The sequence below is a fragment of the Hyperolius riggenbachi genome, chromosome 5 (assembly GCF_040937935.1).
Source record: "Hyperolius riggenbachi isolate aHypRig1 chromosome 5, aHypRig1.pri, whole genome shotgun sequence".
Classification (NCBI taxonomy): Eukaryota; Metazoa; Chordata; class Amphibia; order Anura; family Hyperoliidae; genus Hyperolius; species Hyperolius riggenbachi.
This window is the reverse complement of record NC_090650.1, coordinates 250,043,686-250,332,043: the sequence shown is the minus strand read 5'-3', so window position 1 is coordinate 250,332,043 and position 288,358 is coordinate 250,043,686. Positions and strand designations below refer to the sequence as shown.

General features: G+C 44.4%; 1 protein-coding gene and 2 long non-coding RNA genes across 3 annotated transcripts; 2 read left to right on the top strand and 1 right to left on the bottom strand.

The window, feature by feature from the left end:
* Nucleotides 1-128,964: 128,964 nt before the first annotated feature.
* On the bottom strand, nucleotides 128,965-263,650 carry TNFRSF11A (TNF receptor superfamily member 11a). The gene is made up of 10 exons (XM_068236760.1): nucleotides 263,173-263,650; nucleotides 183,563-183,626; nucleotides 177,053-177,178; nucleotides 166,461-166,604; nucleotides 162,601-162,694; nucleotides 160,022-160,122; nucleotides 150,123-150,227; nucleotides 143,501-143,553; nucleotides 140,986-141,505; nucleotides 128,965-130,528 (listed from the first exon to the last, which is right to left on the bottom strand). Exons 1-10 carry the CDS (start codon nucleotides 263,242-263,244, stop codon nucleotides 130,134-130,136), a joined length of 1,674 nt encoding a protein of 557 aa, XP_068092861.1. The 5' UTR covers nucleotides 263,245-263,650; the 3' UTR covers nucleotides 128,965-130,133.
* LOC137518644 (uncharacterized) lies at nucleotides 140,713-152,000 on the top strand. The gene is made up of 3 exons (XR_011020864.1): nucleotides 140,713-140,869; nucleotides 151,100-151,355; nucleotides 151,954-152,000. It is a non-coding gene; the product is annotated as an uncharacterized lncRNA (long non-coding RNA).
* LOC137518645 (uncharacterized) lies at nucleotides 156,258-162,576 on the top strand. The gene is made up of 2 exons (XR_011020865.1): nucleotides 156,258-156,515; nucleotides 161,706-162,576. It is a non-coding gene; the product is annotated as an uncharacterized lncRNA (long non-coding RNA).
* Nucleotides 263,651-288,358: the final 24,708 nt, after the last annotated feature.

Here is a 288,358-nt window from a genome sequence, read left to right as displayed (position 1 = left end):
TAAATTATATAGGTAGTAGGTGCCCCCAGTACAGGTTAGTTAGGTGGGTGCCTCTAATATAGGTAGCCAGAATAGTTGTTACCTGTATAGGCTAGGTAGGTGCCCCCAATACAGGTTGGATAGGTTAATGATCCCACTATAGGTTAGATAGGTAGCTGCCCCCCAGTATAGGTTAGATAGGTAGGTGCCCCCCTGTATAGGTTAGATTAGGTAGCTGCCCCCTCAGTATAGGTTAGATTAGGTAGCTGCCCCCCAGGTTAGATAGGTAGCTGCCCCCCAGTATAGGTTAGATAGGTAGGTGCCCCCCAGGATAGGTTAGATAGGTAGCTGCCCCAATATAGGTTAGGTAGGTGCCCCCCAGTATAGGTTAGATAGGTAGCTGCCCCCAAGTATAGGTTAGATAGGTAGGTGCACCCCATGATAGGTTAGATAGGTAGCTGCCCCCCAGTATAGGTTAGATAGGTAGGTGCCCCCCAGGATAGGTTAGATAGGTAGCTGCCCCAATATAGGTTAGGTAGGTGCCCCCCAGTATAGGTTAGATAGGTAGCTGCCCCCAGTATAGGTTAGGTAGGTGCCCCCCAGGATAGGTAGGTGCCCCCCAGGATAGGTTAGATAGGTAGCTGCCCCAATATAGGTTAGGTAGGTGCCCCCAGTATAGGTTAAATAGGTAGCTGCCCCCCAGTATAGGTTAGATAGGTAGGTGCCCCCCAGTATAGGTTAGATAGGTAGGTGCCCCCCAGGATAGGTTAGATAGGTAGCTGCCCCAGTATAGGTTAGGTAGGTGCCCCCCATGATGGAGGGGGGAGCCGCAGCCCGATCTCTCCCTCCCTCTCCCCGGGCCGCCCTCCATGCAATCTCCCCTCGGACTGCAGAGTAATGCAGCAGGGAAGCGCTGTGCATAACTACTCACCTCGCTGGCTCCAAGGGCTGCTCTCTCGCCGCCAGTCTCATCTCTCCATAGACGCTGATACACACACACGCTGCTTCCGGCTAAACAGGAAGCAGCGTGTATCAGCGTGTATGGAGAGATGAGACTGGCGGCGAGAGAGCAGCGCTTGGAGCCAGCGAGGTGAGTAGTTATGCACAGCGCTTCCCTGCGCATTACTCTGCAGTCCGAGGGGAGATCGCATGGAGGGCGGCCCGGGGAGAGGGAGGGAGAGGTCGGGCTGCCCTCCCCGCGGCTGCGGCTCCTCCCTTCATCACAGCGCCCCCCTCCCAGCAGCGCTCAGTGCGGCGGCACAGGCCGCACGGCAGTAGAAACGGCCCTGGATGACATGCTATGCAAATTACCTGCACAGCACAGAAATTAATCTATTATACTTACTGGGTAGCTAAAGGTGCCCATTAGTGATACAATCTTGATTGTACAATCTTACCAAATTTATGTAGTAGAAGGATAAGGTAAGAGCTTAGTTTTTTTAGCCAACTCTGGATATTAAACAAGTCTATGAGAAGGAAGAGAAACCCTGGCATCTGGCTCGCACAGAAGACCATTAGAGAATACTTTTTTTTTTGAGATTACATGCAGCTGCCATAGTAAACCAAGATGGTGGCAGGACTTGACTGACTGGAACTCATCCTGTAAGATCAGGATAAATGAATTGGCTTCCCCCCAAATTGGCCCTAGACTATGAAACATACACTACACCATACACACATACATAGACACACATATATATATATATATATATATATATATATATATATATATATATATATATATACATTAATATGAACGGTAATTTGGGCACCCAAATTGTCCGAGGTTTATAGCCGCAATTTACCATTATAACCACTAATCACTGCTTTTAACATTGCGGCAAAAGCATCAGGGGTCATGGATAGGAGTTGTGTGTCAATAGTGTCAGGAATGTGTGTGTAGAGGGTCCTTAGGAGTTGAGGGTAGGCACCGGGGGGGGGGGGGGGGGGTTGGATAGGTTAGGGTAGGCACAGGGGATAAAGTTGAGCACCACCAGGGGGTTCTTAGGGTTAGGGCCTGTTTCCACTAGAGCTGCACGCGTCTGCGAGAGACACAGCGGCACTTCCGGGTCTGTGGCTACGCAGACAAATCCCATCAGCTCTGCCGTGCACGGCTATGAGATTCGCAGCCCTCCGCACCATTTCAGATGGCAATGTCTGACGAATCGCTAGCACAAACGATTCAGCTGGTGGCGCCATTGTACCCTATGGCAGAGTTTCCCAGCACGATTTGCCTGCGAGGAAACTGTGGATTAAACGGGCCCTTAGGCATTGAAGGAGGAAGGGTTCGGTGTCGTAGTAGGGCTAGGCTAGCTCATGGTAAAATATCGGTAAAGATTACTGATATTTTACTATCATATTTAACCACTTGCCGACCGCACACTCATAACGTGCGTCGGCAAAGTGGCAGCTGCAGGACCAGCGACGCAGTACTGCGTCGCCAGCTGCAGCCTAATTAATCAGGAAGCAGCCGCTCGTACGAGCGGCTGCTTCCTGTCAAATCACGGCGGGGGGCTCCGTGAATAGCCTGCGGGCCGCCGATGGCGGCTCGCAGGCTAGATGTAAACACAAGCGGAAATAATCCGCTTTGTTTACATTTGTACGGCGCTGCTGCGCAGCAGCGCCGTAAGGCAGATCGGCGATCCCCGGCCAATCAGCGGCCGGGGATCGCCGCCATGTGACAGGGGACGTCCTGTCACTGGCTGCACAGGACGGATAGCGTCCTGTGCAGCCCAGATCTCCCGGGGGAGGCAGCAGGTAGGAGAGGGAGGGGGGAATTTCGCCGCGGAGGGGGGCTTTGAGGTGCCCCCCCCGCCACCCACAGCAGGCAGGAGAGATCAGACCCCCCCAGCACATCATCCCCATAGGGGGGAAAAAAGGGGGGCAATCTGATCTCCCTGCCTGCACCCTGATCTGTGCTGGGGGCTGCAGAGCCCACCCAGCACAGATCAATCAAACCAGCGCTGGTCCTTAAAGTGAACCAGAGACGAAGCACCCTTGTGTATTTTACCATAGAAATCAGTGGGAACATTAGAGAAAACATTTACCATGCTCTCTGTTCCATCCTCACTGCTAAAAGTGTCTGTTATCTAGCTGAGATAAGAATCCCGGACTGAGCATTGATTCTGGCTTTGCTATAATGACTCAGCTATAATGATTCCTGAGCAAAGCCAGCAGGGGGCAGGCTTGGACTTGAAGACAGCAAAGAACACAGTCTCAGCTATAATTATTCTGTAGCAAAGCCAGACCGACTGCTTAGTCGGGATTCTTATCTTAGAGGTGATAACAGGCAAATTAAACAGAGAACAATGTAACAAAGAGCAGATTAGGTGTTTACTGTCATGTTCCCACTGATTTATAAGGTAAAATACATGAGGTTGCTTCATCTATGGTTCTCTTTAAGGGGGGGTAAAGGGTGGGTCCTCAAGTGGTTAAGTAGAAGAAAATCTGTAATTTTACTGATATGCTACTAGAGGTCATCTTTAGGGCCCTGTTTACCAGGCACCCTTTTTTTTACATAAATATCTGTCTTAGACGCTGCAAATAAATTTTGTTATGAAATCCAAAACTCCACAACTACACTCTTCTTAGAGCTTCAACACAGACAAGCAAGGCAATCTAGGACATTATTTAGCTAACCTACAGTGATCCCAGGCAGGCTCAGAAGTCTTTGCAATCCACAGTGGCCCAGGTTTAGTTTCAGGCTGAGGAGCTTGACAAAAAAGAAAGAAAGAAATAACCTTTTCCTATACAAATCCCCGTCAGCATACCATGGGTTAGCCCTGCCCCCTAACCCCCTCAGGACATGTAGCTATAAATTCAAAGATGGCTGCCTGCCTTACTGCTTTTTTTCACCTGTCCAATTCCCTCAGGACTGAGCACACAGAAAGGACAAGCTTCTATTTTTATTTTTACTCTTACCTGGCTGTTTTCTTGGCAGCCTCCGCTCAGGTTCTGTCCCTCTCCTTAGCGATGCTCTTGCTCTAGTAACCTCTAAAGGAGTGTGTTGACAAGAGGCCCCTTCTGCTGGTCTGTGGGGCGTGAGGGCTGCCGTCCTAGCGAGGACGAATTACATGGCTTACGCAGCCCTATATCTGGAGTTGTACCTTGTTCAGGGAGCCGGACGGCAGGGAGCGCGCAGTATGCGTTCCACTGCAGCCAATATGGAGGAGTGACTTCCTACTTCCGGCCCTGCGCTCCAGCACATACAGGAACCGGAAATGCGTCACGCACAGGCGCTCTGCGCACAAGGAAGATGCCGAGCCGGTAATAAAAGAGCGATACAGCTCCCACAAAGATGCGGACCAACAAAGCAAGCAGGCGTTCTGGAAGAGGTAGGGGGAGTGATCGGAACCTCCCAACAACCACTACTATTTATGTGTATTTAGAATGCTTATATTAGGTACCATTATGTTTCAAATAATAGGCTCTGTATAAAACGTTGGTCGGCCAGGCTGATGCACAGTACACTAAGGTGGGCATTTTGTATGATAGACTCCCCAGAACGTTTTTGAAGTGATACATCCTGATTATAATACCTATATTTTGCAGAGAATATACTATCTGCAGATATGGATCCTAATTCTCAGCCCCAGCATACAGACCAGCACAATGACAATGGGTAAGAGTCCTTAGAGGGTAGGTATATAGGTAGGTAAAAGAGGTGATTACTGACAAAGGAATCTCTTTGTTTTGTCTATTACTACAGCCCTCAAAATGCGGGTTCTTCTACTGAGACTCCCAGAAGTACTCAGACTCAGAGATCATCTTCCGGATCTAGCAAGGGATCCTCATCTAAAAATAACTCCAGTTCCCAGCAGCCTAGATCAGAAAATAAAAAGATATACTGTTGGGCATGCGGTGATTATCCACTCCCAGGTAAACTTGTATGCGCAGACTGCTTCTATACTTTACCCAAAGAGAAGGAAACCCCCAGCCCTGACTTGCCAGCGTTAATTAAGGACATAGTGCAGTAAACACTAATGGAACACACAGCTTCTACCTTAGCACAGAGTTTTAATACAGAGGAGGATAAGTACCCGGTTGAGGACGAACAGACTGATGAGGATAACTTAAAGAGACTCCGTAACAAAAATTGCATCCTGTTTTTTATCATCCTACAAGTTCCAAAAGCTATTCTAATGTGTTCTGGCTTACTGCAGCACTTTGTACTATCACAGTCTCTGTAATAAATCAACTTATCTCTCTCTTGTCAGACTTGTCAGCCTGTGTCTGGAAGGCTGCCAAGTTCTTCAGTGTTGTGGTTCTGCTATGAACTCCCCCTTCCAGGCCCCTCTATGCACACTGCCTGTGTGTTATTTAGATTAGAGCAGCTTCTCTCTTCTCTCTTATCTTTTACAAGCTGGATAAATCGTCCTCTGAGCTGGCTGGGCTTTCACATAGTGAGGAATTACAGACAAGGGCAAAGCTGTTTGCAGGAAGAAGAGAGCAGCCTGAAACTTCAGTGCATGAGATATGCAGGGGGAAAGAAACACACAAATGATCTCTTGAGATTCAAACGGAAGGGTGTATACAGCCTGCTTGTGTATGGATGTATTTTCTATGTGTGGACATACTGTACATCAACCTACTTCCTGTTTTGGTGGCCATTTTGTTTGTTTATAAACAAACTTTTAAAAACTGTTTTTAACCACTTTTAATGCGGCGGGGAGCGGCGAAATTGTGACAGAGGGTAATAGGAGATGTCCCCTAACGCACTGGTATGTTTACTTTTGTGTGATTTTAACAATACAGATTCTCTTTAAGCATGGGATTTGATTTTGCATTAGTTAACCCCTTCATTAAATCAGTAAAAGAGGCGATACAGTGGGAGGATCAATCAGAACCACCTGCAAAATCTAGACGCTACTACCCCCATCTAAAAAAATCTACAGTAACATTTCCTATAATGGACGAGGTCTCTGAACTTTTCAGCGACGAATGGTCTAAAGTGGAGAGAAAAGTATCCCTATCAAATAGATTATCTAAGATGTATCCGTTAGAAGGTGATTTACCTCAGCAACTAGATTCACCCCCTGTGATCGACGCGGCGGTGGCCCGATTGGCCAAACACGTGACCCTTCCGTCAGAGGACGCAGTAGCCTTTAAGGACGTAATGGAACGAAAAGTAGATACTGATCTTAAGAAAAATTATACAAATATAGGCGGAGCCTGTTGCCCGGCCATAGCATTAACTTCTGTTGCTGGGGGGTGTGTCCGGATGTAAGAGGAAGAGGACGTGCACTCCTGAGGCTCCGTAACCATCCTGCAAAAATCCTGAAAAAAAGGCAATTTTCATTCATCTAATACCGGCGGCTGGTTTCCTGAGGGTGTTGGGAGTCGAACGAGGTGTCATGCCCCCAAAAAAAGCTGAAAACAAAAAAGCTGGAAACAAAAACTCTACAGACGCATGTAACTCATGCACGCAGTGCTGCCACGTGACCAGCAGCCGCCATAACACAGTCATGATGGCGGAGGCCGGAGAGGAGCCGCACTCGTCCGCAAGCACAGCAGTCATCCTGGAAGCAATTACTGCCTCCCGAGTTGCCCTCACCACCAAGCTGGACAAGGTTGAGGCAGACATCCAGTTAATCCGCCAGGACACGGACAAGCTCAGGGCGCGAACAGCGGAGGTTGAGCGCCGAGTCTCAGATAATGAGGATACAACTGCCACACATTCCACTGACATCAGAACCCTCAAACAGCAGGTGAAACAGCTCATGGACCGCTCGGTGGATGCAGAGAATAGGCTCCGGCGCAACAATGTACGTGTCCTGGGGCCGGAAGGAATTGAAGGGGACAACCCAGCAGAGTTTGCGGAGGTATTCTTCAAATCCCTTTTGGGCCTAACAAATCTCCCACCCTCTCGCCCGCTCCCACCTGGCTCTCTCCCGCGTCCATTCCTGGCGCGGCTCCTAAATTACAAAGACCGAGACTTAATCCTAACAGAAGCCAGAAAGCAGCAAGAGCTTGTGTACGAAAATGCGAAAGTTATGCTCTTTCCGGATTTCTCCGCTGAAATTCGAAAACAGCGCAAATCCTTTATGGAGGTCAAGAAACGCCTGCGGGGAAAAGAACTAAAATACAGCATGCTTTTCCCTTCAAAGCTTCGAGTGGTGCATGGGGGCTCCACAAAATTTCTCAGGACATCAATGACTGGCTAGACACCATCTGATCGGGTATAGTGCTTCCCCCTTTTTAAGCCTGTGTCGATAAGTATAGTATTGCCGCTCTAATTATTGATCATTATATATGCTATACCATGTGCTCTCGTATTCAGTATTATGTTGTCTTTTACCGTTAATTAATGCATATTACGGATCTCGGGACTGCCTAAGGACACTACTACCTACTTTCTTGGGCACCCAGGGTCTTAATATAACATCCAGGTGCTAATGTTACTGTTTGTTGGGATACAAGACTGCGTACTTTCTTTCTTTGGTATTGCAGCAGGGGTTATGTTATACATATGCTTGTTGCGTATGGGGTTAATGTGTGTACTCTTTATGATGACCATCGCCATCTTTTTCCCTCCCTCCATCCATGCTGTTTCTGCCGCTACTCCCTCCCTGCCATGGCCTCCCGCCATAATGTACCTCATCACACGCCCATACATATGTGCTGCTGAGTCAGGATGGAGACCCCTCTGAGAGTAATCTCGTGGAATGTTTGGGGCCTCGGCTCCGCATTCAAGCGCTCTCTAATGTTTCAGTACATTCAAAAGTATAAGCCACACATACTTATCCTACTTGAGACCCACATGATTGGCGACCGTCTCCGCTCGCTACGTCGCTCATGGACTCAGAAGGTCTTCCATTCCACTTTCTCGAGGGGCGTCTCCATCCTGATCAGCAAGGCCATAGCCTGCAAAGTCCTTTCCTCGGAGGTTGATAAGGACGGCAGATACGTTATCCTAAAGCTACAAATTCATAATGAGACATACTGCCTTATAGGCGTATATGCACCTCCTAACCTCCAACCTCCACTGTTTATGGAACTTAGTGCTAAAATTTCTAAATTTCTCCCTGCAAAACTACTCCTTATAGGAGATTATAATGCAATCTTAGACCCGGCACGCGATACCTCTAACCCCACCAGATCTGCAAACCCAGAATTAGTTAACTGGGCTTCCGCCCTCTCCCTAACTGAACTATGGAGGTGGAAGAACTCCTCCAAAACCTCATACTCATACTTTTCCACAACCCACAAATCCGCCTCTCGGATCGATCTGGCGTTTGGAAGTGCAGATCTCGTGATTAGTGTCACCTCTGCCGACTATCTACCAAGCGGGCTTTCAGACCACGCCCCGCTTGAAATTAACATTTCCCTTAAATACACTGCTAATAAAGGTATCTGGAGGCTTGACCCAAAGTGGATCTCAGACGACAATATAAGTAAACATATGTCACCGATCATTCAGTCATACTGGGAGATTAATGAGGGTTCTGCAAGCAATATAATGGTATGGGATGCATTTAAGGCCACTCTGAGAGGTGAATACATCTCCCAAATTAGCACACATAGGAAAGAGTTTCATCAAAAAATGTCGAACCTACAGACTGCTGAGTCTGAGGCTTCACAAAACTTTGCCAATTCTGGCACTCCCTCTGATTTCATGCAGTTAATGCAAGCAAAACGCAACCTAAATCTTCACGTGACAGATATCACTAAAGCTTCCCTCACAGAGTGGCGACAGGAAATATTCGAAAAAGGTGATAAAAATGGTAAGCTGCTAGCGAATATTTCTAGAGACCAGGCTGCTCAATCAGTTATACCAGAAATTAAACTTCCCTCAGGTGGCACAACCTCTGTCCCCGGCCTCATAGTAGAGTGTTTCCAAAACTTTTATGCTGACCTCTATAAATCTCATTTCACGAGCACCCAAGCTATCATGAATGGCCACCTAAACCAAATAGACCTCCCCACGTTGTCCCCTGAGCAAGCACAGATCCTTGAAACAGATATCCAAGAGGACGAAATAATAGACGCCATTGCCTCCTTCCCCTGTAATAAATCTCCTGGCCCAGATGGCATCCCAATCGAATTTTATAAAAAATATTCCCGAATCATCGCCCCTAAACTTCAGACTATATATAACTCTTCTCTCAAGGACGGCTCCCTCCCTCCCTCATTTTATCAAGCCCACCTAATACTTATCCCTAAGCCGGACAAAGACCCCCTTGAATGCCAATCATATAGACCAATTTCCCTACTCAATAATAACCTTAAGGTGCTAACCAAAATTATTACTTTGAGGTTAAACCAAATCATTACAGTGCTCATCAGCCCAGATCAGACAGGATTCATCCCCAATAAGACGACTGACATAAATCTTAGAAGGCTCTTCACGCATATACAACTCAGCGCAGACTCTCCAACCCCCAAGGCCCTGGCCTTTATTGATATACAGAAGGCCTTCGACTCCGTAGAGTGGAGTTACCTATGGGCTACCCAGTGGCGGACACAGCCAGCAGTGGGCCCCTGTGCAAAATTGTAATTGTGGGCCCCTTACGTCAAAATATGGGCGTGGCTACAACCTGCGGCGCAAAAAACTGGTGTGGATAGAACCTGCGGCAAAAAATGGGCGTGGCAATGACCGGATGAGGGCGGAGCTAACTGTAACTTAAAGCGAACCCGGGGTGAGGGTTTATTTCCTTTTAAACAATACTAGTTGCCTGGCGGCCCTGCTGATCTATTTGGCTGCAGTAATAAACTGAATTACACCAGCAACAAGCATGCAGCTAATCTTCTCAGTTCTGACAATATTGTCAGAAACCCCTGACCTGCTGCATGCTTGTTCAGGGTCTATGGTTGAAAGAATAAGAGGCAGAGGACCAGCATGGCAGCCAGGCAACTGGTATTGCTTAAAAGGAGAGAAATATGGCAGCCTCAAGATTATTCTCACCTCAGGTTCCCTTGAAAAGTGCAACGCAAAGACAGTGGGCCCAAGTTTTGGTGACCCTTTCCCCAGAAAATTCACATAATTGTGCAGGTTTTCTCAAGAAAATACACATCATGTCGGCAGATATGCCCAGAAAATACGTGCAATCATGTCGGCAGATATGCCCAGAAAATACGTGCAATTAAGTCGGCAGATATGCCCAGAAAATACGTGCAATCAAGTCGGCAGATATGCCCAGAAAATACGTGCAATCAAGTCGGCAGATATGCCCAGAAAATACGTGCAATCATGTCGGCAGATATGCCCAGAAAATACGTGCAATCAAGTCGGCAGATATGCCCAGAAAATACGTGCAATCATGTCGGCAGATATGCCCAGAAAATACGTGCAATCATTTCGGCAGATATGCCCAAAAATACGTGCAATCATTTCGGCAGATATGCCCAGAAAATACGTGCAATCAAGTCGGCAGATATGCCCAGAAAATACGTGCAATCAAGTCGGCAGATATGCCCAGAAAATACGTGCAATCAAGTCGGCAGATATGCCCAGAAAATACGTGCAACCAAGTCGGCAGATATGCCCAGAAAATACGTGCAATCAGGTCAGCAGATATGCCCAGAAAATACGTGCAATCAAGTCGGCAGATATGCCTAGAAAATACGTGCAATCAAGTCTGCAGATATGCCCAGAAAATACGTGCAATCAAGTCGGCAGATATGCCCAGAAAATACGTGCAATCAAGTCGGCAGATATGCCCAGAAAATACATGCAATCATGTCGGCAGATTTGCGCAGAAAATACATGCAATCATGTGGCAGACCTGCCCAGAACATACACCTGCTAATATAAATAAAAAAACAAAAACATTTACTCACCTGCAGCAGCAGACCTCCTGTCCCAGCCTCCATCCGGCGCGCAGCTCCCATGGGTGGTTGTGTGGATAGGTAGCCTGGTGGGTGGGTGAGTGGGTGGGTGAGTGGGTTGGTAGCCTGGTGGGTGGGTGGGTGGGTAGGTACTAGCCTGGTGGGTAGGTAGCCTGGTGGGTGGGTTGGTAACTAGCCCGGTAGGTAGGTAGGTAGCCTGGTGGGTGGGTAGGTAGGTAGCCTGGTGGGTGGGTGGGTAGGTAGGTAGCCTGGTGGGTGGGTAGCCTGGTGGGTGGGTTGGTAACTAGCCCGGTAGGTAGCCGGGTGGGTGGTTAGGTAGGTAGCCTGGTGGGTGGGTAGGTAGGTAGCCTGGTGGGTGGGTGGGTAGGTAGGTAGCCGGGTGGGTGGGTAGCCGGGTGGGTGGGTAGGTAGCCTAATGGGTGGGTTGATAACTAGCCCGGTAGGTAGCCGGGTGGGTGGTTAGGTAGGTAGACGGGTGGGTAGGTAGGTAGCCGGGTGGGTGGCTAGGTAGGTAGCCGGGTGGGTAGGTAGGTAGGAAGCCTGGTGGGTGGGTAGGTAGGAAGCCTGGTGGGTGGGTAGGTAGCCGGGTGGGTAGGTAGGTAGGAAGCCTGGTGGGTGGTTAGGTAGTCGGGTGGGTAGGTAGGTAGGAAGCCTGGTGGGTGGGTAGGTAGCCGGGTGGGTAGGTAGGTAGGAAGCCTGGTGGGTGGTTAGGTAGTCGGGTGGGTAGGTAGGTAGGAAGCCTGGTGGGTGGGTAGGTAGCCGGGTGGGTAGGTGGTTAGGTAGCCGGGTGGGTAGGCAGGTAGCCCTTTTAGTAGCTATCCGGGTGGGGGGCCCGACTCCTATCCTCCCTCCCTCCCCTTCCTTCCTCACCTTGGAGGGCCCCCCTCCCGATATGCGCGGCGGGAGAGCGAGCGGCAAATACAGGAAGTCTTCGGCTTCCAGGCAGACGCTAGAGGGCTCCGCCGCTTGGTCTCCAATATGTCTCCAAGCTAGAGACATATTGGAGACCAAGCGGCGGAGCCCTCTAGCGCATGCCTGGAGACCCGGATTTGCCGCTCTCCCGCCGCGCATACCGGGAGGGGGGCCTCCGAGGTGAGGGAGGGAGGGAGGGAGGATAGGAGTCGGGGCCCCCCGGGGGAAAAATAATAAAAAATATATATATTAAAAAAAAAAAATACTTAATGGGCCCCTGAAGGGAAAACGGAACTTCAGGGGCCCTCGTGCGGCCTGCACGGCCGTATGTCCGCCACTGAACTGAGCCTCACGTTTCAGTCTTCAAAGCTCCATGGATGGACATAACTCTGCTTATAGACGATGAGGACTGGGAGGACGCATGGATTGTACCGTTTCAGCATTTAATAGCTACCAGAGACAGACTGATCCAGTTCAAAATATTACATAGCGCCTACCTAACGCCTGCCAGATTGGCCAAGCTTGATGGGTCACACAACAGCACCTGCTGGCGTTGAAATTCTCCACAAGCTGATTTTACCCATATTTTCTGGAGTTGCCCTAGGCTTACGCCTCTATGGACACATGTATGCAATTTTATATCCCAAGTCTCCCATATCACGATCAACCAGACCCAACTTGGTGCCTTTTGGGCCTGACCTCCTCGCTTGCTCCAAGGAGAGCCCAAAGAACACTACTTGGTCCAGAGGCGGACATACGGCCGTGCAGGCCGTGCCGCCGCACGAGGGCCCCTGAAGTTCCGTTTTCTTCAGGGGCCCATTAAGTATTTATTTTATTTTTTTTATATATATATTTTTTATTATTTTTCCCCCGGGGGGCCCCGACTCCTATCCTCCCTCCCTCACCTCGGGGGCCCCCCTCCCGGTATGCGCGGCAGGAGAGCGGCAAATCCGGGTCTCCAGGCATGCGCTAGAGGGCTCCGCCGCTTGGTCTCCAATATGTCTCCAGCTTGGAGACATATTGGAGACCAAGCGGCGGAGCCCTCTAGCATCTGCCTGGAGAGCCGAAGACTTCCTGTATTTGCCGCTCGCTCTCCTGCCGCGCATATCGGGAGGGGGGCCCTCCGAGGTGAGGAAGGAAGGGGAGGGAGGATAGGAGTCGGGCCCCCCACCCGGATAGCTACTAAAAGGGCTACCTGCCTACCCACCCGGCTACCTAACCACCTACCCACCCGGCTACCTACCCACCCACCCACCAGGCTTCCTACCTACCTACCCACCCGACTACCTAACCACCCACCAGGCTTCCTACCTACCTACCCACCCGGCTACCTACCCACCCACCAGGCTTCCTACCTACCCACCTGGCTACCTACCCACCCACCAGGCTTCCTACCTACCTACCCACCCGACTACCTAACCACCCACCAGGCTTCCTACCTATCTACCCACCCGGCTACCTACCCACCCACCAGGCTTCCTACCTACCCACCCGGCTACCTACCCACCCACCAGGCTTCCTACCTACCTACGGACCCGACTACCTACCTAACCACCCACCCGGCTACCTACCTACCCACCCGTCTACCTACCTAACCACCCACCCGGCTACCTACCGGGCTAGTTACCAACCCACCCACCCGGCTACCTACCCACCCACCCGGCTACCCACCCACCCGGCTACCTACCTACCCACCCACCCACCAGGCTACCTACCTACCCACCCACCAGGCTACCTACCTAACCACCCACCCGGCTACCTACCGGGCTAGTTACCAACCCACCCACCAGGCTACCCACCCACCAGGCTACCTACCTACCCACCCACCAGGCTACCTACCTACCTACCGGGCTAGTTACCAACCCACCCACCAGGCTACCTACCCACCAGGCTACCTACCCACCCACCCACCAGGCTACCAACCCACTCACCCACCCACTCACCCACCCACCAGGCTACCTATCCACACAACCACCCATGGGAGCTGCGCGCCGGATGGAGGCTGGGACAGGAGGTCTGCTGCTGCAGGTGAGTAAATGTTTTTGTTTTTTTATTTATATTAGCAGGTGTATGTTCTGGGCAGGTCTGCCACATGATTGCATGTATTTTCTGCGCAAATCTGCCGACATGATTGCATGTATTTTCTGGGCATATCTGCCGACATGATTGCACGTATTTTCTGGGCATATCTGCCGACTTGATTGCACGTATTTTCTGGGCATAGCTGCCGACTTGATTGCACGTATTTTCTGGGCATATCTGCCGACTTGATTGCACGTATTTTCTGGGCATATCTGCCAACTTGATTGCACGTATTTTCTGGGCATATCTGCCGAAATGATTGCACGTATTTTCTGGGCATATCTGCCGAAATGATTGCACGTATTTTCTGGGCATATCTGCCGACATGATTGCACGTATTTTCTGGGCATATCTGCCGACTTGATTGCACGTATTTTCTGGGCATATCTGACGACATAATTGCACATATTTTCTGGGCATATCTGCCGACTTGATTGCACGTATTTTCTGGGCATATCTGCCGACTTGATTGCACGTATTTTCTGGGCATATCTGCCGACTTGATTGCATGTATTTTCTGGACATATCTGCCGACTTAATTGCACGTATTTTCTGGGCATATCTGCCGAAATGATTGCACGTATTTTTTGGGCATATCTGCCGAAATGATTGCACGTATTTTCAGGGCATATCTGCCGACATGATTGCACGTATTTTCTGGGCATATCTGCCGACATGATGTGTATTTTCTTGAGAAAACCTGCACAATTATGTGAATTTTCTGGGGAAAGGGTCACCAAAACTTGGGCCCACTGTCTTTGCGTTGCACTTTTCAAGGGAACCTGAGGTGAGAATAATCTTGAGGCTGCCATATTTCTCTCCTTTTAAGCAATACCAGTTGCCTGGCTGCCGTGCTGGTCCTCTGCCTCTTATTCTTTCAACCATAGACCCTGAACAAGCATGCAGCAGGTCAGGGGTTTCTGACAATATTGTCAGAACTGAGAAGATTAGCTGCATGCTTGTTGCTGGTGTAATTCAGTTTATTACTGCAGCCAAATAGATCAGCAGGGCCGCCAGGCAACTAGTATTGTTTAAAAGGAAATAAACCCTCACCCCGGGTTCGCTTTAAGTTACAGTTAGCTCCGCCCTCATCCGGTCATTGCCACGCCCATTTTTTGCAGGTTCTATCCACACCTATTTTTGGGTTGTAGCCACGCCCATATTTTGACGTAAGGGGCCCACAATTACAATTTTGCACAGGGGCCCACTGCTGGCTGTGTCTGCCACTGACTTGGTCTTACTCTGTTCTACTACAGGAAAGCCATTGTCCTGAACTGGAAAGGGGTGGACCCCCCGACCGTACAATAGTGGAAATCGCTCATAAACAACTCCCTACCATTGTATAAGGCTGCATATACAGCCAGAGGATGCCCACAAAAGTTTACAAGAATTTAGAAGCCTTGGACGGATAAAATAGAATCCAACTGAACTAATGTACCTGGATCTTTGGCTTGCTGTGACCTGGCTAAACCGGGGTGCTACACTGGTGGGGGGGAGGTGGGTGGCGGGCTGGGGTGGGTGGTTGAGAGAAGTGATGGTCTTCTTCTGTTAGGGACTTCTGTCCCATACTGTGTTGTGTTGTTATGTTTGTACAGATGCCCTCCCGCCTGTGTGCGGAGAAGCGGTGTCTGAGTTTGTTTGTCATGCCTAAAACAAATAAAAATAATTTAAAAAAACAAAAAAAACTTCTGTTGCTAAAGCTTTAAGATCATGGGCGGACAATTTAGAGGGAGCAATCCAGGCAGACCTTGACAAGGAATCTCTCTGCTCAGCTTTAGAGGATTTTCGGGTAGCGGCGGATTTTGTCGGCGTGGCTTCGTTTGACATTCTTAGGTGTTCGGCGCGCGCAATGTTTAATTCGGTTACCTCCAAAAGAGCCATGTGGCTAAAACCTTGGTCGGCGGACACAAACTCCAAGGTAACATGGTGTAAAATTCCTTTCGACGGGAAAAATTTATTCGGCGAAAAACTTGATTCAGCTATTAAGAAAGTAACGGGTGGTAGGTCTCTCGCCAGAGGAAACAACGTCCCACAGGAAATAGATCAAATTATCAATCCAGATTCAGGGAATATAACACAAACAGATTTGGCCGCAATTTTTGTCGCCAATGGCAGAGTGGGCAGACGCAAATTGCAAAATATAACAAGCACAGAAATACTAATTCTACCCCCCAACCGTCCAAGTCATTCTGAGGAGACGCCCGCCCACACAGAGAAGGTAGGAGGGAGACTAAACAAATACTCTCGGGTGTGGGCGAAGTTGATAGACGATCCCTGGGTGAACAATACCATCAAGAAGGGCCATTCATGGCATTTCAAGCAGGAGTTCCCTCCACACCACTTCCAGGGTACAAATATACCAGTTTCGCAGCACCACAAAGACATATTGTTCCAGTATGTAGATGAGCTAGTGAGCAAGGAGGCGGTCACAGAGGTTCCACAACGACAAAGATTCCGAGGCTTCTACTCCCCACTTTTTTTTTGTCAAGAAAAAGAGTGGCGATCTCCGTCCGGTGTTAGACCTAAGCAGTGGCGGCTCCAGCTTCAGATTTTTGGGGGGACTCAAAGGGGGCACGAGGGCTGGCAGGCCGGGCTTGGGGGGGGGGGGGATTTGCGCCGCGGTGAAGAATTGGGTGTGGTCATGATGTCATGTGGGCGGAGCAAACTGTAATGTAGTTGTACCAGCTAACGTAGTTACATGAAAAAAAAATGAAGTAAACGCACATAATGACAGGTAGCCTTTCACCAGTAAATGCACATAAGAATCAGCATTTCAGCAGTTAATGCACGTAATGACAGACAGCGTTTCCCCATTAAATGCACATAAGAGACAGCTTTTCACCAGTTAATGCACATAATGACAGACTGCGTTTATGCAGTAAATGCACATAAAGGGACAGCTTTTCACCAGTTAATGCACGTCATGACAGATTGCGTTTCCGCAGTAAATGCACATAAGAGCCTGCTTTTCACCAGTTAATGCATGTAATGACAGACAGTTTCTCCATTAAATGCACATAAGAGACAGCTTTTCACCAGTTAATTCACATAATGACAGACTGCGTTTCCGCAGTAAATGCACATAAGGGACAACTTTTCACCAGTTTGCACATAATGACAGACAGCATTTCCCCAGTAAATGCACATAAGAGACAACTTTTCACCAGTAAATGCACATAATGACAGACAGCCAGTGTCCCCAGCATAGGTAGCCAGGTGTATAGATTTCCCCAGTATATGTAGCCAGGCGTATAGCTGTCCCCAGTATATGTAGTCAGGCTGGTGGTGGTGGGCTGGGGGCCCCAGGGCACCTCAAGCCTGGCTGGTGGTGGGCTGGTGGCCTCATGGCTGCGTGGCTGGTGGGCTGGGGTCCCCAGGGCAGCTCAGGCCTGGCTGGTGGTGGTGGGCTGGGGGCCCAGGGCAGCTCAGGCCTGGTTGGTGGTGGTGGGCTGGGGGCCCCAGGGCAGCTCAGGCCTGGCTGGTGGTGGTGGGCTGGGGGCCCCCCAGGGCAGCTAAGGCGTGGCTGGTGGTGGTGGGCTGGGGGCCGCAGCACAGCTCAGGCCTGCCCGGTGGTGGGGAGGCCTCAGGGCTGGTGGTGGGTGGGAAGGCTGCACCCCCCCTTCCCTCTCACAGTCAGGCCTAGTTGGTAGTGGTGCTGTGCTGACCTGGTGCATGGCTCAGCTGCAAAAAAAAAATAATTGGGCTGGCTGAAGTGGACAGGAGGACGGACAGCCGGGACAGGACACCCACGACCACCCACCTTGAGCTGCCGTGCTGTCGGAGTTCCGAGTCCGGCTGTTGTGCGCTGCTGAGCTCTGGGGGCTGGCTGGCTGGCTGACTCGGCTACAGCCTTCAGTCCTGTGCGGTGTGCGCTGTCCGGGTCATTCCTGGCGGCGGAAACTAGCTGCTGCGCGGGCGGGCGAGGAGACGTGACGCCAGACGTTGTCAAGTGTTGACACTTACACGCGTAGCGCCCGCCAGCACACAACGTAGTACCCTGGTGGGTGGTGACTGTCCGGTCAGCGCCAGCCCAAGCCCTCCTCTCACCCAGGCTCAGCTCCTTTTGTGTAGGTCGGGTCGGAAGTTCTCTCGGCCGCAGCGGGGGGGGGGGGGGGGGCTTTAAGGGGGGCTAATGAGTCGCCAGCTGGGGCTGAAGCCTGGGTAAGCCCCAGTGTGGCGCCGCCACTGGACCTAAGACCACTAAATTCTTATATCTCCTTAGAAACGTTCAAGATGGAATCGTTACAGACAATTCTACCATCAATCCAATTAGCAGACTGGCTACTATGTGTCGACTTGGCAGATGCCTACCTCCACATACCAATTCAGGAAGAGTATCAAAAATATCTCAGATTCGCGATAGGCCAGCAACACTACCAGTTCAGAGTTCTACCATTCGGAATCTCCACAGCACCCAGGACCTTTTCCAAGGTACTAGTGACGATTGTGGCATTTCTCAGGTTAAGGGGACTGCGTATCCACGCATACCTATACGATATAATATTGATAACCCCTTCGCAGAGCATAGCCCTACAACACAGAAAAGTGCAACTGGACACCTTAAGCGAATTCGGCTGGTTAGTGAATTGGAGAAAAAGCAGTTTGACGCCTACTCAAAAGCTAACTTTTCTGGGAGCCGAGATAGATACCGTGGCAAATTCAGTTTCACTGCCACAGGACAAGATACAGGGCCTAGTGACACTAGTACGGAGGACAGAACAGCTACAAATATTACAAGCAAGGGAATATCTCCGTATTATAGGAACAATGTCGTCAACAATATTGATGATAAAATGGGCAAAGTGGAACATGAGAATCTTCCAGAAAAACTTTCTGGATCAATGGGACGGAAAGGACCTACGACAAAAGATAGTGATACATCCAGCTGCAAAATTACAACTAACCTGGTGGAGGAACCTCAGCAATTTACAGAACCATCACTACTTACAGATGGAGGCACCTCTAATCCTAACAACGGATGTGAGTCAGACAGGCTGGGGGGCACACGTCAATCATCAATTTGCACAAGGCACATGAAGATATGCAACACACAATGTATCGGCCAACATACTGGAATTGAGAGCAGCATTCAAGGCACTCCTATACTTCGCGGACAGAATCCGGAACAGACCGGTACTAATAAGGATAGACAACACCTCAGCGGTGGCCTACATAAGGAACCAGGGGGGAACAAGCAGTCGTACCCTATTGAAGGAGGTCACACCTATTATGACTTGGGCTCAGGAGAACTTATTGCAGCTACAGGCAATACATATTCCAGGAGTACAGAATACAATAGCAGACTGCCTCAGTCGAACCCATTACGACAACAACAAATGGTCATTGAACGCAGAGATCTTCAAAATGATCTGTACGACATGGGGTATCTGTTATCTCAGGGACAGCTTCTGCACCCCAATCCAGCCATCCTATCATTGATGGCCTGGAAACTGAGAGGCAAAAACTGAGAACATTAGGCTGTTCTCAAGAGGTAATAGATACACTGGTCCAGGCAAGGAAGAACACAACAAATTCAACTTACTATCGCATATGGTCTAAGTTTATGGAGACAGCCATTAAAAATCAGACAGATCCATACAAACCAAGGGTGACAGAAGTATTGCAATTTCTCCAACAGGGTCTGGACCTAGGACTAGGAGTAAACACACTTAAGGTGCATATTTCGGCAATATCAGCACTTACAGATCAAAGGTGGGCACTCCACCCTCTAATCATCCAATTTATCAAGGCAGTTACGAAGTTAAGACCGGCAAAAAAGAATTTGTATCCACAATGGGACCTGCCGTTAGTATTAAAAGGACTAACGAAACCACCATTCGAACCATTAGAACAATGTACGCTACAGAATCTAACAGCTAAGGTAGCATTTCTAGTAGCGATCACTTCAGCTCGCAGAACGTCAGAAATACAAGCACTGTCTTGCGCTGTTTCATATTTGCAATTCTTTCAGGATAGGGTAACGCTAAGAACTGTGCAGGAGTTTATTCCCAAAGTTGCAACCTCTTACCATTTTAACCAGGAATTGCACTTACCAAATTTTATAGATGACACTATGGAAAACCCAAAATCTCTCGATATTTCTACAATATTAAGGACTTACCTGGAAAAAAACAAAAGAGATACGAAAAACACAGAGGCTATTGATTATCCCGGTGGGGTACAGGAGGGGTCATGCGGCTACGACAAGGACAGTTGCCTCTTGGTTGGTGAGAGCTATTAAAATAGCATATAAAACGGAGGGCAAGGAGCCACCTGAAGAAATAAGAGCCCATTCGACGAGGGGAATAGCCTCATCATGGGCAGCATACTCGAAAGTTTCTCCAGAGACCATATGCAGAGCAGCTAATTGGTCTACCATTCATACATTCATAACCCACTATAAAGTTGATCCAGCAGCAAGTACAACCGTGGAATTCGGTAGAGAAGTACTATCTTCCGTAAACAAATCGCATATTTGTACAAATGTGTAAATAAAGAGTGATATTGTTTCAGCATTAAATATCGCCCACCCTGTATTTCTTTTATATGAATAGCTAAATCCCATGGTATGCTGACGGGGATTTGTATAGGAAACAGGAAAATTGTATACTTACATACCGTAATTTTCCTTTCCTGTACAAATTCCACGTCAGCATACGGAATCTCCCACCCATATAGAGTAAGAGGGAATAAGCATAGTTACAAAAAGCAGTAAGGCAGGCAGCCTGTAACGATTGTGGAACTTTCTCCGTGATCAGCGCACAACGCGTGCGCTGACACGGCAGAAATCCTCCACAAGCGTGTAATTGCAGGCACCCAGCAAAAGGTGCTACGCACCTGTAGAGGGAAATTCCTGTCGGCAGATGGCGCTGGGGAGTGCAGAGGAACCAATCCTCTGTACCTCCACAAATGCCAGACAGGAATTGTACGAAGCACAGAACGCAATCGCAAGAGAGGCGATTGCGAATGAGAACGAGCAAAGGGACAGGTTGTATGTGTGTGCGCCAATCCAGTCGCCACCCCGCGACCGCGCACACACAACAGCAGATATGAAATAGGAACGCGATCGCGAGAGGTGCGATCGCCAGACGTGACACCAGGCAGATCAGAATAGAATACGAGGGTAGCAAAGGCACAGCAAATAATACAATGAGAAGATGCGGAAAATAACAAACGCTAGCTAACTGCGAACACCGCACTCATTCGCAACAGTGCACGCAGTTATGCGCGGTCTCCACGTGATAAGCACAATAGAGACAAGCACGCCTAACTAACCATCGACAGACAAACATGAAACAGAGGATGCGAACGCTTGCTTAACGGTTACCTCACCGAGCCTCCAGCAAGTGGTCGTAGCAGGCAAGACAGACACATGAAAACAGGGACAAGCGAGAGATAGGATCCACAGCACTAGCGAAAAGTGGCTAGCGCGATCCAGGTACAGAGTAGCAGAACAGAAGGATCCACAGCACTAGCGAAAAGTGGCTAGCGCGATCCCAGGAGACAGAACAGAAGGATCCACAGCGCTAGCGAAAAGTGGCTAGCGCGATCCAGAGAGGCAGAACAGAAGAGATAGCTGGTAGCAACCGCTGCACCAGCTATGCTCCAAGAACAGAGATCAGAACGACTTCCTATCGACCACCGCTGGGACAGGACAATCGCAACAGACAAACAAAACAGATAAACAATCCTAACTGCACTAGGGAAATCTGCCTAGCACAGTTTCCAGGAATTACTCTAAGCTGATCTTCAAACAGAGAGTAAGGCTGACACCCCACCAGGAGTGTTACATAGGACGAAATCCTTATGACCAGCGAAGCATTGTGGGAAAGACATAGTACTTATAGTACACGCCTCCAATGAATGTGGCCAGGCAATTTGCATGACAACGTATGCAAATTCCTCTGCAAGCACAAGCTGCAAAACTGACAGAAGCTCTTCTTTCCAGAGTCCTGCAGCATGTAAACCTACACAATGGTCAAAAGGCTGCCTGCCTGCACAGGCAGCTGAGCAAATCATCACACAGCCATCTTTGAATTTTATAGCTACATGTCCTGAGGGGGTTAGGGGGCGGAGCTAACCCATGGTATGCTGACGTGGAATTTGTACAGGAAAGGAAAATTACAGTAGGTAAGAATACAATTTTCCTGTATCTGGCAGTTACCTGAAATAGTTACTGATTTAGCTCACACTTTCAATAATAGTGCTCAAAAAAGTTTGTTTCTGATAGCCTTTTCCTGTACAAAAACAGCTCTATGAAGTGGAGAGTAGGAGCTCAATAGGAGCAAGATGATCGCATCATGACAAGAACTAACAAAAGAACTATGTGTTTTGGTAAAGAGCAGTCAATAGGTGCACACTTGGTACACATTTTGTATAGAAAATGAAATCATCACAAACAGCCTATTTGACAACCTAAGCTGAAAGTGTGTGCAAACCTTAAAGGAATACTGTAAGCCTGTTTTTCAAATCTTTATGGACTACTGGGGTGTGTTGTGACATACCTTTTCGCCAGTTAGTCCATGAGATAACACTTCCAGTGGCCACGGTATACTCCTTTGAAAGTCTGAGATTTCAACCCAGGAAGAAGATGTGCTCTACCCTGTCCTCGTCCTGCGTTTCAGCACTGGCACGCCCCCTCCAGCTCCTCCGCTCGCCCCTCCATGCACGCTACTGTCACTCTGAATCGCGTCCCCGCTCGCAGTGCAGAGATAGAGAGCAAGCATGCTGGACGCACTGCAGCTGTCCGCCCGCCCCTCCATGCTCCACTCTGCACGAGAGGCGTTCTGCGCATGCCTGATAATTACGTCCTCTCGTGTGCAGCCCTATAGGGAAGTGCCCGATTCATGGGTACTGTTCAATGCCCCGGAGGTAGATGAGAGGCTTGCCGCCATATTGGAAACTGGAGGAACGAAAATGGGGAAATAACAGCTGAACGGGGATGGAGACCGGCGAAATCTGCATCAACAGAATCAGGAAAAAAAATGATACTATCACGCTGGTGCGTGACGAGGTAACACTTTAGATAATTACACAACAACAGTACAAGGCGTAATCTAACTGTCAGAACTTGTGCACAAGTTAAAGATATCGAGGTACAAAGTCGTTAAGCTAAATCGTATTCAAATTCGAGCAGGGTCATACATGGGTATCAGATGTCAGTCAAATTGCAAGGATCAGGCAGTAACAGAGTTAGGGACAGGCCGAGTCAGTAACGTAAATCAGATGGCAGCGGTACAAAAGGACAAAACTAGAGCAAGGTCAGGAACAAGCAAGAGGTCGGTACACAGATAAATATACAATGAGATGTTACTTCAGTAATATCAGGAGGATATTATGAAGGAATTACAAATAGATATAAAATACAGCAAAAGACTGACTAACCGGAGTACATATATATATTGTGCGTCTACACAATATATGAATGTAGTTCAAAGTAGCTAGCTAGCTAGACCAGAAACCAGCGGACTGATTAGTATCAAGGTCAGCGAGCACTGAATGCTCCTGACCTTAAATGCAGCCTCTGCATCCAGCAGCCACTCCTCCAATTGGTGACATCATCACCTACATCCTCCTCCTTAGCCTATAATGCTGGCTTGCGGGATGCGACCTTTGGGTCGCGAGCGAGTCGGAAGACACCGCCGGAGGGAAGCCGGGGATGTCGCTAGAGGATTCCAGCACGGCAGTCCCGCCGCTCACCAGGACCACCGTCGCAGGACTTTTAACTCTCTCAGTATTCTCTTACAAACTCCATCATGTATGTTATTTACATTATATAGATGACTGCTGTTGGCAGGATTCATACTTTTTGTGCCTTTAGACCAAGTATGTTGTGGCTCTTCTTTTATGTGCAGCAACACATCCACATGCAGCCCCTCTTCCATGTGTATGATCCATGTACTGTACCCTCTCTCTTTCATGACAGCTCCCTTGAACAATAGTTTCCCTTTTTCCTGTGTTGCTCCACATTTTCAGTCTCCTTTCATATATATATCAGCCCCTCCTTCAAGTTCAGGTTCCTCTTGCGCTATAGCCGCCCAAGGCCCGGGCTTTTTTGGACTTTACAGAAATCCGCCCCTGAGTATCTCTATGGATTAATAGTAACAAGGTGAGTAGTTAGCACACCATACAGTTATAAGTTGGCAGTCCTTACAAGGATGCTCTCTTCCTACTATCCTTGATTCCCCTAAAAGAAATGTAGTGGAAGTTTATTGGAACCTTATAATTTTCCAGTGACCCTTTATTGTTTGACTACCTTATGGAGATTGAGCATGCACTGTAAACACAGGCAGGGTACACCACTGCAATGAGTCTGTAGGGAACCACATCACACTGCGCACAGAATTGTACTGCCCATGTCCACTCCCCTTTTACATTTAGAAATGTCAAGACAGTGCCAGTGATGATTTTATTAATATTTATTAATATTGTATATGTATTATCTGCTATTTTCAGTTTATATATTATAACACTTATTTTTCATGTAGAATTTCAACACTTTCAGTTATGTGTAGAGTATGCACCTTAAATAAAAATCTTAAATTTAACTTTTACTGCTGACTAAAGAGGAAATTAAATAGAAAAAGAGTATTGAACATATTGCACCCACAGCATTATAAATATAAAATACTACAATAATTACTACCTAGCCTCACCCACTGTTAAAACATTTTGACAAATGGGTTAATGGGTTAGCACAGTGATCTGCAAACTTGGCTCTCCATCTGTTAAGAAACTACAAGTCCCACAATGCATTTGCCTTTATGAATCATGACTGTGGCTGTCAGACTCCTGCAATGTATTGTGGGACTTAACAGCTGGAGAGTCAGGTTTGCAGATCACTGGGTTAGTGCATCAAATTCAAGCTACCCCCATAAAATCTTGGCTCTTTCTGTTAAGTAAGCCAGCACCTATTCATCCAGGCGTCCTTGGGCAAGACTCCCTAATACTGTTACTGTGTGCTGAGCGCACCCTAGTGGCTGAAGCTCAAGCGCTTTGAGTCCACCAGGAGAAAAGAGCAATATAAATGTTATTTGTCTTGTCTTGATTATTCTGCGTTTGTGATTCTGGGAGTAACGGTATGTGTAATACTTGCCCCTGTGTGCAACATCGTGCACAGATCCTTTGCCTCAGGAGAATGGTGTAGCAAGGCATGATCATTTTTAGTTTGGGTCTGCTTTAAGTTTTTCAATTCTTGCCATGTTATTCCAAACATTTAGTGAGCTTATCAATGTATTCAGCAAAACTATGTAAAAGGAAGGCTGTAGCAATAGGAATGCGAAGGCTGCCATGTTTTCCTTGTAAACCATGCAAGTTTCCTGGCTGTGCCTGCTGATCTTGTGTGTTTATTATTATAGCCACATACCCCAAATGAGTATGAATATTAAAGTGGATCTGAGATAAACTTTTACTCATTGCATAATTGTGTTCCTTTCATATAGTTTATAGGGCATTCCTCAAGCCAAATACTTTTTTTGTTTTGTTTTAATACTCTAATTCCCTATAAACTAAACAAGCCTTGCCCACAGCTTTTCAGAGAGCCTTGGCACTCAGTCCCAGGTAGCAAGGGCTTATGGGAGCTCAGTCTGGGCAGGAGGAGGTGGAGGACGTTACCAGCCACAGATTTCAGATGCAGAGGGGAGGAGGAGAGGGGATTGAGCTGAGGGCTGAAGATACTATCAGAACATGGCTGCCCTCATTGTATCACAGCAATAAATAATCATAAACTTTTTAAGCTGTTTGCAGCTAGATTTGCGGTGTAAACTTTAGATAAGATATATAGACAAGTTACTTGTTATAGTTTTTCATCTCGGATCTGCTTTAACAGCTCTGATTAAGAGCCACATTAGGTTTGTTTCAGGTGTGTAATTCAGACACTACTGAAGCCAAAGGGATCATCATGACTGCCAGGCAACATCCATTCTTTGAAATCCAAACGACCCCTGCGCTCCAGTCTAGGTTTTCAAGAGATCGTTCAACAATTCTCTAAAGCCTTTATGTTCCTGCTGCCCGGCTCTGCTCCAGAACTCTGGGGTGTGTGTAACTTTAAAACAAAAACAAGGAGCGCTCCATGGTGCATTAACATCAAAACAGTTTATTCCGCAATAAAAGTTTATACTCACAATGTGCAAGTGTATAGTTCGCTTGGGCTTGGAAACCATCCCTAAAAAACTACATCAGGGAGAAAGATACAGGAGACTCTGTGAAAGAGAAACATATTGGATTTTTAAGATAGACACTCTAACACCAAAAGGCCTCAATGAGGCATTAGAGATTTCCACGTATCTATGAATTAATGCAGATGTATGGATTTGTAACTAACTACCAACCATTGCTATTCCTTTCTCTTTTTCCCTATACAGAATTTACATCCATAACTCAAAATAATCGCATGTAGTACACAAGGGTGGTGAGTAATTTTAGATAGCTATAAGGTAGTAGGCATTTGCATGGCTTGCTGGCTATCTGACTTACTAACACACAGTTACCCTGCCTGAAGTGCGGCAGTTGTTCTCACTCATTACCCCATCTTTCCTCCTTCCCCCCCTCTTTGTTTTTCCCCCCTTGCCTTATACATCCATACCTGATCCTCCCCGTTTTCCTTCCCTCCTTTCCCCCTCCCTTTGCCTCTCCCTATCCTTTTAGTACTAACGAATTTATGCTGCAGTAGGGTCTGAAGCGACCAATAAGAGCTGCAGTTGTAATCAGATCAATCATGGTACTATATGAGCTCTTTCCTCTCCCCTCAACATTACAGAGTGGCTTGAAGTTTATCAGCCTTTCCCAGTCCATCTTCTAATAAAATAGGTCCTAATGAGGATGGGAAAGTTGAAATGCATCACAGTTGAAGAAGGTATAGACATGAATTGGTACTATCAATTTGCGTATTGCATATATGTTTTAATTATGTTCCAATGTGGTTTTTATTTTAAAAATGTTATTCTCTATAATTTAAAGATTTTAATTTTGAAAGTAATGTATTTATTGTTATGCAAAATAATGATGTGAATCAGGGACGTTTCGCTGAGGGCCAGCAGAGCGTTTCCAATTCTATAGTAGAGATACTACATAATAAATCACCTGCTAATAGCCAGCTACGCCCCCTCACTAACGTCACGGCGAGCCTCCCAATCGCCGCCCCAGCTGCTGCCATGGATACGCAGGCAGACGGCAATACATAAAGGCGTGCTTCAGCTTGTAGCGTCATCTGACGAAGGCGCAGAGCGCCGAAACGCATAATGACGCTACAAGCACGCCAAAACTAAGCCACGCCCACCCCTCCAGAGACGAGCTACGGAAACCATCGGGACCGCGCTGCTGGCCACAGCGTGAGTGTCTTAGCCGCCGGAGTACGAAGCGGAAAGGCTTACCGCTGACAAGCGAACTATACACTTGCACATTGTGAGTATAAACTTTTATTGCGGAATAAACTGTTTTTATGTTAATGCACCATGGAGCGCTCCTTGTTTTTGTTTTAAACTTCCATTCTTTAACCACTTCATGACAACATGACGTATGTATACGTCCACTGTATTTGTGGAGAGTGCTCTACCAGTTTGTTAATAAATGTGTCACATGTGGTATCATTTTAACCAAGTTGTAGAATACATTTTGGAGCTTCTTAAAGCTTAGATCCACGTCACATAAAAAATCGGTAGGGACAAACGCAATCAAAACAGAAAAAGTCAATTTCAAAATTTTAAACACACTTGGGAAAGTTGTAGGAAAACTACAAGAGACATATGTGGTAACATTTTATCTGTGATAAGTAGTAGAATAAAGTTTAAGAGTTTTAAGGTTGAGGCCCATGTCTTATATATTTTTTTTTAGTCCCAAACTGAATCAAAAGCAATAAAATGTTTGCATATTCTGTACCAAAATAAAAATTAAAACAAAGTTACAGAATATAAAAGAAAAAAACATATTTTTACCTTAGGAACATTAGGCTTTTTAAATATGTATGCCATGAGGGTATATTACTATTATTTTTGCAAATAATGTCTTGTAATTGATAGTGTACAATGGGAAAACAAAAAACAGAAAATAGACACCTTTATTTTCAAATACAATATTGTCACCATATATTGTACTAGGAACATAATCTAAATGTTACTATAACCAGGATGGATAAGCAAATAAAATGTGTGGGTTTAACTTATAGTTAGCTCTGTTTTTTGTAAAGCTATACTGGTTGTAAATGGAGAAATAGTGTGTTTTTTCTATTTTTTTCCCTTATTTTCCCTTTAAAATGGATAGAAAATAAGGTAATTACTAAACAAAATTATTACCCGGAGAAAGCCTCATTAGGATCTAGAGGCATTTTCCTGCCAAGGTAAGTACCCCCAAAGGGCACTTTTTTCCCTTATAGGATTGATCCCTGTTGCTGACAGTGACAGAGACTGTAATAAAGGAAGTGTTGGGTGGAGATGGGCCTTATGTTCAGATTCCTATCTGCATTTGGGTGATAATTGTACCAGCGTGATTCCTATAGATGGTGAGATTTTAACAGTGTCAGTTTCTGAGGAGGGTGATGTCAGTGTTAAGTTTGTTAAGTAGTGTCAGAAGCCTAGGTGTCTATTTCCCTTAATAATGACTCATCTGCCCAGTATAGGCAGGGAATGTATTTATTTCTTCAGCAGCACTGGGGAGGTTTATTAGAATGCAGAATCCAGTGCAGTGAGAGGCTTTTTTTTGTAAGCTGCAGTTCAGCTGGCAAGAAATGTGAATTGGGGCATATTTCCCATGCTAATGACTAATGTGCTAGTGGAGAATCAGCCACACGCATTTACAGTACAATGACCTGCCAGTGATGAGAGCAATGTTGCTGCTCCAGTACATAAAACCCTGTCAGTAGTGATTTCACTAGTGATAGAGCAGCAGCTATCTCATTGCTAGCAAGAATAGTCAGTATGCAATCACAAGCTAGCTACTGTAACACTAGTGCAATTGTGTTATACCATCTAATAAAAAGCAAAAACACATAAATACAGGCACAGCACCTCAAGTTAGGACATTTAAAGAGGAGCTGTTAGGTATAAGGTCTCAGAGAAAATAAACACATATATCAGTAGCTAAAGATTGGCTGTACTTACATTACATATGCATTTCACTGTCCACGTTTGGATTTCACAGAATTTGTATATAGTATATGCAGAGCTAGATGCTCCTGACAGCTCATGGCAGGCTCCATGTTTTTCTGTCAAATGTGTCGTCATGTCCTGCCTGCTTCCTGATCACAGAAAAGCTCGTACTAAATAACACAGTGTGCAGTGAATATTAATGAGCCATGTGGCTAGGAACAATAGCTGACTCCTGCAGTGTACTCTGCCCAGAGATTTATCAGTGCTACGCGCTGGACTGATTACAAGCTGCTGTAACGTCTCATTAGCAGCCGAGGGGAGGGCCCCAGAATGCTTTGCAGTATAGTATGCGGCTTACGTCCTGCTTAGGTCTAAGGGCCTGTTCAGACTATATGCGTTCCTAGCCGTTTTCAGGGAACATGTCCGGGTACCAAAAACGCATAGAAACGGCTCCTAATGCTTTTGAATGGGCTAGTTCACATGTATGCGTATGAGACGCATACGTTTCTCATCCGCATTGCTGCACGCAGTTCTGTGCGATACGCATAGAAACGGATGCAATGAAAGTCTATGGACGCGTATCAAAAACGCGTACTATTGCGTTTTTAGCGTCCATTTTCCTCTGCGGTTCCCATAATTCTTTTTTTTCCCCTGGGTCACGTGTTTGTGCAAAACGCAATAGAAAACGCATTCAAACGCAAGAAAAACGCATGCGTTTTTCAACTTGCGTTTCTTTGAATTTATACGCGTTCTACAAACGCAGCAAGTATGAACAGGCCCTAAGGGCCCGTTTCCACTAGAGCGAATCCGCATACGTTGTCTGCATGCGGATTCGCATAACCAATACAAGTGGATGAGACTGTTTCCACTTGTCAGTTTTTTGGTGCGTTTTTCTGTGCAGGATTTTTCTGCACGGTAGGGCCTGCAGAATTCGCCTGCGTGAGGAATGCAGGCGATTCGCAGGCTATGTATTTAATAGGGAAAACGCACATGCGTTTTTTGCCGCGATTTCGCGTGCGAATTCGCACGAAAACTAATGCAAATTGAACCAGGCAGTGACATGGTTAAATTCGCATATACCCTGCCTATGCGAAATCGCATGCGAAATCGCGGCAAAAAACGCACACGGAATCGCATCCGCATGCGATTTCGTCAGCGGTGGAATCCCGGTGATTCGCACCGCACTAATGGAAACGGGCCCTAATAACAGTTTGCTAATAAGCACACATCAAAGGTAACTGAGATTTTTATCTTCACTAATGGCTTTTGGGCTTCCTTCTAAACTGTTTAACACAGGAGAATAGAGGTTTAAATTAGCTTCAGCAGCCTGACAGTTACTCTTTAAATAGGCAAATAGAGTTGCTAAAGGGGGTGTGGCCAGAAAAAGGCAAAACAAAACAGTTAACTCTTTGCACACTTACAAGCAAATGTTCAAACAAAGGCATCACAGGAATCAATCATCCAGGCACCACTGTTATCCCTACAGCTAACTTAACTTACAGTGAGGTTTAACCACTTAAGGACTGCAGTCATAAAACCCCTTAAGGACCAGAGCCTTTTTTTCCATTCGGACCACTAAAGCTTTCACGGTTTATTGCTCAGTCATACAACCTACCACCTAAATGAATTTTACCTCCTTTTCTTGTCACTAATACAGCTTTCTTTCGGTGCTATTTGATTGCTGCTGCAAGTTTTACTTTTTATTATATTCATCAAAAAAGACATGAATTTTGTCAAAAAAATGACTTTTTTAACTTTCTGTGCTGACATTTTTCAAATAAAGTAAAATTTCCTATACATTTGAGCGCGAAAGTTATTCTGCTACATGTCTTTGATAAAAAAAAAAACATTCAGTGTATATTTATTGGATTGGGTAAAAGTTATAGCGTTTACAAACTATGGTGCCAAAAGTGAATTTTCCCATTTTCAAGCATCTCTGACTTTTCTGCGCACATGTCAGGTTTCATGAGGGGCTAAAATTCCAGGATAGTACAAATCCCCCCCAAATGACCCCATTTTGGAAAGAAGACATCCCAAAGTATTCAGTGAGAGGCATGGTGAGTTCATAGAAGATTTTATTTTTTGTCACAAGTTAGCGGAAAATGACACTTTGTAACAAAAAAAAAACAAAAAAAAGTTTCCATTTCTTCTAACTTGCGACAAAAAAAAAATGAAATCTGCCACGGACTCACTATGCTACTCTCTGAATACCTTGAAGTGTCTACTTTCCAAAATGGGGTCATTTGTGGGGTGTGTTCACTGTCCTGGCATTTTGGGGGGTGCCTAATTGTAAGCACCCCTGTAAAGCCTAAAGATGCTCATTGGACTTTGGGACCCTTAGCGCAGTTAGGCTGCAAAAAAGTGCGACACATGTGGTATTGCCGTACTCAGGAGAAGTAGTATAATGTGTTTTGGGGTGTATTTTTACACATACCCATGCTGGGTGGGAGAAATATCTCCGTAAATGACAATTGTTTTATTTTTTTTACACACAATTGTCAATTTATAGAGATATTTCTCCCACTCAGCATGGGTATGTGGAAAAATACACCCCAAAACACATTATACTACTTCTCCTGAGTACGGCGATACCACATGTGTGGCACTTTTTTGCACCCTAACTGCGCTAAGGGGCCCAAAGTCCAATGAGTACCTTTAGGATTTCACAGGTCATTTTGAGAAATTTCGTTTCAAGACTGCTCCTCACGGTTTAGGGCCCCTAAAATGCCAGGACAGTATAGGAATCCCACAAATTACCCCATTTTAGAAAGAAGACACCCCAAGGTATTCCATTAGGAGGATGGTGAGTTCATAGAAGATTTTTTTTTTTTTGTCACAAGTTAGCGGAAATTAATTTGAATTGTTTTTTTTCACAAAGTGTCATTTTCTGCTAACTTGTGACAAAAATAAAATCTTCTATGAACTCACCATACTCCTAACGGAATACCTTGGGGTGTCTTCTTTCTAAAATGGGGTCATTTGTGGGGTTCCTATACTGCCCTGGCATTTTAGGGGCCCTAAACCGTGAGGAGTAGTCTTGAAACCAAATGTCGCAAAATGACCTGTGAAATCCTAAAGGTACTCATTGGACTTTGGGCCCCTTAGCGCACTTAGGGTGCAAAAAAGTGCCACACATGTGGTACCGCCGTACTCAGGAGAAGTAGTATAATGTGTTTTGGGGTGTATTTTTACACATACAGATGCTAGGTGGGAGAAATATCTCTGTAAATGACAATTATTTGATTTTTTTTACACACAATTGTCCATTTACAGAGAGATTTCTCCCACCCAGCATGGGTATGTATAAAAATACACCTCAAAACACATTATACTACTTCTTCTGAGTACGGCGATACCACATGTGTGACACTTTTTTGCAACCTAGGTGCGCTAAGGGGCCTAACGTCCTATTCACAGGTCATTTTGAGGCATTTGGATTCTAGACTACTCCTCACGGTTTAGGGCCCCTAAAATGCCAGGGCAGTATAGGAACCCCACAAGTGACCCCATTTTAGAAAGAAGACACCCCAAGGTATTCCGTTAGGGGTATGGTGAGTTCATAGAAGATTTTTTTTTTGTCACAAGTTAGCGGAAAATGACACTTTGTGAAAAAAAAAACAATACATATCAATTTCCGCTAACTTGTGACAAAAAATAAAATCTTCTATGAACTCACCATACTCCTAACGGAATACCTTGGGGTGTCTTCTTTCTAGAATGGGGTCATTTGTGGGGTTCCAATACTGCCCTGGCATTTTAGGGGCCCTAAACCGTGAGGAGTAGTCTTGAACCCAAATGTCTCAAAATAACCTGTGAAATCCTAAAGGTACTCATTGGACTTTGGGCCCCTTAGCACAGTTAGGCTGCAAAAAAGTGTCACACATGTGGTATCGCCGTACTCAGAAGAAGTAGTATAATGTGTTTTGTGGTGTATTTTTACATATAACCATGCTGGGTGGGAGAAATATCTCTGTAAATGACACATTTTTGATTTTTTTTACACACAATTGTCCATTTACAGAGAGATTTCTCCCACCCAGCATGGGTATGTGTAAAAATACACCACAAAACACATTATACTACTTCTCCTGAGTATGGCGATACTACATGTGTGACACTTTTTTGCAGCCTAGGTGCGCTAAGGGGCCCAACGTCCTATTCACAGGTCATTTTGAGGCATTTGTTTTCTAGACTACTCCCTACGGTTTAGGGCCCCTAAAATGCCAGGGCAGTATAGGAACCCCACAAGTGACCCCATTTTAGAAAGACGACACCCCAAGGTATTCCGTTAGGGGTATGGTGAGTTCATAGAAGATTTTATTTTTTGTCACAAGTTAGTGAAAAATGACACTTTGTGAAAAAAACAATAAAAATCCAATTTCCGCTAACTTTTGACAAAAAATAAAATCTTCTATGAACTCATCATACACCTAACAGAATACCTTGGGGTGTCTTCTTTCTAAAATGGGGTCACTTGTGGGGTTCCTATACTGCCCTGGCATTTTACGGGCCCAAAACTGTGAGTAGTCTGGAAACCAAATTTCTCAAAATGACTGTTCAGGGGTATAAGCATCTGCAAATTTTGATGACAGGTGGTCTATGAGGGGGCAAATTTTGTGGAAACGGTCATAAGCAGGGTGGCCTCTTAGATGACAGGATGAATTGGGCCTGATATGATGGATAGGAGTGCTAGGGGGGTGACAGGAGGTGATTGATGGGTGTCTCAGGGGGCGGTTAGAGGGGAAAATAGATGCAATCAATGCACTGGGGAGGTGATCGGAAGGGGGTCTGAGGGGGATCTGAGGGTTTGGCCGAGTGATCAGGAGCCCACACGGGGCAAATTAGGGCCTGATCTGATGGGTAGGTGTGCTAGGGGGTGACAGGAGGTGATTGATGGGTGTCTCAAGGTGTGATTAGAGGGGGGAAATAGATGCAAGCAATGCACTAGCGAGGTGATCAGGGCTGGGGTCTGAGGGCGTTCTGAGGTGTGGGCGGGTGATTGGGTGCCCGCAAGGGGCAGATTAGGGTCTAATCTGATGGGTAACAGTGACAGGTGGTGATAGGGGGTGATTGATGGGTAATTAGTGGGTGTTTAGAGGAGAGAAGAGATATAAACACTGCACTTGGGAGGTGATCTGATGTCGGATCTGCGGGCGATCTATTGGTGTGGGTGGGTGATCAGATTGCCCGCAAGAGGCAGGTTAGGGGCTGATTGATGGGTGGCAGTGACAGGGGGTGATTGATGGGTGGCAGTGACAGGGGGTGATTGATGGGTGATTGACAGGTGATCAGTGGGTTATTACAGGGAATAACAGATGTAAATATTGCACTGGCGAATTGATAAGGGGGGGGGTCTGAGGGCAATCTGAGCGTGTGGGCGGGTGATTGGGTGCCCGCAAGGGGCAGATTAGGGTCTGATCTGATGGGTAACAGTGACAGGTGGTGATAGGGGGTGATTGATGGGTAATTAGTGGGTGTTTAGAGGAGAGAATAGATGTAAACACTGCGCTTGGGAGGTGATCTGATGTCGGATCTGCGGGCGATCTATTGGTGTGGGTGGGTGATCAGATTGCCCGCAAGGGGCAGGTTAGGGGCTGATTGATGGGTGGCAGTGACAGGGGGTGATTGATGGGTGGCAGTGACAGGGGGTGATTGACAGGTGATCAGTGGGTTATTACAGGGAAGAACGGATGTAAATAATGCACTGGCGAATCGATAAGGGGGGGTTTGAGGGCAATCTGAGCGTGTGGGCGGGCGATTGGGTGCCCGCAAGGGTCTAATCTGATGGGTAACAGTGACAGGTGGTGATAGGGGGTGATTGATGGGTGATTGATGGGTAATTAGTGGGTGTTTAGAGGAGAGAATAGATGTAAACGATGGATTTGGGAGGTGATCTGATGTCGGATCTGCGGGCGATCTATTGGTGTGGGTGGGTGATCAGATTGCCCGCAAGGGGCAGGTTAGGGGCTGATTGATGGGTGGCAGTGACAGGGGGTGATTGATGGGTGGCAGTGACAGGGGGTGATTGACAGGTGATCAGTGGGTTATTACAGGGAAGAACGGATGTAAATAATGCACTGGCGAATCGATAAGGGGGGGGGGTTGAGGGCAATCTGAGCGTGTGGGCGGGCGATTGGGTGCCCGCAAGGGTCTAATCTGATGGGTAACAGTGACAGGTGGTGATAGGGGGTGATTGATGGGTGATTGATGGGTAATTAGTGGGTGTTTAGAGGAGAGAATAGATGTAAACGATGGATTTGGGAGGTGATCTGATGTCGGATCTGCGGGCAATCTATTGGTGTGGGTGGGTGATCAGATTGCCCGCAAGGGGCAGGTTAGGGGCTGATTGATGGGTGGCAGTGACAGGGGGTGATTGACGGGTGATTGACGGGTGATTGACGGGTGATTGACAGGTGATCAGGGGGGATAGATGCATACAGTACACAGGGGGGGGAGGGTCTGGGGGGGTCTGGGGAGAATCTGAGGGGTGGGGGGGTGATCAGGAGGGAGCAGGGGGCAGTTTAGGGACTAAAAAAAAAAATAGCGTTGACAGATAGTGACAGGGAGTGATTGATGGGTGATTAGGGGGGTGATTGTGTGCAAATGGTGGTCTGGGGGGTGGGCAGGGGGGGTCTGAGGGGTACTGTGGGCGATCAGGGGGCAGGGGGGGCAGATCAGTGTGTTTGGGTGCAGACTAGGGTGGCTGCAGCCTGCCCTGGTGGTCCCTCGGACACTGGGACCACCAGGGCAGGAGGCAGCCTGTATAATACACTTTGTAAACATTACAAAGCGTATTATACGCTTCCTATCCGGGGATCGTCGGGTTAACAACCCGCCGGCGCTTCCGATTGGCCGGCGGGTTGACGTCGCGGGTGGGCGGAGCCTATTGCCGGTGGATGCGCGCGCATCCCAGCGCGCGATCCCCGGCCAGAGAGTGCCCCAGGACCTGACGCCAATCTGCGTTACGTGGTCCTGGGGCTGCCACTTTGCCGCCGCCAATATGAAGTAGGCGGTCGGCAAGTGGTTAATTTTATTTAAACAATTATTGTGCACTTTCTGTAAATCCAATACATTTCATTTCACTTCTCAAATATCACTGTGTGTGTCACCTATATAATATATTTAACTGACATTTTTTATCTTAACAACCAACTAATTATGCAGGAAAATCATGGCGATTAACAAGGTTGCCCAAACTTTTGCATCCCACTGTATGTCTCCTGATTAGCTAAGTCCTTTACAATAATAATAATCTGATGTATTCCGATTCCTGATATGATTGCAGCAGTGCTGTTACAGGGAAATCTTCTTTATGCCTGTCATCAAGCCATATGATCCACCTCACACGATGCGAAACTATCAGCACAAATGCAATAGGAACTGTTTCTAAACAACTAGGAGATGGATTCCATGGAAGCATTCGAAGTTAAACAAAGCAACTGCTGTGATCTAGTGTGTCCTCATACTGTTTTGTTTATGCAGCTGATACGCTCTTGGTTTGCATTTAATGGCAACTTTTCAGATATTTCCAGTGCGCTGTTATTCACAGCTGCTTTCCAGTTCAGCAGATGTTGCCAGTACATTCTTCAGCAAATGCTAGTGGAAGACTTGTTAGACTTCATTGTACTATTAGGCAAGGATACAAAAACCGTGCACAAAGAACTATTTAAAAACAGCTATCATGAAAAACACCCATTTATTTTCATGATGCATATTGTTACATTCATTGCAAGGAAGAAATATGTGCTTTTGTTTTGTAACAGATACCACCCTTTCTCCTAAAGTCAGCCTATCACTTTCTTGAATAGTGACAGGGAATTATTATTATTATTTCTGAAAGGAAATTAAAGGAAAAAGATTGAAAAAGAAGGAAGACTCAAGGTATCCATACATCTAGTGATGATGGGGCAGATTTGACCATTGGAGACAAATCTCTCTCTAAACAAATCTGATTAAAGAGAGATCTGTCGGCTGCCCATACACCGCAGGCTGATTCCTGATCAATTTCATGCTGAAATTGATCAGGAATCGGCCTTGTGACGCCCCACCACTGACTCCCTGACGCTGTTCCCCCTAATGTTTAATGTTCCTCAAAGCCCCCTCGTGCCCAGTGCAAGCTACACATTACCTGTCCGCGGTCTCCACTTGCTCCGGGCTCTCTACATTGTCCATACACACATGCCCCATGTGGTTGCCTAGTAAGCAGGCGCGGAGCTAGGGGGGGTCGGGGTAGGTCAAGTGCCCCCGGCCGCCGGGTCCCTAAGGGCGCCCAGCTGAGCTGATTTTTTTTTTTTCCCTCTGCGGAGGGGAGCAGCGCAGAGAAGAGAAGAGGGAGAGCTATGCGGACGGTGGAGAAGGGGGCCATCTCCCCCCCTTCTCTCACCTTAGGGCTCTCCCTCCCTCCATCGCTGTCCCCTCCGTTATTGTCCGGGTGCTGGCGCAGCGGGCGGGACTCACCTCCGTCTCGCTCCAGCGCCGGCCGGAAGTTCGGATCCCGCAGCCGCTGCTCTGGTCTGGACTAGACCAGAGTAGCGGCAGATCCATCCGCGCTGCGACGAGACGGAGGTAAGTTCCGCCCGCCGCTGCCAGCACCCGGACATTAATGGAGGGGACAGCGAGGGAGAGAGAGCAGCTCTCCCTCTTCTCTGCGCTGCTCCCCTCCTGCTGGGGAGGCAGGGAGGGGGGCACCTGGCTACCTACTCTGGGCATATATACCCCTGGCTACATCTACTGGGCATATATACCCCCTGGCTACATCTACTGGGCATATATACCCCTGGCTACATCTACTGGGCATATATACCCCTGGCTACATCTACTGGGCACATATACCCCTGGCTACATCTACTGGGCATATATACCCCTGGCTACATCTACTGGGCATATATACCCCTGGCTACATCTACTGGGCATATATACCCCTGGCTACATCTACTGGGCATATATACCCCTGGCTACATATACTGGGCATATATACCCCTGGCTACATATACTGGGCATATATACCCCCTGGCTACATCTACTGGGCATATATACCCCTGGCTACATCTACTGGGCATATATACCCCTGGCTACATCTACTGGGCATATATACCCCTGGCTACATCTACTGGGCATATATACCCCTGGCTACATCTACTGGGCATATATACCCCTGGCTACATCTACTGGGCATATATACCCCTGGCTACATCTACTGGGCATATATACCCCCTGGCTACATCTACTGGGCATATATACCCCCTGGCTACATCTACTGGGCATATATACCCCCTGGCTACATCTACTGGGCATATATACCCCCTGGCTACATCTACTGGGCAAATATACCCCCTGGCTACATCTACTGGGCATATATACCCCTGGCTACATCTACTGGGCATATATACCCCCTGGCTACATCTACTGGGCATATATACCCCTGGCTACATCTACTGGGCATATATACCCCTGGCTACATCTACTGGGCATATATACCCCCTGGCTACATCTACTGGGCATATATACCCCCTGGCTACATATACTGGGCATATATACCCCTGGCTACATATACTGGGCATATATACCCCCTGGCTACATATACTGGGCATATATACCCCCTGGCTACATCTACTGGGCATATATACCCCCTGGCTACATCTACTGGGCATATATACCCCCTGGCTACATATACTGGGCATATATACCCCTGGCTACATATACTGGGCATATATACCCCCTGGCTACATATACTGGGCATATATACCCCCTGGCTACATCTACTGGGCATATATACCCCTGGCTACATCTACTGGGCATATATACCCCTGGCTACATCTACTGGGCATATATACCCCCTGGCTACATATACTGGGCATATATACCCCCTGGCTACATGGACTGGGCATATATACCCCTGGCTACATATACTGGGCACATATACGCCTGAGTATATATACTGGGGACATATTATTCTCCTGGCTACATATACTGGGCATATATACCCCTGGCTACATATACTGGGCACATATACCTCTGGCTACATATACTGGGCACACATATCCCTGCCTACATATACTGGGCACATATACCCCTGGCTACCTGTTCTGTGGACATCTCTACCCCTGGCTACCTGTTCTGGGGACATCTATATCGCTGGCCACCTATTCTGGGGACATCTATACCGCTGGCCACCTATTCTGGGGACATCTATACTGCTGGCCACCTATTCTGGGGACAACTATAGACCTGGGGCTACCTATTTTTGGGGAACCACGTCAGATTGAGTGTATTTTGGAGAACTGCTGCCAGGTGAGAGGTGTCTACCATATTAAGGGGGCATTCTACCTATTTATGTGAAATGCTGTCTATTTATGTGACTCATGACTGCTGAATTTGTCTTGTTGGGGGCCTCATGGTTACTGAATTTGTCTTGTTGGGGGCCTCATGATTTGTTGGGGACCTCAAGATCGCTGAATTTGTCTTGTTGGGGGCCTCATGATTGCTGAATTTGTCTTGTTGGGGGCCTCATGATTGCTAAATTTGTCTTGTTGGGGGCCTCATGATTGCTGAGTTGGTTATGTTGGGGGTCTCATGATTGCTGAATTTGTCTTGATGGGGGGGGCTCATGATTGCTGAATTTGTCTTGGAACATGCTGGAAGGTACATACTGAGGGAGGGTGGGTGAGCGTGAGCCTGCTAACCTCCATATACATTTGGCTCCACCCATAACCACGCCCACATTTATTATGTGACCACGCCCCTTTTTGGCGCGGCGCAACCTTGACTTTGGGGGGCGCATTAATAGTCTTTGTCCCCGGGCGCTGAAAACCCTAGCTACTCCTCTGCTAGTAAGGGCGCGTGTGTGACATCAGACGTTACTAGGCAACAACGTGGCATGTATGTATGGACAGCGCAGGAAGCCCGGAGCAAGTGAAGGCTTCGGACAGGTAATGTATCGCTTGCACTGGGCATTGGCGGGGACATTAAACATTAAGTGGGGCAGTGCCAGGAGGTTCATAGCTCCTTCCAATATCGCTCACCATTACCGCTGCGCACCCGATGCAGCAAGTTGGCCCTACATCTTGCAGCATGTCAGATCGACTGATGTGACCAATTTTGGCCCGCAACTGGTCGCATTGTCAGACAGCCATGCACTTGGCAGCACCGATTTTCATCCGATTCTGATTATAATAAAGCCAAGTTGCCTGATGTATGGCTACCTTCAGTCTCAGCTCACCTATTATCAGGATTTAAAGGTTCAGTGAGTGATTAGCAAGTTTAATTGTCCATTCTTTATGGTGGGTACACACCATACAATTTTCACCTCGATTTCCTATTCAGTCGATAGTTGCGGTCGACGATTCAATCATAAAACGATCGCTCTATCCCGTTGTCCACCTCCACACGGAAAAGATTTTTGGTTAGATTTTCGTTTCATTTTGTTTGCAAATCGAATCGAAATATGATGGATTTGCTAATAAGACTATAGAGGCGTGTGTTTGGGAGGTTGCTGAGGTGATATGATCAAGATAAGATCGATAATCCGACCTTAAAGAGAATCTGTACTCTAATATTCTTACACTAAAAAGCATACCATTCTATTCCTTATTTTCTCCTGGGCCCCTCTGTGCTGTTTCTGCCACTCTCTGCTGCAATCCTGGCTTGTAATTAACAGTTTTAGGCAGTGTTTACAAACAAACTAACCAGCTTCTAATAGGCTCAGCTAAGCATAGTGTATGAGTCATTCAGAGTATGCAGGGGGCCTGCAGAGGGTGTGTATCGCTTCTACCAATCACAAGCAGCCCTGCACATTCCACACAATCAAGCTTTAGCCCGACAAACAGGACAGAGGAAAGATACATTGATTTATTACAGAGACAGTGCAGTTAGGAAAGACTGCAGTAAGCCAGAGCAGATTAGAACAGGCATAGGAACTTATAGGATAGAAGAACTAAGGCTGAAAAATTTGTTACAGAGTCTCTTTAATTGGGTGTGAACAAAAGCGATTCTGGAGGACAGCTTCAGTGCAGAGATTGTCCCATTGCAGTGCTCATCATTTGCTGCTATTCCTGGCCTGAGGATGTCTGATGACGACCGTTTATGCTGTGCTGTTGCTCTTTTGTGTCGCAGAGCACACAAGAGTGGCATCTAAGCGAAGGAAGGCCAATAGAGAGTGGGCTAAAGGATGGCTGCAAAAGAAAAATCATATTGGGTAATTAATTGCTCGTTTAGCTGCGGGGATGCAGTGCTTCAGGTAGGGCATTCATGCTGAAGCGAAATACCTTCTAAAAAGAGGTATATTTATTTGCTTCAGATTCTCATACCAGTTCCCCGGCATCCCTGCTGCCCCATTTGGTTGCAGACATGTCTCTCAACAACCATGCAGCTAATCTTGTCAGATTACAAAATTTCCGAAACACCTGATCTGCTGCATGCTTGTTCAGGGGGTTCATGGCTAGAGGCAGAGGATCAGCAGGGCTGCCAGGTAATAAGGTCGGAGCTTGTTTTTCACAGCAAAAGGGGCCTTTTAATGTGCCTGTTGATCACTGTTACTGGTTGTAACAGTAGTCAGTCTCACTACGCAGGTATGGATTGGCTCAGGGGACACACCTTTCTGCTTGGGGAACGCTGGGAACACCACACTTGGGGAACGCTAAGCACCAGACTCAGTGCATGGACGTGACTGACGTAACGTGAGAGTCACATACGTGCAGCTGAAGCAGATATATTGTCCAACGCAATGCACCGCAACTCCGCAGTGTAAATGTAGCCTTACACTGCTGGATAACTTCCAGATGTGCAGGTTGGTGATATGTAAAGTTTAACAAAGCTTACACAGACCAAACTAAAGTAGCTGATCTTTGTTTTTATGGAATTTGGACACTGAATACTTGGCTTTCCTTGTCTGTGGAAATCATTTTGATTACATCCATTAATGTGAAGAGATATGGGCCTATATGCAATTAGATTTTTCTCCTAAGTTTTCTCCTAGGTGATATTTTCACATACTGTACCTTTTAAACCACCAGCAAGCAAGAAAAACCTCAAAATAATTGTGCTAGTACTTTTTCAACTACTTTTTGGTACTTCTTTAATTGCATAATGCTGAAAAGTTATTATAAAGAGAAGTTGAAAAAATATCTCCTAGGAGAAAACTCAGGACAAAAAGTGAATTCCAAGGTTGTGCATTACACCTCATTTCAGAGATTTAACAGCAGGGGCGTCGCTAGCCCTATTTTGGGGTGGCACATGCCCCCAATCTGTCCTGGGGTGCCACGGATCTCAGCGGCTCCCTCCAGCCGCCGCCGCGTCACTCAGACCTTAGGATCAGGCGGCGAGCCGGCGACCAATCGTGCGGGCGCTAGGACCCAGTGCCCGCACTGATATGCAGAAGTGACATCACTTCCGCATATCGAGCGGGTGCGTCCGGCGCCCGCTCGTACTACTGGTCGGGTCGCCGCTGATCCTGAGGTCTGACTACACTGCCAGGTGAGGGGGGAACGGCGGGGCTAGAGGGTAGGCCTCCCTGTCACTCCCTCACTCACTGCCTAAAGGGGCTCCCTGGCACCCACTCACTGCCTAAAGGGGCTCCCTGTCACTCACTCACTATCTAAAGAGGCTCCCTGTCACTCACTCACTACCTAAAGGGGCTCCCTGGCACTCACACACTACTTAAAGGGGCTCCCTGGCACTCACAAACTACCTAAAGGGGCTCCCTGGCACTCACTCACTACCTAAAGGGCCTCCCTGCCACTCACTCACTGCCTGAAGGGGCTCCCTGGCACTCACTCACTGCCTGAAGGGGCTCATTGGCACTCACTCACTGCCTGAAGGGGCTCCCTGGCACTCACTCACTACCTAAAGGGCCTCCCTGGCACTCACTCACTGCCTGAAGGGGCTCCCTGGCACTCACTCACTGCCTGAAGGGGCTCCCTGGCACTCACTCACTGCCTAAAGGGGCTCCCTGGCACTCACTCACTACCTAAAGGGGCTCCCTGGCACTCATTTACTACCTAAAGGGGCTTCCTGTCACTCACTATTGGGGTCCCTGTGACTCACTACCTAATTGGAGGCGCCTGTCACTCACTAGCTAACCTGGGGGTCCCTGTCACTCACTACCTAACTTGGGGGGCTACCATATTAAGGGGGCATTCTGCCTATTTATGTGAAATGCTGTCTATTTATGTGCCTCATGACTGCTGAATTTGTCTTGTTGGGAGCCTTATGATTTGTTGGGGGTCTCAAGATTGCTGAATTTGTCTTGTTGGGGGCCTCATGATTTGTTGGGGGCCTCATGATTGCTGAATTTATCTTGTTGGGGGCCTCATGATTTGTTGGAGGCCTCATGATTGCTGAATTTGTCTTGTTGGGGGCCTCATGATTTGTTGGGGGCCTTATGATTGCTGAATTTGTCTTGTTGGGGGTCACATGATTGCTAACTGCGAGACTATGGGAAAAGCTGAATCCTTATCATATGAGACAATAGCATTAAACCTACTTTTTTAGCTTTTTAAAACAGAAAATAAAACTGGGAGGTTCTAACATTTTTCAGGAGTAGGATGGATAAAATTGTTTATCGTCATAGTTTATTTTCAACTTGGATTTTCCATAATGTTCATGTATGAGTTGAAACGTTTGTACAGTATTTAGTTTAAATTGCTGTTGCCAGGGCCGGCCCTAGACTTTTTGCCGCCTGAGGCAAATTTTGAAAAAATTATTGCTGCCGCCCCCGCCGAGCTGGAGGGGTAGCGGGCAGGATGGGGGTATTGGGCCTAGCGGCGGGGAGGGGGGTCTGACCCCCCCCCTCCCTCGCCTGGGTCCCCCGTCCTCCGCTCCCCTCCAACCTTAAATAGATCACAAGCGCTACTCGTAAGAGGCAGTGGGCGGGGAGGACTCACCTCTTCCTCGCTCGATCCAGCGTGCGCTCCACTGACGTCACTTCCTGCAACGCCGTCCACTTACAATACAGTGGGCGGCGTTGCAGGAAGTGACGTCAGTGGAGCGCACGCTGGATCGAGGAAGAGGTGAGTCCTCCCCGCCCACTGCCTCTTACGAGTAGCGCTTCTGATCTATTTAAGGCTGGAGGGGAGCGGAGGACGGGGGACCCAGGCGAGGGGGGGGGGTCCGACCCCCCTCCCCGCCGCTAGGCCCAATACCCCCGTCCTGCCCGCTACCCCTCCAGCTCGGCGGCCGGCTCCCCGCACCCACGACGGGCAGATGCCGCCCCTAGAAATGTGCCGCCTGAGGCAAAAGTTTCACCCCGCCTCATGAGCGGGACGGCCCTGGCTGTTGCCACTTTGCGATAGATAAGTGACTTTTGGGTTGCAGTTTGGGCACTCGGCCTCCAAAAGGTTCGCCACCACTGTCATAATCTAATGTCCCACCATTGCTAGGTTCATGTAAATTTGTCTCCACCCGTTACCACACCTATATTCTGGTCCATGGCCCACCCATTTTTCGGTGCGGTGCGATAAGCACGCCGCACAACGTGATCCTCGTATTTTTGGCACGCTAGCTGCAGCGTGCTGAATTCTGCTGCCTACAGTATGTACAGTATACGCTGATCTCTAGTGCCTGCACTGTGTGCTGATTTACCTCCAGTGTGTACAGTGTAAGGTGTTACTCTGTGCCTTTACTGATTGTAAACCAGCTATATTGTATGCTGATCCCTGCTACTTTCAGTATGTACAGTATTAGCTGTAAAGCCTGGTACACACATACAATTTTGATTAGCCAATTTTAGCTCTGTTCATAAAATTCATTGTCTGTTGGCCCACTTACTGCACGGGGTGGTAAGATTGAGGGTCAGTGATTGACCAATCAAAATTGTATGTGCGTATACATCTTTGATCTATGCCTATACTGATTGTAAATTATCTAAATAAAGGACAGGGGGCTCCATCCAATACTTCGATAGGCAGGCCCGTTATCTGTAGCTTACACCGCTGCTAAGTTCATGAACATTTGGCCCCACCCATGGCCACGCCCACTCACCTCATGACCATGCCCATTTTTTGCCGCGGCGCGCGCAATATACCTCCCCACCTGGTGCCCACAGGTGCCCCCAATCTCCAAGGACCCTAGAAACGCCCCTGTTTAACAGAATTATTATTATTATTATTTAGTATTTATATAGCGCCGACATATTACGTAGCGCTGTTCAGTGTATATATATATATATTGTCTTGTCACAGGAGATATCAACATAGATATCAACAATAGTAGTAGCGTCTCTCCAGAAAACAGAACACATCAAAAGGTGATCCTTTTCTGATGAAATAATTAGAAAATAATTTGTTTTACACGTCTCTTTATTGGCATATAATGAACGATATATGGGGCAATATCATCCTTTATGCGTAATAGCAGATCAATTGAAAGGCTGACCTTGTTGTATCTCTATCCATCATCATTATCACAGCTATAATGAATGAGAGTACAGGAGACGCTGTCTCAACCAATTATTCACCTATGAACTAATCAAAACAGGAACAATGCAAAGTCATTCAGGAAAAAAGCCCAGTGCATTGTAATAGTGGTGCAACTATTATTATTGTGTAGCTATATAGCACTGACATTTGGGGAAGTAGACCAATTAACTTGCTTGCATTTTTGACACTAAGGTCCCCAGTTTAACTTAGCTGGAGCTTCTTCTAGTCCCCTGTAGACATCCTGGTCCCTTACTATCTTTGTGCTCTTCTCCCTTCAGCCGCTGTGCCCCTATTAAGACTGACCAACTCAGCCAGTCATGGTTTACTGTACATGTGCAGCCCCAGTTGGGTGCCTCCTCGGTCGCGCTCCCTTGACCAGGAGCATTTAGCACATGCGCAGTCTCAATTCCTTCAAACTGCGCAAGTGCAAAGTGCTCCAGGCGAGATCGAGGCACATATGGACTGCGGCAGCACCTGCAGCTTTCGGACAGGCACTCAAGCTGAATGGAAAAGATTGGAAAGACAGTGAGGGACCAGGCCAGCTACAGGTGGCTGGAAGAAGCCGCAGGTAAATTAACCACTTGAGGACCTAGGGCTTTACCCCCCTTAAGGACCGGCCACTTTTTTTCCATTCAGACCACTGCAGCTTTCACGGTTTATTGCTCGCTCATACAACCTACCACCTAAATGAATTTTGGCTCCTTTTCTTGTCACTAATAAAGCTATCTTTTGATGCTATTTGATTGTTGATGCGATTTTTACTTTTTATTATATTCATCAAAAAAGACATGAATTTTGGCAAAAAAATGATTTTTTTTAACTTTCTGTGCTGACATTTTTCAAATAAAGTAAAATTTCTGTTTACATGCAGCGCGAAAAATGTGGACAAACATGTTTTTGATAAAAAAAAAACCATTCAGCCTATATTTATTGGTTTGGGTAAAAGTTATAGCGTTTACAAACTATGGTGCAAAAAGTGAATTTTTCCATTTTCCAGCATCTCTGCCTTTTCTGACCACCTGTCATGTTTCATGAGGGGCTAGAATTCCAGGATAGTATAAATACCCCCCAAATGACCCCATTTTGGAAAGAAGACATCCCAAAGTATTCACTGAGAGGCATAGTGAGTTCATAGAAGATATTATTTTTTGTCACAAGTAAGCGGAAAATGACACTTTGTGCCAAAAAAAAAAAAAGTTTCCATTTCTTCTAACTTGCGACAAAAAAAAATGAAACCTGCCACGGACTCACTATGCTCCTCTCTGAATACCTTGAAGTGTCTACTTTCCAAAATGGGGTCATTTGTGGGGTGTGTTTACTGTCCTGACATTTTGGGGGGTGCTAAATTGTAAGCACCCCTGTAAAGCCTAAAGGTGCTCATTGGACTTTGGGCCCCTTAGCGCAGTTAGGCTGCAAAAAAGTGCCACACATGTGGTATTGCCGTACTCAGGAGAAGTAGTATAATGTGTTTTGGGGTGTATTTTTACACATACCCATGCTGGGTGGGAGAAATATCTCTGTAAATGACAATTGTTTGATTTTTTTTTACACACAATTGTCCATTTACAGAGAGATTTCTCCCACCCAGCATGGGTATGTGTAAAAATACACCCCAAAACACATTATACTACTTCTCCTGAGTACGGCGATACCACATGTGTGGCACTTTTTTGCACCCTAACTGCGCTAAGGGGCCCAAAGTCCAATGGGTACCTTTAGGATTTCACAGGTCATTAGGGCCCCTAAAATGCCAGGACAGTATAGGAACCCCACAAATGACTCCATTTTAGAAAGAAGACACCCCAAGGTATTCTGTTAGTAGTACGGTGAGTTCATAGAAGATTTTATTTTTTTGTCACAAGTTAGCGGAAAATGACACTTTGTGAAAAAAACCAATAAAAATCAATTTCCGCTAACTTGTGACAAAAAATAAAATCTTCTATGAACTCACCGTACTACTAACAGAATACCTTGGGGTGTCTTCTTTCTAAAATGGAGTCATTTGTGGGGTTCCTATACTGTCCTGGCATTTTAGGGGCCCTAAACCGTGAGGAGTAGTCTTGAAACGAAATTTCTCAAAATGACCTGTGAAATCCTAAAGGTACTCATTGGACTTTGGGCCACTTAGCGCAGTTAGGGTGCAAAAAAGTGCCACACATGTGGTATCGCCATACTCGGGAGAAGTAGTACAATGTGTTTTGGGGTGTATTTTTACACATACCCATGCTGGGTGGGAGAAATAACTCTGTAAATGGACAATTGTGTGTAAAAAAAAAGCAAAAGATTGTCATTTACAGAGGTATTTCTCCCACCCAGCATGGGTATGTGTAAAAATACACCTCAAAACACATTATACTACTTCTCCCGAGTACAGCGATACCACATGTGTGGCACTTTTTTGCACCCTAACTGCGCTAAGGGGCCCAAAGTCCAATGAGTACCTTTAGGATTTCACAGGTCATTTTTGTTTCAAGACTACTCCTCACGGTTTAGGGCCCCTAAAATGCCAGGGCAGTATAGGAACCCCACTAATGACCTCATTTTAGAAAGAAGACACCCCAAGGTATTCCGTTAGGAGTATGGTGAGTTCATAGAAGTTTTTATTTTTTTGTCACAAGTTAGCAGAAATTGATTTTAATTGTTTTTTTTTCACAAAGTGTAATTTTCCGCTAACTTGTGACAAAAAATAAAATCTTCTATGAACTCACCATACTCCTAACGGAATACCTTTGGGTGTCTTCTTTCTAGAATGGGTTCATTTGTGGGGTTCCTATACTGCCCTGGCATTTTAGGGGCCCTAAACCGTGAGGAGTAGTCTTGAAACCAAATGTCGCAAAACGACCTGTGAAATCCTAAAGGTACTCATTGGACTTTGGGCCCCTTAGCGTACTTAGGGTGTAAAAAAGTGCCACACATGTGGTACCGCCGTACTCAGGAGAAGTAGTATAATGTGTTTTGGGGTGTATTTTTACACATACCCATGCTGGGTGGGAGAAATATCTCTGTAAATGACAATTGTTTGATTTTTTTTTACACACAATTGTCCATTTACAGAGAGATTTCTCCCACCCAGCATGGGTATGTGTAAAAATACACCCCAAAACACATTATACTACTTCTCCTGAGTACGGCGGTACCACATGTGTGACACTTTTTTGCAGCCTAGGTGCGCTAAGGGGCCCAACGTCCTATTCACAGGTCATTTTGAGGCATTTGTTTTCTAGACTACTCCTCACGGTTTAGGGCCCCTAAAATGCCAGGGCAGTATAGAAACCCCACAAGTGACCCCATTTTAGAACGAAGACATTCCAAGGTATTCCGTTAGGTGTATGGCGAGTTCATAGAAGATTTTATTTTTTGTCACAAGTTAGTGAAAAATGACACTTTGTGAAAAAAAAAACCAATAAAAATCAATTTCCGCTAACTTTTGACAAAAAATAAAATCTATGAACTCGTCATACACCTAACAGAGTACCTTGGGGTGCCTTTTTTCTAAAATGGGGTCACTTGTGGGGTTCCTATACCGCCCTGGCATTTTACGGGCCTAAAACCGTGAGTAGTCTGGAAACCAAATGTCTCAAAATGACTGTTCAGGGTTATAAGCATCTGCAAATTTTGATGACAGGTGGTCTATGAGGGGGCGAATTTTGTGGAACCGGTCATAAGCAGGGTGGCCTTTTAGATGACAGGTTGTATTGGGCCTGATCTGATGGATAGGAGTGCTAGGGGGGTGACAGGAGGTGATTGAGGGTGTCTCAGGGGGTGGTTAGAGGGGAAAATAGATGCAATCAATGCACTGGGGAGGTGATCGGAAGGGGGTCTGAGGGGGATCTGAGGGTTTGGCCGAGTGATCAGGAGCCCACACGGGGCAAATTAGGGCCTGATCTGATAGGTAGGTGTGCTAGGGGGTGACAGGAGGTGATTGATGGGTGTCTTAAGGTGTGATTAGAGGGGGGAATAGATGCAAGCAGTGCACTGGCGAGGTGATCAGGGCTGGGGTCTGAGGGCGTTCTAAGGGTGTGGGCGGGTGATTGAGTGCCCTAGGGGCAGATAGGGGTCTAATCTGATAGGTAGCAGTGACAGGGGGTGATTGATGGGTAATTAGTGGGTGTTTAGGGTTGAGAACAGATGTAAACACTGCACTTGGGAGGTGATCGGACGTCGGATCTGCGGGCGATCTATTGGTGTGGGTGGGTGATCAGATTGCCCGCTAGGGGCAGGGGGTCTGAGGGCAATCTGAGCGTGTAGGCGGGTGATTGGGTGCCCGCAAGGGGCAGATTAGGGTCTGATCTGATGGGTAACAGTGACAGGTGGTGATAGGGGGTGATTGATGGGTAATTAGTGGGTGTTTAGAGGAGAGAATAGATGTAAACACTGCGCTAGGGTGGTGATCTGATGTCGGATCTGCGGGCGATCTATTGGTGTGGGTGGGCGATCAGATTGCCCGCAAGGGGCAGGTTAGGGGCTGATTGATGGGTGGCAGTGACAGGGGGTGATTGATGGGTGGCAGTGACAGGGGTGATTGATGGGTGATTGACAGGTGATTGACAGGTGATCAGTGGGTTATTACAGGGAAGGACAGATGTAAATAATGCCCTGGCGAATTGATAAGGGGGGGTCTGAGGGCAATCTGAGCGTGTAGGCGGGTGATTGGGTGCCCGCAAGGGGCAGATTAGGGTCTGATCTGATGGGTAACAGTGACAGGTGGTGATAGGGGGTGATTGATGGATAATTAGTGGGTGTTTAGAGGAGAGAATAGATGTAAACACTGCGCTTGGGTGGTGATCTGATGTCGGATCTGCGGGCGATCTATTGGTGTGGGTGGGTGATCAGATTGCCCGCAAGGGGCAGGTTAGGGGCTGATTGATGGGTGGCAGTGACAGGGGGTGATTGATGGGTGATTGACAGGTGATCAGTGGGTTATTACAGGGAAGGACAGTTGTAAATAATGCCCTGGCAAATTGATAAGAGGGGTCTGAGGGCAATCTGAGCGTGTAGGCGGGTGATTGGGTGCCCGCAAGGGGCAGATTAGGGTCTGATCTGATGGGTAACAGTGACAGGTGGTGATAGGGGGTGATTGATGGGTAATTAGTGGGTGTTTAGAGGAGAGAATAGATGTAAACACTGCGCTTGGGTGGTGATCTGATGTCGGATCTGCGGGCGATCTATTGGTGTGGGTGGGTGATCAGATTGCCCGCAAGGGGCAGGTTAGGGGCTGATTGATGGGTGGCAGTGACAGGGGGTGATTGATGGGTGATTGACAGGTGATCAGTGGGTTATTACAGGGAAGGACAGTTGTAAATAATGCCCTGGCAAATTGATAAGGGGGGTCTGAGGGCAATCTGAGCGTGTAGGCGGGTGATTGGGTGCCCGCAAGGGGCAGATTAGGGTCTGATCTGATGGGTAACAGTGACAGGTGGTGATAGGGGGTGATTGATGGGTAATTAGTGGGTGTTTAGAGGAGAGAATAGATGTAAACACTGCGCTTGGGTGGTGATCTGATGTCGGATCTGCGGGCGATCTATTGGTGTGGGTGGGTGATCAGATTGCCCGCAAGGGGCAGGTTAGGGGCTGATTGATGGGTGGCAGTGACAGTAGGTGATTGATGGGTGGCAGTGACAGGGGGTGATTGATGGGTGATTGACAGGTGATTGACAGGTGATCAGTGGGTTATTACAGGGAAGAACAGATGTAAATAATGCCGTGGCGAATTGATAAGGGGGGGTCTGAGGGCAATCTGAGTGTGTAGGCGGGTGATTGGGTGCCCGCAAGGGGCAGATTAGGGTCTGATCTGATGGGTAACAGTGACAGGTGGTGATAGGGGGTGATTGATGGGTAATTAGTGGGTAATTAGTGGGTGTTTAGAGGAGAGAATAGATGTAAACACTGCACTTGGGAGGTGATCGGACGTTGGATCTGCGGGCGATCTATTGGTGTGGGTGGGTGATCAGATTGCCCGCTAGGGGCAGGGGGTCTGAGGGCAATCTGAGCGTGTAGGCGGGTGATTGGGTGCCCGCAAGGGGCAGATTAGGGTCTGATCTGATGGGTAACAGTGACAGGTGGTGATAGGGGGTGATTGATGGGTAATTAGTGGGTGTTTAGAGGAGAGAATAGATGTAAACACTGCGCTAGGGTGGTGATCTGATGTCGGATCTGCGGGCGATCTATTGGTGTGGGTGGGTGATCAGATTGCCCGCAAGGGGCAGGTTAGGGGCTGATTGATGGGTGGCAGTGACAGGGGATGATTGATGGGTGGCAGTGACAGGGGTGATTGATGGGTGATTGACAGGTGACTGACAGGTGATCAGTGGGTTATTACAGGGAAGGACAGATGTAAATAATGCCCTGGCGAATTGATAAGGGGGGGTCTGAGGGCAATCTGAGCGTGTAGGCGGGTGATTGGGTGCCCGCAAGGGGCAGATTAGGGTCTGATCTGATGGGTAACAGTGACAGGTGGTGATAGGGGGTGATTGATGGATAATTAGTGGGTGTTTAGAGGAGAGAATAGATGTAAACACTGCGCTTGGGTGGTGATCTGATGTCGGATCTGCGGGCGATCTATTGGTGTGGGTGGGTGATCAGATTGCCCGCAAGGGGCAGGTTAGGGGCTGATTGATGGGTGGCAGTGACAGGGGGTGATTGATGGGTGATTGACAGGTGATCAGTGGGTTATTACAGGGAAGGACAGTTGTAAATAATGCCCTGGCAAATTGATAAGGGGGGGTCTGAGGGCAATCTGAGCATGTAGGCGGGTGATTGGGTGCCCGCAAGGGGCAGATTAGGGTCTGATCTGATGGGTAACAGTGACAGGTGGTGATAGGGGGTGATTGATGGGTAATTAGTGGGTGTTTAGAGGAGAGAATAGATGTAAACACTGCGCTTGGGTGGTGATCTGATGTCGGATCTGCGGGCGATCTATTGGTGTGGGTGGGTGATCAGATTGCCCGCAAGGGGCAGGTTAGGGGCTGATTGATGGGTGGCAGTGACAGAGGGTGATTGATGGGTGGCAGTGACAGGGGTGATTGATGGGTGATTGACAGGTGATTGACAGGTGATCAGTGGGTTATTACAGGGAAGGACAGATGTAAATAATGCCCTGGCGAATTGATAAGGGGGGGTCTGAGGGCAATCTGAGTGTGTAGGCGGGTGATTGGGTGCCCGCAAGGGGCAGATTAGGGTCTGATCTGATGGGTAACAGTGACAGGTGGTGATAGGGGGTGATTGATGGGTAATTAGTGGGTAATTAGTGGGTGTTTAGAGGAGAGAATAGATGTAAACACTGCGCTTGGGTGGTGATCTGATGTCGGATCTGCGGGCGATCTATTGGTGTGGGTGGGTGATCAGATTGCCCGCAAGTGGCAGGTTAGGGGCTGATTGATGGGTGGCAGTGACAGGGGGTGATTGATGGGTGATTGACAGGTGATTGGCAGGTGATTGACAGGTGATTGACAGGTGATCAGGGGGATAGAGGCATACAGTACACAGGGGGAGGGGGGTCTGGGGGGGGGCTGGGGAGAATCTGAGGGGTGGGGGGGGTGATCAGCAGGGGGCAGGGGGGGGGGTAAAAAAAATAGCATTGACAGATAGTGACAGGGAGTGATTGATGGGTGATTAGGGGGGTGATTGGGTGCAAACAGGGGTCTGGGGGGTGGGCAGGGGGGGTCCTGAGGGGTGCTGTGGGGCGATCTGGGGCAGGGGGGCAGGGGAATCAGTGTGCTTGGGTGCGACATAGGGTGGCTGCAGCCTGCCCTGGTGGTCCCTCGGACACTGGGACCACCAGGGCAGGAGGCAGCCTGTATAATACACTTTGTAAACATTACATCCCGCCGGCGCTTCCGTATGGCCGGCGGGATGTTGCGGCGGGTGAGCGGCGGCAGGCGCCGGCGGAGGATCGCGTCACGGATGACGCGATCACTCCGCCCATGCCCTTACAAGGACCGCCGCCTCTGTGGGTGAGCCGGTCCCTGCAGGGCACACTTCCCGGCCGCCTCTGTGCGTTAGGCGGTCGGGAAGTGGTTAAACTGGGGACCTTAGTGGCACTTTAGATTCCCTTTAAAATGTACACAACAAAATGTAATTTTACCGAGTTTGAGGCCTACTTCACAGTGGTCAGTTGGGTTGCAGAAAAATTCTGCATGTCAACTCACTGCCCATACACCTCTATGGGGCTGTTCACAGTACAGTGTTGTAACTAATTATGTTATTCTAACTTGCTGCATGCAGGCTTTGTGTAAATACTCTGTCCAGTCTCCATTGCAGTTATATACATTTTAGTTTCAAAAGGTTTTTATTGAGGCAGCTTGTATAAAAATGCACATTGCACTCATTACGTATAAAATTATAGAATAAGGTATCCAAGAGTACAATTAAGACATATGCGTATAAGAATGCCAATCTTAATAATGAACAACAATAAAAACAAAGAAAACAAAATAACAATAAAACAAGAACTGAACATTATTGTGGCTATATTTTAGAGACTAGGTGGTCCAACAAAGGACCTCTAGGATCCAGAAAGTAAACATTTAGACCTATCAAGCAAAACGGTAATTTTAAGTGAAATATATTAAACTAGCTGACCCACGGCGTAGCATACGCCGCATAAGAGGGTAGAGGGCAGGAAGGGGGTATTGGGCACAGCGGCGGGGAGGGGGGTTGGACCCCCCCCTCACCTGGGTCCCCCATGTGCACTCCCCCTCCAGCTTAAGCACAGTAGCAGCCACCACTATTAGTAAGAGGCAGCGGGCACGGATGACTCACCTCTTCCGTGTTCCATCGTGCGTTCCACTGTCGTCACTTCCTGCAATGCCGCACAAATATGCAAATAATTCCTTTTCACCCGTAGTGAACCAAGCAAGCATCCAGAACCACTGGTGTATAGCAAGCCCATAGCTTTAAATTTTACACAGCCATATCAAATCCACATGTGACAGCCTGTTTCAGACTTTTGGTCCTCATCTGTACATGGCAAGGATTGATAAGGCTGGATGAGATAGGGCTTTGACCAGTACAACAGAGTAACCAAGCAGCTTAGGGTGATCCAAACCACTCGGAATGTATAGGTGGATAAAAGGGACCAAAAAGACCTTCTACTAAAAAAATCAAAGCTTGGTATAATTTGATTTCTTAAAACAGAAGAAAATCTGCAATAATTAAGCTATAAGTGAACATTTGTGATTACCCACAATGCACCACTAATAAATATGGAAATTATTCCTTTTCACCCTTGGTAAGTCAAGCAAGCCTATAGCTTCAAGTTTTACACAGTCATATCAAACCCACATGTGACAGCCTATTTCAGACATTTGGTCCTCATCAGTACATAGCAGGGATTGATAAGGCTGTAGGAGATAGGGCTTGGACCAGTACAACAGAGTAACCAAGCAGCTCAGGGTGACCCAAACTACTAAGAATGTATAGGAGGATAAAAGAGACCAAAAAGCCCTCCTACTAAAAAAAGCAAAGCTTGGTGTAATTTTCCTTCTTAAAACAGATAACAAAAAAGGAGAAATCGAGAGCCCCCAATAGTGTGTTATCGTTTATATGATAAGCATAGGTTGTAGGACAACTCAAGTTATACTCACAAGTCTGGGTTGCCGAAATAGGGCAACCACTTCAATCACAGACGAGGAGATTAGACCTGTCCTCGCTCAGGTTAAGAAGTCGCTCTCCGTAGAAGGAAAAAAAGAGGGTGTCAACACCCATCCACCATACTGAGTACTTCTTAAAACAGAAGCAAATCTGCAATAATTCAGCTATAAGTGAACATTTGTGGTTACCCACAATGCACTACTACTGAATATGCAAATTATCCCTCTTTGCCCTTGGTTTGATATGACACTACTTCTTCTTCTTGCTTGGACCAGCCCCTTCTTTTTGCTTGGACCGGCCCTGGGGGCAGGGCGCTACTTCTTCTTCTTGCTTGAAGGTTGAGGCACTTACTCTATTATATATATAGATAGTTAAAGGGATACTGTAGGGGAGGTCGGGGGAAAATGAGCTGAACTTACCCGGGGCTTCTAATGGTCCCCCGCAGACATCCTGTGCCCGCGCAGCCGCTCACTGATGCTCCAGCCCCGCCTCCGGTTCACTTCTGGAATTTCAGACTTTAAAGTCTGAAATCCACTGCGCCTGTGTTGCCGTGTCCTCGCTCCCACTGATGTCACCAGGAGCATACTGCTGAGGCCCAGTATGGTCTGCGACTGCGCAGTATGCTCCTGGTGACATCAGCAGGAGCGAGAACACGGCAACGCAGGCGCAGTGGTTTTCAGACTTTAAAGTCTGAAATTCCAGAAGTGAACCAGAGGCGGGGCCGGAGCATCGGTGAGTGGCTGCGCGGGCACAGGTTGTCTGTGGGGGACCATTAGAAGCCTCAGGTAAGTTCAACTCATTTTCCCCCGACTCCCCTACAATATCCCTTTAAGGCCTCAAGCATCAGAATATTCCAACCATGGGTCCCATGGACTGTAGCGAGGCTAAATGGTGGGCGGGGAGACCAACATAGCAATTTGTGACAATAGCAAGTGTGAGGTGTAACGATTGTGGAATTCGCTCCGTGATCAGCGCACAAGACGTGCGCTGACACTGCGGAAATCCTCCACAAACGTAATAATTTGAGGGAACCCAGCAAAAGGTGCAATGCACCTCTAGAGGGAAATTCCTGTCGACAGGTGGAGCTGTGGAGTGCAGAGGAACAGCTCCTCTGCCCTGCCACAGACGCCAGACAGGAATTGTACGAAGGGAAGAAATGCAGGGCAAGATAGCCCTGAAAGAGAGAGATCAAAGCGACAGAGGGTATGTGTGTCCACCAATCTAGTCGCCACCCTGCGACGATGAACACGCAACCATGAAGATAAAGTGAGAAGGCAATCGCCAGAGATGGCGATTGCTAACAGCGACACAAGACCGAATAAGCACAGATGAGGAATGTATGTATGTCCACCAATCTAGCCGCCAACCTGTGATGGTGGACACACAACAGAAGAAACCAAGTGAGAACGCAATCGCAAGAGAAGTGATTGCGGAAGAGAATGAGCACAGGGACAGAATGTATGTATGTGCCCCAATCTAGTCGCCAACCCGCGACGGAGCACATACAACAGCAGATATGAAATAGGAACGCAATCGCGAGAGAGGCAATTGCCAGAGGTGACACAAGGCTACAGCAAGGCAGAGCACGAGAGTAGCAAAGGCACAGCAAATCATACAATGCGAAAAATAAAAACGCTAACTAAACGCGAACACCGCACTCATTCACAACAGTGCACGCGTTTATGCGCGGTCTCTGCGTGTTAAGCACAACAGAGACAAGCACGCCTAACTAACCACTGACAGACAAACATGAAACAGAGGACTTGCTTAAGGGTTACCTCACCGAGCCTCCAGCAAGCGTTCGTAGCAGACAAGACGGATACACGAAAACAGGAATAAGTGAGAGATACGATCCACTGCTCTTTCGCCAGAGTGAGTGCGATCCAAGTCTAAAAACAGAGCGAGCTGGATCCACTGCTCTTTCCGCCAGAGCAGGTGCGATCCAAGTACAGCAAGAGAGATGGAGATATGTCGGATCCACAGCACTAGCGCAAGGCGAGTGCGATCCAGGCAAGACAGATCAGATGAGATACCTGGTAGCAACCGTTGCTCCAGCTGTACTCCAAGAACAAAGATCAGAACGACTTCCTGTCGACCACCGCTGGGACAGGACAATCGCAACAGACAAACAAACAGATATGCAATCCTAACTGCACTAGGGAACCTGCCTAGTGCAGTCCCAGGAATTACTCTAAGCTAATCTTCAAACAAAGAGCAAGGCTGACACTCCAGGAGTGTTTCACAGGAGAAACCCTTATGACCAGCCCAGGTCTGTGATATCACATAGTATATATAGTACAAACCTCCAGAGGATGTGGCTAGGAAATTTGCATGACCAACGTATGCAAATTCCTCAGCAGCAGCAAGCTGCAAAACTGACAAAAGGTCTCTCTTCCAGAGACCTGCAGAATGCAGACCTGAACAGTGGTCAAAAAGCTGCCTGCCTGCGCAGGCAGCCGAGCGGATCCTCACAGTACCCCCCCCCCTCTAGGGTCGGATTCCATACGAGCCTCTAACCTGATATTTGCAAAAGACTCTAACTGAAGACTCATGAAGGTCAGGACAGCCCGACAAGGCCCAATTCCAGAGTGCGCCCACCCGAAACCGACCACATCGGAAGGAGAAGCCACCGAAACATGTCCATCAGTACCACAAGTCTCAGTGTAACACCCATCAGGACTGTGAATGCCAGAGAAGAAGCCATCGACACCCACCGAGCCATGCCCACCACCTTCCAGGGACCGTCCAAAAATACCAAACCTGCCACAATACCCAATCGAAGTGTCCCTTTTCACAAAGCACCCACTGCTGATCTCATCCAAGGTACCAGGAAATATTTCTCCCAGGATCTCCCAGAACACTTTGAAGCTCTGCAGAGATCCCAGGAGGGCAGAACGATCACCAGGCTCACACGGAGAACTATCAAGAACCCCTATGGAACCAATGACAATTCCGGATTCAGAATTACCAGGACAAGCATCAAGACCAGGGCCTTCAGGGACCACCTCTGGGCATGCAAGCAGGCAGGCAACATCAGAACAGGTTTCCACCGAGGAAGCATCTGAGCAGGCTGGCAACCGAGACACACTTGGGCTTTCTGGGTCACAGAACACATCGGGGTACACTAGCCCAAGGGGAACCTCAGGACACGTCGAGGAACTGCCAACCTCAGAGTCCGTTACGAAAATACCAAAACCAGAACCGGGGTAGTCAGCACAACAGCAATGCCTACTGAAGTGGGCAACACCTCAGAAGGACTTGGGGGGCAAGAGACATCTCCTACAAGTTCTGCACCCTTTGGGAGGAACTCAGAGGTCTCCAGGACATCAGACAAGACCTCAGGAACATCATTTTCCAAGTTTTCTAAGAAGGATTTTGAACTATCCATGTTACAGGGCAAAACTGGAACTTTATTTTGTGGACAGGGCAGATGTCCCAGGGAAGGTTCCACCATAAACTGAGACTGAATTTCATCATCATGAGCGGAATGTACAGGAATATTTACTGGAACACACACTGACTCCCTAACTTTAATCTCACTGCACCCAGAATTCTGCGTAGCAGTCAAACTAGCTTGCAACTCCAAAACTGCAGAAAAACAGGTGAGTATAGTAGCAATACCTAGACGAGCCTCTAGGGACACTGCAGGAGACTCTAAACAAGGCCATACTAACTCATCCAGAGTACATGGTGCAGAATCAGCATTTTCCTCAGAACAAGAAAGGGACTCACAAATGTCAGTGCGAGTGGAGATCATGTTTTCATTCATGGTACAGGGCAGATTCAGAGAAAGCTTCTCTGGGCAAAGCAAAGAAGCTTCAGCATCAGATTCGCAAAACCGAAGCGCTGTCTCACTCTTAGATTCGGCTAACAATGTCAAATCCGAGGAGTCAGAACGCAAAACTTGCGAATCAAAAATCGCTTTAGGTTGTGAAACTGACGCTTCTATAGCGCAAACCTCCGCAATCTGTGGGGCAGACTGTAAGGCGTTCAGGACAGAAACACTGGAGCAACTGTCACCAGGCAACGGGCCCTTACAGGTGTGAACAGGGTGAGACAAAGACGCATTTGCAGTAGAAATAGCGACAACATCAGGAAAAACTTTATTAGACATATCAATTTCACTTTTGATGCTGCATAATTTAGGAATTTTCCCCATAGCAGGATCACAGATGGAAGATCTTAAAGATCTGTCTCTAAATGACAAGGGGTCCCACACATCCTTGAGAAAACTGGCACATTCATGCTGATCACAATCTGCAGGAACATCCGAGAAACAGGCATTAGATCGCATAGATTCAAACTGCACACAGTCAGGAGAGAATCTTTCAGGATTCGCACAGGAATCAACCACAGTGGTACACCCATTCATTTCAGATCGCACAATGTCAAGACTCACATGCTTTACCCTAGAAAGGCAGGAACAATCATCCGACAACGATGTCTCTTTATTGGAATCAATTGATTGATGTGTGTGCAACTCATCCAAAATCGTCTGCCATACATAAATCACCAGATCCACATCACCCTCGTCACATTCATCGGAATCAATCAAAAGGTACATAGAATCGAGACAATCATTCAAGACATCTTCGCTTTTTGCGATGTAAAAATCGCAAAAGGCTTTCCAATCAAAATCAAATTCCTCCATCAAGGCCCCAATGTCCCATGAGGCAAATGGAGGTTCAAACAAGCCAGTATCAAGTTAATCTCCATATGGGTGGAGATCAGGAACAAGAACAGATTTTTTAACTGCTTTAATATAGTGTGCGATCCTACCTATAATAGGATCCACATAAGCTTTGGATTGGGGCAACAAACTCGGAGACTGAGCAACATCATTGTAAACATCATTTATTCAGATGCTTGCGATTTTTAATTTTTCCCTTTTTAGCCACTTTGCATGTCTGTTTAAATGCTAGAAACGTATCCAGGCAGTTTTCTTGCATCGGCTTAGAAGCTGAAGTGGCAAGAGAAACAGTGAACTGATTATCATACTGAATGGTTTTGCACATTTCAGACTTGACAGAAATAACCTCTTTATTTGTGGTTGCTATGGGCAACGAATCTTTTGGCTAACAAGCCGAATCAGCAGATTGGCCTGCAAGCACCAACTCATTAACATATGGAAATGACAGAGAAATGTTGCATAACCTAATCTGATCAGCATCATGCACTGCAGGAAAAAACTCATAGAAATAACTTGGCATGCAAGTTCCAACTTTACGAGAAAACACATAAGCCAGGAACCTGCGAGGGTTATGTCTCAGATTCTTGTGTCTGGCATACTCATCAGCCCACACGAACAGATCCCCTTGGAAAAGATTGTAAGCAATCTGACCACTCCAAGTGGAAATATTGGTGGCCTGAAATTCAGGATTTGCCAAGAATCTGGAACATTCTGATATGAACTCATCTCTGGTTTCAGAGTCTAGTATCTTAAACCTCTTAAAGACACAGGACCCATATTTGACCAAATCGTAAAAATCGGAAATTCCCTCTACACTGGGAATTTCGGTTTGGCTGGTCATACTGTAACGATTGTGGAATTCTCTCCGTGATCAGCGCACAAGACGTGCACTGACACTGCGGAAATCCTCCACAAACGTAATAATTTGGGGGAACCCAGCAAAAGGTGCAATGCACCTCTAGAGGGAAATTCCTGTCGACAGGTGGAGCTGTGGAGTGCAGAGGAACAGCTCCTCTGCCCTGCCACAGACGCCAGACAGGAATTGTACGAAGGGAAGAAACGCAGGGCAAGATAGCCCTGAAAGAGAGAGATCAAAGCGACAGAGGGTATGTGTGTCCACCAATCTAGTCGCCACCCTGCGACGATGAACACACAACCATGAAGATAAAGTGAGAAGACAATCGCCAGAGATGGCGATTGCTAACAGCGACACAAGACCGAATAAGCACAGATGAGGAATGTATGTATGTCCACCAATCTAGCTGCCAACCTGCGACGGTGGACACACAACAGAAGAAACCAAGTGAGAATGCAATCGCAAGAGAAGCGATTGCGGAAGAGAATGAGCACAGGGACAGAATGTATGTATGTGCCCCAATCTAGTCGCCAACCCGCGACGGTGCACATACAACAGCAGATATGAAATAGGAACGCAATCGTGAGAGAGGCAATTGCCAGAGGTGACACAAGGCTACAGCAAGGCAGAGCACGAGAATAGCAAAGGCAAAGCAAATCATACAATGAGAAGATAAGGAAAATAACAAACGCTAACTAAACACGAACACCGCACTCATTCGCAACAGTGCACGCGTTTATGCGCGGTCTTCGCGTGTTAAGCACAACAGAGACAAGCACGCCTAACTAACCACCGACAGACAAACATGAAACAGAGGACACGAGCGCTTGCTTAACGGTTACCTCACTGAGCCTCCAGCAAGCGTTCGTAGCATACAAGACGGATACACGAAAACAGGAATAAGTGAGAGATACAATCCACTGCTCTTTCGCCAGAGTGAGTGCGATCCAAGTCTAGAAACAGCGTGAGCTGGATCCACTGCTCTTTCCGCCAGAGCAGGTGCGATCCAAGTACAGCAAGAGAGATGGAGATATGTCAGATCCACAGCACTAGCGCAAGGCGAGTGCGATCCAGGCAAGACAGATCAGATGAGATAGCTGGTAGTAACCGTTGCTCCAGCTATACTCCAAGAACAAAGATCAGAACGACTTCCTGTCGACCACCGCTGGGACAGGACAATCACAACAGACTAACAAACAGATATGCAATCCTAACTGCACTAGGGAACCTGCCTAGTGCAGTCCCAGGAATTACTCTAAGCTAATCTTCAAACAAAGAGCAAGGCTGACACTCCAGGAGTGTTTCACAGGAGAAACCCTTATGACCAGCCCAGGTCTGTGATATCACATGGTATATATAGTACAAACCTCCAGAGGATGTGGCTAGGAAATTTGCATGACCAACGTATGCAAATTCCTCAGCAGCAGCAAGCTGCAAAACTGACAAAAGGTCTCTCTTCCAGAGACCTGCAGAATGCAGACCTGAACAGTGGTCAAAAAGCTGCCTGCCTGCGCAGGCAGCCGAGCGGATCCTCACATGAGGGCTTTGCTATTATTTCTTTCTAAAGTTGGCGTGAAATTACGCGAAATAACTCGTAATTGCAAAATTACAGATCCTGATTGCGTTTACAAACAGATTATGATTGTTTCAGAAGTTTCAGAAGTTTTGCATTATGATTTTGCATCGTAGTTTCAAATTGCGAAGCAAAATTATGATTATGTGAAATTTTATTTCTTATGTGTGATAGTTTCTTGCTACTAAGTAGAAAACTTAGGCAGGGTACAAACTTGTTAAAATCATGCACTTTTTGCCACGTAGGGCCTGACACATTAAAGCCCGGTTAATTTGCCTGTACTAACACCAGGGGAGCACCGCCCGTTACACTACTACTAGGATGACACACGTGTTGTTATGGTAACGTGCAATATAAAGAGTGCTACCAAGGCAATGTGATAATATTGTAATGGGCAGCGCTCCCCTGGCAGTAGTACCGGTAAACCTGCACAAGGCAAAATTACCAGCCTTTCATGCATCAAGCCCATAGGGTGAAATGCAAACTGCATCACTAATATTCACAACATACTCTTTGATAGAAAGCTGCTCTCTTGCAATGCTTTATGTGACAAATATCAGATCACCATCAGGGCCCTTTCACACTGAGGCGGTGCCGTAAATTTACCGCACCCCACTATAGCCTAATGTTAGTCTATGGGGTAGTTCACACTCTCCCACGTTGCGGTACGCTGCGCCACATCTTCAATACCTACGTTACCGCGCGGCTCCTGCGGCACACTGCAGCGGTCTGCGGCAAACTGGAAGTCATGTAAGTCTATTGTAACGCCTATACATTTAAAAAATCACTTGCAGTTATCAGTGTTGCGCATGCGCAGAAGCATATTTTAGAAATACGCTTCTGCGCACGTCATCAATTAAAGAACTGGAAGTGAGCATCACTTCCTGTTTGGCCAGATGCCAGAATGGGATTACCACTTACTAACGTGGTAATCCCTCAAGGCCTTTTTTTTACTTACAATCTGCAGTGTGAAGCGGGCCTCAAGGAATTTTACTGCTATCTACAAATTAGACATTCCATGTCTACAATTGTTGCAGGTTTAGAGAAATGGGAGCTGTCTCCTTTAGAGCGAGAATTTATTTTGGGTTCAGATTGACAAGAGCCATCACCGGGGGCCATGTTTGTTGTACCTGTACCTATTATTCGTGGCTAATAAATTAAGTTCATGCTGGAGAGTGCCGGAATCCACCTTTCTTCCTTTACATTTTGAGACATAAGCTCATGTCTCGTTTTTATGCCTTATTTTTATGCTATAATGTGGTATGAATGACACCCTGCCGGTCCCCACCCATGGCCAAGTGGCATCCCTTCTCTTAACTGATTAGGTGGATTGGTCTGAGGAGGATTGATCTGAAATTTTTCTCAGGTATGGCTAGCGTGTCCAATAATGTAATAATCAAAGAAAAATCTTATAAGGTCTTTTATGTGTGGTACTCGACTCCCGCTAGGAAGCTAAAATATTTTCAACCTTACCTCGCCTATGCTACCACTGCGCCTCCCCAGATGCTGACACAGGGCACTGCTGGTGGTCTTGCCCAGTTAACCCAACGTTTTTGGGATGTCTGTTTACCAACATTCAGAAGGATTTAGGGGTGGCCCTTTCCTGTAAAAAGTGTCCTAACCTCAACAAATATCAGGAGAAGTTTGTCGCTCTGGTGTGTGTGGCTAACAGATGCCTTATTGCAATTTTGGAATGGACCTCTTCCTCCCCCTTCAGCTCTACTTGAAAAAATCTGGTGCCTTTACCATGTGGAGCACATCTCCTACTCAGTACAGTCTAGACTTCATGTCCAAATCTGGGACGCTGGATAATGCAATTCCTCTTAGGTCAGCCGTCATAATTATAACCTGTTGTTTTTAAGACTTGTTAATGTCATAGCTGTATGTTAATCCAAGTTTCATATATATGCACTTAATAGATATAAGGTGACACCAATGTTTAAGAAGGCTAATGTAACACAGATGATTCAGATGAATAGAGTTACCCTTTAAAGTTAGTCTCAGATTCTTTCTTTGCAGACATGCTTTAGCTAAGACCTGGTACTGTGTGAGTTTTTTGTCTTCTCAGGAATTTCTAAACAGATATGGCGTGCCTGGTACTGCAACCTCCCATCGGGGGATGATTCAAGTCACACAAGTAAAGGCCTTGAAAGTAACTATGGGAACAGGATGCCGGAGAGATTGTGTGCTGTAGTCAAGACCAGGTGCAAGACTGTGAGAATTCTCCGCCCTCTTGGAGTGAAAGAAGAAGACCCTCAGAGACATATATTATTATTGGACAAGTAAATTACATCATGACCACGTAATTTGGGGTATAAGAACTGGTGCACAGCGGAAGTTGAAGCAGAAACCTTAAACTGCCTTGACCCTTTTGCTAGGCTTATCTGGGGTTCCCTCATGTATACATGTGCCATTTTTGAATAAAGCCATAAGTTGTTTTTTTCTTTTCATCTCCTGACTTATTTTTGAAATCTTGGTGTATTGGTAAGTAAGTGACTTCCACATTTTGGTCCTTCGAAGCGGGATCGATTCTGTTTCGCCTGGGGTAAATCTCTGAAATATGGGGGTGATGATCCCAGTCATCCCAACAAAATAAGTCCTCCAGGGTGAAAATTCCCTGTAAAAAGGGGCAAATTCTCGGAGTGGTATACCCAGACGGGACGGAGCTCGAATCCAAGAACCAGGATTTCAGGAGATGCTTTGAAGAGCAGCGGGCTTTACCTTTTTTGGTGTGTTTGTGTGTGAATGTGTGGCCGGCCACGGATTGAGCGGATTAAATTGATTGTCAACGCTGAGAGCTATCAAGCTGCATCAAAAAAGTAAGTAGATATTTGATTTTATTCGAGTACTGTATGACAATTGAGTTAGCCGGGGTATACCTGTGATCTGTAAAAAAGCTGGCAATTTTACAAATTGTCAGTCGTGGTATCTGCGAGGTGGAATAGATCCTCATTGACCGGATGAGGAGAAACAGCGGATACAACGCAATAGCCACAGGGCAAAAGTAATCCAGGGCGAAAGTGCAAGCCGGATTGAATCCAGGGCTACAACAGCCGGATTGAATCCAGGGCTACAACAGCCGGGTTGAATTCAGGGCACAAGTGCAAGCCGGATAATAGCCGTGGTTATCATCACTGATTTGCTAGGCTGGGTAGTAATTCTCGCAAAGCGCGCCCGAGTTACAGCGGCATTCAGTGAAGCGTACTATTCAACAAGTCGGCCCCAGCGCAGTATCGGTCCACTGGGAGGCAGCGGCGGTTGAGCAGTCATATCATAGGAGACAGGTCACAGGTACCCCGAAGTAGAGTTGTCAGGCAGGATGGGGCAGAATGCAACTAAAGCTCAACTTCTCCGTGCAACGGATGATGAACTTCTCATGCACCGTAAAGACCCCCGCTTGACGGAGAAATGCGAGGTCTGGCATGAGATGTTCAAATTCCCGGGCCACTTACACCCGAAACAATGCAGGGCATTGATAAAGGCTATAGAGGAGAGAAGTAAAGGGAAATTGATTTTGCAGAATAAATATGGTTTGCAATTGGCGAGAGAATGGCGAGATGAAGCTGACAAGCGTAAGAGGGAACTGTGCTCCTTTTATTTTGGGAAGAAAGCGAGTGATTTGGAGGGTGAATATGGTCACAGTGCGACTGCGCAGGATGTTGAGAGCGAGAGTGAAAGTGAAAGTGGAGATGTGCCTGGAGCTGAGGCTGGAGAAGCACAAAGGCTGAGGCAGAGATCCCAATCCCCTCAGCGGGGTCCAGACCATAAGTCAGGACATCAAGCCCGCTCCTCAAGTACAGGAAACATCAGTGAGCCCACTAAGTCCAAACCTGTTAATAGACAAACTGAGGTGACAACGTCTGATAGACAGTTGCGGGGGCGAAGAACCTCAGGAACCCGAGGCAGAGCACCCTCAGCCTCGGGCATCAAACAGGAGGTTGATCAGTTAGCTGTGACAACGGGAGATCTGAGAGTAAGTGCAAATAGTGAAGAACAGCCATTTCAGACCCCGCCGAAATATACCAACATTTACCCACCGCTTCCACACCCTCAACTTACTTCCTATAATCCAGGCGCCATCTTTATGCACCAGATGGCAGCCATGTCACAGCTCCCGGGTTCCGCCATGTTACCATATCCATCTTCCACCACATTGCGACAGCCGGCGGCGGCCATTTCAATGCCTACTGAAAAGTGCAACCCTGAACCCGCAATGCAAATGCCTATGATAGAGCTCCCAAACGGAGCAGGGCAAACCATACATGTTTACAGACCCTGGACAGAGGACGACATGTTGAATGCAATTAAGACTATACCAAGCCCGAGAGAGGATGTGGTTGAATGCGTTAAACAACTGACTGAGTTGAGACGGAGTTTTAAGCTGACTGCCACTGAATGTGAGAGAGTTGTGAGAAGAGTCTGTGGAACTGGATGGGTGAATGTCGAGGGTAATTGGAGTGCATGGGGGCCTGGACGACTTGCGACTGACCCGCCAGTGGAGTTGGATTGGGATAACACAACCTTAACCACCAGGTGGGATGCATTGATCCAACGAATGATAACATTTTATAAGATCACCCCAGATTTTACCAAGCTTTCTACAATTTCCAAGAAAGCAAACGAAAGCGTGGATGATCTGGTAGCACGGGTCATGGATGCTTTTGAAAAATACAGTGGGTTGCAGAAACCTGCAGTGCTTGATGGCACTACACCATGGGAACAACAGCTCAAAGCACAGATTGATAGGGCTTTAAAGGAAGAATTACAGTGGACAATCCATAAACATATGATTACATGGCGTACGTGCAGTGTGACAGAGTTTTTGGAGTATGCCAGGCATGCGGAGAAAATTCTGATAGAAAAAAAGAAGCAGGGACAGAAGAGACATCCTGCTGCGGCAGCCTCCTATTCCTTGTCCACCTGCAACCAGGGCGCGGGTGAGGAGGGTGCATACAGCGGAGATGTCTCACATCCCCGTCCCCGTCCACGTAGATTTGTGCGTGACTATGCTGGAAAACGAGAAAGAGGGGAATGTTTAATTTGTGGAAAGCGGGATCACATTGCACGAGACTGCCCAGAGAATACGGCCAATCAAACCAAGCAACAAACCCAGTCTGCATGACTAGGCAGGGAAGAGTTGAGCCGTGACACTATTGTGATTGAGATTGATTATGCTGACACAAAAAAGCCTGAAATCCTTTTGTCTGTATCGAGTGTAATGCCGGTGGTGGGTTTGAAGTGTCCCCAACCACTAAACCGTTGCAGGTTTTAGATGAAAAGTCAGGCAGAGCTGTGTTTTGCAGTTTCATAATCTCTGCAAGGTGCCCAATTAATCTGTGTGGCAGAGACTTGATTGGTGATTTGAAGTTGACTATTGCTCCCGGTCCAGAGTCACTGCAGATCCATCGTGCTCCTATGGCAGAAGCACCTGACGTGCATTGGTACGGTATTATTCTGCCAAATTCACTCCTGAACTGGGTGCAGCAGGATGCCGGTCCAGCTGATACATTTCAGGAGGTAGTATGTGTGGCACACGTCACCACACATTACATAGCAAATGGATGCAGGGATTTGGACTATGAGCAAAAGTACCCGATGAGGAGAAAAGTCTGTGTAGAGATTACGGGACTATGGGAAAATGCAGAAGGTTATGTTCTGTATGAGGTTTCAATCCCAGGCTGGGACAGTGTTGAGACAGACGGCATCCTGCAGGATGAGCTGTTTGCTGTCCCGAACTCCACCCCTCATGCTTCACTGTACAAACCGCAGTGGGGACGTTGGGACACGGCCGGGATTCTATTGAACAAATAGAAAGAAGGAAGTGGTGAGGGCATTTACTGCCCACGCCACCTTCAGACCACGGGAATGCTGATACACCTGACTAAACGACCTGAAGAAGCTGACAATGTTGACTTTGCAGATGCGTCCTGACATGAGTTGTCCGGTGTCCTAGACAAGCTGTGGGCACAATCTGACACTGACGTGGGCCTGATACAAAATTCAGAGGAGGTCATTGTAGTTGCTAAAGGTGCGTACCGGCCTTACAAAAAACAGTATCCACTCAAACCTGACATGGTTGCCGGCATTGAACCCATCATACTTGGTTTCCTAGAGAAGGGTGTGCTCATACCTTGTGACTCCTCCCCCTGTAACATGCCCATTTTTCCCGTGGCCAAACCTAACTCTAAACAGTACCGTCTAGTTCACGATCTCAAAGCGGTAAATGAAGCAATTGTGCCGCGAGCTCCAGTGGTTCCCGATCCCAACACAATTCTAAATGAGATCACCCCAAGCTGTCAAGTTTTCAGCATAATAGATTTAAAAAACGCTTTTTTCTCTATAAAACTTCATCCTGACAGCAGATTTTGGTTTGCCTTTACCTTTAACCACTTGCCGACCGCACGCTTATACCGTGCGTCGGCAAAGTGGCAGCTGCAGGACCAGCGACGCAGTATTGCGTCGCCAGCTGCAGGCTGATTAATCAGGAAGCAGCCGCTCATGCGAGCGGCTGCTTCCTGTCAATTCACGGCGGGGGGCTCCGTGAATAGCCTGCGGGCCGCCGATGGCGGCTCGCAGGCTAAATGTAAACACAAGCGGAAATAATCCGCTTTGTTTACATTGTACGCCGCTGCTGCGCAGCAGCGCCGTAAGGCAGATCGGCGATCCCCGGCCAATCAGCGGCCGGGGATCGCCGCCATGTGACAGAAGACAGCCTGTCACTGGCTGCACAGGACGGATAGCGTCCTGTGCAGCCCGGATCTCCAGGGGGGGGCCAGGTAGGAGAGGGAGGGGGAGGATTTCGCCGCGGAGGGGGGCTTTGAGGTGCCCCCCCCGCAACACCCGGCAGGCAGGAGCGATCAGACCCCCCCAGCACATCATCCCCCTAGTGGGGAAAAAAGGGGGGCGATCTGGTCGCTCTGCCTGCACGCTGATCTGTGCTGGGGGCTGCAGAGCCCACCCAGCACAGATCAGCTGAAACAGCGCTGGTCCTTAAGGGGGGGTAAAGGGTGGGTCCTCAAGTGGTTAAAGGGAAAAGGTACACGTACTCGAGACTCCCGCAAGGGTACTGTGAAAGTCCGGCGATCTTTTCACAAGAGATAAATAGGTCTCTAGAATCTTTCCCTGTCCCTGATGATTGCAGACTCCTCATTTATGTCGATGATTTGTGTATATGTGCTCCAGATGAGAAGAGGTGTCTGCAACTCACAGTGCAACTGCTCTGTTTCTTAGCAGAACAGGGCCACAAGGCCTCACGTAAGAAACTACAGTTCTGTCAGCCCACTGTTAAATATTTAGGACAACTCATTTCAGGTGCAGGACGTACTATTAAGGATACGCGGGTACGAGCTATCCAAGATATACCAAAACCTGTGACAAAGAAAGACATGATGACGTTCCTTGGGACCCTTAACTACTGCAGGGCCTGGATTATCCATTGCTCAGCACTGGTTAAGCCTTTGTTCAATGCCATCCACACTGACCAAATGGCAATGACTGACAAAGTCACCTGGACAGATGACTTGACTATGGCATTTGAGAGGTGTAAGTCTGCGCTGCAAGATCCCCTGGTTTTAGCCTTCCCTGATTACACGAAGGTTTTTAAACTGTATGTTGATTGCAAAGATAAATGCATGACAGCTGTGATGACACAAACTTGGGGAGACAAACAGAGGCCGCTAGGTTTTTATTCTAAGCCTTTGGATCAGGTTGCATGTGCCTTGCCGTCTTGTGTACAAGCTGTTATTGCTGCTGCGATGGCTGTTGACATAACGGCCACCCTGGTCCTCTACCATCCACTAGAGGTTCTTGTTCCCCACGCAGTGCATGCTCTTTTGTTGCAGGATAAAATGACGTTACTTACTCCTGCCCGTCACTTGTATTGCACTACCACTTTGCTGGGTCAGCCTCACCTTACAGTGAAACGCTGTACCACACTCAACCCAGCAACTTTACTCCCGACCCCCGCTGCAGAGGGTGTTGAGCCCCAGCATGATTGTGTCACAGAGTCACAAAAGGTCTTTCTGCCCAGAGAAGACCTGAAGTCCGAACCAATACCCGGAAGTATGCTCGTCTTTGTCGATGGCTCTGCCTCCAATGATGCCTTAGGAGTGAACAGAGTGGGATATGCTGTTGTTACCCTGGATGCTGTTTTGGAGTCTGGTCCTTTACCAATCTCCTACTCCGCACAAGCTGCAGAGATTCATGCACTCACTCGAGCCTGTGCGTTGCACGAGGGGGAAGTTCTCACTGTTTACACTGACAGCCAGTATGCGTTCTCTGTTTGCCATACCTACGCTGCACAGTGGCAGAACCGTGGCATGTTGACTGCGGCTGGGAAACCAGTCCGCCATAAAGACTTATTGCAACAGCTCCTTGATAGTGTACTGCTGCCCTCGCAGGTAGCTGTGGTAAAATGCATGGCACACATGCGTGATGACTCTGACGTTAACCGTGGCAACAATCTTGCAGATGCTAAAGGCGAAATTGGCGGCGCTGCGCCCTCTCCCAACTTCTGAGCCATCCCATCCCATCCCTTCTGCCCACCACAGCTGTCGCCTCCCCTTCACTCCCTGCCACTGATCCCCCCCCTGCCATCAGCCCCCTCCCCTCTCATCATTCCATCCTCTGCAGCGATCACCACTGATCTCTTAGTGGAATTCCAGAACAATGCACCAGCAGCTGAAAAGGCTCAGTGGGGAAGGGCACATGCAACAGTTAATGATAGCGGCCTCCTCTGTGTCAATGATGCCTTATGCCTTCCCAGACTTTTGTACAGATTATTGGCTCTTGTGTTACATGGGGTCACCCATGTCTCAACGGGTGGTATGATGGCCATAGCCACCAAACATTTTTACTGTCCAGGCATAAGTATCTTTTTTAAAAAGTTTGTCTCACAATGCACTGTATGTGCCCAGCACAACACAGGAAAGGGATTAAAGCCACCTATTGGTAAAACACCTACACCACATTACCCCTTTCATACCATTGCACTGGATTACATTGAACTCACCCCTGCAGAGGGAAAGAAATATGCTCTAGTGGTGCTAGATATATTCTCGGGGTGGGTGGAAGTCTTTCCCACTGCAAAAGCTGATGCACTCACAGTTGCAAAAGCGCTGACAAGAGATATTATTCCGAGATGGGGCATACCAGAAAAAATCATCAGTGACAATGGTAGCCATTTTGTGAATGATATCATTAAACAATTGACAGTTACTTTGTGCATAAACGTTAGACACCATTGTAGTTATCACCCACAGTCAGCAGGAGCTGTGGAAAGAACAAATGGTACAATTAAAAACAAACTTACTAAAGCTATGGCGGAAACAGGGAAGAGTTGGATATGGTGTTTACCCTTGGTATTGTTAAGTATGAGAACAGTAACAGTGAAAGGCAAGTTGTCACCATATGAAATTGTGTTTGGCAGGTCCTACAGAATCCCGGCTTTTGATGTAATCTGGGATCCCCCTGAGGAGTGGGAACTTGCAGACTACTTAAGACGCACCTGTAAACAAAGATCTCATGTACCGCGGAACCCTCCAAAAGAGCCGGATGTAAGTGACTATCTCCTCGTAAATATAGGAGATTGGATCTGGGTCAAAATTGTTAAAAGAAAACATTGGAACACCCCGCGGTGGGAGGGTCCTTACCAGGTGTTCCTGGCCACACCCACAGCGGTCAGAATAGCCGAAAAAAGTTCGTGGATACATTTAACTCACTGCAAAAGGGCACCCATTCCCTGTTCAGGGGCAGAATAGACAGCATCCTGTGACGGGAGGTGTTGGCTCCTGGGCCCTGGAGTGTGAGGAACATTTGCCTGAGCTCCAGTCAAGACAACGTCACAGCGGGTGGAGGGAATATTAGAGATTTTCCTCCATTCAAAGCGGGCACAAGCCCTGAACAGGATGATTGAGGAGCTAGATTAGGGAGAGTTGGGGCCCACTTAATTCCCAGAGTTCTTTTAAAAAAAATATATATAAAAAAGAGAGAAGAAATGGGAATCTTGGATACAGGATACTTTAAGACTCCAAGTGGAAAGGGAGTCATTATTTCTATGCTTTTCATTGGGACATTGTGGATAGTGTTAGAAGCCCTAGAGCATTTCCAAACACCTCCTTCAGCCTTTCCACAAACTGATAATGTAACTCACAACCGACCAAGGGTTAAACGGGATGCCATAAATATAGGACTGATGCGAAGAGGACAGGTTGCTGTAACAAGAGAACACCAGAGCTTAGTGTTCTGGTATAATTCTTCACAAATACAAGTGGCGACTTACACCTTTGACTACTGCCAGGTTGTGCAACGTTGTAATTGGCACTGCAGCCTTTATGAAAAAGGACAATTTTTCATTTGTGTGACTGATGACCATTGGGGGTATGAATGTAGTTCGTGTAAAGCAGCTGCCTGGAACACAGGTACTGACTGGGGATACAGACCTGATCCTGCCATGACACGGATTGACAGAAATGGGGTGCCCCTTCGCTCAAGGATGACCTTAACAACAGCTGGGGGAGCCTGTATGCCTGGAAAACTAATAGATAGTTCCCAGCGCCTGACCCTGAATATAGAAAACCCGAGCCCTGGAGATGCAGGAACGTATGTGATAGGCATGCATGTCCCAGGGTATACAGGGGGGCCTCTGGGGAAGTTTTCGCTCAGGGACATGTACAAAAACCCTGAGTTTAAAGTCATGGAGCATGAGGATCAGGAACCATGGGTACAGGCCCTGGCTAACCCTACATTTGAGGAGACCATTGCCATGGAGACAGGATATTCAGATACTAACATGTGGCTTGAATGGATGAGGTACACAGCCAAGCAACACAATATGTCGGATTGTTATGTATGTGCAGGAGCAAGGCCACACCTTGGCACTGTGCCACTTCCCCTTCCAGAGGGGGGTGAGAAATGTTTTCTGTCACTCTATAGGAGTAAGGGTCAAACCCCAGCCACAACAGATCCACTCTGTAAAATGTGGATAGACCGATACCCATTGAAGGAAGGTACCCCTGATCAAATTGACCACTCAGCAACCGTGTACAAGGATAACTATACCTGTCATAACAGTACGAATTCAGGTGGAGTAGATGTGGGTGAATTTCCCCCTGGTTACTGTGCTGTAATGAAGCAAGCAGACCCTTTCCTACTATTTCATCAGACACACTCCCTTGGTGATATCTACTGGTTGTGCGGTGATCTTAAATTACGCCCTAGATTGCCACCAGTGTGGAAAGGTCACTGTGCACTGGCCAAACTCATTATGCCCATACATATGTTTAGAGAGAGTGACCAGGATTTTGAAAAAGAAGCCCACAAGATCTTTAAGAGAGAACTTAAAGGTAACCTGGACCCACATGTCTTTTTGGATGCAATAGGTGTCCCCAGAGGGGTTCCAGATGAATTTAAGGCCAGAAACCCGGTGTGGGCAGGGTTTGAGTCTTTGATTCCACAGATCACCATTAACAAAAACGTGGAGTGGATAAACTACATATATTACAATCAGCAAAGATTTGTGAATTTCACGCGTGATGCTCTGCAGGGCATAGTTAATGAGTTAGGCCCAAACTCCAAAATGACATTTCAAAACAGAATGAGTCTGGACATGATGCTTGCCGAAAAAGGAGGAGTTTGCAAATTTCTGGGACTGGGCGGGGCCTGCTGTACCTACATTCCCAGTGAAACTGGCCCTGATGGACGGGTGACAGAAGCTTTGAGGAAACTGACTGACCTATCAGACGAGTTAAAAAGAAACTCTGGTGTATCAGATTCCTTTACAAAATGGTTCAATGACTGGTTTGGAAACTGGAAGGGTTTCCTAAAAAATGTTGGTACCATGATACTTATTGTGATACTCATGTTCAGTTTTTTGGCTTGTTGTGTTATACCCCTGGCCAGGAAATACTTGGGCAGTTTCATAAAGCAGAAAAACTGATGCAGCCATGTTTTTACTCCAACATGAGGAATACAATGACAGTGAGGAGGAGGACAGCTTTATGGGGAAGCACAAATTCCCAAAGATTGACTTCTCAGTTGTGTAGATTTCTGATAAGATAGTACACTAGAAGCAGTAGGCGTTAAATAAACATATATATATATTTTGCAATGCTACAAGGCTACGATGAAAGCGACTGCTAGCTTCCATTATTTAAGAAGTGTTTCTTAGTCTATGTAGTTGAACCCCTTGCCACCTTATACATATATATGTGCAACAGGGGGGTATGTTAATGTCATAGCTGTATGTTAATCCAAGTTTCATATATATGCACTTAATAGATATAAGGTGACACCAATGTTTAATAAGGCTAATGTAACACAGATGATTCAGATGAATAGAGTTACCCTTTAAAGTTAGTCTCAGATTCTTTCTTTGCTGACATGCTTTAGCTAAGACCTGGTACTGTGTGAGTTTTTTGTCTTCTCAGGAATTTCTAAACAGATATGGCGTGCCTGGTACTGCAACCTCCCATCGGGGGATGATTCAAGTCACACAAGTAAAGACCTTGAAAGTAACTATGGGAGCAGGATGCCAGAGAGATTGTGTGCTGTAGTCAAGACCAGGTGCAAGGGTGTGAGAATTCTCCGCCCTCTTGGAGTGAAAGAAGAAGACCCTCAGAGACATATATTATTATTGGACAAGTAAATTACATCATGACCACGTAATTTGGGGTATAAGAACTGGTGCACAGCGGAAGTTGAAGCAGAAACCTTAAACTGCCTTGACCCTTTTGCTAGGCTTATCTGGGTTTCCCTCATGTATACATGTGCCATTTTTGAATAAAGCCATAAGTTGTTTTTTTCTTTTTATCTCCTGACTTATTTTTGAAATCTTGGTGTATTGGTAAGTAAGTGACTTCCACAGACTGCAAACTCTGTATGTATGTATGTATATCAGTTTGTTGTTTGAAATAATTTTCAGTTATCTGATATCTCTTGCTGCATCCTACCAACCATTTGTGCAATTTTTTTTCCTTGTAAAACTAAAAATTCTAATAAAAAATTCAAAGTAAAAAAAACCTTGAGATTGAGTCAGAAACGCTCATGTTGCATAAAAACTAGCTAGTGTTTTTGCCGCTAATGCAAGTCTGTGGGCCGCATGTAAGACTGCATATATGTGCGTTTTATATTGTGCATTTTTGAAAACGCACAACTTGTTGCCTTATTTTCAAAAATGCATGTAAAATGCAAATAATGTATCGCAATGGAGATGCAGAGGAATGCATTTTACTTCATTGATTGCTACTATGCTACTGTATTTTACTTCATTGATTGAAAAGAATTTAAAAAATGCATGAAAAACGCACACATGAAACGCAAACATATAAAAAAGCAAAAAAAAAAAAAAAGAGCAAATAATGAAAAACCCATAGTACACAAAACGCATGGTTTTCTGCGCTGCATAGTGTGTTCCCAGTCTCAGAATTGTTTATGTTTGTTCTCATTTCCATACTTGAGTTTTTCCTCCACAATAAAAAACTGGACAACTTTCCGCTCTCTTTTCCTTTGCATACCACAGGCATTGTAGTTTGATGCAATTACAAAATTGCTTGAAAAAAATGAACAATTGTGCATGGCAAACTTGAACAAAAAATGCGATTCCAATGCAAAAATTATATTACACAGTCAAGTGTGGTATTCTAATAATTACTACACTACAGTGCAGATATTGTATCACTGAAAAAAAGTAAGTAGAAGGCAGCATAGTACTGTCTATCCCCCAATAGAGTGGGGGAAGGCAGGATTTGACAGCTGTTCAGGTACACTTTAAAGGACTATAATACCAGTTGCCTGGCAGTCTTGCCAATCTTTATGGCTTCAGTAGTGTCTGAATCACACTCCTGTAACAAGTATGCAGCTAATGTTTTCAAAATTTTGTCATAGACACTTGATCTGCATGCTAGTTCAGGGTCTATGACTAATAAGTGTTAGACTCCATGAATAAGCAGGACAGCCAGGCAATGTGCTTTGTTTAAAATGAAATAAATATGGCAGCCTCCATATCCCTCTCAGCACTCTCAACAATTACCATTATGCCTTTTGACCGGCTGTCAAAACTGCAGCTGGCTCACATCATGTACTTTATAAGAAGAATGATGAATCAAAACATTCTTCAAGAAAACAACATATCTTTCTTGACAGTTTCCTGAAAGAACTGTGAGTCTGATCCCCAGAAGATTACAGAGACCACCTGCTTGCTGTAGTTACTCCATGCATACACAAGCAAGACAGCTTTATCCAAAATACTATAACTCCAGATCAAAAGCTTGTTAGAACTTTGAATTATCTGGAAATGGGAAGGTGACTAAAAAAAATCAAGAGTTTAGCACAGGCATAATGCTACAGCCATTGGACATTATTATTCTAGTGATTAACAATAATTTGAATACAAGGTTGACTACATGAAGGTAAGTGGTGTGAATATATTTAGCAAAACATGCAGTGGTGTAGTTATAGACATGGGCCCTGCCTTGTTCTGCTTCTTTCCTTCATTCATCTTTTTGTTGGAGGGCCTATCTGTGATCATTGATGATGGTTCTTCAGCAGATTCATAGACACTTCACTTACATGAGTCTGTAACTTTGTACATACAGTTCTATTAAACTTGATTATATTAATAGTGGTATATTTCTCTGTCCAGTTTACAACCATAGCTGAGTGGATGGCCATAGCACAAGATTTTGGGCTTTTTTGAACTTCCCAAATTGATCTGAAAACTTTTTAATGAAAAATATGTTTCCTCGCCCCACCACCAGTGACTTTTATTTCTACAGCTATAAAGTATTTTTCATGAATGATTTCATGGCCATATTGAACAAACAAGTTCCCATAAAAACAGTTAGTAAACCTTCCCCAAAAAATCACAAACAAGGGGGTGAACCTTGCTCTAGCCCAGAGGTGTCAAACTAAAATACAAAGTGGGCCAAAATTGAATACTGAGGCCAACCTCAATGTCTAGTGGTTATACTCCCTTATAAAGTCCCCTGGTGTCTAGTAGCCCCCTCCCTGCGCCACACAGTTTCCTGGTTTCTAGTGGCCCCCTCCATCCCCTCTACAGTTCCCTGTTGTCTGGTGACCACCTACCTTTCCCTTTACAACTCCCTGGTGTCTAGTGCTTTCCCCTCCCTTTCCCTTATGGTGTCCCTGGTGATCTAAGGATTAACCACCAATATAGCATCCCTAGTGGTCTAGACTGGGCCAAACATAATGCAAAGTGGGGAGACCTGTGACGGTAGAGTGCCACAACTCAGACGTCTGATTATTGGTGATCTGCGGAATCACCAACAATGCAGACGCTATACTCGATTATGTGTGATCCGCAGAATCACCAATAATACCAGTATAGCAAGACCAAGATCAGAGTGTGTAGTGTTTGGTGCAACCGAAACTTCAATGATTTTACAGGACCTTACCAAAGGAGTTGGTAAGGAACAATCTGGATACAAACAAGACGGATAGACAATAGGCTCCCCAGTGAAGCTGGGAAGGATACAGACAGAGAATACGGTGATAGTTTAGCTAGTCTCTGCCAGGGGTGCCGGCGAGAGACAAGAACCAATCAGACAGCTAATCACAGACATACACCAGATCGTAAACTAGTCCTATCAGCGGCGCCAGCTTAACTGGCAGCAAGAAGCTACCCTAGGCCTTTCCAGTGGAACTGGAAAGGTGACACAAGAAACTGAAGAGGCTGAATCTCCCGAGGAGCGGGTGATTCAGAATATACTGCAGGTAAATGAACACCCGAGGGACGTGTGAGTCAGACTCTACTGCAGCCTAAGAGACACAGTAATGCTACAGTGACAGATTACCTAATGAACAGGTAATTAAGGCTGTACTACAGCCTAGCAGAACTGCTTCACCAGCGGAGCTGGCGTAGTTAACACCTCACCAGTGGCGAGGGCCCACTGGTGAGTAGAATGGTCAGGCAGGCAAGGTTCGGCAACAGAGAGGTAAGTATCGGTACAGGATCGTGAGACAAGAGAGTAATCAGTAATCAGGCAGAGGTTCAGCAACGGGTAGGCAGATAGGCAAAAGCACAGGATCAGAAAGCAGGATCAAAGTCAGAGTAGTTAGCCAAGAGTCATACACAGAAATCCACACAATACAATATCCTAGTTTAGGTGTGAAAACCTTAGCATCACACCTGGGATCTAGTCTTAACAGATAACAGAACAAGATAGCAATATCCTAGTTTAGGTGTGAAATCCTTAGCATCACACCTTGGATCTAGTCTTAACAGATAACAGAACAAGATAGCAATATCCTAGTCTAGGTGTGAAATCCTTAGCATCACACCTGGAATCTAGTCTTAACAGATAACAGAACACGATAGCAATATCCTAGTCTAGGTGTGAAATCCTTAGCATCACACCTGGGATCTAGTCTTAACAGATAACAGAACAAGATAGCAATATCCTAGTCTAGGTGTGAAATCCTTAGCATCACACCTGGGATCTAGTCTTAACAGATAACAGAACAAGATAGCAATATCCTAGTTTAGGTGTGAAATCCTTAGCATCACACCTGGGATCTAGTCTTAACAGATAACAGAACAAGATAGCAATATCCTAGTCTAGGTGTGAAATCCTTAGCATCACACCTGGGATCTAGTCTTAACAGATAACAGAACAAGATAGCAATATCCTAGTCTAGGTGTGAAATCCTTAGCATCACACCTGGGATCTAGTCTAAAGGTTTGAGCGCTGACACACAAACATTCACGACAACCGACAGCGCCAGACTGAAGCCTGAAGGCTTAAGAAGCAGAGGAGACCTCACTGGCACGCCCCGTGCAGCCAGCCAATCCGAGGCGCCATGAGTCTCCTCTGCCGTCAGCTGACCAGCAGGTCAGCTGATGATCCCTCTCCCCGCATAAAGGTCCTGTCTATGCACGCGCCCGCGCCAGACAGCGACCCTACAGGGAAAAGTCAGTTCCGTCCCCGCGTCCTAGACGCCAGAGAGACGGGCTGGGGCCCAGAGGCAGCCGCGGTGGCGATGCAGTCTGCCGCGGCTGCGCTCATTACAAGACCATTTGGGGACCAAAATTGATTTCTTTGAGGGCCAGAGTTTGACGTATGATGTAGCCATTGAAATGCAGGTTGTGAATTGAGTATCCCACTGAAAACATTCTAATAGGCTACTGCACAATTCTTGTTCTTCTTCCTGTTGCACTGGTCATTATATTGTGTTTGCTATATTATTATTATTATTAATATTATTATTATGCTGCAATTTCACATTTATTGTTTCATATTTTGTTTTGCAATGAAATAATGATTTTTGTTCACCACCTTTTGAGAAAAGAGTAAATTCAGGAAGTTCACTTAGCACATTGCTGGCATCACTGCTGGCACTGGGGGAGGCCTCATTCTCTCTCTTGTTGGGTGGTAAGCTTGTAATCTGCTGTGAAAGAAAGGAGGTTGCAAAATCACAGCTTCAGAATGTAAACACTCTCTGCTGTGGCCCCAGGCTTCTAGGATGCTTTCACTTTGTTCAGTTGTTTTCTAAACACTGTTTATAGATTTGGGATTTTGCCTTTGATGTAACTAATAGTGGCACAAATGTTTGCAGTTTTATCAGAGGCAGAGCATTTTATGCCTTTATTTTCAGGTATCTAAATACTCCAGAGACTTTTGCTTTTCACAAGTTTTGCAAGAGTGAAAGAGATTTGTTGAAAAAGAGCTAAATAGGAACATATTTCTCTGAGATTGGTCTATGGATGGTTACAACCTATGGGAGAGACATTGGTGCCAATTTTTCAAACATTCTAAGGAGATGTTTGGACATTTTGCGGAGGGATGGTGAGAATAACGGAAAATTGTATACTCACCTAACGGTAATTTTCCTTTCCATGTGCATCCATGGCAGCATACATATGGGTTAAGCCCCACCCCTACCAATTAACAGGACCTTAGCTATAAAAGAAAGTGACCCCTAGCGAGCAGCATTCTCATTGTCTAGCCAAACCGGAGAACAGCAAAAAGTCAACAAAAGGAAAGGGAGGGAAATCCCTATGCTGCCATGGATGCACATGGAAAGAAAAATTACCGTTAGGTGAGTATACAATTTTCCGTTTTCCATATGCCTCCATGGCAGCATACATATGGGATCTAACTAGCAGAAAAAAAGTAAGGGTGGGACAAGACTTGCTGACCAAAAATAATTTCAATTAAGGCTTTAACAGATTCAGAAATAACTTTCTTTCTAAATTAATCTGAAGCGGAGGCTGCTGGATTGACTCTGAAATGGGCAATGAAAGTATGGACAGAGGACCAGTTGGCAGCCTGGTGAATCTTTGCCCGGATAGTGAAGGTGGCACAGGGGACAGTTGAGAAGAGTGCACTGTGATGCCACCCAGAGGGACAAGGTCAAAAAACCCTGATAATAGGCTAGCCTTAATAAAAGGCTTTGTTGATTCATTTGAGCCATGCAGAGATCTTTTGAGTTTGATGTTAGCTGGCTCTTTCTCAGACCTGATGGAATTATGAAGAGCTGTTCTGATTTCCTGAAGCTCCCTTGTTACATTCACATAGGCTCTAAGTGTTCTTGCAACATCTAGAACATGCAGATCAGAGGAATTTGTGTCCATAAAAGATGGCACTGTCTGATCCTGATCAAAGGGAAGCCCGGAAGTGAAGTGCTGTAGTGGTCTCAAAACTACTGAGTAGAATGTCAAGAATGAGCCCCTAGATCCTGGAGCTCGGAAACTCTTCTGTCCGAAGAGATAGCGACTAGAGGCATAGTTCTTAAGGTTAAGTCTCATTTCCTGCAGTCTTCCACTGAGTCAAAAAGAGGTTTTGCTAGGTAACTGAGAACCTGCGCAGTTCCCACTTTGGAAAAAGGTTGCAATTAGGATGCTTGTTTTTGGTGGCAGCCTTCATAAATTGCACTATTAGAGGGTAAGAGACCCAGCAGTGATCCGTCAAAGCAGAGATATCAGAAACCTGCACTTTGAGAGTGCAAACCAATTGTTTTTCTAGGCCAATCTGGAGGAAGCTAAGAATATGTTGTGCTGGTGGAGCCATTGGATCAAAATTATTTACCAGAGCAATTGTGAAAAAATATTTTCCAGTTTGTGGTAGTTTTCCCTGCTTTTAGCATTTTAGCAGTGTGTTTATCAATGATTCTGAGTTTACCAGGTATATAAGCTTCCTCCCACAATCCTTAATCCATTAAATTAAGGGATTGAGGAGACAGATGCTAAATTGAGTCCTGGGACAGGGGGTTTGGTCTGACTGGAAGAGGAATAGGAGGTTCCAACTTCAGGCTCCAAATTAGAGGGACTCATGGCTGGCATGGCCAAAATGGACCCACCTCCAGGAGTACCACTTGTTCTAGGAGAAGTCTCCTCAGAATTTTGAAGGTAAGTGGAGTTGGAGGAAAAAACCAGATACCATTCAATTTCAGGTGTTGCCAGAGCACCCTGAGCCCTTGAATGTGGGGGCGAATCTCCTCGAGCTGGCATTTAGTTGATGTAGGTTGCCATCAGGTCCATCTACCCAATGGTCACAGATCACTCTGGATATATTTTATTGAGTGGCCACAAGCTAATGCCTCAGTCCCCTTGATTGAGAAAATCTGCCGCAGAGTTCTGAGGCCCTATGAGATAGACTGCCATGATGCTGCAGAGATTGCTCTCTGCACTGTAGATAATATTGCTGACCTCTAACATGAGGAACAGACTCCTTGTGTCCCTCTGCTACCTGATATCAAAGACTGACGTCTCATCCCAGTGATGGCTGAAGGTCTGAAGCACCATATAAGCCACCCTGTGTTTGAGTATATTTGCAGTGATCGATCAGCTTTGTTTTGACTATTTTACCTAGGCTAATACGACCTGTAGACATGTCAAACCATGCTTGCATCTTTACGAGTTATGGGTGAACGATTGGTTAATAGTTGTTGAGCTTGTGTTTAGCCACCACCGCAGACAGTCTCATCGTGGGAGTGAGAAGGGTGGTCTGAGAGTAAATCTGGTGGTTTCATTGATGGAGAAACCCTAGTTGGAATGGGCAGATGTGCCAGTGAACCCATTTGACCATCTAGATTGTAGATGACGAAGTGCCCAGGAGGTGTATACAACACCTTGATTAATGAATATAGTATGATGATCAGCACTCACAAACTTTTGCCAACAATTTTCTCATCTGGTTACTGCATTGGATATAGATTGGAATCTTGCTCCCGGAAAGATTAGGTCCTTAGAAGGAGTGAGGTGGCTTTCCTCCTTGTTTGTTAACCAGCCAAAGACAGACAGTGTTTGAAAAAGAATCTGTTGCTAACACAGTAGAGCCTTGGGATCTGAGGCTAGCAACAAAAGATTGTCTAAATAGTGATAAAGTCCTAACTTTGCTTTCTCAACTGAGCCACCAGACACACTAGTACCAAAAAAGGTTGTCATGGCTGTGATAATGTCGAGAAGGAGGATGGTTACTGGAGAAGAATGTTACCAACTGCATGGTGGAAAGAAGTTTGAAATAATGAATGTATCTGCCAAGTCTATTGAATATATTCAGTTCTGTAAGGGAATGGCTGGTCCATTCATTTGTTGTAACTCTATCTTGAATGTTTTCAGAAAGATGAAGATTTAGGAATTTCAGACCCAGTACTGAACGCAGATCACCTGACTTCTTTACAATGAAGATAGGAGAGTAGACTTCCTGAAAGCGCTCCTCTTCTGGAACCAACATAACAGCCGTTTTCTGCAATGACTGAGTCATGAATGTAAAAGAGCAAGTCTCTGTAAAGACAAAGTGACTGAGTGGTGGAGTGAACTTGCACATCCAAGAAAAACCAAACCACTCTGTATCTGTGGCCCACTCGTCCTTTATTGTTTTTGTCCAGATAATATGGGACTGCTAAAGACTTGCAGCTACTATCTGGACTTCAGAATTGTCAATAGGACTCTGCGCTGACTGCTTTGTGAGCTTATGGAGATTAGCATGTGAAGTTTGCCAATTCCTATGGTCTGGTCTTTCCTTCTGCAATGTCTTCTCTCCTTTGGTATAATACCAGCCTTGGTGACTGTTGGTTGCCAGATCCAACTTGTTACTAAAAAGATTTCTTCCATCAAACAGAATTTTAACTACTTCCCGACCGCCGTATGCACAAATGGCGGCCGGGAAGTGCACCCCGCAAGGACCGCCGCATTGACAAATGGCGGCGGTCCTTGTAGGGGCATGGGCGGAGCGATCGCGTCATCAGTGACGCGATCCTCCGCCGGGAGTCGGAAGCCCGGCATTGTGCCTCTGCTCGCCGGGCACTTAGCAGCCCCGGCGAGCGGAGGGATCTCTGGGATCCACCAATCAAAAAGTATAAGGCACTTTGTTAAGTAAACAAAGTGCCTTATACATGCTTCCTCCTCGCCTCGTGGTCTCATTGTTGCAGAGACCACTAGCGAGGAGGAAGCATATTGTAAGTATCCATCACACAGCGTTTTTTTGCCACAGCAGCCCCCTGATCACCCACCCCAGGCCTCATACCCCCCCTGATCACCCCAGCAGACCCCTGCCCAGCACCCTTGCACCCCTATAAAACCCCCACCCCCCCACCTGCCACTAACTAGCGACACAGTTTCTTAGTTTAGGTCCCTAACTGCCTCCTAGTCACCCCTGATCCCCCCCCCTACCTTTAGATCACCCCCAGACCCCATCCCAGACTACCCCCCTGTATACTGTATACATCTGTATACAGCTACCTTACCCTCTGATCCCCCTCTGATCCCCCTCTGATCACCTGTCTATCACCTGTCCATCACCCCTCAGCACCCCCACCCATCAGAGCAGACCCTAACTGCCCCGCGGGGGTAACCGATCACCTGCCCAGGCCCTCGATTGCCCTCATACCCCCCTTCTGATTACATCCCCTGCTCTTTGTTTACATCTGTCCTCCCCAGCAATCACTAACTGATCTTTGATCAGTAACCCCCTGTGTCTGCCTCTCATCAGATCAGGACTCAGTCTGCCCCGTGCAGGCTCCTGATCAACCCCCCACCCCCTCAAATCGCCCTCAGACCCCCCCCCTAATCACCGTCCAAGTGCATTGTATTTGACTGTGCTGCGCTTGTATTTGATTGTGCTGCGCTTGTATTTGATTGTGCTGCGATTGTATTTGATTGTCCCGTGATCTGCTTCGATTGTCCCGTGATTGTTTGATTGCCTGAGATCCCACTTCCCACCACACCCAACCCCCCCTCCCCCCCCCCACACCCAACCCCACCCTCCCCCCCCCCACCACCTTCCGAGTGCATCAGATTTGCTTGTGCTGTGATTGGAGTCGATTGTATTTGATTGTCCCGTGATCGACTTCGATTGCCCCGTGATTGTTTGATTGCCTGAGACCCCACTTCCCGCCACACCCAATCCCACCCTCCCCCCATCACCTTCCGAGTGCATCAGATTTGATTGGGCTGTGATTGGATTCGATTGTGCTGTAATTGTATTTGATTGTCCCGTGATCGGCTTCGATTGCCCCGTGATTGTTTGATTGCCTGAGACCCCACTTCCCACCACACCCAACCCCACCCTCCCCCCCACCACCTCCAACCACCACCTTCCGAGTGCATCAGATTTGCTTGTGCTGTGATTGGAGTCGATTGTATTTGATTGTCCCGTGATCGACTTCGATTGCCCCGTGATTGTTTGATTGCCTGAGACCCCACTTCCCGCCACACCCAATCCCACCCTCCCCCCATCACCTTCCGAGTGCATCAGATTTGATTGGGCTGTGATTGGATTCGATTGTGCTGTAATTGTATTTGATTGTCCTGTGATCGGCTTCGATTGCCCCGTGATTGTTTGATTGCCTGAGACCCCACTTCCCGCCACACCCAATCCCACCCTCCCCCCATCACCTTCCGAGTGCATCAGATTTGATTGGGCTGTGATTGGATTCGATTGTGCTGTAATTGTATTTGATTGTCCCGTGATCAGCTTCGATTGCCCCGTGATTGTTTGATTGCCTGAGACCCCACTTCCCACCCTCCCCCCATCACCTTTCCGAGTGCATCAGATTTGATTGTGCTGTGATTGGAGTCGATTGTGCTGTAATTGTATTTGATTGTCCCGTGATTGTTTGATTGCCTCTGAGACCCCACTTCCCACCAACCCCAATACCTCTCAAATACTCCCTTTTTGCTAGGTAGGTGCTCTTTTTTTCTGGGTAGTCTCGGAGGAAAACCCCATAAATTTAGCAATCCAAAATGGCAAGAAGGGGGCTTTCCGATGACGAGGTATACAGGTACATGGACCAGTCGGATGAGTTCTTTTGGGAAGAATCATCCGTCGAATCTTCCGGGTCCGAATTTGAACCTGTAGAAAGCAGTGGTTCCCTGACCGATAGTGATGACGAGGCTATGGTCCCGGCTAGAGCCAGGCGTACCAGACCCCAAGTCGTTAGACCGCAGGTGGCGCAGGATCCGCCTCAAGGGCAGCAGGGTGGTGCTAGCGCTGTTGATAGTTTTCTTGGTGAGGCAGGCACCAGCAGCGCAGCATCTCCTGGACTTAGTGCCAGTGCTTCCGTAGACCCTGGCGAAGTGGTGAGCGTCAGTATGGAAGTTGAAACTGGTACGGTGGCAAGTGCAGTAGTACCCCCGTCGCAGCCACCAAGAAGAAGACGGGCCCGTAGTACCCATAGACTCCCAGAGGTGCTGGCACAACCAGATTGGCAATCCCCTGATTCCGCCGCACCCGTAGTGCCCCCTTTCACCGCCCAGTCTGGAGTCCAGGTGGCGACAGCTCATCTAGGAACGGCCCTAGACTTTTTGCAGCTGTTCATCACCCAGGTTCTCTTGGACTTAATTGTGGTTGAGACCAACCGTAAAGCCACACAATTCATCACCGAGCACCCGGAGAGCATGTATGCCCAGCCTTTCGGGTGGAAACCAGTCCAAGTTTCCGACATTAAAATCTTTTTGGCCCTTATCCTTCACTTGGGACTAATGAAACAAAATGTATTGCGGTCGTATTGGTCTACGAACCCAGTACATCATGTTCCCTTGTACCCTGCTGCCATGTCCAGGACACGATTTGAGTCCATCCTGCGCTTCCTGCACTTCAACGACGACGAAACCTGTCTTGAAAGGGGAGACCCTGCTTATGACCGGCTCCACAAAATTCGGCCCCTCATAGACCACCTGTCCTCAACATTTGCAGATGCTTATATCCCTGAACAGAACATCTGCGTAGACGAGTCCCTCTTACGCTTTACCGGGCGCCTTGGCATCAAACAGTACATCCCAAGCAAGCGCGCCCGGTATGGGGTGAAACTGTATAAGCTCTGTGAAAGGGCCACAGGCTATACATGTCGTTTTAGGGTCTATGAGGGAAAAGACTCAAAATTGGAGCCGGTCGGATGCCCTGACTACCTGGGGAGCAGTGGAAAGGTTGTGTGGGACTTGGTGTCACCCTTGTTCCAGAAGGGGTACCATCTTTTTGTGGACAATTATTACACAAGTGTGGCCCTCTTTCAGCACTTAAAGTTAGAAGGAATCCGATGCTGTGGCACTGCGCGGCCTAGTCGCCAGGGCTTCCCCCAACGGCTCATTACCACCAGACTTCAACGGGGGCAGAGGGCCGCCTTGCGTACTGAAGACCTGCTCGCGGTGAAATGGAGGGACAAGAGGGACGTTTACTTTCTGTCCACCATTCACACAGACACGACAGTCCAAATTACACGGGCAACTAAGGTAATTGAAAAGCCCCTTGTCGTCCACGAATATAATGTCAACATGGGAGGGGTGGACTTCAATGACCAGAGGTTAGCGCCCTATTTAATGACCCGGAAAACAAGACGCTGGTATAAGAAAGTGTCTTTTTATCTGATTCAATTGGCAGTTTACAACAGCTTTGTTCTCTACAGTAAGGCTGGGAGAACTGGATCTTTCCTCCAATTTCAGGAACAGATCATTCTGGACATCCTGTATCCAGGAGGTGCCAGGCCCCCCCCCCCAGATGCAACTAGCCGACTGCATGGTAGGCATTACGCCTATCAGATTCCGTGTGCCCCAGGTCAACGCATCCGAAGAAAACGTTGTCGTGTCTGCAGCAGGACTGGAAGAAGGAATGACACCAGTTTTTATTGTCCCCGCTGTCCTGACCAGCCTGGCCTATGCGTAGGGCCGTGTTTTGAGAGGTACCACGAGCAGGTACACTATTAGAACCTAGGGAACTCCAGACACAGGAGTAGGCACACACTCAGTGGTCTTTTGCACATTGTCGCAGGGAGAGGAGAGGTAAGCTTGAAGACCAAACGGGTAAGCATAAAAGTGGGAAGAAGGATCGGTTTCCATGCTTGATATTGCTGATCTGTCCTGGATTGGCGATATAAGACGGCATGTTTGAATTTCCCTTGAGTGTGGACACCCCCGGTTTATATGTGATTTGGGCCGATGATGATGCTTTAATGCCACACAGAGTCATCTCTATTGGCAGGCATATTGCTGTATCCTACAGGCATAATGCTGTATACTAAAGTTCTGAGGCCCAGTCACATAAGTTGGTGGCTCACCCTGAGTGCAGGGTGGCACGGGGTGTCTCTCTCCTGAGGTTATCACTGCCATTGATGTGGAGGAAGATCTGCCATTGATGGGGAGCAAGGTATGTTTGCCGTTCATTTTTCCTTTCAGCCCAGAGTGCATTACTTGTATACCCAATATAAGGAGTATAGCAGAAACTCTTAATACTGGCCATACATGTAATGATTGCAGAGACCCTAAAATGCCAGGACAGACTCCACAAATGACCCCATTTTGGAAAGAGGACACCCTAAAGTATTATGTGAGGTGCACGGTGAGTTCATAAAAGATTTTAGTTTTTGTCACAAGTTAGCAGAATTTTTTTTTTTATTTTTTTTTAACAAAGTGTCATTTTCCGTTAACTTGTGACAAAAAATAAAATTTTCAATGACCTCACCATTACCCTCATGGAATACCTTGTTGTGTATTCTTTCCAAAATGGGGTCATTTGTGGGGTTTGTTAACTGTCCTGGCAAGTGGGCGGGGTGCTAAATTGTGAGCACCCCTGTAAAGCCTAAAGGTACTCATTGGACTCTGGGCCCCTTAGAGCAGTTAGGGTGCAAAAAAGTGCCACACATGTGGTATTGCTGTACTCGGGAGAAGTAGTACAATGTGTTTTGGGGTGTATTTTTACACATACCCATGCTGGGTGGGAGAAATACCTCTGTAAATGACAATCTTTTGATTTTTTTACGCACAATTGTCCATTTACAGAGTTATTTCTCCCACCCAGCATGGGTATGTGTAAAAATACACCCCAAAACACATTGTACTACTTCTCCCGAGTACGGCGATACCACATGTGTGGCACTTTTTTGCACCCTAACTGCGCTAAAGGGCCCAAAGTCCAATGAGCACCTTTAGGATTTCACAGGTCATTTTGCGGAATTTGATTTCCAGACTCCTCCTCACGGCTTAGGGCCCCTAAAATGCCAGGGCAGTATAGGAACCCCACAAATGACCCCATTTTAGAAAGAAGACACCCCAAGGTATTCCGTTAGGAGTATACTGAGTTCATAGAAGATTTTATTTTTTGTCACAAGTTAGTGGAAAATGACACTTTGTGAAAAAAACAATAAAAATCTATTTTCCGCTAACTTTCGACAAAAAATAAAATCTTCTATGAACTCACCATACTCCTAACGGAATACCTTGGGGTGTCTTCTTTCTAAAATGGGGTCATTTGTGGGGTTCCTATACTGCCCTGGCATTTTAGGGGCCCTAAGCCGTGAGGAGGAGTCTGGAAATAAAACCCGGCAAAATGACCTGTGAAATCCTAAAGGTGCTCATTGGACTTTGGGCCTTTTAGCGCAGTTAGGGTGCAAAAAAGTGCCACACATGTGGTATCGCCGTACTCGGGAGAAGTAGTACAATGTGTTTTGGGGTGTATTTTTACACATACCCATGCTGGGTGGGAGAAATAATTCTGTAAATGGACAATTGTGTGTAAAAAAATCAAAAGATTGTCATTTACAGAGGTATTTCTCCCACCCAGCATGGGTATGTGTAAAAATACACCCCAAAACACATTGTACTACTTCTCCCGAGTACGGCAATACCACATGTGTGGCACTTTTTTGCACCCTAACTGCGCTAAAGGGCCCAAAGTCCAATGAGCACCTTTAGGATTTCACAGGTCATTTTGCGGAGTTTGATTTCCAGACTCCTCCTCACGGCTTAGGGCCCCTAAAATGCCAGGGCAGTATAGGAACCCCACAAATGACCCCATTTTAGAAAGAAGACACCCCAAGGTATTCCGTTAGGAGTATGGTGAGTTCATAGAAGATTTTATTTTTTGTCGAAAGTTAGCGGAAAATAGATTTTTATTGTTTTTTTCACAAAGTGTCATTTTCCACTAACTTGTGACAAAAAATAAAATCTTCTATGAACTCACCATACTCCTAACGGAATACCTTGGGGTGTCTTCTTTCTAAAATGGGGTCATTTGTGGGGTTCCTATACTTCCCTGGCATTTTAGGGGCCCTAAACCGTGAGGAGTAGTCTGGAAATCAAATTCCGCAAAATGACCTGTGAAAGCCTAAAGGTGCTCATTGGACTTTGGGCCCTTTAGCGCAGTTAGGGTGCAAAAAAGTGCCACACATGTGGTATCGCCGTACTCGGGAGAAGTAGTACAATGTGTTTTGGGGTGAATTTTTACACATACCCATGCTGGGTGGGAGAAATATCTCTGTAAATGGACAATTGTGTGTAAAAAAATCAAAAGATTGTCATTTACAGAGGTATTTCTCCCACCCAGCATGGGTATGTGTAAAAATACACCCCAAAACACATTGTACTACTTCTCCCGAGTACGGCGATACCACATGTGTGGCACTTTTTTGCACCCTAACTGCGCTAAAGGGCCCAAAGTCCAATGAGCACCTTTAGGCTTTCACAGGTCATTTTGCGGAATTTGATTTCCAGACTACTCCTCACGGTTTAGGGCCCCTAAAATGCCAGGGCAGTATAGGAACCCCACAAATGACCCCATTTTAGAAAGAAGACACCCCAAGGTATTCCGTTAGGAGTATGGTGAGTTCATAGAAGATTTTATTTTTTGTCACAAGTTAGTGGAAAATGACACTTTGTGAAAAAAACAAAAAAAATCTATTTTCCGCTAACTTTTGACAAAAAATAAAATCTTCTATGAACTCACCATACTCCTAACGGAATACCTTGGGGTGTCTTCTTTCTAAAATGGGGTCATTTGTGGGGTTCCTATACTGCCCTGGCATTTTAGGGGCCCTAAACCGTGAGGAGTAGTCTGGAAATCAAATTCCGCAAAATGACCTGTGAAATCCTAAAGGTACTCATTGGACTTTGGGCCCCTTAGCGTACTTGGGGTCAGGGCCGGGCCGAGGCATAGGCTGGAGAGGCTCCAGCCTCAGGGCGCAGTGTAGGAGGGGGCGCAAAATTCATTCAGCTGTCATTCCTAATTGTGTTTGAAGCAGAAAGAAATAAGAAAAGGGGATACATAGCAGTGACTGCAAGCCAGATAACTAGATATTAAGGTGTTGGGGAGGTTGTGGGCCCTGTGGCACCTCTTAGTCTAATAGCAACCAGTGTGTGACAGCTGAGGTGGGAGGGATGGAGGGGCGCACTTTGGTGTCTCAGCCTTGGGTGCTGGAGGACCTTGTCCCGCCTCTGCTTGGGGTGCAAAAAAGTGCCACACATGTGGTACCGCCGTACTCGGGAGAAGTAGTATAATGTGTTTTGGGGTGTATTTTTACACATACCCATGCTGGGTGGGAGAAATAACTCTGTAAATGGACAATTGTGTGTAAAAAAAATCAAAACATTGTCATTTACAGAGATATTTCTCCCACCCAGCATGGGTATGTGTAAAAATACACCCCAAAACACATTATACTACTTCTCCTGAGTACGGCAATACCACATGTGTGGCACTTTTTTGCAGCCTAACTGCGCTAAGGGGCCCAAAGTCCAATGAGCACCTTTAGGCTTTACAGGGGTGCTTACAATTTAGCACCCCCCAAAATGTCAGGACAGTAAACACACCCCACAAATGACCCCATTTTGGAAAGTAGACCCTTCAAGGTATTCAGAGAGGGGCATGGTGAGTCCGTGGCAGATTTCATTTTTTTTTTGTCGCAAGTTAGAAGAAATGGAAACTTTTTTTTTTTTTTTTTGTCACAAAGTGTCATTTTCCGCTTACTTGTGACAAAAATTAATATCTTCTATGAACTCACTATGCCTCTCAGTGAATACTTTGGGATGTCTTCTTTCCAAAATGGGGTCATTTGGGGGGTATTTATACTATCCTGGAATTCTAGCCCCTCATGAAACATGACAGGGGGTCAGAAAAGTCATAGATGCTTGAAAATGGGAAAATTCACTTTTTGCACCATAGTTTGTAAACGCTATAACTTTTACCCAAACCAATAAATATATGCTGAATGGGTTTTTTTTTATCAAAAACATGTTTGTCCACATTTTTCGCACTGCATGTATACAGAAATTTTACTTTATTTGAAAACTGTCAGCACAGAAAGTTAAAAAAATCATTTTTTTGCCAAAATTCATGTCTTTTTTGCTGAATATAATAAAAAGTAAAAACCGCAGGAGCAATCAAATCGCACCAAAAGAAAGCTTTATTAGTGACAAGAAAAGGAGCCAAAATTCATTTAGGTGGTAGGTTGTATGAGCGAGCAATAAACCGTGAAAGCTGCAGTGGTCTGAATGGAAAAAAAGTGGCCGGTCCTTAAGGGGTAGAAAGCCCTAGGTCCTCAAGTGGTTAAACACATTTTGTTGGAAGCTGGGATCAGCAGACTAGATTTTTTTTTTTAACAGGCCAATTCACTGTCATGCAAAAAGCCTGGCATATTAAGTGGACTGGACAAAATCTATAGCCGCTTCCCTAATAAACTTAGAGACAATATATAAGTTCTCTAAGCTGCCAGGATAGAATCAGAATCCTTGTCCACTTCCGTGGCAACTGAAGATAGAGCCAGGGCTGGTTTACATGCCCCTCCAGTAGTGGTATACACCATCGTTAAATCTATATCAAGTTAATGGTCTAGGACATCTTAACAAGTAATCAAGACTTTTAACCTTACATGGCATGCAAGACACATGACTGACATGTCCACCATGGAAGCGAATGCTAGGACAGGAGAATTTTCTTGAAGAAAAAAGGATGATGTTTGAAAAGTCTGCTTTTTTCAGGAAGGACTTTCTCCTTACCTTTTCCCATTCATCTTTATTTGATCTCTTTCAAGACAGGAAAGGAGAATGATAATTATTTCAGACGTTTCTTAGCCTGGAGAAGGGTTTCCTCTTCCCAGTGAATGGCTTCACAGATGGTTTGGATAAAGGAGAAATTGAAACCAGATATCTGTATGCTCACTCATTGGATTCCTGCTAAATCATAGATTATTGAGGATATTCAGTATCTTCATTGATTTGCTGGGAGGATGCTTGGGGACAAGAGAGCCTGCATAGGAGTCCATTGATCCCTGGACAGCCTGCTTTATCATCTTGGATGTGTGCATCTGATGGAACTCTGGCTCTTTTCCCATCTGGTGGAAACAGATCTACTTTACTGATTTCCCTGGCATGGTTCTGTCGCCACAAGCCCAGCAATCTAGGGGGCTATGGTGCCTTTAACTGGGACCTGATCCTCCAGTTCCCAGGCAGATTATTTACCTGCTCCTTGAGCAGGATCCTGAGTGATGATATAAAGAACTAAAGCAGGATCTCAAATGATGACAAAGAACTAATGTCCTAGAACAGTGGTGGGAACTTGCCCTCCTTTGTTCTCTTCTTCCTGGGCTTGTATATAAAAAAGTACAGCCCATTTACGGAAGGTGTGCTCTCTTTTTTTGTAGAAAAGCGGGGTCACTTACCTGTATGACTCTCACCTATTGACCTTAGAATTATCTGTTTCTGGCACAGTGTGATCCAGAATGCAGTCCAACAGACCGCAAGAGATGAAATAAGTAAGATAAGAGGTACATGAAACGTAGCAGAAAAATAAGAAATCAGATAATACTTTCATGCAAGGAATGCTATGTCATTTATATTGCACATAGTAGACAATACTGTTCATATAACTGTTTATAATGAGAATGGCAGATGATAAAATATAGTACATATTGCTACCAAGATACTTGGAATAACTTACCTCCTCCTGCAGCTTGAGAAGCATTACATCAGAGGGACAGCAAATAATAGTGCCTTTACCTTTAAGCCAGACATAGAGGGAGGTAGTGTTGCAGCCAGCACAGTCCTGTGTGTATCCAGCCTTGTGAGAGGAGGGGAGGAGAGCTCAGCTGTGAGGAGATCTCTGCTGTGTCCAGAGCAGGGATTGGAGAGCAGTCACTGCAAACACTTCCTGGTCTGATGGCTGGAATGCATCTCTAAGCCATGTCTTCAGCGCCTTTTACTGTGAGACAGGGGAAGCAGGGAGACGCTGCAGGGCCTAGAGAGGCTGAAGTATGCCTCACATGATGGAGCCTGAGCAGTCAGCAGACAGAGGAAAAGAAACAAGTGAGAGGGATCACACTGATCATTCAGCAGCACCAAACACCCAGCAGGAGAACCAGTAGCGTTCCTACCTAAGGGCGCAGGGGGGCGTGGCGCACCGGGTGCCAGACAGCCAGGGGGGTGTCACCACGACCCCCCTACACCTGACTAAGGAGGGGAAGAGCAGGGCTAGGAGGAGGGGTGACAGCAGGGATAGCGGCGGGGAGGGGGGAAATATCCCCCCCCCCTCCCTCACCTGGGTCCCCCTCCTTCTGCCTCTCTTCTCCCCCTAAAAATGCGGGCAGCGGGCCGGGGGCAGTGGGCAGCGAGCAGGCTGGCGCGGAGAATACTCACGTTACTTCCGCGTATCAGCCTAGAACGCTGCGTCGCCATCACGTGCCTCTTCTGCGCCTCCAATCATTGGCGCAGTAGAGGCACGTGACGGCGACGCAGTGTTCCAGGCTGATACGCGGAAGTAACGTGAGTATTCTCCGCACCAGCCTGCTCGCTGCCCACTGCCCCCGGCCCGCATTTTTGGGGGGAGAAGAGAGGCAGGAGGAGAGGACCCAGGAGAGGGAGGGGGGGATATTTCCCCCCTCCCCGCCGCTATCCCTGCTGTCACCCCTCCTTCTAGCTACACGGGGGGGGGGGGGGAGAGCCCTATACTACCTAAACTGGGGGACACTATTCTACCTAAACTGCGGGCCACTATACTAGCTATACTGGGGGCCACTATACTGGGGGCAGCTAAACGGGGGGCCACTATACTAGCTACACTGGGGGCATCTATGGGGGCCACTATATTACCTATACTGGGGGGGGGCACCATACCAGCTACAATGGAGGCAACTATACTATCTAAACTGTGGGCCACTGTACTAGCTATACTGGGGCAACTATGGGGGCCACTATACTAGCTATACTGGAAGGCAGCTGTATGGGGGCCACTATACAAAGCTACACTGGGGGCAGCAACACTACCTACATTGGGGACAGCAGCTATGCTGCCTATCCTGGGGGCAACTATACTAGCTATATTGGGGCAACTATACTACCTTCACTGCGGGCAACTAGCTACCTATACTGGGGGCAACTGCTAGCTACCTATACTGGGGGCAGTGGCGGCACCGGGGGGGGGGGGGGTGCTTTGGGTGCTGGAGCACCCCTTAAAATTCTCCAAGCACCCCCCAGCGTGAACTGACTTTCGGCATCTAATAGATGCCATATCAGTTCACCGCAGCGGCAGAGCAGGGCTATAGTAAAATGTCCGAAGCCCTGCTCTGGAGACTTTGGGAGTTGCTGGCTGCAGAGGATCGTGGGAGCTGCGCACTGGACGGAGGCCGGAACAGGAGCTCTGCTGCAGGTGAGTAAATGTTTTTTTGTTTTTTTCTTAATTTATATTAGCAGCCAGGGGTAGCGTTTATGTTCTGGCCAGGTCTGCTACACGATTGAAGTGTTTTCTGGACAGGTCTGCCACACGATTGCATGTATTTTCTGGTCAAATCTGCTACATGATTGCATGTATTTTCTGGGCAAATCTGCCGACATGATTGCATGTATTTTCTGGGCAAATCTGCCGACATGATTGAACGTATTCTCTGGGCAAATCTGCACACATTACGTGTATTTTCTTGAGAAAACCTGCACAATTATGTGAATTTTCTGGGGAAAGGGTCACCAAAACTTGGGTCCACTGTCTTTGCGTTGCACTTTTAAAGGGAACCCGAGGTGAGAATAATATTGAGGCTGCCATATTTATCTCCTTTTAAGCAATACCAGTTGCCTGGCTGCCGTGCTGGTCCTCTGCCTCTAATTCTTTCAACCACAGACCCTGAACAAGCATGCTTGTTTCTGGTGTGATTCAGTTCATTACTGCAGCCAAATAGATTAGCAGGGCAACTATTATTGTTTAAAAGGAAATAAATATGGCAGCCTCCATATCACTCTCACCCGGGTTCACGTCAAATTACAGTTAGCTCTGCCCTCGTCCGGTCATGGCCACGCCCATTTTTTGACGTGGCGCGCTTTGCGCGCCGCATGTTATAGCGCCACCCATTTTTTGCCCCTTTACTTTTTTTTGGGGGGGGGGGGGGGGGGTCTTATAATACCCAGCACCGGGTGTCAAATGCCCTAGGTACGCCACTGGGCTGAACTATGCCTCACATAATGGAGCCTGAGCAGTCAGCAGACAGAGCAAGAGATACAGGTGAGAAGGATCACACTGAACACTCAGCAGCACCAAACACCCAGCAGGAGAGGCTGAACTATGCCTCACATAATGGAGCCTGAGCAGTCAGCAGACAAAGCAAGAGATACAGGTGAGAGGGATCACACTGAACACTCAGCAGCGCCAAACACCCAGCAGGAGAAGCTGAACTATGCACCACTAACCTGTGCAACTGCAGACAGGAGACAGGAAGAAAAAAAGGTGAAAAGGATCACACTGTGCTCTGCAATCGTATTTAAGTCATGCAGAGCAGCCATAAAGGGGGGAAAAGATCATTTAGATCAAGCTCCCACCATCACCCCAGATATAAGGTCCCTGAATAATTTGACATTTAGTCATGACACAACAGGGCTGCGACCAGGAGAGGCTGAACCTGGCCGGAACGCCGCAGGAATGTCGGCGAGGTAAGAGTAAAATAAAAATAAATACCGATGAAACACTAAGGAACCTGTTCGGAGGTGAGGACAAAAATGAGAATGCTGCTCGCTAGGGGTCACTTTCTTTTATAGCTAAGGTCCTGTTAATTGGTAGGGGTGGGGCTTAACCCATATGTATGCTGCCATGGAGGCATATGGAAAACATATTTAACATAGTAGTGAGTATACTGCAGTCTGTGAAATGGAATGAAAGAGCAGGGTAGCATAGGAGGACATGTATATATGAGAAATTGTGCTGTGTGTACTTATGAGGAGAAGGGTTGCCTCAGGTATTCAGGAAGCAATAGTATTTACAATTAAAAATTCCACCAACTTTGGTACAGAAAAGTAGTGTACTATTTAACCTGCCCTCATGGTCTTATTTATATTCAAGAAGAAGGAGGCACTCCACAGGCTTGAACTTGCGTTCAGTTTATTGCATGTCGTTACACTACATATTTCGGGCACCGCCCTTCATCAAAGACAAAAAGACGTATAATACTAGAAGGCAGTTAGAAAAAAAAACCTTTCACCCAGTACTTTAGGCATGTATGCACCTTGCGATTTTTCTGGCGATTTTTCGGATGATTTTCCCAACAACCAGCGATTTTTTTTGGGCCAAGAGTGGACGTTTCCACATTTCACATGAATGCTATTTAGCGCAGCACGGCTATAACAACTATCACAGCAGACCGGATCTTTAAAATCCCAGAAGACTCCCGCACAAAGTACAGCAATCACTTGTAGTCTCGTCCACGCCTGTCACGTGCTGTCGAATGATGTCAAGCATACTTGCCGGCAGGAAGCTAAATCGGGGATTGCTTGTCGTCATGGAACACTGTTGTGATCCATCTTCCTTCGTCGCTAGGTGAGTATTCAGCTTAAAGGATACCACAACTGACATGTGGCATAATGAGATAGACATGGGTATGTACAGTGCCTAGCACACAAATAACTATGCTGTGTTCCTTTTTTTCTTTCTCTGCCTGAAAGAGGTAAATATCAGGTATGTAAGTGGCTGACTCAGTCCTGACAGGAAGTGACTACAGTGTGACCTTCAGAGATAAGAAATTCCAACTATAAAACACTTTCCTAGAAGAAAATGGCTTCTGAGAGCAAGAAAGAAATAAAAAAGGGGGAAATTCTTATCAGTGAGGGTCACACTGTAGTCACTTCCTGTCTGAGTCAGCCACTTACATACCTGATATTTACCTCTTTCAGGCAGAGAAAGAAAAAAAGGAACACAGCATAGTTATTTGTTTGCTAGGCACTGTACATACCCATGTCTATCTCATTATGCCACATGTCAGTTGTGGTATCCTTTAAAGGAAACCTGAACTGAGAGTAATATTGAGGCTGCTATATTTATTTTCTTTTAAACAATACCAGTTGCCTGGCTATCCGGCTGATCAGCTGCCTTTAATACTTTTAGCCTTGAACCCTGCGCAAGCATGCAGATCAGATGTTTCTGACTAAAGTCTGACTGGATTAGTTGCATGCTTGTTTCAGGTATGTGATTCAGATGCTATTGCACCAAAATATATATTAGCATGATTGCCAGGCAACTAGTATTGTTTAAAAGGAAAAATAAATATGGCAGCCTCCACATCCCTTTTAGTTCAGGTGTCCTTTAAAGCAGTGTTCCCCAACCCTGGCCTCAAAGCCCACCAACAGTGCATGTTTTGTGGAAATCCACAGAGGTAGCTAATCAGCTCTGCTCTGTGGTTGTGGTTTTCTGCTAAACATGGAGGGCTGGTACACACCAAGAGCTTTTCCGAGAGTTGTTAAAAATGCTAGCGCTTTGAAAAGCGATTGGCTAATGTATTTGAATGGGATGGAGCACACCAGAATGATGTGCTTTTTCCCCAAACGCAAATGCGGGTCCTGCAGCATTTTTGCGGCGATTCAGCCTCAATGTTAAGTATAGGAAAGTGGAAAATCTCTCTGAAAAGCACTACATCAGAGCGATTTTCCCAGCATTTTTGTTACAGAAGCTATTCAGTTACAGTTCTACTGTAACAAAATATAAAAAAGCCACACAAAAAAACGCTCCAAAAACACTAGGCGGGCTTAGAAAATCGCTAGGCACATGCCTAGAATTGCCTTTAAAAAATCACTTCAAAAAGCGCTAAGCGTTTACTTTTTTACACTAGCGCTTTTTGGTGTGCACTGGCCCGTACTGTTGGTGGGCCTTAAGGACAGGGTTGGGGAACTGTGGTTTACAGCAGTGTTCCCCAACTCTGTCCTCAGTGCCCACCAACAGTGCATGTTTTGTAGAAATCCACACAGGTAGTTTAATTAGCTCTACTGAGACACTAATAACTTCACCTGGGAGCGTTTCCTGAATGAGGCAGAGCTAATGGCTGTAGCTCTGCCTCTCACCGCGTCAATCCCGGCTGATCGCCGCCTCTCAACGCCCCTCTCAATCTGCCTTCACAGAGAGGGGCAGGGGAGAGGCAGAAATACGCCGGCAGATTGAAACGCATGGAGGCAGAGCTGCAGCTCGTAGCTCTGCCTACATGAGCAGCAAAATCCACGACCAAGAAAGTAGTGGATTTTGCAGGGGGATTTGGGGGGTATAAACCACCCGTTTTGCCGCGGGATAGCGGCGGTTTAGCAGGGGTTATAGTCATTGACAGGAATACAAGTTAAAAAATAGAATTTATCCTCGCTGCAGAGTCTCTTTAAAGAATAGCAGAATTCCTCTCTGATGATGGGTTTAAGACTTAAAGCGGAATATAACACTGCATTTCAACTTTGCTCTAAAATATTATTTACAGCATATTATATGCAACCAGCATTTTTTTTTTTTTACTAGACCAGAATTGGAAGGGTTAAACACAGAGGTTTAAAGTTCTGTGGAGAGATATGCAGAAGTTCTGATAGATACATTTAACTAAATAGAATGTAACAAGTGAGAAATGTTACACACTCTTTGGCTGTCCTCCAGTTCCTTCTCAGTCAGAGACAGCGAGTCACATGCCACACTTAGATACATTTATGTAAACAAAATGTATCTATGTCAGCTTCGGATGCGTCTGCAGTTCTGTCCAGGAACTTTAAAGCTCTGTGTAACCCTTCCAATGCTGGTCTAGTAAAAAAAAAATGCTGGTTGCATATAATATACTGTAAATAATGTTTTAGAGCAAAGTTAAAAAGGCAGGGTTATATTCCGCTTTAAGGGAGAGAAGGGAAGACAGAATATTACTGAGGATATAATCTTATTGGATATACCACTGTGGCCACTGAGTTGGAATGGTCTCAATACTGATCTAAACTTGGGTATATTTCTATAATTAACATTAAGTATAATGTGGTCCACTAAGGAATGGTGATAAACATTATTACTGTGCTTTATGGTTTCTTTATCCTGTTAAAATAAACATGTAAGTTTTAAAATAGAGAAAAATGAGATACTTACCTCGGTAGATGTCTTCCTGCAGACCACCGTTTCTTGGCAGAACCATCTAAAGGTTGCATGAACCAGTGTGACACTGTGCAGTCAGTTGTGCTCAGTGGAAAAAGATGAGCCTGAGCGGCTCCATGCTACTCTGCATGGGCGAGGTTATGCTGTGCCTACAGTGCGGCTGCGCTTATTTACAGACGGGTATGCAGCCACACACATTTCCTTGGCAAGCTCTTGTTGAAGAGGGATGTATGGTACCACTGCTAGAATGGCAAGGTGGAGTGTGATGGAGGAAGCCTCTAAATTTGCAGCACATGCGCTGGATCCATTGTTAGCTGAACACAAAGTACTAACCTGCACGATTTTTACAGCTTAGGGCTTGTGCACACTGAAAATTGAGGGCACAATTTGCAAGCAATTGCAATGCGCTTGTGATTTTGTTGAGGCTATTTTATCCTGGTTTATTGATTGTTTACCTAAAAAACCCAATGAAAATCGCATGCATTGCATTTTTTATGCGTTTTTTCAAACGCTATGCTTAAAAAGCGCAGCGGTCACTGCAATTCTAAAAGCGCATCGCACCAGTGTGTAGAGGTCATCATGATTTTTCAAAACACTTTGTGATTTAAAAATGCATGCAATTTTAAAAATGCAGCGCAAATGCAGCAGTGTGTACAGGCCCTGGTAGAACCGCATTCGCCTCTGGACTCCAAACAGACTTTTACAACGGACTACTGGACTGGGTATTGCACTCTCCATACTGGCTGGCGGTTGTCAAGTGTGGCCTAAGCTTTCTTTATTGTTCAAAATGCAGGGCAATTGGAAATTGCATATGAAGCTATCAGATGTACTTTGTAATGTCATGCAATGCAGTGCAATATCGCTCTCATCATGGATGCAGTTCTGTCCATCTCTGTGCATTGCCTCATTCAGTGTATTGTGTAATATAAGATAAAGATGTACCAGTTGACATTTTCCCCTTCCTGGGGCATTGTGATTGAATATTTTGCTAAACCAAAATGACAGATGATGTCAAACATTTGGTCTATGAATGTTCACTCACATATCTCTCAGTACAGTGTTTATGTATCGCTTCTCATGCCTGGCATCCGAATACTGGCTGAGCATGTGCCCTTCTATGCGCAATCATTCCTTCTCTAGCCACACTGTAGAAACATTTGAAGATGAATAGTAGTCAGAAAGGTATAAATGAAAGATAGATAACCTATGTCTACAGAAGCAACCTCAGTCTTCCAACTGAGGCGCTCACACGCTTTATGGACCTGAACCAGTTTTATATGCTCCTATACTGCCTGATGAAGCGGGACTGTTGACCGCGAAACGCGTTGCGATTTTATGGAGTTGTGAATAAATTGTATATATTTTTACTCTGCATTTGAGTATATGTCCACTACCAGAGGGAGGTAAGTCCACCTCGACTTCCCTCTTTTTATCATTTTTAGAACATTGTTTTACTCTGCTTGGCACCTCTCTTCGTACATATTACAGCACTATTGAGTCCACCCCTGGTGGAGGGGTTCTTTCCCCATTTTCCTATCTACAGAGAGCGACTTTTATACCTGAGTGGGGTCAGGTACTAATACTCCCCACCTGCCTGTCAAGTGGTTGCCTGATGGTAACCCACCTTAGTGAGTATAAGAACCTTTGACATTATTTTATATATTGAGCTTACCAGACAATATTACACTATTGGGCTCTCGGTGTCCTCTGTTTTGTTTTTACAAGTTCCATCCAGAAGGTGAACCGTTTGGATGTATGCATTTTACACAAACCTAGGGTTTTGCAGAGTACATATATCCATTTACAACACTGATTACCTCTAAAGGAACATACAGTATGGCGTTTACCATAGTTAAGGCAAGATTAACATGTTAGAAACCCATAAAATAATCTGGTGTCTTAAACCCAACCACCAATACACAGCCCACCCCAAGCCACACCAGTTAGGGCCCGTTCTCACTTAAAATCGCAAAATGGCAGCGCTTATAGCTGCCGCTTTGCGCAGTGATTTTACCGCGATCGTGGTCAGCGCTTTAATAGGACTGTACTGCGATCGCTCCCGAATCGCGGAAAATGCTGCATGCTACGAGTTTGCGATTGGCGTTAATCGCGGAACACCCGCGACTGGCACCAATCGCGGCAGTGAGAACACTGCCATACAGTAATTAAGCACTAGCGCTTTAAAAAGCGCTAGCGCTTTAGCGATTAGCGGGAATCACCCGCTAATCGCCTAAGTGTGAAAGGGCCCTTACACAGCTGGCAAACTGGCCTCTCTTTCAGTTTGTGCAGTTTTCATGTTTTAAACGGTATTAAGGTGCAATAAAAGGCCCGTGCTCTATATGCAAACTTTTAAACACACTGGCATGTCATCAATATTATATTACAGTAGTAAAACAGGATTAAGGTAGTGACAAAGGGCAATGAAAGAAGCAAAGGCAATGACGGAGCCTGGAAATGGTTGTATAATGGTTTTTAGCTGCACATTGCACTGCCTCCTCTTCCATATTCAGTTCTCTGCACAGCTATGGGCAGGATCACTATGCTGACACAGCCTACTGCAGACATAGGAATTGTGATCTCAGATCCCACTTTCCTAATAATGATGGTTAGTCACATGCTAACAAATTCTAGGATGCTAAAAAGCTTATTAAAAGTATGCAGCTTGCAATTGGAGCAATGGCATGCAGTAGCTTGGCCAGCTCCAAGATGCATAGATTTGAAAAGAAAAACAACCAGTGCAAGGATCCCATATCTATATGTATGGTTGTGAGGCTTTACAAGGAGAAGGCTTTGAGGTGAGAGAAACATGGAAGCTGGCATAGATATTTCCTTTTGAAGGGAAGCTGATGCAAGAGGCATATGGAGGCTGCCAAATGTATTTTCTTTTAAACAATACCAGTTGCCTGGCAGTCCTGCTGATCTCTTTGGCTGCAGAAGTGCTTGAATCACACACCTGAAACAAGCATGCAGCTAATCTTGTCAATTTTTTTGTTAGAAATGTCTGATCTGCTTGCTTGTTCAGGGTCTATAGCTAAAAGTAATAGAGGCAGAGGATAAGCAGGACTGCCAGGGAACTGGTATTGTTTAAAATTGAACATATCAGCCTCCATTCAAATCCATCTCACTTTAAGTTCCCTTTAGGCCCCTTGCACATTGCGTCACACTGTGGCCCCTTCCACAAAGTCTATGGATACTTGCACAATTCATGCAATGTGGCGTATCAAAGTATCAAGATCGCCGCACTGCCGACACAAAGGCTGCAGTGTGTTACCGCGTTAACATTTTTTTGACGTGACGCACAAAGTGTCAGTAGAAATAATCCTTTGTCAGTAAATTTTGACATCTTTGTTGGTAAAAATACAATTGAAAGGTTGGCAACTTTGAACCAGGTGAGTAGTGCAAAAACAAGTGTGTCTTGTCTACAGTCCAGCATGGTGGTGGGAGTGTCATGGTTTGGAGCTGCATGAGTGCTTCCAGCACTGAGGAGCTACAGGTTATTGAAAAAACCATGAATGCCAACATGTACTGTGACATACTGATCCCCTGCCTTTGGAAACTGGACCAACACGAGAAGTTCACAGCACCACGTCAGTAATGTATAGCTCTTTTATTAAAAGAAATACAAAGAGATAGCCATAACAGCGACAGACGCTGTTTCGGACAAAGTCCTTCCTCAAGCTGTATCAGGCTCTCTCTGAAATACAATCCAATTGCTACTCCTATATATACTAGCTGTCAAAACGACATAACCAATCAGGGTGCAGGGTATATGGAGGACCTGATGGGGAACTGCAAGAAAGCCAAGTAAGCTACACCCACTAAGATGAAGAGCCAATCGCTGTCAGACCCAATAATTCAAATATTCCCTTACCTCCTCCTTCCAACTGACAAAAATGTAGAGGACCTGATGGGGAACTGCAGCTCACTCCCCGTGTGCCATGCCAAAACACTTCCTGGAACGTCATGGTGACATCATGACGTACGCATTGACACATGCGTAAACGGAAATATACGCGTCAAAAAATCCGCATGATAACATGCGTACAAGTGTCTGCGCATGCGTAAAAATGTCCGCATGAATCCCAAAAGTGGGAAATAAAAAAATGCAAAAAGGCACAATCAACATGTACACAAGTATAGAGCGTACAATATGCAAAGTGATGATGGCATGACAATAGGGGATATCAAAGACCATGCTAACCTACATTAGCCAAAATATGTTCACCCATAAAAAATTAATGGTTGAAAAATGGGCCTATCTGTGAATATCAAAAATCAAAATACAGGTTCCCCCATATCATATCTGCATCCCGACCACATAAAAGAGACACACATTACAAATATTAAAGCCATAGATATAAACCAACAACCACTTACACTAAAAAAGAAAGAGATTGTGGATCACAATATATCACAAGCATGCCACCCCCCAACCTCCACCCATAACCAAGCTAGACCAAGTATCGAAGACAACGGAGTTAGATACAAAAAGAGAGATCATAGTCCCTGTTCAGTCCACTATTACCCAATGCTCCCAGGCGTTTAATCCAGAAAGCTTCCCTCCTGAGAAGATCCTTCGCTCTATCCCCCCTAAAGTCGCTGGGAACCCCATCTATGACTTGAACTCTCAGTTGCACTGTTGATAGTATACGCCCTCAAAGACAAAATAGTTTTCCTCCAATATAATCTTAAGTAGAGAAATAGCAAATTTTCTCTGCCCCTCAGAGAGATCCGATTGGGTAAGTAAGAACCAATCCACAGCCTCTACACCCCCATCGTGTGGGATGGAGGTGTAGAGGCTTTCTACATCAAGAGTTACCAAATAAAAATCAGAAGATCCGACATTCAACAACTTCAACTTATCAAGGAACATGGTTGTATCCTTGAGATATGAATCTAATAATACAACAAACGGTTGCAATAACTTATCCAAAAATTTGGCCAAAGGGACAAAAATTGAACCTACCCCAGCCACAATGGGTCTCCCCGGTGGCTGGAGTAGGTTCTTATGGATTTTCGGTAGCGTATAGAATTGGGGGGTTGCAGGGTGGTCACATAGTAGAAACCTACGCATATCCTCATCTATTATATTTCTAGAATAGGCCTGATCTAAGGCAGTCTGTATTCTTCTGCGTATATGGTGAATAGGATCACCAGTTAGTCTCTTATAGACATCAGATTGACTCAATTGAGAGGAAATTTCCTCCTTATAGTAGCTCGTATCTAGGACCACCACTGCTCCCCCCTTATCAGCCGCCCTAATAGTGATGTGAGAATTCGCCTGCAGTCTCTGAAGAGCAATCTTGTCAGATTGATTCATGTTGGACCTATATTGTAAATGTCCACTACGAAAATTGCGCTCCAGAGATTGTATATCTTCCAGAATTCTTGAAGCGAACATGTCAATTGCAGGGTTGCTTGGCGGAGAGAAAGAACTTTTATTTCTCAGGCCAAATTCTCTAGCTGAAAAAGTTCCCTCCTCAGAGGATCGAGGTCTAGACAAAAAGGAATTATTAGCGAAAAAAACTTTAAGTTTGACGTTGCGTAAAAAACGGAAACACTCTTGTTCAATGAGGAAAAAGTCAGGCGGATTGGTTAGACAAAATCCAAGGCCATGGTTCAATACTCGTAACTCCGTGTCATTCAGTTGATAACTGGATATATTTACAACTAACGGAGGGTCTGATTCTTTCGTTCTCTCAAGTTCATCCTGTTGGATGATGGCATGCGTACTCCGTCGTTGTTGTTTCCGCTTGAATCGCTTACCACCACGTCGTTTTTTCATTGGGAGCCACTAGCAGCGCTATCATCAGACGACATCGGGGCATCAGTAGAATTATCACCTCCACCAGATCTAGGTGCCAGTTTAGATGTATGTCGAGGTTTCTTTGGTTTTGATACAGGAGGCCTTCTGCCTCTACCAAATGAGACTTTTTGCCACGCATACACAAAGCCAGACGTGTAGTCGTTACTATCTCTCTGGAACTTCTCTCTTTTCTCCACCTCTGCCATCGATTGATAGATCTCTAATTTCGATTTCAATTGCTCCTGGAAACCGGTAAATTCCTCCACAGACAGCAATGTTTTGAGGTCAGTACATATTTTGGCGATCTTATCATCCAAGGTGGACAACTCACGTTGTATTCTGATAACAAGATGTACCATGGCATCAAATGCCGCCTTGTTCCAGATATGCTCCCACCCGGTACAGAACTCGCCATCTTTTGGAAATAACACTGGAGGCACATTGGCCCTCATCTGCCTTGGAATGCGTCCGACGCGGTGGTATTCCGCTAAAGTTTTGGCATGGATATCGTAATCAATGCGTCTGCGATTGAGTTGTTCCAATTCTCTTTTCAGAAAGAGATGGTCTGGTTGTTGTAGAAAGGACACTCCTCCGGCAGCTTCAGACATAACTCGGATAGCTTGGTCATTGGTGTAAGCCAAGGTAATAGCAGCAAGGCTTCCTTCTGTGTCACCCATGGTGCCAACGTCGTGGGCCATAGACATAGAAACTGGATAGACCAGCACCCGAATGGGGACAGACGTGTGCTAGAGTGGAAAGACCCAATAGCCCTCAGAGGGTCAGCAAAGTCCAACACCTTTGGAAACTGGACCGCAGGGCAGTATTCTAACATAATAACAACCCCAAACACACCTCCAAGACAACCGCTGCCTTGCTAAAGAAACTGAGGGTATGGCCTCTTTCAGACGGATGGCTGAACTGCGCGCTTGCAGTTCAGTTTCCCATCTGCTGCCCACCAGTGCAATTCAGGTACAATTTAAATGCAGGCGAATTGCAGCGGTTGTAACACCACAAATCTCAAGCGTTGACACATGGTGGTGTTACTGGGCGGCAGAGGACCGCAACATGTTGAGTCCAGCCACGCTCAGATCTTACTCCATGGAGGGGAACGTCTGTACAGCGCCGATACTGAGTGCTAACAAGTGCCCAGCCGATGCAGCTGACAGGTAATGAATTCACCCTTTGTCGGTTGCCTGTGTGAAAGGGCCCTAAAGGTGCTAGATTGGCCAAGCATGTTAACCAAAACCCTATTGAGCATCTGTGGGGCATCCTCAAACAAAAGGTGGAGGAGTGCAAAATCTCTAACATCCACTAGCTTCGTCATGGAAGAGTGGAAGAGGATTCTAGTAGCTCTTGTGAATGCCCAAGCCTCTTCTGGGGCTGGAGGCAGAAAATAATTGTAATGCAGCAATGTTTCACCAGAAAATAATTGTAATGCAGCAATGTTTCACCAGAAAATAATAGTAATGTGTGCAGTGTTTCACCAGAAAATAATAGTAATGCAGCAATGTTTCACCAGAAAAAAAAATGTAATGCAGCAATGTTTCACCAGAAAATAATAGTAATGTGTGCAGTGTTTCACTAGAAAATAATCGTAATGCAGCAATGTTTCACCAGAAAATAATCGTAATGCAACAATGTTTCACCAGAAAATAATTGTATTGCAGCAATGTTTCACCAGAAAATAATAGTTTTGTGTGCAGCTTTGCACTAGAAAATAATTTTAATGTGTGCAGTGTTTCAACAGCAAATAATCGTAATGCAGCAATGTTTCACCAGAAAATAATTGTAATGTGTGCAGCGTTTCACTTGAAAATAATCGTAATGTGTGCAGTGTTTCACCCAAAAAAAAATAAATCGAAATGCAGGGCTCCTCCCCCCCTCCCTTCCCATTAGTTCCCCCTTAGTTTCCCCAATAGCCTTGGTGCTGCCCCGATCATTTTCATAACTCCCGCGTTGACACTATAGAGCAGGGCTACAGGAAGAATGCGCCTGAAGCCCTGTACTGGAGACACAAACAGTCTCCAGTACAGGGCTTCGGACGCCATTTTCCTGTAGTCTTGCTCTGCCTGCCGGAAACAGAGCAGGGCTACAGCAGGCTGAGGTGGCTGTGGCTAGTGAACTGGCGAGGCATCTATTAGATGCCACACAATCTGGTGGGAGGTTGGCCGTGGTCCCATGCAGCCCCCCACCCCCGGCACAGAGCTCCAAGCGACCGCCTTGGTGCACCAGGCGCCCCTGCTGCCCATTCAGAAGCTGCCTCTCCCTCCCTGTGTCAAGCTCCCCTCCATGTACTGTAGTTGTTATTCCCTCCATGTCATTTTTCCCCATGTGGCTGGCTCTCATTATGAGAATCATTACTTTGTGAAGTGCTGCTGAAGATGGCAGCACTAAATAAATACACAATAATAATACGTTAGAGAGGCTTTAGAGCATACTTATGGTAGGGATTAAATTGTAAGATCCTGTGAGGACAATCAGTAACATGAGTCATGACTGTATTCTGTAAAAAAACACTGTGGAAGATATCAGTGCTACATGTATGGACATTCGGGGGGGTTTGTTCTTTTTTTTACCATGTAAACTTCATCTTTTTCTTAGAAACGTGTGACTCTGCTGCAAGAGGAGTAGTGATAACTGTTTTGTGGACCAGTCATGGATGAGCCATAGTGAATAGGCAGAAAATATGAGCTACATTAATTCACTGCCTACAAAATTAAACCTAGGTTCACATACGTTTATGTTATTGACAATTTTTGCATCAATCCATGCTCTGTTATGATTACACCCACTCACATAGGGCCCCTACATTTATTTATAAGGCTTGGTCCGCCACTGATCACATTCTACGGTATTACCATTCTCTATTTTTTTTTTAGCCAGCATACTTTCTGTGTTGGTGATCTTGCAGTGCAAATCTTGCAGTACCCAATTTATGACAGTAGATGGTGCACACACACAACTAGCAAACATCCCCAACAAGAGCACAGCAGTTTATTTTTCGTGCAGTATTACATGCTCATCTAAATAGTAAAGGTGGCCATACACTGGCCCGATTCGCGGCCGTTTCGACAGCAGATTCGATCCTGGGATCGAATCTGCTGCCAATCGTTCGCGCTAAACGCACCCGCCGATCCGATTTCCTCCCAAAATCGGATCGGTCCGTCGATTGCGCCGTGCGGGAAATTACCCTCGATCGCCCGCGGGTAGGGAGCGCGTCGCTAGCGGCGGCCGATCCGATCAGGTATACATTACCTGACGCTGGCTCCCGGGCGTCTTCTCCGCATCTTCTCCGCGCTGCACCCGCTCCATCCCGGCGCTTCCTGTCACTGCAGTGACCAGGAAGTTCAAATAGAGAGCGCCGGGATGGAGCGGGTGCAGCGTGGAGAAGATGCGGAGAAGATGCCCGGGAGCCAGCGTCAGGTAATGTATGCGCGGGGGGGGGGGGGGGGTGTTGGGGGACAGGCGGCGGCTTCACAGATTGTGATCGGTTTCAGGCTGAAATCGATTCACAATCTGTTTGCAGTAAAGGCAGCCATACGATCCCTCTCTGATCAGATTCGATCAGATAGGGATCTGTCAGTTGGTCGATCTAATGGCAAATCGACCAGTGTATGGCTACCTTAAGGAGTATGTTATTCTCTAGTCTGCAATTAGAAAAACAAAACTTTAAAATCCCCTTCTCCTTTTTTAACAGAATGTGTCGTATGCAACCCCCTTACGCTTTGCACTTCAATGTTAAAGCCAAAATAAAGAGTATTAAAAGCATTACAGTGCTTTTGTTTGTTATTTACCAACAAAGATGTCAAAAATTACTGACAAAGGATAATTTTTACTGACACTTAGCATGCAATGCCGGAAAAATAGGCAAAGCCATGCAACAAAACGTGGGCATGGTCATGGGTGGAGCCAACTGTATATGAGAGATTAGAGAGAGAGAGAGAGAGACCATCCCCTCACTGGCTGTCTGGTGGTCCCGATGGAGAAGAGAGAAAGGTCATCCCCTCATTGGCTATCTAGTGGTTCAGGGAGAGGAGAGAGAGAGAGAGACCATCCTCTCACTGTCCATCTAGAAGTCCTGAGGGAGAAGAGAGCAAGACCATCCCCTCACTGGCCATCTAGTGGTCCTGAGGCAGAATAATAAGTGACCATTCCCCTCACTGGCTATCTATTGGTTCCAATGGAGAATAGAGAGAGAGAGAGAGAGAGAGAGAGAGAGAGAGAGAGACCATCCTCTCACTGGTCATCTAGTGGCCCTGAGGGAGAAGGGGGAGAGATCATCCACTCAATGGCCATCTAGTGGTCCCGAAGGAGAATAGAGAGAGAGAGAGACCACCCCTCACTGGCAATCTAGTGGTCTCAAGGGAAAAGAATAAGAGCCCATGCCCTCACAGGCCATCTAGTGGTCCCAAAGGATAAGAGAGAGAGGGAGACCATCCCTCACTAGCCATCCAGTGGTCCTTAGGGAAATGAGAGAGAGACCATCCCTTCAATGGCTGTCCAGTAGTCCCGAGAGAGAGAGACCATCCCCTCACTGGCCGTCTAGTGAACCCGAGGAAGAAGAGAGATAGAGACCATCCCCTCACTAGTCATCTAGTGGTCCCGAGGGAGAAGAGAGAGAGAGAGAAAGAGAGAGACCATTGCCTTACTGGCCGTCTAGTGGTCCAGAGAGAAAGACCATTCCCTCACTGGATGTCTAGTGGTCCCGAGAGAAAAGGAGAGAAAGTGCTCAGCAGGACAAGCAGGCAGTGTGAGGAAAAGGGGATAGGGAGCAAGTACAGTGGCATGTAACCAAGGACAATCACACAAGCACAGTTCCTGCAGCATGCTGCAAAGGGGGAAACAAGCTGACTTGTGCAAGAAGCCCAGTCAGTGTGTTATCTGCCAGCTGTAGCCTCTCCATTGTCAAGGCTGCCAATGAAATCTAAGCTGCAGCAAAGAGGCATGGAAATGGTGTTGGTTATTTTCTTATAGCCTTGGCTATCTTTATGTAGAGCAACAATTCTTTTTTTCAATTCTCAGAGAGTTCACTGCAATGAGGTGCCATATTGAACTTCCAGTGACCAATATGAGAGTGTAAGAGCGATAATAGCAAAGTTAACACACATGGGCCCATATGTAATTCACTTTTTCACCTGAGTTATTTCCAAGTTGACATTTTCACACCATGTCATAAAATCCATTTTAAGCCACCAGAAAGCAAGAAAATACTCAACATAAATTTTAACAATACTTTTTCTTTACTTTTTGGTACTTTTTAGATTACAAAATGCTGAAACGTTGTTTTAAAAAAAGTTGAAAAATTATCTCCTAGGAGAAAACTCAGGTGAAAAAGTAATTGCATATGGGCCCTGCTCCCCATTCACATCATTAGTAACACTAATGAGTATCATGTCAAGCTATACACTGAGTACTTGATATTGTATTAAAGTGTCATATTTTCAGAGTCCCATGCAGTGTTGCCAAATAGTCCCTTTAATTACTGACACATATGAATTATACAGGTTTTGTGGCTAGGTAGATGCAGTTAAGACACTGATTATGTGCAAATAGCCCCAGAACCTGTATAACTTAGATGTGTCAGTAATTAAAGGGATGAGTTGGCAACACTGGTCCCATGAAAAGCTATAATAACATACTTACAAAAAATGTGTGGGTGGGGTTCAGTTGTTTAGAGATTACCATGACTTCCTTTGTAACCTCTTGAGACATTTCACATCTTACAGTTGGAGTTATCTTTGATGGTCAACCAATTCTGAATAGGGTAACAATGGTCCTGAATGTCCTGCACTTGCACACAATCTGATTGTTAATTGATAAAGTCCAAAGCCCTTGGAAATAGTCTTGTAACCTTTTCCATTTTTATGGGCATCATCAGTTATTGTTCAGTGGTACTCAGACACCCCCTCTGTTTCAGCCATGATACACATCCACAAATGTGTTGTAAATGTGATCAGGCTTTAGCTGGATCCTCGTTCTTTAAATAAAACAGGGTTTATCACTTACTTCTGATTGTCATTCCACTGATTGAATACAGCAGACTCTGGACTTCACTTTCCCGTTATATGATAATCCTAAGGAGTTGCTTACATTGGACACACATGCATATATATGCTATTAAATCATGCTTTTTCAATACAAAACATAAACACATTTTAATTCAATTTTTGTTTAAAAAAAAAATATAATATTGTTTGTTTAATTACCGTAGGTTTTCTTCATCTACGTTTAACGCGTTAGAAAATTGAATTGAACATTTTAAAGAGTTCACAAAGTTAAAAACAAAGAATTAATATAGAATAAGAAGATATAATAAAATAGAATAGCAAATATCCATTGAAAAGGAAGAACATTTTACATAGAAATTAGAAAAGAATACAAATTAAATTACAGATAGGAGAAGAAGATAATATAGTTCAGAAAAAAATGAAGAATAGATTTAAAGAAAACACATAGAGAATAGTACAGAGAAATGGAACAGAAAATAATAGAATAGATTGGAATAGAATAGAAAATAGATTATATACAAGAATAGACTATTGACTATAAAATGGGATTGAACAGCGAATAAAGTATAAACTGGAGAAGAGAATATAGAATAGAGTAAAATATAGAATATAAACAATAGTTTGCCATAGAACATACAAACAAATCAGGGGAAGATTTTTTAAGATAAGTGTTATGAAAACTAGAGCAAAAGCGGAGCAGTTGCCCAGAGCAAGCAGTGAGAATCCTTGATTTATATACCAGCTGAATCTTGACTGATTCCTGGACCACAGTTTTCTTTGGATTTGTCTTGATAAATTTGCCCACTAGAGTAGAATAGAGTGGAATGTAAAACAGAATATACAGTAGAACATACAAAGGACATAGAATGAAAAAGAAAAAGTACAAAGCATAATTTAAAATATATAATAAAACATAGAATGAAGAATTGAATGTAGAATAACACAGATTAAAATATAGAATAGAATATGATAATATTCTTTCAATGATAACATTGAAAGAATGACAAATAGAATGTACAATAGGATAAAGAAAAGGATAGAATAAAACACAAAAACAAGTGCAAGCACTCAAATGCCAACCAGAATCTGCACCCTTTCCCCCTATAGCTGGCAACCAGTACTTGCACCCACATGGTACCCAGTACCTGTACCCATCCCCGACATGGCATCCAATACGTACACCTGCACTCAGCCTCCACATGGTACCCACTATCTGCACCAAGCACCCATATGGTAACCAGTACCTGCACCTGGAACCATCATGGTACTGAAAGCTTGCATTTAGCACCCATTTGACCCCCACAGCCATCTGTAGCCAGCACCCACTACAGGTATGGCACCAAGTACCCACATCTGGCACCAACCTACATGGCACTGTGTACTTGCACTCAACATCCACATGACACCCAATACCTACCCATTGCCAGCACTCACTTGACATCCAGTACGCACATCCAGAACCCACATGGCACCATACATCTGCACTCAGTACCCACAAGACAACCAATACCCCCCATAACCAGCACCCACATGGCATCTGGTACTCACAGAGCACCACGTTCCCCCCATAACCAGCACTCGCCCCCCCGCATGGAATTTAGTATCCCCATACCTAACAATTAGCTCCCATATGGCACCCAGCAGCCAGTACACATCTATGGCAGCACTCACATGGCACCAAATAACCATCTTGGCTCACACCCAGTACCCAACCATGGTCTGTACCTACATGGCACACACTACCTCGCAATTGTACACCTAATGCCCTTCTATGGCCTGCACCTACATAGCACCCAGTACCCAGTCAAGGTCCAAACTCAAATGACATCCAGTACCCACCCATTTTGTACATCCAAAACCCAAATAGCACTCACTACCCACTCATGTCCTACCCACAGCACCTACATGCAGCCAGTACCTACCCTTGGCTTGTAACCAGAACTCACATGGCACCCTGCACCAATGTGTACTCACATGGCACCCACTACTATTTAGTACCATCTGCTGCTCAGTCAGTACCCATTATTGCTTAGCACCTACTACAAATTAACAACCAATACTTCGCACAAACTAGACCTTGGTCCCCACTGCAACTTGACATAGACTGTACTTTGGCACCTCAGCACCCACTGCAACTTAGCACAAACTGGACCTTGGCATCTTAGCACCCACTGCATCTCAGCACCCAATACACTTTGGCACTTACTGCAACTTTTCATCTAGTGATGCTTAGCATCCACTTGAAAGTGTCTACTCTAATAGGTGGCACCTATCACTGCTGATTTGAGGGTGGTAGAGCAAATCTGTTATCTAGTGGGTTAGCAGTATTAGGCACTTTCCCATCAAGGAAAAGGATGGGGGGGGGCGCAAGATTGCCTAATGCAGCTTTCTGGGGATGGAGAATTACATTGACAATTTTTCACAATTGATTAGTGCCTGTGAGAGATCGTGGAAAAGCCGCCGCGTGTGCTACTGAGGAGGCAGCTGATTCCGCGTCCAGGTCGGCGGTTTGCACGCGGAAGCGTGTGTCTAGTGGCAGGGCGGAACGCGGAAAAGCCGCCGCATGCAACAACAGTCAGGCGGCTGGTTCCGCGTCCAGCTCAGCGGTTTGCACGTGGCAGCGTGTGTCTGGTGTGGCTGGGTCTGTTAGTGCACACAGGCTTAGGAATACACGCGCGCGCGCTGAGAGGCAGAATTCTTATACTAGGCAGGGAGAGTCAGCTGATTACGCCGATCAGCTGACTCCTGAGCAGGATACTATTGGTTGAGCAATTAGGGGTGGTGCTGGAGAGCACTACTCCATATATAGTTTCTGCTGGCCAGTTGCAAGTTGTCTGCCGTTACGATCACTACGTGGAAGCTCTCAGACCTCAGTCAGACCCTACAGTGTGTTTGAGATTACTTGAACTGTTATTCTGTTTATGTTCAGACTAGTTCCAGGGTGTAGAGACCAAGGACCTCACACCCAGCTTAGGGAACTGTACTATCATTTGTGTTATTCTTCAGACTAGTTCCAGGGTGCTGAGACCACGGACCTCGTACCCAGACTAGGGAACTTTATTACCATCTGTGTTATTCTTCAGACTAGTTCCAGGGTGCTGAGACCACGGACCTCGTACCCAGACTAGGGAACTTTATTACCATCTGTGTTATTCTTCAGACTAGTTCCAGGGTGCTGAGACCACGGACCTCACACCCAGACTAGGCATTGTTTGATATCTGTTATGACTTATTGCTTTTCTGACTACTCCTCTGTCTTCTGATTCGGTACCTCGCATATCTGATATTCCATTGCCAGACCCTGCTTGCCTTGGATACCGAATCAGCCTTCTGTCTTTGTACTTATCTGTCAGTGTGTTGCCGACCTGGCAAGCCCGACCTCAAGAGCTATCTCTCCTATTAAGAGATAGTCTCCAGACCAGATAGTGACAACGACCTTCAGGTGTCACTCACTCTCTGGCCTTCCCTATCTTCAGCCTGACTCCACCCCTTGAGGAGTCTCAGGCTGCTGGAAGGTTCCTGTGCTCTCAGAGCAGTGTCTCTTTACTATCTATTATCACCTGCTCTGCAGGTGCATTACTCAAAGTACTACTGTTGCACCAAACACTCACATACCAAAAGGTGTCCAGAGGTTAGCAATATATCTGTATTATCGGTGATTCTGCAGATCATCAATAATCAGGTATAGATCTGCATTCTTGGTGATACTGCAGATCACCAATAATCGGATTCTCTCAGCGTGCTGACACCGATCGTTACAGAACGGCAGACCAAACCCAAATGGACGCACTCCGCAGCCGTCTCGATGCACTTACCACTTCGGTGGAAAATGTCATCTCAGTGCTGGACGATCATCAGACCCAGATTAATGCCTTGTCTGGGTCTGCGCAAGCCCTACAGACGGCTGTGGATACAGTGCGATCTCCTCCTAGCACAGACATACGCATGTCTGTACCTGAAAGGTTTTCTGGCCACAGATCTGACTTCCGAAACTTTTAAAATCGAGTGTTGTCATACTTTGAGTTGAGACCTAGTTCTTCAGGAACTGTAGCACAAAGAATTACGTTTATTAAGACACTATTGTCTGGAGATTCCCAGACTTCGGCATATAGTCTCCAGCCAGGTGATAGCGCGTTAGCCTCGGTTGACGCATTTTTTGAAGCTATGGCCATAATTTATGATGACCCGGATATTGCCTCTACCGCAGAGCAGAAGCTCAAGACGTTGCGGCAGGGCAGAGATCCGGTTGAAAATTACGCAGCTGAGTTCAGAAAATGGGCAGTTTCAGCCAGATGGGGCTCATTTGCATTATTAGACTGTTTTTTTATCAGGGCTGTCAGACGCAGTCTCAGAGTTAATGTTGAGTCATCCTGAGCCCAAATCCATCGATGAGGCCATTTCATTGGCCATCAGAATTGATCGTCGTGTACGATACCAAAGACAGACCCGGGGTAGGAATAATGTGAGGTACTTGTCCTACGCAGCGTCTCCTTCTGTTCCATCTCCACCTGCTTCACCCCCACCGGAACCAATGCAGATTGGTCGGTCGAGATTGTCTCAGGTGGAACGGAGACGTAGGGAAACAGAGCAGCTCTGTCTATACTGTGCAGAGGGAGGTCATAAAGTGCAGAATTGTCCCAAGAAGTCGGGAAATGCTGCCGCCTAGGTGTAGTCGGAGGTAATACCCTAGGCGTGCAGTCTTTACCTCTCGATGACAAACGTTTTCTTCTCCCTTGCACTATATCCTGGCAGGATAAGACAGAGACTACTGAGGCCTTCATAGACTCTGGCTCAGCAGCTAATTTTATGGATTATGAGTTTGTTAAGAAATTGGGGATTCCAATCTCCCCACTAAAACAACAGATTCGGGTCACTGCAGTGGATGATTCCCCTCTGCAGAGTAATCACCCTCTTTCCCAGACCCCAGGCTTGGGGGTCACAATAGGGGTGTTGCATAAAGAAAGTTTATCATTTTTTGTGTTATGTATGGCAACCTCCACGATCATTCTTGGCATGCCATGGTTACAAATTCACTCGCCTCAGATCAATTGGGCTACGGGTCAGCTAACAAGCTGGTCTGCCCATTGCTATCATCATTGTCTTGCGAAAGTAACCTTTGGTAAAACCAAGATTCACATGGAGGGATTGCCAGATCAATATTCAGAATTTGCAGACGTGTTCTGTCCCAAGTCAGCAGATAAACTTCCTCCACACCGTCCCTTTGATTGCCCCATTGATCTCAGGTCTGGTTGTATGCCCCCTAGAGGTCATCTCTATAACTTATCTGGGCCAGAGAAATTGGCCATGCAGGAATACATCCGAGAAAACGTAGCTAAAGGTTTTATTCGCCCTTCTCGATCTCCGGCCGGGGCAGGGTTCTTTTTTGTGAAAAAGAAAGATGGAGGCCTCCTGCCTTGCATTGATTATCGGGGCTTAAATAAAATTACAGTAAAGAATCGCTATCCTTTGCCGTTAATGGACGATTTATTTACTCAAGTCACCAATGCTAAGATTTTTTCAAAACTGGATTTGAGGGGTGCTTACAACCTTGTGCGGATTAGGGACGGTGATGAATGGAAGACGGACTTTAACACACCCGGCGGGCATTACAAGTACCTGGTGTTGCCCTTCGGGTTGTGTAATGCCCCGGCCGTCTTTCAAGAGCTGATTAACGAGGTCTTTAGAGAGGTGTTGGGCAAATTCGTCCTGGTATACTTAGACGACATACCAATTTACTCGTCCAACCTCTCAGAGCACAGAGATCATGTTAAGTTTGTGTTACGGAAGTTGAGACAAAACATGCTGTACGCCAAGCTGGAGAAATGCATTTTCGAGGTAACCTCTGTTGCCTTTCTGGGGTACATAATTTCAACCTCTGGCCTCTCCATGGACCCTGGAAAAGTTTCAGCTGTTTTAGAGTGGCCTCAACCTGTGGGACTGAAGGCTCTCCAGAGGTTTCTGGGGTTCGCTAACTACTATAGAAGGTTCATAAAGGGGTATTCTACGGTGATCTCACCTCTCACCAGTCTCACAAAGAAAGAGGCAGCTACTCACCACTGGTCCCGAGGCCCATGCTGCTTTCGTCACTCTAAAGAAATTGTTCTGTACTGCACCCATTTTGAGACATGTCGACACCACCTTCCCCTTTATCGTGGAGGTAGATGCCTCGGAGGTAGGGGTAGGGGCTGTGCTGTCTCAGCGTTTTGGGTTGCAGGGAAAGTTACACCTCTGTGCCTATTTTTCACGTAGGTTTTCGCCCGCAGAGAAAAACTACGATATAGGCAATAGGGAGCTTCTAGCCATTAAGTTGGCCTTTGAGGAATGGCGACATTGGCTAGAGGGTGCAGAACATACCATTACTGTCTATACTGACCACAAGAATTTGGAGTACATTGAGGGCGCTAAGAGACTTAGCCCCCGACAGGCTCGGTGGTCATTGTTCTTCTCGAGATTCCGATTTGTAATCACGTATACCCCGGGTAGTAAGAACATCAGCTGATGCTTTGTCCAGATGTTTTGAGCCCGAGACAGCACAGCCCTCAGACCCAGAAACCATTCTGCCGCAGAAAGTGGTTCTGGCCGCCACTGAGACCTGGAGGGACTGGACAAAAACATTGAGTCTGTTCCAACAGGATGTACCTGAGGGAAAGCCTGAAGGGGTCATGTTTGTACCACTGCCCTTTCGTCTACAAATACTGCAGTTGTTTCATTCCCACAAGAATGCTGGGCATCCTGGGGCCACCAGAACTCAGGACCTCATAGCAAGATGTGCCTGGTGGCCATCATTGGCAACTGACTGCAAAGAGTATGTAAGAGAATGTGCAGTGTGTGCTAGAAGCAAACCCTCCCATCAGGCACCTGTTGGGACATTGCAATCATTACCAGAACCATGGACCCATCTGTCCATGGATTTTGTGGGTGAACTCCCCAGGTCTGAGGGCGTGACGGTCATTTGGGTGGTAGTCGATCGTTTCAGCAAGATGGCCCATTTTGTCCCCCTGAAAGGACTCCCCTCGGCCCAGGAATTGGCTGATCTCTTCATCCAACATATTTTCCGGCTGCATGGTATCCCGGAAAATATAGTGTCAGATCGGGGAGTCCAATTTGTTTCAAAATTTTGGAGGGCATTCTGCGATCAGTTAGACATGGAGTTATCTTTTTCATCAGGCTACCACCCACAGACCAATGGCCGGACCAAGAGAACCAATCAGTCTCTGGAACAGTTTCTGAGATGTTATGTGGCAGATGTTCAAACTGACTGGGTCAAATTCCTGCCATTTGCAGAATTTGCACACAACAACTTGAAGAGCTCCTCCTCAGGTTTTTCTCCATTCCAGGTGGTAACAGGAAGGTCACCTAAGTTCACCCCATTACCAGTGGCTGCCACTCCGTTTCCAGCCCTGGAAGATTGGCAGAGGTCCTTGAAGCATACTTGGGGAATGGTAGAAAGAAATCTGAGGAGGGCTTTCCAGAGTCAGAAGAAACAAGCTGATAAAAGACGTTCCATAGAATGGGAATTCTTTCCAGGCGACTTGGTCTGGGTGTCCACACGACATTTGGCTCTGAAGCAATTGTCTCCCAAGTTAGGTCCCAGATTTGTGGGTCCGTTGCCTGTGAGCAGGAAAATCAATGATGTCACTTATGCCATTGATCTCCCCACCAGCATGCGAGGTGTGAGATCGTTCCATGTGTATTTGCTCAAGCCAGCAGTGCACGTGGATTCCGCACCCCCCCCCCCCCGTGTTGATTGATGACCAACCTGAATATGAAATTGAGAAGATTCTAGACGCCCGGCTTGTGCAGAATTCCGTGCAGTATTTAGTGCATTGGAAGGGGTATGGCATTGAGGAGAGAACTTGGGTGCCGGAATGTCGCATGCACGCAGAGGAGTTGAAAAATGAGTTTCATGACTTACATCCTGAGAAGCCGGGCAGGAGATTTCCGGAGTCCACTACTCGGGGGGGTACTGTGAGAGATCGCGGAAAAGCCGCCGCGTGTGCTACTGAGGAGGCGGCTGATTCCGCGTCCAGCGCGGAAGCGTGTGTCTAGTGGCAGGGCGGAACGCGGAAAAGCCGCCGCATGCAACAACAGTCAGGCGGCTGGTTCCGTGTCCAGCGCGGCGGTTTGCACGTGGCAGCGTGTGTCTGGTGTGGCTGGGTCTGTTAGTGCACACAGGCTTAGGAATACACGCGCGCGCGCTGAGAGGTAGAATTCTTATACTAGGCAGGGAGAGTCAGCTGACCACGCCGATCAGCTGACTCCTGAACAGGATACTATTGGTTGAGCAATTAGGGGTGGTGCTGGAGAGCACTACTCCATATATAGTTTCTGCTGGCCAGTTGCAAGTTGCCTGCCGTTGCGATCACTACGTGGAAGCACTCAGACCTCAGTCAGATCCTACAGTGTGTTTGAACCAGGTGGACCTGGGAATTCACACTTAGCCAGATTACTTGAACTGTTATTCTGTTTATGTTCAGACTAGTTCCAGGGTGTAGAGACCAAGGACCTCACACCCAGCTTAGGGAACTGTACTATCATTTGTGTTATTCTTCAGACTAGTTCCAGGGTGCTGAGACCACGGACCTCGTACCCAGACTAGGGAACTTTATTACCATCTGTGTTATTCTTCAGACTAGTTCCAGGGTGCTGAGACCATGGACCTCGCACCCAGACTAGGCATTGTTTGATATCTGTTATGACTTATTGCTTTTCTGACTACTCCTCTGTCTTCTGATTCGGTACCTCACATATCTGATATTCCGTTGCCAGACCCTGCTTGCCTTGGATACCGAATCAGCCTTCTTTCTTTGTACTTATCTGTCAGTGTGTTGCCGACCTGGCGAGCCCGACCTCAAGAGCTATCTCTCCTATTAAGAGATAGTCTCCAGACCAGATAGTGACATCCACCTTCAGGTGTCACTCAGGTGTCACTCACTCTCTGGCCTTCACTATCTTCAGCCTGACTCCACCCCTTGAGGAGTCTCAGGATGCTGGAAGGTTCCTGTGCTCTCAGAGCAGTGTCTCTTTACTATCTATTATCACCTGCTCTGCAGGTGCATTACTCAAAGTACTACTGTTGCACCAAACACTCACATACCAAAAGGTGTCCAGAGGTTAGCAATATATCTGTATTATCGGTGATTCTGCAGATCATCAATAATCAGGTATATATCTGCATTCTTGGTGATACTGCAGATCACCAATAATCAGATTCTCTCTGGGTGCTGACACCAATCGTTACAGTGCCCCTTTCTTAAATTTGAGCCCACCCTCCCTTGAGGATTCTCTGCACGGCCCTGAGTGAAAGACATAGGACATGAGAAAACTCTACGTTTAACACAGTGTGGAGAAGAGAAGGAAACAATTCCAGAACTTGTGGATTATGGGCTATAAGCCAAGGCACTACTAGTATGATATGGGACACAGGAGTGGAAAGGATGTTTAAGCAAAGGAGTACAGAATGATAATACTGTAATACCATAATACCATGAGGTGATTTGACGGGCTGGCATCTCCATGGAACTGCTGCAACAAGGGGGTTTATATGCCCTCCTCAGCTCTTTGCCCACATGCAGGAGAAATGTGCACCTGCATGAGCAGGTACAGTATGTACTGTATGCCTTGAGCAGGTATGTATGTTAGCACACAAACCACCATGTAAAGCATGCATGCTCATGTTTCTATACATGATGAAAAGTCTGTATACACACAGAAACATGCGCACATAGGGGATACCTATGGCTTCTGAAGGCAATGTACAAATCTTTCCCTACCAGGAGCAGCTTTCTGAGTGCTAAAAGTGAATATTGATGGCTGTCTCCAATGAGTTATTTTTGGGTCTGTACCCCTTCCCATTAATTTAATATAAGAGATGCCAAGTGCTCCTCTTGGAATTCAAGATGGTCTTCACGTCATGTCCCTCACTGCCATCGCCTAACACCAGAGGTGTTGGGATTTCACTTAGGAAAGGGATCCATTACATGGAAGAAGAAAAATGAATACAGGGTATAGAGAAAAGAAATAACAAAAACAGAAGGTGGGAATAACCCAACGGTAACCATCAGATAAACATGTCAAAAATACTGTTTCTTATTAAATAATAGTATTAAAATAGTAACTTTGCTGTAGTAGACAATTCAATCTGCAAACATGAAACCACTGAAAGTCTATATAGAAACCACATACATGTAGTTCCATTGAAAACAGACATTGTCCAATGAAATGGCCTGCTTTACACACTGATTGCTTTGCAATACACTGAGTGCTTTTCTGTTCATAGCCATAATATAGGCAATATTTATATCTATCCAAATAAGATGCTATGGTCCACTGACAGTAGTTGATCTCTGTCAATACTGTGTTGCTATTATGGAGACAGCGAAATACAAATTACCAAGCATTGTGTGGCTCCAGAAGTCTGTAATCCCTGTAAACACAGGTTACTGTAGCAAAAGCAGACAGATGCATCATCCACAAAGCATGCCATGCACAAAAAAACAATATGACAAAAAGGAGAGCAACCCAATTACAGAAACCCACCATCTGTGTATAAATGAGTGTGCTACGGGTCAATTAAATGGTATATGCTCATACCCTTTTAGCTTCTTTTTATAATCCATTTTTAATGCCCCTGTAAGGGGGATGAGCTTGAATGTTTATATCAAGCTGATTCATACAAATATTGTGGTGAGTTTTGCATCTAGCAGTCTCACTTAGCACACTGTTCCAACAATAAGCATCATCTTAACTGTATGTACAGTATAAATGGTGTGAGCTAAGTGTATGTTGCACCCCAAGAAACTCATTAAGATGCCCTTCTGTGACTCCATTAGGCTAATGCTACGTACACACATGCGACAACGATCGTTCGTTGTCAACGACGAACGATCTTTTAATTGACGAAAGAACGACCGAAGTAAAGTTAGTTGTAAAAAGTATGTAACGATCACATCGTTAGAACGAACGTTACACCACGTAAAAGCACTTAATGCGCCTGCGCATAAAATTGTAAAGTTCCTTGGAGAAAAAGTGAAATGCGCATGTCCAGCCTGGTACGAACGATCGTTTCCAACGATGTGCCACTTTTGCTAACGATCGTCGGTGGTAAAAATCCGCCAAGACAGAACTTTGTTTTGTAGCGATTTGCCTCGTTCGTCGTTTGCCTTAATAGTCGTTGGTTCGTTTTTTGTAACGATCGTCGTTGGTAAAGATCGGGGAACGATCGTTACAAACGACTATAGTCGCATGTGTGTACGCACCTTAAGTCTGGATGGATGAACTTAATGAGGTTTATGCCAATTATGATTGCTAGCAAAATTCTATATGTTCCTTATTAGTATTGGGCTGTGAACTTACATTGGAGTCTTTGCATGGCATTCACGACTAACCAGAATCATGGATGTTTTCCAAAATAAATCCTATGTTTATTTCATTAGTTAAGGAACAAGTGTGGAATTTTGATTACTCTGCTGTTGGAGTAAAGTTGTACGTGATCTAAACCTATGGAATGGGTCTCTGTGTTTGTATTAGTGTGTAAATAGTCAGTGAAATGTAGAATTCGCCATGCTGGCACCAATGATTGCCTGATAAATGGCCTCACTGATGCCTCCGGCCTGCCAAGTTTTTGTACTCACACCCTTGCAAATACATGACTGATATCTGATTTATTTCTCCTGATTGCTACATCAAACATATCCATTGCTACGCAGCTAGCAATAATTGCACATTATTTACCAAAATTTGGAAATTAATATATCTACTGTGACAGATCATTAGAAATGTCAACATTCTTCAATTAGTTTACCACCTTTCTTTGAAGGCCTGCGCCACCCTTAACTGCAGCCAAAGAAAAGAAAGGGAGTATCCATCAGAGAAATAATTGTCTGACTATTGGACAGGGGCGGCCCTGGGCAGGAACACGTTCATCTCTTTGTCCCACAGTGCCAAACACCTGGCAAACGTCATAAAAGTGTCATAAATCTACATCACAGTCTGCCAAAATAAGCTCAGAAACATACAGCAATACTGAGGTTTGTGAGAAATAATCCCTTTCCTATGTTCTGGCTTCTTGCACACCAAGACGTTGCGTTAGGTGCTACGTTAAGGTCGCATAACGTGCACCTAACACAACGTATGGTGCTGCAAGAGCCGACGGTAGAGTGAGCCGCGTTAGGCGGCTCGAGTCCTATAATGTCTCCCAGAGTGGCGCTGATTGGCCAGCGGGACCACGCATCACGTGGTCCCGCCGGCCAATCAGCGCCCGCCAGTGCAGTGAATATTAAGTAGCCATGTGCGCGGCTACTGTAGCTGGCTCTCCCCGCCTCCTCTCCGCCCCCCACTGCGCATGTGCAAACAGTCTAACGCGGCTATAGCCGCTCCAACGCCGTAGCATGCTGCACTTTGCACAGAACGTGCAGCGTTACATGTAACGCAACGTGGGCTGTGTGAACAGCCCACTTGTGTTACATTGCTGTGCGTTGGGGGAGCGTTACAGGAGCACTAACGTGCGCCTGTAACGTCTTGGTGTGTAAGCAGCTTAGGGTTACAGCTCAAAGATAAATATTTGGCATGCATATAGGGCTCATTATGGAAACACTTTCTGGATTGGAATGTAAAGATAACTTTAAGTGAGGTGAATACAGAAGCTTCCATCCATATTCTCTTTGGAAATACAAACTGACTGCCTGCCATGCTCATCATTTGACTTCAGTAGTTTTGGAGTCAAAGCACCTGATCTGCATACTTGCTTTGGGTTAGTAGATGGGAAGTTATTAAGAGGCAGAACCAGTGGCGTAGCAATAGGGGTTGCAGAGGTAGCGACCGCATCGGGGCCCTTGGGCCAGAGGGGCCCCATGGGGCCCTCCCTCAAACACAGTGTTAGCTCTCTATTGGTCCTGTGCTGGTAATAATAACTTCTGTAGATGGTATAAATAATTGTAATCATTAACAAACTGTTCCCCATCCCCTTCTTGCACCTCTGACACTGTGGTTGTCCTTGGCAGGTTTTGGTGCGCCGTATCAATTGTTATGTATAGAGTGCTTGGGGGGGCCCCATGTAAAACTTGCACCGGGGCCCATAGCTCCTTAGCTACGCCACTGGAACAAAAGCTAGGTGAGTGGCATTAAAGTGAGCCTGAGATGAACTTCGGGCCAAATAAAAGATACTTACTTACTTACCTAAAAGAGGGAAGCCTCTGCATCCTCCAGAGGCTTCCTGTGTCCTCCTTGCCCCTACCGCCACTTGCCAGAACCCTCTAGAAGATCCGGGTCATGATCTTCATCATGCAGAAGCATGGCATGCTGCACCTGCGCTAACACAGCCGTACCCATGCAGCAGCATGGAGCTGCTCCCCAGCTTATTATGCTGGCGTGGCCTTACTCATGTGAAGTAGTCCCATGCTTGTGCATAAAAAGGAGTGAGGCCTGATTCTGAAATCCAACAAGCTCTTCTTGGATCTCTTTTGAGGTTCTACGAGCGGCAACTGTGGTCCGGGAGGACAGCGTGGAAAGCCTCTACAGAATCCAGAGGCTTTTTTCTTCTTAGGTATGTATCCATTTTTTTGAACTGAGATTTGCCTCAGGTTCATTTTAAAAGCAATGGCACCATAATCATTTGACCTATAGGTTTATTTTAAAGTCTGAGTAGTTCTACTTACAATAAAAGGGATATTTAAGTAAAAAAAATGGTTTTAACTTACCTGGGGCTTCTTGCAGCCCCCTGGAGTCGTACTGTGCCCACAATGTCCCCCTTGATTCCCTCTAGCCAATCACCGGCAGTCGCCAGTTACTTCGCATGTAGGGCCTCAAGCTGCACGCACCCTGATCACACTCCTGCGGCCGGGAGCATTCTGCACATGCACAGTACGAGGCAGGCTCGGGCCTGCGTCTGTGCAGTAACAGGCGACTGGCCGCGATTGGCTGGCCGGAGGGAATCAGGAGGACGTTGTGGGCACAGGACAACTCCAGGCGGCTGCAACTAGCCCCAGGTAAGTTAAAATCATTTTTTTACTTAAATGATCTTTTAAAATGTTGTGTCCAGCAATCCAATTTCAGCAAGTTTCAATGAACTAAAATGCACAATATCATAATTCAAAGATATAAAAGAAAATACATATTAATAAGCATTTTTTTCTTCTTCACACATAGGGGAATTCAAATTAGTATTTTCCTTCTGCTCAGTATTTTCCTCTGATTATCCTAATTTACAAACACTAGAGGGTGCTTGTGTCATGGAGTTGCTGGTAAAACCAGTAGAGAAAAAATATGCATAAAGGAATACCACTCATGATTAAAATTTTCAGTTTAATAATGATCATTATTCCCTGAGCATAAATGAAACCAAATATTTACACATATTTACAGTACTATGTGAATTTATACAGAATTGTCACAAGAAACAATATGCTTTCAGAGTTTCAATGGTTGCATTTGCTACAATGGTAGTCTTTAATTAGTTGTAAATGTCTTTATATGTACAACGGAATGCAATGATATTTGAGAGGCTGTTGACCAGAATGAAGTAGACAATTGGCAGAACAGGACACAATAAATATGTCTCCATGGAATGTATTTACAGTTGATGGCTATTTTTACACTGCGGATGCATTCTTGGAGATCTTGCAGCTTCTGCTTGCATGGGAGGGATTAACTCTTCAGTGTGGAATAGCCAGTGCAAAGCTACATGCTCAAATACTGGAATTATTCAGAACGACTGTCTCGGATATAAGCTCCATTTTACTGATTGTTTCTTTGGACCTTTGCTGACCAAGGTACCATCAGTGCAACGTCATTTTCTCATCAGATTAGTACAGCCCCCATAACAAATGCAGCCATAACATCCTCCCTATAACAAGCCATCACTATATCCTTCAAAAAAACAAGCACACTGTTCCAGCCATGACATTTCCCTATGATGAGTGAAATCACTATATCTTTTGAAAAACAAGCAGACTGCTATAGGAAAAGTAGCCATAACATTTCCCCTGACGAGTACAGTACAACATGCCCCCCCCCCTTTTTTTACAAGTGCAACCATCATTTATCCCACATAGAATGCAAATCCACCATAATTATTCCTTCCTCCCCTTTTTTGTCCCCGATATAACGAGTGAGGCCACCCTACCGTCTCCCATAACAAGTAATAACAAGCACAGCCACCAAAACACTACACATAACCCCAACTTTGGGACAATAATGTTTCCCCATGGCAAGTGCATCTATAATGCCCCTTTCTTCCTGACGTGCAAAACCACCATTATGCAACTCCTATGACAAGTAAGGGTCATTGTGTTGTCATATTTCTTGTTTATCTCTCCCATAATGCTGCTGCTCACCTCCTCCATAACTGCTAATGCAGAATGATGCTGCTGATAGTAATTGTGTCATTTCTCTCAAACCCCCCCCCCCCCCCCCCCCCATCACCACCACCACCAGCTGCTTCCCAGTGATCCTATTTTTAGGACTGTCACTAATGTACATCATGTGATGTCACTAATGTGCACTGGGTACGGTCATAGGAGATGTAATGCCACGGAACAGCCACCAGAGCAGGTAGCTATCAAGACCAGCGCTACCATGGAGCAACGTGGGCATGGGGCAACCTGGGCAATTGCCCCGGGCCCCAATCCAGCTGCCACTCCCCCTTCATCCATCCCCAACTTTATTGTGGTCCCTGGCAGTGTAGAAACTCACCTATCCTGGCTGGCGCACTCCTCTATTAGTCCATGGCTCCATGTGCTCCCATATTCATCCTCACTGCCCGCATCTTTTCAGTGACCCGGTGGCATATTATGTCATAACATGCACCAGGTCAAGAAAGAGAGGGTTACCTGTGAGGATGAAGCTGGGAACGCACTGAGCCATGGGCTAATGGAGGATCGAAATGGAGTTGCTACGAGTAACTTGAAGCTCCACAGACTTTCACTGTGGTTAGTGCAATCTGATGTTTTGTAGCAGTAGATATGCAGAATCTACAACTGAATGTTATGGAGAAGTTGCTGCTAGAGTACTAGTTGGTAGAAATTCCCCTGGATGACAGCAGCAGCAATTGTACTGTCTACTTACCAGAGAAATGTTACTGCTACAAATCCTTCAGTGTGTGACATAGCTTTATGTCTATGCTAAGTCAGACTCTAAGAAAACTTGGAGCTTAGCCTGGGGCAAAAAGCTAGATACACAGCTGAAATAAAAATATGTGATCTGTCTTACCAGCTAAAATATCTGATATTTGGTTCCATGATTTATACAGCCCAATTACATTACAAAGCCAAGTCGGTGAACTTACTTTGCTGCATGTAATGAAACAGTGAAGGCAGAGCTATCTTGTTTCTCATTATTTAAGTCATCATGTCACATGTTGGTTCAGATATGCTTAAAAGTGCTATTTAGTTCTTACTGATAAGAAAGCAAACCCCTCAGTTTAAATCTATACATCAGAAGGGATTTTAAACATCCTTTCATATATGTTAATTTAGTTTTATCTGCAGAGACAGGCTTAGCTCAACTCTGTATTTTACGTAGACCACTAAAAAGTACTGCTTCAATGCAAAAAAAATCTATTTCAGTGTGCATGTCCTTTCACACATATACAGCAAGCCATAAACAGAAAATTTTTTTTTTAACAACATTAACTACTTAAGGACTACAGTGATTGAAATCTACGCCCTGTTTTGGTGGTCATCTGGATGGCAGGGCGTAGATTTCAATCAGCCGCCCCTGCGCACATCTGCCATTTTTGTTGCTCCTGCCGATCTCACCGCTGAATCCCCACCATGTCCCGTCGCAGCTCACTTGCTCTGCCTGTCTCTATGATGGCTGAGCCCTGTGAGCAGGTCAGGAGCTGATTTCATTGGCTCTTGGCTCTGTCTTACAATGTAAGCAACTCCCATTGGCTTACATTGAAAGACAGGGTCAGGAGCCAATAAAAGCGGCTCCTGACCAGCTCACGGGAACTCAGCCGTCATAGAGACGGCAGAGTGGGTGTCCCAGGTTCCCGACATGTGGTGGTGACGGCGATTGGGACGGGTATGTGCAGCGATTCATCGTTATCCATCGAGATTCCACCGTTTCTGTACCAGCGGTCTCTGGTCCTTAAGAGGGAAGAGACCGCTGGTACTTAAGTGATTAAATGACAAAATTACTTTTGTACCAGTAAAATGTGCCAAAGCTGGAATTTCACTATACAAATTCAGGCTTAGACACTCGGCTTGATTCACTAAGACAAATAGCATGCCTTATCAGAGTTAACACACCTTATGAGAGTCATCATGCCTTATGAGAGTTAACACGCCTTGTGAGAGTTAGCACGCCTAATCAGAGTAGCATAGCGAGCGCTACGAATGTATGCCTGCTAATTGGCATTGACGAGAGCTTTACTCCTCCTACCCTGAGCCCCAGCGGGTCCAATCACTTTAAAGGACATTATCCCTGCACTTTGACTGTCCCAATAGGCTGCCTGTCACTTGACAGGAAACTTGACAGGCAGCCTATTGGACCAATCAAAGTGCAGGGATAAGGTCCTTTAAAGTGGTCGGACCCGCAGGGGCTCAGGGCAGGACAAGTGGAGCTCTCGTCATTGCCAATTAGCAAGCATAAGTTTGTAGCGCTCACGATGCTACTCTGATAAGGCATATAAACTTTCATAAGGCGTGTTAACTCTGATAAGACATGCTATTTGTCTTAGTGAATCAACCCCACTGTATCAAAACACAAACCAGAACTTTGCAGTGGTGGAACGCCAAAGCACAATGAAACCCTGGCCTGCATGTTAAATCACTGTGTAAAATTGAATTCACTTTGTAGTAAATTAGTACCTCTCTATCTGGCAGCCTTACCACCTTGGCAATGCAGCTATTACAACAAATACACTTAGCACATTTGCTGTACTCCATTTGTTTTTGATTCACTGCTGCTCTTTACTCAATAACAATCTTCCAATGACAGTGCTTATAACTTACAATACCTACACTAAAGTAGTGGTGGTGGTGATTGCATTAAGCCCAATCTTTGTTTCTAACCTGGAAGTAGTGATGGTTACAACACTATGATCACCATTCACAAGATGTAAATATCGTGAAGGAAAGCTAGATGCATTGTCTCTATCAAACTTTAAAAAGACTGGACATTTATCACAGTACTATCCAATATACAGTATACTCTCGGTATTGGATTAACATCCCAATGATTTGTACAGGCAATACATTTTGATTTTTGCGAGAAATATGTACTAAGGGAGACATAAAGTAAAGTGAACCCATGTGCACTTCAATCATCCAGTCATCTGCAGGGGAATTAAGAGACTATGCTGTACACAATAACAGATCATCAACATAACTTGCAAATGAGTCACATCATTGCGTTCCACTTTTAGCAAACCATCCAATGGGAACAGCAGACGTGAGTGTGAGCAGGCAGCAGGAATAATACAAGTATTATTTTCATGTTAGTCAGCTGGTCATACTGCACTAAACGCTCCATACTTGAGTGATGATGGGGAAGCAACATTAATGCACCAAACTATCCAGAAAATGTCATTTAATATTCGCTTACTATACACATATGCTACCCAAAAACAGATAAATGCCAGCAAAATAAATAAAATCTATAGAAAAATATGCTCTTGAGACCTCAGCATCTGTTACAGAGGAAGGGCGATTCTCTACATATTTTCCAAAATTGGCCCATGGGGGAAGTTGCATGAGCTCTGAAGTTCAATCGTTTCCGCTGAACAGTCTGAGGAGAAGGTCCTTTCTCACAGTTTTATAGGGAAACCTGACATTGATTGGTAAAAATCACACTTTTTGTAAGATATAGAATTCTGGCTTTCCCTCCTCTTGTACAGGGGAAAAGCCTCTATTGGGACAGTATGTGCAGTCACTGCTGTGCTGAGTGGACATGGCTGGACTGTTAAAGACTCCTCCTGGGCTGCAAGGCTCTGAGCAGTCCTCATGTGCTGCTGGGCAGGTGGGCATGTCAGTGGGTCTGTGAGGTGATGGGTTTGCCACAAAGCTGTCACAGTGGTCAGTATCCTCTACCTGCACTGGTTGCTTCATAGTCTCTTCTTTTTCTGGGGGATCAAACATATCATGGGAACATCGCTTGCAAGGCATGACTAGATAACGCGTCTGAATGTTATATATTGGAGCGCTGGAAATAACTGTTGTGTTGAAATCTCCTGTCACATTTCCTGTAGAAAAAGACAATTAGCATCAATACATAGTATAATTTGATAACATAAAAGCAGAATTTTTTTCAAACCTTCATAAAGTCCTGTCACTACAAGCAGTAAAAAAAAGAAGATCCTTTACAGGAACTTAACACTACAGAATGTTGGAAAAGTGCCCACCTAAAGATAACCTGTAGTGAAAGGGGCATAGAACCTTCCATATTTATTTTCTTTTAAAGAGGAACTCCAGTGAAAATAATATAATAAAAAAAGTGCTTCATTTTTACAATAATTATGTATAAATGATTTAGTCACTGTTTGCCCATTGTAAAATATTTTAAATCCCTAATTTACATTCCGACATGTATCACATGGTGACATTTTTACTGCTGGCAGGTGATGTAGCTGCTGCTTGCTTTTTTGGCAGTTGGAAACAGCTGTAAACAGCTATTTCCCACAATGCAACAAGGTTCACAGACAGGAAACTGTCAGGAGTACCATGGTCCTCAGAGTTTCTTGTTGGAGGGGTTTCACCACAATATCAGCCATACAGAGCCCCCTGATGATCCGTTTGTGAAAAGGAATAGATTTCTCATGTAAAAGGGGGTATCAGCTACTGATTGGGATGAAGTTCAATTCTTGGTCACGTTTTCTCTTTAAGCAATGTCAGTTGCTTGACTGTACTGGTGGCTTTTTTTTGCGTCTGTAGTGTTTGAATCACACATCTTGAACACGCATGCAGTAAGAGTAGTCAGACTTTAGTCAGCCCACCTAATCTGCAAAATTATTTTGGATAAGTAGCAAAATTAATAGGCATAGGATTGACAAGAGAGTAAGACGATAACCATTGTTTAATCCATGTCTTTCCGCTACTTCATGCTGCACAGCCTGCCCAGGGCTGGAGCTATGGCTACTATAGAAGGATAAGAAATGCAGTGTACAGTATTAGATGGAATTACTTCTGCTGGCTCAAAGAAAGTAAAATGCCTTCCAGCTTGTGAGGCAGCATATTAGCTTTATTCTTACCACTGCACTGGACAGGCCACGGAACATGGAATGGTCTCCAACCAAAAATAACCTTTATAAACATATTATGCATTGTCTGACATGCTCAAGGCATTGAAACCTTCAAAAGCACCTTTAGAGCACACCTGCAGACAAGCATATCATGTCATCCTTCAAAGATACATACACATCTGCATCAGATGTTAGGCTTTCCATCACATCCACTCTAAAAGATAAGCAACAGCATAATAACCTTTAAAGAAAAACATTGCTGATACAAATCCTGCAATAAATCTGTAGTTTCTGCTTCCTGTTTTTATGGAAGCAGACATATTGTTAACATCCTGTGTTTACCAATTAGGTCTCTGCCATGGCAGTCAGCTGATACAGCTAAGGGATCAAATTACAACTTGTACTTAATCACAGATGAGGGGGGATTAGGCAGGCTAAACCAGGCTTTCTCAACCAGGGTTCCTTGAGGACTCTGCAGGGGTTTTACCCCATCATGGCATTTTACCCCATCGTGGCATTTTACCCCATCGTGAGGGAAGTATAATAGAGCACATTATAATAGGAGGTATTGTAAAAAGAATCACTAAATTGGGGTCAGACTAATAATGAGCACAGTATAATGAGTGTCGGTGTAATATAGGGGGTACTGAAATCAAATGTGCATCAACTCAGAAGAATTTGCATATCTTTGATCAGCCCTCTTAGTTACATTCACTTTGATTGACTTTGTACAGGAGAAACTTATCTCCAGACTAAACACATTGCTTACTATTTAGAAGCTAACAGACTCAACAAGAATAATGGACTAATGAAAGAACAAATCATGAAGCTCATCCCTATATGCCTTTCTATTAAAACAGTATGTGGTAAAAGAACTACTACTTTCTGAAATATACTATGACAAAGCATCCGCAATACAACATCTGATCTAGTCATCAGCATCAGAGAAAAAGTACAAGTGAAAGAGAACAGAGTTGAAGTGAAAGCTCATGAAAACAAGGACTTCCGGACTAAAAATCTACTCAACAGAACTGAAAAGGCTTTGTGTTTCTTTAACAGTTTCACAGCATCAGAACTTTGTTTTTCTTACCAAAGCATCATTTTTAGCTGCATTTTTAGCTAAGCTCCACCCATCAAAGAAAAAAAGCCCGGGCTTTTTTTCCCTGATGCTGTGCAGAGCATGATGGGATTTCCTATGTTGTTATTCATGTTGCCTAGCAACTGGGAGAGGTGATCAGGACACAGGACAGTTGGAACTGTGTCTCGTGCTCCCTGTCACCTCCTTTCAACCAAAAAGATGGCTGCCATCATGAAATCAAACATTTGCCTGTTCTTTTAAAACAGTGTGGGTAAGAGATTATATTACCTATCTATTTTAATTAACATCACTAATGTAACTTAATGACAGTATGTTTGTTTAGGCTGGAGTTCCTCTTTAAGGAACCATCTTGGGTGGGAGATTGGGAAGTACACTAAGAGACATACACCTTCCCCATATGTATACTCATGGTGGATAGTGACATGGTACTACAGTTCATTTGTGTACATAAAACCACTGGTTGGTTCAACTAAGGAAAGGAAATGAAGTAGGTGGCACATGATGAGACCACAACTGCAATACCTATTCTTCTTAACAAAGTGAGAGAACAGGTCCATACAACTGTAGAGTGTGGGTAGCACCTAGTACAGGAGATAGGAGCAGTGAAAATATAAAGAATGAAATCACTGCTAGAGCATGCTCATTTTTATCTTATAAAGTAAAATTTTATTGTAAATTGACAAGCCTGAAAAAGTGGATGGTTTTAGTGGTATTTTGTTGGGATTTGAACCAGGGCTATAGGCAAGAGTGCTATCCATTGTGCCACCATGCTGCTTCAAACACAGCTTAACCACTTTACCCCCAAGGGTTTTTGTTACCATAACGGACCAGAGCAATTTTCACCAGTCAGCGCTCCTACCTTTTCATTCGCCAATAACTTTATCACTTCTTGTTACAATCTACACCTTGTTTTTTTCACCACTAATTAGGCTCTCTTTGTGTAGTACATTATGCTAACAATAATTTTATTCTAAATGCATTTTAACAGGAATAATGTGAAAAAAAATGGAAAAAAATCATAATTTCTCGGATTTTGGCCATTACAGTTTAAAAATAAAATGTGCTACTGTGAATAAAACCCATGTATTTTCTTTGCCCATTTGTCCCAGTTATTACAACGTTTCAATTATGTCCCTAATACAATGTATGGCGACAATATTGTATTTGAAAACGAAGGTGCATTTTTTTCAGTTTTGCGTCCATCACTAATTACAAGCCCATAAATGCAAACATAACAGTAATATGGGTATATTCATACCCTGCATAGTAAAAAAGCGGAGTCCCTAATGTAACTATGTATTTTTTTAAAATGCTGTCATGGGAGGGGGGAAATAAAGACATCATTTTATGTATACTCCGGCCCCACAGCAGTCTGAAGTATGTTGACCCAGCCCTAGACCCAAAACGTTTGGGGACCCCTGCTTTACAGCATTGGGGGATGAATAATTTTGAACACAACTGTAGAATAGCAGTGCTGGCACCATCCATCCACATGGAAGCCAGAAAGCAGTAATTCACTGGTTTCCATTTAAATTCCACATCAGGTGACACTGCAATCCAATTGGACATCAGGTTGTCACCTGGGTATGCATCACTGTCTGGCCTCCAAAGACATCATTTTATGTATACTCCGCCCCCCCAGCAGTCTGAAGTATGTTGACCCGGCCCTCGACCCAAAATGTTTGGGGACCCCTGCTGTAGAGGATGGTACCTCTAACCAGCAATGCAATGATGAAAAGTTGCATCGCTTGGTACAAGTGCAATGCGACGCATAAAGTGAAGCATACAGTACATAAAAAATATGCTTCACCACAACTGTAGACACAAACATTACCAATTAAAGGCACAGCATGGTGCCTGTTATACCAACAGAAACCACTGCACTGCTGATGAGTCGATGTGAACGTACCATTGAAATTGGATCGCGTTATGATTATTTTATTTGTTGCAGCGGAAAACAGATGCAGTGTAAAAGGAGCCTTACACTTTCTTCTGAAGCAGCTGCATCATTTTTCTCCTTCTTGAAATGTATGATTGTAAGCTTATGCCAGTGGTATCTCTTTCTGCCACTATTCCCATTATCTTCATTTATAAACAAAATATTTTTTTAATTAAATCATACATCAATTCCTTACTCTGAGTAATTAGCAAGGTGGTCACGGCGTTGCAAAAGGACCCCCAAAATATAACAGTGGTGCCTAGGGATGCTAACAATGCCTAGATGCTCATTTAATTCATTATAAATACTGTATGTGTAGCTCATCCACAGTTTATTTACTCCTTTATGTGCTACAAGAAATCACTGGAGCTCATTGATATACAGGGCTGTTTCTGGCCATTTTGGCGCCCCAGGCAAGGCACCTTTTCTCTCTGTACCCCAATCTAGTGAATAGAAAGAATATAAACTACATCAATTAATTTTGTGGGAACCAGTAAGAAATTGATAGTTTATAAAGAAATAATCTTATTGTAGATTTTGCTGCTCATGGAGGCAGAGCTAATGGCTGTAGCTCTGCCTCCATGCGCGTCTATCAGCCGGCGGATCTCCGCCTCGTCTCGCCCCTCTAAGTGAAGGAAGACTGAGAGGGGCTGGGAGAGGCGGCGATCAGCGCCGATAGACACGCTGAGAGGCAGGGCTGCGGCCATTAGCCCTGCCTCAACAGGATGCGCTACCCGGGAACAACGGAGGGGATTTGGGGGGTAAAGACCCCTCGTTCAGCCGCGGGATAGCGGCGTTTTAGCAGGGGCAGACATGCCCATGTTGATTATAAGGTAAAAAGCGACTTTTAAAAGGGAAGGTTCAAGCAAAATAAAAAAATGAGTTTCACTTACCTGGGGCTTCTACCAGCCCCATGCAGCCATCCTGTGCCCTCGTAGTCACTTACTGCTGCTCCAGTCCCCCACTGGCAGCTTGGGACGCATTGCGTACATTTTTACGCATTCCCGCTAGTAACACATACATTTTTACGCGTTGCTGGTTTAATGCGTAAATTTTTACGCATTGAACCAGTAACGCGTAAAAATTTATGTGTTGATGTTCCTGCACTAGCGGGAATGCGTAAAAATGTACACAATGCGTCCCGCCGACCTCCGAGGTCGTCAAGCTGCCAGTGGGTGACTGGAGCAGCAGTGAGTGACAATAAGGGCACAGGATGGCTGCATGGGGCTGGTAGAAGCCCCAGGTAAGTGAAACTCATTTTTTAATTTTGCTTGGACATTCCCTTTAATGTCGCTTCAGAGTCTCTTTAAGTAAAAAAAAATATTGAGAATAATGTTACTTATTCATTATAACTATATAGAGCTGTGTGTGACTTGGAGCATACAGCTGTTTCACATACTAGCTAAAAAGTATAAAATTACAAAATGAAATGTTTGCCTCTGGAAACTGGAGGCCTTATATGTGCCAAATACCCGCAGTTCTGAATGCACAGCAGACCACAAGCTTAAAGAAACTCTTTGCAATTCTCTGCCTACTGTCCTGAAATATCAAATACACCTCTTATATTCTTAATATGCACCAAGAAACAGATGATGGAGCTGTTTCTCTGCACTATGTTCCTAGCAACATATTGATTAGTGTTGACTAGAGATAACATTTGTTCACATTTGAAAACCGGTTTTAAAAAGACATTAATGTTAAATACTCATGCACTGTTCCAGTAAGGGGTTTTCCACTTAGACAAGCTCTCTCTACTTGCCCTTACTGTGAACCATAGGGGATCTCCCTAGATTCCTGCAGTTTTAGTTTTAAAAACACCTACCTGTTTGCTACGCTTAGGTCTGTTCAGGTTTGTCTTAATGCATTAAATGCTATGAAATCGTTTGGAAGGAGAACATTTCAAAGCTGCACCTGAAATGAGCTGAAGAAGGTCAAGCAGATCTGAGCATTGCCATAGCCAAAGTCAGCGTGTGATCGTTGTTGATCAGCTTAAAGCATGCATGTCAAACTCTGGCCCGTGGGCAAAATCTGGCCTACAGAACAATCAAAGTGGTTTCCCCACTTTGCTTTCTGTTTGGGCCACTCTATACCACCAGGCAAGCTATATCGGAGGTGAAGCCCTAGATAACCAAGGAAGCCATATGGGGAGGGAGAAGAATAGACACCAGGGAGCTGTATGTGGGAGGGAGCGGGGCACTAGACACCAGGAAACTTTATAGGGGAGGGAGGACCACTAAACAACAGGGAACTGTATAGTGTAGGGATGACCACTAAACAGGGAACTGTATAGGGGAGGAAGATGGCCACTAGACATTGAGGTTGACCTGCGACTTTTCAATTTTTGCCCATTTTGAATTTGAGTTCGACACACCTGGCTTAAAGGGAACCTGTAATTAAAAGGATATGGAGGCTACCATACTTATTTCCTTGTAAAGAATGCCAATTGCCTGGCAGTTGTGCTGATCATTTTGGCTGCAGTAGTGTCTAAATCCAGCATACAGCTAATAAGGCCAGACTTTAGTCAAAGCACCTGATGTTCAGTCATTCGGGGCCTGCGGCTAAAAGTATTAGAGACACAGGATTACCAGGACAGCCTGACAATTAGCATAGTGTCAGGGGTGCCCAATAGGTCGATCACAATCTACCAGTAGATCGCAACCGCATCCTGTCAAATTTTGCTAGTCGTGGCTGTCAAAATTTGCTACCACCATGTAGCCACGGCTGTCCAAATTTGCTAACGCCATGTAGCTGCGGCTGTCCAAATTTGCTACCTAGCCGCCGCAGCTGTCGGAATTTGATGCCTAGCTGCATCATTGAGGAGAGTGGAGAGGTGTGACTGAAGAGGAGAGGCGTGGCTTAAGGGGAGAAGAGCAAATGGTGAGACAGTATCTTCTCCCCCTCCAGGCTGTGAGACATGCACAGCAATGTGGCCATGCCCCCGCCCCCTTCCCCCCCAGGGCCCGCGCACCTTCAGCGACTAAGCACATAAGTTGGTCGCCATCTTGTGCGGTGGTCAGTGATGCAACGCTGACATCATCCTCTGGGTTAAAATCACATCATATCATGTGTTTGGAACCCAGAAGAGGATGTTGAGCAGGGCCGGATTTGTGGGAAGGCCCCCTAGGCAAAGGCCTAGGGCAGAAGAGGGAGCTGGGGCGCCTTCTATGTAACCTAGCTAGTACCGTTACTGCCCGCTTGTTCCCCACTTTCACCCCCTGCTTGTCTGCCTATGTGTGAGATGCAACTTCCCCTTTTTCCACTGCCGCTATTAGACCTGCAGCAATCAGCGTGGCCCCCAGTGATAAGTCAGGCGAGTGGTGACCAATCACAGCACTGTATACTTCACACTTCCTTTATGTGAAGTATGCAGCGCCCTCATTGGTTACACTTGCCTGACTCATCACTGGGGGCCACGCTGATTTCCTGCAGGTCTGAATAGAGGAAAGCCCTGGCAAAGAGCAAGGGGAAGTTTGGGTCTCAATAAAAGGCGGACAAGTGAAGGTGAAAGCAAGGAGCAAGCGGGCAGTAACAGAACGAGCTAATACACCAAGATGTGGGAGAGAAGGAAGTGAACAGCACCAGCGAGCGGGACAGCAGACCTCGGGAAGCTGCTATCATACAGGGGATCAGGTGAGTCTCAGCCCTCCAGATGACAAATGTGCCTGTATATATTCAGCATTTTTAGTGTGCATGTACACACAATTAGGGAATACTGGAGCTGTCTCTGTGAGTGTCCGCCCCCTTTTCCCCGGCGCCAGATTCAGATTGTAGCTAGCTGCATGACAGTCTGTTATGAAGTGGGTTGTGCAGAAGCTCCAGCCATCCTCCTCGCATCTCTCGTTGTGCAGTTTTCCCCCTTCCTCCCCCTTAGCTTCCACTTGTCATTTTCTCCCTGACCAGCTTTGATCTCTGCTGCTCTTATCTCTGCTCACACCAGCTGCATCCCTCCTCCTTGTCTTGTAACCCTTCCACTGCTGGCCTTAAGCTGAATACTCACCTAACTACGTAGGAAGATGGATCACAAAGACATTGACGAGCATTCTCCAATCCACCTTCCTGCTGGCTGGTACATGCGACGGCACACAAACATGAACAAGAGTTCAATAGATGTTTGTACTTTGCGCAGGAGTTGTTGAAGCTTAAAGATCTGATCCTCCATGACAGACATTGTCGCTGCGCATCTCAAACGTCGTTTATGTAATCGTGCTCCTGTACCCATGTCATGATACCGAAACGATCACTTGTCACTCACACAGGTCAGAGCATCCTAAACATCCTGTAGCCATGGCTACTTAAAGGGACTCAGAGCTCAGTAAAAGGCAAAAATGTACACATACCTGCAGCTTCCTCCAGCCCCATCCGCTTGGATCACTCCCACATCGCTGTCCTCAACCTTCTGTAGTGCCGGGACCGGGTCGCCGCTCTGCCGTCAGTCGGCTCCAGTCTTTGCAGGAGATGTTCGCTCCTTCGCATATCTCTCCAGCAGTTGCCGGAGAGATACGTAGAGGGCGCACTTCTCTTACGTCAGACTGGCTCAGACTCACGGAAGTGCAGGGACCCGGTACCGGAACTGCAGAAGGCTGAGGACAGAGGCGTGGGAGCAATTGGAGCGTATGGGGCTGGAGGAAGCCCCAGGTATGTATACATTTTTGTCTTTTACTGAGCTCTGGTACACTTTTTAATAACAGCTTATTTTTTATCTGGTGCATAGTGGCTATTAAATTATGTAATCTGATGAAAAGGTGCATATAAATTATGTGCGTGTGTGAGGGGTGCTGTTGGTCGGTGCGGGAAGGGAGGGGGGGCAGGGGCGGCTGGTGATAGTCGGCCTAGGGCGGCAAAAAGCACGAATCCGGCCCTGATTTTGGGAGTGCAGCAATGCCACGGATGGAGAAAGAGGAGAAACCGATCCAGCTGTCTGGACCGGTACCTATAACCGCTCCCTTCCACCTACTCTTCATGGCTGTATTAGACAGCTGAAAAGCGGGTTTCGGAGGCTCACAGGTCGCGTGCAAGTAGTGGGTTCTTCAGAAACTGGGTTGCGGGGCTGTGGATCTAAAAAAGAAGATCCATGCAGGCCTCTGCTTCAAGGTGAGAGTGCTTACTGCTTAGCCACATTGTAATCCAATTATTTCCTACCTATTCTAAATTCGACTTGATATGCAAATACCAGGTATTTGTTCAAAGAAATGTGAGTAATTCTGTTCTGCAGAGCTATTTGGATGGAAAACCAAGTAAAGCTGCCTTTCCTGAAGCAGCACTTTAGAAAACAGCCACAACTCAACAGGGAGCACATACAACACAGCAGGGAGTAGCTTCAACACAGTAGGGAATAGCAACAGCACAGTAGAAAGCAGCTAAAATATAGCAGAAAGCAGCTACAACACAGCAGGGAGTAGCTTCAACACAGTAGGGAATAGCAACAGCACAGTAGAAAGCAGCTAAAATATAGCAGAAAGCAGCTACAACACAGCAGGGAGTAGCTTCAACACAGTAGGGAATAGCAACAGCACAGTAGAAAGCAGCTAAAATATAGCAGAAAGCAGCTACAACACAGCAAGGAGTAATAGTAACAACCCAGTAGGAATCAGCTAAAATACAGCAGGGAGCAGCTACAACCAGTGGCGTAGCAATAGGGGTTGCAGACCGCATCAGGCCCTTGGGCCCTCAAGGGGCCCTCTCTCAAGCACAATATTAGCTCTCTATAAATCCTGTGTTCGTAATAATCACTTCTATAGATGCTTTAAATAGTAGTAATCATTAACAAACTGTTTCCCATCCCCTTCTTGCACCTCTGACACTATTGTTGTCCTTTGCAGGTTTTGGTGCGCCGTATCGATTGTTATGTATAGAGTGCTTGGGGGGCCCCATGTAAAACTTGCACTGGGGCCCATAGCTCCTTAGCTACGCCACTGGCTACAACACAGCAGGGAGCGGCAACAATACATTAGGAAGCAGCTTAGATACAACAGGAAGTAGCTATAATGCAGCAGGGAGCAGCAACAAGATAGCAGAAAGCAGCTACATTAAAGCAGTCAGCAGCTACAACACAGCAGGAAGCAGCAACACCACAATAGGAAGCAGCTAATATACAACAGGAAGTAGCTATAATGTAGCAGGGAACAGCAACAGTACAGCAGGAGGCAGTTACATTACAGTACAAAGCAGTTACAATGCAGCAGGAAGCAACTACAACACAGCAGAAAGTAGCAACAACACAGTAGGAAGCAGCTAAAACAGCAGGAAGCAGCAAAACATAGCTAAAGGAAGTATTTCTGATGCTGAAACCAGGACAATTGATGTAAAAGTGGGTATCCTGAATAATTTACTGCATTCTACCATTACTATGCCTCTATAAACTGCAGTATGCTGTAATAAATGTATTATGAAAGCTGAAAGTAGTTAAGATACATTGTTACTCACCCGATGGCTGCAGTGGTGTCTCGGAAGTCCAAGCACTGTCACTGCTGTCTCTACTGCTGCTTCTTGTATATGGATGGCTGGTGGAACAAGAACATGTGTCCTCATCTCTGTGTGGACTGTGGTTTGCTGCCTGCGTGAATGTGAGGTTCTCATGACGAGGACTATAGCCACCGTAGCTTTGGTCCAATGTTTCTGCAGTACATTTTTCCCCAAAACATTTCCTAGAAGCTGGTTCTGCAGTCTGATCGCAGGGATGTTCCTGATATGGTGGAGTAAGAAGCCTTTCTGAGCCAGTGTCTGAATAAGTAGGGCATCCAGAGTCATTGTCCCGGTCTGATGCTGACTCCATGCCAGTAGCCTCCATTGATCTTCTCTGGTCCGTGTACTCATCTTCCATTGGCACCTTTTTCCCTTGCATAAAGTCTGAATCTTTTGCATGGTGAAGGTCAGGATGGCCGCTTACCAGTATATTAACAATCTCTGACTTGCAATTTTCACTTTCACCTGGTGTGTTTTTTTTCTAAAATAGATGAGATTAGGATCATTTATCATGAGGACAGAAATAGTGCCATTTTTAACAAACCCACATGTATAAGCCAAAAGAAAGGATACATTTATCTGCTTCTGTTGTGTGCCAAAACCAGATAGAGCAAGGTAGCATTGATTAAACTTAGAGCTAGTCTCATAAATAGCTTGTCTATTAATCACGAGCTACATGTTAGTATGGGCACAGTCTGAAGTTCTCTGTCTTCTTCTCCTTGCCCTTATGAATTCTAATTTAGAACTATATACACTGGGATTAAACAGTAACTGAAACAAAAAAAAACCCCTATGTCCTTACATTTGTATGTGAACACAGTTTACCAAAGAAGGTGCAGAAAAGATAGATTCAGAGTACTGGAGCTGCTTTATACTCGTCACACATGCGCAGTTTGCAATTTATCAACTACAACTACAAATCCAGGAAAAAAAACACATTTCCTAAAAATTATAAATTGATTTGCATGTCATTAAGTGAAGAAAGTATTTTATCCCCTAGAATTCTGTCTCCCACAGTTATTTACCCGTGTGACACACATATTCGTATCCATTACAAATACTCCTGATCTTAACTTATTATGAGTATAAAGCACACAAGTCCACAGAGCAATTTCTTGCATTGTCACCTGATCATCATCATGGGCTAGACCAAAGAGCTGTCAGACCTGCATAATGCTGGAATGGGCTACAAAACTATTACCAAGGAGCTTAATGAGAACATGACAACTATTGGTGGGATTATTCAGAAATGGAAGAAATAACATGACCATAAATTGCTCTCAGTGTGGCGCTTCATGGAATATCTTACTTCATCGAGTGAGGATGATTGTGAGAGAGGAGAGGGATCAGCCTACAACTACAAGGAAGGAGGTCTGAACGCAGCTGGGATCACAGTCACCAAGAACATCATTGGTAGCACACTATGATGTAATGGATTAAAATCGTGGAGCACCCGCTTGGCCCCCTGGCTCAGGAAAGCACATGTAAAAAACATTTTAAGTTTGTCAGTGCACATCTAAATGATTCAGAGAAGGCTTGGGTGAAAGTGCTGTGGTCAAATGAGACTAAAATCAAGCTTTTTTGCATCAGTTGGATTGGGGAAAAACATAGATATTTTCCGAGGTAGAGGAAAGGCTCTGGATAATCCAGAAGCTTCCTGTGTCCTCTTTGCCCCCACCATTGCAGCACGGAACCCTCGGACCATACCTGACAAGAGTTTCGGCGGATATACTCCCCGCCATATACAAGCTAGGCCTTACTGTGCCAGCGCAAATACATCCATGCCTTCATTATAGCTAAAGCAGCTCATCCACAAGTGGCTCCATGATACTGCAGTAGGCTCGGACACAGGACAATCACATTCATGCACAAAGAGTAGCGGGCCATGAATTTCCTGAGGACTCCAGAGAGTGGCGGTGGGGGCGAGGAAGACACGGGAAGCCTTTGGAGGACCCAGAGGGTTCCCTCTTCCTAGGTAAGTGTATCACTTACCATCTTCTGCATTTCAACCTGCCTCAGTTTTTCTTTAAAGAGAACCTGCGCCGAAGCTCGGGTTCAGAAACAAATACTTAAGGAGAGGGAAGCCTCAGGATCCTAATGAAGCTTCCATAGGTGGCCTCTGCCACTCACCAGGACCCTTCTACCGATTGGGTCCACTCCCCTCTGCTGGCACGAGTGCGGCTGTGCCTGTGCAGTAGTACTGAGCCGCTTGTGCTTACTGCTGTACTCACCAGGCGAAGTATGGCCTGGGGTGCTTGAAGAGGACAGGAGGTGTCAGGGGACAGGATGATGCCAAGGGAAGCCTCATTAGAAATCCAGAGCCTTCCCTCTCCTTAGGTAAGTGTTTGATTTTGAACCAAAATCATGATGTACTCTTTAAGCTTATTTGGCCTCCAGTTGTATTAGCATACTACACACTGTAAATTAACTCACCTATTAATTTTACAAAAGATTCACAGAAAAAAATATTTCATACCTCAGGTTTACATAGGTTGTTACATCTTTCTGGAAGCCATTTTGAAATGTTTTCTATAACAAATAAAAAAAAAAAAAAAGAATCTGATTAACTTTATAGTGATTGAAAATTATAATATATATATATATATATATATATATATATATATATATATATATATATATATATATATATATATATTCCTTATTTTAGGAAGAAAACTATAAGTCATCAGACATGGAAAGAGATATTATTATAACTGCCACAATATTGTGCAGCTGCTAAATTGCCTGCTCTATAAATAAATACAATTATCACACAGTACATAGGCAGTACAGTGAATCATATAACCAAATAATCTTGAAAGGAGAATTTTTTAGTTATCCTTACATAGTTACATAGTTATTTGGGTTGAAAAAAGACATACGTCCATCGAGTTCAACCAGAGAACAAAGAATACCAGCCTGCTCCCTCACATATCCCTGTTGATCCAGAGGAAGGCAAAAAACCCTTACAAGGCATGGTCCAATTAGCCCCAAAAGGGAAAAAATTCCTAAATACTGGTTCTGTTTCTGGAGATTGTTAGTTGAATTTGTTTGTAAGTTGAGTCTTGCATAATAAATATTGAAACACAGATAAGAAAAAATTACATTTGGCGAACTCTGGATTTGGACATATTGAATAAACAATGGTTTTTGGTTGTTTTGATGTGATTTTAATGTATTGACAACTATTTACAACAGTTTATAAAATACTTTAACATTTAACAACAAAAATATGTACAGTAGTAACAAAAACAGTACTGTATATTTTAGACATAAAGACAACTTTCTTTGTATGTATGAAAATTTTTAACTCAAGTCATTTGGAAGTAGGGGACTATCTGTAGTGCACTGCTGAGGCAGGGAACACACTAGGCAGAACCGCTAGCTTTGCAAAAAACGCCGCAAAAACGCATATAATGCAAGTCACTGGGCCACATGAAAAACACATATACTTGCGTTCTGCAATTTGCGTTTTTAAAAACGCTGGTTTTGTTGAACATTTTTCAAAAATGCATCAAAAGCGCACATAATTAAAGTCAATGGTGACGCAGAGGTATTGAATTTCAGTGCGTTTTGAATGCGTTTCCCATGCGTTTTGATAAGCGTATAAAAAAAGTTTTATGATGTATTTCCGCTTCCTGTTGACTTCCTACAGATTTGCATAAAACGCATAAAAAAAACACATGCAAAATGCATAGGCAATTTATAAATATGCGAAACGCAAACGCATTAAGATGCACGCAAAAGAAAAATGCATGTGCGGGGGGAAAAAAAAATAAATAAAAAAAAATAAAAAAAAAAAAAATCACAAAACGCAAACGCACAGAAAACGCACTAAAAACGCAAAACCGCATATGCAGCAAAACGCTAACGTTTCCCGCACTGCCTAGTGTGTTCCCAGCCTGACACATTTTCCACAGTACTCTAAAAAGTACATTGAACATCACTAACCATCTCTCAACTGGGCTCACAATCTAATGGTCATAAAACATTCAAGGGTCAACTCTGGGAAAATATCAATATGTTTTTTGGGGTGCTGGACACTAGAGCATTTGGAGGCAACTCATGCAAACACATGGAGAACATAGGGCATCTGTTTTCAACGCACAGCACCAGCCGCATATCACCTGAGTTTGAAGCAGCTATAGCAGCAATGCACAGGTAATTTGGGTATCCGGCAATTACTTCTCCCTCACTGTTGCTACAACTTGGAGGGGTAATAGTATTTAACCAAATGAAATAGATGCTGGAGCCGAAATGAAATAGACATGGGAGAACATCCCAGCCCATACAAAAAGACCACTATCGCAAAAAATGTAAAATACATACAAATAAGAAGTACATTTCTTCCTGAGTAAAATGAACCATACATTACTTTTCTCCTATCTTGCTGTCACTTACAGTAGGTAGTAGAAATCTGACAGAACTGACAGATACGTACAACTACTGTAAGTGACAGCAACAAAGGGGAGCAATAATTTATGGCAAATTTTACTCTGGAAGAAATGTGCTTCTTATTTGTATGTGTTTACATGTATTTTAAAGAGACACTGAAGCGGATAAAAAAAGATGATATTATGATTTGTATGTGTAGCACAGCTAAGAAATAAAACATTAAGATCAGATACATCAGTATAATTCTGTCATGCTCACCAGCAGGCATTCCGTCTGGCGAGGCTTTGCTTCGTGTAGATGAACTCCCAAAGACGCAGACACCCAGGATATGATGCAAAGTGATGTTTTATTTACAGTGAAGGTATGTATATCAACAGTATTCAAAGAAGATTCCAGACCGTGCAGGAACAAGCATGCAACATTATGTTCATGCAGCAACTTGACAGGAGTATTTACCCAGGCAATATTAGTAAGTTCAAGTCCACCAGCAGGTATGTAGATATTCATCCAGAATACAGCATACAGGACAAGAGCAAACACACGGGCTATAACTCTAAGGGATCAGGCAGAACTGGAGCAACCAGACAGATATAAATCTTAGGACTCAGGCAAGACAGGAGCAGGAACTGAGGCTGCACAAGCAGGGAGGACAAACAATGCGACAGCACAGGCTGCTGGGAAGTCTGGATCTTAAGTACTCTGCTAACAAGGCCCTCACCTTGCAGGTGTTCAGACACTCCCATGTAATCTCACTGCAGCAGGACTGAGCCAAATGCAAAGCCAGCCCATAACTGCAGTGAGAAACAGAACTGAGAATCCTTGCACACACACATGCAATTCCATTGCAGCAATGTGCAGACAAAAACCGATGGACAGTCAGCCCATCACTGCAATGACAGGCAGAACTGAGAATCCTCACAGACTTGCATACAATTCCATTGCAGTAATGTGCAGACTGAAGCAAATGCAGAGTCAGCCCATCACTGCAATGACAGGCAGAACTGGGGATCCTAACAAATTGTTTCCAGTACAGGAAGAGTTGAGAAACTCCAGTTGTTATCTCTATGCAAACAAGCCATTAAGCTCTCCGGCTAAGTTAGTCGTGGAGAGGGCTGTTATCTGACTTTTATTATCTCAACTGTTCCTGGGCTATTTACTTTTCCTCTGCTAGAGGAGAGGTCATTACTTCACAGACTGCTCTGAAAGACTCATTTTGAATGCTGAGTGTTGTGTAATCTGCACATATTATAGAATGATGCAATGTTAGAAAAAACACTATATACCTGAAAATAAACGTATGAGAATATTTTCTTTGCTGCTAATCTTCTAGTAATTATTCATAGTACACAACCAATTCACTATATCATATATTTTTTTTCGCTTCAGTGTCTCTTTAAATTTTACATTTTTCGTGATAGTGATCCTTTAAAGTGAACCTCCGGACTAAAAATCTACTCAGCAAAACTGAAAATGCTTGGTATTTCTTTACCAGTTTCACAGCATCAGAACTTTGAAAAGATAGAAGACCGAGAGCCCAATATAGTGTAATATGTATAAGTAAGATTGGAGGTATAAATGACTTGTAAGAATTATACTCACAAACCAGGGTTGCCAAGAAAGCAACCACTGTAAAGGCAGGTGGGGAGAACAAGCCTGTCCCCACTCAGGAGTAAAACGTCGCTCTCTGCGGATAGAGAATTTTTAGGGTGGGTCACCCTTCCACCCAGGGTGGACTTCTGAATGCTTGCAGGTGTACAGAGGCGCCGGGAGTATAAAAATGGCTAAAACGTTTAAAATGTTTAGGTTGCGGCGGTGGACCGACTAACCACAAACTGACAACAAGGCTGTTGATTTTTCAAAAATAAATATACATAATTTATTCGATTGCTCCCAATAAAGTCGCAACGCGTTTCACGGGCAAAGAGACCCACTTCTTCAGGCAATAAAGACAGGAGCAACAACACAGCGTCTGGTCTGGTTGATGCTTGGCACCTCTGTGCCTTGTTGTCAGTTTGTGGTTAGTCGGTCCACCGCCGCAACCTAAACATTTTAAACGTTTTAGCCATTTTTATACTCCCGGCGCCTCTGTACACCTGCAAGCATCAGAACTTTGTTTTTCTTACCAAAGCATCATTTTTTGCTGTATTTTTATCTAAGCTCCACCCATCAAAGAAAAAAAGCCCGGGCTTTTTTCCCCGATGCTGTGCAGAGCATGATGGGATTTGCTATGTTGTTGTTCACGTTGCTTAGCAACTGGGAGGGGTGATCAGGACACAGGACAGTTGGAACTGTGTATCATACTCCCTCTCACCTCATTACAGCCAAAAAGATGGCTGCCATCATGAAATCAAACATTTGCCTGTTCTTTTAAAACAGGGTGGGTAAGAGATTATATTGCCTATCTATTTTAAATAACAGAAGTAATGTAACTTAATGAAAGTATGTTTGTTTAGGCGGAAGTTCCTCTTTAAGATCGTGCATAGTGTACGTAGTGCATGTAGTAAGCATTACCAAACAATTGTATCAGCAGTAGTGTAGTGCACCATGTCAGCCATCACTTAAAGCACGTGTCGAACTCCAGGCCTGGAGGGCCAGATCCATGCCAGTGTTTAAGATGGACTGAGAAAGAAAGGAATGTGTTCTACCTGATGGACCACACCTTTCCTGGTTCAGACCCATCAATTCATTTGAGCTGTATCAAAAATGTGTGAGGATCTCGGCCCTCGTAGGACCGGTTTGACATACCTGACTTAAAGGGACCCTGAGCAGAGTACTAAAATCAAAACGGCACTTACCTGGGGCTTCCGCCAGCACCCTGTAGCCTGAGAGGTGCCTTGGCATCATCCGGGTCCCCTCCCTGGTCTCACTGGTGACCCTGTTAGTATGGCATGTTGCTGTAATCCACCTGCGCATGCACAGTTCAGTCTTTCGAGAACTGCGCATGCGCAGGAGGCTTACAGCCACGCGCACGTGATTAAACCGGGCATGTGCAGTTGCGGACGACTTAAGCCTTGTACACACACCAGAGTATTCTGGCAGTGGTTTTGGACTGTCTCGGCCTAGAATTTACAGCGTGTACAGGCGTTCCGTGCCTGTTATTTTGCTGGATGTTATTAGTTATTTACTATGGATGCCTCAGTAAACAGACTATCAAGTACCAGCATGAGGAGTATGCCATATTTTGGCATAGATGGCATACACCTCATGCCATCCCACATAGATGCTTCAGCTGGGGGACTAAATCTGCAGTACTTTAGTTTTAGTTTGTATGTGTGGATTGCCCGATTTCCTCTGGGCAACACTCCCAGCACAAGGTATAGGCAAGCCTTTTTTGTGTCCTTGTGAATCCCTGCAACTGGCCTTGTCTGGCTGGTGTGGATGTGAACAACAACCTCTTGGTGAGTCTTTTATCATGTTTATCTATTGCAAATATGTCCTGCCTTGAGATTCTAGAGTAGGTTCTAGTGCTTATATATGATGCAATTTTTCATCAGACTGACAATTGAATCGATCATTTCCGACAGGTCTGATACGATTCCAATAGTTTTTTCTGATCGATTTTGTATAGGATTAATCAGAAAATCAATCAGAAAAATGGGAATCAGATTGGACATGTCGGAAATAATTGGTTTGACTGCCAATCTGATGGAAAATTGCATCGTATAAATTAAGCATATATGTCTGGTACACACCATACAATTTCCAATCATATCAGAAGGATTGAAACGATTATTTCCAACATGCCTGGTCTGATTTTTGTAAAGAAGCGATCAGAAAATCAATCAGAAAAACTATCGGAAATCAGATCGACCTGTCAGAAATAATCGATTCAGCCAGTCTTATCTGACAGGAAATTGCATGGTGTGTACCAGGCATAAATGACACACAGGAGGAATGATGATGCCCCCATGGCTTATCACAAGTTTTAAAATATGTTTAATTAATACCTGTGTTTTAATGACAATGAAAGGATACCTTAGTCGTAAATAGAATCAGAAATGGATGCCCTGTGTATCTGGGGAGGTTGTTTTTGGCTAACCGCACTTCCCGTGGTCCGGCGACTCCTTCCATTCATCCGTAACCGACCCCATTCTAATGCCCTGTTTGCCGGAGGCGCAGTAAATCCGCATTGTGGCCGATGCACGCGGTCACCTGACCCGGACATACTGCGCGTGCATGGGCAGTATGTCCACTATGGCACCTAGTGACGGCACACGCGCCTACATTTTACTGCGGGAGTGCGCGCATACTCCTGCAGACTTACTGCGCCTACGCCGACCAGGGCTTTAGAGCGGGGCTGGTTACGGATGAACGGAAGGAGATGACGGGCCACAGAATTTGTGGTAAGCCCTTGCATACCTCCCCACACACAGGACGTCCATTTTCGATTCTATTTAGGACTAAGGTGACCTTTAAGGTGCACACACACATTTTTCAATTCACTCTACTGACAGATTTTTTCCAATAGATTTCAGCTTGAAATTTATTGGATATTGTCCTAGTCGACAGAAACCGATTGAAAGATTGTTTGGGTTGCCATCCCATTGGGAGGCTGATCGGCCCACAAAATCAAGTGATGTATGAGCACCCTTAAAGATAGGGACTGTTGCAACCTGCTAGCTGCAAACTGAAAATGGGACTGACCCAGACTTTCTTTTAAGCTTCTATGGCAAATTATCAGCTTATTAATATACCCTACATACCTTTTGATAAACTGCATTTCTTCTTGTAGCAAAAAAGACAGATGAAGAAAGCCGCTATCCCAAGTACAATTAATGGAATAGTTATGGAAATAATCATTGCTGTAGCTGCAACAACATATAATAAAACAACAATGAAAAAACAAATGCATGTATTAATCAAAACAAAATTGATAAACTCTCACTATAAAAAACAGGAAAGGTGTGAATATTTCAAATATTGTCACTACATACAGTGCTTTCACATGCAAGAGGCATTTGGAGATAAGTAACAGATCTATAGTTTGAGTAACATGAATGTCTACAGCACATAGGAATCACACAAAAGCATTGTTCTGTCTACAGAGCTCACTAATAGCTCTTTTGCTGTGATGGACGTTATACTTAGAGGATACCTAAAGTGAGAGGAATATGGAGGCTGACATTTATTTCATTCTAAACCACACCAGTTGCCAGTGCCAGACATTCCTGGCAGTTTTTAGCCTCTAATACTTTTAGCTATAGACCCTAAACAAGAATGCAGATCAGGTGCTCTGACTGGAGTCTGGCAGGGCCGGGCTGAGGCAGAGGTGAGAGAGGCTCCAGCCTCGGGGAGGGGCACAAAACTCACTCAGCTATCATTCTCCTGTCCTGTTGGAAGCAGAGAGAAATAAGAAAAGGGGATACAGGACAGTGAATGCCAGCCAGATAACTAGAGATTAACGTGTTCGGAGAGGTTGGGGTCCCTGGGACAATTTTTAGTCTAATAGCAATCAGTGTGTGACGGCTGGGGTGGGAGGGATTGAGGTGCATACTTTGGTGTCTCAGTCTTGGGTGCTGGAAGGTCCGGCTCTGGAGTCTGGAATAGCTGCATGCTTGTTTCAGGTATGTGATTCAGGTATAACTGCAGCAAAAAAGATCATCAGGACTGCCAGGAAACTGTTATTGTTTAAAAGGAAATACCAGTACATATGTCTGTCTTCATATCCCTCTTACTTTAGGTGTACTTCAGGGTGAAAAAAAAAGCCGGAAGCAGTAATCCTGACCCTGACTTGGAGTAGTGCTGGGAAATCTATGCAGAGGGGGTTTCAGCTCACCTCCTCCGGGATTCAGAAGCTGACAGCCATTCTTCTGGTCCACAGAGGCTCTGGATCCCACTAATGAGATGTTGTCATGACGATTGACGGCGATCTTACTTTAGGTGTACAGCACCACCCAGAGGACAGAGGGACAATTGCAGCGCTGCATCCCAGGGAGGTAAGTGCAGGGCTGCCACAGATCTCATCATGTTCTGATGTTTTCCTTGTTTTAGGGTCTAACAGCGTGCGTAACAATTCCACTGCTTTTAGCCCCTAAAATCCGGAAATAATCATAGAATCATACAACCACCAGTTAACACTTCTCCTCTGTTCCAACAGATTAGTCACACCATAATATCCTGATTAGTACAACCTGATTTGCAAATATTTTAGTAACTTATATCTAATATACTGTATGTATATTTATGGGTACATATACTGTATGAAATAAAATATTGTATAATGTATGTATATGTTCTTAGTAATACCTCTGTCTTTTGCGCACATTTTTGGCTGGGCCTATTTCCCGCAAAACACAAAGGAAGATGAACATTGTATATGCTTAGAGCAGGACAATGTTGTATTTGACACATATAAAAGAAAGGCCAGTATGCCAGTAAATTGCAGCACTTCCTTTTTAGAAGCTAATGGGTCAGAGAACTGGTGTAGTTTATACATAATATTTGCTTCCTATGCCTGTCAGACTAACCTGCTGCAGAGTGAGGGTTGCAACGTGCAAGTTCAAGTCCTCCTAATTTTTTACTTTTTTCCCCCAGGACAGCCAAATTCGTATTTTATATGGAAGGGAGACATTACCCATCTTTTTTTTTTAAAACATGTTTTATTTAGAGGTGATTCTTTACAAAATACAATAAAGACTACATGCCATATCATATTAAAATTGGGCCAACAGGTATCCAAACCTTACAACGGGGCCCTGTAATACAAATTAGTTACCATTCAGCATTGTTAATCATGGTTTCTCTATACCTCTAACTTTTACTTATTTTAACCCAGCTTATCCTCCCCTCTCCCTTTCTCCCCCCTCTGTTGTCTGCTGTTCCAATTTTAAAGTATTTTGTTTATATTTAGGCCTATTCTTTTGTCAATAACTCTCGTTCTCTAAATAAGTAGATAAAAGAGACCTCTTGTTAACTTTAAATTATAATACAGCACTAGTAGACCCTCTAGAACATAGGTTCTCAACGTGTGGTACGCGTACCCCAGGGGGTACTTCTGATGGTTACAGGGGGTACTCGGGCTTGATATACTTAACCAAAAATAACAAATTTAGAGTTTTAGAAAATGATAAATCTTATTTAAACAGCACTAAATTAGTATTTTAGCTAATTAAAAGCAATAGTAAATGCTTGGAAATTGTTTAGAACCAATTATAATGTACTACGATTAAATATATATTTGTCAAGGGGTACGTGTGATATTGTTTACCATGCTAGGGGGTACTTGGTGAGTCCAGGGTTTTAAAAGGGGTACATACCAATAAAATGTTGAGAAACACTGCTCTAGAACACCTTCAGCTTGCCCAACTTCCCCAATAAGTCCATTGTAGCATACCACTCTGTGTACTTAAAAGGTGTGACTATGGCTTGTATCTCCTCCTTGTAGTAGGTATGTTCAATGAATTTTGTCCATTTTTTAAAGAGAGTTTTTGTTAGTTTTCCCTTGTGTGTCACCGCGTCTAATCTATCCAGATTGAATAGATGTATGAGTTCTTGTTCTACGTCCCATACAGATGGGTTGCTGGGGTAGATCCACTTGTTATATATTGCTTTTTTACTTGCTGCAAGAATTAAGTGTCCTAGCAGAGACGTTTTCTGTTTTGCATTCGTCTTTGTTGCTTCTGTTGTTGGCTTTTGTATTTCAGATTCATAGTGGAAAAGATATAGTTGTGGTGTGATTTCTATTTCTCTGTTGCAGATTTGTTTGATGTATTTCTGGACCTGGTTCCAGAATGATCGAATGGATTTACATTCCCACATACAGTGGATGAGAGAAGCTTGAGGTATTTGGCACTTTGGACAGCATGGTGAATAGTTGGGAGGAGGAGTTTTATACCTGATGTTGAAAGCATACTTTGCCCTATGAATTAATCTGAAATGAGAATCTCTCCAGTTTTCATTACTTATTATCTGTCGAAATGTATTATTTCCTTCTATGATTTGTGCTGGCAATTCTGAGTCTGAAATGTCTTTGTACCAGGCTTTTAGATTGCTTACTGCATGTTGCTCTTGCTGTTGTTTTAGCAATGTTGCTTGTATTGTCGACAGGGGGAGTCTGTTTGGTCCTGGAGATATAAAGGTGTCAAAACTGTTTGGTTTCTGTTCCCTTGACAGATCTTTCACCAGCGCTGCAGCATGTGATTTCACTTGTGCGTAATATAAGAAGTGATGCTTAGGTAAATTGAATTCTGACCTTAGTTCCCCAAAAGTTTTCCATTTTCCTTCAGCTAGGTTAAAGAGGTGTCCCAATTGTCTGATACCCTTGTCCGCCCATATTCCGAATCCTTCGTGAGACATGCTAGCCTGGAAACCCGGATGTCCCCAAAGAGGTGCGTATTTGGAGATTTGATAAGGTAAACGAAAACGTTTTCTTATTTCTTTCCACACTGCCCATGTATCCCTCAGTACTATGCTATATTTAACCTTCTGTGGTAATTTGGGATAGGGGGTATGTAGTATTGCTGGTAGCGACCATGGCTCTGTGAATGCTTCTTCCAGCTCGGTGTTCGAAAAGGAACAATTTCCACATATCCAGTCTCTGGCGTGTCTAAATAAGCAGGCCAGATTGTAATTTCTGATGTTGGGTAGGCCTACTCCTGCCCAATTTTTTGGCATCATTAATTTTGAAGGGCTATCCTGTGTTTTTTTCCCGCCCATAGGAACCTGGATATAGCAGCTTCGATTTTTTTAACATCTCGATGTTTGAGGAGTAATGGTATTAGACAATACCATTACTCCTCAAACATCGAGACGTTAAGGGGTAAGGGGTATAGCAACTTGCCAAAGGTTATGGATTTCACAAGGGCTGTCCTTCCCATTAAATTTATAGGTAGCTGTTCCCAATTTTTGAGTTGTTGGATAATTTTGTGGATCAGTGGGGGATAGTTTAGATCGTACACCGAGCTGGGAGTCCTAGATATTTGAATCCCAAGGTATTTTACTTTGTTGGATATTTTGATTCCTGCGTTTCCAAAGGTCCTAGCTATATCTGGTTTGTGATTAAGTAGGAGTAGTTCACTTTTGGATCTGTTAACTTTAAATCCACTTATATTTCCTACCTCATCTATTATCTGGAATACCTCTGTCAATTGAGACTGTGGTTTGGACATGAATAGTAGTATGTCATCTGCGAACATTGTCTGCACAATTGTGGATGACCCAATTGTAATACCCTGTATTCTAGATTCTAATATTTTGGCCATGGGCTCCAGAGCTATGTTAAATAAAAGAGGAGATAAAGGGCAGCCCTGTCTAGTTCCTTTCTGTAGCATTATTCTTGGGGATAAGAAGCCTGGGGTATATAATTGTGCCGTGGGGGCTAACTGTAGAGCTTTGATTAATGACATGAAAGAGTTTGAAAAGCCCATCTGCTCTAGCACTGCTCTTAACCAGTTCCAGTTTACATTGTCAAATGCCTTTTCAGCATCTAAAAATAGCACTGCATATTCCGAGGATGTCTTGGGGTACAGTTTGGCATAGTCTAAAACCATTAGTACTTTTCTTATATTTGCCACAGCTGAACGACATTTGACAAATCCTGACTGGTGTTTTCCTATCAACTTGGGTAATATGTTTGCTAGTGACATTACCCATCTTAATGACACTTTGCTGATATAGTTTTTCTAACACAGAAGAGCAAAGCAAAGAGTGAGTTGGAGTCAGGCTATGTGGTGGAGCAGCAGCGGCAGCAGCAGACAGAATTAATTTCTTGGAACACAGTCCCCTTCATCAATACACAGCGTCATTGAAAAAGCCATAATGGAGCTCCGAGCTGAATAAATATTAAAACTGTGCATCTCCTGATCAGATCTTGGAATAAGTCTATTATACGTTGGAATATTGAAATTTGATTGGATATTGGTTTCATTGAATAATACGCTAGACCCACCTGGATGTGAGGTGGCTAAGACTTGGTGAGCTGCTATTGTACAGGGGAGCATGTGAATTGTTCACAGAGTGTCAAGCACATTTAAATCACTAAACACTCGGGGTGAAATGCATGCTCGTATGCTCGTATTCCAGTCTATCAGTAATGCACTATGTTCAGTCTATTAGATTTTTACAGATGATGGAAAGCTGTTATTGAAGAGGAGCGCTGTCTTTTTACTATGGAGAAGAGCATCTCTGACTGTAATTTGTCATGGGGAGGGGGGGGGGGGAGTGTATCTATATTACTGACAATGTACCTTACAGGGTATCTCGTGATAGGACACTGTATCTGCACCGCACCGTAAAAAGTTTGTTTCAAATACACTAAGATGATGCCATGTCCATAAATATATGAAAAAATTGTGGGATTTGGGGCTCCTAGGACAGGAGGAACAAAATTATAATATGCCTGGTGCATCCAAGGTGCAGGGGCGTCTTCTGGACCTTCTCTTCCCAATTACTGTCCCCCTTGTGCCCTCCTTGTACCTCTTGTGTGTCCTCCTCTATCCTTCAGTGTCCCCTGTCCCCCATGTCCTTTGTCCTCCTGAGTCCTCTCTTCCTTATGTGAATATGTACATTGGGGGACACAGAAGACGAGACATAGGAACGTGGACGTGGGGATATCGGAGGACACAGGCAAAGAGAACAGAAGGGATACTGGACACAGAGGGATGGAGGATACAGGGAGACGTACACAGGGGGATGGAGGACTTGGCGCGGGTTTGAATGTTTATTATTCAGACTATAAGATGCACTGTCTCCCTCCCCCCCCCCCCCCCCACGCCACATTTTTCACGGAAAAAGGGTGCGTCTAATAGTCCGAAAAATACAGTAGTTAATTTAGCAAAATGCTTATGTATACCTGGTGTAAAATATGAAGTTGCACTAGATCTCCCTGATGGACAGAGAGACTAGTTTGGGGGCCTCAATGTCTTCTCCCAGTCTTCCTGGTCCAAAGGGGAGATAACCCGAATTAACTTATGATGCATTTTCTCCACATTGCTGAGCAAAACACTATGGACTGTAGGCTATAGTAGACTTTTATCTTTTCCCTCCTTTATTTTGGAAACAGAATATTTGTTGGATCCCTCTCAGTCAGAACCGAGCGAGGACAAGATTTTTATCTTCACTTGCCCTGTCTTTGGTGGCCTCTTGGGTAACTCAAATCTGTGGGCACTCATCTCTTCCTTCCTTTTTATTCTACTTATTTTGTAATTCTACACACTACTGGCTCTTTTCTGTACATATCATTTTGTTTTAGCATTGCTACCCTTTTTGTAGATTCAGGTGATATCAATTTGCAAAAAGCAAGAATCTGTATCAGCTGTGAAGATGGCGATATTACTGTTAATTCCATCTACTGGGTCATTAATAAATGAAATGAAAAAGATTGGACCTAGTACTGACCCTTGAAGGACCCCACTGCTAACAGTTTCCCATTTTGAGTATGATCCATATCACCATTCATTGCTTTCTATACCTTAAACAGTTCTCTATCCAAATACACATATTTGTATCTAGTCTCAAAAGCCTTTGTAAGGTTCAAGTCCACTACATCTATTGCTTTTCCAAGATCTAACCTTGCATTCACTACATCATAAATGACCTTTTTAACAGTTTTTATTAGATTCCTTATATTTCTTTATAATAGATGCAGTGCCCTCATACTTTAGAGCCCTAAATGCATTATTTTTACATTTAATCAAGCCATGGGGTTTATTCACAAAATCATGGTAATTCTGCTATGTACAGATAGTGCACAGCTATTAATATGTGTTACTAACAGTAACGCTCATTATTAATGTGCGTTACCATAGCAACAGTTGCACTACTCAAGTACCTCGGAAATAAGGGTACTGCTGCTGTGCGCTGTCTGATAACGGCAGTATTACTGTGATTTTGTGAATCAAACCCCAAATCACCAAAACATTATTATTTATCCATACTGGCCTTTTTTATATACATAAGGTGTGTATACGCAACAATATTCATTAAGAATCTGTTTGAAAGATTGCCATTTACTGCAGCCTCATTGCCCTGTAATTTACTATCGCAGACTACCAGAGTTCCTGAGCTTTTTAAAACAAACCTGAAGCGAAAAAAAATTATGAGATAATGGATTGTATGTGTAGTACAGAAAATGAATAGAACATTAGTTGCAAAGAAATTAGTCTCTTATTTTTATTTTCAACTACACAGCTTTTTTTTTATAACACTACTATCATTATGTCATATTTGCAGTTTACAAACCACACTCTGTATTTTAAACTATACAACAGAGTAGAGCTAATGACCCTTTGAACTTTCCGCAAACAAAACCTTATCTCAACCTGTCTCTCACACTCTTGGTTGTTTAAGTGCTTCAGAAAACAGGACTTTCTTCGACCTCAGAGAAGCTCTATTGCATAGATAACAACTGAAGTTTCTTAACTTTTCCTGGACTGGAAAACAATATGAGACATTAATGTCTTTGCTACTAATGTTCTGTTTCTTAGCTATACTACACATACAATTCATTATCTCATAAGTTTATTTTTGCTTCAGGTTTGCTTTAAGGTTAGCCTTTTTAAATGTAATGTTTGCAGTGAAAGAATAGTGATGTGGAATTCCATCTGCTAGTTTGGCTGGCAGACTTTGTAAGTTAAAGAAAAGCCTAATTTTGCTGCACTGTAGCAAAGGAAAGATACCTCCTTTGAGAACAATATGGCCTAGTTACCTGTCACCAAGATTTAATTAATTCACTGCCACAATAAAGTGACACTCTTTTCAGCTCACAAAACATCACCAACTGAAGGTGGACATAAAGGGATTCACTAAGATAAGTAACCTGCTGTTAAGGTGTCCACACAAGATACAATAAAATGATCAAATTTTACGGCAATTTGATAAATATGATCGGATCTCCTGAAAAAATCAAAAGCTTTTTCTCATTCGACTGAAAAATCCGCTCGGATTTCCTGTTTTTTTCTGATTTTTATTGATCCGGAATTCTGGAATTTTTTCTTCAATTTTTATAACGATTGTATGGTGTGTGTTAGATTGTCAATTTATTAATATACACACCCTAGCAATTTTCTCAGAGTTTCCAATCATTTTTATCATAACTGGGGAAAAATTGAACATAAGTGTATGGTACATTGGTCATATTTTTAAAATGTTACAATCAGACAGAAAAATTGATTGCAATTCTTAAATTATACTGATATTTAAAAAATTGTATGGTGTGTGGCCACCTTTACTTGCGCTATTTAACCCCATGCTATTGGCAGTATAGCGTGCATTATTACCTGTTGTCAGAGTAGTGCTTGCTATGCCCTGCATGGCGAGCGCTTGTAGATCACGCCGGCTATTAGCCAGTAATGGGCTCTCTGATCATCCTGCCCTGGACCCCTCGGGTCTAGTACCTTTAAAGGGACTTCGAGCAGTGCAAAAACTATGGAAAGATGCATATCATTTTGAAGCTCTCTTTCTCCTCTTTCCAATGATATATAAACCGCCGCCCTGCGCCTTTTAGTTTTCGCTATTTTCGCGATTGAAATTGCCGCGGCTTCAATCGAAAATAGAGAAAACTAAAAGGCGTATGGCGACGATTTAGGTGTCGCCAGAAAGAGGAGAAAGAGAGCTTTAAAATGATACCCATCTTTCCATAGTTAGGGCCTGTACACACTGCTGCGCTTTTAATATCGCATGCGCTTTTAAAATCGCAAGCCTTCATGAGAATAGGAAAAGCGCATCGCACCAGTGTGTACAGGTCTTCATGATTTTCATTATTTTTCAAAAGACCTTGCGATTAAAAATCGCATGCGATTTGAAAAGCGCAGCAGTGTGTACAGGCCCTTACTTGTATTACACAGGACGACACTTTCCCCAGTGTCAGCAGCTCCATTCAGCAGAATGGAGCTGCTGACTTTAGGAAAAAGTCGCCCTGTGTAATACAAGTAACTATGGAAAGATGGGTATCATTTTAAAGCTCTCTTTCTCCTCTTTCTGGCGACACCTAAATCGTCGCCATACACCTTTTAGTTTTCTCTATTTTCGTGATTGAAATCGCGGCCGCGGCAATTTCAATCGCAAAAATAGCGAAGATTAAAAGGCGTAGGGCGGTGGTTTATATATCATTGGAAAGAGGAGAAAGAGAGCTTTAAAATGATATGCATCTTTCCATAGTTTCTGCACTGCTCGGAGTCCCTTTTAAAGGAAGTGATCCTGGCACTCTGATTGGCCCAATAGACTGCCTGTCAAGTCATGTCACATGACAGGCAACCTATTGGGCCAATCAAAGTGCGGGGATCACTTTCTTTAAAGTTACTGGACCCGAAGGTGTCCAGGGCGGGATGATCGGAGCACCTGTTACTGGCTAATAGCCAGCGTAATCTACAAGCGCTCGCCATGCTGGGCATAGCGAGTGCCCCTCTGACAACAGGTAATAATGCACGCTATACTGCCAATAGCGCGCATACCGTGCATTAAGACGCGCAGGGTTAAATAGCGTGAGTAACAGCAGGTCACTCGCGCTATTTGTCTTAGTGAATAAAGCCCAAAGACTCAAAAAATTTAATAAATAGATAAAAACAACATCATAAAAACACTGCATTTCTTTTAAAATCACCATATCTTTTTTCAGTGATCAAAGTTTTGGAAAATGTCATTTGAATGATACATGAAATGCACTTACGGGAATTTGCGGAGATCGGTTCACAAATAGTTTGCGGTTCACAAATAGTGTCTGATTTATCAGTGCCAGGGGAAACTTCTTCAAGTCCAAGTTTGCTACAACTGTGAGAGCACAAAGACAGATGTTACAACAGGGAAGGTTACTAAGAGATAGTAAATACTTCCGTTACTGTGGTCACTCGAAATGCCTCCTCTCCTGTTCTTGATATATAAAAAAATACTTTAATTAAATTATATATATATATATATATATATATATATATATATATATATACCTCCACTTGAGGCTTTTATTACGGTGTACCTCTCCTGTACCCTAAGCCCCTTTGAATCTGGAAGTAGCATCACTACAGTGCTCCCCACTGCTTTGTGGGAGGGGGGATGGCAGGGATGCTACTCACTCTCTTTCCCATTGCTCTTTATGGTATATACTGTAGATAGATGAGATGGGCTGACACTCATAGTACATTTTGGAATGGGGCATTGCCGATCTCTCCAAAACATATTTCTCTATATGGTACCTAAGCATCCCTTAGACTAGGGCTGAGCAAACTATGAGTATCAGGCCAGTTGTTGTTCTGAATCCGGCCCGCCGATAGAGGTACGGAGGGAGCGAGGATAGAAGAGGCATGCAGGCCACTAGAGGAATGCGGCCTGCAGTGGAAAATGTTTGCCCACCCCTGCCTTAAAATGTAATTGTTATAACAGAAGCTAAACTTAGGTGTCAATAGCCTAAGGCTTCTTTCACATTAGGAAACGCGTGCAGGAGCTGATCTTCTGCAAGCGTTGAATAGCCTGCGACCTGTTGTCGGGATGTTGCAGTGCAACACTGATTAGTGGTAGTGATGCTCAAATCCGGATCCGGGAGACACCCGGATAGTTGCTATACGGATATCGCCCAGTAAATCTGTGCGGGGTGGGCGGGGGATCAAGCTTACCTGTCTGACGTCTTCTTCATCCGTCCCTGGCGCCTCCCACGATGCGGTCCACGCGCATCAAGTGACTACAAACACTTCCTCCTTCAACCTGGAAGGAGGAAGTGTTTGTAGTCACGTGACCGCCGCGTGGAACGCATCGTGGGAGGCGCCAGGGATGGACGAAGAAGATGTCAGACAGGTAAGCTTGACCCCCCGCCCACCCCGCAACTATTCAGGTGTCTCCCGGATCCGGATTTGAGCATCACTGATTAGTGGTGGAAGTTATAATTCACCCAACGGGAAAACACCGTCTCCAGGCAATTAAAAGCTCCCGAGTGCGTTGAACCGCAACAAACCAAAATGCAGCATCGGATGTGAAAGATAAAATAAAAGTCTATGGACTTTTTATTTTACCTTGGTTAACGCACAGTTTTGACTTTGCATCAAAACGCAGGAAAAGAGCTCTGATGTGAAAGAGCCCTAAGAAGTTGTCCTTCATCACTGTGAGTACTGGCGGTGATTTGTGCTGGTTGGTTGAAACTGCTGGTTAATTGATTTCCGGATAACCAGGACAATACTTTATATAAGAAAACTTTATCAGATGGCAATCACATTCCAGTGATTCCTTCTGGACTGGAGACAACCGAATATGGATAGAGCTGCCATGTATTTGTAATTTATAACCCACATTTGTGAGTACCATTGGTGCTTAACCTCTTTATATGTACCGTATTTTTCAGGATATAAGATGCACTTTTTCTTCCCCAGAGCGACCCTGGCTGAGGACCCAGAGAGGTATAGCGGCAGGGGGCCACTGTGTCCCCATATAGACAACTCCGGGATGAGAAGATCAGAAGAGGAGCATGTCGGCATCCACAGGACCAGAGCAAAGAGGGAGAAGAGATCGGTGGCAGGATCAGGTGCAGTACGGAAGTGTTAAGCTGAATACTTACCTTGCAACCCAGGAAGCTGGATCCCAGCAACGTTCCACAACCGCTCCTTGATCTATCTTTCTGGAGTTGGGTATAAGCCAATGGCAAAACAGGTGTGAAAGAGAGTTCAAGTGATTGCAGTTCTTTCCACAAGAGTCATCGGGGATCTTAAAAATCCGATCCTCCATGACTGTCATTATCGCCGCGCGTTGCTCATTCGTGTAATTGCGCGTCTGTACCCACATTGCGAGATCGCAGACGCGATCATTCATCTTTCTATTACTGGTCGCCAGAAAAATTGTCCGAAAAATTGCGTAGTGGGTACGAGCATTTAGTTTAGTGTTAGTCTAGTGTTACTACAGCGTAGTGTTATTGCAGTACAGTGTTGTGTTCGTGTAGTGTAGTATGTGGTGTAGTGTAACTTAGCTGGTAGGGCAGCAGAGATTAGATTAGTTTAGCTAGTCAGTGTAGCTTAGATAGCGTAGTTAGAGACAGTTTGGGGAACAAATAGTTTCATATCTGAGAAATAATTACACATTGGTTGTTCTTTTCTTTTTTTCTTTCTATGGTCTATGGGTAGCTGGTATGGTAACATAAGCTGAACTTGTGTGTGCTAAACTGATTGAAAGTGAATTACATTGCACTTTTGGCATTTTATAGCATTACTTAATTGTAATTATATAGATTAAACCAGTGTAAAAATGGTATATACTGTAAAATTTGTGACTTACTTAGTCCAAAGATGACACTGCTCTGTTAAGGAAGAAGTATTAGAAAAATATCCTTTTTGGCATGGTGCACATTCAGTATCTTTATTCTGTTGAGCTATGGGAAAAAAACAGCAGTTTGTCATATGCAGATATGGTAAATGATGCAACTAATGAAACATATCATATATAGCCTATAATGCTTTGGATATAAATAATTAAAGAAAGCCAATTTAGCCTGATTTAGCCAGAGCCCTGAAAGGCAATACAAGTTTTCTTACCGATGACAGGTCAACTTTATTTTGGTCCTGCAGCTGTCAATGTCAACCAAAAGGGAGGCAGTGAGGACCACAAATGTCCAAAGTAGTTGACAATTAAAATGTCCTTCCCCACTGTATCCTAACACTTAGACTAAAAGCTTAAAGAGAACCCGAGGTGTGTTTAAAGAATGTTATCTGCATACAGAGGCTGGATCTGCCTATACAGCCCACCCTTTGTTGCTATCCCAAACCCCACTAAGGTCCCCCTGCACTCTGCAATCCCTCATAAATCACAGCCGTGCTGTGAGGCTGTGTTTACATCTGAAGTGTCAGTCTCAGCTGCTCCCCCGCCTCCTGCATAGCTCCGGTCCCTGCCCCCGTCCCTTCCCTCCAATCAGCAGGGAGGGAAGGGATGCAGGCGGGGACTGGAGTTCTGCAGGAGGCGGGGAGAGCAGCAGACTGACACTATAGAGATAAACACAGCCAGCTCTGACAAGCTGTTTGTCAGCAGCGTGGCTGTAATTTATGAGGGATTGCAGAGTGCAGGGGGACCTTAGGGGGGTTTGGGATAGCAACAGAGGCTGGGCTGTATAGGCAGATCCAGCCTCTGTATGCAGATAATATTCTTCAAACCCACCTCGGGTTCTCTTTAAAGGGAACCTAAACTAAGGATATGGATTTTTTCTTTTAAAATAATACCAGTCGCCTGACTCTCCTGCTGATCCGATGTCTCTAATACTTTCAGCCACAGTCCCTGAACAAGAATGCAGATCAGGTGCTCTGACTGAAGTCAGACTGCATTAGCTGCGTGCTTGTTTCAGGTGTGTGATTCAGCCACTACTCCAGCCAAAGAGATCAGTAGGACTGCCAGACAACTGGTATTGTTTAACAGGAAACATCCATATCCCTCTCAGTTTAGGTTCCCTTTAACCACCACCCCAGTACAAAAGCTAAAAAAAGTGTAACTCTAGCCAACCCCAAATTTATTCTCACATTAACTCTATCTAAGGTTTCAAAACAAAGTGAAACCACTAAACCTGCTATACACTCAACTAAGATAGAGGTCCAGAATTACCTAGCATCAAGATTAACTAAACCAAGACTACAAAATCTCAGTGACAAGGATTGGGCAATATGGAAGGCTCAAGTCAGCACCTCTGTTATTTTGGTGCTGCTGGCGCAGATGCTCCAGTCCCTTTAAGAGAGCAGAATTCTGAGACCCTGTTCCACAAAATGGACCAATTTAGGCTGTAGTGCACACTCAGCCTAACACAAAGGCCCATAAGGCCACACTTTCCAGTCAACTTCCCATTATAAAGCACCTGTTTTTTCATAGCCTGTTTTTTATATTACTACAGAGCAGAAAGTTTCTCACATATCCTCCTCCCATTCTTCAAAACAAACCATGAGTATGAAGGACACCGATCACTGAGTGAAAGGATAGCAATATTCCTTGAGAAACAAATTGCACCAATACACAATGCCTTAAAGGGAACCCGAGGTGAGTTTGAAGAATATTATCTGCATACAGAGGCTGGATCTGCCTATACAGCCCAGCCTCTGTTGCTATCCCAAACTCTCCTAAGCTCCCCCTGCACTCTGCAATCCCTCATAAATCACAGCCACGCTGCTGACAAACAGCTTGTCAGAGCTGGCTGTGTTTATCTCTATAGTGTCAGTCTGCTGCTCTCCCTGCCTCCTGCAGAACTCCAGTCCCCGCCTGCATCCCTTCCCGCCCTGCTGATTGGAGGGAAGGGACGGGGGCAGGGACCGGAGCTATGTAGGAGGCGGGGGAGCAGCTGAGACTGACACTACAGATGTAAAACACAGCCTCACAGCATGGCTGTGATTTATGAGGGATTGCAGAGTGCAGGGGGACCTTAGGGGGGTTTGGGATAGCAACAGAGGCTGGGCTGTATAGGCAGATCCAGCCTCTGTGTGCAGATAACATTCATTAAACACACCTCGGGTTCTCTTTAACCACTTGCCGACCGCACGCTTATACCGTGCGTTGGCAAAGTGGCAGCTGCAGGACCAGCGACGCAGTTCTGCGTCGCCGGCTGCAGGCTAATTAATCAGGAAGCAGCCGCTCGCACGAGCGGCTGCTTCCTGTCAATTCACGGCGGGGGGCTCCGTGAATAGCCTGCGGGCCGCCGACGGCGGCTCGCAGGCTAAATGTAAACACAAGCGGAAATAATCCGCTTTGTTTACATTGTACGGCGCTGCAGCAATTGTGGATCAGCCTCGGAAGAAGCACCGCCGTGCGAAACGGCCGTTAGGCTACCGTTTTTGCCCTGCACCCACCACCGCCACCTTTTGACATGGTAGGACATCCTCCTCTTGCAACTGTTTGAATGCACAAGATTTTTATACTTGATGAAATTTCCAATGATGATGATGTTTTGCACCTACCTTTTAAATGTCACAATTTTTGATACAACTATGGTGATTTACTTCAATCTGAAACACCATTAAAACAGCAATCACTGCAGTGCCTGACTCAACCGTTTTTTCTATTGATGCTGATCCAATGTATGTATTTGATTCATCTGTCATGAGCACGCAGTATGCATCACAATAACAAGGTGGCCTTTAGAGCATCTCTCCTTCCTCAATCCCAGTGATACGGTTACAGATATTGTAGTGCCGGCAACCCTCTTTCTCTTTGATTGATCTAAATGTAAACACAAGCGGAAATAATCCGCTTAGTTTACATTGTACGGCGCTGCAGCGCAGCAGCGCCGTAAGGCAGATCGGCGATCCCCGGCCAATCAGCGGCCGGGGATCGCCGCCATGTGACAGGGGACGTCCTGTCACTGGCTGCACAGGACGGATAGCGTCCTGTGCAGCCCGGATCACTGGGCATGACAGGTAGGAGAGGGAGGGGGGGGGAATTTCGCCGCGGAGAGGGGCTTTGAGGTGCCCCCCCCCCGCAACATGCCTGCAGACCGGAGCGATCAGACCCCCCTGCACATCATCCCCATAGGGGGGAAAAAAGGGGGGCGATCTGATCGCTCTGCGTGCCCGCTGATCTGTGCTGGGGGCTGCAGAGCCCACCCAGCACAGATCCCAACAAACAGCGCTGGTCCTTAAGGGGGGGTAAAGGGTGGGTTCTCAAGTGGTTAATTGGAAGTATTTGTAAATATAACTTGTCCTGGTGTTCTCCATGGCAGCATACTAGTGGGAATTTGCCCATTAGTATGCTGCCATGGAGAAACACCAGGAAAGGAAAATTACCGATAGTTAAGTGTACAGTTTGCCAATTTCCCTGGTGTTTCTCCATGGCAGCATACTAATGAGCAAAGCCCCATTTGTATTTTGCGATGGAGAAACACCAGGAAAGGAAAATTACAAATATGTAAGTATACCATTTTCCAATATTTGGCAGTCGTTCCTCAAGAGCATCAAACAATAAGAAGTTACTATCGTCTATTACATGATTAAAGGTTTTAACACCCACTCAAATCCAGTTCTCTGAAGAGCATCTTTCTTTCCCATTAATGATCCCTGCTCTTTACTTATCCGTTTGGACATTAGAAGAATAGTAGCTCTGCAATTCATATTGTATTGATGTATGAAGACTGCTTTAGAATTATATGGATGGAAAAGTAAACAGACATCTACCTGAAGACCGCACACCATAGCCAAGACCACAGACTGAATTCTTTATACATGTTTCTATATCAGTATCAAAGTGATACCCGTCACGGCACACACATTTCCGGGGATAAGTGCTGTTCCCATCATAGAGCTTCTCCAAAAGTTTTCCTGTGAGAAAAGAACAAGCATGTGAATAGAGGCTGTCACACAAGAATATTTTGTTCATACAGGCTTTATTCTAGGATGGCGACATTACAGGCTGACCATCATGTTAGTTATACTGATGTAATATGTACATTTCATGTATCTTGAAAAGAACTCCTAGCTAACCATGAATTGTTTACTGTCATTTTAATATCTGTTCAACAACAAAATAGCATGCATAGGATCTCCATCTCCTTTATCTTGCATTGAAAGTTAATATACATTCACCTTAATTTAATGGATTGAAGCCTAGTTGATCAACGAATGTGTAATATCTGCCTCTCACTCAAACATTAAATGGAACCTAAGCTGAGAGGGATGTGGATGTTTCCTTTTAAACAATACCAGTTGCCTGGCAGTCCTGCTGATCTCTTTGGCTGCAATAGTCACTGAATCGCACACCTGAAACAAGCATGCAGCTAATCCAGTCTGACTTCAGTCAGAGCACCTGATCTGCATGCTTGTTGAGAGGCTGTGGCTGAAAGTATGAGAGACACAAGATCAGCAGGAGAGTCAGTTTAGGTTCGACTTTAAAGTGACACCGAAGCGGAAAAAAATTATGATATAATAATTTGGTTGTGTAGTACGGATAATTACTAGAACATTAGTAGCAAAGAAAATATTCTCATATTTTTATTTTCAATTATATAGTTATTTTTTTATAACATTGCATTATTCTCTAATATTTGCAGTTTAGAGATTACACTCAGCATTCTAAATGTTTTCACAAAGCAGACTAGTGAACCTTTGAACTTTCCTCTGCAGAAAAAAACAAAATACAGTAACAGACACTTGAGATAATAAGCTTCAGAAGTCAGAGCTCTCTGCGACTTTGAAAATCGGAGAGATCAGTGGCTCTTTTGCATAGATAACAACTGGAGTTCTTAACTCATATCTCTGCTGCTAATGGTTTATTTCTTAGCTGTACTACACATACAAATCATTATATCATACGTTTATTTTCACCTCAGATTCCCTTTAACAGGTTTAATGTTAAAAAAGGGACAATTGGATATCGCAGCTGAGATTTTTACACAATTCTTGAAATGTTCAGACCAATTAAAGAGGAAAAAAATGGAGCTGTGTTCATCTTGTAGGGATTACAAACAGACCAATACAGATACTAAGCGGGTATGGCGTAATTAAACACATAATAATATTAACCAGGGCTGTGGAGTCGGTACAAAAATCCACCGACTCCGACTCCTCAGTTTAGGATTCCACCGACTCCGACTCCGACTCCTCGACTCCGACTCCTCTAATTTGTATATTATAATCTTGTTGATTGAAAGTATGTAACATGAAATTCGTCTCTTAACTGCTAATGCTTAGGAATTTTAAAAGACAACTGAAGTGAGAAGGATATGGAGACTGCCATATTTATTCCCTTTAGTCACAGACTAAAACTAGTCCTTGCTAAGAGTACTCTAGGCAATGTAACTGTGGCTCTAGGCAATGTAACTGTGGGTACATGTAAGAGTGATGTGCAGGTACTCTGCAGGGGAATAAGGAGATTGTTCCTCTATTACACATTCTTCATGCACAATCTGAACCAGGTTTATGTGTGATAGACAACACCTCTGTGTTCAATGTGCACAACATTCTCAGTGGATTCCCTGCAGCTCTGTGGGGAGTGCATATGTAGAGTATAGTACTACTGTGTAACAAAGTAAACCTGTGACATATAAAATTAAAGTTTTATACATACCTGGGGCTTCCTCCAGCCCCCTTCAGGCTAATCAGTCCCTCGCTGTCCTCCTCCGCCACCTGGATTTTCTGCTATGAGTCCAGGTACTTGAGCAAGTCAGACGTAGTGCGCATGCACACACTCCGCCACCGGGAGCGTACTACACCTGCGCAGCACTATTGCACAGGTGCAGAATCCTCCTTGCTGTGGAAGCGACATGCGGCCGGACTGCGCTGAGTGGCTGAATTACCGGGACTCATAGCAGATGATCCTGGTGGTGGAGGTTGACAGCGAGGGACTGATTAGCCTGAAGGGGGCTGGAAGAAGCCCTAGGTATGTATAAAACTTTTCTTTTCATCTGTCTCAGGTACCATTTAATTCGTAGTCACCAAACCAAATTTTAACAACATATCAAATTATTTGATTTCATGAGCAAAGAGAGTGCGTACATTTGCATTAATCAGAATCAACGCAGAATTATTTCCATCTCATTGACCATCTCTATTAGTGACACGGCTACACATCAGGCTTTATTCTTACAGCATAGATTTTATTTAGTATATATAAGAGATTCCTGTGTAAACATCATATATACAGTCACAATCAGATATGTATATCTGACTTTAAAAATACGGAGCACAAGTAACTAATTTTGATTGGTTTATTTCATTTTTGTGGACTAAGCACAGCTATTACTGTATGTATAAATTATTTATGATGACTATTATATGAGAAATAGAACATTTTATCATATTTTCTATTTTAATTACAGTTTAAATTCATTAGGAGTCGGAGTCGGAGCATTTTTTCCTGACTCCGACTCCAGGCACCCAAAAATGCCCCGACTCCGACTCCACAGCCCTGATATTAACAGCATCTTGTAACACAGACCACTATACAAACAGGACGTACCAGTTTCAAGGATAAATTATTAAAATTGAGGATATCAACTATGGAGTGCCTGGATAGTGTACTGGTTAAATACACCACCTTTGATATGGGTGACCAGGGTTCAAATACTGGTTGGAGCTAGTACCTATTCAGTAAGCAGTGGTCAAGACTCCTTAACACTAATGGAGTGCACCCTTAAAGGCTACAGCTCTCAAGTGCTTTGCGTTTGAAAGGAGAAAAGTACTATGTAAGTGTTAAAATTTCATTTAGACAATATAGGAATTTTAACCCAGGATTGGCTTATATTGTGTTGAAACCACTCCCCCAGAGTAATGCCAGGACCATGGTCCTGACAGGTCATTGTGTCACCTCGTTGCATTGTGGGAAATAATGTCTGTTTACAACTGCCAAGCAAGCCATATCTCCCTCTACGGAATGTTCATTTACTGAGAGTTCTATGCACAGAGATCACCTGGCAGGACTTAGGGCTGGTTCACACAGACGTCTGCCGAGCTCTTGCTCAGCGCCACGTTTAAATGCCAGCGTTTAAAACGCTAGCTTCTGAAGGCTTATGGGAAGGAAGCCTTCAAGGCTAGCGTTTAGGGTCCCTACACTGGTTTGCCAGCATTTAACAACTTTGAAAGCCTGCAAAAGCAGGTTCTGAATAATGTGTGTTAAAGGGACTCCAAGCAGTGCAGTAACTATGGAAAGATGCATACCATTTTGAAGCTCTCTTTCTCCTCTTTCCAATGATATATAAACCGCCATCCTACGCCTTTTAGTTTTCACTATTTTTCGCGATTGAAATCGCGGCCACCATCTTGGATTCCTTATTCAGCATTGCATTACACAGGACACTTTCCCCAGTGTCGGCAGCTCCATTCAGCACAATGCAATGAAATACAAGGAACCCAGGGGGGTATAATTACAAACATCATGCTGGTAGGTGTGAGGATATAATTAATTAGTTGTGGGTATGTTTAAAAGCATACCCACAGGCACTGCTCGGAGTCCCTTTAAACACCGCCACACCGTCTGTCTGAACCAGCCCTAAAGATATCAACACCTGTTTTCAATTTCAGAACATAAATTGTGGTGAGGAAAGATTTTGCAATGGGCAAAACTGACTAAATAATTTATAAATGAATATTGTAAAAAAAAAAAAAATAAGCAATTTTATTCATTGTTGTTTTAACTACAGTTCCTCTTTAAGTTAGTTCACCAGCAATAACATTTTTTCATTTAAACTGATCCCTAAACTAATCTATGCTAGTTGGCACACAATGGGGTTGATCCACAAAGGTGTGAGAATCCGCTTAGCTGCCTGTGCAGGCAGGCAGCTTTTTGACCATTGTATAGGTTTGCATGCTGCAGGACTCTGGAAAGGAGAGCTTCTGTCAGTTTTGCAGCTTGTGCTTGCTGAGGAATTTGCATGCGTTGTCATGCAAATTGCCTGGCCACATTCATTGGAGGCGTGTACTATAAGTACTATGTGTTTCCCACAATGCTTGGCTGGTCATAAGGATTCCTTCCTGTGAAACACTCCTGGAGGAGTGTCAGCCTTACTCTTTGTTTGAAGTTCAGCTTAGAGTAATTCCTGAAACTGCGCTAGGCAGGTTTCTCTAGTGCAGGTAGGATTGCTTATCTGTTTTGTTTGTTCTGTTGCGATTGTCCTGTCCCAGCGGTGGTCGACAGGAAATCGTTCTGATCTCTGTTTTTGGAGTATAGCTGGTGCAGCGGTTGCTACCAGCTATCTCCTCTGATCTGTCTCACTTGGATCGCACTAGCATCTTACGCTAGCGCTGTGGATCCTTCTGTTCTGTCTTCCTGGATCGCACTCGCCTTGCGCTAGTGCTGTGGATCCTTCTGTTCTGCCTTCCTGGATCGCACTCGCCTTGCGCTAGTGCTGTGGATCCTTCTGGTCTGCTACTCTGTTCTGTCTGCCTGGATCGCACTCGCTTCGCGCTAGTGCTGTGGATCCTTCTGTTCTGTCTACCTGGATCGCACTGGCATTCTGCGCTAGTGCTGTGGATCCTTCTGTTCTGTCTTCCTGGATCGCGCTAGCCACTTTCGCTAGTGCTGTGGATCCTATCTCTCGCTTGTCCCTGTTTTCGTGTGTCTGTCTTGTCTGCTACGAACGCTTGCTGGAGGCTCGGTGAGGTAACCGTTAAGCAAGCGTTCGCGTCCTCTGTTTCATGTTTGTCTGTCGATGGTTAGTTAGGCGTGCTTGTCTCTATTGTGCTTATCAAGTGGAGACCGCGCATAAACGCGTGCACTGTTGCGAATGAGTGCGGTGTTCGCGTTTAGCTAGCGTTTGTTATTTTCCGTATCTCCTCATTGTATGATTTGCTGTGCATTTGCTACTCTCGTGCTCTGCCTTGCTGTAGCCTTGTGTCACGTCTGGCGATCGCACCTCTAGCGATCGCGTTCCCATTTCATATCTGCTGTTGTGTGTGCACTGTCGCGGGTTGGCGACTAGTTTGGGGCACACACATACAACCTGTCCCTTTGCTCGTTCTCATTCGCAATCGCTTCTCTTGCGATTGCGGAATTCCTGTCTGGCATTTGTGGAGGTACAGAGGATTGGTTCCTCTGCACTCCCCAACGCCATCTGCTGACAGGTATTTTCCTCTACGGGTGCGTAGCACCTTTTGCTGGGTTCCTGCAACTATACGCTTGTGGAGGATTTCCGCCGTATCAGCGCACGCGTTGTGCGCTGATCACGGAGGAAGTTCCACAATTGTTACAGTATGACCAGCCCAACCAAAATTCCCAGTGTAGAGGGAATTTCTGATTTGTACGATTTTGTCGCGTTTGGGTCCTGTGTCTTTAAGAGCTTTAAAAGGCTAAACTCAGAGACCAAAGCGGAATTTCTTTCTGAATGTGTGAGGTTTTGTCTGAATCCCACCTTTCAGATTGCTGATCCGTCTACGTCGGCTCTTCAGTTTGCCTATGTGCTCTTAAAAGACGATTTGTTCACCTGGGCATATGATGTGTTAAAAAACAATTCGTGGAATGATAATTTGTATCAGTTTCTTGCAGTGATATTCTCTCACTGGTTTGGACTGCCTGGCTTACCACCTGCTCTGATTGAATGTGTAGCTGCTGATAAGTCAGCTGATTTTTCCCTTCCATGCAAAACCATTCAGTATGATAATGAGGTTGATCTGTCTCCTGTTTTTTTGCCTCAATCCAAAGCTTATGTGGATCCTACTATAGGTAGGATCGCACACTATATTAAAGCAGTTAAAAAATCTGTTCTTGTTCCTGAACTCCACCCATATGGAGATTATCTGGATACTGGCCTGTTTGAACCTCCATTTGCCTCATGGGACATTGAGGCCTTGATGGAGGAATTCGATTTTGATTGGAAAGCCTTTTGCGATTTTTACATCGCAAAAAGCGAGGATGTCTTGAATGATTGTCTCGACTCTATGTACCTTTTGATTGATTCCGATGAATATGACGAGGGTAATGTGGATCTGGTGATTTATGTGTGGCAGACGATTTTGGATGAGTTGCACACACACCAACCAATTGATTCCAATAAAGAGACATCGTTGTCGGATGATTGTTCCTGCCTTACTGGGGTAAAGCATGTGAGTCGTGACTTTGTGCAATCTGAAAAGAATGAGTGTGCCGCTGTGGTTGATTCCTGTGCGAATCCTGAAGGATTCTCTCCTGACAGTGTGCAGTTTGAATCTGTGCGATCTGATGCCTGTTTCTCGGATGTTCCTGCAGATTGTGATCGGCATGAGTCTGCCGGTTTCCTCAAGGATGTGTGGGATCCTTTTTCATTTAGAAACAGATCTTTGAGATCTTCCGTCTGTGACCCTGCTATGGGGAAAATGTCTCGACTATGCAGCGTCAAAAGTAAAATTAATATGCCTAATAAAGTTTATCCTGTTGATGTCGCTATTTCTTCTGCAAATGAGCCTCTGTCTCACCCTGTTCACACCTGTAGGGGCCCGTTGCCTGATGACAGTTGCTCCAGTGTTTCGGTCCTAGATGCCTTGCAGTCTGCTCCGCAGATCGCGGAGGTTTGCGCTATGGAAGCGTCAGTTTCACAACCTAAAGTGAATTTTGATTCGCAGGTTTTGCGTTCTAAATCCTCGGATTCGACATTGTTAGCCGAATCTAAGAGTAAGACAGCGCTTCGGTTTTGCGAATCTGATGCTGAACCTTCTTTGCCTTATTCAGAGACGCTTTCTCTGAACCTGCCCTGTACCATGAATGAAAACATGTTTTCCTTTCACACTGACGTTTGTGAGCCCCTTTCTTTCTCTGAGGGAAGTGCTGATTCTGCACCCTGTACTCTGGATGAGTCAATATGGCCTTGCTTAGAATCCCCTGCAGTGTCCCTAGAGGCTCGTCTAGGTATTCCCACTATACTCACCTGTTTTTCTGCAGTTTTGGAGTTACAAGCTAGTTTGACTGCCACACAGAATTCTGGGTACAGTGAGAATGAAGTTAGGGAGTCAGTGTGTGTTCCAGTAAATATTCCTGTACATCCCGCTAATTATGATGAAGTTCAGTCTCATGTTATGGTGGAACCATTCCTGGGACATCTGCCCTGCCTGCAGGAGGTATTTAATGTTCAGCCCTGTAACATGGATAGTTCAGAATCCTTCTTAGAAAACCTGGAAAATGATGTTCCTGAGGTCTTGTTTGATGTTCTGGAGGTCTCCGAGTTCCTCCCAAAGGGTGCAGAACTTGTAGGAGATGTCTCCTGCCCCCCAAGTCCTCCTGAGGTGTTACCCTCTTCCATGGGCATTGCTGCCTTGCTGGCTACCTTTTCAGCTCTGGTGGAGCTTCAGTCATGGGTAGTCAATGATAAATTTCTGTCAGATACCATTACAGTCATTGAGATTTCTAAGCCTGAGACCGAGTCTTCTTTTGAAAGACCAGTACCTGTGACCTCTACTCGTGATGATTTTCTGCCCGGTCCTGGTTTTGGTCTTGTCGTGCCGGACTCTGAGGTTGGCAGTTCCCCGACATGTCCTGAGGTTTCTCCTGTGCTGGTGTACCCCAGTGTGCTCTGTGACCCAGAAAGCCCAAGTGTGCCTCGGTTACCAGCGTACTCAGATGCTTCCTCGGTGGAGACATGTTCTGATTTAGCCTGCCTGCTTGCATGCCCAGAAGTGGTCCCTGAAAGTCCTGATCTCGATGGGTGTCCTGCTAATTCTGAATCTGGAACTGTCATAGGTTCCATGGGGGTGCTTGGTAGCTCTCCATGTGAGCCTGGTGAGCGTTCTGGCTTCTTGGAATCTCTGCGGAGCTTCAAGGCGTTCTGGGAGATTCCGAGAGAAGTTTTGCTTGGTACCCTGAATACGATCAACAGCGGCTTTTGTTTTGAAAGAGACACTTCGAACAGGTTTTGTGGCAGATTTGGTATTTTCAGACGCTCCTTGGAAGGTGGTGGGTATTGTCTGGAGGGTGTCGATGGCTTCTTCTCTGGTATCCACAGTCCTGATGGGTGTTACGCTGAGACTTGTAGTGCTGATGGGCATGTTTCGGTGGCTTCTGTTTCCGATGAGGTCGGTTTCGGGTGGACTGACTCTGGAATTGGACCTTGTCGGGCTGTCCCGACCTTCATGAGTCTTCTGTTAAAGTGGTTTGGAGATATCAGTTTTGAGGGTCGTCTGGAATTCGACCCTAGAAGGGGGGGTACTGTGAGAATCCGCTTAGCTGCCTGTGCAGGCAGGCAGCTTTTTGACCATTGTATAGGTTTGCATGCTGCAGGACTCTGGAAAGGAGAGCTTCTGTCAGTTTTGCAGCTTGTGCTTGCTGAGGAATTTGCATGCGTTGTCATGCAAATTGCCTGGCCACATTCATTGGAGGCGTGTACTATAAGTACTATGTGTTTCCCACAATGCTTGGCTGGTCATAAGGATTCCTTCCTGTGAAACACTCCTGGAGGAGTGTCAGCCTTACTCTTTGTTTGAAGTTCAGCTTAGAGTAATTCCTGAAACTGCGCTAGGCAGGTTTCTCTAGTGCAAGTAGGATTGCTTATCTGTTTTGTTTGTTCTGTTGCGATTGTCCTGTCCCAGCGGTGGTCGACAGGAAATCGTTCTGATCTCTGTTCTTGGAGTATAGCTGGTGCAGCGGTTGCTACCAGCTATCTCCTCTGATCTGTCTCACTTGGATCGCACTAGCATCTTACGCTAGCGCTGTGGATCCTTCTGTTCTGTCTTCCTGGATCGCACTCGCCTTGCGCTAGTGCTGTGGATCCTTCTGTTCTGCCTTCCTGGATCGCACTCGCCTTGCGCTAGTGCTGTGGATCCTTCTGGTCTGCTACTCTGTTCTGTCTGCCTGGATCGCACTCGCTTCGCGCTAGTGCTGTGGATCCTTCTGTTCTGTCTACCTGGATCGCACTGGCATCCTGCGCTAGTGCTGTGGATCCTTCTGTTCTGTCTTCCTGGATCGCGCTAGCCACTTTCGCTAGTGCTGTGGATCCTTTCTCTCGCTTGTCCCTGTTTTCGTGTGTCTGTCTTGTCTGCTACGAATGCTTGCTGGAGGCTCGGTGAGGTAACCGTTAAGCAAGCGTTCGCGTCCTCTGTTTCATGTTTGTCTGTCGATGGTTAGTTAGGCGTGCTTGTCTCTGTTGTGCTTATCACGTGGAGACCGCGCATAAACGCGTGCACTGTTGCGAATGAGTGCGGTGTTCGCGTTTAGCTAGTGTTTGTTATTTTCCTTATCTCCTCATTGTATGATTTGCTGTGCCTTTGCTACTCTCGTGCTCTGCCTTGCTGTAGCCTTGTGTCACGTCTGGCGATCGCACCTCTCGCGATCGCGTTCCCATTTCATATCTGCTGTTGTGTGTGCACTGTCGCGGGTTGGCGACTAGTTTGGGGCACACACATACAACCTGTCCCTTTGCTCGTTCTCATTCGCAATCGCTTCTCTTGCGATTGCGTTCTGCACTTCGTACAATTCCTGTCTGGCATTTGTGGAGGTACAGAGGATTGGTTCCTCTGCACTCCCCAACGCCATCTGCCGACAGGAATTTCCCTCCATAGGTGCGTAGCACCTTTTGCTGGGTTCCTGCAATTATACGCTTGTGGAGGATTTCTGCCGTATCAGCGCACGCGTTGTGCGCTGATCACGGAGGAAGTTCCACAATCGTTACAAAAGGTTACTTATTTTTCACCTTAACTGTAAGAAGTGCTAATGCATGAGATAATCAGATAAGGAGAGATAATTCATGAGATAAATAGATAAGGAGAGCTAAACCATGAGTTATGTCAAATAAGGAGAGCTAAACCATGAGTTAAGTTAGATAAGGGGCTTGATTCACTAAGACAAAGAACATGCCTTATCAAAGTTAACATGCCTTATCAGAGTAGCATAGCAAGCGCTACGAACTTATGTCTGCTAATTGGCAATGACGAGAGCTCCACTCATCCTGCCCTGAGCCCCTGCGGGTTCGTATGCTACTCTGTTAAGGCGTGTTAGCTTTGATAAGGAGTGTTGACTTTGATAAGGCATGCTATTTGTCTTAGTGAATCAAGCCCATGGAGAGATAAACCATGAGTTAAGTTAGACAAGGAGAGGTCAATCATGAGTTAAGACATTTAAGGAGAGATAAATCGTGAGTTAATAAATAAGGTAACATCATTTAACAGAAAAGCTTTGTGAATCAGGCCCAAGAAAACATAAATTCATCAATGTTACCAAGAAGCCACAAACTCATAAGTCATAGCATAGGGATAGATGAGTACCAGCCCCAACACAGCGGTGTACAAACCCAAGAGTATAAATGCTAAAGAACATGTAACAGAGGCAAGTTGTTATTTACTTGGAAAAAAACAATACTCAAATACAAACTATTTACCTTTATCACACTCCATGTGATGAGAACAGCTCAAATCATCATTCCAGTCAGTCGTATATTCATTAGGGCTGCATGGCTTGCACTCTGTGTCTGAACTGGGTGTACATCTTAATTTCATATGAGTTCCTGAAATATAAAAATCATTCTGCATAAAATATGCTACACAATATCATAGAATAAAGAGGCTACAATATCATAGAAAAATGTGGTGGTGATCAGGGTTGCTATATACATAATCTCAGAGAAAGAAATTAAATAAAATGAAATCTTTCACAAACTATATATATATACTGTATATGTTTTTCTAAAATACATTTAAAAAAATTGCACCTGAACTTGTGATTCAATATGTAAAATATGGAGCATGATGTAAAACCTCTATCAGGTACCGTATTATAATAAAAAAATAAAAAATGTCTCTGCAATTTGCACCATGTTCAAAACCGTTAAGAATCCATGAAGATCAATGGTTTAAAGTGGGCCTGAAAGCCATATCATCCAAATTACAGGGATGTAAGGTCACATCTGAGCAGCCTTACTGTCCCTAAACTGCACCTTATGAGAGGGCTATTCAATGACCCCTTCCACTCACCCCTGGTGTCAGAGAACATGCACAATGGCATATAAGGCATCATTTCCACTATGCAATGCTGATGGCCATTCATTTGCCTCACAAACCACAGCATTTGTGTTGCGCTCTGTTGCTGTATATTGAGGTACTTATCACCTTCACTTGCAATGAATTGAACAGTGCTGCATTCAGACAAAAATGCATGTAGCCGTGTGTTCCCATAATGCACTGTAGCGCAGCACGTAAGTGAGAACCTCAGACAGTGCAGACTACGCACATCCGGTGTCTTTGCATATTGTAGACTATATACATTGATGTAATGCTCACAGCAACACATGTAGGGTGGACGGTATCTAAAGAGAAAAGCCTGGTATGCCAAGTTGTTCCAGCACTTTCAACCCAATTTCTGCACCAAAATAAGGGCAGGGGCAGGAGGAGGCCGGCTGGGCATGTAATCCGGGGAGGATACCTTCTTCCGACTTCCACCACACTCTAGAACACAAGCTAGGTGTAGTTAGAATTACAGAATACTGGGATAATAAGGTAACCAGGAAAAAGCCAAAAAATAAATAATGCAAACGACTTATACACGTTAAAATGTGCTCATAAATTTGACATGTACTTGCCAGTGAGTGCTTTTGAACAGCATAAAGGAACCCTTAAAGGACAACTGAAGCAAGAGGTATATGGAGGCTGCCATATTTATTTCCCTTTAAGCAATACTATTTGCTTGGCAATCCTGCTAACCCTCTGCCGCCAATACTTTTAGCCATAGACCCTGAACAAGCATGCAGCAGATCAGGTGTTTCTGACATTATTATGAGATCTGACAAGATTACCCACATGCTTGTTTCTGGTGTGATTCAGACACTACAGCAGCCAAATAGATCAGTAGGGCTGCCAGGCAACTGCCATTGTGAAAAAGGAAATACATATGGCCGCCTCCATATTCTTCTCCATACAGTTGTCCTTTAAGACAGGGGTCCCCAACCTTTTTCGGCCCGGGGACCGGTAACCGTCCAAAATTTTCTCTGGGGCCCGAGAGGGGGGGGGGGGGGGGGGTGTATTCGCGGCGGCACAGCAAGCACAGTTGCCCCAGTATAGGGAGTCTAGGTACCCCGGTGCAGCTAGTATAGTGCCCCAGTGTAGCTAGTATAGTGCCCAGTGTGCCCCAGTATGGCTAGTATAGTGCCCCATGTGCCCCAAGACAAGATAGCTAATATAGTGCCCCATGTGCCCCAGGATAGCTAGTATAGTGCCCAGTGTGCCCCAGGATAGCTAGTGGAGTGCCTAGTGTGCCCCAGTATATCTAGTATAGTGCCCCATGTGCCCCAGGATAGCTCGTATAGTGCCCCAGTATATCTAGTATAGTGCCCCATGTGCCCCAGGATAGCTAGTATAGTACCCCAGGATAGCTAGTATAGTGCCCAGTGTGCCCCAGTATAGCTAGTATAGTGCCCCATGTGCCCCAGGATAGCTAGTATAGTGCCCAGTGTGCCCCAGGATAGCTAGTATAGTGCCCAGTGTGCCCCAGGATAGCTAGTATAGTGCCTAGTGTGCACCAGGATAGCTAGTATAGTGCCTAGTGTGCACCAGTATAGTGCCCAGTGTGCCCCAGTATAGCTAGTATAGTGCCCAGTGTGCCCCAGTATAGCTAGTATAGTGCCCCATGTGCAGCTAGTATAGTGCCCAGTATAGCTAGTATAGTGCCCAGTGTGCCCCAGTATAGCTAGCATAGTGCCCCATGTGCAGCTAGTATAGTGCCCAGTATAGCTAGTATAGTGCCCCAGTGTAGCCCCCCTCCCCCCGCGGCCGCCGCTCCTATTACCTGTTATGAGCTGGCGGACGCTTCCTGTCACAGATTCCCCGTAGCTGCTCTAAAGAATGCAGCATCTCCTATTACAGCAGCGCTTCCTGCGCAGCTGCTGTAAGGAAGCGAGACAGCGCCGGTTTCCATGGTAACGGCGATCGCCGCTACAGGAAGCCGCTGCCCCGCTTCCTTCTGTCCTTACAGCACCTGCTCAGTAAGCGCTGCTGTAATAGGAGATGCTGCATTCCTCCTACGGGGAATCTGTGACAGGAAGCGGCCACCAGCTCATAAGGTGACAGGAGCGGCGGCCGCGGGGGGCGAGAGGCCAGACCCGCCGCGGCCCAGCTGGCAACTGCCCACGGACCGGCAGTGGGTCGCGGCCCGGTGGTTGGGGACCCCTGCTTTAAGAAACCCCCATGAGGAGATAGACAAGTCCACAACCAGTCCAAAAGAGGTTCAAAGCTGTCAAATTAATAATAACTACCATACATGATTGCTACATAAGAAAAAAAAACGAATTTACAGTGAAATTTACTGAGTTACAGATTGCCCTGCCAGCTCATTGTGAACCAGAATTCATAAACGTGTGTAAGAGGCTAAAAGGGACCAAAAAGCCCTCTTACTAAAAAAAGGAAGAAGAAGAAGAAGGTATTTGCAACTATTCAGGTTGGACTGAGCATATGACTTCTCCCACCATGCATCACTGCTCTATATCCAAATTGTCCCTTTGTTGTCCCTGAAAGTCCAACTTGCCTCCTGAACTGCTGCAGTGCAATGATGTGTCAGCTTGTTACTTGTACAGAGCCACACTAATCCAACATGCATACAGACTGTTTTAGACTGTTTGATCCTCATCAGTGCATGGCAGCGATTAATATCGCTCTATGAGGTAGGACTTGAAACACTTTGAGTTACAGATTGCCCAGCAAGCTCATGGTGAACCAGAACTCCTAGGAGTATAAGGACCAAAAAAATCCTCTTACTAAAAACGGTATTCAAAAAGAGAAATTTGCCTTTTTAAAACAGAAGGTATTTGCGATTATTCAGGTAGGAGTGAGCATATGAGGTCTCCCACAATGCATCACTGCTGAGACAAACATAAACCATTTATGTATGGGTACAGATGCATTTTAAATTTTACAGTTTATAACGGTCGTTTAACACAAGATAATCCAGCACTGACTAAATGTTTTTAAATATCTGTTCAATTCAAGAATAGCAATCAATTTTTGTGACTGATTGTAACCATTAAAAAATCTGACCAATGTACCACACACCTATGTTAAATTTTTCTCCAATCATGATGAATAAAATAATTGAAAGCTCAGAAAAAATTGATTGGAACTGTACATCAAGTAATTGACAATCCATCACACACCATGCAATTCTTGATAAAGTTGTTTTGAAATTTCCAACATGTCCAATCTACAAAAATTGAAAAAAACTGGAAATACAATCGGATTTATTGATCGAAAACAAAGAAAAGCTCTCTATTTTTCGGGACAACCGATCATAATTATCGAATTGGTGTAAAATTCGATCTTTTAATTGTATGGTGTGTGGCTACCTTTACACTCAGAACTCTATGTAAGCCAACGTCATCCAACAGAGGTTACTCATAAAACAGAATATGTCAGGCTAAAACAACCATCCCTAAACAAGGAACTGGGCCCTTATCAACATTTATCATCTATCTACAATGCTGTTTTATCATCTTTACCCGGAAGTTTTAATTACACTCTTTGTAGCCCAGAACTAGCAGATTGCTGTATATGCACATATAGGTGTCTTGACTTTTTCATCTCCTTTCACCTCATGTGAACTGAACAAATTGCCTGAGATAGTTGCAAACTATCTTCTAGAGCAAAACCAGTGTCCAGTTGAAACTACCTTTTTTCGTTCGATCTGCCAAGGGGCCTTGTGGAGATTTCACTTGTTCAGCTGCGTTTCAGATTCATTAATCAGTACTAATGTTTCTCTAGTAACAATCGGAGGGAGACGGTCTAACAAATCATGCCTGGGAATCTGACTGCATGCAAAGTGTAATTTTGACTTTTACTTTCCATTTTCCAGCCTCCAGGTACGTATTTAAAATTCCCCTTTTGTAGCACCTGGTGAAATTTCCAGGAAATCATTTTAGACTTCATTCCAGTAAAACATAACATTACTGCGTTGAAAGGGAACTCGAGGGAGTCACCTATTTGCTGAATCACTCACATTTCCATGAATGCATTTTGCATTTGACCACCCAGTGGTGACCTTGTGTTACTTGCTGCCAGTGTCATATTATACAAGGCCAAGTCTAGACTGTGCAAATGCAAGTAACGTGTTCTTTGCCCTATGTGGTACTCCTTTCTCAGCCCACAGAAACTTTACCACACACACTTACTGGAGCATAACAGGGAGACATACTAGAGCATAACAGGGAGCATGTACTGCACAGAATCATATAGCAAGAGCAGTACCTCAGAAGAAGCATGAAAAATTGACTCAGTCTGACATTAGGAGTTATATAAAGCACAGGTGAAAGAAATCCTGGACTTACATATGTTCTGGGTCACTAACCAGAACCAGTATGCAGCACAGGTTCTCTGATTCTTGCCATTACACTGGCTTCCTGGTTATTGGCTTAAAGAGAATCTGTATTGTTAAAATCGCACAAAAGTAAACATGCCAGTGCGTTAGGGGACATCTACTATTCCCCTCTGTCACAATTTCGCCGCTCCCCGCTGCATTAAAAGTGGTTAAAAACTGTTTTTAAAAGTTTGTTTATAAACAAACAAAATGGCCACCAAAACAGGAAGTAGGTTGATGTACAGTATGTCCACACATAGAAAATACATTCATACACAAGCAGGCTGTATACAGCCTTCCTTTTAAATCTCAAGAGATCATTTGTGTGTTTCTTTCCCCCTGCAGCTATCTTCCACTGAAGTGTCAGGCTGTTTCTTCCTGCAGAGTGCAGACAGCTCTGCCTGTATGTAACTCCTTAGTATGTGAAAGCCCAGCCAGCTCAGAGGAGGATTTATCCAGCTTGTAAAAGATAAGAAAGAAGAGAGAAGCTGTCCTAATCTAAATAGTACACAGGCACTGTGCAGAGAGGGGCCTGGAGGGGGGAGATGCATCACAGACCCACAACACTGAAGAACTTGGCAGCCTTCCAGACACAGGCTGACAAGTCTGACAAGAGAGAGATAAGTTGATTTATTACAGAGATGGTGATAGTAGAATGTGCTGCAGTAAGCCAGAACACATTAGAATAGCTTTTGGAACTTGTAGGATGATAAAAAACAGGATGAAATTTTTGTTACGGAGTCTCTTTAAAGGGAACCTGAACTGAGTGAAAATATTTAAAATGAACACATGAGGTAACTTCAAATGAACATTACATAGTTACCTTGCCATCAGTTCCTCTCAGAAGCTCACCATTTTCTTCTGACAATGATCCCTTCCAGTTCTGACAACATTTTGTCAGAACTGAAATATATCAGTTGCTGTCAGTTATAGCTGAGAGGACAACTGATATGCCAGGTAATGTCCATGTTTCCCTATGGTTTAAGTGGACGATGTTACAGTTTACCAGTGTGCTGACCAGAAAGCCGTTATGGGGTAATGGCCATTTTCAAAATGGAGGACGGAGAATTCCAGCAATCACAGTGGACAAATAGGACGTGGGACAGGAGAAAAAGAATGATGAGTAGACTGCACAGGAGGTAAGTATTACTTGTGTATGTTTATTTTGACTTTTAATTTTCAGTTCAGGTTTTCTTTAAAGAGAATCTGTACTGTCCGATTTGTACAATACAAAACATACCAATCGAGTCACTGTGATCTCCTGGGTCCCTATTTGTCATTTCCACTGCTCCCTGTCGCAATCCTAGCTTTTAATCGCCAGTTTTAGGCAGTGTTTACAAAGAAAAAACATGGCCTCTAACCAGGAAGTGATGTATGTGTATATATAGATATATACATATATATATATATATATATATATATATATATATATATATATATATATATATATATATATATATACAGTATATGTGTGGAGCGCTCACATTTCTTAATAATAATAATGCAAATACAGCAAAGATCCCCTGCCAATAATTATTGTAAGAAATGGACATACCTGGTTCACACTTATGGCAGCATTTCCCAGCATGTTGATATTCTTTTTCTGAGCAGTTAAGATTCTGAAACAGAAACACAAACAACCAGATTACAATCATCTCAAGGTCATACTCATGACATTCAAAAATAGTATGCCATTCAACATGACAACCCAAACTGTGCAGTAGACACAAATCGGGTTATATAAATAAATATAAGGGTAATCGTGTGATGTTGGAAAAAAAATCTTCTTTGCTTTTCTATTGAAACTTACATATGCAACAATAATGTGTATAAAATATAGAGAAAAAAGAAAAAAAAAACAACATAAAAACAATCCTTTATTGCTAAAATTCAGCAAAGTTCACGGCACTATGACCAATCCATGCTGCATATTTTTACCAAGAGTCACCACAAGTTTAAAACCATAGGATCACTCCATTTAAATATAGTTTAACTACCTAAAGACTGCGTCAAGCAATGCTGCGTGCGCATCTCCGCTTGGTAGGCGGAGCTCCGCCCCGCCTTTAGTCTCCCAGCGGTGATCGCCGTTCGGAGACTGTTAGACGGCAAAACCGCCATCTAATTAGCTTGTACAGCACTGCAATCTACAGCAGCGCTGTACTGGGGACAGCCGTGTGACACGGCTATCCCCCTGGGAGACAGAAGAGCGATCCGCTGTGATAGGCTGAAGCCTATCATAGCCAATCGCTGTGATAGGCAGATGGGGGGAGGAAGGAGTATTAAAATATAAAGAAAAATGTAAGAATGTTAAAAAAAAACTAATATTTATTAAAAAATACACAACTATCTGGGGGGCGATCAGACCCCACCAACAGAGAGCTCTGTTGGTGGGGAGAAAGGGGGGAGGGAATCACTTGTGTGCTGAGTTGTGCGGCCCTGCAGCGAGGCCTTAAAGCTGCAGTGGCCTATTTAGAGAAAAATGGCCTGGTCTTTAGGGGAGTTTAGCACTGGGGTCCTCGAGTGGTTAAAAAATAACTTACAGAAACTGTTTCAAGAATTTGAAAAGAAGTAGATACAGACAGTCTCCTACATACAAATGACTGGAGTTACAATGTTTCAGAGATACAGAGTTGTCTTCGTGTACAAATTATACAATACTTTTTTTATTACAAATTTTTGTTGTTAAATGTTACATTATTGTATAAACTGCTATAAGTAGATTAGAAACATTTTAAAAGCAGATTGAAAGCAACTAAAAAACATAGTTTATACTACAGTTACATCCATAAATATTTGGCCAGCGTGAACGTTTTTCTAATTTTGGTTCTGTACATTACCTCAATGAATTGTAAACAACTCAGATGCAGTTGAAGTGCAGACTTAAATTCAGTGGGGTGAACAAAACGATTGCATAAAAATGTGGGGTAACTAAAGTATTTTTTAACACAATTCCGTCATTTCAGGGGCTCAAAAGTAATTGGACAAATTAAATAACTGGAAATAAAATGTTCATTTCTAATATTTGGTTGAAAACCCTTTGCTGGCAATGACAGCCTGAAGTCTTGAGCCAGGAAATACATGATGCAAATACATAAGTAAATAAAAATGATGTGGCAAAGTGCAACTTTGTTAAGCATTGTAAATTGGATATATTCCACAGAATATGCATTAAAAACAAGAGCATGAACTAGGGCTTGAAAGCATACAAATAAACAATGCATAATAAACCAAAGGTACAAAATCGAACTAATCCTACAAACATTTTATTGCAAAGTGAAACTGAAGATAACAAAATAGACAACTGGAATACAATAAATGTGAAATACTGTATGTCAATTACCAAACAGTGTGTAATTCTCCTCAGTCAGTTCTGCTATACAAATGGCTGAATGCCAGAGCACAGCCAGCATAAGCAGTTCTGTTCCCTCAATTTTCTCACTCTGCAGTTCAGCCACATAGCCTATGCCTAGACAATATAGAGCAGCAGCAAACTGAGAAGTCACACTGGTAGCTTGACAGTACTGTGCAAAAATAAAATGTCTCACGGTGTAGCCCTCCCTCTGTCAGCCTGATTGCTGCTGTGCAGACCATTACATGAACCTGATGCTGAGGCAAAGATCATGGCGGTGTAGTGGTTAGCACTCTTGCCTTGCAGGGCTGGGTCCCACTAGCTTCACTGAGTTTGTATGTTCTCCCTGTGTCTGCATGGGTTTCCTCCCAAATCCCAAAAACATACAGACAAGTTAAATGCCTTCCCCCTAAATTGTCCCTAGACTACAATGGACATATGCCTATGGTAGGGATCAGATTGTGAGCTCCTCTGAGGGACAGTTAAGTGACAAGACTATGTACTCTGTAAAGTGCTGCGGAAGATGTTGGTGCTATATAAATACTAAATAATAATAATCATTTATAACGTATGTACTTTACATACACTTATCCATTCTTTACTAAATGCAAAAATGTTTAACTGTATTAAAAGATAACTTTTACATTTTGCAGGAGTTCAGCTTTTAACACATTTCAGTTTCTTACACTGACAGAAGCTATGTACACAAGCTGGAGAAACTCGGCCATAATGGACGATAAAGGCTACCTCGGCCAAGAATCGTGAGTGACTCTAGAATGCCTACAGCATTCCAGATCTTTAGTGATCCCAGACGCCCAAGCACTGCCCAATCGCATTGTTCTCTGCCCATGGGAATCTGCCTTATCGTGCACTGCTCTTTCTCCCTCCGCCCTCATAGCAACAGACACGTCACTAGCACTGTCACCCATGGGACTGTGTATTGATCCCTCAGGGCGACAGAAAATCCCCAGTGTGTACAGGGCTAAAGAAGGCTAGGTATATGGCTTCTAGGAATATTTAATAAATTACAATGGCTCTTATTCAATCAACTTTTCTCCTGAGTTATCTCCCAGGAGATATTTTCCCACCTTTTTATTAACCCTTTCGGGACCAGATGGTTCCAGAGATGTCCTTTCCCTATTGTGCCCTGTGATTGGCTCACATTAATCATGGGGTGTGACCGAGATACGGAAGCTCTGCTGTCACTGTGACAGCAGGGTGAGCTGGTGCAGCGAGGTAACAGGGTGAGGACAGCGTGAATGTACGGCTTGAATCCTATCAGAGTCGCACAGCCATCAGCATGACGTAGATTACAACTACGGCTGTCCGGAAAAGATTAAAATACTTTTTAAGACTCCAGCAAGCAATAAAATACAGCAAATACGGTAAGTTTGACATACATTTTTTTACTTACTTTTTTGTACTTTAGTTGCTAAGTGCCAAGCCTTGTGCATATAAATCTTGTTACTAAAGTTACCACACTTGCAATCAGCCTGTTCACATCTGAATGTTACAAGTATGGAATTTGGAATTTACCATCTTTGGGCAGGTCATGCTATCGTGCATAGTTTAGCTGTGCCATTTAGCCCACTTCTTAGGAGATGAATTGTCTCCGTGACTGCAGAGCACCCGTTATTTAGGTGTCTTGGAGTAATTAATTGTATGACCTATGCTACGCAGTACTATACTGACATGGAATTACCTCAGTATATGGGACTCCGAAACATAAAAACTGTTTTGCATAGCTATACAATAGACCCATACATTCAATACTATAAAGCAGAAAGTAGCCAGAGGCGCTATAACAGATGAGAAGTATTGAACGTATATTTATATATAGACCATAAGAAAGTAATAAATGCAATAAAACCTGTTTTACATCTAAAAACAGATACAGACAGAAGGAACCAAAACAGCACACAAGTTATAGAGGTCAAACCCTTCCTTCCTACTTTAAGCGCTTATGGTATGTTTTTTTTTTCTTATTTCAATCGTTTGCTCAGGTCATCAATTTACACTTCCCTCTGTGGGATGTCATTGCACTGTACATTAAAGAGACTTTTTTATTACTTATTATTTTTTACTTATATTGTGCCAATGTCTTCCGTAGTGCTTTACATAGTACAAAACAAATAGTAGGAAGCAGGTTCAAAACTGTGTACTATGGGGACATCCAGCAACCCAAATACATACATAGGTGATGTGTGGTTTGTGGCATCAGCAATAACGGTACAAGTTAGTGACAAGGCAATATACTCTGTACAGCGCTGCGTAATATGTTGGCGCTATATTAATACTTAAATAAATAAAAATAAAATAAATATGTTCATATGTTGGATTAAAGCAGAAAAAAACACTAAAGCCGCATCTACACGAGTAGATGCGGCCGCGATGCTCCTTATCAATCGAGCCGCATCAGCGGCTCGATTGATAAGATCCGACAGGACGGATCTCCGCACCGCCGATTCCCTGCTCGCTCCCCGCGAGGGGACAATGGCAGGGAATCGAGTGGAAGATTAGCGGCGCCGGCGAGGACGAGCGGGCACGAGCGGGGAATTGAATGCGGCGCACGCGCGGCGAGCGGGGACGCGGCGGGCACGCGGAAGAGGCGATTCGGCGGCTAATCGAGCCGCCGGATCGCTGCAATGTCCCATAGTGTAGATGGGGCTTAAGAGGAGGTCCCTGCCCTTGCAAGCTTACAATTTAGAAGGTAGTGGGTTGGAGACATTAGGGATGGAGACACAAGGGTTAGCAGGTGAGGCAGTAAACCTCCAATGCTACCTATAGCAAATTATAGGCTTTTCTGAACAGGTGTGTTTTGAGAAAATGGTTGAAGATTTCCAGGCTCGGAACATAACGGAGTATGACACCTCTACGTCTGCAACTGAATCCCCCTTCACCTATTTTCTATATAAAAGTATAATTTTAACAAAGTGTGCGCTTTCTTAACCTTAGTGATATATATGTTATATATGTATGGGTGCAAGACACCCCCCCCCCCCCCCCCCAATTATTTTATATCCTATTTATTTTTTTTAAATACAATTCCTATTAATTTTAAAGAATATATAAAGCACTACTGTAGATAGTGGACACACATTAAATGTTGCTATCCACTATAATAAAACCCCTGTGTCTCTGCGTCCCATCCCTGCACTTCCAGTGTGTGTGTGTATGTGTGTGTGTCCCGTGTTTTGCACTACTGCGCATGTGCAGGGAGGGACGCAGAGACTGAGGAGAGCTGAGGGAGGACGGGTGGGCGGTGTGCGTGCGTGCGCGCACAGCGGGTCGTCTGCGCCCGCGGCGGGCGACGTGTGCACGTGCGGCAGGTGCACGACGGGTGCGCGCATGCGCAGTGACTGTGGCGGTCACAGGGAGAGTAAGAGGGAAGGAAGGGGAGTGAAGGAGAGGGGAGGGGATGAAGGCGGGGTTTCAACACAGACCTAAAGCCCGTTTTGAAACGGGCTTAGGTCCACTAGTTTATAATAAATGTAAAATAGTGCTGCTACAATGAATGGTGATTACATTCAATTTTGAATAATATATTTTCGTGCATTACGTAATTTTTCTCTTAGTACTGAAATAAAAATGTCTAAATGTCTAAGTTTTATGGAAAGCATAATTAGTTTTATTATGCGCTATTAGCTTTATTATGCAGAAGGTGTGCTTTCAATGGTTGAGTTTATAGGAAGAGGCTAAACAGTATTTCCATAGTAATAGCACCACCCCCCTTAATAGCTTTCCCATTGCAATTTAGTGCATCTCTCTCGTATTTACAGCTTTCCCTGGAGTATAGTGGAGCTTTCTCTGGGGTCTATTGGTCCCCTCCTCTCCATATATTTTTCCGTGGTAGCCTAGTGGTCCCCCCTCCCCTTATAACTTACCCTATTAGTCTAGTTGTCACCCTATTGCTTTATATCTGTCTCTGTGAGTCTAGTAATCTAGGGCTACACGATTAATTGTTTTAGAATTGAAACCGCAATGTGTGAGGCATGAAGATTCCGTAATCGTAAAAACGGCTGGGTTTTTTTTGACGCGTATGTTTTTCCGCATCCCGCAGCAACCCGCCACGTATAATCATGGCGCAACTCACCTTCCGGAATCCCCCACAGCCTCCCTCGTAACCTTTACTAGTGGCAACTATACTGGCTACCTATACTGGAGACACCTACCTAGCTTAACTATACTGGGGGCAACTATATTGGCTAACCTATACTACCTAGCTAACCTTTAGTAGTGGCAACTATACTGGCTACATATACCTAGCTAACCTATGGGGCATCTATATTGGCGGCACCTACCTAGTTACCCTTAACCAGGGGCAACTATACTGGCTACATATACTGGAGACACCTACCTAGCTAACCTATACTGGGGGCAACTATACTGGAGGCATCTACCTGGCTAAACTATACTGGGGCATTGTGAATTTAGTGCTAAAGCTTGATTTGAAGAAAATCATGGAAAGAATCGAAATCCTAATTTTTGATAGAAAAATTGCAATTGCAATTTTTTTCTAAAATCGTGCAGCCCTATAGTAGTCCCTCCATCCCCAGTTATAGCTGTCCTTGGTAGTCTAGTTACTATTCTTCCACAGAACAGTAACTGAAATGATGATGAAATTAAATCTGTAACACACTGGTTTATATGGACCAGTGTTCTCACCTCTAATCTGATCCACTTGCCTTAAAGGAATTATCAGGCAAAAAAAAAAATGAGTTTCACTTTCCTGGGGCTTCTACCAGCCCCATGCAGCCATCCTGTGCCCTGGTAGTCACTCACTGCTGCTCCAGTCCCCCGCCGCCAGCTAGTTTCATTTTGGCCGACCTCGGGGTCGGCGGGCCGCATTGCATACATTTTCACGCATTCCCACCAGTGCAGGAAAATTAACGCATACAATTTTTTGCGTTAGTGGTGCAACGCTAATCATTTTTTTTTTTGCCTGATAATTTTTTTATGTAGTCTGATGATATCAGATGATATGCTCTGCGAAAAAAGGGAAGTAGTAACAGCAAAGTACAACACACGAAGAACCAGCTAGGCACAGTCTTCATGTGTAATACTATTATGTCTGGTCCAAAAAGACAAGAAAAGCACAGGTAATTCTCAGCTGTTTCACCTGGGAAAGTTGGTACTACCTTCCTGTAGTAATTATTAAGCAATTGTAATTAAGTAATTGTAATTGTAAGCAATTGTAGGTCCACACGTTTACCTGCCCTGCACTCACCTCCTTCTTCCCCTCTCCCCATACTACCAGTGAACTGCACCACTGATCCTGCACAGATGCCTGTTTGATATTGGATGGAATAATAGAATACATCACACGAAGACTATGTCTGGCTGGGTCTTTGTTCTACACTGTAAAATATGACCCTAAATAAATAAACTATTTGGTACATACAATATAATATGAGTAAGCTCTTAATTTCCCAACTAGGTAAGAATCTGATAAAACATTTCCAGAGGTTAACTTCAGTAACTGTCATTAACATCTCAAAATATTTACTTCATAATTTAATAGCTTTTAAGTACAAAGTGCTCATTACATAAAGATGCTAGTGTGTTCATTTTGTTCCTAACAGAAACATTATTGTGGTCTTGTAAACTTATTATACATTCAACTTTACCAGCTGCAGACTATCCCCAAGAGATAAACACATAAATGTATAAAGCTATATGAGCAAATAAAGATTTTACTTTGTACTCTTTTGTATAATTGAGGTCTATTTATTAGTCTAGAAAGCTGTTTGCAAGCCAGTCACAAAATATGATTGTTTACTATATGTGCAGACTCTGAAATCCAATAGCATATTACTATCATTACCAGGGCCGGTTCTAGATTTTTTGCTGCCAAGGCAAACTTGCGAGGATGTGCCCCCCCTTTTCAATGATCGCACAGCACCCGAAAATTTTCACCCTCAGTATAGGTAGGTAGGTAGCCAGGTATAGGTGCCCCCTGTATAGGGTAGCCAATTGCCCCAGTAAAGGTAGCCAGTATAGTTGCTTCAGTATAGGTAGCTAGTATAGTTGCCTCCAGTATATATATGTAGCCAATATTGTTGCCCCCTGTATAGATAGCCAGTATAGTTGCCCCAGTATAGGTAGCTGGTATAGTTGCCACCAGTATAGGTAGCATAGTTGCCCCACTATAGGTAGCTAGTAAATTTCCCCCCAGTATAGGTAGTTAGTATATTTGCCTCCAGTATAGTTGCCCCTGTATTGGTAGCTAGCATAGTTACCTACAGTATAGGTAGTATAGTTGCTCCAGTGTAGGTAGCATAGTTTCCCAAGTATAGGTACGTAGTATAGTTGCACCAATAAAGGTAGTATAGTTGCCCCCAGTATAGGTAGTATAATTGCCCCAATATAGGTAGGTAGTATAGTTGCCCCTGTATAAGTAGCTGCCCTAGTATAGGTATTATAATTGCCCAAGTATAGGTAAGTAGTATTGTTGCCCCAATATAGGTAGGTAGTATAGTTTCCCCTGTATAGGTAGCTAGTATAGGCAGTATAGTTGTCCCAGTATAGGTAGTATAGTTGCCCCCAGTATAGGTACTATAGTTGCCCCAGTATAGGTAGTATAGTTGCCCCGCTATAGGTAGAATAATTGCTCCCAGTGCCTGCTCCCCCCTCCCTCCCTGTGGCAGCCGCTTGTGTTACTTTCTGAGCTGGTGGCCACTTCCTCTATAATCGTCCCCAGCCGGCCCCTCCTCCCCCATTATAGAACTGTCAAAGCAGCGCGACCAGCGGCAGCTGTGAAGAGGAAGGAAGCAGGGCAGTGGTTCCCTGGTAACAGCGATATATTTCACCGCTACAAGGAGCCACTGTCCTGCTTCCTTCTTCTTCACAGCATCTCTGGCTCGCGCTGCCATGACAGGTCTATGACAGAGGAAAGGGAGACCCGGCTGGGGATGATCATAGAGGAAGCGGCCACAAGCTCAGAAGGTAACACGAGCGGCAGCCATGGAGGGGGGGGGGGCTTTGGGAGGAGGGCTCAATGCCGCTTCGGGGCCCATGCCGTCTGATGAACCTGCTTCATCTGGTGTCATGGGCCAACCGCCTCTGATCATTACTGATTTCATTATGGGTGACATGGGCACATTTGTAAATTAATGGAAAGCAACTGTCTCAAGTATACCTGCTGCCAAAATGGCATTGAGTGAAACAAAGCAGTTCATATACAAAACTATTCTGTAATGACTTGGAGACATTTGTTGGTACCTTTAGAAAAGATCCTGAAAATATTGGACTAGAGTGATTTTTTTTTTCAAACTAGTTGCTTTATTTAATTATAAACCCACACATCTGCAGTTGTGCAGTCGACTATTCATATTATTTAAATGGAGAAAAGTTGTCACTCTGCTGGTTGCTGTCATTTTTTGTTCTACATTGAACAAGGACCAGAGAATGTAAAAGAGTGACAAGCATGTTAAAAGCAAATGTTATAAGACCATCTCCAAGTAACTTAATGTTCCTGTGACAACAATACGAGAACCAGAGATGATTAAAAAAAAGCTTTTATACATACCTGGGGCTTCCTCCAGCCCCATACGCACGGATCGCTCCCACGCCGGCGTCCTCTGCTGCCTGGATCCGCCGGTACCGGGTCCCGTCATTGCCGCTAGTCCGCCAGTCGGCCGGCGGACGCGGGCGATTCTCCACATCACACGGCGCTCCCTCTATACAAGTACGCATGAGGCTGCCTACTGCGCAGCCGCATGCGTACGGGTATGGAGGGAAACCCTGTGATACGGACAATTGGCCGCGTCCGCCGGAAGTGACGGGCCCGGTACCGGAGGTTCCAGGAAGCGGAGGATGGCGGCGTGGGAGCGATACAGGCTTATGGGGCTGGAAGAAGCCCCAGGTATGTATAAAAGCCTTTTTCTATTTTTAAATTGTATTCCTCTCAGGTTCCCTTTAAGAAGTTTAGTGTCCATTGGACTATAGCAAATATCTCGGAAGGAGGCCGCAGGAGGAAAATTCACCACAAAATGGGCACGAGGGTATTGAGAATGGTAGACATAAAGCCAAGGACAACTTTTGAAGAGTTACAAACTGAATAACAATGTCAGAGCTCGTCAATGTTTGATTGTACCATCTGGCACCTTTTCAGTGACAGTGAGCTTAGTGAAAGAAGCCTCGGAAAACTCCATTGCTAACCAAAACATTAAAAGCTTGACTAGAATGCATACCGATCTCATGATGTCCAAATAAGGGTGAAGGGACAGCAAAAAAATAACATTTAACCAAATGATAAGAAAGCCCTCTATAACGGTACTATTAAAACATAAACTTTTAATAAAGTATAATTTGAAAACAATGGCTTATCACATCATCAAGTGATGAACAGGAAGGTGGAAAAGATACAAACGCCAGTTAGAATCAGAAACACGTAAGGTGGTTGCAAATGAGGGAAGGGACACAACTTGGACAGGTGGGCCAACCACGTAAACCTCTATCAAGACTAAAAACTGCAATGCCCATCATGATTAAAATTCCTCACCAAAAATATTGCACCAAATTAAAGATGTCACAGTACACATTACTGTAGTGAAGAGACTGGATCTCCTCTATGGGCAGCATCAACGCTTTCCTTGGCAACAGTTTCACTAAACATAGTTTTTATGTTCTTATTTAAATACTAGTTGAACTAGTTGTAGACTTCAGGAGGAACCCTCCCCCCCTCCTACCTGTCCTCATTGGAGGAACAGAAGTCTCTATGGTGTCATCGGTTCGGTTCCTCGGCACGACTCTCACCAATAACCTCAAATGGGGGCAAAACACCACTAAAATTCAAAAGAAATCCCAGCAGAGGCTGTTCTTCCTGCGCCAACTGAAGAGATTCGGGTTGCCACGGGAGCTGCTGGTCAGTTTCTATACTGCCACCATAGAATCCATCCTCTGCTCCTCAGTCATTGTTTGGTACACGGGCGCAACGGCCAGTGATAAACATAAACTGCAGAGGGTCATAGCTGATGCAGAGAGAATCATCGGGTCCCCTCTTCCACCTCTTGATCTCCTCCACTCCGCTAGATTGAGGAAGAGGGCCACCATGATCTCCCGTGCCCCTCTCACCCTGGCAGCCACTACTTCAAGCTCCTCCCGTTGGGCCGCCGTTTCAGGACTATAGCATCCAAAACCACCAGGCGGAAGAACACCTTCTTCCCCCAAGCCGTTCGGTCACTGAACTCTGACCTTCCCCGGTCCGGCCTGCACTCGTAAATGACGGGTCGGTCAGCTGGTCCCCGTCGCTGCCTCCCTCGGTTCTTATCCGGAAACTGAGGCCTTCTACTAGCGTTTACCGCCATCACTGTCTGTATATCTGATTACTGCATTTCAAACTGTATGTGTTGTATGTCTTTACTATGTCTTCACTCTGTCTATGCCATGTGTACCACAAATAATTCCGATTATGGCTCTTGCTGTACTTGGCGAAATAAAAACTGATTCTGATTCTGAAATAGAATTCAAAGACCGTTTAGAGCTGTTTTATATATATGCCAAAACATTTCAGCTATTCCTTATATGTAATACCACAAAGAGACACAGGTTACATCTTGGTCAGCACAAACTGTCTTGTGGTACAGCCTTCCTGTCCAACTCATGAGACTTGGCTGGACATATTTTATTTCCTGAACGTTGCAAAAGCCAACTTTATAGGCAAAGGCGTGTCTAAAATATAAGAAGTTTTGAAAGATACTGTCATAATTATGGCTAAAATTAGAGATAAAACAAATGAGAAAACCATCAAATCAATTAACAATTTACAGTGCCACCCTTCTGACTTGAGGTATTTTTTTCATTCTACATTTAGGAGCACATTCTCTGCAATGAGCCATTATGGTGCTACAGCTCTTTCTGACTAGGATATGTTAGATATTAGGAATCAGGGCTGTGGAGTCGGAGATGGAATCAGAGTCGAAGAGTTGGAGCAATTTAAGGGAACCTGGAGTCGGAGTCAGAGGTTTCATAAACCGAGGAGTTAGAGTCGGAAGATTTTTGTTTCAAATCCACAGCCCTGGTAAGTATTAGACTAAGGAGTCAGAGTTGAAGCCATTTTGGGTTCTTGGAGTCGGAGTCAGAGTCGGAGTTGGATGATTTTTGTACCGACTCCACAGCCCTGTTAGGAATCCTGCTCTATGTGGTTGTACCTCTGCTCATCAACAGGAGGCATTTTGCAACCCCTCATGGATATTACCGAATATACTTGCAAGCAAGCCGAATTTTTGACCCCCAAAAAGTGGGCCAAAAGTTGGGGGGTCGGCTTGCTTGCGAGTCGTTGGTCCGCGATAGCCCCCCGCGGCCGCCGTTGCTATTAGCTTACCCGGTGGCTTCCTCTATTCCCCTCTCCGTCTCCTGCTCGCCCCGTGTAAATAATTCACAGCAGCTTGCCCGCTGTAGAGAGCGGTTCCCATAGTAACGGCGATACACATCGCCACCACAGGAAGCCTCTCTATCTCTACGGCTTCCTCTCTCATCACACAGCAGCCGCCGTGGGGCGAGCTGCTGTGAATTATTTACACGGGGCGAGCAGGAGACGGAGAGGGGAATAGAGGAAGCCGCCACGTAAGGTAATAGCAGCGGCGGCTGTGGGGGTGGGGGGGCACTACCTACCCACACTGGGACGCTATATTGAGCACTACCTACCTATACTGAGCACTATACTAGCTATAGTGGGGAACTATACTAGCTATACTGGGCACTTTACTAGCTATACTGGGGCACTATACTAGCTATACTGGGGCACTATACTAGCTATACTGGGCACTTTACTAGCTATACTGGGCATGATACTAACTATACTGAGCACTATACTAGCTATACTGGGCACTTTACTAGCTATACTGGGCACTTTACTAGCCATACTGGGCACTTTACTAGCTATACTGAGCACTATACTAGCTATACTGGGCACTTTACTAGCTATACTGGGCACTTTACTAGCTGTACTGGCCACTATACTAGCTATAATGGGCACTATACTTGCCACTATACTAGCTATACTGGGCACTATACTAGCAATACTGGGCACTTTACTAGCTATACTGGGCACTATACTAGCTATACTGGGTACTACACTAGCTATACTGAGGCACTACCTACACATACTGGGCACTATACTAGCTATACTGGGACACACTGGGGGGATCACAAGGCCAGCATTTCCAACCCCCGGCTTATATGAGGGTCAATCATTTTTTCCTGTTTTTCAGGTAAAAGTTGGGGGGTCGGCTTATATGCGGGTCGGCTTGCTTGCGAGTTTGTACGGTAGTTTGCCTGCAGTTTCTCAGTTTACCTGCTAGTTGTTCTCTGTTCTGGAAGACAGTACGTCCAGTGTTCACCAGCAGGGGGCCTTCATGCAACTCATTTTGGACAATTATTCAACATGACCTCACCTTTTTTATTTGCATTTAAGGATCCACCCACCTCAGAACCTTGCCAGAATCTCAGTTCAGCTTGGCTATCCTGGTTGCTCTTTGCTTCCTGCTCTGAAAAGCTCTGTTCTAATCTGACCTCCTGGCTATTGTTCTCCACTTGCTTTCACTCTAATTTGCCTTGCTCTTGTCTGCTGTTCCGTCTTGTCTGTATATATAATATAATATATATATATATAATATATAATAGTATGTTTTGTATAGTTAGTTAGTTAGGATTGCTGTGTCTTATGTTGGTGTCACTGTAGGGATTTGTCATTGCTCATTTGTATATATTTGCACTAATTGACAATAAATATTTTATTATTATAATTACTGAGTACAGAGTCACTTAAAGAGGAACTCTAGTGAAAATAATGTAATAAAAAAGTGCTTCATTTTTACAATAATTATGTATAAATGATTTAGTCAGTGTTTGCCCATTGTAAATCTTTTAAATCCCTGATTTACATTCTGACATTTATTACATGGTGACATTTTTACTGTTGACAGGTGATGTAGCTGCTGCATGCTTTTTTGGCAGTTGGAAACAGCTGTAAACAGCTATTTCCAACAATGCAACAAGGTTCACAGACAGGAAACTGCCAGGAGTACCACGGTCCTCAGAGTTTCGTGTGGGAGGGGTTTCACCACAATATCAGCCATACAGCGCCCCCTGATGGTCTGTTTGTGAAAAGGAAAAGATTTCTCATGTAAAAGGGGGTATCAGCTACTGATTGGGATAAAGTTCAATTCTTGGTCGGAGTTTCTTTTTAACTGTCCCTCAGAGGGGCTCACAATCTAATCCCTACCATATCCCTACCATAGTCATATGTGTATGTATCGTAGTCTAGGGGCAATTTAGGGAGAAGCCAAGTAACTTATCTGTATGTTTTTGGAATGTGGGAGGAAATTTGAGTGCCTGGAGGAAAACCACACAGACACTGGGAGAACATACAAACTTTGTGCAGATAGGTCCTTAGCTTGGATACAAACCAGGGAACCAGCGCTGCAAGCCAAGAGTGCTAGATTTGTGGTCTTTCTTTCTGTTGCTAAGCCGTAATACTAGACATTGACCATATCACTGTACATCTTGGATCTTTCTTTTACAAAAGTTTTATTAGCGAAAGCTTAATAGAACAACAACAAGTTAGCAAATATGCCAATAGTAAGTCAAAAGATAATGATTGTACTGAAAACATAAATATAACTATTGACAGATATTAATACAGCATGCTCAAAATTATGCCTAATGACAGAGGCCCGACTAGTAGTCAGCCTAAATAAACAAGAGAAAAAGGAGTAATTGGGCAATTGGGTACGTCCCCAGTGAATAATATCTGTTTATAATATTAAGCATCCATGAACATTTTAGAGAGAGACCAGTCATCCCAGTTATAGTGAAATTTGGGCAAGGTATGGTGTAATGAGTGATGGATGAGATCCATAGTGCGAACATCTTCAACTCTAGTTAAAATTTGGCCAAATGGGGTCTCCAACCTTTTCCAGTTTCTAGCAATCATCCATAGAACAGAGCAAATAAATACACAGTCCACTCTTTTCCACTTACGAGGGATTCTAGGATTGGGGGCGAAAAGCAAAGCTTGGGAGGCTGTTAGCTCAACCTCTTTTTCTATGAGAGATTGCAGTCCAGTCCTGAGTTTATCCCATACAACCGTGATTAAGGGACAGCTCCCGAAAATATGCAATATGGAGCCTTCTTCTTGACATCCGCGAAAACAAAGTGGGGAGATTGAAGGGAACATTTTATTAAGTTTGAGTGGAGTCCTATACCACCTAGTGGCAACTTTCATAGCAGTATCTTTGATTGCTTGAGTTTTAGTGGCCATTTGAAGATTATCCCAAATTTTAAGCCAATCTTGAGGTTCGAATGTAATTTGAAGTTCTACTTCTCACTCTAGCATATATTTAGTTTTAGTATCAATATTATAAGTAATTAGATGGGAGTAGATCCGAGAGATAGCTCCCGTGGTTTAAGTGGAGGAGAGAAACAAATTTTCATAGAAAGTGCGGTTTGTGAGACCCTCGGGACTGGAGGCCTGAGTAAAGAAGTGACGTAGCTATGTATATGTAAAATATTGGAACCATGGTAGCTCTTTTGTGAATCTCAGCATTTCAAAAGAGACAAATTTACCCCCAATCCAAAATCGGTTTGAGTTAGTAAATCCATTGTTAATCCACCATGAAAAGGATGAGCTATCTCGAAATGCAGGAGTAAAGTTAGGGTGCCCAATGAAGGATAGCCTAGGGGGTTTTGGTGAACAAAGTTTGAGCTTGTACCTGTAAGTATACCAAAGGGCAAGGTTTTCGTGTACTATTAAGTTTTTGCTTTTAAATTCCTTCAAACAAGAGGTTTCCAAATAGAGAACAGAAATAATATTAAAAGGTAGTATTGACTCTTTCTCAAAGTTCACCCATAGGTTTGTAGACTGATCATTAAACCAATGGAGGGTCTGAGCAAATCTAGTGGAAAGGAAATAAAACCAGAGGTTAGGTGCTCCAACACCTCCATCAGCCGTTTTGCGATACAGGTAGATATTCTTAAAATGGGCAGGTTTGCCTGCCCATATGTATTTGTTAATCAATCTCTGAAACTTATTTATAAGGGTGCGGCCGGGGTTTAGGGGTAAGGCTCTCATCAAATATAGTAATCTGGGCAAGATAACCATTTTAATGGCAGTAATCCTACCCAGCCAAGACACTTTGTACAGGTTCCAGTTCCTGAGGGTATTCTGCACAGATCTATATAATGGGAGATAGTTTGCATTAACTAAGCGATTATAGTCAGAGGTGAGGTTAATACCCAAATATGATAACTCAGTGGACATCCACTTGAATTCAAAGTTTGCCTGATAAAGTTTAATTACTTTGGGAGGAAGATTCACTGCCATCGCTTGTGATTTGTGCACGTTAACCTTAAGGCCTGATAGTCTACCAAAGTGATCCAAGAGCTGAAAAAGAGTGGGCATAGAGGTAATAGGCTGTGTTAAAAATAGTAGGGCATCATCAGCATAAAAAATTGCTTTATGCTCTTGGTTAGCATGTAGGTAGCCTTTGATATCAGAGTTATTCTGAATAGCAATCGATAAGGGCTCTATAGCTAATGAGAATAAAAGGGGAGAAAGAGGGCAGCCTTGCCTCGTCCCACGTTTAATTGGTAGGGATTCAGATAGAATTCCCGGGATCCTTAATTTGGCGTGAGGATTGTTGTAAAGAACCAAAATGGCGTTAGTAAAGGGGCCAAAAATGCTGATATGGGAGATAACTCTATGTAGGAAGGGCCATGAGACAGAGTCAAAGGCTTTGCGTAGATCTAAGCTAAGCATTAAAAACCTCTCGTCTGAAAGCCTAGCATCTTGTAGGATGTTACAACCTAACCTGGTGTTATCAATAGTTTGACGTTGAGGAATGAAACCTGATTGTTGTGGGGAGACCAGATATGGTGCTACTAAGGATAAGCGGTTGGCCATTATTCTGGAGAAAATTTTAGCATCATTATTGATTAGTGAAATTGGGCGAAAGTTTAGTGGTTGAGTATGATCAAGGTGGGGTTTGGGGATTAATGATGCGAAAGCTTGGGTGAGTTCAGAGGGAAATTTAGAGCCTTGAAGGGCAGAATTATACAAAGTTTTAAGTTGGGGGATAAGTATTTTGTCGAAAGTTTTAAAGTATAGACCAGAGAAACCGTCTGGGCCTGGGGCTTTGGTATTTTTGAGAGAGGAGATAGCATTGGAAATTTTCAGGGTGGTGATTGGCTGGTTGAGACCATCAGATTGCTCAGTGGTAAGCTTTGGGATAGGTAAGTTGGCAAGCCTATCATCAATTTCATTAGGCTGACATTTAGAGGAAAAATCAAACAGCTTCTTATAGTAATCCTCAAAAAGTTTCATTACCAAGGCTGGTCTCGATTCTTTAGCGCCATGTCTGTTTTGAAGCTTGTAGACATGAGGGGCTTTCTGGAACTGTTGAAGTTTTCTAGCAAACATGGTGCTAGCAGAATTGCCATATAGTAAAAATTTAGCTCTGGTAAATTTTAAGGCTTTTTCAGTTTTCTCAGATAGTAGATCGTTCAAAAGTTGGCGTTTTTCTCTAATAGTTGCCAATAAATCTCTATCGTGTGAAGCAGAGTGAGATTTATATAGAGCAGAGAGTTCAGAGGTCAAGCGAGTAATGGTAGAGAGTCTTGTCCTCTTGCGCCGAGAGGCCAATTGGATAATTTTCCCTCTAATAAAGGCCTTATGCGAGGCCCAGAGAGTGCCTATAGACACTTCTCCATTGTTATTTAGGATAAAAAATTCCTCAAGTGCTTGGTGTAGATCACTTACAATACAAGCATCTTGGAGAAGGAGATCGTTAAGTCTCCAATTCTCAATTGAGAAAGGTGTTCCCAAATTCCTCAAAGTACCTCCAACAATCTGATGGTCAGACCAAACGCAGGAATGAATTTCTGAAGCAGAGGCGTTAGCTAATAGTATAGGAGAGAGCATTAAATAATCTAACCTGGCATAGGTGTTCTGAGGATGGGAATAGTACGTATAGGATTTATCCCCCATATTAACCACTTGCCGACCGCACACTCATAACGTGCGTCGGCAAAGTGGCAGCTGCAGGACCAGCGACGCAGTACTGCGTCGCCAGCTGCAGCCTAATTAATCAGGAAGCAGCCGCTCGTACGAGCGGCTGCTTCCTGTCAAATCACGGCGGGGGGCTCCGTGAATAGCCTGCGGGCCGCCGATGGCGGCTCGCAGGCTAGATGTAAACACAAGCGGAAATAATCCGCTTTGTTTACATTTGTACGGCGCTGCTGCGCAGCAGCGCCGTAAGGCAGATCGGCGATCCCCGGCCAATCAGCGGACGGGGATCGCCGCCATGTGACAGACCACATCCTGTCACTGGCTGCACAGGACGGATAGCGTCCTGTGCAGCCCGGAACACCAGGGGGAGGCAGCAGGTAGGAGAGGGAGGGGGAATTTCGCCGCGGAGGGGGGCTTTGAGGTGCCCCCCCCCCCGCCACCCACAGCAGGCAGGAGAGATCAGACCCCCCCAGCACATCATCCCCATAGGGGGGAAAAAAGGGGGGCAATCTGATCTCCCTGCCTGCACCCTGATCTGTGCTGGGGGCTGCAGAGCCCACCCAGCACAGATCAATCAAACCAGCGCTGGTCCTTAAGGGGGGGTAAAGGGTGGGTCATCAAGTGGTTAAAAGCTCTCCACAAGTCTGTTAGCTGAGAGGAGCGTAAGGCAGTGTTTAGAGATTTAGGAAAGGTTCTGCTGCTCTCTGTAAGCCTACTTCTATCAGTCAGGGGGTTACTTACTGCATTAAAATCTCCGGCTAAAATTAAATGGGGTGAGTGAAAAGCCTCCAAATGTTGGAATAACCCTTTGAAAAAACTAGCTTGGTTTGTATGTGGTGCATAAATATTACATAGAGTGATTTCCTTTCCTCCCAAAACCCCTTTCACAATCAAAAACCTACTCTCAGGATCTTTAAAGACCTTGATACAGTCAAACATCACTGAGTTTTTAAAGAAGATGGCAACACCACGAGTTTTGTTTCGATAAGTAGTAAAATAGGCCTTAGTGTAAGCTTTATCAAAATAGGAGGGACAATGATCTTTCATAAAATGTGTTTCTTGCAGAAACAGAACATCTGCTTGTAGTTGCTTATATTGTTTAAATGCCTTCCTCCTTTTAGTTGGTGAATTAAGGCCTTGCACATTATGTGTAAGTATTGTTAGAGTCATTTAATCAGCGTTTCAAGCGCTAGCATAAAATAACTGATGTAATGATGGTGCCATCTTGAAGATCTTATCAGGATGGGAATAACTGGTAGAAGCTTATCAAAAAAGAAAGATACATTAGAACAAGTTGCACTGGGGACGTACATCAATAAGCCCATAACTAGACAGGTACATAACATTTTAACTTTTATCCACTGGACGGCAAGATAATGAACTGAAAGTATGCACATAGAATATCGAACAGAATACCGTATTAAGTGGCAACACAGAAGTACAGTAGGTTTTCAAGTCCAATTTCAACCTTATTGGAAGAAAATTGTCCTGAAATTCAACGACTGAAAGAAAAGTCCCACAGCCGAGGGGGGGAACCACAAAGCTCGGGAACCAAGCTTGGAAGTTAGCCTTTGATAACATTGCGGTGCAAAAATAGGATAGGTTGTAAGTAAAGATTAGACCGGTAACCGGGGCCAGAGACCGGTAAAAAACATAATGAGATGAAAGAAAGCAAAAATCAAAAAAGGCACTCCTCATGAAAATATTAATATAGTCATAAAGAGATATGGAAAGAGTAGGTTCATTGTGAAGAATTAAGTTCACCTTCTTCTTGCGTCTGGGAATCTAGGGCCCTGGGAGAATTGCCTCTAGCTTGCGATTTCTTAGGCGTCCGGGTGTGAGATAACGCTCGGGTGGGTTGTTTTGGAGGGAAGCTGGCAAGCGGTGTTTGTAGTCCAAGCTTGCGTAAAAGGCGAAGGCCATCTTCAGGAGAGACTGCTATATGGTTAACTCCATTATGAAGCACGAGAAGTTTAAAGGGAAAACCCCAGCGGTATTTAATTTGTGCTTTGTTGAGTGCAGCAGTAACTGTTTTCATCTTGCGCCTCTTTTCTAATGTTACAGGAGAAAGATCTTGATAGATTTGAATTTTATGACTTTCAAATTCAAAATCCAGTTTCTGGTGCGCTTTCTGAAGTATTTGTTCTTTGATCAAAAAGTCTTTTAAACACATTATAATATCTCTAGGAGGGGATTCAGGAGTCGGTTGGGGTCGCAAAGCTCTGTGGACCCTATCGCAGATAAAACTTTCAAGGGGTAGCTCAGGCAGTAAGAGAGAAAAGATTTGACTTACAGTTGCTGGGAGATCTTGGTAAGTTTCAGGCAAGCCCCTAATGCGTAGGTTATTGCGACGGGTTCTGTTATCAAAGTCCTCCGATTGTGATTGCAATGCCCATACCGACTCTTTGAGAGTGTTACGTTCCGCCTGTAGTGCCTTATGAGCAGCCAGAAACTCATCATGTTTAGTTTCCAATACGTTGGTTCTGTTCCCCAGTGCAGATATCTCCTGCGTCAGAGAGGCCTCCACGCGGCGGAGCTCCGATTGGAGTTTTCCTACCAGCTTGCCGCACATACGATCGAGACTTTCCTCCAGATCAGATCTGGAAAGTCCCTTTTCCCTCTCCGGTTTAGATTGTGACCAGTCCGGGCCTGTGTCTGATAAGGAATCCAACGAGGGTGCTGTGGAGCCGCGGCCATCTTGGGACATCGTGACAGAGGAGCGCGGCCTAAGAAGGTAATCAGTCACCGGTTTCTGCCTTCCTGATGCTCCGGTCTTTCTTTGCCTCCGGGACATGCACGGCAGCCAGGGGATGGGGTTGCTTAAGATTTCGCCGACGGAAAGTGCTTACAAGCCCCAGGATAAGGCTAAATAGAGCTCGTCTCTAGCAGAGCTACATCGGGCTGCTTCCGCTCTCCAGCGCGCCGTGCATGCGCCCCCACATCTTGGATCTTTATGACAACTTTAGTGCAGGGTGCATTTGGGCTTTAGCTTACCTTTGAGTTTGGCAAACGTTTTTGTTTGTGGACTTCAACATAACTTTTAATTTGGCATACATTTTAATTCACTTCTCTTTTCAGTACTAGGAGGTTTAATAATATAATAGGAAAAGTTAGTCTTATCTGCAAATATTGGAAGGTTGGGTATAGGGATCAATAAAGTTGGATAGGCATTAATAAGGAGGATTATGTCCATAAGGATAGTAAAGCCCTTCTTTGCATGGTACAGTTTTACCTTGCACTTGTGCATGCAGCAATTAAGCGTGCTCACAGATAATGGTTTTCAGAAGTGTTCCTTAGTATAGTCTTTTTGTATTGCAGTACTGCTTTAAGCCTCGTACACAGGCCTGACTTAAGTCAGCTGAGGAGGACGATAACGACCTCTTCAGCCAACAATTAGCATGTGTACGGCACCCAACGCATGAGCGATACACCGGATGGATCTACCCCACCCCAGCAAAGCAGATCCCCCCGCCAATCCCATTGTTTGCGCCGCTCCCCCACCCACCGTGTGATGTCAGGAGTGTCAGCTCCTGATCCCCAATGGGTGACATCAGTTGGGCATGTGTACCCACCCTTTGGGCTCAAAGATCACAACCTAATCCTTTGCATACCGAGATTTCATTATATACATTCTCTCCTGACCACGTGATCACTGTGAGCCAATCACATTGGCTTACATTGTTAGACAGCGTCAGGAGCTATTGAAAGCGGCTCCTATCTTGCTCACACAGCTCTGCCGTCATAGCAACAGCAGAGAGAGGGGCTGCAGCAATGGGAGAGTGTTGTGACCGGCAAAAGCGCATATGTGTCGGTAAGCACCATTTTCAGGTACAAGCAGTCTCTGGTCCTAGATAGTAAAAAAAGAAATAAATAATAATTCATTAGATAGATTTTGTAAATCAACACCATGACATGTTTCCTTTCTACTACAGTGGTGTGAAAAACTATTTGCCCCCTTCCTGATTTCTTATTATTTTGCATGTTTGTCACACTTAAATGTTTCTGCTCATCGAAAAACATTAACTATTAGTCAAAGATAACATAATTGAACACAAAATGCAGTTTTAAATGATGTTTTTTATTATTTAGTGAGAAAAAACCTCAAAACCTGCATGGCCCTGTGTGAAAAAGAAATTGCCCCCTGAACCTAATAACTGTTTGGGCCACCCTTAGCAGCAATAACTGCAATCAAGCATTTGCGATAACTTGCAACTAGTCTTTTACAGCGCTCTGGAGGAATTTTGGTCCACTCATCTTTGCAGAATTGTTGTAATTCAGCTTTATTTGAGGGTTTTCTAGCATGAACCGCCTTTTTAAGGTCATGCCACAACATCTCAATAGGATTCAGGTCAGGACTTTGACTAGGCCTCTCCAAAGTCTTCATTTTGTTTTTCTTCAGCCATTCAGAGGTGAATTTGCTGGTGTGTTTTGGGTCATTGTCCTGCTGCAGCACCCAAGATCGCTTCAGCTTGAGTTGACGAATAGATGGCCGGACATTCTCCTTCAGGATTTTTTGGCAGACAGTAGAATTCATGGTTCCATCTATCACAGCATGCCTTCCAGTTCCTGAAGCAGCAAAACAACCCCAGACCATCACACTACCACCACCATATTTTACTGTTGGTATGATGTTCTTCTGCTGAAATGCTGTGTTACTTCTACGCCAGATGTAACGGGACACGCACCTTCCAAAAAGTTCAACTTTTGTCTCGTCGGTCCACAAGGTATTTTCCCAAAAGTCTTGCCAATCATTGAGATGTTTTTTTAGCAAAATTGAGGCGAGCCTTAATGTTCTTTTTGCTTAAAAGTGTTTGTGCCTTGGATATCTTCCATGCAGGCCGTTTTTGCCCAGTCTCTTTCTTATGGTGGAGTCGTGAACACTGACCTTAATTGAGGCAAGTGAGGCCTGCAGTTCTTTAGATGTTGTCCTGGGGTCTTTGGTGGCCTCTCAGATGAGTTTTCTCTGCGCTCTTGGGGTAATTTTTGTCGGCCGGCCACTCCTGGGAAGGTTCATCACTGTTCCATGTGTTTGCCATTTGTGGATAATGGCTCTCACTGTGGTTTGCTGGAGTCCCAAAGCTTTAGAAATGGCTTTATAACCTTTACCAGACTGATAGATTTCAATTACAGTACTTTTGTTTTCATTTGTTCCTGAATTTCTTTGGATCTTGGCATGATGTTTAGCTTTTGAGGTGCTTTTGGTCTACTTCTCTGTGTCAGATAGCTCCTATTTAAGTGATTTCTTGATTGAAACAGGTGTGGCCGTAATCAGGCCTGGGGTGACTACAGAAATTGAACTCAGGTGTAATAAAGCACCTTTAAGTTATTTTTTAACAAGGGGGGGCAATCACTTTTTCACACAGGGCCATGTAGATTTGGAGTTTTTTTTCTCACTAAATAATAAAAACCATCATTTAAAACTGCATTTTGTGTTCAATTAGGTTATCTTTGACTAATAGTTAACGGTTTTTGATGAGCAGAAACATTTAAGTGTGACAAACATGCAAAAGAATAAGAAATCAGGAAGGGGGCAAATAGTTTTTCACACCACTGTAAGACTAAATGAATTAAACATGGATATCAATTTTGTTTAAAGAAAACATCAATTTTGTAAAAATGATGGTGTAAATCAGGGGTCTCGAACTCAATTTACCTGGGGGCCGCAGGAGGCAAAGTCAGGATGAGGCTGGGCCGCATAAGGGATTTCACAAAAAAAAGTCAATCAGCAGCTCCCGCCGCTGACGTCAATCGCGGCGCATCGCCGCCTCTCCCCACCCCTCTCTGTGAAGGAAGAGTGAGAGGGGTGGGCAGAGGCGGCGATGCGCCGCGATTGACGTCAGGAGGGGCAGAGCTGAAGCTGAAAGCTCTACCCCTTCCAGGAAATGCCGGCGGATTGCCCCCCCCCCCCCCCCCGGGCGATTTTGGGGGCTCTGCAGCCCTCGTTTAGCGGCGGATTACTTGGGAGCACTGAAGCGAACTATAAGGAAGCCTTTGCCGGCGCGGGCCACAAAATATTGTATCGAGGGCCACAAATAGCCCGCGGGCCGCGAGTTTGAGACCCATGGTGTAAATAATGTGCAACTTACTGCATCATATGTTATTTACAATTTGCAAGGCATCTAAACCTTTTTAGTAAAAGGTGTTATAAATGCATATGCAAAAACTACATGAACTGTGGATTTCATTTCTTAGATACGTACACAGGTACAAGATTTACAGATAATATACAGTAATTTCTAGTAGATGCCAGTTCTCTGTCCTCAGCTGTTTGCCGACAGCTTGCTTACTCAATAAAGTTAAAGTGAATGTTTACCATTTTAAAAATCAAAAAGTCAGATACTCACCTAAGGAGAGGGAAGGCTCGGTCCTAATAAGCCTTCCCTCTCCTCTCCCGGTGCCCGGTCCCGTGCAGGATCCCCCGTAGCAGTATTCGCCCAGTTTGATCAAATACTGCCACTTCCGCAGCCGAAGGGAGCTTTCGGAAGCCGAAGGGAGCACTCGGGCTCCCGAAGACGGGCCGCTCCATACTACGCATGCGCGAGCGCCCTCTATGACACACTCGCGCGTGCGTAGTATGAAGCGGCCCGTCTTCGGGAGCCCGAGTGCTCCCGAAGACCTCCGAAGTCCCTGCGGCGGCGGACGCGAACGGGGGAGCCAGCGCAGCACCGAGGGCACCGGGAGAGGAGAGGGAAGGCTCATTAGGACTGAGCCTTCCCTCTCCTTAGGTGAGTATCTGACTTTTTGATTTTTAAAGTGGTACCCACTGGCTTTAAGCACTTTGCAAACAGCTGATACGTATAAAAGGAATGTAATCTATATCCTGAAAAATGAAAAGTGGAAATACCAAAAAAAAAAAGATTCAAGTGTGTCTGAACTGCATAAATATGTAAACCCAACTCCAGGACAATGTGGAGAAGCCTGCTTTTCTATGCATGTAAGCACTTTGATTACCTGATGACAAATAATTCACTATCAAAGTACTTTATTTGCAACTTTCTACAGCACAAACTAAAGCTACGTACACACGTTGGTCTGAACTTAACCGTGACAGACAAGAGAGACAGCCATGGCAGAGAATCATGAGTCAGAACAGCATGTTTACGATGTGTGCTAATGATATGGCATGTGGAGCACAATTATATAATCTTCCCTGCTCTTATACCTGCGGGAATCCGCTCTCTTTCCTACCGCTTGTTCTCTCTTCTCCTCACTTGCATAGCAACCGATGTGTCAGTAGCCTGGAAGTTGACACATCTGTACAGCATTAGCAGTGCTCTGTCGCCTAAGGGATCGTGCACCGATCCATGCTGCAGCTGTTAAAAAAAGTAATATTAAACATTTGAGTACTGTATATACTCGCGTATAAGCCTAATTTTTCAGCACAAAAAATGTGTTGAAAAGTTACTCCCCCGGCTTATATGTGAGTCAGTGGAGCAGAACAGATGGTGGAGCAGGTTTTTTTTACTGGCAGAGGAGTGTAAGGATCTTGCACTAGTGATCCTGCTTTTGCCAGCTGGCTTTCTGCCGTGTCCCCATCCCCTGCATCATGGTGTGCAGAGTGTGCTGCTCAAGACTACCTGTGTCCCCTGGCTTGTGGAGAGGAGCATGCAAGCAACGTGTCAGTGGTGGAATGATCAGGTGTTCTTCCTGTGTGGCAATCGCTGTGTCACATATCTATGACGTGATCTAGTGGTGTCTTGAGACACAGCTGTATCATCCTTGGGGCACATCTGGCTATGGGGAGAGGGGATGACTTGTACTGGGGGCACATCAAGCTACTGTGGAGGGGGCTATACTGGGGAGGGGGCTTACAGTATATGTGAGTCAATCACTTTTTCCTGGTTTCTGAGGTAAAAGTGGGTACCTCGGCTTATACGCGGGTCAGCTTATATGCGAGTATATACAGTATATCTTTTTCTTGGTCAGGGCTTACAGCAAACATGTAACTTTCGAAAATAAATAAATAAGGGAAGACCCTGGATGGCCTGTGCCTGCGCAGTAGCATGAAGCTACTTGTGCACAGAGGAAAATGTTGCAAAAGAGCGGCTCTGTGCTACTGCGCAGGCATGGACCTCACCGGTACACAGATGGGAGCACGATCTGGCAAACTCATTTGACAATCCTTTGTTGAATAGGGTTATAAGATCCCAACACAGTAAGTGCAAGCTCGTGGGGGATGCGGGAAGCCTCTGGAATATATTTGTAACTACTGAATAATCCTTGTAACTACCAAACTGAAAGACTGATTGATGCTGGTTAGTAGCAGGTGCTGCTAGAGGAGGACATTGTGTTATATAGAGGTCTATTCACTAACTATTCACCTTGCACAGGGAGTACACAGCAATTTTACGAGTACTTCTGATGAGTAGATAGCGCAGAAGGTGCAGATAGCGTGACCAGTGTTGGGAAAGTGGGTCAAGCTGATTTAGCAACACATGCTACCTACATGTCAAAAGGCCACTTGATCTGACCTCTCTTGTGAGATTTGGGAAATTTTTACAGCAACAACTTCAATTAAAGGGGCACTACAGTGAAAAACTGTAAAATTTTAAATATGTGCAAATATGGCTGAACGATTTTCGGTTTTAAACCGAAAATCGTGATCAGGGGCAAGACGATCTTGAAATCGTCAAAGCCCCGGTTTTGCTGCGTTTTTTGGTCTCTCCCGCTCTTCTCCCACCCCCTTCCTCCTCCAGTAAGTTCTAATTGGCTTGCCTGCTGCCCGGCTTGTTAATTTATTCACCTCTCTCTCATCGCCGAAACCAGCCGCGGGAGACTTTAGGGGAGGTCTGTGTGTGCTTCGCGTCGTCGCAATAGCTCTTCCTACACACAGGGACGCGCTGCTTTTTTCCTTTAAGTGCCTCCCCTAACCACTTCTCTGTTAAAGCTAATTGCCCCTCTCCTCCATACAAGTGGTCTCTTCCTGCACCCCCACTAATCACAGCCCCGGGTGCACATCAACTGCTTCTGCCTGCACAATTGATCCTCTGTCGGGAGGACGGCAAGACCTGCATCCACATGCTCAGTTTTTCCTATAAAAGTGCCAGCTCTGCCAGAAAGTGTCCCTCCTAGCCACCAGAGCCCTCTGTCAGCCAAACTGGGCCCCTCCTAGCCATCGGAGCCCTCTGCCAGCCAAACTGGACCCCTGGTACACTCCACCTGCGTTCCTTGCCGCGTGTAGTGTCACACCAACTATGTCTGCTTCTGTGGGGACATTTTGGAGCCCGGGAGTCAGCGCATTAAGGACCATGTTATCATTTTTTTACTCTTAACAGAGTTTCCATATTTTTCACAATGAAGATCATTTTTAAAATGTCAGTACACTTATTGATTTCTCTTAGTCCCAAGCCCTGAATAATCTATACAGGTGCACTTCATTGCAGTCAGATTGAACAAATTACCCCTCTTTGCAGTATTTCAGTATAGACAGGACTCCTCTGCAAATTGTTTTATCAAGTTGTGTTATTATATCAGCAGCAAGCAGCTTTACTCTATGTATGTATTTACAGTGATGGTTTGGTAATAATATCTTCACAATGTATACATTGGCTGCCAGATAACACAGCATGTTCCCCGAGCCTAAACAGAAAATATAAATGTGAAAGCCAAAACACAGCAGTAGTCAAACCATGGTATAATCAAATCCAGTCACTCATGTCACTCATAACAATCTATACAGCTACAATTTGTACCATGAAAAAAAATATAAGATTTGAACATTTTTTTGGTATGTAAAAACCACAGTTATAAAATCAAATGACAGTGAAACATGAATTCAGACTGTTAAAACCTACAGAGGCCTTCCTTGATAAAACCCCAAAAGTATTAAACAAAAAGCTAACGTTTCAATGAAAAAACGATAGAACTATCACCATGAAACTGGCCACACTCTCCAAAAACATTGTAAATTATATGGACGATGTGTCACCTGGGACTATTTGGGCAGCCTATAAATCATACATCAGAGGGAAATTGATAATGCTGGAAATACAAAAGGAAGCAGCCAGGGCTGCCATTATAGTAAAACTGAATTTATACTTGACACTCAGAACCACAACCCTAAGTCTGCTTTAAATCAATGAAAAAAGGACTTCCCTGTAGTGTATTATGACTGAACAAACTAAGAAGATTCTTAAATTCTCCAAAGCTAATCTTCTATTACACGGTAGCATGTAACTTTGCAGAATATGTAAATCATCTCTTTATGCCCCTTAAAGGGAAGGTCCGAGCTATTAAAAAAAATGAAATCTACTTACCCGGGTCTTCCTACAGCCCCTAGCAGCTGCTCTGTCCCACGCCGCAGCTCCACTCTCAGCCATTGTCTCCTGGTGCTGAGGACGACCTCGTGCTGCGCCCACGAGCGCTTCTGTCAATCAAGTCCACGTGGCCGGAGTGTACTGCGCAGGCGCAGTAGTTCTGTGCCTGCGCAGTACACTCTGGACAACTGGGATTTGACTGACAGCGGCCCTTGTGCAGGCACAGTAGAGGACGGCCTGGCGAGGCGCTGTCGGGTCCAAGAGCCAGCAGCAGAGAGTGAAGCTGCGGAGTGGGACAGGTCATCTGCTAGGGGCTGGAGGAAGCCCTGGGTAAGTAGATTTCATTTTTTTATTCCAGCTCGGATGTGTCCTTTAGGGCCCATTCACACTAGAAATGCTTTTCTGAGCATTTTACGATTGATTAGTGGTTTTTAAAATCGCTCCCATTTACTTTCATTAAAATTGCGGTAAAAATCGATACGATTTTCGTGCATGCGATCGCGAAATCTCGGCGCTTTTTCTGCAATTTTTCCCGTGATTTTAATGAAAGTGAATGGGAGCGATTTTAAAAATGCTAATCAATCGCAAAACGCTCAGAACAGCGCTTCTAGTGTGAATGGGCCCTTAAGGAGGAACTTTAACCTTGTACTGAACTTAATTCCTAGTCAGTAGCTGTTACTCCTTTTGCCACGAGAAATCTTTACCTTTTCTCAAATAGATCATCAGGAGCGTTTGTGTGGCTGATATTGTGGTGAAATCCCTCCTACAGTGTGATGTCATGGCCATGGTCATGACAGTTTCCTTTCTGTGAACCTTGTTGCATTGTGCGTAATAGCGGCTGTTTCCAACAGCCAAGCAACCAGTATCTCCCTCTGCATTTGTATATCTATAGCCTATCACATTATTAGTGTGTGTGGTTATAAATAATGGCAGTTGGAGCTGTCTACGTTTTTTCTTGTCTGCCAGTAGTAAAGATGATGATGTGCAGGTTCACTGAGGATCAAACAACACATGAACAAATTACATGGAGAATATCAATCATTTCTTTATCTCTCTTCTGTTTTTTAATGCTGTGGATCACTCTCTATCAGACAAAACTCTCATCTCTAGGCATCTAAGGTAGAGTTCACTCTCTTCCTACCTATTGGGGTGTCTACTACTCCCACACCCATGCCCATGCTCCATGTCTGCTGTGTTCTGGGACACACCATGGTTCGTTTTACAAATCCCTTCTCCTTTCAATCTACACCACAATAATGAATACACTCTTTTGACTTTCACTATCACCTTTAAGCAGATGACACTGGTATCTACCTCTCAGCTCCTGACTTTGATACTTTACTGTCTTCTGTTCTCAACTTTATGTCTGTTTGTTTGTTTGTTTGTTCTTTTCAGCCAAGACTTCCCACTTCCTCAAATTCAACACCTGTAAACGTAACTTGTGGTGTATTTACCATATCATTCTCTTCTGCAGCCTGTCATTACTATACAGGTACACAACAACCCAATAACTGCAACATACCAAGCTCAATGACCAGGAGTTATATTTGACACTAAATTCTCATTCAAACCTCTCATTGACTCATTAACAATGTTTTGTCTTCTCCATCTCAAAATACGTCACAAATCCCTGCTTCGCTTCCACAAGCTTCTACCAAAATACTTGTCTTGCCTTGATAATATCTCAGTTTGACCATCCAATATCCTCCTCTATGGCCTGGTCTACATTGGCTAGCAATAACTCAGAGTGTCCAGTTCAAGCTGATAATGCTCAAAGTATTTTATGAAGATTATTCTCTGAAGCACTGTAAAGGTACCTATGGAAAAAGCTGGCATGTCTGTATTGACAAAGCAAAACCCAACCATGGCCAACTAGTGATGGCTGTACACTAATTAACTAAAGAGAATCTTGGACATTAGAAATGGTCCAGTGCACACCTGCTTAACCACTTCAGCCCGCAGGTGTTTTCACCTTCAGGACAGAAGCAATTTTCTCCTGTCAGAGCTCCTCACCAATAACTTTATCACTACTCATCACACGTAAATGATCTATATCTTTTTTTTTTGTGCAAAATATTAAGCTTTTCATGAGCGATACTTGTTTTCAGTAATTACTTTATTTTCTATGCATTTTATAGGCAAATACAAAAAATGAAAAGAATACCCTATTTCTTTAATTCCATCCCCTATAGTTTTAAAATAAGCAATGCTACTATAAATAAAACCCGCCCATTTTATTTGCCCATTAGTCCCTGCTACCACAACATTTAAATTATGTTCCTAGTACAATGGTTAATATACTATGTGGAAATAAAGGTGTATTTTTTCTGTTTTAGGGTTTTTTGTGTCTCATCAATTGTAAGCCCTTATGTACTAGAATAACAGTTATATATGTGACACCTATTCGGTCCCCGAGAAAACCGCAAATGCATCATTTGAGCCACAAGCGCACATTCCATTGCAATAACAAAATTATATTTTTAAATCAACCTGGTTTCTCTTCCCCCTGCATCCACCAAATGGCTGGAGTATGGAGAGGTAATTAGAAATCCCTTAGCAGAAGCTCAGAGAACCCAACAAGCACCAAGCTGAGTCAATGTCCACCATAAATCACAGGCCCTCACACTTCTAAGGTGACAGAACCAATTGAAGGCATCCTTTTCTAGACAGGCCTGCTCCAATCTCAGCAGGTTTTATCACCAGGCTCTGCAGCATGGAGGTTCAAAGGGAGCCATATACCAGCTGGCAAAGCCCAGAGAGCAGATGACCTCACAGTAAACCTTGCCCACTTAAGAACCAGCGGTCTCTGCCCCCTTAAGGACCAGAGACAATACCAACGAATCGCCGCGCATACCCGCCGTCACCGCCACACGCCGGGATCCTTCTGACATAGACTCTGCCATCTCTATGAGTCATGTGAGCCGACAGGACCCGCTTTCATTGGCTCCTGACCGTGTCTATCAATGTAAGCCAATGGGAGCGGCTTACATTGATAGACACAGCCAGGAGCCAATGAAATTGGCTCCTGACCGGCTCACATGGCTCTGCTGTCATAGAGACAGGCAGAGCCAGTGAGCTGCGGTGAAAGACGTTGGGTTTGAGCGGCGCGATTGACAGGGAGCGACGTAAACGGCGGATGCGCGCTGCGGGCGGTGATTGAAATCTAGCCCTGCCAGCCAGGATCCCACCAAAACAGGGCATATATTTCAATCATCCTTAAAGAGAACCTGTACTGAGTACAAATATTTAAAATAAACACATGAGGTAACTTCAAAAGAACATTACATAGTTACATTGCCATCAGTTCCTCTCAGAAGCTCACCATTTTCTTCTGACAATAATCCCTTCCAGTTCTGACAATATTTTGTCAGATCTGAAATATATCAGTTGCTGTCAGTAAAATATCAGTTGCTGTCAGTTATAGCTGAGAGGAAAACTGATGTACCAGGTAATGTCCATGTTTCCCTATGGCTCAAGTGGGCGATGTTACAGTTTAACTGTGTGCTGACCAGAAAGCTGTTATGGGGTAATGGCCATTTTCAAAATGGAGGATGGAAAATTCCCTTGATCACAGTGAACAAACAGGACGCGGGACAGGAGAAAGACACTGAGGAGTAGACTACATGGAAGGTAAGTATGACTTGTGTATGCTTATTTTGACTTTTAATTTTCAGTTCAGGTTTTCTTTAAAGAGGAACTGTCGCAAAAATCTTAAAATTTGAAAATAAACACGTTTCTCCTATGTCACTGTCACTTACAATAAGAAGTAGAAATCTGTCATTACCGACAGATTTTGGAATAGCCTATATTTTCATAGGGGGGTTCACGGGGCTTTCTTTATTTTTAAAAGCAGTTAATGTCAGTTGCACCGTCCAACTGCCAAAATAGTGTACAGTGAGCAGTGAGGCTGGCCAGCATCTTTGTATTAATCTTTTTCAGGGAATGTTTGTATAAAGAATAAAGGCCATGCTGAGAATCCCCTATGGAGAGATGGACCAGCCCAAAACCTGTTGGTAATGTCAGACTTCTACTACCTACTGTGAGTGACAGCAACATAGGAGAGAAGTAATTTACGGCTCATTTTACTCTGGGAGATAACTGTTTACTGTGCACACAGTGGATTCACCCCTCTAGAAGTATCTAGTGCATGAAACCTGCACAGCAACTGTGGCCTAGTAATACGGGATTGGTGGTTGACTGTCACAAATATACCCTAATGACATATATATTAAAAATAAAGCCTGTCACTAAGGCAACTATTTATGGATTTTTTTTTCAATCTGTTTGCTTGGTAACTGGAGTGGGGGTTTTGGAAGGGATTAATTATATTAATGTTTTTAATAAAAAAAATCTGTTGTGTGTGTAATTTAACTTTTCGCCACTAGAAAGCGCTAGAAACACTCCCTGGTTTACCAGGAAGTGTTTTGTATTTTTTTCTTACTTTTATTCACATTTTTACTTATGAATGGATATGGCCCCTGATAGGGGTCATGTCCATTCATTACAGGCACTGCGATTGGTTTGGGGAAGCCTTGCTTTCCTTCCCCAACTGCCAACACAGAAATACCGCCGCTCGTAGTGGTTAATAGAAGGTGAATATCAGCCATCGGTGATATACACAGCATGTACCTGCACAATAGACGGTAAAGCTGCTGAGCTGATACAATTGCAGAGCTGGAATGTGTTTTAACCACTTTACCCCCAGCGGTACGAATTTCTCCGCCCCTTTTTTCCCCCCTAAAAAACCAGGGACGGAGAAATCCGTACCTTCCGCGCTACCGCCGCTGTCCGCGCTCCCGCCGCTCGTGCGCGCGCACCCGCCGCTCGTGCACGCCGCCGCCCGCTCGTTGATCTAGCCCCCGCAATGATCTGTTGCTTCTTTCAGAAACAGCGAGATCATTGTGAGTCTCCCAGCCTCCTACTGCTTCCTGTAAGCGTCCGGTCGCATGTAAACAAACACTCTGTGGCCATCTTGTGGCCAAATAGTAAACTACACCCTAAAAGCATTTTACATATTCAAACATTACATTTACACAATAAATTAACTCATTACCTCCCACACTCCCCAATTTTTATTTTTATTTTGTAATTAAAAAAAAAAAAAATACAATAAAAAAAACATAAATAGTTAGCTTAGAGACTGAACTTTTTAAATATTTATGTCAAGAGGGTATAACACTGTTACTTTATAAACTGCGGGCTTGTAATTAGGGATGGATGCAAAACTGAAAAAAATGCACCTTTATTTCCAAATAAAATATTGTCGCCAAACATTGTGATAGGGACATAATTTAAATGGTTTTATAACCGGGACAAATGGGTTAATACATTTCATGGGTTTTAATTACAGTAGCATGCTTTATTTAAAAACTATAATGGCCGAAAACTGAAAAATAATATTTTTTTCCCACATTTTTTCCTATTTCCCCATTAAAACACATTTAGAATAAAATAATTCTTGGCATAATGTCCTACCTAAAGAAAGCCTAATTGGTGGCGAAAAAAACAAGATATAGTTCATTTCATTGGGATAAGTAATAATAAAGTTATAGACAAATGAATGGAAGGAGCGCTGAAAGGTGAAAATTGCTCTGGTGGTCAGGGGGTAAAACCCCTCAGTGGTGAAGTGGTTAAATATTCCCCTAAAAAATTTTGTTAGGGCCAGATCACAGTGCATCAGTTGCATTGCAGAATAATTGTGCAGGTCAACTCACTGCCCATACAATTCTATAGGGCTGGTCATATCTCTGCGTCATAACTAATTTTAACTTGCTGCATGCAGGCTTTGAATTAATGTCTATGTCCAGGCTCCATTGCAGTTCAAACACATTATAACACGTGTGTTATACAATGCACCATTGTGAATTCAGCCTTTGGGAAAATGCTTACAACTTATCCACCATTTTCTTTTTAATCAATAAACCATATTTTCTCTTTTGCCTTTCACCTGTACTCTTTCGTTTTATCTCTATCTTCTATCTCTATTTTTGCTTTTATCATCTATCTTCTGTTCAGTACCATACTTCTTCAGTCTTTTTAATCTGTAGATTTCTTTTTCTTCTGTTCTTCGGGTCTGTTCTTCTATCAGTACCAATAATGTATTGCACTACAGTGGGCAGCCATAGAATATTTCCATTCATCTCCCTTTCGCATCAGAAAATGTGCTGTGGAGGGCACCTTAATTCATACAAATGTCCCATGGCAATAAAAAAAAAATATGTGCAGTCAATACAACCTGCCCTTCATCATCTTTTACAAATGTCATTTGCGATATCAGGCTAGTAACATTGCTTATCTACTGTTATTTATGAGTGTGTGTGTGTACGTGTGTGTTCGTGTGTGTGTGTGTGTGTGTGTGTGTGTGTGTGTGTGTGTGTGTGTGTGTGTGTGTGTGTGTGTGTGTGTGTGTGTGTGTTTGTGTGCACGCATGCGCAAGTGCTTTTGTGTGTCTTGCAGGAAATAGTTTTTTTCCATGGCAAATTTTCTTTTAACTATTGTAAAAAAAATGTTTTACGGGTAGCAAAGTTTACAGCCCTGCTTCTGACTATTACATCACAGTCATTCACAAGTGATGTTTCATTATCTGTAAACCTTGGAGGGTTGAGTCAGACATGGGAATTTTGTATCTTGTGTGCTGTGTGATCTCCCCGTCATAGTTCCTGGTTTTGTTGCCATTTTCCATTATAGCAATGTTCTACCCATCTTGAGACATTCTTATGTAGGAAAAATACCATGCAATCTATCAAATGATCTATTTAACAATTAGATCAGGATTATTGCTAGGTCAGTCATGTTTGATAGCATGTCTACATCAAAATAGTCAAGTTTGCTTGCAATGTTTTCTCTGTTCCAATCAATTTTCTTTAGAGAAACAACCTATTAAAACATCACTTGTGTATTTAATTATTTTTGTTCTGTTTTATGTACGTTTATTCTGCCTTGCGCCGGTAGTGCTGTACTATTTCTTTGATATCAATAAACTGATATAAAAAACAAAACAAAAAAACATCACTTGCTGTTGAAGGGCAAATTTGCACTAGATTTTGGGATCCATTCAATTATAATAGCAAATAAATTGTTCAACTGAATCAGCATATTGTATTATGCATGGTTAGCTTAATTCCCCCTCTCCAATTCCCCATAACAGACAGTAAATTAAACTTTTAACAGATCAGGGGTCCTACTCTTACTAACCCCCAGGTGTAATAACCTGCAAAGTCGAGCAGAGACATCTCTACAAATGTTTGAGAGGCATAATAAAATATTAGGCTGTTAGACTCTTAACCTGTAAGAAAAAAAATATTTATATTTATAGAGATACTTTAACATGCAACACCCACTGGAGAATTCCCTATGCTGTTGTTTATATTTTAAGTTGTAGAAAGAACGCCCAGTGCTCTGAATCATGGGGGAGGCTCAATTCACATTAGCACAGGCTCTTGACATCCATGGTACAGTGGTACATGTGCACGGCATGGAAATCTTATTGACAGATACTAGTTGTGTCCATTACATCTGACATGTCATAAATAGTATGCTATTGTTATATACCACACAACCTTGCAGTCCGCTCACTGGAATGGATCCGTTAGTGTGACATTCTGCGGAGATGCAGCTGCGGGCAGTCAGGATGCCCCCGTGGCTGCTTCGATTTCCCTGTCGGGCGTTTCGCCTGTCTCCCCGGCGTCTAGCACGCCGAGGGGATTGTCAGTGGCTCATAGAGTGGCTTTGTGGCGCGCGCGCACAGGCAGGACCTTTATGCGGGGAGGAGGCGCGTCAGCTGACCTGCCGGTCGGCTGACGTCAGAGGAGACTTTCGGCAGCTCGGATTGGCTGGTGGGCGTGGCCGAGGGGTCTCCTCTTCTTAAGCCGGGAATCACTCGCAAACTGTCTGCTGTTGCGAATGCTTCGTGTGAGCACTCAGACCTTAGATAGTTCCGGTGTGCTTTGATCTGGGAGGAAACTACTGTTATTATTACTTGATTATCTGTGTATGACTTTGGCTCTCTTCTGACTTCTCTTACGCTATAAGATTCTGTACTTTTGCCCATCTGATCCTGTTGCTGACTCTGCCTGAAATACCTCTATCCTTCTGCCTGCCGATTTTGTACTGTATCCTCCTGTCTGTTGCCGAACCTATCTGTCTGACCACTCTACTCACCAGTGAGCCCTTGTCACTGGTGAGGTTCCTTACTGATAGTACCCACCAGCTCCTCTGGTGAGGTTCTGCCAAACTATTCAGTATTACTGTTGCACCAAGCACTGTACACTTGCTATTACCTTGTTAGCTATACTTGCATTATTGGTGATTCTGCAGATCACCATATAATCAGGTATAGTGTCCAGGGATGGATTAAGACTAAGTTGCGCCTGGGGCAAGGTCAGGTTTTGGCGCCTAAAGGTCAGGATTTGGCGCCTAAACTGCCATTCATTTTGCCGCCTTTTTAAGTATTCAACAAACTGCGCCTGGGGCAAGATACCCGCTTGCCCCCCCCCAGATCCGTCCCTGATAGTGTCTGATTTATTGGTGATACTGCAGATCACACAATAACCAGACTTCTGTTTGCTACACCAATCGTTACAGTTAGCAATAGACATCTCTAAACAGATCTTATGCATGTTAAAGTGGGACTATACACCCAAAACTAACATTTCAGTAACTACTCTTAGTTACATAAAACATTGGAAAGCAATCCCAAGTACTCCCTCTGTGTGAAATTGTTTATTTTCACTGCAGAGAGCAATAAAAGCTTGCTTATCTCAATTCGATAATCAGACCTTTTTCACGGCTGATGTGAACCAGGACTGACACCCAAACCAATAATCTCAGTGTTGGTACAATATGGAAAAGTTAAGTGAGGAGTCTCTATACTGTACAGAGTGGTTTAAAGCAAACCTGTTCCTTAAAAAAAAAGTCACATACTTACCTCAGCATAGAGAAGCCTCTGGATTCTCCTCCAGAGGAGACCTCTCTGTCTCCCTCCGCCTCACCTCTCCAGTGCTGGGAACCTGTGAAGCTCGCAGCTGTGCTCCCGTACATGAACAAGGGCGGCTGCACTGCCAGCTCATGCCTGCGCAGAAGCACGGAGCCGCCACTTGGGCTCAGCAGGAAAAGATGAGCCCGTTCGGCTCCATTCTACTGCACAGGTGGGACATTCTCCAAAGACTTCCATCTAATAGGATAAGTACCCAAATGGGGCCATTTTTCCCCCTTAAAGCACAGGTGCATATTTTTAATGTATTTTAAAACACATTTTAAAATATTCCATGAAATGTATGTGAGTCAAACAGTAAGGTCAGCGACATGAAAACTCACATAAGAACAAATTATTTTCAAGAAATTAGATAAACTACACATACTTAGCACAATTACTGACAACCAGTGACAGCTGTGTGTGCTCTTCAGAGAGCCAGACACTGTTGTTTAGCATGACGACCATCTGGTGAAAATGCTCTTCTAATGCCTGTTTCCAAGTAATGGATGAGACCTGGGGATTTTTTCCTTTCTTACACACCATCTCCCTTTAGACTCTTCAAGTTTCTGCTTATTTCGTCAGACTAGCTAAAGTTACCTTACATAGATAAGGGCAGCAACTAGTGTAGCAGGGTATTTCCATATCATAATGACACATAGGTACAGTCTTTCATGCAGAAAACACAATATAAGCTTCAGGTAAAAGAGAGGGAAGGCAAACCCTACTAGATTTCATGTCAGTTGTAATATATGGTTAGAAGTTTTGAATCAGGATGATACCATTTATTGGCTAACTTAGAGATGGATAAACAGTGAGCTTTCGACTTATAAAAAGCCTTCGTCGGACTGGTTCCTGACCAGAACTGAAAAACACAGCTTATATACACTGACATACAGAGGAGAAACATTCTTTAGCAAACATAAATGTAATTAGATGCCTTAACTGTTACTGAGGAGGCTTTCCCAGGCATCCTATCTAATATGTATATCTATATGGTTGACTGCTTTTCATGTGCTTCCCACAAAGCCAAAAGCGGGAGGAAACAAATCTCAGATGTAAGAGAGGCCATGGGAAGCACAAATAATCTTTCCCTCTGGACAGGCTAATTGCACAACTCCACATATTTGGCAAATATACTAAAGTGAAAAAAGGAAAATGTTTAATGTGTTCCAGGCAAACATGGGCAAAGCTAGAATTAGAGTAGAACTCCATTAAGTTTCAGTATATAAGACAATAAATATGTTATAAATACTGAATGACTTGTAAAGACGCTCAGGGCAGATAAAACCAGAATAAATAATGTGTGGGAAGCAGCTACCTCATGGATTGAATCAGCAGAAGTCCTTCCTCACTGGGTAGTAACTTTTTTTTGTCCTATTAAACAACTTTTATTGTAAACTTTATCCACAAAGCATGAATTCCATAAAACATGAAATTGACATGTAACAAGAGGAATAGGTACAATGTGTCTTCAATATAGTATAAATATTTATTAATTAAAGGTTATATTATATCTGAACCTTAGGGCTTGTTCACACTTAGAACGTATTTGTTTTTATTTTTAAGCGCTGGCAATTTTTAAAATCGCTTTAAAATAGCTTGTGAAATATTGCTCTATGTGAATGTTCTCAAATGAGCGATGAGCTTGCTATCCAATCGCAAACGCGACTCCTGCACCATATTTAGAGCGTTTGTGATTCAATAGAAATTATTGGTAAATCGCAAAGCGCTGGAAATAGTGCTTTGAAAAGCGATTTCCCGAGTGCCTTTAATGAATAAATACATTGTATTTATTCATTTCCAGGGCAAAGAGCTCACTTCCTGACTGGTGTCAGAAAGTGAAAAAAAAGGTACACAAAAGTGCTTAGAAAAGCACTTAGAAAAAAACTTTTCCAAGTGAAAATCACTCAAAAAGTGCTTAGAAAAGTGCTTTCAAAATCACTCAATAAATCGCTTAGCACTTGCGATAGCGCTGGTGATTTATGTGAACAAGGCCTGATTGCCTCTACAAGTTACACCAAACACTGCAAGGTCTGTCCAGAAGACATGCATATCTAAAGAGATACAGCCTAAAGGGAACCACCAACACACAGTCCAAGTGGGTATGATCAGATTTGTCCCTCACACCTATGGCAGGCAGCTACAATTAGTGACCCAGATCTGGTGAGTAGGCCGATGCAGATCTCTATTCTTTTATACTCACATAGGAGAAAAGTTAATTGAATCAAGGTGTAATGCCTAGTACACACCATACAATTTTCTGTAATGCCTAGTACACACCATACAATTTTCTGTAATGCCTAGTACACACCATACAATTTTCTGTAAGATTTTCCTTTAGATTTACCCGCCAGATAGATAATTTCCAACATATTGGAAATTATCTATCTAACCATCTATCTGCCTAGCAATTAGGCATTGTTCTACTCAGCAGGAGATAAGAGAAAGAGTATTTCCTTACAAGCTTACAATCTAAGGTGTTAAGAGTTAAGCCTCATACACACGGGCTACAACTCTCGTCGCAACCACGTGGCGCACGCGTGTTGCGGCGACAGGTCGCCCGTATGTATGAGGCGCGCACCCCGAACCGTCGCTAGTCGCTGCTGTCGCCATCGCCGGCAACAGCTGTCGCCGCAACATCGATGCAACTGTTGCTAGTCCGCCGTGTGTATGCAGACTAGCGACAGCAACTCCATACACAATGTATGGGGGACGGCGGGGGGGGAGGAACCTTCGGCGACAGCTTCAGCCGAATCTGTGTCCCTCTGTGCGCCGTGTGTACAGCTGTCGCACAGAGGAACCTGGCGACGAGCTGTCGCTGTTTTTTTTTTTTTATGGCTCGAGCCACCGCTGTGGCTCATGTGTATGTGCTTTTTAGATACAGTAGGTTTTAGTGCCAAACCAGTTGGTTAAAGAGACACTGAAGCGAAAAAAAAAATATGATATAGTGAATTGGTTGTGTACTATGAATAATTACTAGAAGATTAGCAGCAAAGAAAATATTCTCATACTTTTATTTTCAGGTATATAGTGTTTTTTCTAACATTGCATCATTCTATAATATGTGCAGATTACACAACACTCAGCATTCAAAATGAGTCTTTCAGAGCAGTCTGTGAAGTAATGACCTCTCCTCTAGCAGAGGAAAAGTAAATACTCCAGGAACAGTTGAGATAATAAAAGTCAGATAACAGCCCTCTCCAGGACTAACTTAGTTGGAGAGCTTAATGGCTTGTTTGCATAGAGATAACAACTGGAGTTTCTCAACTCTTCCTGTACTGGAAACAATTACACTGATGTATCTGATCTTAATGTTTTATTTCTTAGCTGTGCTACACATACAAATCATAATATCATCATTTTTTTTTTTGCTTCAGTGTCTCTTTAAGAGAGTTCCAGAGGAGGGGAGAAATGTAAGAAAGACTATGAATGCAAAAATGTATAGGGGTGACTAGAGAGGTGAATGTCATTAGAAGAGTGGACGTTCCATTGAATGTGGCACATGCAGTTATGTAAGGTGGAGCCAGACTGTAGGGGAGTTCTGCAGGGACTGATAGAAAGGGGCAGCATTAGAGATGTAAGAGGAGAGGTGAATGAGTCATGCAGCACAGTGTATGATGGACTGCAGGGGAGCCAGCTGGTTAGCATGAAGGCCACAGAGGAGGGGGTTACATTGATCCCGGTGGAGAAAATATGTGGGCAATGTGAGAGGGATCACATGCATTTTTACTGTCTCTTTTTGCATTTGCTGTTTTAGAGATCCAGCAGGTCGCAGAAGAATTTGGCAGATATGGCAAAAAAAGATGCAGAAAACCTTTTAGAAAATGGCGAAAGTAGCAGAAAGTGTCAAATGTAGAAGAATAGACCGTGGCACCTTTTGCTGCTACTCCCTTTCTTTAAATGGCTTTTGCACAAATAAGCTTCCTGCATGTTTCTGGAAGGAAATATTTTTGTCGCTTCATAAATAAGGCAAAAAAATAAAAAAAACTGTAGAAATTGGAGAGAAATTTCAAAAGTGATAAACCATTACATTTGTAAATATGGCAAAACAAGGCAAACGGGTGTACAGAAGTGACAAAAATATATATTCCTCCACTGTATAGGTACATAACACTTTGTATTTCTCCACTTGATCGGAAATAGGTTTACTGCTTAAAGGGAACCTAAATTGAGAGGGATATTATGGATGTTTCCTTCTATACAATACAGTTGCTTGTCAGTCCTGCTGATCTCTGGCTGCAGTTGTGCTGAATCACACACCTGAAACAAGCATGCAGCTAATCCAGTCTGACTTCAGTCAGAGCACCTGATCTGCATGCTTGTTGAGGGGCTGTGGCTAAGGCCCCGTGCACATCACAGAACGCAGGCGCGTTCCGTTCAGAACACAACGCACAGGAACGCACGTCATGTGCGTCTCTGTGCGTTGCGTGGCTGTGAATGGGACAGCCGCGCGTTTTGCTAGGAAACGCGTGCAGCATGCGTTCCCGGACCGCACAGGTCCGGAACGCATGCAGTGTGAACATCAGACAGTGCACTCTATGCACTGTCTGATGTCGTGCGTGTCGGCCTCCCGCACGCGTTCCTGAAACGCGGACGGGAACGCGTGCAATGTGAACGGGGCCTAAAAGTATTAGAGACACAGGATCAGCAGGAGAGTTAGGCAACTGGTATTATTTTAAAAGGAAAAATCCATATCCTTCTCAGTTTAGGTTTCCTTTAAGGTGCACACGCTGCAGTAAACTCAGCAGAGCTGGCGGGTCAAGGCAGTTGTCCTGATGTGTCGTCTGTTTCGGGTGCTGGATTGTCTTGGCTTAGCGCATTGGTCCTCTCAGGACTGGAAGCAGCCCTTCTCAACCCTCCATAGCAGCAGAACACATGCTAGACTGTAGCCTAGCAACCTATTAGTACAGTAATGGATTATTGTGTGTTTGTACGCACCCTTATGCTGGGAATACACAGGTCGATCCGGCGGCCGATTAGCCGCCGGATCGACCCCAGCCGCATCCCCGCTCGTCCGCGCGGATCGATTACCGCTCGTCCCCGCTGGCACTTCCTTATCAGCGCTCGATTCCCTGCCATTGTCCGCCGGCGGGGATCGAGCAGGCGGGGGTCGAGCGGCTTGACCGGGCCAGCTGAATATTATCAGCTGGTCGATACACGGTACAGAAACGTACCGTGTATCCCCAGCATTAGAATTAACATGTAAATGTTTTTTTCTGTACAATTACTAATATATTAAATGTAAAAAATATTTCCCCATACTAAGGGGGGTTTAGTATATGAAAGGATTATAAAATACCTTACTTTAGTAAAGGTGGCCACACACCGTACAATTTTTTAAATATCTGTTCAATTTAAGAATTGCAATCAATTTTTCTGACTGATTGTAACATTTCAAAAACCTGACCAATGTACCACACACCTATGTTCAATTTTGTCCTCAATTATGATGAAAATGATTGGAAACTCAGAGAAAATTGCTAGGGTGTGTATATTAATAAATTAGCAATCCAACACACACCATACAATCTTTAGTAGAAAGATACAATCTTTAGTAGGAATTGAAGAGAAATATCTGGCATTCCGGATTGATTTAAATCGAAAAAAACAGGAAATCCGATCGGATTTTTCAGTCGAATGAAAAAAAAGCTTTCGATTTTTTTCGAGAGATACGATCGTTTTTATCGAATTACTGTAAAATCGGATCATTTTATTGTATCGTGTGTGGCCACCTTAACAATGACCAATTTGTCCTAGGTGTGGCTTGTCAGGAATCTGATAGATGAAGATTAAAGCTATGTCCTATCTGGCACATACAATGTTTCTGTTACACAGGCACTAATATTACAGCTACGGTAACCCTTATTCACACACTCATGCAGTACATGCCTTCAGGGCTGGGATCTGCTTAGAACTGACCACCTAGGAGCCTGTTTATAAACAGTAAAGCTCTGGCAACCAATTACTGTTTTTTTCTAGTGAAACTTCAGAAACCATGCTTTCATATCTGAAAGTCAAATTCATAAAAGAGAGTAGGTAGAAAGTATAGAAGTGGTTAACAAATAGTATAAATGTGGTGAATAGGTGTTGTAAAAGTGACTACCACAAGTCCTTCTGGCTTGCACTAATGAGAAATGTCTAGCGTGGATGTTTTGGCAATTATTATTATTATTCAGTGCTCTGAATTCCCATCACATAGCGTTCACCACTATCAAACAGGTGTAAAATACCGGTATGTGTTTTCAATTGGTAATGAAGCATACTTTCTGGTACTGCATGCTTCATTGTATATAATGCATCGCATGCAAACTTGTGATGCCAATTTTCTTGTGTTGTGATCCTGGTTTTTCATGGAATGCAGTGAAGCTCCTTAGTGTGAAAGTAGCCTCAGTGTGAACCAAAAGTGAAAAAACAACTCCAGGGTAAATTTCCATTACCAAGTATAGATGACTCCGCACATGCATGCCTGAGTTGTGAAGAAAGAAGAACCCCCGTCTCATGAGATGGTTGGGGGTGGTGATGGGAAGAAGGGCTGAATTTTAAAAGGAACCCGAGGAAACTGCTATATTTCCTTTTAAACAATACCAGTTGCCTGGTAGTCCTGCTGATCTTTCTGGCTAGTAGGTTCTAAATCACACACCTGAATTAAGCATGCAACTTATCTTGTCAGATTTGTCATAGACCTCTAATCTGCATGCTTGTTCAGGGTCTATGGCTTACCTCCCTAGCGTTCTGGACGACGCCGGAGGCCACCGCTCAGGCCCTGCTGGGCCAATTTAATATATTTTTTTTTAAAACACTGTCCTACCCGATTGTCGCCGCCGATCCGCCGCTACCCGACGCAAAAGAGGCCCCCCCCGCAGACCCCATGCGCAGCCTGGCCAATCGCCGCCAGGCTGCGCTTTGGGGTGGATTGGGAGTTCCTGTGACGTCAGGTCGATGACGTCATTCCGCTCGTCGCCATGGCGACGGGGGAAGCCCTCAAGGAACTCCCGTTCAGAACGGGATTTCCTGACGGGCATAGGCGCCGGCGGCGATCAGAGGGGTGGGAGGGGGGTATCATGTAGCTAGCGCTAGGCTAGCTACATGATTTAAAAAAAATAAATTAGGTATTAAAAACTATGCGCAGCCTTGTGGCTGCACATAATCGAAACGCCCAGCAGGTTAAAGAGAAACCGTAACCAAGAATTTAACTTCTTCCCAATCAGAAGCTGATACCACCTTTCCCATGAGAAATCTATTCCTTTTCTCAAACAGGTCATCAAGGGGATTCTATATGACTAATATTGTGGGGAAACCCCACAGTGTGATGTCAGAACCATGGTCCTAACAGTTTCCTGTCTGTGAACCTCATTGCATCGTGGAAAATAGCTGTTTACAGCTGTTTCCAACTCCTAAAAAAGCAAGCAGCATCTCCTTCCACTGACATCACCTGCCAGCAATAAAAATGTCACCATGTGATAAATGTCAGAATGTAAATCAGGGAGAGGAAAGATTTTGCAATGAGCAAACACTGACTAATATATACATAACTAGTAGACCTGGCCTGTCCTGCTCCTGTCCCAGGCTGTTTGTGCGGCACATGCACAGTAGCGCGAATGCATGGACGCACTCACACACTTGTTACTGGAGTTCCTCTTTAAAGTATTAGAGGGAGAGGATCAGCTGGACAGCCAGGCAATGTGCATTATTTAAAGGGGAACTGAAGAGAGAGGTATATGGAGGCTGCCATGTTTATTTCCTTTTAAGCAATACCAGTTGCCTGGCAGCCCTGCTGATCCTCTGCCTCTAATACTATTAGTCATAGCCCCTGAACAAGCATGCAGCAGATCAGGTGTTTCAGACTTTAAAGTCAGATCTGAAAAGACTAGCTGCATGCTTGTTTCTGGTGTTATTCAGATACTACTGCAGAGAAATAGACCAGCAGGGCTGCCAGGGAATTGGTATTGATTAATAGGAAATAAATATGGCAGCCTCCGTATACCTCTTACTTCAGTTCCCCTTTAAAAGGGTTCCCTTTAAAAAAAAAGTTAAAGGGAACCTAAACTGAGGAGGATATGTTTTTTTTTCCTTTTTAAATAATACCAGTTGCTGAAAGGGAAGGTTCACGGACATGTTTAAAAAAATAAAAATACTAATCCACTTACGGTACCTTGGGCTTCCTCCAGCCCGTGGCAGGCAGGACGTGCCCTCGACGCCGCTCCAGAGGCTCCCATGCTTCACCGGTGGCTCACCCGACCTGGCCAGGCCGGCTTCCTGGTCTGGCTTCTCCTTGCGCTTCAACTTGCGTTTGCGCTGACGTCATCGGACGTCCTACGGACTGTACTGCGCAGTACAGCCTGGAGGACGTCCGATGTCAGCGCGACCGCGTGAGTCGCAAGTTGAAGCGCAAGGAGAAGCCAGACCAGGAAGCCGGCCTGGCCAGGTCGGGTGAGCCACCGGTGAAGCACGGGAGCCTCCGGAGTGGCGTCGAGGGCACGTCCTGCCTGCCACGGGCTGGAGGAAGCCCAAGGTACCGCAAGCAGCGCACAAGAGCATAACCTGGAAGCCGGCCTGGCCAGGTTGGGTGAGCCACCGGAGAAGACCGGGGGCCTCGAGCGGCGTCGAGGTCATGTCCTGCCTGCCACGGGCTGGAGGAAGCCCCAGGTAAGTGGATTAGTATTTTTATTTTTTTAAACATGTCCATGAACCTTCCCTCTAACTCTCCTGCTGATCCTGTCTCTCTAATGCTAGGAATAGACGGGTCGATCTGTGCGGCCGATTAGCCGCCAGATCGACCCCCGCCGCGTCCCCCGCTCGTCCGCGCGGATCGATTACCGCTCGTCGCCGCCGGCACTTCCTTAGCGCTCAATTCCCTGCCATTGTCCCCGGCGGGGATCGAGCAGGCGGGAGTCGAGCGGCTTGATCAGACCAGCTGAATATTATCAGCTGGCCGGATCAGCTGGTCGATACACGGTAGAGAAACTTACCGTGTATCCCCAGCATAAGGCCTCTTTCACAGTGCGACGTTAAAGTCGCACGTTAAAACAACATTTAAGGCAGAATAACTCACTGCAATGAAAAATCAATGCCCCTTTCACAGTGCACACGTTGCATTGGTTACTAACGCTGCGTACTGCATGCGCGTCATCAGTTCAAGCCGGTCACTAGAGCAAGAAGTGCCTGGAAGACGGACGTCTGCAGTCATCGCGGGCGCACTGCAGAGGTAAGCTACCGCTACTTATTCCTTCACCCGGGGGGGCCAGAAAAGCAGGGGGGAGGCAGAGGAGGCTAGCGGGGGGCAGCGCAATGATCTAGGATCAGTGCGGGAGCCTGCCAAAGGTAAGTTGCCACCGCTATTGACACTTCCATCCGGGGGGGCCAGGAGACGCAGGTGGGAGGGAGGAAGGCTGGGGGGGGGGGGAAGAGGACATATGGGCGGCACAGGTGGACATATAGGGGGCACAGGAGGACATATGGGGGGCACAGGAGGACATATGGGCGGCACAGGAGCACACATATGGGGGCACATTAGGGCACACAGGACACATGGGGGGCAAATGAGGACATATGGGGGGCACAGGAGCACACATATGGGGGCACATTAGGGCACACAGGACACATGGGGGGCACAGGAGGACATATAGGGGCACAGGAGCACACATGAGGACACACAGGAGGACACATGGGGGGGCACGGAAGTACACATGGGGGGCACATGAGAACACACAGGAGGACACATGGGAGGCACAGAAGGACACATGGGGGCACAGGAGGACACATGGGAGGCACAGAAGGACACATGGGGGCACAGGAGGACACATGGGAGGCACAGAAGGACACATGGGGGGCACAGAAGGACACGTGGGGGGGGGGCACATGAGGACACAGGACACATGGGGGGCACAGAAGGACACATGGGGGGCACATTAGGACACACAGGAGGACACATGGGAGGCACAGAAGGACACATGGGGGCACAGGAGGACACATGGGAGGCACAGAAGGACACATGAGGATATGGGGGGCACAGGAGCACACATGAGGACACACAGAAGTACATGTACAAGACGCTCCTGGAATATGGACGCACCAGGTTTAGTATTTTTTTTCCCCTGGCTTTTGCCCTCTAAACCTGGGTGTGTCTTATATTCCGGAGCGTCTTATACGGCGCGAAATACGGTATATTCTTTCATTTCTATGGGCTCCACTCACAATAGCGTGCAGTTTTGTCACTAAATGTAGAGAAGTAAAGCTTTGTGTGACAGTGTGTTGGAGGTAACGTAGCAAATCATAGGCAACGTAGACTTTTGAGCATACTGCTACTGATATACTATATATATTACACACTATACTATGTGTAATATAATATACACTAGAACATTAGTAGTAAATAAAACATTGCATCATGCAATCACAGTTGCAGTTTTAAAACCACACTGTCTTTTAAGCTATAAAACAAAGCAGAAATAATGACCCTTTGAACTTTACTGCAGTAAAACCGTATCGCAAGCTGCCTCTCACTGTTTCTTGGCTGTTTAAGTGCTTCAGAAAACAGGACTGTATTTGACTCAGTGGGTCGAATAGCTCAGAGAAGCTCCTTTGCATAAATAACAACTGAATTTTTTTAACATTTCCTGTACTGGAAACAATATGGGACTCATGTCTTTGCTACTAATGTTCTATATTTTAGCTGTACTACACATACAATTCATTATCTCATAAGTTTATTTTTGCTTGAGGTTTGCTTTAAATAGTGCAACCAGCTGTAGTATATCAGTCACGGTGTGTATGATGGGTGTGTTGAGATTTCTACATCTATTGCTTGTGATGGATTGCGGAAAAGCCGCCGCGCGTTCTGATGGTGAGGCGGCGGTATCCGCGCCACGAGACAGGCTCTTTATGCCAATAGGAGAAGGGTCAGCTGATCGAGGCGGTCAGCTGATCCCAGCTCAGCAGGTGATTGGTTGATGGGAGCTGGGCGGCGCTGTGGAGTGCTTTGCTATATATATCTCTTGCTGTTCAGTTGCTGGTTGTCTGGCGTTGCGAATGCCTATGTGTTAGCACTCAGACCTTAGTCAGATCCTTCAGTGTGGTGGAACCAGGTGGACCTGGGAATCCACACTTAGCCAGTTTACTGTGTATCATCTGTGTTATTCTCTAGCATAGTTCCAGGGTGTAGAGACAACGGACCTCACACCTCAGGCTAGGAATACTGTGTATCATCTGTGTTATTCTCTAGCATAGTTCCAGGGTGTAGAGACCACGGACCTCACACCTCAGACTAGGAATACTGTATATCATCTGTGTTATTCCTTAGACCAGTTCCAGGGTGTAGAGACCACGGACCTCACACCCCAGACTAGGAATACTGTATAACATCTGTGTTACTCCTTAGACCAGTTCCTGGGTGTGGGACCACGGATCTCACACCCTAGACCAGGCATTATTGGTTATCTGTTTACGAATATACCCTGCCTGTCCCTGGTTACCAAATCAGTCTCCTGTCTCCGTACTTTATCTGCTTGTGTGTTGCCGACCCGGCCTGCCCGACCTTTCTGGCTGTCACCCTCTCCTGGGGTGCTCAGTCCTCCTGCAGGGGTCCCCTGCTCCTCAGAGGGGGCGCTGCTGCAAAACAGTCAGGGACTCCCCCTCCTGGAGTCCTTGACCACAGTAGAGTCTCTCTCTACTTATTGGACCACCTGCTACCCCGGTGGTCCAATTTCTACCGTTACACCAAACACTTACACGCTTCAGGTGTCCAGAGGTTAGCAATATATCTGTATTATCGGTGATTCTGCAGATCATCAATAATCAGGTATATATCTGTATTCTTGGTGATACTGCAGATCACCAATAATCAGATTCTCTCTGCGTGCTGACACCGATCGTTACATTGCTGCTTCCTAATCAGGAAGTGCTAATCAAATGTGTGACACACCTGTAATCAGTGTGTAAAGCAGAACCTTTAGATGCCAGCCCACGTGCCCAGTGGTTTGATTTTGGAGCTGCACCCAGACCTGCCTGTCATTCTTTTCAAAGTCAAAGTTTAGGTGCATTTTGTGTATTTAATAGAACAATTACATGAATTATGCATAGTGATGGGCTCACGAGTAGATAACTACTCAAATTTGTGATTCTAATGAGGCTTAATTGCCTCAGCTGTGTGCATGGGAGACAGGAGGTTAATTACCTAGATGTCCGCCGCTTCTATGTGTATCACACTTTCGCAATGTGATGCGTTCCACGACTCACTACCGCACACTTCCTCATTCAGCTGTAAGGAGGAAGTGCGCGATAGTGAGTTGTGGAATGCGTCCCATTGGACGAGTGCAAGAGTGTGATACCCTTAGAAATGGCGGACATCTGGGTAATTAACCCCCTGTCTCCCATGCACACAGCTGAGGCAATTAAGCCTCATTAGAATCACAAATCCGAGTAGTTATCTACTCCTGAGCCCATCACTAATTATGCATGACATTTTTTTAGGATAAAAATTATAGCAAAATCAAAAAAAAGTTACCTATTGCACCAATTCATAGTTCCTAATTTCCTACTCAGCAATCTCCAGCTGCCTGCTTCATCCCTCTCTCCCAGTCAGTCTGAAGCCAAGATACGCCAGCAGTCAGTCAAAATTGATCTGGCAGGTAAATCTGCAATCTAGCATTGTACAATCAGTAAGAAAAATTGATTGCAATTCTTGAATTGAAATGATATTGAAAACACTGCATGGTGTGTGGCCATCTTTACACTAGCTGTCTGCTACATTCAATCCACTCTCACATTGACTTTCTTAACTGTCTTAACACCAATAAAAACGTAATCAAGCTTAAGCTATTGTAAAACATGCAAACAAACAAAAAACTGTTTCTTGAGGGTCATATTAGGAGCCAGTAAATATAACAGACCCCCATTATTACAGGAAACACAAACAGTCCCTTCTAAGCACAATAATACACAGAATCTACGCCAGCTAGAGACTGGCAGCAATATTCAGATGTGCTCTTGTCATTTAGGGCCCGTTTCCACTAGAGCGAATCCGCATGCGTTGTCTGCATGCGGATTCGCATAACCAATACAAGTGGATGGTCCTGTTTCCACTTGTCAGTTTTTTCCTGCGTTTTTCTCTGCAGGATTTTTCTGCACGGTAGAGCCTGCAGAATTCGCCTGCGTGTGGAATGCAGGCGATTCGCAGGCTATGTATTTGATAGGGAAAACGCACATGCGTTTTTTTCCGCGATTTCGCGTGCGAATTCGCATGAAAACTAATGTAAATTGAACCAGGCAGTGACATGGTTAAATTCGCATATACCCTGCCTATGTGAAATCGCATGCGAAATCGCGGCAAAAAACGCACGCGGAATCGCATCCGCATGCGATTTTGTCAGCGGTGGAATCCCGACGATTCGCACCGCACTAGTGGAAATGAGCTCTTAAAGCAGGATATGTTATATATTAATATAAGGTATCCACAATGTTGGAGCCCTTGTGATGAGAATGTTTAGTAAACATGTTACAAGAACATATACACCATGAATTCACTCTATAGAGAACGACATTCCAACTATTTCCAGAAAGACATGTTATTCAGCTTTCTGTATTTGCCAGCTGTAAAACAGATGTACGGCGAGCTTTGCTTTTTCTTGCCAAGCTCCTGTTTGTGCTCCCACATCCGCTGCTAAAAATGTTTTCAGACAAGCAAAAAAATCATGCAGCAACAGATATTTCCAGTGTGGGCAATGCAAACAAGACCTTTGAGCTCTAATAGAGTTAAATATAAAGGGAGGAAAGTTAACTTAAAATATTTTATATATTAATCCTAATTTGTGAAACAGAAAACAAATCTATAACATTTTTTCTTATTTTTCTGACTAATTATATATCTTTTGCTTTCAAAACTAAATAAAATGAAACAATAAGCTGCAGCATAACCTGAAAACAGAAGACTGTGGCTTGTGTGGGATAGAGCAGCAAGAGACCTGCCAGCATAAAGAGTAGAGTTCCACTTTAAACCCCAGATCCCTCCAGGTCAACTACAAACAATGCAAAGATTTTAGCAGCTCTGTACAAGTACCTGTTCTGTACCTCATGAGAGAGACTGTTATGACATGTGTGATGCAAGGGACATGTGTGAACCTGTTTTACCTTCTGTGATCAGTGACAGCATATGCGCTGAATTGTAGAGCCTAATGGTTCCTACAATTTGAAACAACTTAGGGGCGAGAGGCTCACTACAATAAGCAGAAAGGTCGTTCAAAGCATGGAACATGTTGTGCTGACTTCTGGGGAAATCAGTAAACCAATGCCTTCATCAGGGAGTGAGAATTCTAAAAAGTCTTCAGAAGAGTGTACTGCTGCCATGGCTGCAAAGAAGAGTAAATATGATTGTTTTAATAAAAGTGCTTCTGTAAAGAGAAATCCCTGAAGAAGGAATGAACTCAGCTGAAACAAGAAATGTGACAAACATGTAGTTTCTACTCAAGAGCTTGTCATTTACAATCCCTTAAAATATTAGGGCTAGTAAACACAGACTTCTGAATTCATTTGCATTTCAGTTCATGTCTCAGCTATATTAATAGCCAGGAAATGATCAAACTGAAGACAATGGTCCATGTACACTTGTCCTAATGTTGTACTAAATTAAAAAGATTTTCAAAACACAAGAATATTGTTTGCATCTTCTCAGTTTATAATCTCCTTCTGCTGTAAATGCACTATATGTAAAGTATTGTGTCCACTACTACAAATGCCATCCAGATTTTCAATGCACCACATAAACGTCAGCTTACTTGCAGAAACGTTAGGACACTGTGAAAAACCTAGATTACAATAGCTTGTGGTTATTTGAAAATCATGTAAAGCTTCACGTAGAAACATTTAAAAAACAAATGTTGAAACTGAGAAATATTGTTTTTTAAAAATTGCTCATTTTGAAACTGAAGTCAGCAATATGTCAAAAGAGTTTACCACGGACATATTCTATTTAAAGCGGAATATAACCCTGCATTTCAACTTTGCTCTAAAATATTATTTACAGCATATTATATGCAAAAAGCAATTTTTTTTACTAGACCAGCATTGGAAGGGTTAAACACAGAGGTTTAAAGTTCCGTGGAGAGATATGCAGAAGTTCAGATTGTTACATTCTATTTATTATATGTATCTATTGATAAATGTTACACACTCTTTGGCTGTCCTCCAAGCTCCTTCTCAGTCAGAGAGATGAGTCACATTCAACACTTAGATACATTTATGTAAACAAAATGTATCTATTTCAGCTTCAGATGCGTCTGCAGAAATCTCCAGGAACTTTAAAGCCCTGTTTAACCCTTCCAATGCTGGTCTAGTAAAAAAAAATGCTGGTTGCATATAATATACTGTAAATAATGTTTTAGAGCAAAGTTGAAATGCAGGGTTATATTCCACTTTAATAACACTCTGAAAATGTTTGAAAATAAAGGAAACCGATTACATTAGTTTTGAAATGAAAATGAAATTATGCCCGATACAGGATTTCAGGTGATATACAGTTTAGGGTCTCCTTTACCATAGTTTTCATTTCAAAATGTGAGAAATGTTTTCAATGGGTTATAGGTTTGGACTGCAGGCAGTCAATTTTAGCGCCCAGACCCTTAATACATGCAGAATTGCATTAGGTTGCTAATATGAACAAGGCCTGCCCCTAAAAAGACACTATTCAGATTGCAGCATACAGTATGTTAAAGGTATTTCCCCAAAAGCTTCTATGCACCCTCACAGCATCAGGGATGCTAGCTTTGAACTGTGCGCCAATAACAAGCAGGACAGACTTAGCCTTAAACCTGGAGGGTGAGGTGTACATGCTTTCAAAAAAGAACTTAAAATTTTGATTCAGACCACAGGATAGTTTTTTGCTATACCTCAGTCCATCTTAAGACCAATGGTGTTTCTGGATCATGTTTATATATGTGTTGTATATATACTTACACAATTGGAATAGGACAATAAACTGTTGCAGTATTGCAGTATGTGGCAGCGCAGTGTTTCAGAGTGGTGTATTTTACTGACAGTCTCTGCCTCTGCGGGGTGCTAATTTATACTCAATCATGTTACTGACCTGTTGTCAATTAACCTAACTAGTTGTGAAATGAAATTGGTTCTTTAAACTCCTCCCATTGGGCCGCCACTACAGGACCATCTCCTCTAGAACCACCAGTTATTTCCTCAGGCCGTCCTCCGGCTGAACTCCAGCCCTCCCCGCCAGGCGCCTCCCCTCCCCCCCAATCCCATCATCTGAGCAGTTAAGTCTGCCCTACGCTTGCCCCGACCCTCCAAGCACCGCCCAGGCGCAGCTCTTTTTTTCAGCACTCTCCTAACTTCTGCAATGATTTATTGCTTGCCCAATCATACTCAAATCCTGTGATTGACTACCTACATGTACTAGTTTGCTTACTTTTATTGCTATTGTATTGTTGTGCCATCTCTATTGTGCCATTTGTCTTGCTTGTTCTGTTGCCAATGCCATGTGTACCGCAATCAGTTCCGGATACAACAACCACAGTACACAGTGAATAAAGGATTTCTGATTCTGAAATGTTCTACTGTATTTTGTTTTAGTATTACAGACATTTGCAGTCTTTTATCATCCCTTTCCCATCTTTTCTGAAACATGTGATTAGCATCAAATTTAAAATGACACTAGTTTTAATGTCATATAGGGTTTAAATGATTTACAAATCAGTGCATTCTGATTTCTCAAAAATATTGATTCGTAAACTTGATGACCTCTGGGAACCTTCTACCCCATTATGCTCCTCTACTAAGTATGTTATAATGGGATTGATTTACTAAGACAAATAGCATGCCTTATCCGAGATAACATGCCTTATCAGAGTATCATAGCGAGCGCTATGAACTTATGCCTGCTAATTGGCAATGCCGAGAGCTCCACTTGTCCTGCCCTGAACCCCTGCGGGTTCGTAGCCCTCGCTATGCTACTCTGATAAGGCATGTTGACTTTAATAAGGCGTGTTATCTCTGATAAGGCATGCTATTTGTCTTAGTGAATCAAGCCCACTGTGTTGTAGAAGAAAGACATGGTTGACATGAACATGACTACAAATAATTCTGGTCTAGCCTACTTATAAATGTCCTTTGCTTTGGCTCTAGTTAGTGTGACAACAGAATGAGAGACCAGCTTTATGTGAATTCCCAATGTCTGCACCTTATGAAAGAGTAATTTGTGTGCAGCTCGAAAAACAGGCCTTTCCAAGTTGTTTGTGTTCCCACGTTATTTAAAATTAGACATGATTTTATATTTATCGACTTGCCTCTATCAAGAAAAAGGAACAGAAATTTAGACCCAATTTTACATTTTCTTGATACTGTAAAACGATTTCTTAGCATTCTGATTTTATAATCCAAGAAATGAAGCCATCCTGTCACTGCGGTAATGTGATGTAAACTACAAATACAATCAGACCAGGTATCAATACAATACAACACATAGAGGTATACTGTATTTATTAAGACTAAAGTCCTAAGTTACTTCTTTCATGTCTGCCCTGCTGCTTAGGGGAGATGGATGTTCTGGCGTAAATTAAATCTGTGGTATGGGTACCCATTATTCACAAGAGTCAATGGCACCATGACACCAATATGGAACAGTTATCTCCAAATAACTCTCTACCTCTAGAGCCTCGTAAAAACGCTAATAATTTACAGTCAAGGTGTCCAGTCGGGGCCCTGTCTGCAGAAAATATAACGTGTATATAGTGGCCCTCAATGTGCTGCAGAGAAATCCGGAGTGACAGGCAAAGGTCAAGTGCAGTTTTATTCCTCGTCCTTCTAGCTCAAAGCCACTTGACGTGTGTCGCACCATCATCTCTTCTTCCTCCTCCATACCAACAGATGTGTCACTATCCTGAGCAACACATCTGTATAGCACTTGCCTCCGAACTGTCAGCTTATGGATCCAGTCTTGATCTCTGCAGGTGACATTAAATGTGCATGTGTACCCACTTTTAGTCACAGTAATACGCAAAAAAAGTGAATAGTAGTGAGAAGGTGCATACACACATGCAGTTTTGATTGGCCAATCGCTGTCCAATTTTACCACTTATATTCAATACGAGGGCCAACATACTTTGAATACTATAAACAGATAGTGTAGGTAAGCTCTCATACTACAAGGTGGTAAAATTGACCAATCACCAGCTATTGACAGGTTTTGGACTAGTCCATCTCTTCATAGGGGATTCTCAGCAATGCGTTTATTCTTTATAAAGATATTCTCGAAAAAGGATTTAAACAATGATGCTGGACAGCTTCCCTGCTCCCTACACAGTTTTTGGCAGTTGGACAGAGCAACTGCCATTCACTAAGTGCTTTTAAAAATAAATATATCCCTGAGAATCCCCTATAAAGAGATGGACTAGTCCAAAACCAGTCACTTCTGTCAGATTTCTACTACCTACTGTAAGTGACAGCAACATAGGAGAAAACTAATTTATGGCTCAATTTACTCTGGAAAAAATGTACTTCTTATTTGTATATGTTTGCACATATTTTACATTTTACAGTATTTCACTGTAGTGCCCCTTTAATAGTTAGGGACAAATGTCATCACATGACTGTAAAAATGTTGACAAGAAAAAGTACAATCAACAATGAAATAAGCACCTGATGCACTTTCTTGGCACGCCCCCGCTCAGCGACATGCTTACTACTGTACAGGAAGTACATCACGTCATCTCGCCCTATCTGCACATGCGTGCCAGCTATGCGGCTACCACTAGAATGGTTAAAAATTTTTGCAATGCCGTTGACTCCCATCATGCCCCACTTGTTACTGCTCGCTAATGCGCTGCAGCTTCTCTATCAACTGGACCACTTCCATCACAATGTGTCACAACACGGGTACTGTGGCCGGTCCAATAGAGACTGATGGCCACTGTGACAAGCTGCTGTGGGGAAGCGGTGGGGCAGAGTACCGCAACATGTGCGCAAGGATCCAGAACCTCCCTTGTACCGAGTACTGTACTGCATTTTTTTTTCAAGCCATTCTCAGTTTTTTGCTATATTTTTAGACCGTGCACTATTATTATATATTTTACACACGTACTGTCAGAGTAGCACAAAACACAGAATGTCAGAATTACAACCTATCTGTTGCTATAATCATGGCTATTGTTTACTTTTCCATGGAAGAGTGGCTGAAAATCTGAAAGACTTTTATGACCACATATACCGGTAAGCTTGCCAACAACCACCCAGTGCAAAAGTTCAAACAACTGTCCAATGCCTGAGTTCAAAACTGATTCATGTTAAATTATTAACTGCTTTTACTGCCCTGTTTTCTTTACATGGGTTTATTATTTTAAATCTTTAGCAGACACTGCAGCCATCAGATGTGGCTAGATGTCAAGGCTGCTGATTTATCATTCCTAAGACCTATCTTTCCACTAAAATGCTCACTCTGAGATGACCTCGCAGATACCAAAACCAGAATGACATGCTTTGTGAATATCCACATATTGCAGATCCACTTATCATCCCATCTGTGCATATGTGAGGTGACCTGCAAAGCATGACATGTTTGGGAAATATTTCCTTCCCTTATTGCTTGTGCCCTCCTAAACATTGATTGCCCAATAATACTGGACAATATACAATTAGAATCATTGACTGTATAATTATGAGGTGTTTATCTACATAAGGGTGTCACTGTGAACCTCCACAGCAGCCAACGCTACAGTGGACCACCAACTGCGGCAATCATTTTTTCATAATAATCGCTCTCCCACAGTCAGTCCATCATGCTCTAAGTCTGGAAACTTTCAAACGTACTCTCAAAACACACCTGTTCAGACAACACACTGCCTCATCCTCTAGCTCCTGTGTCTCTTTCCCTAGTGTCTCTACCACACTACACTGTATAAAGTAATCTCGCAAGGGCAGGGACCTCTTCCTCCTATTGATTCTTATTCTGGTTTAAGTTATCATAAAAACATGTACCTGTATTGGTGATATCTCGAACCGCTCATCAACTATATATGTATTTTTTACTTGTATTGCTGGATGTCCTGATCGTACAGAGTTTTCAACTTCTCATGCATCTATGTTCCCCAATATTTTTGGTTTTTTTTTAGTATGTGCAGCGCAATCGAAGATGTTGTTGCAATACAAATAAAAAATAATTATTATTTGCCTCATTATAGGTAAGAGGAAGAAAAGGTCTTCCTTCCTCTTCTCTACATTCAAGGTGTGTAACTAAAAAAAACAACTTAACCTGAGCTTCTTGAACAATGGTGAAAGGAAGGCATGGCAATGAAGAATGAGGGAAATATCTTGAGTATCATGTTGTTTTAAATACAAAGATGTCAGGGCAACACTGCAATGTATAAAGTGTCAGTAATGTATAGCTGTAGCAAAATATAAGATGCACTTCACTGCACTGTTATCTGATACCGACTAGTTTACCTGACTGAAGCAGTTCATTTGCGGCACATGTTTTGGCATCACCTCGTAGCTAATATAAATTAGCCAAATGTACGATTTAGTGTTTGCTTATGTGTATGTGTGTGTAAAGCGTAAGCACCCAAGTCATACACCGGACAACAATAATCAACATTCTGCTCGATGTGTATCGAACAAAAATTACCATATGTTATATATGGTTGTGCCAAAACAAATTATCCTTACAGAATTATCCTTACTGCATTAATTGTTTATGCACAGGTAGCAACTCACTTAAAAACAAGTTTATGCATCTATAGAGCACCAGGTATGATGATGACCGGAGGTGAGTATTGGGTAGGGGCAGGCATCATTTTAGTCGGGTTGGTGATGAGTCATAGTGTAGGGGGAGGTTAGATTTACTGGCTAATTTAGTACATTACAGTTAGGCATGAGGAAGCGGTCCAACTGGAAGTAGTTAGGGCTCGGTATAAGGCTGGAGTTTATGTTGGAGGATGTTTGAATCAGGAGTTAGAAGGGGGTTTGATGTCAGGAAGTAGGTCAGCTGAAGATAGAAACATCAATGATGGGGAAGCAGCAAGAACACAGATGAAGAAGCAATTGCAAAGCCTGTACTAAGGTATCAGCATGTGCAACAAAGTGATCTATCAGTGGGACCTGTAAGTATCTGTACACACACCTAATTGCCTCACATATGGGTGGCGTACCAAGTCACTCCAACTTTCAAATACGCCGGTAATCCATTTCCCCTCACTCCTGATCTATTCAGCTCATTGACCAAAATTTTATAAGGAGCTGCAATCAATGGTTATATTGTATTGTATCAAACAATGTAAAGATAGCAGGGCAGCGGTTTGACTGTTGAACAGTTTTGTGCTGAGATTATTAACTATCACAATTCATAGTTTGTGGAATAACTGATCATTGCAGAATCAAGTTGCTATTGCCCCATTGTTTGTCTACCTTAATAATGAAAAGAGATGTAAAATTAAATTGGTATTTGCATTGCCCTGACTGCAGTAGCAAATTTTCAGTAATGCTAAAGGAAGTAGCACTGTTAGGTTGTCTTGCTCAAGGTATCCTACTGTGTCAGAGCCCTTAAAGGGACTCCGAGCAGCGCAGAAACTATGGAAAGATGCATATCATTTTAAAGCTCTCTTTCTCCTCTTTCCAATAATATATAAACCGCCGCCCTACGCCTTTTAGTTTTCGCTATTTTCGCGATTGAAATTGACGCGGCCGCTATTTCAATCGCGAAAATAAAGAAAACTAAAAGGCGTAGGGCAACGATTTAGGTGTCGCCAGAAAGAGGAGAAAGAGAGCTTTAAAATGATATCCATCTTTCCATAGTTACTTGTATTACACAGGCCGACTTTTTCTGCTGAATGGAGCTGCTGACACTGGGGAAAGTGTCGTCCTGTGTAATACAAGTAACTATGGAAAGATGGATATCATTTCAAAGCTCTCTTTCTCCTCTTTCTGACGACACCTAAATCGTCGCTCTACGCCTTTTAGTTTTCTTTATTTTCGCGATTGAAATCGCGGCCGCGGCAATTTCAATCTCGAAAATAGCGAAAACTAAAAGGAGTAGGGCAGCGGTTTATATATCATTGGAAAGAGGAGTAAGAGAGCTTTAAAATGATATGCATATTTCCATAGTTTCTGTACTGCTCGGAGTCCCTTTTAAGGAGTTATCAGGCAAAAAAAAAAAAATGAGTTTCACTTACCTCTACTTACTTCTACCAGCCCCATGCAGCCATCCTGTGCTGTCTAGTCATTCACTGCTGCTCTGGTCCCCCTCCGTCAGCTAGCTTTGTTTTTGCCGTCCTCGGGGTCGGCGGGCCGCATTGCGTACATTTGTACACATTCCCGCTGGTGCAGGAACATTAACATATAAGTTTCTACGCGTTAGTGGTTCAACGCGTACATTTTTACGCATTGAACCACTAACGCGTAAAAACTTATATCTTAATGTTCCTGCACCAGCGGGAATGCGTAAAAATGTACGCAATGCCCCGAGGTCGGCAAAAACTAAACTAGCTCGCGGCAGGACTGGAGCAGCAGTGAGTGACTACGAGGGCACAGGATGGCTGCATGGTGCTGGTAGAACCCCAGGTAAGTGAAACTCATCTTTTTTTTTTTTTGCCTGATAACTCCTCCATTAACCATCCAGGCACTGTGAAAAGCTATACATCGATATTTTGATTTGCAAACAAATTGAATGCAGCTTCAAACTTGGCCAATAAAGTGCTCCTCTTGCAGATTTATGATTGGCCCGATACTAAGCTGCATACAATTTTCATTAAATTTGAATTATTAGTATCTCATTGACCCTTTCTACGGACTCTTAATTAGACAATGCTAGTGTCCTGGCTTTTGTGCTTGTGCAAATGCACCCCTAAGTGAAGAATGTTAAAATTCTGCCTAACGTGTAATATTTTGTGTGCCCACCATGTGTGCCCTGTCCTCGTATCAAAACCATAATGGGCAGGGAAGTCTGTTATATCTGCTGCAGCCACACATCTCTAGTGACTGACAGTCTATGGATAGGCAGTTAGCTACTATGCCCCATATTTAGAAGAACTCTACAAACAAACTCAAAAGATGATGATGCACACCGACTTTTATCATCATGATAAGATTCAACTGACAGAGGACATCAAGTGACAAGCCATTTACCCAGTTATATGGAGAAACCACATGAAGACAAGTGACAAGCCATTTACCCAGTTATATGGAGAAACCACATGAAGACAAGTGACAAGCCATTTACCCAGTTATATGAAGATACCATATGAAGACAAGTGACAAGCCATTTACCCAGTTATATGAAGATACCATATGAGGACAAGTGACAAGCCATTTACCCAGTTATATGAAGATACCATATGAAGACAAGTGACAAGCCATTTACCCGGTTCTAAGAAGAAGCCATATGAAGGAAGGCAAACAATTGTCTACAAGGCAGGATAATACACTACAGGTAGATAGGGTGAGCTGGGACCACCCTGGAGAGGAACAAAAAACACAGAGACACCGGGAGCCCCGATGGTGCAGTAAGTCACAACAATGGAGAATAGAGGTAGAATAAGTGAAGGTACAAAGGAAGGTTGCAGAAGGGCAACCAACCACTGTATGTGGGTGGAGATGCACAAACCCGACTCCACTCGGGTGTCCAGATGAGTTGGACATGGTTGCTCTCTCGGTGCAAAAAGGTTCTAGATGGCTTTTGGGGTGGTGTCAACCACCTGACCAAATAGAATCCCCCTGCCGAGGGAGGGTGGATAACACAAATTAGGAAAGAGGTGCCCAAGGTATGATAAAACTGTAAAATGAACTTTAATATGCACTTGGCAGTTGGCCAAGTGCATATTAAAGTTCATTTTACCATTTGAATTTGTCTTCCTTGAAGTAAGCCTCCTCACACTTTATACTTTTAACTGTTTGTAATGCAGTTTTATTATTGCCTGGGCGTTTCTTTTGTGTTAAGATACCACTTTGCTTCCGGACAGTGGGTGGAGCCACTGCCCTCTTGAAGTTTTCCACATTTTGTCATATTACTGCCACAAACATGAATCAATTTTATTGGAATTCCACGTGAAAGTCCAATACAAAGTGTTGTACATGTGAGAAGTGGAACGAAAATCATACATGATTCCAAACATTTTTAACAAATCAATAACTGCAAAGTGGGGTGTGCGTAATTATTCAGCCCCCTTTGGTCTGAGTGCAGTCAGTTGCCCAGAGACATTGCCTGATGAGTGCTAATGACTAAATAGAGTGCACCTGTGTGTAATCTAATGTCAGTACAAATACAGCTGCTCTTTGACGGCCTCAGAGGTTGTCTAAGAGAATATTGGGAGCAACAACACCATGAAGTCCAAAGAACACACCGGACAGGTCAGGGATAAAGTTATTGAGAAATTTAAAGCAAGCTTAGGCTACAAAAAGATTTCCAAAGCCTTGAACATCCCAAGGAGCACTGTTCAAGCGATCATTCAGAAATGGAAGGAGTATGACACAACTGTAAACCTACCAAGACAAGGCCGTCCACCTAAACTCACAGGCCGAACAAGGAGAACGCTGATCAGAAATGCAGTCAAGAGGCCCATGATGACTCTGGACGAGCTGCAGAGATCTACAGCTCAGGTGGGGGAATCTGTCCATAGGACAACTATTAGTCATGCACTGCACAAAGTTGACCTTTATGGAAGAGTGGCAAGAAGAAAGCCATTGTTAACAGAAAAGCATAAGAAGTCCCATTTGCAGTTTGCCACAAGCCATGTGGGGACACAGCAAACATGTGGAAGAAGGTGATCTGGTCAGAAGAGACCAAAATGGAACTTTTTGGCCAAAATGCAAAACGCTATGTGTGGCGGAAAACTAACACTGCACATCACTCAGAATGCACCATCTCCACTGTCAAATATGGTGGTGGCAGCATCATGCTCTGGGGGTGCTTCTCTTCAGCAGGGACAAGGAAGCTGGTCAGAGTTGATGGGAAGATGGATGGAGCCAAATACAGGGCAATCTTGGAAGAAAACCTCTTGGAGTCTGCAAAAGACTTGAGACTGGGGCGGAGGTTCACCTTCCAGCAGGATAATGACCCTAAACATAAAGCCAGGGCAACAATGGAATGGTTTAATACAAAACATATTAATGTGTTAGAATGGCCCAGTCAAAGTCCAGATCTAAATCCAATCGAGAAATTGTGGCAAGATCTGAAAACTGCTGTTCACAAACGCTGTCCATCTAATCTGACTGAGCTGGAGCACTTTTGCAAAGAAGAATGGGCAAATATTTCAGTCTCTAGATGTGCAAAGCTGGTAGAGACATACCCTAAAAGACTGGCAGCTGTAATTGCAGCAAAAGGTGGTTCTACACAGTGTTGACTCAGGGGGCTGAATAATTACGCACACCCCACTTTGTAGTTATTGATTTGTAAAAAATTTTTGGAATCATGTATGATTTTCGTTCCACTTCTCACGTGTACACCACTTTGTATTGGTCTTTCACGTGGAATTCCAATAAAATTGATTCATGTTTGTGGCAGTAATGTGACAAAATGTGGAAAACTTCAAGGGGGCCGAATACTTTTGCAAGCCACTGTATACCACTCAATAACAGATAGCTATCCTAATTAGATTTGCATACAATTATATTTAACAGAAATCATTTTACTACTGAATAAGTGAGCTATGGCACACTGTAGGAGGATACGTTGTTGTTTTAAATTTGAGTTCGGCATTTTAATCAGATTTTTGGCATTTAATAGTTACATCCTGATTCTTATCATGTATATAATGGTAGTTTATGTGGTCTGAAAGATTGCCTGCCAAATGACCCCAGCTTTCTGTTTTGGCTTTTAGCATTTACCTGCAGTTATTATTACTGAGGAAAAAGGTAGTTAGGAGTGGGTGTGAGATAACTGAAGGCACAATCCTTAGGAAAACATACATTGTTGTATTTGGGAAGCAATCAAGTATGTGATTCAGATGTCTTCCTGCCTGGAGAACACGTTTTCCTGTTTTCCTGGCTGCCTCTGACCTCTATTCAAATGCTCTTGGTGGAGTATTAGCTTTGCAGCTAATAAGCCTTTAAGCTATCAGATACAACAGAAAGAGAGCTGCAAGAACATTTGAAGTAAACATGGAAATGGAGAAATTACAACTATAATCTGCTAATTTTTATGCCGAAATCTAGAACAATTTTTTTTGTGTATGTGTATATTTTTCATTAACATGGGTGGAGTTTTATAGTTGTCACTGTGTTATGTAATTATATGTTGCATTTCCTGTTTGCTTTGCTGTACTTCCTGTATTTTCAGGCCTAGCTTCAGAACAGAGATAAGCAGTTAACTGCAGTTCTTCTGACTTGATGCAAATTTTGTTGCATTTGCATGCAGAATTAAATGCAATTTCTACTGATTTAGATGTTTCCAGTTTCAATTTGCAAATAATAGAAATGAGCTATTCCTGAAAAGCAGTCCTACCAATGGGACCGGCAACGCTAACCCAGCACACAGGATGGAAGAGGAGGTACAGGAGAACAAGGCCACGCTTTGTGACACAACCCAGGCCTTGCAATCAGGTGTACTGTCATACACTCTTTACCTGCCATACCAAATCTAGCAGGAATTGCATAAATTAGCATTCAGGTGGGAGGAAATAGATTTGTTGTCTGAAATAAAAAAACTGTGCAGTGCTGTATTGTATTGCATCACAGTGTATTGGACTGGAGTCAAAGCGCCTGTGCAAAAGCATTGATTCACTCCACCTGACAGGTGCCTGCAGCCAGTGCACTCTCAGCAGCTACCCTGGTCGTGTGTGTATGTTTCCCACTCATAAGCTGCTACCCAAGCCATAAAATATGTCCACTACTTAGTGGAAGTGAATTATTCGAACAGAATGTTTTTGGGAGGTGGGAAAAAACAGTGTCCAGAAGAAAAAAATACAAACATGGGGAGCACATAAAAATTCAGTGCAGATAGTATTCAGGTCAAGAATTAAGCTTGGGAGTCTAGTGTGTGTCTACCTAGCTTTTGTATTTCCGCCCCTACTAGAGTCTGACAGCCAGGACAGCCTGTCAGTCAGTAGAAATGTGTGGTTGTGCAAGTACAGCAGTCACACCTTCCCACCTGCTACATGGGTTGCATACCTGTGGGTACCATGTGACTAAAGGAGCTGACAGACAGGAATGGTACTGATGAAGGTAAATCACAAGTGCATACACAGGGCTGAATGCTATGGGGATGCAGCCATGTTGCTATGAAATGGGAGGAGGGATGATGCACACAATGGAGCAGCTTCCGTGGCTGGCGGGCTGAGGAGAGGAATAATGGGCTCGGACATCACTCAGGCATAGTTGCTGCAAAAGATCTGGCAATGTTCAGATCCCTCCTTCAGATGTATACAAAATCATATATAAGCTTGTGCAAGTAGCATTCAGCTTTAGACAGTTGTGATCAAGTTCTGTATCATGCTTAGATGATACATGAGTTTAGAAAGCTTGAAAGAACCCCATCATTAAAGGTATTATCCAATTTAGGATTCCTTGGTTTGATGTTGGCAGATTTGCTCTATGACTATATATAAAGCAATATACTAAAACAAAGATAATTTTATTCAATATTGAAAAGCAAAGATAAAAATGTATCTAAATTGTAAATATGCAAATACCGGTACCCTTTTCTATGTATAGAATAAAAGTAAGATTTTCTATAGGGATCATGATGGAAAAAGATGTTAAACGCATACACACTTGATACATGAGATCAACAAGTCCAAAGGATTATTCATATATCATACAGCAAATCATATGTAAGTCACTGTCTCCTTAAAGGATACCTGACCTGAAATGTGACATAATGAGATAGACATGTGTATGTACAGTGCCTAGCACACAAATAACTATGCTGTGTTCCTTTTTTTCTTTCTCTGCCTGAAAGAGTTAAATATCAGGTATGTAAGTGGCTGACTCAGTCCTGACTCAGACAGAAAGTGACTACAGTGTGACCCTCAATGATAAGAAATTCCCCTTTTTTACCTCTTTCTTGCTCTCAGAAACCTTTTTCTGCTAGGAAAGTGTTTTATAGTTGGAATTTCTTATCAGTGAGGGGCACACTGTAGTCACTTCCTGTCTGAGTCAGGACTGAGTCAGCCACTTACATACCTGATATTTAACTCTTTCAGGCAGAGAAAGAAAAAAAAGGAACACAGCATAGCTATTTGTGTGCTAGGCACTGTACATACACATGCCTATCTCATTATGTCACATTTCAGTTCGGGTATCCTTTAAGCATCAAAAACGTAAACAGTGTATCTAGGCTAAAGCTGTTGAATCAAATCTGTTAGTTATAATGTATAATCAGCATGGAGGCCCAATCACAGCCAGCCAGCTGGACAACATGACAGTCATGTGTATAAAGTGGCTCAATCGTAGCCGACCAAGTGTGAATGGGCTCAGTCACAGTCAATCCACTAGTTCTTCACAAACATAGATTTATCTCATGGAAGGATCCAGATGAGCTCATAGATAGCCACTCCGCAGTGCATCACTGGAGTAAAGCCATATGTGGTGGACAACCAGCTTCAGAAAGTGACTAAAGTCCATCCATGTAATTTGGTAAAGATGGCTAAGTGTAAACCAGCGTGTCCTACAGTGGAAAATCGGAGAAGTCGGTGCAGGCAGGCTTGCATGTTGCCTGTCCCTTGGTTGCTACATGTGCCACTACTACATGTACGTGGAATACCAATGCATGCAATTTTATTTAATTTTTTTTTTTTTTAGTTTCAATCATTTTTATTGAAGGTTTTGTAAAGAGGTATAAAAAACTTGCAACAAAACTTCACAGTTACAGCAAATACATTAACAGCAACTTTGTGAAATAATAAATGTACTTCAAGTTAAATCAATCATATAATACTACATACAACATAGTAACATTCATTACCAACCACTATTTTCGTACTGTTTAGAAAAAGGGTAGAAAAAGGTCTCTGCATTGGTAATGTTAGTTCCAGTTAAAATACCTTAGAAATTACTGGGAGCTTATAAAATTAACGTATAGACAGGAGATTTTCCCAAAAACTATTATATAGGAAGCCTACCATCCGTCACTAACTCAAGCAGGGTCGGATGAAGACAAACCTAGATCGACTTGTTCAATACCCATGCATATGAGACCAGGCCTCCAGCGAGGACAGGTTTGCTTACTTAACTAGTGAGAACATAACTCTCATTGGGTTGGGGGTACTTACTACAATAGATAGTCCGTAAAAAAGGAAGGAGAAATGGCTTTTAATACTGTAGTCTTCAATGAAGTTTTAACAAAGGGGTATTGTATCTGCAACTTAGTATAGTTGTTTGTATTTAAGAAGGATACATTTAAGAAAGATAGAGAGATGAAGTAAAGTACAGAGGTATAGGTAGAAGAACGAGGGAGAGATTTAGGAAAGTCAAGAAAGTTTAGAGAGTATAGAGAGACTAGAGACGAGGAGTGTCCAATCTGATCTCTGTTACACCAGATGTCTATGGAAACAACCAAGTAGAGGTATCATTGATTACCCACCATTGTTATTTGATCAGGGCTTAATAGATAAGCAATTAGGGAATCCCAGATTTTATGATACTTTTTCATATCATTCATACGGGCTCTCAGCTTTTCAAACAACAATATGTTGCCAAGTTTGTTTTTAATAGCTTCAAAAGGTAAGGATTGAGTATTCCAGGCCACTGCTATTTTTATTTTAGTTACCGTAAAAATGTAATTAACAAGGGCGTTTTGAGCTAAAGATAGATTTGGGTAAGGGCAACCCAATAAGACATGAAGAGGTTTTCGCGAAACCTGGGCATTGACCAGAGATGATGCCCAAGTGCACACCCTGATCCACAATCTGCAAACTTTTTTTTACAGTTCCACCATATATGCGCAAAGGTGCCTGCCATTCTACATCCTCTAAAGCAATCCCCGAGCATTTTTTATTGTACTTGGCCACCCTAAGTGGAACTAAATACCATCTAAATAATACTTTATAATTTACTTCAACAAGGTAGGCATTTATTGATATTTTAGGGATATTTTCCCAAATATCGCACATATCTATGTAATCAACCTGCAGGCCTATGTCTTTCTCCCATTTAAGTATGTATTCAGGTTTGCTCTGTGAGTGCGTGAGAGTGAGCTTCTAGTAGATAAATAAAATAATCCCTGGGGAGTGAGAATTGGTGTCACAGATGTTTTCAAAAAAGGTCCTACTTGTTGGGGATTCTACATTTGTGAGGTGTTGCTTTACAAAGTGGGATATCTGCATATAACGGAATAGTTCAGAGGGTGAAAGTGCAGATTTCTCATGTAAGTAGTCAAAGGATTTAATACCGGTATTAGTAACGAAATCCTGGATTCTATGAAGTTTAGCAGAGATCCTCCATTGGTATGGACCGGAAGAATTTAAAGCTGCTGGGAATGAGGGATCGCCCAAGAAAGAAGTGGCCTATGGGCGGACATTAAGCGACCAGAATATTTACAACTATCCCCCACCTGAAGAGAGTGCTTCATAATGGGGTTGTCAATCTTGGCGCGGTATACTGGTGTAAGCCACAGAAGATTTCTAATATTGATAGGAGCAATAAGCTGGCTTTCAATATCCACCCAGGCTGGTCTATCACTTTCTAAATGCCAGTTTGCCAGGATAGCCAAATGAGCTGCTTTATATAATAATGGGTAACATTAGGTACTCCCATCCCTCCATCTGCCCTTAGTCGACAGAGATAAAGTTTTTTGAATCTTGGCTTCTGAGCACCTCAAATAAAGCTGTTGATTTTCCGCTGTAGAGATTCAAGAAAGGAGGAAGAAGGAGGGATAGGTAATAGTCTGATGGCATATAGCAGATTAGGAAGAAAGGTCATTTTTATGGCCGCAATTCTGCCTAACCAGGAAATAGAGTACCTCTTCCAGCACTCCAACAGGTCCGTCAATTCCCTTACAAGTGAGGGGAAATTATGTTGGTAGAGCGTATCATAAGAATTAGTAAGATAAATGCCAAGATATATGAGTTTATGCAAAGCATCTTGTAATGCTTGCATCAGTTGAAACGGGAGGGAAATATTTAAAGCGTTTGATTTTGTCGGGTTAACACATTATCCTGAAATTATACCAAATTGTTTTAGAATCTTGTTCAAAGCAAGAATGGAGCTGGTAGGTCGTGATATGCAAACTATTAAGTCATCCACGAATAGGCCAACCTTATGTGTTCTCCTTCCCAGCAGTATACCATGTATCTCTAAGCTATTTCTAATCTGTATAGCTAGGGGCTCGATTGATAGCGCAAATAATAAGGGGGAAAGGGGGCAACCTTGACGGGTTCCTCGTGATATGGGGAAGGGGGAAGATTTAAAGCCATTATAAGCTACTGTTGCTACAGGATGTGAGTAAAGAGCTTTGACCCACTTTATCAGATTAGTACCAAACCCCCATGCCTGGAGTGTAGCCATAAGATAAGACCATGAAACCGAGTCAAACGCTTTAGTTATGTCCAGTGATAGGAGCATAGATGGGAGCTGGGAAGTGCGGGCCTGGTGTATTAGGGGCAAAAGGTGTCGCACAGCGTCACTTGCCTGTCTATGTGGCATAAAGCCTACCTGGTCATTGCTTATGAATGTGGTTATTGCAGAGTTGAGACGAGTAGCTAAAACTTTTGCTAGGAGTTTAATGTCTATATTTAGTCATTAATGCATGCAATTTTAATGGGCTACAAAAAAGGCACCACTGGAAAAGTCTTTTGACTGCCTACAGCAGCCATTTTTCTCTGTAAGCTTAGCTAGGAAACAAGCACAGTTGTACTATAAAAGCAGCTCACGTTTAGCTAAACATCAAACTAAACAGCCAAGTTACCCTTAGTTCAAACTGTTTTGCCAACGCCTGGAAAAAACACACATGGAAGTTTCCCAGGTCGGGTGTCAGCCAGCTGTCAGTGGTGATGAGGCACTGGCAGCTTCACCCGGCATTTAGCCAGTCTCATTACCACAATCCACATTTCACTGTGGAAAATTCCGCCACAGCCCATTCACATGTACGCGGTTGAGTGTAGAAGCAGCAACCTAGACACTGCAAGTACTACTCTATTAAACTCCCTCAACTGGGCCACTCCCTAGCTATACATATCTATACAGGCTCACAGGTTATCACAATGGATGTCTTAGAATGTGGTAAAACACAGCGTTGTTTTTTTCCTTCAAAACTATCCATGTAAACTTAATCTATTTTGATCAATCTGGAGGTAGTTTTGTATTAACCCTCTGTATGTCACGGGTTTATATCAGCTGACAGCTGTCACCACACAAAATATCCTTCAGAAATGAACATTTGCTTTATGTACATTCTTATGTATCAATAAATTCCATTTTTTTCAATCATCGTCTTCATGTAAAATAAAGTATCCATGACCACTAGGCCCGGTTCACACTGGCAATTAAGTGGCAAACGGATCCGATTACAGGTCGATCAGATCCGATTTCACTCCGTTGCCACTCAGCTGCTTCCGTGTACCCTTATCCCCTCCCCATCACTAAAGAATATTTTTCTGTTTACAACGGGTCGTTTCTTCACTAAGGTGAAGAAATGTTCAGCTTTCTCATTGCTCCCAATGCAGCGTTTCAACTTCCATTTCCGTTCCACTGGGCTCAGCGGTCCAGAAAAATTACAGGAAATCAGCGGATCATGTGGAATAGAACCGATCTAACAAACCAATGTGAACGGATCCACAGGTTAACATTGGATTTGTTCTAATCTGTTAGGATCTGCTCTGTTCCGATCCGATATTGGACCGATTTTAAATACAAGAATGAACCGGGCCTTAGTGCTCCTTCAGGGTAGTTAGGATAAGCCAACTTGGTGGGCTTACTACTGAATATATATATATATAATGCAGAAAACAAATATGGAATTTAGGAACCAGTCTGGAACTTCATCAGGAATTTCTTGGGAGCCAGCTCTATGCACAGCAATGAGGATAGGTTCACGGTAGCAACTGCGATGCGTTCCCTGTAAAAACAGGAACGCAAAGCAATGGAATGATAACGTCACATCCTATGTCATGCAACCAGTACAGTGACTCAGTACTACAGTAAATGAAAAGTATGTTTCACTGCCACTGTTAACATATGCATCATGCGGTCACTGCATGCACTGCGATGGCATACTGTAGTCCACTGGATTGCACCGGATGCACTCTGAACATTGTATAGACTCACTATTGCAGTGTGACTTTCTGCGTTAAAATGCCTCCAGCTGCACCACAACACCTCACTGTGGACAGGGCCTTAGAGAAAACCTCAAAGTAGAGATGGTCAGCAATATGCTGATAATTCTGACTCACATGCAACTGTAATGCAAACTGCAGCTTGGATCTGCTGTAACCAAATGCACTTCAGTTTTGATTAGCTCAGTTATTTACTAGCTGCAAATAATTTGTATGCAAGCCAGAATTATTAGCGTCTCACTGACCATTTCTACTCAAATGATAAACACCAGCTGAAATGTTTAAATAGCTTTGGCTATCTAGCAGCTAAGATCGGTCCATCCCCACTATGGACAGTTATTGCTGTAACTTTCTTCTTTCCTTACACATCCCTGTTGTTAGGCCTGGTTCCCACTTTGGAAGCAAAATGCAATTGTTCCAAAATGCCATATGCAGCTCGTTTGAAATGTACACAAGTCGGAAGCACTGCAGTCAGAATGGTTCCGAAATACTGCAGAAAAGCCCTCAGTGTAAATGGGGCCTTACTGGGAAAAGTACATTTATTTTTACTAAGCTGTGACTGTGTCTCCACTTCCTCTCTTCCCCCACACAAGCAGCACAACATCAGAAAAGCATTCCGGGGCCAATGAAGCAGTTGTGGCAACCACAATCTCTTTAGTGTGCAGGTGATAATTGAGGAAGTGCCAGGGGTAGTGGGCATAGCTGCCCACAGGTGACATGAGAGCCAGAGCAGTATAGGAAGGAAGATGCAATTGCTGAGAGTATTCCAGTCTCTCCCTGTGGAGGAGGAGGGGGAGGGGGGAAGGGGGGCAGGAACATGTGTTTCATTGGCTTTTTTTGAATCCAGCTTTTCTTTGAGTGGTCTTTCATAAGTGGGGCTGTGCCCTCATTTTCTGTCAGTTCTGCCATCAAGAAATCATTGCTTTACCAATGGGAAAAAGAGCATGGTGGATCTTCCTGTCACGGGCATTCTCTAGTGGGTAACCTTTTTTTTTTTAACAGAATTTGTTACGATTCCAATACTCTGAGCAAACCTCCAGCGCAATCAATTATCTGCAGTACCAAACATTGTCCTTTGTTTCATGGTGATTGTCTTCCTAGTTATTTAAAATACATCACACAGTCATGCATAAAAATAATCATATAACTTGTTAACAGCTGATTAGACAGCAGCTAATGTAACTGCATCATGATAGAGTGATGAGGCTGCCATAAACTGCCTCTCTTTCTTCTCCTTTGGTTTTACCAATGTAGGAAACACGTAATAAGCCTGACAGTCAAGAATCTGGAGGCTTCAGAAAACAAAAAGGAGGCAGGGATGTTGCTGTTGTTGTTTGTTTTATGTCATCTGAATAAAAATAATGTAAACAAAAAATGCAGCAGAGCTTGTGTCATGCGATGCTATAGTACAACTACTGCCAACATCATTATTATTAGTATTTATATAACACAAACTTCTTCTGCAACGCTTCTAGGTCCAGTTCGCGTTTGCAAGGATGAAAAACTGATCCATGTAAAAACTGATCCCTGGAACAGATCAGTTTTTAAAAGGCATCATTTTTCCATCAGTGACCCTCTGTACCATCAGCACGCGGTCAAAGCGCCAGGCGGGTCAATCAGGAAAAACCGCTGCAGACCCAAACTTGCAGTCCGTTCAGTGGAACGAGCCGCAAGTTTCCATTCTAACAGAGCAATGTGAATGAATCCTATTGATTAACATAGGATCCATTCACTTCCGTTAGGATTCAGTATGCTTAGCTCTGCTAAATGGACTGCTTTTAAAGGGAACCTGATATGGGGGATTAGCAATAAAATATACATACCTGGGGCTTCCTCCAGCTCCCTCCGGCCTGATCGCTCCAACGCTGTCCTCTTCTGCCTCTCTGTTCGCCTGCAACTTTAAGGCCAATGTGAACTGGGCCCTACACAGTATATAGTCTTGTCACTAACTGTCCCTAATGCTGGGAATACACGGTTAATTTTTAAGCTGATAAGATGGTTCGATAGATAATTTCCAACATGTCCGATCTCGATTTTGATTCTTTGGGCGCTCGATTTCTGATAGACGTGAATGGAAAAGATAAGAAAAACGAGAGGAAGATAAGAATCGAGAGCTGAATCGAGCGGCAAAAACGATCGAGAGCAGACAAGCACGGCAGAAACGAACCATGTATTCCCAGCATTAGAGGGGCTCACAATCTTATAATGCTTCCATTACCTGGCTGAATGTATAAACACTATCACTTGTAGATATATGCTGCACTATCTCACACATTACAACTGGTAGGCCATGTCTCTCCAGTGACACAGTACAAGATACGCAGTACAGCGCTGGATCCTGTTCTTTCTCGGTACACAATGATAGGATGTAGGGAGTTTCCGCAGCATAGGCTTTCTTGTAAACCATGTGGCTGATCATCAGTAGACAGCAGCTCAGGGGATTCTCCATTCTCTGCTCAGTAAAGGCAAGCCTGAGCACACCCTTCACCAAAATAAACTGTTACATAGTTACATAGTTATTTTGGCTAAAAAAAGACATACGTCCATCGAGTTCAACCAGTACAAAGTACAACTCCAGCCCGTCCCCCACATACCCCTGTTGATCCAGAGGAAGGCGAAAAAAACCCCACCAGGCATGGTCCAATTAGCCCCAAATGGGAAAAATTCCTTCCTGACTCCAGATGGCAATCAGATAAAATCCCTGGATCAACCTCATTAGGCATAACCTAGTAATTGTAGCCATGGATGTCTTTCAACGCAAGGAAAGCATCTAAGCCCCCTTTAAATGCAGGTATAGAGTTTGCCATAACGACTTCCTGTGGCAATGCATTCCACATCTTAACCACTCTTACTGTAAAGAACCCTTTCCTAAATAAATGGCTAAAACGTTTTTCCTCCATGCGCAGCTCATGTCCTCGAGTCCTTTGAGAAGGCCTAGGGACAAAAAGCTCATCCGCCAAGCTATTATATTGCCCTCTAATGTATTTATACATGTTAATTAGATCTCCTCTAAGGCGTCTTTTCTCTAGACTAAATAAACCCAGTTTATCTAACCTTTCTTGGTAAGCGAGACCTTCCATCCCACGTATCAATTTTGTAGCTCGTCTCTGCACCTGCTCTAAAACTGCAATATCTTTTTTGTAATGTGGTGCCCAGAACTGAATTCCATATTCCAGATGTGGCCTTACTAGAGAGTTAAACAGGGGCAATATTATGCTAGCATCTCGAGTTTTTATTTCCCTTTTAATGCATCCCAAAATTTTGTTCGCTTTAGCTGCAGCGGCTTGGCATTGAGTACGATTATTTAACTTGTTGTCGATGAGTACTCCTAAGTCCTTCTCCAAGTTTGATGTTCCCAACTGTATCCCATTTATTTTGTATGGTGCTAGACCATTGGTACGACCAAAATGCATGACTTTACATTTGTCAACATTGAATTTCATCTGCCATGTATGTGCCCATATAGCCATCCTATCCAGATCCTGTTGCAATATGACACTATCTTCCTGAGAGTTGATGATTCTGCACAATTTTGTATCATCTGCAAAAATAGCAACATTGCTCACTACTGCATCTACTAGGTCGTTAATAAATAAATTGAAGAGCACTGGACCCAGTACAGACCCCTGTGGGACCCCACTGCTAACAGTCTCCCATTTTGAGTACGATCCATTGACCACAACTCTTTGTTTTCTGTCCATTAGCCAGTTCCCTATCCATGCACACAAACTCTTCCCCAGTCCTTGCATCCTCAACTTTTGCACCAGACTTCTGTGGGGAACAGTGTCGAAGGCCTTTGCAAAGTCCAAGTATATCACATCTACAGCATTCCCAATATCCATATTAGCATTCACTACCTCATAAAAGCTGAGCATGTTAGTCAAACAGGACCTGTGTTTAGTAAACCCATGTTGATGCTGAGAAATAAGATTATTTTCTACTATGAAGTCATGTATAGTATCTCTTAGTAACCCCTCAAATAGTTTGCATACAACTGATGTTAAGCTTACAGGTCTATAATTTCCTGGATCAGATTTTTTGCCCTTCTTAAATAATGGGAAAACGTGGGCTGTACGCCAATCCACTGGGACTCTGCTAGTTGCAAGAGAGTCACAAAAGATAAGATAAAGGGGCTTAGCTATAACTGAACTTAATTCTCTTAGGACCCGAGGATGCATGCCATCCGGGCCAGGTGCCTTGTCTATTTTTAATTTATTTAGTCTTGCCTTTACTTCTTCCTGCGTTAAGTATTTAATATTACAGTTAGAAGATTGAGACTCTTCTGCCTCTGTAATTTGCAACAGTGCTATTTCCTTTGTGAAGACAGAAGCAAAGAAAGCATTTAATAACTCTGCCTTACCTTGGTCGTCCACCATTGAGTTCCCACCCTCATCCTTTAGGATTCCTATACAGTCAACCTTTCTTTTTTTAGAGTTGATGTACTTGTAAAACTTTTTTGGGTTAGATTTGATATCCCTAGCGATTTGATTTTCAGCTTCGATCTTTGCCAGCCTAATTTCTTTTTTACAATTTTTATTGCACTCCTTATAATTGCTTAGTGCAGCCTCAGTCCCCTCCTGTTTTAGGACCTTATAGGCATTCTTTTTCCTCTTCATTTTATCCCTAACCTTTCTATTCATCCATAGAGGCCTTTTTTTATTCCTAGACATTTTGTTTCCATATGGGATATACATACTACAATATTGATTGATTGAGAATACGTTTAAAAGCTTGCCATTTCCCTTCAGTGTCGTCCCCTTGTAGTACATTATCCCAGTTCACCAAACTTAGTGCCTGCCTAATTTGATTGAACTTTGCTTTTCTAAAATTCATAGTTTTAGTGGTCCCGCTGCCCCGTGGCCTATCAGTCACCAGATCAAACGTTATCATGTTGTGATCACTATTTCCCAAATGTTCTTGAACCTGCACATTTGATACATTATCTGGTCTATTAGAAATGATCAGATCCAGTAACGCATTCCCCCTAGTTGGTTCCGTTACCATTTGAGTCAAGTAATTGTCCTGTAGTGCTGCCAGAAATCTGCTGCTTTTACCAGAGTGGGTAGCCTCAATACCCCAGTCAATGTCTGGAAAGTTGAAGTCGCCCATAATTATGACCTCGTTTTTACTTGCAGCTTTTTCAATCTGCTGTAGTAATCGCAGTTCTGCAGCTTCATTAATAAGAGGTGGTCTGTAGCATACCCCAATAAGCAATTGGCAACTTTTATTTCCACCATGAATATTTACCCAAACGGACTCCACATCTTCGCAATCTTCCTCCATCTCATCGTTGAGGACAGCTGTAAAAGAATTCTTAACAAAGAGACAAACCCCTCCACCTTTTTTCCCTGTTCTATCCCTCCTAAACACATTGTATCCTTTTAAATTAGCTATCCAGTCATGGCTTTCATCCATCCATGTCTCGGTTATTCCCACAATGTCATAGCCTTTGTCATTCAGAATGAACTCTAGTTCGTCTATTTTATTTGCAAGGCTCCGAGCATTGGTTACCATGCACTTTATATTTTTACCAACACATTTACCAATTTTGTTTACACGAAATGGGCTACTTGAAGTTTTACCAACCTCCTTAATCTTTACACTGTCTCCACCCCCCTCTCCACCCCCCATAATGTTAGGCTCCCACTGTCTTTTTACCTTATCTTGTCTACATATTGAGACTTTATCCTCCCGCCTCCCCCCAGATCCTAGTTTAAAATCTCCTCCAACCGTTTAGCCATCTTCTCCCCCAATGCAGCTGCACCCTCCCCATTAAGGTGCAGCCCATCCCTGCTGTCATTTTTGGGATGCTGATCTCCTTCTGTCAAAGGTTTCAAAACATGAATAACTGACTTATTTATAGACTCTCATAAAAAAATAAAAAAAAGGCAGAGAGAACAGTGAAACTGTAGTAGCCCACAACAGCCAATCAGGAATGATCTTTACAATAATTGACCATTTTTACTTCAGGTGTAGGATCTTTTAAATAACCTGCTAGAGGGCATCTATTATACAATATGTTCTTATAGTAACTGCATCTCATAAGGGATCCTATATCAGTTGCATACTTCCAACTTTATACCACAATCAGCAATAGCCAAGGGAACTCTAGCAGCCCATCAGTCCTTCTGATTGTTATTCATAGATAACGTTAACAGGAGCGATAACAATAGCAATCAATCCATTTCTGACTCCTATTAACCTGAAATGGATTGGCCTGTCTAATGTACTCTCTACACTGTGTCTGTTCAGCAAGTATCATCGATATTAGTTACCCCAGCAAGATCTCCTCTGCCCCTTAACATTGAAATCAGCACCATGGCACCTGCTTGTGCTCTAAGAACATAATAGAGCCTGCCCACCACTGAATTTTAATGGGGATATGGCAGGTCCTTTGTTTCATAGTCAAATGCAGAGTTCTGTTTAACCCACAAATAACCCTAGCTCCGTCACACTTTATTAGTTGGGGCCATCAATTGCACAGAGTACCACAAACCGTTAGGGCCCACACCGGGGATGGCAAAACCACTAACGTTTTGCATACTGATTTTTGAGCTATCTTCACTGAGCACAAACACAATTCTTTAACTTTGCACCCTGATAATTCCAAAATCGTGAAAAAGCGATGCCTGCACCGCGTTTGCGATTTCCACAAATTGCTGGCGATCGCTGCAGTGAGATCACTGCCATATACTATACATTGCACTAGCGCTTTCCGAAACGTTACCGATCGCCAGCGATTCATAGCGCCGTGGAAATCTCTAGTAAAGTGAAGTGTGAATGGGCCCTAAGGCCCGGTTCACATTAGCGTTTTTTTGCAGATCGGAACCGGAACATATACTGTACAAACGTAACGGATGTGAATGGATCCAATGTTAACCTATAAATCCATTCACATGCGTCCCATGGTACGGATATGTTCCGTACGTTCTGATCCCCGGACCTAAAAATTGCTGCAGGCCCTAATTTTCCGGACCGTTCTGCTTAGCGGAACAGATCCGGCCAAAAAATGCAGCAGCATTGGGGCAATGTAAAACAGAATGTTTCTTCACACTAGTGAAGAAACGGATCGTTCCACGGGGGTTGGGGGCATGTGCCGACACAAATCTAGCGACGGGAGGGTGAGGGGAGAGTGCAGCAGCCAGGCGGGTGGGTGAGGGATGGTTTATACATACCTAATCTTCTGTAGCAGCCGACAGTAGAGGCTTCCATCTTCTTCCACGTAAATGTGACTACATGACACGTCATGTGACCAGTCACATGACGCGCTGTGTAGTCACAGCGGAAGAAGGGGAAGCCTCTACCACCGGCTGCTACGTAAGATTAGGTATGTATTGCTGAGTGAAAATGGATCCGATCAATTATTGATCAGATCCGTTTTCACTATGTGAACCGGGCCACGGAATGAGCCATCCGGATCCGGTGAAGCGGAGACTGGATCCGCTCACCGGATCCTTTTGGCTCAGAACGCTAATTTGAACCGGGCCTAAGGCTACTTTCACACTGGGGCATTGTTTCGGATAATACAATTACATTGCTAACACAATGCAATTACAGTATATTGTAATGGTACATTCAGATCAGCACATAGCACACTGCATGCAGTACAGTACCCCATATCAAGTGCGTTAGAAGTTGCAGTGAAGCAGACTTTGTGTGTACTGTATGCATCGCAATAAGCACATAACACGCAATACAACTTTTTCCCTCTTTTGTGATCCTATTTTTACAGGGAACGCAATGTCCCTGTGTAAAAGCAGCACTGAAAGTGGCCATCTGTGATACCATTATTTTAGATGTATTTTTCTTTTATTTGATTTTCCAGATCAATTACATCTCAAGGTTTTTCAAACTGATATCATACTCACGTTTGGTGGAATTTTGCAAAAGATGATCAAATAAAAAGTAATCATAATAAGTTTAAATAAATAAAATCTATTACAATTGATTGAATGCATATGCAGTAGATCAATCATATGCTACAGTAAAAAGAAGATGCGAACCCAGACATTCCAGTCAAAGCTTATTTATTATGATCATGATGCAACAAACTGCTCTGGACCAATCATATGCTATTCAATCTTCATGAAAAATCAGTCAGATCATTGCCAATGATTTCAAGAAAACTGATTTTCTGAATCGAATAATAAAGCACAATTTTTGTATATAATCAATCCAGGCTACATTCACAGTGGTGCATTGCAGTAGGGCAAAACGGACACTTTGTTAGGGCCGTTTCACACTACATGTGATTCCAATTTTGATGCGATTTTACATTTGATTCCGATTTTTGATCCAATAAAATAAAAGTCAGTGTTTTGTGCGTTTTTCTTCTTGTGTTGCTAGCATCCAGTGAAAATCACAAATTGGAATTGCGGTTTGCAGTGTAAACGAAGCCTAATTGCTGAATTGCAGCATTAACAGTAAAAGTGAAACATACTTTTCATTGACTGTAAGCTTCACTGTATCCAATGCAATGCACGGGTAAGGTGCGACTCCGCTTTCCCCATCCATTATGTTGCATTCCTGCTGTAACATGGAACACAACACCCACTGTGAGCAAAGCCATACTGTAAGAATCAAACAATTTGATTGTATCTTTAATGAACACATGTAAAGGTTTGACCTGACCAGATTCCTTCCTTCAGGCTACATTCACAGTGGTGCTTTGCTGTGCGGCATAACAGCCCTTTTGTAATGCTGCTTGCCGAACTTCAATGTAGCACCTATACGATGTTCACAGTGCGTTGCGTTGCGGTATAACGGAGTGTAGCATTGTAATGCACTGCATGCATTAGCACAAAAAAACGCACACACTGAGGCCTGGTTCCCACTATACGCAGACGTGCGCATTTCAGCAGTGCGTTTGGTGTGCAACATGCAAGAATGGCAGAAGTGCATAGACTGCACTTCTGCTGTACCACAGCAGTGCAATGCGCTATCGCACTGCTGCATGCATTTTTGGGGAAGCGCAGCGCTGGCTCATTCACTGTAGTGAATGGGATCAGCAGCGTAGCTCATAGCAGCGTAGCTCATAGCAGCGCAGATGGGGTGTGATCATACGTGTTGCGTTCTGATCGCATGGCCATCTGCGCTAGTTGATGTGAATGAACCGAGTAGCAGTTTGCAACGCAATGTGGCCAGTGCCTGGTATGACTTTTTGTTACATTGCGTTCCTGTATACAAGGAATGCAACACTGTGAACCTAGCCTTACAGGAAAGAATGATGTTTTGCAACAGTGTTACCTCTACAAAATTTACCCACTGCACCAAACCCATGTCTTCCACACATTTTACAACATTTAGGAATTCCCCATCAATTGGTTGTACTTTCAAGTCAACTTCTACAAATTCAGCTTATTCTTCAAATGGAACACACTTACTGTTTGTGCATCCAATCTGCTCATTGTGGCAAGGAGGGCACAGAAAATCCATGCTGCTTGGCGTTCTTTCATCCTGATTTTCTTTCTCTCTGCAAATGATACAAATTAATCCACCGGAAGATTCTTCTTCGTCCAGCTGACTCCGAGCAAACTACAAGTATACAGCAGCAGCGTGGTGTCAGCACCCAAATCCCGCACACACAGTGACACTGTCTACTCTCTGCTCACGTGCTGCATTATTGGCAATGATTCTCTTCTTCACATAAGTGTTCGCTGCCCGTCCCCAGCTCGCATCTCAAGTGTGTCCTTAGCAAATCCAGACATATAAGTTTCCACTTTCCACCTCCTCTACGGCCAGGCAAACACACGTCTAGTCTAGGGCAGAGTGAAGCTGGCTTTCGGTTTCTTGTAGTCTGAATAGCTTGTAGTCTGAATAGCACACAGACTGCAGCTACTTCCCTCTGTGGCTTCCACGTCTCTTCTGCCTTTTCCCACTTGTCAAGCCAGCCCCAGTCCCCTCCCACTGCTTGGAGAAAGATATACATGGACTTTATACACTGGCAAAATAAATAATATAGTCTACATCCTGGTAGGAAGGGAAGGTTTAATCATTACACTACCTGCATATTTTCACTATGCACTTGGTGGTTAAAACATTTGTGTGTGCTGTATTTATTTTTTTTAAATAACAATGCATTTTTGCAAAAAGTTTGCTGGGGCTCATTTTCCTCTCAGTTATGTTTCTGCCCACTGCACTTTCCTGCCCCAAACCACTCTGCCACCCTTTAGCCGTGTGATATAATGCAAGGATGTGGTCTGCATAGTAGTGGTGTAGCAATTATGGATATAGAGACTGCAATCACAGCTGGACCCAAGGAACCCCCTAGAGTATTTCTTTAGCAACTACATTAGGGTAATCTCTAACTTTTACTCCACCTCTAATACCTGCGCCACCCTGAAGTTATACTAGGCTTTTAAGGCACATACACACATGCAACTATTCCACCCAACTATTGTCTAAACTTGGTCTGTTGAAAGATAGTTGTGTACGCGCACAAATGACTAGGCGGCCAGCTGATAACAGGAGGTTTGCCCGATCCACCTGGAGGATTAATTCACACGACTGTTGGGCTGATATCGTGCAGTTGGCCACATGTGTACAAGTCATTTGATCATTTTGTTCTTGTTTTCAATGCAGCCATGACTCTGTCATTCCGCTTGCACATGCAATATGTTAATGAATTGGTTGTTTAGTTGTTTAGACTGTGTGGAAATACAGGTTGTGTCAATGAGTTGTAGTGCGGTTGGTCATGTCCTCCTGTTGTTTGTTCACTTAGTTGGACGTGTGTACGCACCTTTAGGAAAGTAAGCGTACTAGCTTAGTCAGTAGTATTATGTGATTATTATATACATAAAGCAGGTGCGGTGCATTCATATTGTTTGTGTTTCCTGTCTCCAAGATTTGTAAAGTAGGGCCGCTGTCACAGAATTCATGCCTGTTTTGGGACAGAAAGAAGCACTGCAGTAAGAAGTGGTGCGAGGCAAAAGACATGATGTGAGGTAAAAATCTATAAAACAAGCTGCAGTGTTATGGCAATATAATAATGGAGCAAGGATGTTATCTGCCCTCATTGGCTTCAGGCCCCCATTCCATGGAGGGGCCCTTCTGCCCCTGTGCTTGTGTTACCACTTCTAACTGTAGAGTAAACACAGCAAGGAAGCAGGGTTAGTACATACAGTGTGATGCGAAAGTTTGGGTTACCTTGTTAGTAGTCATGATTTTCCTGTATAAATATTTGGTTGTTACGATAAAAAATTGTCAGTTAAATATATCATATAGGAGACACACACAGTGATATTTGAGAAGTGAAATGAAGTTTATTGGATTTACACCAAGCTTTGCTTTTTTAGTAGGAGGGCTTTTTGGTTCCTTTTATCCCCCTATACATTCCTAGTAGTTTGGGTCACCCTGAGCTGCTTGGTTACTCTATTGGATTTACAGAAAGTGTGCAATAATTGTTTAAACAAAATTAGGCAGGTGCATAAATTTGGGCACCGCAAAAAAAGAAATGAAATCAATATTTAGTAGATCCTCCTTTTGCAGAAATTGCAGCCTCTAAACCAGTGGTCTTCAAACTAAGGCCTGTGTGCCGTATGCGGCCCCCTGAGGCTTTTTTACCGGCCCCCACACACAAAATGTATTACTTATAGATGCGGCCTGCTGCATCTTTAACTATTTCAGCCCGCGGGGACTTTTCACCTTATGCATCAGAGCAATTTTCACCTCCCATTCATTCGCTAATAACTTTATCACTTCTTATCACAATTTATTGATCTATATCTTGTTTATTCCACCACTAATTAGGCTTTCTTTGGGTGGTACATTTTGCTAAGAATTATTTTTTTATAAATGCGTTTTAACAGGATTAATAAGAAAAAAATTGAAAAAATTCATCATTTCTCAGTTTTCGGCCATTATAGCTTTAAAATAATCCACGCTACCATAATTAAAACCTATGTATTTTTATTTGCCCGTTTGTCTCGGTTATGACACCATTTAAATTTTGTCCCTATCACAATGTATGGCGCCAATATATTATTGGGAAATAAAGGTGCATTTTTTCCGTTTTGTGTCCATCACTATTTACAAGCTTATAATTTAAAAAATGTTAGTAGTATACCCCCTTCAAATGCATATTTAAAAAGTTCAGACCCTTAGGTGACTATTTATGTTTTGTTTTTTTGTTTTTTTTATTGTCATTTTTTTTTCCATGAAAAATGTTATTTGGGTAATATTTTAGTGTGGGAAATAAACAGTTAATTTTTAATGTTATTATATGTGTAAATTGTAATGTAAAAAATATGTAGATGTAGTTTTACTATTTGGCCACAAGATGGCCACCTTGAGTTTATTTTTTTCTCCTTGTGCTTCTCGCTAACCGGAAGCACAATGAGGACGCGGAAAATTTTATTGGCAGAAAGACTGAAGCCTCTAGTAAGAGCGCTTCGGCTTTTCTGCTGGGGACACGGATCGGTGATCAGGAACCATGTTCCCGTTCACTGATCCCCAGGGCTACCGGGGGACAGCACGGGGGCGCAATCGCCGAAGCATGGCACCGCAGCAAAACAGCCGCCTGGACGTGAGCATCACGTCCAGGCGGCTGAAATGGTTAAATACTGGTGGTTCGCATATAGAATAGCAGTGCAGATGCCACCCTTCCACATGGAAGCTAGAAAGCAGTCATTTGCTGGTTTCCAATGCAATTCCACATCAGGAGACAAGGAGACACTGTTGTCCAATTGGACAGCAGGTTGGACGGCATGTTGTCACCTGGGTATGCTTCACTGTCTGGCCCACAAAGACTTCTTCGGGCACCACGTGAATGAATGGCTGCTGCTGGGAGTTATTTTCCAGGCATGGTCGGTGTGAGAGTGAAGGGGGGCTAGAGGTAACGTAAAGGCAGTGTGTGCATGTATAGGGGTGGATAATTTGCACTTCATGCGTTTACTGGGGAAAGGGTAGTTTTGGGGTGAGGGACTTTTGAAAATATGCATTTTGAACATTGATTGCATGCTGGGGACAGTGTCGCAGTATATGTTGCTAAAATGATCGTGTGTGTATGGTTGAGATTGAGCTGCAGGCTTTTGCAGGCCATTGGGGGACATTATGGCTTACATATGACTTGCTATGTTAGGGTCGTGATATCTGCACTTGCTGTGTTTGGTTGCATAATAACTGCACTAGCTAAACTGGGGACATACTATCTGCACATGCTGTATTGGGGGCATAACATCTGCTCTGATTAAATGGGAGACAGAAGGGCTGCACATGTTAGTAGGCACTGTCTACAATACCTAGGTTCAATGTAATGTTTTTGTACATCATTTTATGTACACCACGGCCCCCCAGCAGTCTGAAATATGTTGACCCGGCCCTTGACCAAAAAAGTTTGAGGACCCCTGCTCCAAATGCTTCCTGTAGGTTCCAATGAGAGTCTGGATTCTGGTTGAAGGTATTTTGGACCATTCCTCTTTACAAAACATCTCTAGTTCATTCAGGTTTGATGGCTTCCGAGCATCTCAGTAACCAGACCTGAATATAATTGAAAATCTGTGGTGTGAGTTAAAACTCACACCACAGATTTTCAATTATATTCAGGTCTGGGGACTGAGATGGCCATTACAGAACCTTGTACTTGTTCCTCTGCATGAATGCCTTAGTGGATTTTGAGCAGTGTTTAGGGTTGTTGTCTTGTTGAAAGATCCAGCCCCGGTGCAGCTTCAGCTTTATCACTGATTCCTGGACATTGGTCTCCAGAATCTGCATATACTGAGTGGAATGCATGCGTCCCTCAACTTTGACAAGATTCCTAGTCCCTGCACTGGCCACACAGCCCCACAGCATGATGGAACCACCACCATATTTTACTGTAGGTAGCAGGTGTTTTTCTTGGAATGCTATGTTCTTTTTCTTCCATGCAGGATGCCCTTTGTTATGCCCAAATAACTCAATTTTAGTTTCATCAGTACACAGCACTTTATTCCAAAATGAAGCTGGCTTGTCCAAATATACTTTAACATACCTCAAGCGGCTCTGTTTGTGCTGGTCTTTGGGTTGACTCTGACGGTTCTCACCATTTGTTGCTTCTGTCTATCCCAGATTTTTCTTGGTTTGCTACTTCGAGCCTTTACTTGAACTGAGCCTGTAGTCTTCCATTTCCTCAATATGTTTCTAACTGTGGAACAGACAGCTGAAATCTCTGAGACAGCTTTCTGTATCCATCCCCTAAACCATGATGGTAAACTATTTTTGTCTTCAGGTCATTTGAGAGTTGTTTTGAGACCCCCATGTTGCTACTGTTCAGAGAAAATTAAAAGAGGAGAGAAACTTACAATTGACCCCCTTAAATACTCTTTCTCATAACTGGATTCACCTGTGTATGTAGGTCAGGGGTCACTGAGCTTACCAAGCCAATTTGAGTTCCAATAATTAGTTCTAAAGGTTTTGGAATCAATAAAATGACAACAGTACCTACATTTATGCACCTGCCTAATCTTCTGTAGACAATTATTGTGCACTTTCTGTAAATCACATAGGAGACACACTGTGTGTGTCTCCTATGTAATATATTTAACTGACATTTTTTATCGTAACAACCAATGATTTATACAAGAAAATCATGAAAATTAACAAGGTTCAGGGGCGTTGCTAGCCCCAAAGATCAGTGGCACGTACCCCGGATCTATTATGAGGTGGCCCGGATGTCCCCCAGGCAGTCAGCTGTGGTGCTTCAATGGCGGGCATGCTGGGAGCTGTGGTGCATCAATCAGGGTTATGCTGGGTGCTGTGGTGCCTCTATGTGGGCATACTGGGTGCTGTGGCGCCATGCTGGGTTGCTGTGATGCCTTCATGAGGGCATGCAGGGAGCTGTGGTGCCTCAACGGGAGTCCCGTGGGAGCATGAGAGGAGATCCACTAGAAGGTCAGGGAATGCCATGAGGGAACTGCCAGATAACTTGGAGGCTGGCCAGGTAACTCTGCCTAGTTATGTTTAAGTGACACTGCCTATTTATGTGACATGCTCCATTTTTTATTTATTCTTTAATTTTTTGTATTAATGGAGAGGGGGCTTCATCCAACATTTTGCTGGACAGGTCTACTTAGACTGCTCTTAAGTTTATGTAAATTTGGCTCCACCGATGACCACATCCACATTCTGCTGCGTGGCCACACCCATTTACCATTTGGAGTACCCAAAAGTGCCCCGGATCTCTTAGGATCCTAGCAACGCCCCTGACAAGGTTGCCCAAACTTTCGCATCCCACTGTAGCTACCTATCCTGGCAGCTTCCATGTCCTCAGGCTTCTTCAGCTGCCATGGTGGCCTCTGTCTAGCGAATATCACCAGGCAGTCACATGTAATATGATGTCATATGTGCAACAGCTGGGTAATGTATATGGCCAGAGACCTACACAACAGTTGAATAAGACAGTGGACATGGAAGCATCCAGGACAGTTAACTACCATCTCTGCGTCTCTGCTTTGCTTACTCTGCATTAGAAAACAGAAGGAAGCAGGTAATGCTACATGTGCTGCATGTACTATATGAGCATATTCACTTTTGCCCATGGAAAGTTGTAGGCAACCATGTCTTGTTCTTGGCCCACAAATGTCTCAGTGGGGTCAGTAATGGTCAAATACCAGCACAGGCTTGGTAAATAAAATGGCTTTACAATACATTTCTGCCCCTGGTGCTGGGTAAATCATAGTGTGTGGAAAAGCACAGGTTGAAGGCAGTTTTATCTTTTCACTGGCTCTATATGCAGTGTCTGTGGGTTTGTACTACAGCTTGTGAAAGTGATTAGAACAAACGTCCCCATGTTCTCTAAGTGCAATCCTTGCCAAAGACCATCCCTCCTTTTCCTTTATACATTTCCTGACATAGTTTGAACAGGAATTGGAATGTGCAGAGCAAGTTATATAAGAAAAACTAACGAACCAATTTAAAGCTCTAGTCAAACCAATTTAAATCTCTAGTCTGGGTTCACTTTTTATACATAAAAAAAAATTAACTTGCTAAAAAGTGAGGTATAAATCTAAAGTTCAGGCCACACCCCCACACTGCATTCTCTCCTCCCGTTTTCCCTCATTTGGCTACATAATGCCCAGGGGAGGGGTCAAATGCAATGCAGCCAAAAACATTAACTCCCAAGTGACTGATATCCAACGGACAGTCTGCATGTTGGTTGGGAACATAGCTGCCCTTGCCCCAATAATGTTATTATTTATATATTATTATATAACGCTGACATTTTTTGCAGCGCTTTACAGAGTACATATTCATATCACTAACTGTCACTCTGAGGAGCTAAGAATGTAATCCCTACTCTTAATTCCATTGTAGTCTAGGGCCAATTTTAGGGGTAAGCCAATTCACTTATCTGCGTGTTTTTAGCAAACTGGAGTGCCTGGAGGAAATCCAGACAGGCATGGGGAGAACATACTAACTGTAAGCAGACAGCACCCTGGCTGGGATTTAAAGCTGGGACCCAGCGCTGCGAAGCGAGAGTGCTATCCACTACGCCCTATAACTGCATGAGTAAATAACATTACACTTGTCACTGCAGGGGACTCACTGGATTTTCTGTAGTAGGCAGAGGGAAAGAAGGTGAGAGGCTGCAGCTGTTTACAGATCCATCCTAGTGAGTACTGGCAGCTTGCAGCCAAAAACTTTATATTCTTGTTATGCAAAAATAATGCAGTTTTACAATTTAATTTTAAATGCACTTTGTTTTACATACTTTCTATCAAATGCAACTATAAAAATGGGTATTAACTGAAGTGAAAATAAACGTATGAGAAAGGTTTCTTGTATTATTGTATATTTTCTATACACCTAAATGTTTGTACACAAAACTGTCAGACAGTTACCCATAAACCTTTTCTCCCATCGGAGAAGCTGGTTTGCAAACACTTCTAGGGATTTTCTGAAAACTTTGAAGATGTGTACTTTGTACTATATGCATAAAGAAGCATGTCTGCCTCCTGTAATGTTCAGAGGGCACACGTGAGCAGTATTTAAAACCTGTGTGTCCAGTCTATTATTATACATTTTCATAAGAACTACTTAACTAATGAAATAGGGAATGTAGGTTCTTTCTTAACCTAAATCTGTCCATAAGTCAAAACACTGTGCCATCTCTGTCTCCTGTACCTCATCTATGCCCCCTGTGCCTCCGGTGTCCCCCTCTGTGCCATCTCTGTTCCCCCGTGCCTTCAATGTCCCCCTCTGTTCCATGTGCTCTCAGTGTACCACAGCAAATTTAGATTTTTACTTATATATGTTATGGCCAGAACCTGAAGTCTGGCCTTTTCGGGTTCTGGCCAACCAAAATACGAAGTGGCTGTGTTACAGGGGCCAGTGGCAGAAACGAATTCATTCCAGGGGCTCCGGCTCCGCATACATTTGAAATCGGCTCCTGTAGACTTGGGCGCAGGATACATCCGGTATATGGCTGATCCTGCTTCTGCACAAGTCCGGGCCGTGTTAATTACTATTCCCCCTCCAGTCCCCCATGGATGGTGGGGAATGATATACAGGGGTTTGCAAAAGTATTCGGCCCCCTTGAAGTTTTCCACATTTTGTCACATTATTGCCACAAACATGAATCAATTTTATTGGAATTCCACGTGAAAGACCAATACAAAGTGGTGTACACGTGAGAAGTGGAACAAAGATCATACATGATTCCAAACATTTTTTTTTTAAATAACTGCAAAGTGGGGTGTGCGTAATTATTCAGCCCCCTGAGTGAATACTTTGTAGAACCACCTTTTGCTGCTATTACAGCTGCCAGTCTTTTAGGGAATGTCTCTACCAGCTTTGCACATCTAGAGACTGAAATCCTTGCCCATTCTTCTTTGCAAAACAGCTCCAGCTCAGTCAGATTAGATGGACAGCATTTATGAACAGCAGTTTTCAGATCTTGCCACAGATTCTCGATTGGATTTAGATCCGGACTTTGACTGGGCCATTCTAACACATGGATATGTTTTGTTTTAAACCATTCCATTGTTGCTCTGGCCTTATGTTTAGGGTCGTTGTCCTGCTGGAAGGTGAACCCCCGCCCCAGTCTCAAGTCTTTTTCAGACTCCAAGAGGTTTTTTTCCAAGATTTCCCTGTATTTGGCTCCATCTATCTTCTTATCAACTCTGACCAGCTTCCCTGTCCCTACTGAAGAGAAGCACCCCCAGAGCACGATGCTGCCACCACCATATTTGACAGTGGGGATGGTGTGTTCAGAGTGATGTGCAGTGTTAGTTTTCCACCACACATAGCGTTTTGCATTTTGGCCAAAAAGTTCCATTTTGGTCTCATCTGACCAGAGCAGCTTCTTCCACGTGTTTGCTGTGTCCCCCACATGGCTTGTGGCAAACTGCAAATGGGACTTCTTATGCTTTTCTTGCCACTCTTCCATAAAGGCCAACTTTGTGCAGTGCATGACTAATAGTTGTCCTATGGACAGATTCCCCCACCTGAGCTGTAGATCTCTGCAGCTCGTCCAGAGTCACCATGGGCCTCTTGACTGCATTTCTGATCAGCGCTCTCCTTGTTCGGCCTGTGAGTTTAGGTGGATGGCCTTGTCTTGGTAGGTTTACAGCTGTGCCATACTCCTTCCATTTCTGAATCATCGCTTTAACAGTGCTCCTTGGGATGTTCAAGGCTTTGGAAATCTTTTTGTAGCCTAAGCCTGCTTTACATTTCTCAATAACTTTATCCCTGACCAGTCTGGTGTGTTATTTGGCAACTGAGTGCACTCAGACCAAAGGGGGTTGAATAATTATGCACACCCCACTTTGCAGTTATTTATTTGTAAAAAATGTTTGGAATCATGTATGATTTTCGTTCCACTTCTCACGTGTACACCACTTTGTATTGGTCTTTCACATGGAATTCCAATAAAATTGATTCATGTTTGTGGCAGTAATGTGACAAAACTTAGAAAACTTCAAGGGGACGAATACTTTTGCAAACCACTGTAATTTGTCTTCCAGCTATTGGTGGAGACCGAATTATTGTGTTTTAAAAGCAACTTCAGCTCCGTCTTATGACGGCACCGACATTACTTACTGAGCGCCGCTATATCTTTAATTCCTATTACAGTCTATGGTGGCGCTGGCTGCACCCAAATCTACCTGCGCTGAAAAGTACTGCTCCATCTGGCTCCTACCCCTTCATCCCTCCTCTCAGCAGTCTCACCTCTGGCAGCCACAGGTCCAATACCCACCCTCTAGCTCCCCTCGCACACCCAAGTTCGTCACCACAGGGAAGCACCACAAGAAGCAGACGGCGGTAACGCTGCAGACATTGTTTCTTCTTCTTGCACCATGTTAGGCAGGATAGAGAAGTTAACACCATATAATTAAGTTGCCCTTCCCCCTTAATAAAGAGAACCTGAGATGAAAATAAGCTGATGAGATAAACAATTGTATTTATCCTCCTACGCCTAAAAACTACCTTTTTTTTAGCTATCCCATGGTTTTATTTTTTATTTAATTATTTACAAAATGGGTTAAATATTTATTGTCTCTGCTCAAAGGCAGTCTATTAAGTGTACCAGAGTTAAAATACACGAACTATTGACTATCTATACACACGTCCAAACAATCTGCTTAACTATCTTCTAAACTTTTGTGTGTACGGCTGGCAAACAACAAGATGACCAACTGATAACAAGTTGCTTGCCAGATCCAACCGGTGGATCAGCCTGGTGTACCAGTCTTTTGAACAACTTTGTTGTTTTTGAATGCAAACATGTTCTGCAGTTTGTCATTTAGCTTGCTACTTTGCTCTAAAAGATTCCTCACAGTTTTAAAGCTACTATCCCAGAAAAAAATTTGAGCAGAACATCACTGAAATGGTTAAATAAAAGCACTTTGTCCTGCTATTCAGCTTCAATCCGCATCCAAACTGTAGATAACAGTATCTGTGTTTACATTCCAATGTTGTTACAATGTATGTAAACACAGTCTAATGCTGGGTACACACTGTGAGAAAACGCGGAAAAGCCACCGCGGGAGCTCAGAGCAAGGCGGCTGATTCCCGCGTCCAACGCGACAGGTTGCGCGCATGGACCTGCATTTGCTGGCTTAACTGAACGTGGAGAAACGGAAATGTCAGGAAATGTCCTGAGAACAAGGCGGCGGATTCCGCGTCCGACACGGCAGTTTGCACGCATAGGCCTACATCTGACAGTATGGCTGAACGCGGAGGGACCGCCGCATGCTCTGATAGCGGTGCGGCTGGTTCCGCGCCCCGCACAGCGGATGGTTTACAGCACAGGTCTGGTGTGGCCGGGACTGATAGTCCACACAGGTTCAGAAGGACGCGCGCGCATGCTGAGAGGCAGAGCTTTTATGACAGCCAGAAGGGAGTCAGCTGACCAAGCCGGTCAGCTGACAATTCCACCACTTCCCATTGGTCCAGCACTTAGGGGAGGCGCTGGAGAGCGCCTTACTATATATACTGGGTGCTGGTCATTCTCTGGTTGTCTGCCGTTGCGATCACTACGTGGAAGCACTCAGACCTTTTGTCAGAATTTGTGTTATTCTCTAGACCAGTTCCAGGGTGTTGATGATCACGGACCTCACACCCCAGATTAGGAATACTGTATATTATCTGTGTTATTCTTCAGACTCTTCTGATCTCTGATTTGGTACTTCGCTATATCTGATACTCCGTTGCCAAACCTTGCTTGCCTTAGGATTCCGTATCAGTCTCTTTCCTCTGTATCTGATCTGTCTGTCTGTTGCCGACCTGGCTTGTCCGACCTCGAGAATTATCTCCTCTGTTTAGAGATAGTTCACAGATCTGTCAGTGACACACCACCATTGGTGTCACTCACACTCTAGTCCTTCCCTCTCTCAGCCTGACTCCTCCCTTTGGGGAGCCTCAGGCCATTGGAAGGAGCCTGCTCTTTGGGCAGTATCTCTTACTGCCTTGCACCCTCTATACGGGGGCTTTCCTCAAAGTATTACTGTTGCACTAAACACTCATATTACTCAGGTGTCCAGAGGTTAGAAATATATCTGATTATCGGTGATACTGCAGATCATCAATAATCGGGTATATATCTGTATTCTCGGTGATACTGCAGATCACCGGTAACCAGATCCTCTCTGTGTTACACCGATCGTTACACACACGTTGCGTTTCCCGCTCCATCCGCGGGATCGATCGATTATTTCCAACATGTTCGATTCGGTTTCGATGGATACGGCCGTCGATTTTGCATGTTAAGTATGCAAAATCGACGGCTGTACCGATTGAAGCCCGATCGAACATGTCGGAAATAATCGATCGATCCCGATCACTCCCATCACTCCCCTTCCAGGCTCCAGCGATGAGCTGCAGTAGCCCCCTCTTCTCCGGCCGGCATCTCTGCTCCTAATGCCACTCAGTTCCAGGTCGTGGCTTGATGACGTCATCAAGCCGGGACCCGGAACTGAGCGGCATTAGGAAAAGAGATGCCGGCCAGAGCAGAGGGGGCATCGATCGTCACTGGAACGGCAGGGAGGTTAGTGGATCCTCTTCTTTCCCCCCCTGCCTCCGCCGCTGTCAAAGTGATCACTACGATCCGCCAGCAATCGTAGTGATCATGTGATCAGCAGCCATACGCGATGGCTGCTGATCACTGAGGGGAGATGTCAGCTGTCATATGACAGCTTAATCTCCCCCCTCCGGGTGCGCACGATCGAGTCAGGAGCGGAAACGTCGGGCCAACGTAGATTCTATGCCACATCAGGCTAGAACAGCCACAAGTGCGGCGTAGAATCTAATGCAGGTGGTCCGGAAAAGGTTAAAGAGGGACTGTCAGCCACAAAATAAAATTCCATTTATTATTGCTCTGTATTTATTGCCCAGCATTGCAAACACTCCAATCTATTTAGAAATGTTTCTGGTGTAATACATCTTATCTCAGTCAGACAGGCTCTATTTGGTGCATTGCCGACGAGAAGGAAGCTTATCATCTCCCCTCCCACATTGCTGCTCCTAACTGATTGGCTGAGTGTAGCTCAGTGTGAAGCTGAAATACCATCTATGCCTGTGCTCTCATGTGTTTACAAAACAAGCTAGCTATGACAGTGTAAATTGTAGGAGGACAAAAAATGTAAGGGAGGAAATTATATCAGGATATGCTTCAGTCAGAGGGAGTCAAAATGGTAAATGCCAATCTTTATTTCTAAAGTTTTCTAAATAGATATATATAGGTAGAAAAAAAACAACGTTTTGTAAAAAACAATACCTTTTAATGGCTAACTAATAGAGTTAAATGATGCAAGCTTTCTGGGATCTAGTCCCCTTCTTCAGGCATATTTCCAGATGTTAGCTAAAGTAAAACACTGATACAAATAAATGATAAACACGAAGATGACAGTTGTGCTGGTTACTGTTTATCCGTTAGGTGTCAGGTGATCAGCAGGATGGAGCCAGTGAGTTAGTGCAACCATACATGAAATCCAGCAGGTTTCTGAAGATCATGAAGCCAAATCAATCATGTTACATAAGGTGTCATGAATCCTGTTCCACAATTTAAACCTTCTGTTAATGTCTTGAACATTTTCATAAATTTGTACTCAGAAATTTTTCTTGATTGATCATTTTTGAAGTTACCCTTAAGAACAAGTACTTTTAGATCTAGCATGCTGTAACCTGGTTCACAGAAATAAATAGATATACAAACTGAAATACATACACCCACCAATCTTTTCCAACTTTTCTCTATACATATAGACTTAAATACAGAAATTCCAAAAATTCTACAGTGCAAGTCATTAACACAGTGCAGGGGCGGCGCAAGGGGGGTGCTTGGGGGTGCTCGAGCACCCCCTAGAATTGTCCAAGCACCCCCAAAGCACCCCCTGGAGTGAACTGACTTCAGGCGTCTAAAAGACGCCAAGTCAGTTCACACAGCGGCAGCACGGAGCAGCAGGCAGGGCTACGGTAAGATGGCCGCCCGGAGCCCTGTTCTGCAGACTTCGAGTCTGCAGTGCATGGCTTCGGGCGGCCATTTTCCCGTAGCCCTGCTCTCTGCATGCAGGCAGGAAGTCTCGTCGTGACGTCGGGAAGGAAGAGGATCGTGGGCGCGCGGGCGCTGCGCGCCACAAGGAGGTCGGGACAGGAGGTCGGGAAAGAAGGTCTTCTGGCCGTAGGTGAGTAAATGGGTTTTTCTTTTCTTTTTCAGGTGATGCTGATTGTGCATATTGGGGCCATATCTGCTATGGATTGTGCATATTGGGGTCATATCTGCTACGGATTGTGCATATTGGGGTCATATCTGCTACGGATTGTGCATATTGGGGTCATTTCTGCTACGGATTGTGCATATTGGGGTCATTTCTGCTACCGATTGTGCATATTGGGGTCATTTCTGCTACCGATTGTGCATATTGGGGTCATTTCTGCTACCGATTGTGCATATTGGGGTCATTTCTGCTACCGATTGTGCATATTGGGGTCATATCTGCTACCGATTGTGCATATTGGAGTCATATCTGCTACCGATTGTGCATATTGGGGTCATATCTGCTACCGATTGTGCATATTGGGGTCATATCTGCTACGGATTGTGCATATTGGGGTCATATCTGCTACGGATTGTGCATATTGGGGTCATATCTGCTACCGATTGTGCATATTGGGACCATATCTGCTACCGATTGTGCATATTGGGACCATATCTGCTACCGATTGTGCATATTGGGACCATATCTGCTACCGATTGTGCATATTGGGACCATATCTGCTACCGATTGTGCATATTGGGACCATATCTGCTACCGATTGTGCATATTGGGACCATATCTGCTACCGATTGTGCATATTGGGACCATATCTGCTACCGATTGTGCATATTGGGGCCATATCTGCTACCGATTGTGCATATTGGGGCCATATCTGCTACCGATTGTGCATATTGGGGCCATATCTGATAACGATTGTGCATATTGGGGCCATATCTGATAACGATTGTGCATATTGGGGTCATATCTGATAACGATTGTGCATATTGGGGCCATATCTGATAACGATTGTGCATATTGGGGCCATATCTGCTACCGATTGTGCATATTGGGACCATATCTGCTACCGATTGTGCATATTGGGACCATATCTGCTACCGATTGTGCATATTGGGACCATATCTGCTACCGATTGTGCATATTGGGACCATATCTGCTACCGATTGTGCATATTGGGACCATATCTGCTACCGATTGTGCATATTGGGACCATATCTGCTACCGATTGTGCATATTGGAGCCATATCTGATAACGATTGTGCATATTGGGGTCATTGGACGTGTTTTTTGTTAAAATCTGCTCACATTACGTGTATTTTCTTGAGAAAACCTGCACAATTATGTGAATTTTCTGGGAAAAGGGTCACCAAAACTTGGGCCCTCTGTCTTTGCGTTGCACTTTTAAAGGGAACCCGAGGTGAGAATAATATTGAGGCTGCCATATTTATCTCCTTTTAAGTAATACCAGCTGCCTGGCTGCCGTGTTGGTCCTCTGCCTCTAATTCTTTCAACCATAGACCCTGAACAAGCATGCAGCAGGTCAGGGGTTTCTGACAATATTGTCAGAACTGACAAGATTAGCTGCATGCTTGTTTCTGGTGTAATTCAGTTCACTACTACAGCCAAATAGATCAGCAGGGCTGCCAGGCAACTAGAATTGTTTAAAAGGAAATAAATATGGCAGCCACCATATCACTCTTACCCTGGGTTCACTTTAAATTACAGTTAGCCCCGCCCTCATCCAGTCATGACCACGCCCATTTTTTTCGCCGCGGCGCGCTTTGCGCGCCGCAGGTTGTAGCCACACCCATTTTTTGCCAGGTCATCAGCTCCCCCGGAAATTGGTCCAGCACCTGCATAGCACCCCCTAAAAAAAATTCCTGGAGCCGCCACTGACACAGTGTGGTTGGGCTTTCATATTTCCCGGATTTCTTGAACTGCTCCTATTAGGTCCATCCTCATGCAGCTTTCCTTCTCCCCGAATGTTACTAGTTAACTCTTCCATTCTCTGAGTTTCTTCTATTTCCCTAAACCATTCCTGTATAGTGGGGCTTTGGGTCGATTTCCAATGTCTTGCCACCAGTATCCTGGCGGCATTGATCAAAAACTTCAATAGGAGGTTTTTATATTTTTTACTTGACCAATTATTACAATGGAGGAGAAAAAATGCTGGGTCTTCCTGAATATACATTGCCATAATGTGATTTATATGCCCCCTAACATCCCCCCAGAATTTCTCAAGTTCTTTGCATCCCCAGAAGACATGTAAAATGTCTCCTTTGCTTTCTCCACATCTCCAGCATAGTGATGAGGTATCTGGAAACATCCTGCTCAATTTGTCCGGGGTATAGTACCATCTAGAAAATATCTTATATCCGGCTTCCTGCCCTTTTGTGGGTATTGCTGCTTTACTAGGCAGGGATACCACCTTTTTCCATTGTTCCTCAGTGAACTCTTTCCCCAAGTCCCTTTCCCATTTTCCCCTTACTATCAGAGTGGGGTCCCCAGTCCCATTAAGGATCCTATACATCCTCGACAAAGTCCCTTTATCCCGTCCTTTTCCTCTACACATTTCCTCAAATGGGGTTAAGTCCCTGCTCAGCTCTTCCCTAGTTCCACAGCTTCTCAGGAAGGATTTTATTTGGGTATATTTCCAGTCATCCAAGTATCCCCTCTCCCTTATATTTACCACATCCCGGACCGGGGCCCATTCTGTGCCCACCACTATATTTAAGGCCCTCAGCTCTTGTTCCCTGTTCCCATGTGGATAATTAAGGGGATTCATTCCCATAGGGAAGTTTATATTGCCAAAGATAGGGATCATTGGGGTGGGCCAAGGTGATATCCCTGGGTTCATTCTCCACTTATCAAAAATCTTCAATGTATGCCTCACTACTTCTGTCCCATTTTTATGTATACTACCACCACTCTTCTTTATTTATCCAAGGGGTATTACCAAAAGGGCTCCTTAAGATTTTTTCCTCTAAAGAGACCAATCTTTTTTCTCCAGAGTTTCTTTTCCAGTCTATAATTCGAAACAGAGAGGCAGCTTCGTAATACAATTTTACATCAGGCACCGGGAGTCCCCCCCTCTTTCTTTCTGCCGTCTGCAATTTATAACTTACCTGAGTTTTTCGTCCCCTCCCAATAAATCTACCAATAATGCTTCTCAATTGCTTAAGGAAAGAGGAGGGGATTGGGACTGGCAGAGCCTGAAACAAATAAAGAGAGCGTGGGAGAACATTCATTTTAATGATAGATATTCTGCCAAAACAAGAGAAACACGGGCGATCCCAGGTCTCCAAGTCCTGTCTCACTTTCTCCAACAGGGGGGTATAGTTATCACTTACAATATCCTTTAGATCAAAATCAATTTTTACTCCCAGGTACTTCATCATTCTGTCCTGCCATTTAAATGGAGAGCATTTCATTAGCTGTTTCCTTCACTCCCCCCCATTCCCCATGTAATCGCCACACTCTTATCAAAAATAATTTTCATATTAGACAGTCTTCCAGCAACTTCAAATTCTCTCATCAAGTTTGGCAACGAGTTCACAAGATAAACAACATGTCTGCATATGCAGACACCTTATGCATTTGTCCCCCAACCTCTAAGCCCTGTATGCTGGAGTCCCCCTCACCCTACACAGGAATGGTTCCAATGACAGGGCGAAGACCAACCCTACCGAGTTCCATTTTTTATTTAAAAAGCTTCTGAGATTACTCCATTGGTCCGCACCCTCACGTTCGGATATGTCTATAAACCCATTATTCTTGTATGCATTTTTTTCTAGTAGCCCCACATGTTCTAATACAATCTCTATAAAGGACCATTCCACCTTGTCAAAGGCCTTTTCAGCATCTGTGGAAAAAAACACAGCAGGGATGGAATGGGCCCTTGTCCAACTTGCAAGATCAAGGGTACAAATGGTGCCATCTCTAGACTCTTGCCCCCTGAAAAATCCCACCTGGTCGGGGTGTATCAGTTGGTTCATGAACGGCGCCAATCTGTTAGCCAGAACTTTCGCAAAGATTTTTATGTTGATGTTTAGCAATGCGATAGGTCTATAGCTCTGACACTGCGTTGGGTCCTTACCCTCCTTATGCAGCAGTGAGATATAGGACTCCAGCATACAGGGCGATAACCCACATCTCTCTCCTTCCTCTGTGGTTACTCCATTAAAAGCCTCAGTCAAATGTCCCACTAGTTGTTCACTAAACTTTTAATAGTAATCTATCGTCAGCCCATCTGGCCCCGGAACTTTGCCCGATGGCATCTATTTAATTACTGTTCTAATTTCTTCCACTTGAAACCGAGACTCTAGAGATGAGGCATCTTCTACTGACAATCTAGGCATACCACTTCATTGTATATATCTTCCTATTTCTTTCCTCCTCTTTCCTCTGTCAGCCTCTGTTGTCCCCGTCTTTAAATTATACAGCCCCTTATAGTATTCTCTGAACTCCTCAGTAATTTCCCCCAGCCCATAAACCAATTTTGCTTTTTTATCTTTTAATCTTTTATACAGGGTATATAGTTACTTCTTTGTTGCCTTTTTAAGGCCCTGGCCAGCATAGGGCCACATTTATTGCTATATTCGTAAAAAGAATGTTTACATCTTAATGCCATGTTCTTAACGACAATAAACAACAGGGCCCCTAGGTGTTCCCTTTCTCTCCTCAACTCAACCACAACTTCCTCTGTGCTTTCCTTCTTATGCTGTTACTGTAGTCTTTTTATATTTTCCAATGAATCTTTTATGTTTTTATCTCTTTCTTTTTTCCTTCTGGCCCCTTCCTGTATCCAAATACCCCTGATGTAACACATATGGGCCTCCCAGACTATCATTTCCGATGTCTCATGCCTGGAGTTCATAAGAAAGTATGAAGCCCACTCGTCCCCTATTTTTTGGGTGACCTTCTCATCTCTCAGTAATGAGTTATTTAAATGTCACATCATAGGTCCCTTAACCTCTTGAGGACTGCAGGGCTAAACCCCCCTAGTGACCAGGCCATTTTTAGTAAAATTGGCCACTGCAGCTTTAAGGCCAAGCTGCAGGGCCGCACAACACAGCACACAAGTGATTTCCCCCCCCCCCCTTTTCTCCCCACCAACAGAGCTCTCTGTTGGTGGGGTCTGATCGCTCCCCCCATGTTTATTTTTTTTTTATAAATATTTTTGTCAGTGTTTTTTTAATAAAAAACACTGTTTCTTTAAATTTCATCCCTCCCTCCCTCCCCACAGCCAGCCAATTAGGGCGATCGGCTGTCATAGGCTTCTGCCTATGAGAGCCGATTGCTCTCTTGTCCCCCAGGGGGACAGCCGTGTGACACGGCTGTCCCCAGTACAGCGCTGCTGCCGATCGCAGCGCTGTACATGTAAATAGATGGCGATCACCCCCCAAGCAGGAGATGCGCGCGCAGCCTGCGCGCGATCTCCTGCAAAGCAGAGCCCCAGGACTTTAGGCCAATTGGCGTTAGGCGGTCCTGGGGCTCCCGCCGCAGCCACACCCATCGGCGTGACGCGGTCGGCAAGAGGTTAACCTTCTCTTCCCATTTTATCTTCATCATTACTGGTGCATAGTCTGACATGATCATTGGGCCTATTTCCGAGTTATTTACTAGAGAAAGTATGTCATGTGAGACCATTATATAATCTATTCTAGTGTAACATTTATGAACATGTGAACAATTCATATAGTCCTTCACTGTAGGGTTACACACGCGATAAACATCAACAAGCTGCAGTTTATGCAATAAGTCCTTACTTCTCCTCAGAACCCCTTCAAGTGTCGTTGTCACACGTCCCCTGGTGGCCGGACTGCACAATGCCTTCCAATCGGTGTCAGCACAAAAATTATCCAATCTCGTGGACGCAATCGATGAACTGAAACCTCTGGAATTTTGGCAGCAGACAGGCTAGAAGAAGGCGTGCGATCTATAAAACACAAAATACTAGGCTGCCACCATCTTTTTCTAATGGGAAGAGAAGCCCAATCTCACTGATACTAATACCTGCAAATAAAACAGTTAAAACACTCTCTCTTTTATCTAGTTATCAACAGTAGTCAGGGGCGTAGCAATAGGGGGTGCAGAGGTAGCGACCGCATCGGGGCCCTTGGGCCAGAGGGGCCCCGAAGGGCCTTTCCTCAACTACAGTATTACCTCTTTATTGGTCCTGTGCTCATAATAATCACTTCTATAAATACTTTGAATATTGGTAATCATTAACAAACTGTTCCCCATCCCCTTCTTGCATCTCTGACACTGTGGTTGTCCTTGGCAGGTTTTGGTGTGCCGTATCAATTGTTATGTATAGAGTGCTTGGGGGGCCCCATGTAAAACTTGCATCGGGGCCCACAGCTCCTTAGCTACGCCACTGACAGTAGTAGTGACTCTTCGGAACGCTAGGATTCGTTTTGTGTTGCTGAATAGTAGGCGTAGCCCAAAAATAAATGACTTTTAGAAGTCTTTTATTATAAATGCAATATAAATAATTAATATATACAGAAAATCATTAAAATCAACAATTATGCAGACAATAGTAGCGCAGTATAAAAATAAAAAGGTAAGAAAATACGAATACTAAGTTTCAGGTGAAAATATGTCCTTTCTGGGAAAACACATGAAGTTCTTTTGTTTCCAGAGCAGAGTTCAAACAAAAATGGCCGCTGCTCTGTCCTCAGAGCAACAGCATGCCTTCGTGAAATGGAATTTGGAGGACTCCTCCTCTCTGCCTGAAGCTTGGTTTTATTGATGCTAGTTTTGAAGTGGGACCAAGCCGGCCCCTCTGGTTGACAAACAAATCACAGTTCATGTCCTTGGAGAGAGATTTAGGTTTAAACTTATAAAACACTGTAATTCAAAAACGGGAAATGCCATATTTGTCCGTATGACAGATTCATACTCTTCAAAATATGACAATCCCTATGACACCAGACTTCACAACCATATTATGTTTAGTTCCTGAGAGATATAATACGTGGCTTATCCCTGGCCCCCCAAGACTGGTATCAAAATGTCAAGCAAAACACCATGAATCAAATGATCTAACTCCCCTAACTGTCCTGGGCACGGTATTCCTTAGACACGCAAAAATCATACACAGCATTTATTTTCCCTCTGCCTCCAATGGAGCTGAGAAGTCTGATCTCCTGCTGGGTTTATCCTGTGTTTTCAGGAAGGCAGCAACACTTTGGCCATTTGGGTTTACTGCTGGGAAGCTTTCACACCTAGGTGTCAGTCAGAGACAAAAGGGGACTTCATGAAAAGAGTTCTGCTAGCAGCTGAGATGGCCAGCAGAGCTGCTCAAATCCGGATCTGGGAGCCATCCGGATAGTTCTAGCTGGATATCTCCCAGTACCCAGTTACCTGTGCGGGGTGGGCGGGGGGGTCAATCTTACCTGTCTGACGTCTTCTTCGGTCCGTCCCTCGGCGCCTCCCACGATGCGGTCCAAGCGGTAGTCACGTGATTACAAACACTACCTCCTTCCCGGTTGAAGGGGGAAGTGTTTGTAATCACGTGACGAGCGTGGAATGCATAGTGGGAGGCGCCGAAGGACAGACGAAGAAGACGTCAGACAAGTAAGATTGACCCCCTGCGTAGGTTTACTGGGAGATATCCGGATAGCAACTATCCGGGTATCTCCTGGTTCTGGATTTGAGCAGCTCTAGGCCAGATTCCCAAACTAAGACCCCCCCAAGGCTCGACTGCCTGTTATGCCTACACAAAAGATTTGGATCTGGGTTGGTAACGACAATTGGTGCAGGAAACCGATTGCAATTGCATTTTCTGGTCTCACGGCTCTTCCGTGACAGTCGTAGTTCTCCCCTCCCCCCCACCCTCCTCCCGAGCTATCCATCCGCGGGTCTAATGGATCTGACCCAATACCACATCATTTTCCTTTCATTCCCCATACAATTCCCCATACACACCTCTCAGTCTTGCCATCCACACAACTTACTACATTCAAACTGCAGCAGACCCAAATTTGGCAAACCCACCCCCCTCTTCCACCGAGAGCCCCCTTTATTTTAAAGAGAATCTGTACTCTAAAATTCTTACAATAAAAAGCATACCATTCTATTCCTTATGTTCTCCTGGGCCCCTCTGTGCTGTTTCTGCCACTCCCTGCTGCAATCCTGGCTTGTAATTGCCATTTTTATGCAGTGTTATACAAACAAAAAACATGGCTTCTAACCAGAGTGAGAACAGCTCACTGTGTGACTCATGCAGAGCTTGGAGAGGGTGTGTATAGCTTCTGCCAATAACAAACAGTGCTGCACATTCCACACATTCCAGCCTGAGCCCGACAGACCCGACAGAGGAAAGAAGAAAAGATTTATTACAGAGACAGTGCAACTAGAAAAGGCTGCAGTATGCCAGAGCACATTAGAACAGGTATAGGAACTTATAGGATAGAAGAAATAAGGCTAAAACATTTTTTACAGAGTCTCTTTAAGCCCTTTATCAGCGTAGAAGGTGCCAAGTCCTGAAATATACTAATTATGGGCCCTTTCCATTCTTCATGCTGCAAAAATATTCTCCTTATCTCTGAAGTTATGGAATCTGCAGATAATGTCTCTAGGGGGTTCCTTATCTTGGGAAGGGGCGTAAAGCTCTATGTGCCCGTTCAAATTTAATTGTGGCCTCCTCGGGTCGCCATAGCACCCTATTGAAGATAGTCTTTATACAGCCAACAATGTCCTCATCCTTTACTGATTCGGGGACCCCCCTTACCCTTAAGTTATTGCGTCTTTCACGATTTTGAATTTCCTCCATTTCGTACTTAAGTGCAATATTATAACTACTTTGTTTCTCACCTGTCTTCTTAAGCATGGCCACCTCCTCCTGTAGTTTAGTTACCTGTTCTTCGATGACACCCATTTTTGTCTGGTTGTCCCCTTAGGAAGATTCTTCCCCTTTTTTTCTCTGTCTTTATCTTTATCCTTTACCATTTTTCCCTCTCAGGATAGCTCCTTATTAGGCACATCGCCTCCTTTTTGTCTCTGGGATCACCTCCCACGCAACACAGCTGTTTCAACAGCCAAAGATGGCGATAGGTGCTACCACTCTCCCCTCTTCAATTTCAGGGGATTACTCGGGTGCTATCTCCCACCTGGTGCGCCGAAAATGGGGTACTCCAGCAACCCCTGCGGCTGGTTATCCTCTGCCAAGCTTGGGACTCCCAGTCCGCCTTCCGCAGCGCCACCTCAGGGAGCAGGCAATCTGCAGCAGCCGAAGACGCCAAATGACAAAAAGTTCCGCCTGACCGAAAGTGACTCCGCGCTCCGATGGCTGTTTTCACAATGCTGTCAGCGCTTCCCACGGCTCGCTTTCCACTCGGGAACCAAGCACTCTGTCCAACCTCCTGGGTCTTCTAGCTCGCCCGCCACCAGCCGTACCCTGGGACTAGTATCCCACAAGTCCGCCACATAGGGGGTCAGCAGTCCGCTCCGTGCACGGTCATCACACGCCAGGGCCTTGCCGGGACGGGAGACAGGGAGACCAGCCGTTCGCTCCCTCATGGTAAGCTTCTCCCCCCCATCTTCTTTATTTTCTATATAAAATTCTATTAAACAAAAATGTGGACAGTACAATACATCTGTTATGTAAGTAGAACAAGCAGAACAAGTAGTTATCTACTTATATATGTTTTTTTTACTGGCATAGTATGGTTGTTCCTGCTTCTTTAATGCACCTTTGCCCCTCCTGCCTCTGGTCTCTGTGCTCCAAGTTGGGTACCAGCTCTCCAAAACTTCCTCGAACAAGTTAACACTATTTACAATTCATGCACTATGAAATGTCGTGCTAAACTGCCAGAATAATTTGTACAAAACACAAATATCCCTTTATATATTACAGTATGTTCACCACATAAAATACTTTGTCGTTTAATCTTATTAGTGTTTATGGTATTCTTTCTTTGTTAACATTTTGCTCTGATTTAGGCAGTTCACTTTCTGAACTGTACATGTTCTGTTTATACTGGGAATACTTATTCCATTATGCACATGTGTTAACTATCTTTTCTGGTACAGTAATTTGCAGTGTTTGACTAAAGATCATCTTTGTATCTGAATTCCACTATGATTAGAGACAGTGTTCCAAGTAAAACATGCCAAGCACACCTCTGGAAATCCCCTGTGTCATGCATCTTAACTGCTTTACCAGAATTAGTGCATTGAGTGACAGATATTACAACACTACACCTTGCCCAGGAAATCACGTGTAAAGAAAGATTATATACATTGATCTGCTTAATACTCTAGGGCAGGGGTGCCCACACTCGGCTCGCGAGCTACTTTAAAATTTGCAGAGTCCAGAAGATCTACCAACATTTAGGTAGCTAGGTATACATGCCTTCAGTATACATAGATAGGTATAGGTGCCTGAAGTATAGATAGCTAGGTATAGGGGCCTTCAGTATAAGTAGCCAGGTATTGTATAGTTAGGTATAGGTGCCTTCAGTACAGATATAGCTAGGTGTAGTAGGGGCCTTCAGTATAGGAAGCCAGGTATAGTATAGTTAGGTGTAGGGGCCTTCCGTATAGTTAGCCAGGTATAGTGTAGTTAGGTGTAGGTGCCTTCAGTATAGTTAGCCAGGTATAGTGTAGTTAGGTGAAGTTCCTTCAGTATAGTTAGCCAGGTATAGTGTAGTTAGGTGTAGGTGCCTTCGGGATAGTTAGCCAGGTATAGTGTAGTTAGGTCTAGGGGCCTTCAGTATAGTTAGCCAGGTATAGTGTAGTTAGGTGTGGGTGCCTTCAGTATAGTTAGCCAGGTATACTGTAGTTAGGTGTGGGTGCCTTCAGTATAGTTAGCCAGGTATAGTGTAGTTAGGTATAGGTGCCTTCAGGATAGTTAGCCAGGTATACTGTAGTTAGGTGTAGGTTCCTTCAGTATAGTTAGCCAGGTATAGTGTAGTTAGGTGTAGGTGCCTTCAGTATAGTTAGCCAGGTATAGTGTAGTTAGGTGTAGGTGCCTTCAGTATAGTTAGCCAGGTATACTGTAGTTAGGTGTGGGTGCATTCAGTATAGCTAGCCAGGTATAGTGTAGTTAGGTGTAGGTGCCTTCAGCATAGTTAGCCAGGTATAGTGTAGTTAGGTGTAGGTGCGTTCGGGATAGTTAGCCAGGTATAGTGTAGTTAGGTGTAGGGGCCGTCAGTATAGTTAGCCAGGTATAGTGTAGTTAGGTGTGGGTGCCTTCAGTATAGTTAGCCAGGTATACTGTAGTTAGGTGTAGGTGCCTTCGGGATAGTTAGCCAGTTATAGTGTAGTTAGGTGTAGGTGCCTTCAGTATAGTTAGCCAGGTATACTGTAGTTAGGTGTGGGTGCCTTCAGTATAGTAAGCCAGGTATGGTGTAGTTAGGTGTGGGTGCCTTCGGTATAGTTAGCCAGGTATAATGTAGTTAGGTGTGGGTGCCTTTAGTATAGTTAGCCATGTATAGTGTAGTTAGGTGTAGGTGCCTTCAGTATAGTTAGCCAGGTAAAGTGTAGTTAGGTGTGGGTGCCTTCAGTATAGTTAGCCAGGTATAGTGTAGTTAGGTATAGGTGCCTTCAGTACAGATAGCTAGGTATAGGGGCCTTCAATATAGTTAGCCAG

Coding starts and splice junctions, on each gene's coding strand:
- TNFRSF11A (XM_068236760.1), bottom strand. CDS start 263,244: ATGAAAGAACGCCAAGCAGCATGGATTTTCTGTGCCCTCCTTGCCACA. Junction 177,179..183,562: donor CTGCCATAAGTGTGAACCAG/GTATGTCCATTT, acceptor TTTATATTTCAG/GAACTCATATGAAATTAAGA. Junction 130,529..140,985: donor GACACCACTGCAGCCATCGG/GTGAGTAACAAT, acceptor CTTTTTCTACAG/GAAATGTGACAGGAGATTTC.